Below are 267,177 nucleotides of genomic sequence, written 5' to 3'. Positions count from 1 at the left end.
AATGGGAGAGGCTGACCTGGGTAAGAAATATATATCATACGGATCTCAACAGCAATATTTAAAAAACCTGAAGCATATTAGAAAGTCTGGGGAAAAATACAGTCCATTTTCAAACTGGTAGTTATATTCCATAAAGTCTGGAAACACTGAATTAGTGAATACTGAATCACTGTTGTTTGGAGAAATACATTCTTGTATATATATCTCTCACATAGATCATAATCTTAAATACTAAAAGCAAATCATCCTCATAGAAAGCCATGAGGTTCAGAGGTGTTAACTGACTTGCCTGAGGCACTCCCTTGACAGGTACCAGAGTTGAGATTCAAACCCTGTCCAGGTGATCGCAGAACCAGAGCTTCTTTCGCTACACCACACTGCCCCCTACTGGCTCCATCCTCTGGTCTTCTTTGCAGGAGAGCTGAAATAGAAGGCAAAGAGTGACTTGCCTAAACTGGAAACCAGTGCAGACCCAGTGAGCGCTGTGTCATGCCCACAAGTATTGATTTTGGAGTCCCAAATAAATTTTAGAGAGTAGGTGCATTTGCAAATTTGGAATCCACTAATAATGAACATCGGGCTTCCCTGGTGGCTCAGACGGTAAAGCGTCTGTCTGCAATGCTGGAGACCGGGGTTCAACCCCTGGGTCTGGAAGATCCCCTGGAGAAGGAAATGGCAACCCACTCCAGTATTCTTGCCTGGAAAATCCCATGGACAGAGGAGCCTGGTAGGCTACAGTCCATGGGGTCTCAAAGAGTCGGACACAACTGAGCAACTTGTGAATTGTGTGAATAATGAACATCAATTGTAAATAACCATATTACAGGCAATTGTGTTTGGACATAATTAATTGACTTTTTCTTCCTCATTTTTCTATTTTTCTAATATCCTTATAATGTGTATGTATAAATTTTGTAAGGAAAAAAATGTAAAAAAGACAAACTAAACAGTTTCCCCACGGCATTTGTCTATAGCCCTATTTCTTCCCAAAGTGTGGCTTTGACATAGTTACATCAGAATCACTTTAACTGGTGGCTGAAAAAGTTTAATCCTGTCCCATCCCTTCCGAAACTACTAACCTAGAATCTCAAATGAACCCCAGAAAATCTGCATTTGGCAAATTCCCGCAGATGATTCTTATGCATGCTAGTGTGAAAAACATTTGCTATTGCAGTCTCTAAAGAGTGAGGATGAAAAAATGGTATTTCAGGTAAAGTGACTGAAAGAATTTACCTGTCACAAACCTTTGCTAAAAGAACTACTTAAGGATATACTTTGCTTAAAGAAAAGAAAAGAATTAAAACTAAAAGGAAGGATCAGGATGCAAGAAGTAATGGTGAGCAAAATGGTAAACATATGGTAAACCTGAACAATTACTTACAGCAAACAAAAAAGAAAACTATTGAAAGGAGAGGAAAATGAAAATGAGGCGAAATTAAATTAAAAGGCAAATGTAACAAGGAAAAGAGATGGTATAAATGGTGCTAAAGCATGCTGAAATCTTTGTAGACTTTGGAAGAAGAAAGACACTGTCACACCTTTTTTTTGGAGGCACATGAACATGACCTAAGGATAATAAAAAAATAAAAACATAAAATATAATTTTGAAGTTAGTAGGGAAAAAGAAATTTTAAAACTATGATAATCAAATAAAGAGAAAAAGAAGAAACAAAGAAGCAAAAGGAGGAAGAAAGAGTGTTTCAAAAGAATGTGTGGGCAATGGAGTAGATGTGGAGAAGAGGCTCCACCATCAGATACATTTGAGTTTACTCTACTTACATGCTAATAACTTAGCCTGTTATTATAGCTTCCTGGATGTTGGCGGGAGACACAAGGTTGTTGGATAAGACACAAAGGGCTGTTACTCACAGCCTGGTTAATAGCGGAAGCATTAATCAGCATATTTGTGTCAGTCCCTGTTTCCCAAGTCCCATTGCAGTGATGCACAGAGTTCAGAGGGATGCTTGCACATGTAGTGGGTTGTGTTACAGGAGAGAAACACTGAATCCACTGATGATGAACATCAACTGTAAATAGTATTATAAGCAACTGTATCTGGTTTTATAGCAAACCGTAAGAAAGTCTGTTCTTTGTCCCAGAGGAAAACATTGCCTCATCGCCACAGGTTATAGATAGCCCTGAGAAATGGTCCTGGTAAAGATCAGCTAGGACTTTGCATGCTTGGCACAGGCTGTTAGACATGTAAGACCATGAGAACCTCAGTGGAAGCATAAGAGTAGAAAAGAAGTTGTTTGTTGTTGTTCAGTCACTTGGTCATCTCCGATTCTTTGCGACCCCATGGACTGCAGCATGCCAGGCTTCCCTGACCTTCACAAAGTAATTTAAAACTCCAGTGCGAAGGGACTTGTGTGGTTACTTGGGCTGCTATAGTAAAATACCATATACTAGGTGGCTAAAACAACAAACATTTATTTCTCACAGTCCTGGAAGCTGGGATGTCCAAGATCAAGGTGTCAGCCAGGTTTTTATAGCATCTTAATAAAGAACAATGAACAGAGGAGCCTGGTGGGTCACAGTTCATGGGGTCTCAAAGAATCAGACACGACTGAGCGACTGAGCACAATAAAGAATATTAAGCTTTCCCAGCACCACTTGTTAAAGAGATTGTCTTTTTTCCATTGTATATCCTTGCCTCCTTTGTCAAAGATAAGGTGTCCATAGGTTCGTGGATTTATCTCTGGGCTTTCTATTCTGTTCCACTGATCTATATTTCTGTCTTTGTGCCAGTACCATACTGTCTTGATGACTGTGGCTTTGTAGTAGAGTCTGAAGTCAGGCAGGTTGATTCCTCCAGTTCCATTCTTCTTTCTCAAGATTACTTTGGCTATTCGAGGTTTTTTGTATTTCCATACAAATTGTGTGTAAAAGAATGAAACTAGAACACTTCCTAACACCATACACAAAAATAAACTCAAAATGGATTAAAGATCTAAATGTAAGACCAGAAACTATAAAACTCCTAGAGGAGAACATAGGCAAAACACTCTCCGACATAAATCTCAGCAGGGTCCTCTATGACCCACCTCCCAGAATATTGGAAATAAAAGCAAAAATAAACAAATGGGACCTAATGAAAATTAAAAGCTTTTGCACAACAAAGGAAACTATAAGTAAGGTGAAACGACAACCCTCAGATTGGGAGAAAATAATAGCAAATGAGGAAACAGACAAAGGATTAATCTCAAAAATATACAAGCAACTCCTGAAGCTCAATTCCAGAAAAATAAACGACCCAATCAAAAAATGGGCCAAAGAACTAAACAGACATTTCTCCAAAGAAGACATACAGATGGCTAACAAACACATGAAAAGATGCTCAACATCACTCATTATCAGAGAAATGCAAATCAAAACCACAATGAGGTACCATTACACGCCAGTCAGGATGGCTGCTATCCAAAAGTCTACAAGCAATAAATGCTGGAGAGGGTGTGGAGAAAAGGGAACCCTCTTACACTGTTGGTGGGAATGCAAACTAGTACAGCCACTATGGAGAACAGTGTGGAGATTTCTTAAAAAACTGGAAATAGAACTGCCATATGACCCAGCAATACCACTTCTGGGCATACACACTGAGGAATCCAGATCTGAAAGAGACACGTGCACCCCAATGTTCATCGCAGCACTGTTTATAATAGCCAGGACATGGAAGCAACCTAGATGCCCATCAGCAGATGAATGGATAAGGAAGCTGTGGTACATATACACCATGGAATATTACTCAGCCGTTAAAAAGAATTCATTTGAATCAGTTCTAACGAGATGGATGAAACTGGAGCCCATTATACAGAGTGAAGTAAGCCAGAAAGATAAAGAACATTACAGTATACTGACACATATATATGGAATTTAGATAGATGGTAGCGATAACCCTATATGCAAAACAGAAAAAGAGACACAGAAGTACAGAACAGACTCTTGAACTCTGGGGGAGAACGTGAGGGTGGGATGTTTTGAAAGAACAGCATGTATATTATCTATGGTGAAACAGACCACCAGCCCAGGTGGGATGCATGAGTCAAGTGCTCGGGCCTGGTGCACTGGGAGCATCCTGAGGAGTCGGGTGGAGAGGGAGGTGGGAGGGGGGATCGGGATGGGGAATACGTGTAACTCTATGGCTGATTCATGTCAATGTATGACAAAACCCACTGAAATGTTGTGAAGTGATTGGCCTCCAACTAATAAAATAATATTAAAAAAAAAAAGAATATTAAGCTTGTAGAGTAATGACAAAACAAAGGAAAATCACCTTGAGCTTCTAGGGGATGGCAAATTATGGAAAGATAAATATATAAAGGAAACTAACCAACCTAGATAGAGTATTAAAAAGCAGAGACGTTACTTTGCTGACAAAGGTCTGTCTAATCAAAACTATGGTTTTTCCAGTAGTTGTGTATGGATGTGAGAGTTGAACCATAAAGAAGGCTGAGCACCAAAGAATTAATGCTTTTGAGCTGTGATGTTGGAGAAGACTCTTGAGAGTCCCCTGGACTGCAAGGAGATCCAACCTGTCCATCCTAAAGGAAATCAGTCCTGAATATTCATTGGAAGGACTGATGCTAAAGCTGAAGCTCTAATACTCTGGCCACCTGTTGCAAAAAGCCAGCTCACTGGAAAAGACCCTGATACTGGGAAAGATTGAAGGCAGGAATAGAAGGGGACGACAGAAGATGAGATGGTTGGATGGCATCACCGACTCGATGGACAAGAGTTTGAGTAAGCCCTGAGCGATAGTGAAGGACAGGGAAGCCTGGCATGCTGCAGTCCATGGGGTCACAAAGAATTGGACAAGACTGAGCAACTGAACAACAACAAAAATGGACAAGTGCTGTTTTTAGCAAAGTTTGTTATGTAGTATTTTCTGGCGCCATCTCTGGGCTGATAAGAGTCTAGTGTTGTCTCTACACAGAAGTACAGAACAGACTTTTGAACTCTGGGGGAGAACGTGAGGGTGGGATGTTTTGAAAGAACAGCATGTATACTATCTATGGTGAAACGGACCACCAGCCCAGGTGGGATGCATGAATCAGGTGCTCTTGCCTGGTGCACTGGGAGGACCCTGAGGAGTCGGGTGGGGAGGGAGGTGGGAGGGGGGATCGGGATGGGGAATACGTGTAACTATATGGCTGATTCATGTCAATGTATGACAAAACCCACTGAAATGTTGTAAAGTGATTGGCCTCCAACTAATAAAATAATATTAAAAAAATAAATAAATAAATAAATAAATAAATAGGAAAAAAAAAATAAAAAGAGTCTAGTGTTGTCTCTAATGATTGAGAGCCTATCTGCCCTTTCTGGTAGAGAGGGGAAGACAGGAAGATTTTCTTGTGTCTGATTGTGGTTCATTTTTTATATCTTTAGTTATAGAAAATCTTTTCTGGTAGGTTATGGCCTTTTCCACTGATGGTTGTTCTGAAAATAGTTGCAATTTTGGTGTACTCTGCTCTCTTATCTCTAAGTGCAGACCTTTCATTGGGTTGGTGAAAAAGTTTGTTCGGGTTTCCCCATAAGATGGTACAGAAAACCCAGAATGAATTTTTTGGTCAGCTCAATAAAATAGACTTAGTCTGTTTATATCCCATGCCAACATTTCCTTTTTGAGGAGAGATACCTCTAAGAGTTCTTTGTGAATGAAGAAAATTAGCCCTTTGTTACATGTGCTGTAAATATTTTCCTGAATTGTTCCTCCCCCTTTTTTACTGAGTTATAGTTGATATACAATATTATATAAGTTGCAGATGTACAACATAGTGATTCACAATTTCTTTTTTTTGCTGTGCCTTGCAGCCTATGGAACTTCCCCAACTAGGGATCGAACCAGCAACGGAAGCACAGAGTCTTCACCATTGGACCATCAGGGAAGTCCCAGTGATCCACAGTTTTTAAAGGTTATATTTCATTATGAAATATTGGTTGTATTCCCTGTGTTTTGCCATATGTCCTTGTGAAGGTGAAAAGTGGAAATGAAAGTCACTCAGTAATGTCCGACTCTTTGCAATCCTGTGGACTATACAGTTCATTGAATTCTACAAGCCAGAATACTGGAGTGGGTGGCTGTTCCCTTCGCCAGGTTGATCTCCCCACCCCAGGGATCGAACCCAGGTCTACCGGACTGCAGGCAGACTTTTTTTTTTTTTTTACCAGCTGAGCTATCAGGGAAGCCCATGTGTCCTTGTAGCTTATTTATTTTATACATAGTAGCTTGTACCTCTTAATCCCCAACCTCTATCTTGTCCCTCCACTCTTCCCTCTCCCCACTGAGTTGCCCTTTGTTGAATTGTTTGGGGCCTTGGAGAGATGTTTAATTTCTTCTTCTTCTTTTTTTTAAAAAATGTAGCCAAATGTGCCATTAGATATTCGGTAGGTACTTATTCCTGGAGCAGCAAGAGGAAGTAGTAGCCACAGTATTCACTTCCTTGAGTGACAGAATAGGAGCCAGGAGGGGAAACCTTATGGTTTGTGATGTCGGAGTTGGAGAAAGATAAGCAAAAGGGAAGCAAGTTAGGAAACTCTTAGGATAATCATGTGGTTGGGAGCACGAGGGAAATATGGAAAGAGCTCTGGATTAGCCTTTGTGTGTTTAAATCCCAGGATAATATTTACAGAACGACTTTAAGAGTAATGAGCATTCCTGTACCTTAATTTCTTCATGTAGAAATCATTAATATTTTATCTGAGGCTTAAATGAGATGCAATACTGGAATAGTGCTTGGCAGAGAGTGAGTGCTTCCTGAAAGAGAAATAAAGAGAACTTGGGTTAGATTTCAGGTGGACTGGAAAAGAATAGACATGGAGAGACTTGTGGATTGTAGGTGAGTGAGTTCAAGAGGAATGAATGATTAACTCTCTTTCTGTGATTAAAATCATCACCATATTATGAAAACAGCAATCAAATGCTGTGGCTTGCAGGTTCAACATAGAGACGCTAGAACCAGACAGCTTGTTCTAGGTCTAGCCTGTTACTGGTTTCATGACATTGGGTAAATCACTTAATGTTTCTCTCTCTGGTTTCTTCAACTAAAGATGTGGAATAATCATTATCCCTGTCTTATAGATGAAGAAATGAAAAGTGAGCTAAAATATATAAAGTACCTAGAAAGCCACCTGACACAGAGTATGTACCCTAAACCGTTATTATATGACTACTAATCATTTGTACATTTTTGCATCATGCATTTTTACTATTACCTCATTTGAGATTTCTGAGATACTTGTTCTTTTCAATTTATACCCACCTATTGCCAAGATACTGTTCCTGATCTCACCAGGTCCTAAATTTGGGGACTGACTTAAGCCTACTTTTCTCTGCTCTGGATCTTTCATATGCTCTGCTAAGCTAATCATATTCTATGTTATTAATAGATATTGATAATTTCATGTTATCCCTCTCAGATGACATTTGCATTTTAACAAGAATTTTCAAGGCCTTGACTCAAAGGAGTGAGTAATGTGGTTATTTTAGGGATCCTGGCAGAGAGAACCAGTCCTTGGGTTGGGAGAGATTTCCTAAACTCTAAATTTAAATCAAGCCAGCAGCTGCCTACTCTTCTCACTCAGAATATGGTGTGGGGTTGCACTGGTGACCAGGGAGTGATTTAAATCAATTAATCAATATTTTCATCACTAGTTATATGCAAGAGCTGTATTAGATAATATAGGGAAGAATATAAAAATGAATAACCCTTGTTTCAAGGAATCTATTATCTAATTGAAGAGCTCAAGATGAGGAAAAATAAAAAATATAGTTATTCTCATTGCCAAGGTCAGAACAGACCTGAGAATCTTGCCTTCCATGCATGCATGCTAAGTTGCTTCATGTCTGACTCTGTGTGACCCTATGGACTGTAGCTCACCAGGCTCCTCTGTCCATGGGATTCTCCAGGCATGAATACTGGTGCATATGCTGATGTGAGGTCTTGAGGGCCGGGTGAAACCAGGAAGATGATTACCTAGAAGCTACTCATAAGATCGTTTTACTGCAGGGCCATAGTGACAGCAACTGCTTAGAAATGGATCTGGCTCTGCAGTCAGAACCACTCAAGGGGCAGATACTGCACTGAGTTATGCAGTGGATAAGAGTCTGGATGAAGCCTTATTAGAGAGGAAGAGCCTGGAACAGGATGGGAGTGCAGGGCAAGTGAAGGTGGAGGATCCATGTGACTTAGTAGGGACCTCTAATTCTGGCAAGACTTTTGAGGTAAGGATGGCATCTTAAAGGAACAAAACTGGGATGAACAAATAATATCTCTTTTCTCATTTGTGGAGCTTCCCTGATAGCTCAGTTGGTAAAGAATCCACCTGCAATGTAGGAGACCCCAGTTCGATTCCTGGGTCAGGAAGATCCCTGGAGAAGGGATAGGCTACCCACTCCAGTGTACTTGGGCTTCCCTTGTGGCTCAGCTGGTAAAGAATCCACCTGCAATGTGGGAGACCTGGGTTTGATCACTGGGTTGGGAGGATCCCCTGGAGAAGGGAAAGGTTACCCACTCCAGTATGTGGCCTGGAGAATTCCATGACTGGATAGTCCATGGGGTCACAAAGAGTCGGACAGGACTGAGTGACTTTCACTTTCACTTCTCGTTTGTAAAATAAGGAAGGTTGAAACACATGACTACTAAGAAATTGCCCAGCTCTAGAAGTTTATAAGTCAAGCATTCTAGAACCAGACAAAAAGCTATCATAGGTAGTATTCAAATCAGCTATATAGACTGATGTTTCCAAATCATAGCCCATCAGAGTTCTTTTATTCATTTGCTGTGAAATCTTTTAATTTTCTTACACTATCACTCGAATGTGTTGAGGAAAGGTAGATTCCTAGTTCTCCAAAATAGAAGTGATCTTCTTTTCAGAAGAAAAATAAACTTAATCCAGTTCAGTAATTTAAACCTAAAGTTAAGCATATTGAGTCAAAATGATAGTGTCCCTTCTCCATTTTTTCCATTGAGCATCAGATCAGCTTTGATAATAGCATTTTTTAAATTATCCTTCTCTGTTTTTAATATATTAACAGTTCATTACTTGTTTATTGTATAATTCTTCAAAAAGGCCTCCCAAAAAGTATTGCTGAAAGGAAAAACAAAAAGTATTACAAAATAATCTATGAATATGAAAAAAAAAAAAACACACAATTTAGCTAATCTTATTGGTCTTTGGTCTTTCTCCTTCCTTCTTGTTTCACTCCAAGATGGTGTCTTGGTGTATTTGCTCACGTGATCTTCTGGTATTGAGAGGAGGATGTCCTTGTGCTCATACACCATGTCCTCTGGCTCCTTAGTGCTATCAGTTCTCCACCTGATTAGTGCCAGACCTGAATGCACTCCACGGTGAAGCCACTGCCTAGAGTAATTTGTGCTCTGGCCTCTCTAGTTTGATCAGGGCCAGTGTTTTCTCTGGTTGACAGGATCTATGGAGACCCCTTAAAGTCTGGTTTAGACTCCCATTTGGCCCTGGCCCACAACACTCTTCCCTCTCGTTACACATTCAACTTCTACCTGACTTGTACTTTTTCTTTCAAACCCCCTTGCTAGTTTTCAATGATAAATGAATCCCATCTATCTCACATCTCCCAAACCATGCTCACCACCTGATTTACTTTCAGGAGTTCGTGTCTCTGGTGGGTGCTGGGGCAACTGGAAAGGTGATTGCATTCCAGATGTTCAACAGGAAGCAGAACGAAAGTCTTCTGCCCATGGAGGTCCCCAGCTTATGTGAGTGTTTCTATGTCTCCCTTAGTTTCTTCACTCATTCAATTAATGTACATTGAGAACAAGATAAGGTCCCTATTCTCTGGCCTTTATAGAGTAATGGGGGCTGGGGAGTACCTGTGATAAAGATCTCAGCAAATAAGTAAATAAATGCAACTTTTAAAAGTGCTATGAAAGAAACCGGATTTGTGTTCCAAATAATAAGTGAGAGTTACTAAAAAACCAATTTTAGAAGTAGTTTGGTGAAGATTTCTCTGATAAGAGAATCTGTTAAGGAGGAGAGGCAGCCAACCATGTGAAGATGGGAAGAGTAATGCAGGGTGAAGAACAGCAAATGCAAAGGGCCTACAGCATAAAGAGCCTCCAGATGGTTTGGGAAGTGATCTGCAGATGTAAGATTCTCCTTACATGCTTATAGGAAAGTGACATGATTTTTGAGGTATGATCAAAACTAGAAACTAGAAAATTGCTGAGTTTTAAACAAGGCCCAGGCTAGAGTAAGGCAAGTGAGGCAGTCACCTCAGGTACAAAATTCAAGGATACACCAAAAAAACTGAAGTTTGGAAGAAATGATCTTTATGAGTGCATTACTAGTTTTGACTTGATTTGGTAGTGGAGTTCTATCGTTATACACATATTCATTCACTTAAGAAACATTTATTAACATATGAAAAATTACCACTAGCTTTTCCCTTTGTTAGATTTTTTTCTTGTGTCATCTTGATTATTCTCAAATTCTTTTTCCATTGAAAATTAAGAATGAGTGAAGGTTGAGCTTCCCACGCGATGCGGTGGTAAAGAATCTGCCAATGCAAGAATTGCAATTTTGATCCCTGGGTTGGGAGGATCCCCTGGAGCAGGAAATGGCAACCCAGTCCAGTATTCTTGCTGGAAAATTCCATGGGCAGTGGCTCCATGGTGTCACTAAGCATCAGATATGGCTAAGTGGGCAGCCATAAAAAATGTTTGAGCAGTGTCAAGATAGCCCCCAAATCAATGTTTGAATTATTTTAGAAAGGCTTTATGGTAATCTAGGACAGAAAGATGGCATCAAGATTTAAGCTGCTATTTGATTCACTTGCCACTTCAACGAAGAATGAACAGGGCTGTGGCAATAGAACTGAGACGTGGAAAAGGGGCTCCAACCCTATTCTGTGATGAAGCTAGAAATGTAAATAAAGCTGAAAACTGTTGTGCAGGAGTTCTGAGATTTAGGGGCTCATAAGACAAGCTCTGGGGGTAGCCACAATTGAGGGGAACTGGAGGCAGCTAGGACAGCCGTGTTTGAAGCAAGAGTCATGACTTCTGTAATCTCACATCCTCTGGGTAGCAGCTGGAAGCTTTACTAGACTGGGGCCCCTGAGAATATTAAGGTTAGAACCAGACAGTATCACCCACTTAGTTATTCTCCATCAAAGCCATCTGACCTACCACCTTCCCTTGCTCTGTCTTCATGTGTGTGTGCACGTGCTAGTCGCTCAGTTGTGTTCAGCTCTGTAGCTTGCCAGGTCCTCTGTCCATGGAATTCTCCAGGCAAGAATACTGGGGAGCCATTCCCTTCTCCAGGGGGTCTTCCCCACCCAGGGATCCTGGGTCTTTCACATTGTGGGAAGATTCTTTACTCTCTGACCAACCAGGGAAGCCCCTGTCATCATGCCTTTGCTCAATTGTATTTAGAAAGCCAAATTATTGTAATTAGGCTAGCTGCAGAAAGGGTGGGGTAGATCTCCTGGTATATTTTTTTCTACTTTTCTTTCTTTTTAGTCCACCTTCCATTTTTGTCTTATCATACAAACTATACACCTTCACATGAGCACACAGATCACACACATTGTGAGTCCCAGGCCATCTGAAAACTCAAGTGGACATAACTTCAGAGCATACCCAACTCTCAGCACTGGTCTTCTCGGGTAGGAGGATAATATTTCCCTGCTGTTAATTTCTAAACTGAAAAAAAAGGAACCACGTTTGCTTTGAGTTCAGAGTCCTTTCCACTGGCTTTACGGGTGAAGACACTTGATCAGGTAGCATCCAGTGTACCTGATACACTGTGTACATGGGTACATATCCCATGTACGGTAGAGAGGAAAGAGATGACTGAGGGCTGCCACAAAGAGAGAACTAGGACTGGATCAGGTTTGGGACCATGTGCTGGTATATTCTTTACCAACCTCACCACTAAAAGTCAGTGTGCTGCTAGCTCCTCATTTTCTGGATTGCTGAACTATCCCCTTTGGACAATCAGAAATCCCGAGGTGTTCCCATAGACAAAGGCTTTGGATATCGGTTGGTCATATTAAAGACACATTACTCCCTTGATCTTCCGTGTCCATATTATAACTATAATTAGCTCAGAAGGCCAGGAACTTTGCTGTTTTTCCCCTAAAACACAGCTGCAGTTGCTGTACCCTTGATTCTGAATGTTGTGCTGGGACTGAGGCCACGTGTCCCTGTATCTGTAATTTTTTTCTCAAAGAGCTGAGTGATTGCCTTGAACAGCTGTGGGTATTTGTGTTTTATTTTTATAAGCCCTAAGCAACTGAGTGAAAAGCAAAGCCAATTATGTCATTGAGTCTTTTAATATGTATGAACAGAATAGCAGAAAACTGAGTTAGCCATGGCAAATCCAAGGTTTACATAGAAGAAGCGGCACTGAATTTTACTGGGAAATCAGTGAACAAAGAGGCAAAATGTTTGCTTTTGGGGGGAAAGACTATTTTTATTTTGTTTATGTTCGTTTAGATAAACTATCTTTACACAAAGTCTCTTTAAATCCTACAAACACTGAATTCATCAATACAAGACGGTAGAGGAAGCGTGGTTGGAGGACACGCAAAATCTAAGTCCAGCAAAGAGAATTAGCTTTCTAGAGGCAGTAACCCCTACAGACTTATTTGTTCTTGGGGATGTTTAAAATAATGTTCCCTTTTTAAAAAATTTTTATGGAGTTTAAATGTTACAGACAGGTTCAGTATCCCCTCTGAAAACCTACTTGTAGCATAATCGGAGTAAGTCAAGAATTTGGAGAGCTGGAGCCTGATTCTGACATTCATTTCAGATGCCAGTGGGTCTTTGATCACTGACTATTATTGCAGAATCTTCAGGTCAGTGTTTAAGGCAGAACGCAGTTTAACCTAGTATTGTGTGCATCTTGTTTGGAATTACAGGTCAGATCTTCAATGGCTACATTTTTAGTGACGACAATGGTGGTGAGTGGTGATGTTTTGGGAAGTTAAATACGTGGACCTTTCAATCTCCATATGAAAATTTGTAGAAGCATTCTACCTAAAAAATTATCACAAAATTTGAGACATTTTGATCTCTTTTTCTCATTATTTCCTTATTTTAAGGTGAATGCAGTTTATCTCAGTTGTATTTTTTCTTCTTTATTATGAAAATGCTACTTAATTATTGCTTTTTAAAATGATAGAAAATACAGGAAAACTAGAGATAAGAAAATTTCTATTCCAAAAGGCAATGTTTTAAGTATCTTAGTCTTGGCCCAGATTTGTGTGTGTGTGTGTGTGTGTGTGTGTTTGAAATCACTTAGTTGTATCTGACTCTTTGCAACCCCATGAACTGCAGCCCACCAGGCTCCTGTGTCCATGGGATTTTCCAAGCAAGAATACTGGAATGGGTTGCCATTTCCTTCTCCAGGGGAACTTCCTGACCCAGGGATTGAACTGGGTCTCCCACATTGCAGGCAGATTCTTTACCATCTGAGCCACTGTGTGTGTTTGTGTTTTCATAATTGAGTCTGTATTGTATGTACACTTTTGAATTCTTTAAAATGTTAAACATCATCAGCCTTCTCCAATGTTATTAGAAATTCTATAAGCAATTTTGCCACTTCTTTTACTTCTCCTTCCCTACCTTTCCATTCACTTTCTTTTCATTTAAAAATTCATTTATCTATTTATTCTGGCAGCCCTGGGTCTTCATTGCTGTGGGTGGCTTTCTCTAGTTGCTGCTAGGACAAGTGGGGGCTACTCTGTAGTTGTGGTGCAGAGGTTCTCATTGCAGTGGCTTCTCTTGTGGCAGAGCACAGGCTCTAGGCGTGTGGACTTCAGTAGCTGCAGCACACAGGCCCTATAGCACAGACTCAGTAATCATGGCGTGTGGGGTGGGTTGCCCCATAGCATGTGGGATCTGCCCAGACCAGGGATCTCCTATGTCCTGTATGTTGGTAGGTGAATGCTTCTCCACTGTACCACCAGGGAAATCCCCATTCTCTTTCTTAAATGGTATTTATTTTCTTACTATTTCTGTCTTTCTTCCTTTTTGCATCATCAAAATGTCATTAAGAAAATGTTTGCTTTTGGACAGGACAGATTAGGAACTGAATTTTCCTTGGAGCCTATGAGGAGGTGGCAGGGTGAGCCCAGTGGGGCCACAGCCATTGGGACTCATGGGGAAAAGTAGCAAAGAGACAACTGCACGGAAATAGAGCTCTAAAGGTCTGAAGAGCATCGCCTCTGAGTTTTCACCTGAGTACTGAACAGCATCTTAGTGTCAGGAAATTATGACGTTTGGGGAAAGAACTGCATAAAAGGACTAGAAGGAAAAATCACTGGGATTCACATAGGGCTTAGAAGAGCCTGTCATCCCACTAGCCAGGGTGGATAGACGGCATGAGTTATGGATGTCAGAGTGGTATACCAGAAGGATAAGGCTGTGCGTCAGTGGGACAAAATTGTCCTTAGATTAAAAGCTGTTCTGGTCGCACATAAAAAAGTATAAAAGCAAGCCTCAAAAAACTTGAAATCTTTCTAAGGATCTTTACTCCAAGAAAAAAGCTCAAGAATATTTGTATAAATATGAAAAAATAAAACCCAGTACCCAACAGGTAAAATTAGCAGTGTTTGATATCCTATAAAAAGTTAGCAGGTATACAAAGAAGTAGGAAAATATGAACCATAATGGAAAAAAATTGGTCAATAGAAATAGACTCTGAAATAACATAGGTTATAGAATTAGTAGAGAAGGACATCAAAACTGGATATTGTAATTATATTTTATATATTTGAGACAGTAGGTTAAAGTATGAATAGTTAAGGAGAGTCATGAAAAGATTTTAAAAACTCAAACAAACTTCTCAAGATTAAAAATGTATTTGGAAGTGACTTCCCCAGTGGTCCAGAGGTTAAGACTCCATGCTTCCAATGCAGGGGTATGGGTTGTATCTGTAGTCAGGGAACTAAGATCCCATGTGCTGCAGGGTGCAACTCCCACAAAAAAAATCTGAAATAAAAATTGCATTGGATGGAATTTACAGCGTATTGGTCACTGCAGAAAGGAAGATTAGTAAATTTTAAAGCATAACAATAAAACCATAAAAAATGAAAAGAGAAAAAGAAAAAAGACTGAAAAAAGTGAACTCAGCTTCAGTGAACTTGGGAAAAGTTCAAACAACTTAATACACATATAAGTGGAGATCCTAAAGGAGGTAAGTGAAGATAGAAAAAGATGCAAATAAATAGTGGGTAAAAGTTTTTAAATTTGATAAAAACTCTAAATCCACATCCCAGAAGCTCAATGAACTCCAAGTATAATGTTTTCCTTCAGTTCAGTTCAGTCGCTCAGTCAAGTCCGACTCTTTGCAACCCCGTGGACTGCAGCACGCCAGGCTTCCCTGTCCATCACCAACTCCCAGAGTTTACTCAAACTCATATCCATTTAGTTGGTGATGCCATCCAACCATTTCGTCCTCTGTTGTACCTTCTCCTCTGCTTTCAATCTTTCCCAGCATTAGGGTCTTTTCCAATGAGTCAGTTCTTATCACGTGGGCAAAGTATTGGAGTTTCAGTTTCAGCATCAATCCTTCCAAAGAATATTCAGGACTGATTTCCTTTAGGATGGACAAGTTGGATCTCCTTCTTGTCCAAGGGACTCTCAAGAGTCTTCTTCAACACCACATTTCAAAAGCATCAATTCTTCAGCACTCAGTTTTCTTTATAGTCCAACTCTCACAGTGATAGAAAAATCTTAAAAGTAGGCAGAGAAAAAATTCGTATGTAAAGGAGAAGAAAGATAAGGGTAACCACAGACTTCTCACTGGAAACAATGCAATTAAAAGAGACAGTTAAATGGAGGAATATACTGTGTTCATGAATTAAAATAGTAGATATTATTAAGATGCCAATTCTCCCTAAACTACAATCCAGTATGAATCTCAACAGTTTTTTTTTTTTTTTGATTGCAAAAGACAGTCTGATTTTCCAGTTTATATGGAAATTCAAAGGGCTTGGAATAACCAAAAACTTTGAAAAAGAAAAAGAAAGTTGGGGGCTTTAATGCTTGATTTCAAAACTTATAAAGATACTATAATCAAGGCAGTGTGGCATCAGCATAACATTGGAAAATGGTGAAAAACTATAAATAAAACTGCTTCTATAAGAGTCTTGTGTACCAGGTAGAGATCATGAAAACTTGGTACTGTTCAAGACCAAGAAGAGCTGTTTTGGCAATACAAGCTCATAGTCAGGTGACTGACTTGCTGTGGTCCCAACTGCAGAAACACAAAGCAATAGTATTTAACACAGCATGATACTGGCATAAAAATAGACACATGGAACCATAGAACAGAACAGAGAGCTCAGAAAAAAAAAAACCCCACACATTTACCATCAACTAATATTTGACAAAAGAGCCAAGAAAATTCAAAGGGGAAAGGATACTCTATTTCAATAAAGTGTTGGGAAAAAACTAGAAATTCACAAGCAAAAGAACGAAATTTGATTTCTGTCTTATACCACTCACAAAATCATAAAATTTAACTTGAAAGGGGTTAAACACTTAAATGTAAGGCATGAAAAACTCCTGGGAGAAAATATAGGGTAAAGGCTTCTTGACACTGTCTTGATAACAACTTTTTGGATATGATACTAAAAACAAAACCAAAAATAAACAAGTGGGTCTATATCAAAGTAAAAAACTTCTGCACAGCAAGTGTCAACAAAATGAAAAGGTTACATACAAGATGGGATAAAGTGTTTGCAAATCATATATCTGATAAAGTGTTCATATCCAAAATATGTAAGAAACTCATATAACTCAATAGGAAAAAAATCAAATAGTTTGATTTAAAAATGGATAGACATTTCCCCAAAGATACACAAAAGAGGTTCATGAAAAGATACTCAACATCACTAATCATCAGGGAAATGTAAATCAATACCACAATCAAATATCACCTCATACCTGATAGTATAGCTATTACCCAAAAACAAGAGATAACAAGTATTGATGAGGTTTTAGGGAAATTAGAACTCTTATACATTGTTGGAAGGAAAGTAAATTAACACAGTATGGAGTTTCCTGAAATTTAAAATTAAAATCACCATATGAACTAACAATCTCCCTTCTGGGTATAGATCTGAAGGAAATGAAATCAGTATCTTGAAGAGATACCTGCACCCCCCATGTTCACTGCAACATTATTCACAATTGCTAAGACATAGAAACAGCCTAAGTATTCATCTACATATGAATGGATAAAGAAAATCTGGAATACATACACACAATAGAATATGATTTAGTTATAAAAAAGGAAATCCTGCCATTCACAACAATATGGATGGAACTTGAGGACATTATGCTAAGTGCAACGAGTCAGAGAAAGATAAATATTGTATGATCTCACATGTGGAATCTAAAAACGTCAAACTCACAGAAGCAGAGTAATATGATAGTAGTTGCCAAGGGCTAGGAAGTAGAGGAAATGGAAATAATTGGTCAAAGGATAAAAACGTCTTATATAATTGAGATGTATCAATTATATCTCAGTAAAGTTGGGTAAATAAATAAACACAAAGGCTAGAGAAAATCCTTTGAATAGAAAGCTAATTACTAAATGTGGGAGAATTGATGATATTAGAAAATCTCCATTTGGCAAAAATCAGAGTAATAATTAATACTAATGGGCGTCAAAATTAGTGAGTGAAAGTGAGGTAAAGAATCAGATTTTATACAGTTATCTCTCTAGGAAATATTTATTGATGACAAAAGGGGAAAAACACAGCTTTACTCTCTTAAGGATCTGGCAAATACTGTCTTAACCATGTGAAGTTAACACCTCAAGTAGTAGGGTTTTTGTAGAGATGAGATGGACCACCTACCCACAGTTGGTTCAGATGTCAAGACTGGTGATCACACACACACCCACACCCCAAGAGGACAGAAAGAGGTTTATCACTCACATTTTGAGACTTTTTGAAAAGAGTAACAAGCATGTCTGAAAATGGCTTGAGAGAAGAAGAAATGTGACTGGTTTTGGCTTTGATTGGGTTAACGGGTGGGGCTACAGATGTGGCTTCCCAGGCATGGGCCAGGGCTTATATATTTGGAACTTATCTGCTTGAAAGAAGGGAGCATCTGTGCCTTCTTACCAGCTTGCCCAGATGTGGGGCAGCAGAAGGGAGAGGAACAAGACTTGAAAGTCATCAGCTTGTTTTCAAAAATAAGTTGTCCAAAGTCTACTTTACTGCACGTGAATGCCTCATTTTAGCATTTCAAACATCTTTGTTAACATGTAGACAAAATGTTATCTTGTTTTAATTTTTATTTCTTTGATCTCTTTAGAGGGTGAAGTATTTGCAAATTTTGTTTCTCATTAGTATTTCCTCTTTTGGAAATAACATCTATATCTTTTTTTGATCGAGGTTTTAATCTTTCTCCCAGAGTTTTATATTAGTGCTTTATCACAGTCATTGCAGTCTTGCCCCAATTTGTGGTTCGCCTTTTAACTTTGGCTATCTTACTCTTTAAGAGAATGAACTTTTTTCTTTTTGAAATGAGAAAATATGCTGCTGCAGCAAGAAAAGTTGCCAAATTCAAGGCTAGCTCTATATCTGGAAGGAGTTCCTAAGACAGAGGAGGAAGGAAATACTGCAAGCTTTGGCTAAGGGACTCTGTGTTTTGTGCTCTTGAGTTATACGGGAGTGAGGAAGGTAGGTGGCGCTAGTGGTAAAGGCTCCACTAGCCAGTGCAGGAGACATAAGAGATGCGGGTTCAATCCCTGGGTAGGAAAGATCCCCTGGAGAAGGGCATGACAACCCACTCCAGTATTCTTGCCTGGAGAATCTCATGGAAAGAGGAGTCTGGTGGGCTATGGTCCATGGGATTGAAAAGAGTTGGACACAACTGAAGTGACTTAGCATGCTTGCAATATGGATCAAACTCAACAAGTTTTGTTTTGTTCTTTTTTATAAAAGATTTTACTTTATTTATTTTGGGCTGTGCTGGGTCTTTGCTGTTATGCACTGGCTTTTTCTATGCAGTGAGTGGGGGCTGTTCTTTGCTGCAATTCAAGGGCTTCTCATTGCAGTGGCTTCTCTTGTCACAGAGCATGGACTCTTGAGTGTGGGGTCAGTAACTGCGGTATTTGGGATTAGTTGCTCCATGGCATGTGGGATCTTTCTGGACCAGGATTGAACCAGTGTCCCCTGCATTGGCAGATGGATTCCTAACCAACAGGCCACCAGGGAAGCTCTTATTTTGGTCTTAATCATAGGTCTAGATGACTTGTTTTGAGAACTACTTTAGAGTAAATTACACATACACACACGTTATTTTTCTCCTCTGTCATAGAATATTTGGAAAATCTGGTATTAAGTTAATTGTATCACAGCCCTAAAAATTAAAAAAAAAATGGCTCAAAAAATGATTTCACATAAATAGTGCCATGTGGGTTGACAAAAAGAAACAGAAAAGAATAAGCAGATTGTACAATCTATTACTGAGAAAAATTCTGGGCTAACCCCAGTCATAAATACTATAATAGTTAATGTTTCAGGATAAGAACTCATCACAAAATAATGTTATTTCAGCAAACACTTATAAAAAAACACATCAAAAGAAGATAAATGGATTGCACACAGAGCTGAGAAGTTCAGAATAGCTAGAAAAGACGCAGCCTACCCATCCAGGTGAGCAGAAGTTTTCAGCCACTTTGTTGTCGAGCCGCTCAGTTGTGTCCATCTCTTTGCACCCCCATGGACTGCAGCACGCCAGGCTTCCCTGTCATTCACTATCTCCCCGAGCTTGCTCAAACTTATGTCCATTGAGTCGGTGAGGCTAACCATCCATCTCGTCCTCTGTCGTCTCCTTTTCCTCCTGCCTTCGATCTTTCCCAGCATCAGGGTCTTTTCCAGTGAGTCAGCTCTTCGTATCACGTGGCCAAAGTATTGGAGCTTCAGCTTCAGCATCAGTCCTGATGAGTATTCAGGGTTGATTTCCTTTAGGACTGACTGATTTGATTTCCTTGCAGTCCAAGGGAGTCTCAAGAGTCTTCTCCAACACCATAGTTCAAAAGCACCAAATCTTCGGTGCTCACTTTTCTAGTCTGACTCACATCCATACACGACTCCTGGAAAAACCATAGCTTTGACTAGATGGACCTTTGTTGGCAAAGTAATGTCTCTGCTTTTTAATAAGCTGTCTAGATTTGTCATAACTTTTCTTCTAAGGAGCAAGCGTCTTCTAATTTCACGGCTGCAGTCACCGTCCACAGTGATTTTGGAGCCCAAGAAAATGTCTGTCACTGTTTCCATTGTTTACCCCTCTATTTGCCATGAAGTGATGGGACCCGCCACTTGGGGGAGCTCAAATCTCACGTCCCTCAGTTACTACTCCACCTGCAAAGAGGTTGCCAGCAGACACTTCATTGATTGGTCAATCCAAGAACACAGGTAGAGCATTGTGCCAGGGCCTGGAAATTTCTCTATGCTGAAAGGAAGGGTAAACACAGTTCCTTTTGAGATTCTCATATTGCAGGGTTTTCTTTGATTGAGTTTTTAGGAAAACAGGCTTCCTGTAGAGCTGGGATGCTTAAAGAGAGCTCTTCCTAGACAGAGGTGCTCTACTGTCCCCTGGGTGGTCTTGGGGGACAATGAATGACTTTCGGTACTAAGAAAACTTTTCTTTCTCTCCTTGATTTAATTGAAATTTCACTGGAGTTGTCTTTTCTTTCCATCAGAGCCAAACAATGAGGATGACTGCAGGCCAGGTAACCTCTCTGGATAATGGAACAGAACTGGTCATAGTGCACTAAGAATTAGTTTCAAGGGCAAAGGAGGGCTCAGCTCACAGAAGAAAGAGCTCTGTAGAGAATTTTTGACTGGTGGTGTTCGCATTTGTGGACAGGAGAGTGCATGCATGATCCAGGGATTTTATTTCCCTTTAATCTCCTTTTTCTCAATATGGGCTAAGATAAAGTCTAATAATGGCATAGATATTAGATCACTAGACGTGTCTGATAAGCCAGCACAATGAAATTCATCACTAAACAGATAAAGAGTCCTTTTGCCTCCTTTTTTGTTACCTCTCTCTTTCCCTTCATTCATTCCTTCAAGCTAGAAAACACATGGGAAAAAACTTCCTCTCTCCCTCCCCACCTTTTTTCTCTCTCTTCCGTCCTTTTTTCCTTCCTTCTCTTTGTTCACTCATTCATCTTTTCCTTTTTGATGTGGTTCCATCTAAGATGTATCAGTAATTCTTTTCCTATTTGGAATTGACTTTGAATAATATAAGTGATTCCTGAATACACTCTCAGAAACCTACAGTTAAAGCTGCTGTGAGGTCCTCTTGGAGCACTATCTTATTGCCCCCAATGTGTATCCCAAGCATCATTATTAAAGGAGGCCATGTATGGATGTGAGAGTTGGACTGTGAAGAAAGCTGAGCACTGAAGAATTAATGCTTTTGAACTGTGGTGTTGGAGAAGACTCTTGAGAGTCCCTTGGACTGCAAGGAGATCCAACCAGTCCATCCTAAAGGAGATCAGTCCTGAGTTTTCATTGGAAGGACTGATGCTGAAGCTGAAACTCCAGTACTTTGGCCACCTCATGCGATGAGTTGACTTGTTGGAAAAGACCCTGATGCTGGGAGGGATTGGGGGCAGGAGGAGAAGGGGATGACAGAGGGTGAGATGGCTGGATGGCATCACCGACTCGATGGGCATGAGTTTGAGTAAACTCCGGGAGTTGGTGATGGACAGGGAGGCCTGACTTGCTGCGATTCATGGGGTCACAAAGAGTCGGACATGACTGAGCGACTGAACTGAACTGAACTGATAGCCAGATTATCTTGGCTTAAGTTATACTCTACCAATTAACTGGCTGTGCGACTTTAGGCAAGTTACTTAACCCGTCTGTGCCTAAGTTTCCTTATCTGGAGAATGGAAATGCTGCTAATACCTACCTTATAGGGTGATTTTAAGGATAAAATGCAAAAATTTATGTAAAATACTTGAACACTATATCATATTTAATAAGCTCTTTAAAATGTTGGATGTTACCCTGCTTCCCATTTGTGATATATTCCTTTCCTTTGTTCCTGGAGGTTATTACTATTATGAGTTTTTATTGTTTTAATATCATGTGTGTGTGTGTGTTTTGACAAATGGTGACCTATTAGTCCACCGGGCTCCTCTGTCCATGGAATTTTCCAGGCAAGAATACTGGAGAGGTTTGCCATTTCCTACTCCAGGGGATTTTCCCGACCCAGGGACTGAACTGATGGAGGCGAATTCTTCACCACTGTGCCACCTGGGAGCCCCCAACATATTACACATATTATTCTGTAGTTTGCCTTTTTAAATGAACATTTATGCTTTATGATTTATTCATGCTGATGCAAATTAGTTTAGTGTACTCCTTTTAACTGCTGTATAATACTGTGAATCTAACTTGTTAAACTGGAATCAAGATTGCTGGGAGGAAAAAAAAAGATTGCTGGGAGAAGTATCAATAACCTCAGATATGCAGATGACACCACCCTTATGGCAGAAAGTGAAGAAGAACTAAACAGCCTCTTGATGAAAGTGAAAGAGGAAAGTGAAAAAGTTGGCTTAAAACTCAACATTCAGAAAACTAAGATCATGGCATCCAGTCCCATCACTTCATGCCAAATAGATGGGGAAACAGTGGAAACAGTGAGAAACTTTAATTTTGGGGGCTCCAGAATCACTGCAGATGGTTACTGAAATTAAAAGACGCTTGCTCCTTGGAAGGAAAGTTATGACCAACATAGACAGCATATTAAAAAACAGAGACATTACTTTACCAACAAAGGTCTGTCTAGTCAAAGCTAGGGTTTTTCCAGTGGTCATGTATGGATGTGAGAGTTGGACCATAAAGAAAGCTGAGCGCTGAAGAATTGATGCTTTTGAACTGTGGTGTTGGAGAAGACTCTTGAGAGTCCCTTGGACTGCAAGGAGATCCAACCAGTTCATCCTAAAGGAGATCAGTCTTGAGTGTTCATTGGAAGGACTGATGTTGAAGCTGAAATTCCAATACTTTGGCCACCTCATGAGAAGAGTTGACTCACTGGAAAAGACCCTGATGCTGGGAGGGATTGGGGGCAGGAGGAGAAGGGGACGACAGAGGATGAGATGGCTGGATGGCATCACTGACTCGATGGACATGAGTTTGAGTAAACTCCGGGAGCTGGTGATGGATAGGGAGGCCTGGTGTGCTGCGATTCATGGGGTTGCAAAGAGTTGGACACGACTGAGCGACTGAACTGAACTAAACTGAACTTGTTTAGCTATTTTCTATTTGATAGATAATTAAAATGTTACTAATTTCTTCTATCATAAATAGTGCTGCATGGAACCCTCATATAAGTTTCTGGGCCACATTATGATAGAAATCTATGTGTAGAACTTATGAGTTGTAGCAAAAGTACAAACTGGTTAAACCAATTTGTATCCCCACTGCGAATATCTGAAAGTACTCATTCCCCTAAACCTTGCAAAAGTTCAAGAGGAAAATCAACCATTTTTGGCAATCTAATGGATAGGAAGTTTGCCATTATTCTTTTAACTTGTATTTCTATGGTTACTAGTGAGATTGAGCATCTTTTCATATGTTTAATGGCCATTTGTATTTTTTTGTGAATCATCTGCTCATAGCCTCTGTTTGCATTTCTATTATATCATTAATCTTTTTCTTATTACTCTGTAAGATAATCTTTAAAAGATGATAAATACTGTCTCCTAATCAGGTTTGCTTATCTTTTAGCTTTGTTCTTGAGGTCTTTGATCATACATGCCTAAATTTATTATACTTAACTGAACACTTATTCTTGTAAATACCATTTTCAGCCTTTTAGTCTATAGAAGGAAATTGAAGTTCCATAAGAAAAAACAAATTGTGTAGAAAGAACACATAGAGTGAGAAAGGGAGAAAGGTAAGAATCAAAGCTTGCTCTAAAGAGCACCTTCATGTACAAGTGGCAAGTCTGGAACATGGACAAGAATAGATCTAGCTTTAAAAATATATTTTGTCTTGCAATTCAATGGAGAGAGAACATAAAGAAAATGACATCAATCAGACAAACAGTGTAACCCTATATGTTATAAAGGAGGAATGAGAACAACTTAGGAAAGGGTGCAAGTTTGGGGGGAAAGCCCCTAAATTTGACTCTAACTGAAAGAGAGAGGGATTCTCTAGGGGGAAATGGAAGTGGAATACAAGAATAAGGAATTAGGTTGTGCTACTACAGGAATGGAGAAGGCAATGGCGCCCACTCCAGGACTCTTGCCTGGAAGATCCCATGGACGGAGGAGCCTGGTAGGCTGCAGTCCATGGGTCTCGAAGAGTCGGACACGACTGAGCGACTTCACTTTCACTTTTCACTTTCATGCACTGGAGAAGAAAATGGCCACCCACTCCAGTGTTCTTGCCTGGAGAATCCCACGGATGGCAGAGCCTGGTGGGCTGCCGTCTATGGGGTCGCACAGAGTCAGACACGACTGAAGCGACTTAGCAGCAGCAGCAGCAGCTACTACAGAAAAAGAGGTAGAGAAAGCAGTGTTCTTCTTGACCTGAAAGAAAGCTAGGAAATGCATGGGATAAGACCTATTGCTCTTTCCTGCACCACTAACGGCTTGAGAAATGTTACCAGTGGTAACTTCAGCTCAGAAATACACTGATGGAAGGATTCTCCAGCTGGTACAAATGTGGTGGCAGAAGGAAACGCTAACCTAGGAAGTAGGATTGTTAGGACTAAAAAAGATTTTAGACTCCAAAGTCTAAAACAGTAGCATCTTCAGCATAGATGACATCATAGGACTGGAAACAAACAATCACATGACATCTGGTGGGAGAAAGAGAAACAGACATGAGCCAGAAATTGGAGGTATGGGGAAATACACCGGGCAATGGGAGATGCCTTTTGTAAATGAGTGAGAACTGTTATAAGAGAGAACATGTGCTCTTTGATGGGGTTCAAACTCAGTTCAACATTTGGACAGTAGGTGTAAGGCAATAAATATGAAAGCAACTTAAGAAATTTTCAATATGCAGAATGAACACCAATGAGAAGAGAATCCTAGAAAGCCCTGGAGACTGGTGGGCCCTCAGTGAAAATTTCTGAGTCATGCAATTAAAAGGACAGTTTACAGGGGTGATGGATTCTTTAATAAAATTTGGGCTGGGAAGACCCAGAGGAATCGGGTGGAGAGGGAGGTGGGATGGGGGACCAGGATGGGGAATTCGTGTAACTCTATGGCTGATTCATATCAATGTATGACAAAACCCACTGAAAAATAAAAAATTAAAAAAAAAAATAAATAAAAATAAAAATAAAATTTGGAATTTAGTATCATAATTAATCTCTTGATTGCATTTCTTCTGGGTGTAAGGTCATGGGGTTGAGGGAATGGACTCGGGAAAATTGCATGGATTGTCCTGGCAATGCTTTTTTACTCTTCTATTCCTTTTTGGAATGTATCTATGTTAGTCTTACAATAAATATGCATTTGAGCATTTTTCATTCCTCAGCTGACACGCTTGTTCCCTTTGGTTAGGTTATCTTTGTGTCTTTGGAAACAAGGCCATCCTTAAGGACACTGTGATGCTCTTCAACTTCTGACTCCTGACCAACAGATTTATCTATAGTCACACCTTACTTCCGTTTCTTTCCAGACCTCTCCGTCAAGTGGTACTGTGAGCATATCCTTAAACATTTCCTCTCTGCTCCAAACCTAAAAGGCCTAGCAATGAGGAACAAAAACCCAAACAATAACTCAACATTTTCATGTGCCAGAAATGGAAACACTCGGCAGTAAGCCGGGACTGCATCATAGGCCTGCTGGGCTCTAGGTTCAGAAATAGACAGTTAGGAGAGTGACTTCTGCAGCAGAAAGAAAACCAAAGTGCCTGACATGCGGTGGGGCACAAGGGCCAGCATCCCCATGTAAAGGCCAAGGCCAGGTGGGCCCACCCTGACCATGAAAGGAGGTGGAAACAGCTCTGATCACTGCTTGAAGCTGTGGCTTTGTAAAACTGAGACCCTGCAGGGGGGGGCAGGAGGAAGTAGAGCAAGCCCAGCATCAGGACTTGTTTGGCTCTGTAGCTAGATCTAAAATAGCCCCATCACTCTGCACTTGGAACTGTCCTTCAGTCTAAGACCTGGTTCTGGACTTGAGTGGTGGGTCTCCCTGGGGGCTGAGTGAAGGCAACCACATAGTTTATACAGAGAGGTATTGTCACAGAGAGAGAAAATAAGATAATGTAAAACAGCAATAAACCTGTTCCATCTAAGATTAGCCTACCAACCCATAATACAAATTCAGCATTATGCAAACTACCACTAAAAAAGAGAGCAAAACAGTCAGATGGTTCACTCCTAGTGAAATGCAAAATAATAGAAACATATTGAATGATTAAAAGAAATAGGTTTCTGATTGTCAAAAAAAAAAAAAAAAGAATAAGAAGTTATAGGACTTCCCTGGTGGCACAACGGATAGGAATCCACCTGCCAATGCAGAGGCCACAGGTTTGATTCCTGGTCCAGGAAGATTCCACATGTGATGGAGCAACTAAGCCTGTGTTCCACGACCACTGAGCCCGAGCTCAAGGGCCCATGAGCCACTGCTCCTGAGCCTGAGTGCTACAGTTACTGACACCCTAACCTAGAGTCTGTGCTCTGCAACAAGAGGAGCCCCCCAAATGAGAAGCCTGCACAGCTCAACAAAGAGTGGACCTCGCTCGCTGCAACTACAGGAAGCTCGTGCAAAGCAATGATGATCCAGCACAGCCAAAAATAAATAAAATTAAAATATGTGTAAATATGTATGTAAAAAGAAATCACAAAATAGGAATAGGCAGATCTGAGTAAAGAACCAATAGGTCACAAATAAAAAACAATTAGGAATTGTGAGAATGAAAATACAGTTAAATAAAAAAGTTAATAGGGTAAACACTATACTAGACACTGTAAAAGAATATTTTCATTAACTGGAATTAAATAATCTTACAAATATTACATTTCCCCTCTTCTTCTGATGGCCTTGTATGTGAATGCTCTTTAGAGCAATCTTTGATTGTCACTTTTCTCCCTTTTTCACGCTACGTGTTCTTCCTACACAACTTGTTTTCTCCTGTGGCTTTAGTTTCCTCCTATAGCCTAAAGGCCTGAAAATGTAGTCCAAAGAACAATTGTGCAATTATGTGTAATTATGCAAACATGGTTGATGATACATGAACCACTGTAGCTTTTATTATTGGATAGTTTGCTAGAATAGTAAAGCTATTCTTCAGCCAATGTAAAATATTGGCTGAAAATATTGCCACAGATCAGCTTCCAAAATTTCTCCTAACTTTTCTGCAACAGGCACTATGATGAATAAGCTGCAGAGGTTCCAACTATTCGTGTGACATGTAAGTTATAGAACTATTCTGACAGCTCACATTCTCTTTACCACTGTATTCCTTTCATAAAATTGCTTTTGAATTTAAAAACTGCTTGGAAGGCTCTCTCTCTAACTGACGGGAAGGTCTTAATATGCATCTACTTGAATGAATAGTTGGTGCTAGTGGCAAAGAGCCGCCAGCCAGTGCAGAAGATGTAAGAGATGTGGGTTTAATCCCTGGGTTGGGAAGATCCCCTGGAGGAGGGCATGTCAACCCACTCCAGTATTCTTGCCTGGATAATCCCACGGACAGAGGAGCCTGGTAGGCTACAGTCCATGGAGTCGCAAAGAGTCAGACACAACTGAAGCGACTTAGTAGGCATACACAGGACTTCTAGACTGTGACCAGCAGTCTGATGACTAGGATGAGGAAGGTGTGGGAGACGCTTCTGGTTGCTTCCCAGTCTTTCTACTCCCTTCTTTGCTAACAGAGTCCCAGTTTTATTCAGTGTGGTAATGGGTTCAGTCTTAAGAAGGAAGAATTCCCAAGTAAAACCCACGGTCCAAGAAGCCAATTGTGACAATCCTGCTTTGTTCTTTGTTCTTTCTGCCAGCCTCCCTCGTCCTTCCTCGGCAGTGACCTTATGACTCAGTTCTATTAAGTGGGATGTGAAAGGAAGACTGCTAAGTAGAGGAGCCATGTGGTTGGTGCTGCTCCTTCCTCTTTCCTCCTGCCTTGAAACTGATGCTTAAAAACTGTGACAGCTATCTTGGGAATGAGGGACAGACCAAGAGAATCGTAGAAATACCAGCCCTGGCCCATTGAGCTGGGTGAAGGCCAGCAGTAGCCTGCCATTGGACATTTTGTCACATAAGAAAAACTAGTTTTATCAATGTGGTTTAAGCCATATGCAGTTCTAACTGATATAGTGTGGGAATAAAGCAGTTAGCTCTTTCAATCTACATTTTGAAAGACTAAAGTGATTAGATCAGTTCTAGGCTAAAGTAAAAGAAATGCATGTTAACTGATCTGTATTAGATAAAAACTTAGGCTTAAAGAAAAGAGAATAGAAAATATTTCCCTCACAACTCTTGTTAGAGTTTTTCAATGAATGTGGTGATGGACTTAAATATTTGCGCTCCTATGGTATCTCAACTAAGTGAGTTTTTTTTTAAACTATTCTTACCACTATATTTACAGAAATTGGAGTAGCATATAAAGATTAGAGAACTGAATATGGACTGAGGGTGAATGTGTTGGGCTCTTTCTAGCAGCTTATTACTGTCATCTATTGCCTTCTTACTATTCTTATTTTGAAATAATATTGTTTATAGAAACGTGGTAAGAATAGTGCAAAGAACTCCCATATACCCTTTACCCAGTTTCACTAATTGTTAACATTTTCCCACATTCCCTTTATCAGCCTCTCTATTTTTATTTATTTTTGGATGCAAATGTATTTTATTATATTTTTTCATGGAAAGGCATTTTATTTTAAATATAGCAATGTGTACATGTCAGTCCCAAACTCCCAGTCTATCCCTACCCATTTATCCTCCCCCCACCCCCGTATCCTTATATTTGTTTTCAAAGTCTGTGAGCAATCTCTCTGTTTAGAAAAGTAGATATAGAAGTAAATATTTTTTTCTGAACTATTTGAGAATAAACTGTAGACCAGATGTTCCTTTACCCTTAAACTGTTCAGTGTATATTTCTAAAGAAGACAGAAATTCTCTTACATAACCATAGTACAATTATCAAAATCAAGAAATAACATTAATGGAATATTGTTTAATTATAATATAGGCCTTATTCTAATTTTGGCAATTATTCCAATAAAGTGATAGATAAATCTGTCTTTGGGTTCAGGATAAATTCAGGGTTGCATATTGTTTTTAGTTGTCATGAACCTGTTAACTTTATAATTAAAAACATGCATGTGTCTATTTTCCTAGATGACTGTATATAACAATCAAAATACAAAATGCTGTATTTACTCACTGTCTGTCGAGCTCATTATGTTGGTGGGTATAGATGAAGATGATTTGTAAGTGTAAGGCTATTGTCTTTATTTTTTTTTTTTTTTTGTCTATTGCCTTTAATTAAGTTTTAAATTTGCACTGAAGTTTTAAACATATGTAAAGAGTCAAATAATTCTAAAAGTTTTCTTACAAGAAAAAAAATAACAGCCTCTGTCTTGACTTTTTTATCTTTTCCATTTCTCCTTTCTCAGAAGCAAATATGTTAAACAATCTTAGCTGATTCTTTTTATATTTACTTTCATTACCTAAATAACATGCTTATATTACTATATATTTTTATGAGAGCTTAGACAAAATCTATTGATTTCCTGCTGTGGCAAATGAGAACATACCCTTCCCATACATCTGACCTAATTTAGTCATATCATAATTTTGGTTAGATTAATATTTGGAGTTAATGCTTTTATTGCTATAAAATGCTACTGATAATTGATATTCTAGGACAACTTTTCTTTTTCTGCCCAAATTTGCTTTCCTTGGACTTAATAATTGTCTTTTTATATTTATTTGCTTATTTTCTATGTATAACATATAGCACTAACTCAAGACCACATTCCTCTAGTTGTCTGTCTCTTTTTATTATATTCAGCTGTATTATGTCTTTTATCAATTGATCTTCTTGACAAGATGTCTCCCAGAGCCCTCTGACCTTCTTCCATCTGAACCAGTTGCTCCTCTCTGTCTAAGGACCATTGTCATCAAGCATCTCTCTTTATTGTCATTCTGAGGATTCTCATACCCTTTCTCTTTTGTTACATCTCCCATTTCCTATATTCTGTGTCTTATGTATTTATTTATTTTTGGCTGTGCTGGGTCTTTCTTTACACGTGGGCTTTTCTCCAGTTGCAGTGCGCAGGCTTCTGTGGTGGCCCCTCTCACAGAAGCACAGGCTCCAGGGCATGCAGACCACAGTGGTTGCAGACCTCAGTAGACGTGGATCTCAGTAGTTGTGATTCGTGGGCTCAGTAGGCACAGTTCCCAGGCTCTAGAGCACAGGCTTGATAGTTATGGCATGTGGGCCTAGCTGCTTCGTGGCACGTGGGATCCCCCCAGACCAGGCATCAAGCCTGTGTCTCCCACATTGGCAGGCAGATTCTTTACCACTGAGCTACCAGGGAAGCCCTATTCCATGTCTTCCTGTTTCTTTTTTCTCTGTTTCCTGGCACAGTTAGTTTTTGGGAGTTTTGACAGTTCTAATGTGTAAGTTAAATCATATCTTTGTCATTTTCACTGCTGGGTCTAGATTCTGCTTTTCTTATAATTTTCAAAGACTCAAAATGCAACACCTGTGACAACACAGATGAACCTGAAGGGCTTATTTTAATGAAATAAGCCAGTCACAACAGGCCAAATACCCTGTGATTCCACCTATATAAGTATCTAGAGTAGTCAAATTCACTGATATTTTACAGACGGTAAAATGGTGGTTAACTGGTTAGTGCACCTGCCGCAGTCACCAGGTTTGGACCTTGCGGGTGGGCCGATGCAACCCCCCGCCCAGGCCGTGCCAGAGAGCTCAGAGAAGCCAGGATGGCAGAGTAGAAGGACGTGTGCTCACCTCCCCCTGCGAGTACACCCAAATCACAACTAGCTGTTGAACACCCATTGACAGGAGGATGTTGGAACCCACCAAAAAAAGTACCCCGTGTCCAAAGACAAAGGAGAAACCACAGTGAGACTGTAGGAGGGGCATAATCATGATAAAATAAAATCCCATACCCACCAAGTAGGTGACCCGCAAACTGGAGAACAAAAATACCAAAGAAGTTCTCGCACTGCTGCAAAAGTTCTAGGCCCCACATTAGACTTCCCAACCTGGGGATCCAGCAAAGGGACTGGGAATCTCCAGGGAATCTGGCTTTGAAGGTCAATGAGATTTGATTACAGAACTTCCACAGGACTGGGGGAAGCAGAGACTTTTGAAAGGCACAAACAAAACCTTGTGTGCACCAGGACCCAGGGGAAAGGAGCAGTGACTCCACAGGAAACGGAGCCAGACCTTCCTGTGAGTGTTTGAAGTTCTCCTGCAGAGGCCTGGATCGGCAGTGGCCTGCTGTGGGCACAAGGACACTAGCAGCAGTAGTCCTGGGAGGTGCATGTTGGCATAAGTCCTTTCGGGGGTCACCAGTAGCCCTTCTATGGAGCCTAGAGACTCCAGGACTGGGTCACTTCAGGCCAAACAGCTAACAGAGAGGGAGCACAGCCCCACTGACCAGCAGACAATTGGATTAAAGATTAGCTGAGCATGGCCCTGCCCACTGAGCAAGACCCAGTTGATCCCATGGCCAGACCTGCCCGTCAGGAAGCTTGCACAAACCTCTTATCCTTATCCATCATAGGGCGGATGCAAGAACTGTAAGAAGAAGCAAAAACTATAATCCCTTAGCCTCTAGAAGAAAAATCACAATCACAGAAAGCTAACCAAAATGATCACATGGGTCACAGCCTTGTGTAACTCAATGAAGCTCTGAGCCATGCCATGCAGAGCCACCCAAGATGGTTGGGTCATGGTGGAGAGGTGGAATAAGACATGGTCCACTGGAGAAGGGAATGCAAACCCTTCAATGGCCAATACACTTCAGTATTCTTGCCTTGAGAACTCCACGAACAGTAGGAAAAGGGGAGAGTGAGGAATGGTGTATTATTGCTTAATAAGTATAGAGTTTCGGTCTCATGAGAAGAAAAGATCTGTGAATTGATGGCAGTGCCCACAGCACAACGTTGTGAATGTTTTCAATGCCACTGATATGTATGTACTTAAAAACAGTTACGGTGGAGCAAGATGAGGGAACAGGGAGGCTTCTGTCATTTTCTGTCCCATGGAAACACTGATTCCACAACAATACATGGACCAGTTTTCCCTTTTTTCCTCAAGAAATCAGTTGAGATGATTCTATCACTAAAGAGAGCAAATCAAGCCACCCTGAAGCTGGTAGGAGAATTTGAGGCTCCATTTTGCCATAATCCTTCCCTTTGGTACAGTGCCACATGATGGGAAACTTCCAGCTCCCTGGATAAGGGAAGAAAAGGTTAGACTGTGTGTCCAACATTCTGACTTCTCTGTAGGCATAGACCACATACTGGATTCTTCCTTGCCTGAATGTGAGCGCTGACAGGTAAACACCCTGCCTTGGGAGCTTTTAAAAGCAAAGGCAGTTCTTTGGATTAACACGCAAGGACTCACCATAGCCTTTCCTCTGGCTCAGTACTGAGTTAGAGAATGAAAAAAATCCCAAATCCCAGCTTCTCTCTGGGGAGGGAAAGCGTTGGGCCACATGTCCAAAATCCCAACGTTTTTGTAGTGCTGTCTGAGAGACTGATATCTGTCTCACCTGTTTCAGAGCACTGGATGGGATTGGCATATTCTAGACTTCTGAAGGCCATTGAGAATAAAGTCAAAGGCTTGGATTAGTACACAATCACCCATTCAGTTCAGTCAGTTCAGTCGCTCAGTCGTGTCCGACTCTTTGTGACCCCATGAATTGCAGCACACCAGGCCTCCCTGTCCATCACAAACTCCAGCTCCTCAAAGCAGAGTGAGCAGAAGAAAAGTCCCAAGTACCAGGTCCTAGCTAGGCAGGGAAAGGATTAACAGAATGGTGACATCAAGCATTAATCTACTGACAAATACTTTTTGTCTGGAAGTGATGTTCATTTTTTCTGCCTGCATCCCATTGGCCAGAACTCAATCATATGGCTTCTCACAACTGCAGGGGAGGCTGAGAAATGTAGTTTTACTTTGTTCCCAGAAAAGAGAGAGATTAGATTGCCATGGGCTAGGTGATGAGCAGCTAGGACCCTCTGTGACTGTGTCCATCTTTCCTTATATTTTACTCCATAGGCCTGTGATATTTATTTATCTGTATGTTCTTTTTTTTAATCTTAATATTAGAGGCATGTTCATTGACAGATGAATGGATAAAGAAGACGTGGTATATATAGAATGGAGTGTTACTCAGCCATAACAAAGAACAAATTTGAGTCAGTAGTAATGAGGTAGATGAATCTAGAACCTGTTATACAGAATGAAGTAAGTCAGAAAGAGAAAAACAAGTATTATATATTAACACACATATATGGAATCTAGAATAGTACCGATGAACCTATTTGAAAGGAAGGAATGGAGATACAGATATAGAGAAAGGACTTGTGGACTCAGTGTGGGAAGGAGAGGAAAAGACAAATTGAGAAAGTAGCATTAACATATATACACTATCATGTGTAAAACAGATAGCTGGTGAGTGGTTGGTATATAACACAGGGAGCCCAGCCTGACGCTCTGTGATGATCTAGAGGAATGGGATGGGGGGAAGGAAGGAGGCTAAAAAGGGAGAGGATATATATATATATATATATATATGTATATATATATATACATACACATATATATATACACATACATACGTACACATATATATATACATACATATACATACACACACACACACACACACATATATATATATTTAATTATGGCTGATTCCTGCTGTTGTATGGCAGAATCCAACACAACATTATAAAGCACTTATCCTCTAATTAAAAAATAAATTTAAAAAGTTTTAGAAACATGTGCGTAGAGGGAGTGGAGAGAAATATTTGGATGGGTTTCAAAGGATCTTCTACTATACCAATGAACATTTGTGTTTATGGTAGAGTGACCAGGGTTATGGCCTAAGGGTGGGATAAGGAGAAGGAGGCTTCTTGCTGAATAGTTTCTCTGATGCACTAAATGATTCATTGGGGGAAAAAGTCTTAATTTAAAACTGATAATTCTTTGCCAGCTAAAATGCTGCTATATATAGTAATTCCTTTAATTCCCAGCACATTAAAATCTAAAGTGATTGGCAGATTCTTCAGTTGGTAGTCTGAAGAACAGAAAAAAAATAAACAAATTTCACTGTTTGAATAATTTTGCATCTTTTATAGGTCCTTGGGGTCCTTTCTGTTTTCTAAATAGCCAGAGTCCTTGGAAACACAGAACTGCTCATTTTCTAGCCCACTAGAGGTAATGCCAGCCAGTAGTTTGATAATTGGACTTCCTGAGGATCACACTGTCAGATTTATGAAGCGCAAGGAAGGAATTTCAGTAACGGGGCAAAATTCACTTCCAAGAAGGGGAAATGTCAGCCATGTTGCTAGCTCATGTCATATAGATCAATAGAAAGACAGTCTCCTTGACCATGTGTGGAATGTTGTGTCGTTTTTTGACTAACTCTCCACATATGCCATTAATGTAAATGAATCTTGGTAAAACATATTGAAGGTGAATAAGACAATAAGGAGACATCATATTTTTTTTTATTGCCTTTATGTTAAACAGTATCTTGTTTTTAGAAATGCTTTAAATTTGAAAAATGACTTAGCTGAAGTTTTTTGGGATGGAGAGGGTACAGAAAATGTCAAAGTTTAACTGCTGCCCTCAAGTCTACCAGTGACTGCAGACTAGATTATGAAGATGGAGTTGAATGGGGTCTTTTTCAGGCTTACAATGAGTCTGTTTTAGTCTCACTGATGTTTTTGCCAAAGATTTTTTTCCTTGCGTGCTAATGAGATCCTCCTCTAACTTAGCCTTACTTAATCTTCTAATTTGAAAACTCAAGTATCTCCTAATGGTTGCACTTAGAATGAAAAAATAAGGGACTTTATTGTTATCAACATAAAACTCATGCTTACTACTGACTAACTAGTTTGGGGGAAAGTTACTTAAATTCTCTGGAAATAATCTCTTTAGTTGCAATGATCAATGCTGCAATTTCTGAGTTGAGCTGAATCTTCAGAGTTGCGAGGGAATGTGGTGGTTATATTTTTCAGAGGGCCCAATTAATAGCTCCCTAGTTCTCTAACCAAAGTCTATGCAAGTCGAAAGAAGACTAGAGGCCAAAACCTTATTCTGTTCTGATGGAGGACTTCTGTCCTCTCTGGGTAGCTCAGTCCCAGTAGGAGAAAGGAAAGCTGATCTGTGATGTCCAGTTTATTCACCTCAAATTTACTCATCAGACAAATCACGTCCATATTCCCAAGGTGGAGCCAGGAAAGTGACAGAGAGAAGCCAGGAGCAGAATGCAGTAGACTTCCACTCCCTTGGAAAGAAACATCAGGAATGGAATTACTTCCCGCTAATAACATTATGTACATGTTAGTCATGTATGGAGGTGAGAGTTGGACCGTAAGAAAGGCTGAGGGCCAAAGAATTGATGCTTTCAAACTGTGGTGCTGGAGAAGACTCTTGACAGTCCCTTGGACAGCAAGGAGATCAAATCAGTCAATCCTAAAGGAAATCAACACTGAATATTCATTGGTAAGACTGATGCTGAAGCTGAATACTTTGGGCACCTGATGCGAAGAGCCGACTCATCGGAAAAGACCCTGATGATGAGAAAGACTGAGGGCAGGAGGAGAAGTGGCTGACAGAGGATGAAATGGTTGGATAGCATCACTGACTTAATGGACATGAATTTGAGCAAATTCAGGGAGACAGTGAAGGACAGGGAAGCCCCGTGTGCTGCAGTCCCTGGGGTCGCAAAGAGTCAGACTCGACTTAGTGACTGATCGGCAACAATAACAACAACATGTTAGAGCAGGAGATATAAAGTAGGAGGTTTATATGGCAACCAGGGGTCAGATCATGAAGGCTCTTGAAATAAAAGGCAATAGAGAGTCACTGTAGGTACTTCAGAAAAAGCAAGATGAAGACAATTTAAAGAAAAGCGCAACTCAACAAAAAATTAAAGAGAAAAAGATAGTTTGGAGAACAAAGAGGGACTGGATGGGTTAGAAAAGGAAAGAGGTAATAAAAGCTTAGGCATTTTGTTTTTGGAAGACATATTTCAAGAACAAAAAGCAAGTACAGGAATAGGATTGTCCTGTGCTGATCCAGAGAACAGAATTGTATAACGTGGAAGCTACACTAATATTGAAAGCTTTGGTTCAGACTAGGGAAGCATTCAGGATTAGAGGAGCTGAATTGTTTATTGTACCATCAGTCTGATTTTTCACAGAGAAAAAGTCACCACTGTGAGTCAGGTCTGGTTCACGTCCAGGTTTTCTTCAACCTCAGGCAATATTTTGAAACATTTGAATAAAATGGCTAATATTTAATAATTTTAAAAATCACCAAAAACCTGGGTTTCCAGTTCTTAAAAATTGAAAGGTCTAGCAACATTAAACCTACTCACAATGACTGGACTGAGCTATGGAAGGACTGCCCCATGTAGACAAGACATGCATTTTCTTGTTTACCACCATCCCCACCATTCCTTATTGTATGGTAAATGCTTTTTTCATTACCTGCTGGTACCTATACAGGCATTTGACTTTTCAGCCCTTGTTGTGCAGGGAATCTCTACACTGAGGGAGGATGGATTCAATAACTCTTGACTCATGGCTTCTCTGATTCCAAGGTCTTTGGCCATTTTTATCTAAATTTATCTCATTTTAAGTAAGATCAGCTTCCTTCTGTGACTTGCTATTTTTATTATCATTTTTTCATTTCATTACTTCATTTTATTGTTCTGTAATATTTCCTTTTCTTTTGGAACAACTATGTGAGGTTTTCACCTGGTATTACGCATAGAAATGCTGGTGCCAAGCAAAGAGGAACGTGACCAGATTTGCTAGAGGTACTATTTCTCCCTCTCACTGCATCATCAGTGAAGATGGGGGCTCTTCGGGACACTTGCTGTAGATATGTTGTCACAGCTTGTACTCTCAAGTCCCTGCTTAACAAGGTTTCAGAAACTCTGGGCTTCCTAGATGGCTCAAGTGATAAAGAATCCACCTGCCAATGTAAGAGACGCAGGTTCGATCCCTGGGTCAGGAAGATCTCCTGGAGGAGGAATTGGCAACCCACTCCATTCTTGCCTGGGAACTCCCATGGATAGAGGAGCCTGGTAGGCTATAGTCCATGGGGTTACAAAGAGCTGGACAGGACTTAGCAACTGAACACACACCCACACAGAGCACCCTGCATGGTTCCTTGCTAGCCTACTGGACTGCTTGCATGCGTGCTAAGTCGCTTCAGTCATGTCCAACTCTTTGTGCCCTTGTGGACTGTAGCCCTCCAGGCTCCTCTGTCTTTGGTATTCTCCAGGCAAGAATACTGGAGTGGGTTGCATACCCTCCTCCAGGGAATCTTCCTGACCCAAGGATCGAACCTGCATTTCTCCTGTCTCCTGCATTGGCAGGCAAGTTCTTTACCACTGGTGCTGCCTGTGAAGCCCTTGGACTGTTTAGCATGGCTTAATTTCTGAGAAGTGATTCTAAAGCCATGTCAAAGTGGTTACATACTCCGTAGTCCGCACAAGGAAACCTGATCCACAAGGAAGTAGATAAGTCAGAAATGATTCTAGAGAAGCTAGGAAGAGACTCAAAGGGCGTCAGGGGACAGAAACAGTAGGAGGCCAGGTGGCCAAGGGGGATATCAGTAGGGCAGGGGAGGGACTGTCAGAGGTGGGAGGAAGCAAAGCATCTGCATTACAGAGTGGGTGCAGGAGAAACTTTGTCAAGTAGGGATTCTGATTACTATCGTCACCTTTATGTGTATTTTGGTACTGGACTGCAGGTGGGTTCCTTTTCTGTTTACCTCACCTTGTTGACTGATCATGACTTGTATCTTATTTCTTCATAGTTATTAACAGAGAGCCAATAAACTGATGAACACTTGATATTATGATAAAGGGAAAGGAACTCTCAGATATAAGGAAGATGTATATTGATAAAACCACTATAATATATTAAATATATGCAGCACTGAACCTCAGAGGGTGGTTTTTCACTCACAAATGTTGCCCCATGTCTGGGAGCTGTTCCAGAAAATGAAAGAGAACATGTATCCTGGATATCAGCAACTACAGCCAGGATCTACCCCAAGGCTCATGCTACAGTAAAGCCTCATTTTCTTCCATGACATAAATATCAAATACCAGAGATGTATGTCAGATCTGTCCCTTACCTCTAATAATTTTTATCAATCATAAACATTTAACTAAGTGTAAATTCCCAAATATGATAATTGATGAGTTTACAGTATGTCAGAGTTTATCTAGTGATTCCATGTCTACCCCTTTTAAAATTCTTCGTAAGACTGTACTGAGACATGCCTTTCAATCGTGAATTGTATGCTCCCACCACTGCACTGCACTGCCTTTCTGCTGCTCTTACCAGTTCCTGGTTTTTGCCAAAATGCATTATTTATCGGCCCTTCAACATAGCAAATCACCGCAAAATAGATTGTGTACTCCCCAAAGAATGTGATAATTGAGGGTTGCCTTCTTCACTTAAAACATGCAATCATATTAAATAAAATCAAAACAAACTACCAGCATTTCCTCTTTAAAATCTGTTAACAGTAAGTCCAATAAATTGGAAAGGAATGTTTATACATGTTGATTACACAAAGACTCAAATACAGCATAGTTTATATAAAGTCTGGCAAATTTCTAACTCTATCACAAATACCATCCATCTAAAGTGCATATGCTGGTTAAAATAGCCATCAATTAAATGTGCAAGACAGACCTATGTGTTTTAATGTAACAGAGTACAAAAATATTCAGTGATAGAGTTTTAGGTTCTACATTGCAACTAACCTTTTGAAAACCAATACTCATGTAGTTTAAGTTTAGTAGCAAAGACAAAAATCCATAATTATCTAAAATGGTTATGAAAGTACTCATATGCACTCATTGTGTGAGGCTGAATTTTTTCATATCCTGAAGCGCATGCTGGAAACAAGATTCCCGGGAGAAGTATCAATAACTTCAGATATGCAGATGACACCACCCTTCTGGCAGAAAGCGAAGAAGAACTAAAGAGCCTCTTGATGAAAGTGAAAGAGGAAAGTGAAAAAGTTGGCTTAAAACTCGGCATTCAGAAAACTAAGATCATGGCATCCAGTCCCATCACTTCATGCCAAATAGATGGGGAAACAGTGGAAACAGTGAGAGACTTTAATTTTGGGGGCTCCAGAATCACTGCAGATGGTGACTGAAATTAAAAGACGTTTGCTCCTTGGAAGAAAAGTTATGACCAATGTAGACAGCATATTAAAAAACAGAGACATTGCTTTGCCAACAAAGGTCCGTCTAGTCAAAGCTAGGGTTTTTCCAGTGGTCATGTATGGATGTGAGAGTTGGACCATAAAGAAAACTGAGCGCTGAAGAATTGATGCTTTTGAACTGTGGTGTTGGAGAAGACTCTTAAGAGTCCCTTGAACTTCAGGAGATCCAACCAGTCCATCCTAAAGGAGATCAGTCTTGAGTGTTCATTGGAAGGACTGATGTTGAAGCTGAAATTCCAATACTTTGGCCACCTGATATGAAGAACTGACTCATTTGAAAAGACCCTGATGCTGGGAAAGATCAGAGAAGGAGAAGGGGATGACCGAGGATGAGGTGGTTGGATGGCATCACCAACTTGTGAGTTTGAGTTAGCTCTGGGAGTTGGTGATGGACAGGGAAGACTGGCATGCTGCAGTCCATGGGGTCACAAAGAGTCGGACATGACTGAGCGACTGAACTGAACTGAACCATTTAATAATAGCAAATTAAATGCAGAAACAGATATGAAAATTCAAAGATCTTCTCAAGAGACAGACAAGAAGGCGTCCCTGCTGGCTCAGTGGTAAAGAATCCTCCTGCCAATTCAGATGACACAGGTTGGATCCCTGGTCTGGGAAGATCCCACATGCTGTGGAGCATCTAAGCCCATGTGCCACAACTACTGAGCCTGTGCTTTGGAGCCTGGGAGCCACAACTGCTGAAGCCTGTATGGCCTAGAACTTGTGCTCTGCAGCAAGAGAAGCCACCGTAATGAGAAACCTGTACACTGCAACGAAGGGTAGGTCCCACTCTCCGCAACTAGAGAAAAACCCATGCAGCAGTGAAGACCCAGCACAGTCAAAAGTATACAAATAAATAAAATTTTAAAAAAGCAATTACCAGAGAACAATTTTTTTTAAAAAAGGAGACAGACAGGAATGCAACTTGCAAAAATGTAAATATAATGATTAATTTTATTAATTTATTATTATTATTAACTTAATTAATTAATATTATTCTAAAAAAGTTTTTTTAAGACTTAAAGAATTAGCCACCAGTTAAACATTTATTTAGCAATTATTTTCCTTTGTCATTTTAGACTTAGGAGAACTTCTGTGGTATTACTTTTATGATCATCCTTTGTCAAAAGTTGGGCGAAAGGCAGCTGGTTTTCTCATCTATTGTGGGTTTGGGTCTCTGGCTAAGCAGACATGAAGATGGAGTTTGGCATACAGGATGTTTTTTGTGGAAGGGCACTGGGATCAATGCCCCGTGGAAGAGTGGGTGAGGAGGGAAGCAAAGGGAGAAGGCGAGGTGACCTAAGAGCTGCGTTGGCACACCCCACCGAGGGTTCTGGAGTGCAGATGGCTCATCGGAGCTTTACTGCATGCGGGTATATTATGGCTGTCAGATAAAATATACAGGACACATAGTCAGATTTGAATTTCAGATGCAAATTCAAGTGGGACTTGCTTCTACTAAAAAATGATTCATTATTTATCTGAAATTCAGATTTAAATGGCTGTCTTGTATTTTCATCTGCTACAGCTGGCAATGCAAGCAAAAATGGACAGGGCTTTTATATCCTGCTAGTTATTGTTATTGTGGATCATCCAGGGGATGGTGTGACCCTGAGTACCCTTGGGAATGGCATTACTCTCTGCCACTCAAGGAATCCCTAAGAGAACTGACATCTGAGGGCTTTCTGCTGACAAGTCCTTTTTCAAGTGGCATCTGGGCAGCCCAGCTCTGTGTCAACTGCACTACAGGCAGACCTTGGAGATACTGTGGTTTGGTTCCAGATCACTGCAATAAGCAAACTTACAGTAAAGCAAGTCACTTGAAGTTTTTTATTTCCCAGTGCAGGTAGAAGTTATGTTTCCACTATACTGTAAGTTTATTACATGTTCAATAGCATTATGTCTAAAAAACTGCACATACTTTCATTGAAAGTACTTTACTGTTAAAAGATGCTAGTCATCATCTGAGCCTACAGTGACTCAAAAATTTTTCTGATGGAGGATCTTGCCTCAATGTTGAAGGTTGCTGAATAATCAGGGCAGTGGTTGCTGAAAGTTGGGGTGCTTGTGACAATTTCTTAAAATAAGACAGTAATAAAGTTTGCCACATTGATGAATTCTTCTTTTCATGAGCAGTTTCACTGTAACATGCAGTGATGTTTAATGGCATTTTATCCACAGAAGAAATTCTTTCAGAATTGGAATCTGTCCTCTCAAACCCTGCCACTTCTTTATCAACTAAGTTTGTGTAATATTCTAAGTCTTTTTTGTCATTTCAGTAGCCTCATCAAGAGTAGATTCCACTTTCTTTGCTCATCCATAAGGAACATCTCTTCATCCATTAAATTTTTATCATGAGATTGAAGCAACTCTGTCACAGCTTTAGGCTCCACTTCTAATTCTAGTTCTCTTGCTATTGGCACCACATCTGCAGTTACTTCCTTTGTTGAAGTCTTGAATCTTCCTTGATGTTTGTAGTCTTGAGTCATCCGTGATGGTTATAGTCCACTTCTTCCAAATTCCTGTTAATGTTGATATTTTGACCTCTTCCCAGGAATCACCAATATTCTTTTTTTTTGTTTTTTTGAAGGAAATATCCTTTATCTTTTTATTTCTAATTATAACATTCTCATTTTGACATAATTTACACCTTTTTCACCCAATTAAGATGATGCAAACAAAATTTTTCCAAATGTGAAGACTTTCTCTACCATTTATGACATATGACATGACTGTAACTCTTTAAAAGTTCCTTAAAAGAAAGTTGAAATTTTAATTTTCACTGTGCATCTGTCTGATCAAAAAGTAAAGGACGTCACTACCACATGAATTAACACAAATAATGGAATAAAATACAAAAGTGGTGTCTATATAATCAGCAAATTATCTGATAAGACATTTTAACTACTTCACATTTCTACTTAGCACAAGTGAGAATAAACTGGTTCCAAGGTACTACAAGGTTTGGCATTTTTACTCTTAAGCTTTAAATCATTGAGTAGTATTACTCTACTCAAGTCATCTTTGAGAAAATGGCAGTGTTCATAAGTACAAAAAATATTATATCCAGTAGATGGTATTCTACATAGTCAAGATAACAAGAAAATTCTTTTTAAAATTAGATTTTTAAAAATTCAGAATATCTGGTAATTACCAGTATCTCAAAAGTTAAAATGAGAAAAATACAGAAAATAGAGAGGTACTCAATGAATGATATTATTTTGCTTTGAGGAAACCAGAAATGATTCTATCCCAAGAAATAAGTAATAATGATAAGAGATGTAGTTAATACACTATATATCTTTTAAGCCAAAGCATGCTTTTCTGCTCAGAACAACTCTGATTTTTACATTCTTAATCTCCTTTGTCCAAAACAGGACCCCATTTTAAGCCATTATTTGAATAGAGTTCATAATCTAAAGTCACTTTTCTTCACAGGATGTTTTCATTTGGATATTCATTCACAAGGGGCAAAAAGACAAATGAAAGTTATAAGAATTTGTAGCATAATAAATGCTGGTTTACAGTCACTGTCAACAGACTTCTATACTGAAGCCAAAAAGTTGCTACAGTACAGGTAAGAACTGACATGATTCTTCCATAGACTCAGACTTCGTTTGGTAATACTGTCATAAGACCCGAAAAGAAACCTTAATGGGTCCTTTCAAAGATGCATAACTTTCCAAACAATTTTCCTTTGGATGCACAGCCTGTTCATCCCTTCAATCTTTTTTCAGTCGTTTAGCTTTTGCAATATTTTCTTGATGTTTTTGTTTCTTCTTTTGCTCCTTTTCTCCGGCCTCAATCATCTCGGCCAATTTCCAAGACATCACAGCTCTTGATAGAAACAATGTAGTCAGAGCCAAAGTAACTGTTGTAAGGAAGCCATATGGGTCCTTTGCAGCCCATTCCACATCATACTCAGCCCAAGCCTTTAAATCAAACATCTTCCTGGAGGCCTCACGCTTGAGTAGTAATCTGTAATTTTGTCCTGGGATTATCAGCCAGTCACAATTTCAGATGACCTTTGGTTGGCTGTCTTCTTCTTTAACTTCTGAGAGAAGACTTAAATTCTATATACTCCTGTACAACCTCACACTTTAAGAAATAAATATTATTCTTCTTTTGTAAAGGATCCACCAGGCTTTATCTTCGGACCAGACCCACATGGCGCCTGAAGTTGATGGCACCTCACAGCCACACACACTTTCCCTTCCTTCTGTTTTCCCCTCGCTCACCCTTCCTCACCCAGCCCAGTGGCCCTCGTCTGGGACCATGCTTTTCCGATCCTCTGCCTCGGTGAGCATGGGCCCAGAGGGGCTTGAACAGCCGGTGGTCCCCGGGAATCAGGGGTCGTCCCTGCCACACCCTGGGCCGCAGGCGCCTTGGTCACCTCCACTGAGCACTAGGGCAAAACCGCAGCAGTGACCGCCACCCGCCTCCCCTACATCTTGCCGGGGATGGTGGGTTGGGACCCCCACTCCTGGCTCCCACATATATTCTTAATACCACCTAGTATGGTGAATCTTTTACAGAGGTTTTAAATTGACTTTGCCCAAATCCATCAGATGAATCATTGTCTCTAGCAGCTATAGCCTTATGAAACAGACAGCTTATATAATAAGTCTCAAAAGTCTAAATTACTCCTTGATCCATGAGCTGCAGAATGGATGCTGTGTGGTTAGGTATAAAAACAACGTTAATCTGCAGCATTGTACATTTCCATCAGAGCTCTTGGGTGAGCAGGTGCATTGTCAATGAGCAGTAATATTTTGAAAGGAATCCTGTTCCTGAGCAATGGGTTTCAACAGTGGACCTGAAATATTCAGTAAGCCATGTTGTAAACAGATGTGCTCTCATCCAAGTTTTGTTCTTCTACTTAAAGAACACAGGCAGAGTAGATTTAGCATAATTCTTAAAGGCCCTGTAATTTACATAATAGTAAAAGAGCATTGACTTCAATAAAAATTACCAGCTGCATCAGCTCCAAAAAATGGAGCCAGACTGTTTTTTGAAGCCAGACATTGACTTCTCCTCTCTAGCTATGAAAATCCTAGACGGCATATTATTCCAATATAAAGTTGTTTCATCTACATTGAAAATCTGCTGTTTAGTGTAGCCACCTTCATTAATTATCTTAGATCTTCTGGATAACTTGCTGCGGCTTCTATATCAGCATTTGGTGCTATACTTTACATATTCTATTCTGAAAATGGCTTCTTCCCTCAAACCTCATGAACCAACCTCTGCTTGCTTCAGACTCTTCTGCAGCTTTCTAATCTTTCTCAGCTCTCATAGAATTAGAGAGAGTTAGGGCCTTGCTCTGGATTAGGCTTTGGCTTAAAGAAATGTTGTGGCTGGTTTGATCCTCTATCCAGACAACTCAAACTTTCTCTGTATTAGCAATAAAGCAGATATGCTTCCTTATCATTCATGAATTCATTGGAGTAGCATATCAGTTCTTTCAAGAACTTTTCCTTTGCATTCACAACTTGACTGATTCTTTGGCACAAAAAGCCTAACTCTTGGCTTACTTGCTCTCAACATATCTTCCTTGTTAAGCTTAATCATTTCTAGCTTTTGATTTAAAGTGAAAGATAGCAACTCTTCTTTTCACTACAACAAGTGCTCAGTGAGCCATTGGAGGATTACTAATTGGCCTAATTTCAATATTGTTGTGTCTCAGGGGCCCCAGGAGAGTGAGAGAGACAGGGGAATGGTCAGTTGGTGGAGAAGTCAGAATACATAGCATTTATTGACTAAGTTTGTTTTCATTTATGGCCATGTTTGTGGTGCTCCCAAACAATTATGATAATAACATAAAAAATCACCGATCACAGATTACCATAACAAATATAATAATAATACAAAATTTGAAATATTGTGAAAATGACCAAAATGTGACAGAGAGAGAGGAAGTGAGCAAATGCTATTGGAAAAATGGCACTGATAGACTTGTTTGACTCAGGGTTACCACGAACTTTCAACCTGTAAAAAAATGCAACATGTGTGAGGTACAGTAAGCCAAGTGCAATAAAACATGGTATGCCTGTGTCTTGTTGCTATTGCTGTTGTTTTTAATGTTTGCTATATTAATTGTTTGATTAACATTAGTACAGCTCAACATTCAGAAAACTAAGATCATGTCATCCGATCCCATCACTTCATGCCAAATAGATGGGGAAACAGTGGCTGACTTTATTTTTTTGGACTCCAAAATCACTGCAAATGGTGGCTGCAGCCATGAAATTAAAAGACGCTTACTCCTTGGAAGGAAAGTTATGACCTACCTAGATAGCATATTAAAAAGCAGAGACATTACTTTGCCAACAAAGGTCCATCTAGTCAAAGCTATGGTTTTTCCAGTGGTCATGTATGGATGTGAGAGTTGGACTATAAAGAAAGCTGAGCACCGAAGTATTGATGCTTTTGAACTGTGGTATTGGAGACTCTTGAGAGTCCCTTGGACTGCAAGGAGATCCAACCAGTCCATCCTAAGGGAGATCAGTCCTGGGTGTTCATTGGGAAGACTGATGTTGAAGCTGAAACTCCAATACTTTGGCCACCTGATGCTAAGAGCTGACTCATTTGAAAAGACCCTAATGCTGGGAAAGATTAAGAGCAGGAGGAGAAGGGAACGACAGAGGATGAGATTGGTTGGATGGCATCACCAACTCAATGGACATGAGTTTGGCTGGACTCTGGGAGTTGGTGATAAACAGGGAGGCCTGGCGTGCTGTGGTCCATGGGGTCACAAAGAGTCAGACACGACTGAGCGACTGAACTGAACAGCAATTAAAGTGAATATTATTCTTTTTCAAAACCAGCCTCTGCAATATTGAAATACTGAATACATTAAAAAAAATAGGTAAGAATAGCCATGATTCCTCTCCTTGTTCTCTCTGTTTATAGCAAGAGCTAAGGGGAACATACATCTGAGTTTTTTCAAGACATCCCAGTTTATGCCAGTTCTCCTCTTGGTTTAAATATTAATAACACTACTTTCATTCTCAAAAGTTTCTTGATTTGGAAAACAAATTTTCTATTCTTCTTAGTCAGGATCCTCTTAGTGCTTCTCATTGTGGATGGGCACCATTTCTGACTTTTCAGAATGTGAAACAAAGCTGCTAATCCATATATCTCCAGAGAGGGATCTATTTTCTTTTCTTAGGTCTGATTTGAGAAAAGTCCATAAAAGGCAAGGATGTCCCCTCTCACCTCTCCTTTTCTACACAGTGGAAATTCTTGCTAGTGCAATATGACTATTTTCCAAGAATAGACAAATACACACACATACGTATATATGTGATATATACACATATACACACTGATACACACACGTATATGTGATATATGTTATATCAATCTATCTGTCACATCTTCAGTCCATGGGGTCACAAAGAATCAGACAGGACTGAGCGACTGAACAACAACAAAATCTCATCTTCTTTATTAAGTGTTGATGGACACTTGGGTTACTTTTATTGTAAACAGTGCTGCTATGTACATTGAGGTACATGGATCTTTTCAAATTACTGTTTTCATTTTCTTCAGATATTCATCAAAGTGTGAAATTGCTGGATCATATAGTATTTCTATTTTCAGTTTTTTGAGGAACCTCCAGACCATTTTCTATAATGGCTGCACCAATTCATATCCCCTCACCAACAATGTACAAATGTTCCCTTTTCTCACATCCTCGCTAACATTTGTTACTTGGAGATTTTTGATGATGGCCATTCTGACAAGTGTGAGGAGATAGCTCATTGTGATTTTGATTTGCATTCCTCTAATAATCAGCAATGTTGAGCACCTTTTCATGCGCCTGTTAACCATCTGAATGTCTTCTTTGGAAAAATGCCTAATCAGGTTTTCTGCCCATTTTTTAATCAGGTTGTTTGATTTTTTTTATATTGAGCTGTATGAGATTATGTATTTGTGGGAGTAGAGGGCATAGGGGAAATTGCTTTACCTTAATCTCAGTTTTGCTGTGAAGCTTCAGTTCAGTTCAGTTCAGTCACTTAGTCGTGTCCAACTCTTTGTGACCCCATGGACCACAGCATGTCAGGCCTCCCTGTCCATCACCAACTCCCGGAGTTTACTCAAACTCATGTCCATCAAGTCGGTGATGCCATCCAACCATCTCATCCTCTGTCGTCCCCTTCTCCTCCTGCCCTCAATCTTTCCCAGCATCAGGGTTTTTTCAAATGAGTCAGCTCTTCTCATCAGGTGACCAAAGTATTGGAGTTTCAGCTTCAGCATCAGTCCTTCCAATGAACACCCAGGACTGATCTCCTTTAGGATGGACTGGTTGGATCTCCTTGTAGTCCAAGGGACTCTCAAGAATCTTCTCTAACACCACAGTTCAAAAGCATCAATTCTTTGGCGCTCAGCTTTCTTTATAGTCCAACACTCGCACATCTATACATGACCACTGGAAAAACCATAGCCTTGACTAGATGAACCTTTGTTGGCAAAGTAATGTCTCTGCTTTTTAATATGCTAAGTTGGCCATAACTTTCCTTCCAAGGAGTAAGCGTTTTTTAATTTCATGGCTGCAGCCACCATCTGCAGTGATTTTGGAGCCCCCCAAAATAAAGTCAGCCACTGTTTCCACTGTTTCCCCATCTATTTGGCATGAAGTGATGGGACCGGATGCCATGATCTTAGTTTTCTGAATATTGAACTTTAAGCCAACTTTTCACTTGCCTCTTTCACTTTCATCAAGAGGCTCTTTAGTTTTTCTTCACTGTTTGCCATAAAGGTGGTGTCATCTGCATATATGAGGTTATTGATATTTCTCCCAGCAATCTTGATTCCAGCTTGTGCTTCATCCAGCCCAGCGTTTCCCATGATGTACTCTGCATATAAGTTAAATAAGCAGGGTGACAATATACAGCCTTGATGTACTCCTTTCCCGATTTGGAACCAATGTGTTTTGTTGTTCCATGTCCAGTTTTAGCTGCTGCTTCCTGACCTGCATACAGATTTCTAAAGTGGCAGGTCAGGTGGTCTGCTATTTCCGTCTCTTGAAGAATTTTCCACCGTTTGTTGTGATCCACACAGTCAAAGGCTTTGGCGTAGTCAATAAAGCAGAAATAGATGTTTTTCTGGAATTCTCTTGTTTTTTTTGATGATCTAGCAGATGTTGGCAATTTGATCTCTGGTTCCTCTGCCTTTTCTACAACCAACTTGAACATCTGGAAGTTCACAGTTCACGTATTGCTGAAGCCTGGCTTGGAGAATTTTGAGCATTACTTTACTAGCGTGTGAGATGAGTGCAATTGTGTGGTAGTTTGAACATTCTTTGGCATTGCCTTTCTTAGGGATTGGAATGAAAACTGACCTTTTCCAGTCCTGTAGCCACTGCTGAGTTTTCCAAATTTGCTGGCACATTTAGTGCAGCACTTTCACAGCATTATGTTTTGGGATTTGAAATAGCTCAGCTGGAATTCCATCACTTCCACTAGCTTTGTTCATAGTGATGCTTTCTAAGGCCCACTTGACTTCACATTCCAAGATGTCTGGCTCTAGGTGAATGATCATACCATCGTGATTATCTGGGTCGTGAAGATCTTTTATGTACAGTTCTTCTGTGTATTCTTGCCACCTCTTCTTAATATCTTTTGCTTCTGTTAGATCTACACCATTTTTGTCCTTTACTGAGTCCATCTTCGCATGAAGTGTTCCCTTGGTATCTCTAATTTTCTTGAAGAGATCTCTAGTCTTTCCCATTCTGTTATTTTCCTCTATTTCTTTGTACTGATCACTGAGGAAGGCCTTCTTTTCTCTCCTTGCTATTCTTTGGAACTCTGCATTCAAATGGGTATATCTTTTCTTTTCTGCCTTGCTTTTTGCTTCTCTTCTTTTCACAGCTATTTGTAAGGCCTCCTCAGACAGTCATTTTGCTTTTTTGCATTTCTTTTTCTTGGGGATGGTCTTGATCCCCATCTTCTATACAATGTCACAAACTTCCATCCATAGTTCATCAGGCACTCTGTTTATCAGATCTAGTCCCTTAAATCTATTTCTCACTTCCACTGTATAATCATAAGGGATTTGATTTAGGTCATACCTGAATGATCTAGTGATTTTCCCCATTTTCTTCAATTTAACTCTGAATTTGGCAATACAGAGTTCATGATCTGAGCCACAGTCAGCTCCCGGTCTTGTTTTTGCTGACTGTATAGAGCTTCTCCATCTTTGGCTGCAAAGAATATAATCAATCTGATTTCAGTGTTGACCATCTGGTGATGTCCACATGTAGAGTCTTCTCTTGTGTTGTTGGAAGAGGGTGTTTGCTATGACCAGTGTGCTCTCTTGTCAAAATTCTATGAGCCTTTGCCTTGCTTCATTTCCCTGTTACTCCAGGTGTTTCTTGACTTCCTACTTTTGAATTCCAGTCCCCTGTAATGAAAAGGACATGTTTTTTGGGTGTTAGTTCTACAGGGTCCTGTAGGTCTTCATAGAACCATTCAACTTCAGCTTCTTCAGCATTAGTAGTCAGGGCATAGACTTGGACTGCTGTGATATTGAATGGTTTGCCTTGGAAACGAACAGAGATCATTCTGCTGTTTTTGAGATTGCATCCAAGTACTGGATTTTGGACTCTTCTGTTGACTGTGATGGCTACTCCATTTCTTCTAGGGGATTCCTGCCCACATTAGTAGATATAATGGTCATCTGAGTTAAGTTCACCCATCCAGTCCATCTTAGTTCACTGATTCCTAGAATGTTGAAGTTCAGTCTTGCCACCTCCTATTTGACCACTTCCAATTTGCCTTGATTCATGGACCTAACATTCCAGGTTCCTATGCAATATTGCTCTTTACAGCATTGGACCTTGCTTCTACCACCAGTCACATCCACAGCTGGGTGTCGTTTTTGCTTTGGCTCCGTCTTTTCATTCCCTCTGGAGTTATTTCTCCACTGATCTCCAGTAGCATATTGGACACCTATCCACCTGGGGAGTTCATCTTTCAGTGTCCTACCTTTTTGCATTTTTATACTGCTCATGGGGTTCTCAAGGCAAGAATACTGAAGTGGTTTGCCATTCCCTTCTCCAGTGGACCACATTTTGTCAGAACTCTCCACCATGACCCGTCCGCCTTGGGTGACCCTACTCGGCATGACTTAGTTTCACGGAGTTAGACAAGGCTGTGGTCCATGTGATTAGATTGGCTAGTTTTCTGTGATTGTGGTTTCCCTCTGGCTGCCCTCTGATGCCCTCTCTCAGCGCCAACCGTCTTAGTGGGGTTTCTCTTACCTTGAACGTGGGGTATCTCTTCACGGCTGTTCCAGCAAAGCGCAGCCGCTGCTCCTGACCGTGGACGTAGGGTAGCTCCTATCGGCAGCTCGCTGCTCCAGTGCCGCTCGCTGCTCCAGTTGTGAATCTTAAACTGCTTTAAAAAATAGTCATTATTTTTAAAAATCTCAGGTAAAAACTTGATTGGCCACAGTGAGCTGGGGGAGCAAGACCATGAAATATAGACATAATCATGGAAACCTACTTCTCAGGATGCTTTCAGCAGTGGGGATTTCCCAAGAGGGGTCCATGTGTGGGACTACTTGTCTGCTCAAAATTTCTCTCTCAAGTTTCAGATGCCTTGCCTTCATTAAAATATTTTAGGATTTGGATGGTTATGTTCACTTTATCTACACTGTTCATGCTTTTAAATTCTTTGAAAATATTCCTTCTCATTCTTTATCTTGCCAGATGATGTGGTTCTTATCCTCACAGGTTGTTCTCATCTGAGAGCAGCTTGGTCTTTTAAAATGCTCTTTCCTGAATCATGCACAATTGCTTTATAGAACTTGTGCATCACAGTTTGGTGTAATTTTGATCATATTTTCTATTTGATAATCAATATTGCTTTGTTGGCATTTTAAAATAAAGTTGTTTTATTCAAGGGAGAGTCAGCTCCACAGTCTAACTCCCATGTTGGTGTGCAGGAGTGTGTGTGTGTGTGTGTTATTGCCAGCTGTGATGTGGATAATACTCTATGTGTGCTGTGATATTTGAAGGTGGGATGTATAGCTATGTAGATATATAAATAGTTTAGATTACTTTTTCCTAAACTTACTTGTTGATAATGAAATTCTTGGTTTTTTTGGCCAGGTCACACAACCTCAAAAATTTTTGTTTATAGTTTATCTCAGTTCAGCCAAACATTTTATTACATGGAAAAACTTCATGTTTTTTACAAGAGCATCTTCAGCATGGAATCTATTCCTCAGATAATTTACCAAAATAGCAAGCAAAAAAATCTTAGAATTGGATTCAGGAGAAGCCTAGAGTTTTATCATTTCCTTTTAGAGAAGTGATTGTCTCTATCACTCGTTTTCTATCTCTAAGCTATGTCTATGTCTGTGACATGAATAGTCTAATTCCATGACAGTCTTACAGGAATAATATAGCTATTTTAGCTTTAACTCATGTGCCAGAATATAGTAAGTGACAAATGTTGCACCAGAGCATGCTATATGAGCTAAGGAGCTATTAGCTATTCCCTTTGCCTCAGAATAACAAAAGAATAAAAATATTTAATAACTGCTGATCAGAGTTTAAGCTTTCTTTGTTACATCATTGGAAATCTGAAGGTGTTAATGTGTTGGCAAAAGCTAATATTATTTGATAGGAGTAGGTTAATAAATGTTGCTAATTATAATTAAACTAACTTGAATGGGTAGCTATGTTGGTTAATTTGAAATTTAGAAAAAATTAAATTCTCTAGTGAGGATCTTGGCCCTCTCTTGTGGAATGGTATTTTAATTAGGAAACTCAATATCTGGACATAGCTAAGTTTTGTTTTGGAATTATACAAATAATTATACAGAATGGCTGTAAAGATTCAAAAAATCTCTACTGTGAAGCAAGTAACACAATTCAGAAAAATTCTGTGTGTGGATCAATATGTTTATGGTTTTAAACAGGCAAAAACAAAAATAAAAATTCTATTTGTAGTCAAGTCCCATGATTTCAGAGGGCTATAAGTCCTTTGAAAAGACTGTTTCAGGTGTTTGTTTTGAGGCTGTGGCCAAATAAATTATACAGCATTGGTGTTTTTCAGCTCCAGTTTCAAACAAAATTAATTTCTGATTAAATGTGAAATGGATAGAAGATTGAATTTTAGTTATTTTTTGGTGAATCTGATTATTAGACTTGATAAATTGACAATATTTATGACTCATCATGATGTGGTTGAGAGTTTATTCTTTGGAGTCAGGCAAACACACTTCCTGATCCAGCCCTACTTCTTAGTAGTCATATGACCTTGGATAAATTATTTGGCTTCTCCCAAGCCCCAGTTCTCTAATCAGTCAAAATGGAAGTAAGAACAGTAGTTCTTCATAGAATTGCATGAAGACTTAACGAGACCATCCAGTTACAGTGCTTAACACAGTATCTAGCACATCTTAGGTGCTGCATAAAAATTTCTCTTCTTCCTTTTTCTCTTTGTTATTATTGTTAATATTTTATTTTGGAGGCTTACCAGGTGGCTCAGTGGTAAAGAGTCCACCTGCAATGCAGGAGACGCCAGAGGAGTGGGTTCAATCCCTGGGTCAGGAAGATTCCCCAGAGGAGAAAGTGACAGCCCACTCCAGTATTCTTGCCTGGAGAGTCCCATGAGCAAGGAACCTGGTGGGCTACATTCCACAGGGTCACAAAGAGTTGGATACAACTGAGCATGCACGCACTATTTTATTTTTATTGTTATTATTTGTGTTCTTCTTTGGTTTCTCACCAAATTTGGTACTACCTAAACCATGGTTTAAGAAGTTACAGTTGTTGAATTCTTAAAATATAATGAGGGTATTACAAGAAACTCATTGGATGAGAAAACTGTCCCTTGGAAATATTTGAGACACAAAAGACAAGAGAAATAGGAGAAAGATAGGTATTGTATTTTGTTGGGTTACCTCCAAAGATGTGTGGGCCCTTGCCCCATAGTCCCCCCCCCCTCCCCCCCCCATATTGAGCTGCCTCCATGCTGCTATACGAGACTGTATTGTGCTTCCATGCAGTTGAACTGGGCTTAGTGGAACTGATGCTGTTGGGCCCAGACCTCATAGCTCTATCTCTCTTTATCTTTATGCAACAATGCCGAGTGGAAGACCAAAAATGAATTACATTGCAGACTGACCAAGACTTTTGCAAGTCAATTTTTTAAAAGCAAAATATTGGAAACTGTAAGCAAAGTGAAAAGACAACCTTCAGAATGGGAGAAAATAATAGCAAATGAAGCAATGGACAAAGAATTAATCTCAAATATACACAAACAACTCCTGCAGCTCAATTCCAGAAAAATAAAAGACCCAATCAAAAAGTGGGCCAAAGAACTAAACAGACATTTCTCCAAAGAAGACATACAGATGGCTAACAAACACATGAAAAGATGATCAACATCACTCATTATCAGAGAAATGCAAATCAAAACCACACTGAGGTACCGTTACATGCCAGTCAGAATGGCTGCTATCCAAAAGTCTACAAGCAATAAATGCTGGAGAGGGTGTAGAGAAAAGGGAACCCTCTTACACTGTTGGTGGGAATGCAAACTAGTACAGCCACTATGGAGAACAGTGTGGAGATTCCTTAAGAAACTGGAAATAGAACTGCCACACGACCCAGCAATTCCACTGCTGGGCATACACACCGAGGAAACCAGATCTGAAAGAGACACGTGCACCCCAATGTTCATCGCAGCACTGTTTATAATAGCCAGGACATGGAAGCAACCTAGATGCCCATCAGCAGACGAATGGATAAGGAAGCTGTGGTACATATACACCATGGAATATTACTCAGCCGTTAAAAAGAATTCATTTGAATCAGTTCTGATGAGGTGGATGAAACTGGAGCCTATTATACAGAGTGAAGTAAGCCAAAAAGAAAAACACCAATACAGTATACTAACGCATATATATGGAATTTAGAAAGATGGTAATGATAACCCTATATGTGAGACAGCAAAAGAGATAACAGATGTATTGAACAGTCTTTTGGACTCTGTGGGAGAGGGCGAGGGTGGGATGACATGGGAGAATGGCATTGAAACGTGAATTATCATATGTGAAATGAATCACCAGTCCAAGTTTGATGCATGATACAGAATGCTTGAGGCTGGCGCACTGGGATGACCCAGAGGGATGGGATGGGGAGGGGGGTGGGTGGGAGGTTCAAGATGGGGAACACATGTACACCCATGGTGGATTCAAGTCAATGTATGGCAAAACCAATACAATGTTGTAAAGTAAAATAAATAAATTAATTAATTAAAAAAATAAAAGCAAACTATTTACAAAGTACAATGGAATGTACTGGAAAGTCTGGAAAGAGGAACTCTGAATCCAGCCCCAATTCTGCCACAGAAAGCCTGGAAAGAGGAACTCTGAATCCAGCCCCAATTCTGCCACAGATTGGTGTGACCTTGGGTAACAAGCTTAAACTCTGGGCCTTTGTTTCCACAATATTGGGTTTGAAATCCTAGATGTCTTCAAAGATAACTTTCGGCTCATGTGCTTTCTAATTCTGTATTTTCCTAAATCCTGCAGCAATTGTACTAAGTTAATTTTTTAAACTTTCCTTGTTCAGGGTAAACTTGTTATGAAAGCAGAAATAGGGGAGATGACCTTGGGAACAGTGCAGGACTTGAATTCAGGGTTCCAATTCAAGTTCTGGTGTGTTAATCTTGTTCTGATGTGTGATCTTGGGAAATCCCTCTTCTTAGTATATCTTAACTCTGCTTCACATTCAATTAAACTGGGAGAAATTTTAAAACACTGATGTTAGACTCCATTCATGAAGGTTCTAAATACTCAGCCATCAACAGCTTGTTAAAGCTTTCCAGGTGACTAGAACGGAAAGGCAGGATTGATGATCACTGCAAAAACCAGGGGTCCTTAATGTCCTTGCATCCAAGATGGAGCCCCTAAAAAGAATAGTAATTACTGTCCTCTCTGTGACAGAATTGAAGATCAAATAAAATAATAAAATAGATAAAAGCACTTTAAGGCTTCCCAGGTTGCACAGTGATAAAGAATTCGCCTTCTAATACAGGAGATGCAACACGGGTTTGATTGCTGGGTCAGGAAGATCCCCTGGAGAAGGAAATGGCAACCCACTCCAGTATTGTTGCTTGGGAAATCCCATGGGGCAGAGGAGCCCGGCAGGCTTGGGGTTGAAAAAGAGTCGGACCCTACTGACCACGAGTGTGCACCGTGCAAAAGCACTGTGTGATGTGTAAATGCTCAGTAAGTCTTAAAGCAAATGCTATTAAAGAGCTTAAGTATTATTATGTAAATGGAGGGATTAGCTTTATTACATTAATTCTTTTGGTGGGATTCTACCCTTTCAGTTACAGTCTCTAAAGGTATTGATAGTTGAGGACCTCCTTCCCCAATCAGGACGTGGCAATTTACTAACTGCAGAAACTCGAAGAGTTGCTCCGTGACCCAGAGAGAGTTTAATAGTGACGTGTTGCCTCGGTGATTATTATCAATAAACAGAATTCTTCCAAGTTTTGCACAGCATAGATTATCACCACAAATCATCACGACACGCTTGTTTATCCCTTTGTACTAAGGCTTGTAAGTGCAGCAAACTGGGATAAACTAGTCAAATGTTTGTGCAGTGGGGAGAGAAGTCAGCTGTTTTAAAGCTGTATCTTATTCTGTCAGGAATTCATACTTAACCTTCATGTAGTATAAATAATATCCTTTAAGAACTAACTTTTATGTGTCCCCCGTGGTTATCTTTATTCAGATGTATTCACGCTTGGACACTTGGATACATTTTTGCCTGTTCAACTTATTCCATTAGAAATATGACTGTGTCCATTGCAGTTTTGGTAATAAATACTTTTGCTTTTCCCGGTAGGGTTAGAGTAAGTCACACCTTGACTTCTGAAATTGGCCCGCTGTAGTCTGTCCTTCAGAATGAACACGTGTATTTAATACAGACTTGCAGACTTATTTTCCATGAATTTGCAGGCTGCCTGTGAAGCTGTGTCCTTGCTGTCTTGCAGCTACTCTTCAGGGTTGACTTTGAGGAACACATACTCAGGGCACCTATGGTGACAGCCTCCAGGAAGGGCTGTCCCTGCGTGCGTTAGTCCATCCTCTAACGTGTCACGACTGGAGCCTTCGTTCAGCATCTCTCTGCTCACCAGAAAATACATCTTGGCAAAACAAAACAAAGTCTGGGATGTTTTCTGTGTCTGTATTTTTTTGGCAAATGATTTCTGACATTTCCCTCTGTTTTCTAAGTCTGGGAATGATCTCAAAATGTAGGAATGCTTCTTTCTTTAGGAATCCCTTCAACTGTTGAATGTCTATTAAAAATTAAGCAATTACATGCTGATTAAACAAATCTTAAAGTTCAATGAACAGCTAGTTCTTTTGGACTTAGAGATATATATACTGTTGTACATGTTTTCTGCTCACAGGCATTAATATGCAGTTGATGAAAAAATTTAACCTGACGTCATATATATATATGTAGTTAAAAATGGTAGGTTGACAAAGTAGAGCCTGCAGGCTGCGTATTTTTACATTTTTAAAGGATTATTAAAAATACCAAGAATATGCATCAGAAACCATATGGCACACAGGGCCTAAAATATTTACTATATGAATCTCTAGAGAAAGTGCTCGCTGACCCCAGAACCATGTGGAAAGTACCAATAAAGAGCTCACCCATCTTTGGCTTTTACCAAGAAGTACATTGTCTTGTTTTGAGAGGCTGGAGCTGGGGGACTGAACTAAGAACATGCAGCTTCTGACCTGCTGAAAGGTGAAGGGGTACAAGCCACTTACAGGGGCAGGCAGGTTTCTCTCTTGGTTATCTGAGCTCCCACTTTGGGAAAGTGTAATCAATTAACTCATTTGGATTGAAGGCACAGTTTCAATAAACCCACACAAAGGAAGCAGAGAGACAAGATTTACTACTTACAGATCCCAGGAGCTGGGGGAGTGGTGGAAGTAATGAGCTGGGGAAAGGACAGTCGTCTGTCCCAGGTCACCAATGAGCAGGAGATAGAGAGTGTGGCAAGCATCGATCCCTTATAAGGTGGTTGGGGCAGAGGTCACTGACCTTTTACTGGCTTAACCCTAGGTGGTTACTTGAAGGGGTACAGCGGAAAAAGCAAATGCGAGCTTAAGGTGGGAATCTGAAGGTCGGAGCTTAAGGTGGGAATCTGAAGGTCGAGTCCTCATCTAAATGTTCAGACTCTGGCGTGAACAGGGTTTTCATACTGTCAAACGCCTAGGCAGCAAGTCAGAAAAACAAAAAGTTGTTTTTCTCATCACACTTCTCCCCTTGGAAGCATTAATTCTCACTTGTAAAATCAGTCTTCACAGCCAGTCTAAAAAGAGAACCAGAAACCTCCTGTAGCAGACGCTGTAACAGAATTCTCGGCTCTTCAGCCAGAGCTGCTGCCCTTTGGCCCTCGTTTGCTCCTTTGCTCTCCCTCCCCCAGACCGCTCCTCAACATCATCACCAGCCACCAATTTGCCACCTGCTCTCTTTGACCTTGGCTTCTTGGTCAAATACTTTTTCCATTCTAATTGTTCTTGTGAATCTGCTTTCCTACATTGTCCTACTTTTTCACCTGCTTTCATCTTCCAAGGCCCCTCTTCTGTGATTTTTTTTTTTTTCCTGCCTTCTCCACCAGAATCTCAGCCCTGTGGAGACAGATGCCTTCCAGATCGAATATTTCTACCCTTTTACTTGCTCCTGGGCAGGCCCAGTTTTCTTGCTGGTTTCAAGGCAGGTCTGGTTCTGGCCCCTGCTGCAGACGATAGCAGAGAGGACTTTGGGCATCTTCCCTCACCAGCCTAGCTGCACCACTTTTGGGGAGCAGCATGGCTATCTTTCGTGGACACTGCTTGCACACACCTTTCATCCTGTTCTTTTAGTATCCATATTGCTTGCTGTAATTTTCTTCCGGTGGACCTTCTGGCTGCTTGCCTTCCCCTATAACTGCAGCAGTTTTCCCCATCTACCAAACTGACCAGGCCACTCCAGTGGCGCCTGCTGCTCTTGGGGTCCAGCACACACGTCTAACCAGAGCTATTGCATGCTCAGTTGGTAAGTCATGTCTGACTCTGTGACCCGTGGACTGTAGCCTGCCAGGCTCCTCTGTCCATGGGATTTTCCAGGCAAGAATACTGGAGTGGCTTGCTGTTTGCTTCTCTAGGGGATTGTTCCAACTCAGAGATGCAACCTGCATCCTGCGTCTCCTGCGTCTCCTGCATTGGCAGGTGGATTCTTTTTCACGGTCCCTCCTGGGAGCTATTACAGCGCTCAGATTTCTGGAACAGTTCTCTCTTCATTTCAGTTCAGCTTGCTGAATCCCTCCCTCCTACCTGTGAGAGCCTCCTCTACCCAATACGCATTTATCAAGTGTCGACCCTATGCTGGGTGCTATCTAGGCTCCGCAGATCAGGGATGACTGAGAGGCAGCCTAGGTCTCAGTGTTTTTTGACAGAGGAAAGATGATATGCACAGACATGAATATAGAGCAAAGCAGTAGGTGGTGATGAACACAATTACTAAATATTATGAGACCAGAGGAGACTGTTTAGAACTAAACTCTCTAATGATAAAACTGCGAAACTACCTAGTGGGGATATTACTAAATGAAACAAATTAACCACTTAAAGAATCTGTTTTTAACCTTTCCTTAAATACATAGTTTAAAGGTCAAACTCCTGGGACATTTTTTTCTGAGTAACTTATTCCTTCTCTGACTCAGTTTCATTTACTGATACGTTATCTTGCTTCCAGTAGAGTCTATAAACATTAAAGTTCTGTAAATAAATGCAGTTTTTGGATTATAGTGCAAAAGACATCTTTTTTTCCCCCCAAACACTCCTGCTTCTTACTAGAAATGGAATTCAGTCCTTTTTCCATTTCTCAAGTCTGTGGGATGGTGTCTGCTGACAGGTGGGTGTGCAGTTGATCCAGGGTGATTCATGGCTTTGTTTATTGGAAGAGGCTTTGAGAGGTTGCAAGAGATATCTTTTAAAGAACTTTGCATCTGGGCATCCATTGTCTTCATTTCCTTTTTTCTTTTCATTCCTTGTCTACCTCCTTTGGCCCAAACCCTTTTCCAAGGATTATATTGATATATCAAATATAAATTGGGAAAACCTGGCCAGGACCTGCTTGCCTTGAGGGAGATACCCCCAAGAACACTGGGCTGCAAGTAGGAACTGTGGGACCGTGACTGTGTTTTCATCAGCTGCCCCATGTGACTCCTGCTATGGGTACGACCCGCTGGTCTGGTCATTCATGACATATTTTCTGAGAGCCTTTTCTGTGCCACAAACATCATGCTAGGTTCTAGGGACACAAATTGAGTCAAAAGAAAAACTGTTGCTGCCCACATTTGGGGGAGGTAGCGTCAATTACAAGTTCACATTAATAGATGTGTGATAACAAATTATATCCTACCTCTGATACAGAGAGGAAGAGCTAATATTAGTGTTTAATTCTCTAACAGTTCTGAGATTTCTGGTCTCTGAGGGTGTGTCTCATCTCTCTCTCTCTCCCCCTCTTCCCTCTCTTTTAAGTGAAGGTGGAGAAGACAGCCAGCAACAGAGTCCTGTCATCCCAATGGTGCAATATATCCTCATATTTTCTTTTATTATTATTATTTTAATTGGAGTATAATAGCTTTGCTGTGTTGGTTTAGTTTCTGTTGTAGACATGAATCAGCTATATGTACACTTAAATCCCTTCCCCCTCGAGCCTCCCACTGCCCCCCTGTCCCACCCCTCCAGGTCAGCACAGAGTACTGAGTGGAACTTCCGGTGCTATACACTGGCGTCTAACTAGCTATCTATTTTACACATCATTTTTTTTTAAAAATTGTGGAATTCTTGATCCCCCAAAGTAGATGTTATGATCTCCATTTAAAATACACATAACGGAGAAAAACACTATTGCTATTACTCAGACTGTCATCGGGAGGGGGAATAAATGAGTGCTTGTATTATGGGGGCCGAAATCTGCCACAGGCCCTAGCCGCAAACCATCGGATTTAGTGACTGCTAATCCATTCAATTCAGGCATTTATTTTTTCCTCTGTATTTTTTACATCGGTGAGAGAGAAATCTCTTTTTCTCCACAGAAGTCATTTCAGATCTCAAAATCTGAAATGCGTCCTCTCCGATGCATGCCCACCCACAGGGTTGACAAATGCTAGATTTCCCAAGATAGCTGCCACACGCTCGGTTTCTAATCTCCGTATTCATTCCCCGCCAGAATTTCTAAATCCTTCCCCAGTACGTCCAGCCATCCTTTCTGAACTTCTGAGCTCCATCTGCTTTCCACAAAGCCCCTGGGCACTAGTCGGGCGACAGAGGCCAGGGCGGAGGGCCCGGGTGAGGCATCCCTGCACCCGAGGTCAGACTCTTCAAGGCCTCTGGGCGCTCTCGGGCCAGCCAGCCCGCCACGCGCCAGCGTGCGTCCCAGTCTTCGTTCCCCGGCGCTGCCGGCGAGCTGAATGAGGAGCAGCGCTATTTTTACCTTCCCGGCTGCAATCCTTTATATATATTTGCAGAAAGGAAATAAATAAAAGATTGAGAAGGAAAGGCTTGGCTTAAGTTTTAGACTAGAAGGAAGGGGTTGGACTAGGAGCGGGTATGTGAGGTCTGGGGCGGTGGAAAAGGCTGGTCGATTTCTCTGGGTGGGGGGTTCCTCCACATCCTTTTGCCCTGGAAATCCCCACTCTTTTTTTCCTCCCTGTGGCTAATCCCTGACTGCCAGCGTCCTCTCTCCCCCGCCCCCACCTCTGGAGGTGCCACCATCACCTCTGATGCTGCATCACTCTGCTGCCTTTTTTCTCCCCTTTTTCTCCCAAAATAAAGCATGCGCAGTGCGTCCCGTGCCAGGGAGCAGCATCAGCACCAGCACCAGCATCAGCACCGGGCCGCGGGGCCGCGCCCGGGCGCGCTCTCGAGGGCGGGGCGCACGCCCGCGCCACTCGCGTCCGCGCGCAGCCTCAGCATCCTCAGCCCCCGCAGTCGCTGGAGCTGCCGCGCCCGCCGCAGGGAGGGCGGAGCATCTGGGGAGGCTCCAAGTTGGCGGAGCGACTGGGAACCCCCGGACTCTTCAGCGGCCGCCCGGGGAGGGGCTGAGAGGCGAGCGAGGGAGGGGGCGCCGCCCAGCCCCTAGCCTCGACCCCCTGTCCGCCGCCGCACCATGCGCGACGAGCCGGCGTGACCGGCTCCGCCCGCAGCCTCCCCTGCAGCCTAGACCCGCGCTCTCGCTGGCCACACCAAGCGGCGCCCGGGAGCTATGAGCCATGAAGCCACCCGGCAACAGCTCCCGGCGGCCGCCCCTGGCGGGCTGCAGCCTTGCCCGAGCCTCCGGCGGCCCCCGCGGCGGCTCCGCCACCCTGGCGCCCATCCGCGCCCTGGCCCGCGCGCCTCCCTGCCGCCTGCTCCTCGTCCTTCTCCTGCTGCCTCCACTCGCCGCCTCGTCCCGGCCCCGCGCCTGGGGGGCTGCTGCACCCAGCGGTGGGTATGGCCCCGGTGCCCTTTGCATTGCCTTGCCCAGGGGGCCCTGCAGAAGAAAGAGAAGGGCGCGCGGGACCCTGCCCCCCCGGACACGTCCAGGGCTCGGCCTTTCCAAGCCTGTCCACCCCTCATTCCCAAACCCGCGTTCACTCCAGTTCACTTTTTGAAGTCCATTTCTGTTGCAGTCACTAAATTACTGCCGGAAGATATTTAGTGGATGCGGGGTCCCTATTGATTTCTGTTCAACTTGGGGAGACGGGTGTACGGGAGATGCAGCGAGGAAGCAAGTTTTTTTCTCGGGTGGTGGAGCCTGAACGCGAATGCGGGAGGATGTGATGAGAACAGTGCTAATGTATCTTCTTAGATTGCCTAGTGGGTTTATTCACCGCTGTTGGAATTATAGGTGGGGGAGGGAAATCTCGGGGCTCTAAACCTTTGGCTTGTGATTTCTCAAAATACTTGTTATTATCATGAACAATTAAGGTAATGTTCAATACATTGATGACGGAAAATCAGTGAGAGCAGAAACCTGGCCATAGCAGGAAAATAAATTGGAAAGCTGCCAGCCTCTGCATCCCTCTGTGGCAAAGGATTTTTGCTCATCTCAAAGTTAAAAGAAAAAGGAATTATCCATTTTGCTTAATGAATCAATTAACATTCAGTGTTCATGAATTCAACACTCAAGTTATCTTAGGAGTGTTCTTAGCTCTCAGGTGGGATACTGCTAGTCGGAGTCCCATTTAGCTTCTGCAGAAGCCGAAGGGGTGGAGATGAGGGTCAAGAACCACTGAGCTTGTTTGTTTAATGACCCTACCTTCAAGTCCATTCTCCCCCACCCCCATATTTAGAAGTATAGATTTAAGACTATAAACAGTACATTGTTGGATATGCCTTATTGGCTGTTGCCCTATCCAGGCCATTTCGTTGTTGCAATAACTTGCTTTCCTGTGTCTCTACTCGTTACACCCTTTTAAGTAGAAAACTTTGTTTTTGCAATTAATGGAAAAAAATGCATTTTAGTACTTATGTATTGATAGGGTACTTGTGTGTTTGTGTATGTTTGTGTCCCCCGCCACCCCAACCCCAGCTCAGTATTGGAGTGAAACTGCAGGAAAAAAATTGGGAGTCCTGGCAGATGAAAACAACACATTGCAACAGAATAGCAGTTCCAGCAATGCAATGCAGAAAGAAATCACCCTGCCTTCAAGACTCGTATATTACATCAACCAAGACTCGGAGAGCCCTTACCACGTTCTTGACACAAAGGCAAGACACCAGCAGAAACATAACAAGGTAGGCAGGGGCTGGGTGTGCAAGTGTGGCTGCTGTGAAGAGTTGTCCTTTGATTTGATTTTCTGCCAGAATCTGATTTTACAAATTTTATTGCAGCATTTCATTAGGAAACCAATTAATATTATGATAGGGGAGAAACTGAAGGGAATTCACCTGGAATCTACTGGGATAGGGTTGCTGTTTCTCTCTCCTTTCTGACTCTAAACTGGAATTGGAATTTTCTAAAGGCCTTATAAGTTTAACAGCTGAAATGTGGTCCATTTTTCTTGTAGGTGCATTGAACACTGAACAGTAGTTAAACCAATATGTTGGTAGTCCTGACTTTTATCTGTGAGGCTTTATGTAAGGGTGCAGTATTCTACCTCCCATGATGAAAACTGCTTTCAGCCTGCACCCAGAAAATTGCTATAAGAAGCTGTTGGGCCATAGATTCCGCATCTACACTTTCACTTAGAAATTGAGTCATTAAGTTTAAACAACCTCTTTCTTTAGTTAGTCAATACTTTTTTTTTTTTTTTGGTTATACTTTCAGTAGGTCAATAATATGACATATTGAAGGATTATGGTGAATATAAACAAACAATTTATATAACTCAGAGACCAGTTCTTTCAAGACTTTATCTGTCTTGTTCATTGTGAGCAGTTGCTTTACTTTGGTTCAGAAAGTGTCACTGATATTTTTAAAAAAGGATTCAGTGGAAAATGAAGGTGCATAACATCCAAAGAGTGTAAGAGATCCTTTTTTTTCCTGCTTACTAGTCATTATTTGAGTTAATAATATTTTGGACCCCAAGCAGATTTCCATAATGGATTATCAGTGCCTTTTTCTTTATTAGCAGCAGAAAACAGAGTTTCTGTGTTAAATATTTTACTTTGGACTTGTCAGGGAGGAAGAAAACGTTTTTCTAGCTTTGTAGGTTCTTCTAGCTGGTCCAAATAGTAAATTGACATGAGTTAGATTGACAAGAGAAAGTGAAATTTACTTTCATATGTATACATGTGAGGGCCCGAGGCCCCTGCATACCTGAGAGGGTCAGAGATGGAAAGATAAAATGAGGCATATATACCATCTTAAGCTAAGGAATGGCATAGGGCCCTGGGGCTTCCAGGGACAGGAGGGTCATTCATAAGATGATAAAAAGAGTGGATGGTTGGTAATTAGTTTGCTGGCCATATAGATGGGGCCACTTAGCTAAAATTTATCTCTGGTAATAAATCTTTTCTGGGAAAAATCCTCAATTTAAATTCTTCTGAGTCATTAAGGGAGTTGCAGTGGTTTCTTTTGAACTTTCAGGGTCTTGACTGCACCTTTAGCTCAAAATAATCCTGATGCAAAAGTGACACATTTTGTGGGAAGTGGTTCTGAACGCCTACAGATTATACCTGTTCAGTTGAGAACAGTCATTTTCTAAACATGTGGAACTTAAGGAAAGTAGATGGTTTGCATCATTACTTCCCTTAGTTTTCTAAAATATAGGTAACAGTATTTATTCCCATTTTCCAAACGGGGAGTTAGACATTTAAGGCTATCAGATGACTTTCCATGAATGTAAAACCACTGATATAAAATTCAAGGGGCCTGAATATTTAATATTTACAGGTCAGGTTTCTGAGAAAATGCTTCCTTCATATAAGATGTTATTGGAGAAGTTAACTTTGCTTCATGGTGTTGTGAAGTGACTGCTCCCCACCTTAGCTGAGTTGCAGGGGTCTCTATACTCACAGCCCTTTTCCCAGCTGCTTGTATGTAACTTGATGGGTTCACTCCTGGATCTTCTCTACCCATTTGTCTTGTTGGTAGGAGGAGTGGGTGAGTCTTCAAGGAAGAAAAAGTTCCTCTTGATAAAGACACTGAGGCCAATTTTATGGTTTTTCTACTAATTAGTAAGATCTTCTATGGTTCAGTGACAAGTTCTCAAACTCACCAGTGCCTTTAGCATAGGGTGCTGGAGGAAGAAAAAAATAATGGCCTGAAAGTCTATTTTAAAGACGTTCTCTTGAGTTTAGACTAAGGAAACTTTAGGGGAACTTTTTTTTTTTTCTTTTTTTAACAGCTCAGGTACTGTTGTTGGCTATGACTGACTCCTGTCTTCTAGCCTAATGTTATGTGATTGCTTTGTTTGGTGGGACTTGGTTTAACTACAGTATATCAGAAGTTTTATGTTAATGAGGTTGTTAAAACTTTACCCACCATCATATAGAGGAATGGATTTCCCAGATGGCGCTAGTGGTAAAGAACCCACCTGCCAATGCAGGAGACGAAGAGATGCAAGTTCGATCCCTGGATCGGGAAGATCTGGAGGAGGGCATGGCAACCTGCTTCAGTATTCTTGCTTGAAATCCCATGGACAGAGGAACCTAGCAGGGTACGTAGGGTCCACAGGGTCACAAAGAGTCAGACCTGACTGAAGCAACTTAGCAAGCATGCACTTGTGCACACATGTGGAGGACTAGATTTCTCACTGTGGAGCACATACTTGCTTTTGGAAGGATGTTGCCTCTCTATTTCCACCACCCTTAGTGGTTGAGTTTCTTCTATCTTCAAAGCAAATGTTTATGGAAAAATTACATTTGAAAGCATTTTTCTCCTTATTAGTTTGACTCAACAAGTATTTGTTGCGCTGTTCTCATGTGCAAAGTGGTATGCTGAAGATTCAGAGATAAGAGATAAGGAGAACAAGGATGAACAAGACATGGTCTGTCTTCCAGGAGATGCAGAAATGAGATCAGCGAGATTCCGTAAAGTGTTCCCGAACAGGTGTAAGCAGTGTTCTTCCTGTGTGGTGGTTTCGCTGAAATTTCCCTTTGTGTCTTGTGATTTCCCCTGTGCTTCTGTTTTGAAGCTTCTCTTGAACTCGTTGACAAACAGTGTTCCATATAGTTTCTGCTAGATCTTTTGCTGACTTACCTAATCATAGTGATGGGAGATGCATGTCAATTCAGCAGCTTTCCAAATGCTTCAGTAAGAGAAAAAGTATACAGTTTCCTTATTTTTGCTTTTATAAAAGAATTTTTGACTTTAATATCTGTGTATTTTGCACCTTTTTTTCTCCCCTGATTTCATTGCACTCAAGCACATTTTAATGAATGCCTTAGAAATGCTGAATCACTGTGCCATTCTCCTGGGTCCCTAGATTGGGGGATGGAGCTGGAGAGGGAGATTTCCAGATATAGATTGTAAGGCAGAGCTCCGTATTTACTTCCTAAATATTCAGAGTTGACCAGGCACTACTACTTTACAGTTGTGAAAGTTAAAATGTTTGTTAACTCTTTCAAAATCAGTAAGTTTAAAAGCAGACTGTGCAAAGCACCACTGTTAACACTAGTGTTTTTGAAAAGCGTAAAGTTTTCTCTCTCAATGATTGTTTAGGAATCTTTCTATCTCTAGATAGGGCTTTGCATAACTTACTGTTCAAACTGTGACATTTTTTGAGAGTGAAAATAGGTGCACCTAATAATTATGCCAGGATAATTGGCATAAACCTAGATGGTTCAGGGCGGACTGGAAACTTGGTTACCTCAGACCTAAATAGTAATATTCCTTGATTTTTGGAACTTACCCAAATTCAGGTGTTTTTAGAGACAGCATTATTTTCTGATGATTTACTGTAATTTTTTTCTTACTAACTGAGTGTGTTAGTCACTCAGTCGTGTCCGGCTCTTTGCGACCCCATGGACTGTAGCCTGCCAGGCTTCTCTGTCCATGGAATTCTCCAGGCAAGAATACTGGAGTGGATTGCAACTAACTAGGAAGTTGGTTTACCACCATGTGGAAGTAATAGGGTCTGAATTGGAAACATAGTTTTGCTGTCTTATCAAGACTTTTCTTTACTTGTAGAGACTTTTATAAGCATAAATGGAATTTTATGATTACTAAACACAAGCATTTTATCAACCATTCATTCAGTTTATTGATGAAATTAACATTTGAAAAGGAAAAGAATCCATTTAGATAAATAAATAAATTAATTAATTAATAGATAATCCTATGAGATCTGTTTCTGAGAAAGTTAATGAACCTGTGGAGGAAGAAAAATGCTTTTTCTTCTAGTTTTCAAGATTCTTGGCTGAGACACACCCTGTAATTAAAGACAGGTTAACAGGAGAAAAATAGAAGTTTAACACCATAACACTATAATATCAATAGTTAATAGTTGTGTTTACTAATGTGTATGTCTTCTGTGTGCATGGGAGAGACCGAAGAAAACTGAGTAACTTGAAATGGCCCAGCCACCAGCTTAAATAACTGTCCTGCTAAAGACCAGCTACTGGGGACTGGGGAGCCACTGATGGGAGGCTGTCAGGAAAAGCACCGTAAATGAGGGTAAGATTGTATGCAGATTTAAATCATTGCCTTTTACACTGATTAAGTGTTTCTGTTGGCTTTGAGCATCCTCCTCTTTCTGGTATGGACAGGGAAACACCTTATAAATAGAGATTTCTTATACATGTAAATGTCTCTTACAAAAGAGTAACTTCTGTTTGGTTTACAGAGCTTCTCCTGTGTCTGCTGTTTCTTAAAAATAACCAGCCTAAAATAATGTTTATGCCAAAGAGGCATATTTTGGGAGAGTATATTCTTCTCCCCTTCAAATCTTTTCCTAAAACTTGCCTTTAGTCAAAATGACTTGCCTTGAATCCTACCTTTTTAGGATTCTTTTCTCTTACAGTTGGGAAGGGATGGAACAGGCAGCTTATGAACAGCACAGGGTCTGGGGGAAGATGAAAGTCATCTCCTTGGCTGAGTTTTTTGTTACCCTCCCTGCTGTGTTGAAAGGGTTAGTTGCTCAGCCATGTCTGACTCCTTGCAACTGTGTGGACTGTAGCCCACTGGGCTCCTCTGTCCTTGGGATTCTCCAGGCAAAAATATTGGAATGGGATACCATGGTCTTCTCCAGGGGAATCTTCCTAACCCAGGGATCGAACCTGAGTCTCCCACACTGCAGGCAAATTCTTTACTGTCTGAGCCACCAAGTCAGGAATATCCTCTGGAGGAGGGCATGACACCCCACCCCAGTATTCTTGCCTGGAGAATCCCATGGGCAGAGGAGCCTGGTGGGCTACAGTCCATAGGGTCGCAAAGAGTCAGACACAACTAAAGTGAATTAGCTCGCACACATGCAATGACCCTCATTACTGTGTTGAGGGGTTGGAGCTGGTGTATTGAATTAAGGACATACAGATTACGACCTGTTCAATGAGGGGGCTCAAGCCACCCACACGGGTTGGCTAGTAACTCCCTCAGCATCCAAGCTCCCACTTTGGGGAAGTGTAATCAATTAAGTCATTTGGATTGAAAGCACAGTTTCAGTACATCCGTGCAAAGGAAGTAGAATCACAAGATTATTACTTAGAGATCCCAGAAAGGGTTGTGGGGCAATGAATGAGAAGGAGGTGGGGAAGGAGAGTCCATTGTCCCAGGTCACCAGTAAACAAAAGATAGAGAGGGTAGCAAGCACCTATCACTTATAAGGTGGTTGAGTCAGAGGTCACTAACTTTTCCCAGGTTTACCTGTAAGTGATTATTATTATTATTATTTTAATATTTTTTTGTGTGGCTGCACCAATTCTTAGCTGAAGCATGCAGGATCTAGTTCCCTGGCCTGGAATTGAACTCAGGCCCCCTGTGCTTTGAAAGTGCTGAGTCTTAGTCACTAAGTGATTATTTTGAAGGAATCTGTGGAAAGCAAAGAGGGACTTTTGGTGGGAATCCCGAAGTTAAATTTTTATCTAAATGTCCAGACTCTGGGTGTGAGCAGGATTTTCATTCTGTAAAATGCCCCATCAATAACTAAGAAAAGCAAAAGTTGTTTTTTCGTCACACCTATCCCCACCACCCCAGGGTGACTAGAAAGGTTTAAGTGGATTTAGATCTCCATGGTTATTGGAGAGATCTGCCTACTGTGCTTCAGGACAAGGCTGGTTCCACATTTCCTGACCACCCAGAAGCCAGCTGCTCCACCACTCTGGGTGTGGGACAGCAGAAAGAAATACAGTGTCCTCAGAACTGATAGTGTGACCACTACTAGGTTATTTGGTAAAACAGACTTTGGTATTGGCCTCAGTGGCCTTCCCACATTTTCTATGACTACCAAATTGTAATACATAGAATTCAGGCCTGTAATGGTTTTCCTTATAATGCCTGGCATATAATAGGCTGTCAGTAAATATCTGTTGAATGAATTGATGGTTGAACACTCCTGTGTTAGAAAGAGTGCAGTGCTTTCTGTGAAATTTCATGTTATAGTTAAATTGACATTCAAAAGAGCCTGAAGTTACTGTTAAGTATTTTTGGCACTGTGACAGAGCAGCCAGAGACAGAATTTTGGTCTCAAGTTATTCAGTTCAGTTCAGTTCAGTTGCTCTGTCATGTCTGACTCCTCGCGACCCCATGAATTGCAGCACGACAGGCCTCCCTGTCCATCACCAACTCCCGGAGTTTACTCAAACACATACCCATCGAGTTGGTGATGCCATCCAGCCATTTCATCCTCTGTCATCCCCTTCTCCTCCTGCCCCCAATCCCTCCCAGCATCAGGGTCTTTTCCAACGAGTCAACTCTTCGCATGAGGTGGCCAAAGTATTGGAGTTTCAGCTTCAGCATCAGTCCTTCCAATGAACACCCAAGACTGATCTGCTTCAGGATGGACTGGTTGGATCTCCTTGCAATCCAAGGGACTCTCAAGAGTCTTCTCCAACACCACAGTTCAAAAGCATCAATTCTTTGGCGCTCAGCTTTCTTCACTGTCCAACTCTCTCAAGTTATTAGCACTGTGTAAATTGCGCTTACATTACCTAAAATTGTGAGAATATTTGTATTAACAATTCTTAGATTATTCCTCTCCCTGTCACTCACCGTTAATGTGGATAATCGCGAGCTGACTGCGTGGGAGATTTTGTCATTGCAACTGGTTAATTCTCAGTGGTGGAATCCAAGGTGTCCACTCATATAGTTTCCAGTCAATCAGATTTACATCTGTGAGGTGTTCAGTTCCATTTGGTTAATGCTTGTTTTGAATGAGACCCTGTGCTAGCCTCTGGGAAAAGTGAGGAAGAGAACTGCTGAGTCCCTCCCTCTGCTCTGACCTGCTGGACATCAGAAACACGGCAGCTGGTGGTGTGCGTGTGGTTCCTGCCGGAGTATTGCTAATTGTAGGAAGAAAGGGCTGCAGGGACTCAGGAAAGTCGGAGAAAACCTCAGACAGGAAGAAATGATGGAGCTGGCCCTAAAGACCAACTAGGAGACACGTTCTTGGGAGATGGAGAGAGGGTAGAGGTGGAGAGGGGCCCACAGTCAGCAGCTTTGACCTTGGGGAGGCAGTGAGGTGAGTGTGAGAAGGGGAAATCCAATTGTGGGAAATTTAAAAGAAACAGGTGTTATTATTACATTCATGTTGTTGTTTAGTTGCTAAGGTGTGTCCAATTTTTGGTGCAACCCCATGGACTGCAGCCCTTCAGGCTTCTCTGTCCATGGGATTTCCCAGACAAGAATACTGAGTAGGTTGCCATTTCCTTCCCCAGGGGATCTTCCCAACCCAGGGATCAAACTCGTGTCTCCTGCATTGGCAGGCGGATTCTTTACTGATGAACCACAAGGGAAGCCCATTACATTCATAGTCAACTTAAAAAACGCTCACTTAATTCCTCCAGAAACCCAGTAATGTACATGTTTATAGATGCAGCAGTTGAGAATTATTATTAGTGTTTTTAGAAAGGACAAACAGCTAGTACATGGCTGACAGAGTCAGGATTTGAACCCAGGTCTTACCCTTTGCAGAGGCTAGGCTGGGGAAAGACTTGGTTGTGTTGGGCATGGCAGGTGGCCAGGGGGACAGGCTCTGAAGACTGTGAAGAGATCAAGGATTTTGATCTATTTTGTGTCAAATGGTTTAGTCCTGACAAGTCCAGAGGTGAGCCTGTGACTGGTTGAACATTGATTGAAGGCCAGTTCTGGGCTCCTTAGGGAACTTGCCTTCCAATGGGGGGATACAGACTATAAACACAATAGCAACAATAGCACAGAGATTTCAGGTATTGACAAGTGCTTGAAGAAGATAAAATGGCACATGTGGTAGAGAATCATGGGTGGGATGGTTGCTCTTGGAGAATTGGAAGATTGGGCCTATGGTCTTGGGTGGGAGTAACCTACTTACTGTGACTTCTCTTTAGATGGGATGGATGAGTGCTGTTTCAGTGCCCCCACCCCATCCTTGCTGCCAAATACCTACCTGTCCTGTTACTTGCCGGGCCCCTGTAGGAGTTTGAGTTTGGACCCTAGTCTTTGATTCTTCTCTCCCACAAAGTTTGAACCATTTTTGACCATTTCACCCTGATTTGATCTGATGGCCACCGTGTTTTCCATGGTAGGACTTCCCAGGTGGCACTAATGGTAAAGAACCCACCTCCCAATGTAGGGGATGCAGGAGATGCAGGTTTGATCCATGGATTGGGAAGATCCCTTAGAGGAAGGCATAGTAACCCCCTCCAGTATTCTTGCCTGAAGAATCCCATGGAGAGAGGAGTCTGTGGGCTGTGGTCCTTAGGGCTGCAAAGAGTTGGACACGACTGAAGTGACTCAGCACATGTGCTTTCCACGGTAGGTCATGGTCTTCAAAGTCTTGCTTCATCCTGTGTCCCTACATTATATTTTCCACTCTTTCTGTTCCTGGGTTGGCGCCTTCCTGATAGCTCTGTAACTACTGTGTCATGCTGTCTTCGCTTACTCTCAGGTTTTGTTAACAGATTATAGGCCACTGTTCTCTCTTTTGTTGTTGTTAGTGTTCAGTCTCTCAGTAATGCCCGACTCTTTGCCACCCCATGGAATGCAGAATGCCAGGCTTCCCTGTCCTTCACCATTTCCCGGAGCTTGCTCAAACCCATGTCCATTGAGTCAGTGATGCCATCCAACCACCTCATCCTCTGTCATCCCCTTCTCCTCCTGCCTTCTGTTTTCCCCAGCATCAGGGTCTTTTCCAATGAGTCAGTTCTTCGCATCAACTGGCCAAAGTACTGGAGCTTCATCTTCAGCCTCAGTCCTTTCAATGAATTTTCAGAGTTGATTTCCTTTAGGATTGACTAGTGTGATCTCCTTGCATTCCAAGGGACTCTCAAGAGTCTTCTCCAACAACACAGTTCAAAAGTATAAATTCTTTGATGCTCAACCTTCTTTATGGTCCAACTCACATCCATACATGACTACTGGAAAAACCATAGATTTGATTAGACAGATCTTTGTCAGCCAAGTAACTGTCCTCTCCAAAGCCAATCATAAAATAACAAGGAGCGTTTATTTGCTCATTGGCTTTGCCCAGGGCTGGTGGCATCACCCAGGCTGAGGGTAAAGTCACACACGACCAGAGCTGCCCTGACTGCCTTGTTCCTGCTTCTCAGCGGTACCACTGTTTTCTCAGCTGCCTGAGAGTGAACCTTGGGAGTCGTCGTTGACTCTTTCCTCTCCTTCATCTTCTTTCTATAAGTAGTCACATATTAAGTCTTGACATTTCTCCCCAAATCCATCCTTGCCTCCTCTTCTGTATTGTGTTCTTGTCATCGCCTCTTGTCTCTCTTTTTCTCTCTCTGTCAATCCATCAGCCCCACTGCTGACAGATTAATCTTCCTGGAACACTTAGTGCATCACATGACTGCTTTTATCCACATGCAGCAAGCATGATTTCAGCTGATGAATTTTTCTTGTGGAATGAAGAAGAGAAAGTGAAGTGCTCTGGAAGAGAGCCGTCGCCCCTGCACCGCCCTTCTGAATCCTCCACATTTGCTGGTCTTTTCTCCTTTCAGCATTTCTCCAGACCTCTTTTAACCCAAAAGTCAGTTCATGGCAGGAGTTAATTTTGTCCAGATGATTCCATTCATATCCATCCAAACCCTGGGTCTAGTTATGGAAAACCCTTGTGTGTGTGTATGTGTGTATGTGTTGCTCAGTTGTGTCCAACTCTTTGCCACCCCATGGACTATAGCCCACCAGGCTCCCCTGTCCATGGAGTTCTTCAGGCACAAATACGGGAGTAGGTAGTGATTCCCTTTTTCAGGGGATCTTCCCGACCCAGGGATCGAACCCAGGTCTTATGGGTTGCAGACAGATTCTTTACAGTCTGAGCCAGAGAAGTCCCAAGGGGGCTAGTTATGAAAAACCCTTGTGATCAGTGGCAATAACTCAAACTGTCAGCAATGTGTTCTTGACTTTTGTTTCAGGTTCAGATACCTAAATTTGCAGGTTAAATTCCTGCTTCAGAAGGTTCTTCCTCTCTATCTTTAAGATCTGAATAATTAATCGCTTCTAGAGAATATGTTTTCAGAATGAAAATATTTTATTCCTTTCAAAAATGTACATAATCATAAGGCTTTATTCAAAGTATTCGGTTCATAAATGACGTGGGTATCTGTAGCTTTCTGGAAACCTCATTCATTCACAATACACAGAGCCTCTTAATTTTGCAATTTTACAAAGGAGTTTTTGTGTTTAGAATTTATATAAATTCAGAACAATTTAAATCAAATCCAGTGCTAGGAATTCTAAGGGTGGATTCAGTTATCATATTTTAGTTAGAATAATGAGAAGTTAAAAACAATTACATTCATTCACAGCAAATCAAGATACAGTTTTTGTGTCTCAAGAGGAAATGAGACGTGTGTCCTCCATCATTGGTTACAAAGTACGGACAGAGCCAGACTGGGAATTATGTTTCAGATAAGGTTTTGTAATACAGGTGTCTTCTCTGGCTCAAGAGTAGACAGAAGTTACTTTCCTCATCTGGAACATTGCAAATTAATGAATTCAAAATCTATGTTCAAATCTATTGTGGTAAATATTTGTCAATGAGAACTACCTCAGTGCTAAATGTTCTCAAAGCTTTCTATTTGGACATAGAATGGATAGAAATTCAAGTATCTCTTCTCCTGATAGACATGAATTACAGAGAGTGAAGTTAAACAAACCAATGGACAGAGAAATATAAGTGGAACCCCATAGCCAGTGACCGTATTGCCTTTTAGCTTTGATCTGTTATTATATATCTGGGGACATTCATCTCTTTTTTATTTGCATGGCAGTGTCCACATGAGGGAGTCATTCTGGCATGTTTTAAACCCTCTGTGGATAGGAAGAACAAGATAATCACACACTTCTAGATCATCTCCTTCTGCCCTCAGTGGGGCTAAAGATTAAGTGTATGAGTCAAGTCTAAGCATAACTAAAGACATATACAAAACAGTCCAGAGCCATGAAGACATTGATTTTTGAGCATCTGCTTGAACTACAGTATCTGTTCCAGTGCTGCTGCTGCTGCTTTTTCTTTTTAACTGTGGATCTTCAGGAATTTGCTCTATCAAGTTGTAGTCTGGATCACTTAGCTGGGCGCTTTGTATTGTCATTTGACTGTTAACAGGCCTGCTAATACCATAATACTATAATATCGATAGTTAGTAGTTGTGTTGCAGATGGGCTCCATTAATAATATAAATCAGGCAACATTTAGATCATTCTTCCCACCTGCATGTGCCTCCTTGCTCTTTTCCATCATTAAATCAACCTGCACTCATTCTGCAGTACACTGGTACTAACACATATAATACTTACTTTGCAGTGAGCCTGAACAGTTTTACTGAGGCATTTTCTTATCTATAATCTCACATGATCCTCAGAGCATTAATACAAGTTTTCTTTTTTTTTTTTTTTAACTGAATGATTATTATTTCTGTGCTCTAGATGAGAAAACTGAATCCAAAGGGGGCCAGATCAGTTACTCTAGGTATTGAATTATTGGCATGGCCAGAATGATCAGAACCTTGGTCTGTAGACTTTTAGGCCCTCGTTCTCTTGTCTTAGCACATCTGGAGTTTGGTTTTGACTAGGGAAGTTTACAACATTTTTGACACCTTTCATCTCAATAATAAGGGCCTAAGAATCCACCTGCAATGCAGGAGATCTGGGTTTGATCCCTGGGTTGGGCAGATCCCCTGGAGGAGGGCATGGCAGCCCACTCCAGTATTCTTGCCTGGAGAATCCCACGGACAAAGCAGCCTGGCAGCTACAGTCCATGGCGTGGCAGAGTGGGACACGACTGAGCGACCAAGCCCAGCATAGCACGTGAACTAATCACACACCAAGGGTTCACAGCCACGAACACCGCCCCTGGTCTTCCTCTGCAACCAGTTGGTTTTCTTGACATTTTTTTTTCCCCTAAATGAACTCCAGATAAATAATCTTGTTGCCATTTTAATAGTATTTTTGTTTATCTGCTTACCTTTGCTTATTGATCTTCCTTAATTTCTTTATTCCTCTATCAGATTCTCCTTCTGCCTTCTTTACTGAACAAGGGAGTTCTTGTTGGGTGTTTTCAAATCACGTGTTGGACATTTGACTGTTCTGTGAGAGCCTTTTATTTTTTAATATTTTAAAATATTTTTAATATAGTAGTGTGCATGCAGTCTGAAGAAACACATCTCCATAAAGAGCTGAATTTACTAAGAACTGGTTAATTTGCCTTCTTTTCCCCATTAATACCCAATTTAAAAGTTTTGCCAGCATGTGATAACTAGTGTTTCCACATAGACATGATATTTCAGTCCTAAGCTGGGAAACTGGCATTTTAATGATTCAGTGTAGGCATTTATTTTTGGGATAAATATGATTCACACTAGGCTGTTAAGGGTGTCAGATATTATTTGACTTATCTTAAACTCCTTTCCCACATAGCAGGGGAAGAATGGTTGGGGAGTCAGGGGTCAGAGGGTCTCTCAGATCTGCTAATACCAGCTATTTAGACTTGGGCAAGTTACTTAGCCTTTCTAAGCTCTAGATTTTTTTTTTCTTGGTCAATAACATGGACTTAATAATAGTACCCACCCCAGAGGCTATGCTTGATCAAAATGATATCAACCCACGTAAAGTGGTTGCACAGTGCCAGGCATGTAGGAAGTACTCAGTAAATGTTATCTGTTAATTACTGACTAGGGAATCCAAGCTGTGCTCTTTTATGGACAAACAGTTGTTTTATTAGAAAAGAAGGTGGGCTTAGAAGTCATTGTGAGGACATTTGTGGGAAGGGTGATTCTCTTGAGTCTTCCTGGTTTTATGGTTGCTGGTGAGCTCGACTGATCCACCTCAGATGAGACTGGAATATTTATGCCAGAATAAATACTCACGGGGGGCTTCCCAGGCAGTGCAGTTGGTAAGGAATCCACCTGCCAATGCAGGAAACATAGGAGACTCGGGTTTGACCCCTGGGTTGGGAAGACCCCCTGGAGAAGGAAATGTAACCCACTTCCTGTATTCTTGCCAGAGGAATCCCATGGACAGAGGAGCCTGGTGGGCTGCAGTCCATGGGGTCACAAAGAGCTGGGCACGACTGAGCATGCATGTGCTATCACCAAGTACTCAAGGATGTGACGATGCCCTGGAGCTTGCTGCCCTCTAAACTGCAGTGTGTCTACAGGGTGTTTGTAGGCTGGCAGATAGAAGAGCTTGCCCTGAACCTTTGCAGTGATTAGCACATTCCAAGGCAGGCTTGGAATCAAGCATTTTGACACAGTTTTTAAGGTGAACTGTTTTCTGTGTCTAATTCTATGTCTATGTGTGCATGCTCAGTTGCTCAGTCATGTCTGACTCTTTGCGATCCCATGGACTGTAGCCCGCCAGGCTCTTCTATCTGTGGGATTTCCCAGGCAATAATACTGGAGTGGGTTGCCATTTCCTTCTCCAGGGATCTTCCAGACTCAGGGATGGAATCTGCTCATTCTGTGTCTCCTGCCTTGGCAGGTGGATTCTTTACCACTGAGCCACCTGGAATCCCTAATTATTTGTCTATATATCTGTGTATGGCTCAGTGGGTAAATGACCTGCCTGCCAATGCAAGAGACACAGGAGGTGCAGGTTCGATCCCTGAGTCAGGAAGATCCCACAGATGAGGAAATGGCAACTTGCTCCAGTATTCTTGTCTGAAAAATCGCATGGACAGTGGAGCCTGGCAGGCTATAGTCCAAAGGGTTGCAAAGAGTTGGACATGACTAAGCAACTAAACACAAAAACATCTATGTAATTGCCAAAGTTACAGATATGGTGTGGCACCAAACACTATATATAACACACATTCGTGTGATAATTTCCCTAGAACTGTCCCTACTGGACATTCACCCTTCTCTTATCTCCCAAATTCCCCAAACAAAACAAAACCCAAGAAATATTTTCATCTGCCATTGATAGTTTTATGGCTTTGGAAAGGAATGTCAACAGTCATAAAATCATAGCAGATGGAATAGTATGTAGTCCTCATAGCCAGAAACATTTAGCAGGGTAAAAATATTAGAAATACACTTCTGTTTTTGTTTGGACCCCATGATATTATTGAACATGTTATGACCACGAAGTGAAATTTTGGGCTTTGCTTTTTAACTGCCTTAACCAAGTGGAGTTCATACACTGACTCCCCTTCTCTTATAAATCACAGCTAAAAATAGTGAACTCTTGTTGATTGCTATGGTCAGCCCTATACAATGTAATGGACTTTCATCTCTGTAGAATGTTCAGACCATAGTTAGAGGCATTTATCACTGCTGGGCAGCATAAAAGCAATTACTCGCTCCCTTCAGAACCAGTGGGGCATTGGGATGATACTGTCTTGTTATTTTTGGCTTTGCAGTGGTGCATAAAACATTTTTTTTTGGAAATGGTTAACTATTATTGCTTCGTTTCTAATAAAATATGTCTGTACTTTTCTTTTTATTCTTTTATTTGGGACATTAATCCTTTTAAGATCTGCTGATGTACTTTAGGATTATTACCCAGATAGTATGTTTATAAACTATCCTGTCTGCTTATCAGATCTTATGTTATTTTTCCATTTTAGTTTTCTGGAACTCCTGGCTTTCCCCGACGTGTTTTTACACCCTAATGTGTTAAACATTTAGGAACTTCTTTGGTTTATTTGTGTCATGCACTTGTTTGTTGTGTAACATTTAAGAATTTTAGTTATTTCACAAACAGCATCATCTTCCTTGATAACCAGACTACATTTCCAGCTATTTATCTCATATCTCCACTTGGAGATCTAAACGATGACTTAAACTTAACATGTTCAAAGAAGAACTTAGCTTCTAATATCTCCTACCCCATTCTGCCCCTTCCACGTTCTTCTCATTTGAGTTAGTGGAAAATCATCCTTCCACTAAGCCCTAGAGCCGTTACCCTTCTCTTAAACGTAACTTCAAGCCATCAGATCTTGTTGGTTCTCTTGTCAGGGCTATTTAGAATCTGACCATTTCTCACTGGCTCCGCTGATGCCAACCTGGTCTAATCTACCATTACCTTGTATTATTCCTTCCTGCCTCTTAATCCCTACTTTGGTCCAGTTACTGTCAGTCTGGATCCAGTCTGTGTTATACATTTCAGGCAAAGTGATTCTTTTAAATACTAATTGGGATCATGTCAGTCTTCAGCTCAGTAATCTGCAAGGGCTTCCCATCTGGCTCAGAGTGACTTTTTATCTCTCTCAATCATAAAGTAGTCACTGCTAGTAGGAAGTTCTGTATATGTTTTATATACACAGCTTCAGTTCAGTCGCTCAGCTGTGTCTGCCTCTTTGCGACCCCATGGACTTCAGCACGCCAGGCTTCCCTGTCCATCACCAACTCCCGGAGCTTGCTCAAACTCATGTCCATTGAGTCGGTGATGCCATCCAACCATCTCATCCTCTGTCATCCCCTTCTCCTCCCGCCTTCAATCTTTCCCAGCATCAGGGTCCTTTCCAATGAGTCAGTTCTTCAGGTCAGGTGGCCAAAGTATTGGAGCTTCAGCATCAGTCCTTCCAGTGAATACTCAGGACTGACTTCCTTTAGGATTGACTGGTTTGATCTCCTTGTAGTCCAAGGGACTCTCAAGAGTCTTCTCTAACACCACAGTTCTACAGCATCAATTCTTTGGCACTCAGCCTTCTTTGTGGTCCAACTCTGATATCCATACTTGACTCCTAGAAAAACCATAGCTTTGATTAGACAGACCTTTGTCGGTAAAGTAATGTCCCTGCTTTTTAATATGCTGTCTAGGTTGTCATAGCTTTTCTTCCAAGGAGCAAGCGTCTTTTAATTTCATGGCTGTAGTCACTGTCTGCATTTTGGAGCCCAAGAAAATAAAGTCTGTCACTGTTTCCATTTTTTTCCCCATCTATTTGCCATGAAGTGATGGGACCAGATGCCATGATCTTCATATCATATCTTGAATGTTGAGTTTCAAGCCAGCTTTTTCACTCTCCTCTTTCACCTTCATCAAGAGGCTCTTTAGTTCCTCTTCGCTTTCTGCCCTAAAGGTGGTGTCATCTGCTTATCTGAGGTTATTGATATTTCTCCTGGCAAGCTTGATTCCGCTTGTGCTTCATCCAGTTCGGCATTTCGCATGATGTACTCTGCATTTAAGTTAAATAAGCAGTGACAATATACAGCCTTGATGTACTCCTTTCCCAGTTTGGAACATGGCTTAGGAAGATTGCTAAGATGTAAGCATCATGTTCACTCATGGTTTACAAATATTATAATAAGTGGATTAACCTACTTTGTCCCATTCACATTTTAATTAAAAATTTTTGATTTTTTCTGTTTTCAAGTCATAGATCAAGGAATTAAAATGGAGCCTTTTTTGTTATAACAATAAAAGCAAGAATAATGCAGAAATATATTTATTGACCTTGTGACAAGTTCAAGATTACCTTGTACTGTTTAAAAATGCTTTTGATGTGTCAGTGGTATAATATATAATTATACTATAGTATACTATACTATAATTATATTACTATATGTATATATAGTAATATGTATATGTATATAGTAATATAATTATAATAGAGTATAATTCACAAGATTATACTATATTATTTACTGCAAAAAGATAGATGATGCTTCTGAGATCAGCAAACAGTGGGCTGAATGAGAGAAGGGTTATTGCTGTAATAATGAGTGTCACAGTTTTTATTTCCATGAAGAGCAGTGCTTTCTTTAGTAGTTGGGGAGATTGCTTGAGGCCAAAGAAGAGGAGCTTCATTGTGAGGTCAGGAGTCTTCAAAGAATTTTTGGAAGGGGACTCTTAATATCAGAGCTGAAGGAAATGGATTGTACTGTAACCATTGTACTTCCCAAAGAGTGGATGGTGGGTATCAGCTGAAGCTCTTGAGAAGAAAATTGCTCAAAAGAAGTATTTGGAGATGTTTTGCTGGAAACCGAGATTTGCTAATTGCTAGATGAATAAAACAAATGGAGAGTAATGTTTAAGAGAAAGAAAAAGGAGTACTGTTTTTGCAAGTTAAACTTCTTTATAGTTGCAAAATAGATATAAACTTTACCATTTTAATCATTTAAGTGTACATTCTGTGGTATTACGAGGGAAATGGCAACCCAATCCCGTATTCTTGCCTAGAACATCTCATGGACAGAGGAGCCTGGCGGGCCACAGTCCATGGGACCTCAAAGAGTCGGACATGGCTGAGTGACTGAGCACACGAGTTTTATTGTGCAGTTATCAGTGTCATCCATCTCCATGATGTTCTTCGTCTGCTCCAACTGAAACTCTATAAATATTTATTCCCTGTTCCTCCCTTTCCCTGGCCTCTGGCCACTGGAATCTTACTTTTTATCTCTGTGAATCTGTCTTAGATACCTAATATGACTAGAATCATAAAGTATTTGTCTTTTTTGTGACTGACTTATATCACTTAGCGTAATGTCTTCAGGGTTCATCCCTATTGTAGTGTGTATTGGAATTTCTGTTCTCTTTAAGGATAATTAATATTCCACTGTAGACCCAGGTTTGATCCCTGGGTTGGGAAGATCCCCTGAAGTAGAGAATGGCTACTGGAGAATACTCCAGTATTCTTGTCTGGAGAATCCCATGGATGTAGGAGCCTGGTGGGCTATGGTCCATGGGGTTGCAAAGAGTTGGACACAACTGAGTGACTAACACTTTCACTTTTTTCATACACACACACACACACACACACACACACACACACACACACACAGAGACACCCCACATTTTGTTTATTCATTAATTTGCTGAAAGATACTTGGACTGTTCTACCTTTGGCTAATGTGAATAATGCTGCTGTGAACATGGATATAGAAATATCTGAGTCTCTGTGTTCAGTTCTTTTGGGTATATACCCAGAAGTGGAATTTCTAGGTCATATGATAGTTCTATTTTTAATTTTTTGAGGAATTACTATAACATTTTCCAAAGCAGCTTCATTATTTACATGCCTACCAGCAACTCACAAGTATTCCAGTTTCTTCACATCCACATCAAAACTTGTTTTCTATTGTTGTTGTTATTGTTGTTTTAATAACAGCCATCCTAATTTGTGTGAAGTAGAATCTTATTATGGTTTTGATTTACATTTTTCTGATGGTTAGTAATGTTGAACACCTTTTCGTTTGCTTATTGACCATTTGTATGTTTTTCTTGGTGATATGACTCTTCATTCCTCTGCCTATTTTAAAATTGAGTTGTTTGTTTTCTAGTTGAGTTGTAAGAGTTCTTTACATATTCTGGGTATCAATTGCTACCAGACATATTTTTCTCTTAGTTTATGAGCTGATTTTTTTACTCTTAAAATTTAGTTCTTAATTTTAATGAAGTTTAACTTTTCTATTTTTCCTCTTGTTGCCTGTGCTTTTTGGTTTCATAGCCAAGAAACCACTGCAAAACTCAGTGTCATTAAGCTTTACCCCTATATTTCTTCTAAGAGTTTTATGGCTTATGGGTAAGCATTCAATTCATTTTAAAATAATTTTTGTATATGGTGTAAGTTAAGGATCCAGTTTCAGTGTTTTGCATGTAGTTATTAAGTTTTTTTGTTTTTCCTCACTGTTTATTGAAAAGATTGTCTTTTCCCTATTGAATGGCCTTGGCACTCTCATTGAAAGTCATTTGACAAGAATTTATCTCTGGGCTCTTTAGTCCATTGGTCTATGTGTCTATCTTTCTATCAGTATCATATTGCTTTGATTACTGTTGTTGTTATTCAGTTGCTAAGTTGTATCCAACTCTTTGCGACCCCATGAATTGCAGCATGCCAGGCTTCCTTTCACTATCTAAGGAACTAGGAGACTTTCAGCTTTGTTCTTTTTCAAGACTGCTTTGACTGTTCAGGGTCCCTTGAGATTCCATATGAATTTTAGGATAGATTTTTTAATTTGTGCAAAAAATATGATTGGAATTTTAATAAGGATTGCACTGAATCTGTAAATTGCTTTGGGTAGTATTGATATCTCAACAGTATTATGTTTTCCAATCCATGAATATGAGATGTCTTTCTATTTATTTCTGTTTTGTTTAGTTTCTTTTTTATCAGTGTTTTAGTGTTCAGAGTCCAAGTCTTTCACCTGCTTAGTTAAGTTTATTCCTAAGTACTTATTCTTTTTGATACTATTGTAAATAGAGTTCACTTAGTTTCCTTTTAAGATTTTTCATTGTTAATGTATAAAAATGAAACTAAGTTTTGTGTGTTGATTTTTGTATTCTTTAACTTTGCTGAATTCATTAATTAGTTCTAATAGGGCTTTTTCCTTCTTTATTATTTTTTAATTTATTTATTTTTATTGGAGGCTAATTTCTTTACAATATTGTGGTGGTTTTTGCCATACATTGACATGAATCAGCCATAGGTGTACATGTATCCTCTATCCTGACCCTCCCTCCCACCTCCCTCCCCATCCCATCCCTCTGGGTCATCCCAGTTCACTGGCTCTGAATGCCCTGTTTCATGCATCGAACTTGGATTGGTCATCTATTTCACATACGGCAATATACATGTTTCAATGAGATTCTCTCACATCATCCCACCCTCACCTTCTCCCACAGAGTCCAAAAGTCTGTTCTGTATATCTGTGTCTCTTCTGCTGTCTCACATATAGGGTTGTTGTTACTATCTCTTTCTAAATTCCATATATATGCGTTAATATACAGTATTGGTGTTTTTCTTTCTGACTTACTTCACTCTGTATAATAGGCTCCAGTTTCATCCACCTCATTAGAACTGACTCAAATGTGTTCTTTTTTATAGCAGAGTTATATTCCATTGTGTATATGTACCACAACTTTCTTATCCATTTGTCTGCCGATGGACATCTTGGTTGCTTCCATGTCCTGGCTATTATAAACAGTGCTGCAATGAACATTGGGGTACACGTGTCTCTTTCAGATCTGGTTTCCTTGGTGTGTATCCCTGGCGGTGGGATTGCTGGGTCATATGGCAGTTCTATTTCCAGTTTTTTAAGGAATCTCCACACTGTTCTCCATAGTGGTTGTGCTAGTCTGCATTCCTACCAACAGTGTAAGAGGGTTCTCTTTTCTCTACACCCTTTCCAGCATTTACTCTTTGTAGACTTTTTGATGGCAGCCATTCTGACTGGTGTGAGATGGTACCCCACTGTGGTTTTGATTTGTATTTCTCTGATAATGAGTGATGTTGATCATCTTTTCATGTGTTTGTTAGCCTTCTGTCTGTCTTCTTTGGAGACATGACTGAGTGACTGAACTGAACTGATGATTTGCAAACAGAGATAATTTTATATCTTTTCCCCTTAATTTTCATGCCTTTCCCCTTAGGCAAAGAAATCTGTTTCTTTTTCTTGTCCAAGTGTTCTGGCTAGGAATTCCAGTACTATGTTGAATAGAAGTGGCAAAAAGTGGCATGTTTTTCTTATTCCTGATCTTAGAGAAAAACTTCCATAAAGTATGATGTTAGCTGTGGATTTTTCTTAGGTAGCCTTTATTATGTTGAGATAGTCTCTTTCTAATACATGTTTTGTCTTCTAGGTTTCTTTAAAAGGGATACCACAATATGTATGAGTAGAATAATGAATTGGTTGCATATCAGGTGGGCAGTTTTGGACAGTTCACTTACCTCTCTAGATTTAACTTTCTTCATTTCAAAAATAAGGAGATTGGGTTAGACGAGGAATCTCAAACTCTTGTGTGCACTGGAATTTTCTGGGGTAAGTTGTTGAAAACATTTTGAGTTAGTACTTCTGTATGGAGTCCAGTGGTTTGCATTTTTATATCTCAGGCTATTTTGATGTGGGTGTGTTTGTTCTCTGCAGTCCTTTATCAATTCTAAAATTCTGTGAAATGTTCTTCATTGAGAGGTGACTGGGTATTCCTAAGAGGTAATGAAATACCGAGATTGGTGGTTGAGTTAGGGATTGTTCATTATTTCAAACAAGGTCTGTGTTTATGGAGTAGTTGCTTCCTGAGTTTCTGGCATGTTGGAAAAAGACACGGCATTATTAATCGTGGAGTCATTGTTTGAAAGTGTGAGACTAGCTGGCTCCAGAAGTAATTGGCAATTCAGGAAGGAAGAACTTTTGGAAAATGGAGGCAAAAGAAGGCCTAAGGAACAATTTTCTACAAAGAGACTGCTAGTGAGGTCACAGCGCCCTTTGATTTATCAGCAAGAAGTCCTTGGTGGGACGTTTCTAGTAGGGAAATTCCAAAGAGCCGTGCTGGGAATCAGAGGAAAAAAATATTGCAATAGGTGAAAAACTGATGACCCATTTACATATATAAACATGCACACCCTCACGGGCAAAATTTGTGTAAATATTTGTGCAAAGTTAGTAACTGCTCTCCTGTATTTATTTATTTAGTCTAAGAATTCGGAGTTCATTAAAAAAAATGAAATGAAAAGTCTGTCTCCCATAATTCCCCATGGGCTGTTAAATTTTTATTTTTAGTTCTCTTAATGTTAAATAATTTATCTCTGCACTATTTTTAGACCCATCAAAAGACATTATCTTTTGTCTGCCTGTTATGAAATGTGAAGACTCTATCACACTGTGTTGTGCTCCTTCCTTTCTTCCCTCTACTTCTTGATTTTTATTTCTTACATTTCAAATTTTCTGGTAGCATTAGCAGGAATGTACAGTTAAAACAAACTTGGAGAGGGAGGGCATAGGTTTAGAATTATGTGGTAAGTTGCTGTCTTCTGCCTCTGGGGAGAACCACGAAGGTCAGCTCAACTACATGTACCTTCCTTTGATGAGCTGCTAACAGCTGCTGCTCAGCATACAAGGCTTTGGAAGGTTGATGGTAAGGGATGGAGAGAAATGTTGTGGAGGAAAAAAGATGCATTTTTTCTTCTCCATTATTTTCTAAAGGTGAGAAGGGACCAGAAGATAAAATGCTGATTAGAATTTTGTTCTGGTTATAATGGCTAACCACTGATGGGTTTTAAACAAGGAAATAACACTATCTGACTTATATTTTAAGAAGATCCTTCTGGCAATTTGTAGATGGGCTGTAGAAGGATAAGAGTTGCAGGAAGCGGATCAGTTAGGAGATGCTCACAGTTGTCCAGGGCAGAGTCTGTGTGGCCCTGCACAAAGATGGTAGCAGAGGAATTCAAAGAAAGTAGTTCAAAGAAGGCAGAGAGCTGAAGAATTGTTGCTTCTGAACTGTGGTGCTGGAGAAGAGTCTTGAGGGTCCCTTGGAAAGCAAGGAGATCAAACCAGTAAATCTTAAAGGAAATCAACCCTGAATACTCTTTGGAAGGACTGATGCTGAAGCTGAAGCTCTAATACTTTGGCTACCTGATGGAACAGCTGACTCACTGAAAATGACCCTGATGCTGGGAGAGATCGAAGACAGAAGGAGAAGAGTGTGACAGAGGATGAAATGGTTGGATGGCATCACTGATTCAATGGACACAAACTTGGGCAAACTTGGGGAGATGGTGAGGGACAGAGAAGCCTGGCGTGCTGCAGTCCGTGGCGTTGTGAAGAGGTTGCCAAGGTTGCCAAGATCCCCGGCTTAGCGACTGAACAACAACAAAAGCTGATTTGAGATATATTTAGTGGTGGAGCCTCCAGACTGTTGATGATGTAGGGATGGGTGAGCTAGAAAAGTCTTGATAGAATGATAACCTTCCAAAGATGTCCACATCCTAATCCCCAGAAACTGAGTATGTTACCATACGTGGTGGTAAACGGTGGATCTGGTCACTAAATTCTAACATGTGGAGAGGGTTTCCCATAGCAGCAAGCAATTCTCAGGACCCAGCAATGTATCTGATACTGCAATTCATTTCTGACATTATTTACCTGGAGATAGGTAAGTAAAATCACCCTCATTTCAGATGCCAGTTGCAAGCACTGTACTTCTGACCAACTGACTGCAAATAAGAGGCGCCTGTGACCTCCTTGGGTTTGATTAATTTGCTTAGAGCAGCTCAGAGCTCAGAGAAACATTTTGCTTACTAGATCATTGGTTTATTATAAAAGGAGATAACTCAGGAACAGCCAGGTGGAAGAGATGCAGAAGGCAAGGTAGGAGGAAAGGGTGCGGAGCCTCCATGCTCTCTCCGAGCCGCCACTCTCTCCGAATCTCCATGTGTTCACCAAACCGGAAGTTCTCTGAATCTCCTTTTTTTGTTGTTTTTAAGAATACTTCATTGCATAGGAATGATTGATGAAATCATTGGCCATTGAATCTCCAGTTTCTCTCCCTTTCCCAGAGGTCAGAGGGTGGAACTGAAAGTTCCAATTCTCTATTCAGGATCCGTTCCCCTGGCAACCAGCCCCCATTCTTAGATGCTTTCCAAAAGTCATCTCAATAGCAAAAACTTAGTTGTGGTGAAAAAGGGCTTGTTATGAATAACAGGACACCTTTTGGCTCTGAAATACTTTCAAAAACTAATGACAGAGACCAACTGGTATGACAAAATATGCTCCTATTGCTCTCATTGCCCAGGAAATTCCCAGGGTTTGGGGAGCTGTGAACCAGGAACCATGGATGAAAAAATATATATAAATTTTTGGTCATGTGACCAAATTCATATATTTCCTATAAATCACAATATTGCACATGGCAAATAGACCTTGTAGATGTGATCAAGTTAAAGATGGGGAGTTTATCCTTGAATATTTTAGTGGGCAGTGTCGTCACAGGTCCTTATCATCACAGAAAGAGAGGTTGGAGAGATAAGAGGAAGGATTATTACAGAGCTGGCTGCCTGACGTGCACAGAAGCTAGTGCTATGGCTCTGGCTTTGGAGGAAACAAAGAACTTTATTTTGAGGTCAACAGGCAAGGGGACAGGAGACAGGACACAAATCTGTATCTCCCATCCAGGGTTCAGGACAAAATTTAAGGGCAAACTTGGCAGAAGCTGATTGCCTGGTCTCAAAACAGTCTCTCTGGAAGCAAGGTTTCCTTGTTGAAGAACTTCTCCCTTCAAAAAGGGCTCTCGTGGCAGCATTTCTGTCTGTAAAATAACTCCAGGTTTGAATAATCAGCCACTTGCTTCAAGAAAGCAAATCTAGTTTAAGCTTGTCAGTGCTGTTTCGATTCCCCCTTTTCCTTTATACATTCCTCAGTCTTGAGGGAAATCATGTGCCGACTGCTCTAGCTGCTTCCTGCTGATTAGGGGCGTGGATTTTTATGAGAAGAATGAAATTATTTTGTACTTAATTGTAAATATTCTTGAGTCCCACCTTGAACTCTTACATCTTGGGCAATTATCATGCTAGTGGGGAGATCTTTTTAAGTATACAAGGCAGGCAGTATGTACAAAATTTTATAAGACCCATGAAGGTGTCTACAAATATCAGAAAATGTCTGTGATTTCCCATGGCTTTTGACATGGCAGTAAAATCAGTTTGCCAGTCATTGCCTGGTTCTGTCCCTTGGTTTTGCACCCCTTTTATTATTGGGGGTGGCTTGGAGTTTGGATTGTTTCTGACCAGGTCAGGCAATTTCATGTTACCTTTTGGTTGGTCCTGTGTGTTTGTGAACTAGCAGTAAATTGTAGCCACTGATTGGGTAAGTCACTCCATAATGGGTTCCTCGATGTAGATAAGTATTAACTCTTTTCGTTAACTGCTCAGGCATAAGCTCTAGTCCTTGTTTGTTATAAATCCAGTCTTCTTTGGTTGTTTGGTACTGATCATCTAAGTCTTAAGGTTCATCATGAAATCTCCCTTCATCTGCTTTCTCTAGATCCATATCTGAATACTGAAACTCAAAGAGGGATAGGTCCACTCTTGGGATGAGTGCTAAGGCCTTAGGATCTGGTTTTTTGGTTCCGGCTTCCTGTTTTGTGACCTGATCAGGCAAATTATTTCCGTTAGCTGTATAACATCAGTCTTTTGGTGGCCCTGGGCAATACAATATGATTACTCCTAACATCATTATAATAGAGTCTAGTAAGGCCAATATCTCCTCCACATGTTTTTTTTTTTTCTTCCAGATTTTAGTAGATTCGCCCTCTGTATGGCACCATGTGTGTGCACAGTAGAGAAGGCATACTTAGAATCAGTGTAAGTGGTTATCTTTTATTTAGCTCTAAGGTACAGGGTTCTCTTAAAGGGTTCTCTTAAAGGCTCTGCCTCTTGGGCAGACATTCCTGGAAGGAGGGCTTCCTCTTCTAAGACTTCGACTTCCTGATGACTTACTGCTGCTTGTTCAGCCTTTCAGAGTCCCCAGTCCATGAAGTTGCTCCTGTGTGTAAATATTTCTGTATCTGGTCGATCAGGCAGGTTGGGTCTGCTAGAATAAAGTTCTTTAAGATTTGTATACAGTCCACAAGCCAAGGTAGCTTCTAGAAGCCAGAAAGGTAAGGAAACAGATTTTCTTCCAGAGCTTCCAGGAGGAACTGCCCTACTGACACCTTAACTTTAAGCTCTAGACTTTGATTTTGGACTTCGGACCTCCAGGAGTGTTAAGGTAATTATTTGTGTTGTCTTCAGTCACAAAATTGGGCTTCCCAGGTGACTCATTAGTAAAGAATCCACCTGCCAATACAAGAGATGTGGGTTTGATCCCTGTGTCACGAAGATCTTCTGGAGAAGGAAATGGCAACCCACTCCAGTATTCTTGCCTGGGAAATCCCATGGACAGTGGGCTACAGTCCATGGGGTCACAAAAGAGTCAGACATGACTTAGCGACTAAACAACAAGTCACAAAATTATGGATATTTGTTATAGCAGTAATAGAAATGGGGTCAAGGATGACTGTCAGGCTTTTTCCTGGGGAATAGGTTGATAGTTTTGGATATTTGATGTGTGCTCAGTAGTGTCTGACTCTTTGCAACCCCATGGACTACATCTGCCAGGCTTCTCATTTTGTGGATTTTCTAGGTAAGAATGCTGGAGTGGGTTGCCATTTCCTTCTCCAGAGGATCTTCCCAATCCAGGAATTGAACCCACGTCTCTTACATCTCTTGGGTTGGCAGGCAGGTTCTTTAACACTAGCAACACCTATGGGAATAGGCTACTATTTCTCACTATAAGAAAGCCTGGGGAGGAAAGAAGGCTAAGAGGAAATGGAACCAGCCCTCTTCAGGCGGACAGTTGGTCATCATTCGAATTTGTTGATGGGTGAGTTGGCCTTGGTCTCAAGGGCAGCCCAGGGTGCGGTGGAAATGTGGAAGCTACCAGCATATAAATGGTATTTTGAAACCTGAGGTTTTACACCCCTGGAGAAAGCATATTACATTAATCATGGAAAGACAGCTCAGTAACTTCCAAACAGAGGCCCCATACAGACTTATTCCCCTTCATTTCTTGCTGTTTAAATTACAGTTGTTTTCTTTTGAGTCACCAAATGACATTTCAAAAGATAATAATAAGCTGCCACTTTGGAAGAAAAAAAAAACCCACATTAAGCATCCTTTTAAAAGATCACATTTCTGGACTGTATAGATAGTTGCAGTATTTCTTTCTTCATTGCTTTGAAGAATACATGTGAGCTCACTTAACAGATTTAGACCTAAAGTTTAATTTGGGGGGATTTTTATGGGTATAAGGTTTTAAGAATTTGTTTCTTACCAGGTGGATAACCTTTACTTTTGAAAGAACCAAACCCCCCTTTTCTGTTGGTATCAGTTGCTTCCTGCTGTTTTGTTCCAAGGGTTTCAGTTGAAAATGAGCTTTGAAATTATAGTTAAATTTTGTGTAAAGTCAGCCCATGTAGAGGAATCTATATAAACTCACATTTCTCCTGAACACATAGATCAGGGGTTCTCAACCAGGGACAGTTTTGTATTCCCTGAGGGACATTTAACAATGTCTGGAGATATTTTTGGATGTCCTTATGGGGATGGGATGTTACTGGCATCTCCTGGGTAGAGGCCAAGGAGGCTGCCAAACATACCACAATGCACAGGCTAGCCCCTCCCCCCACTTTACATCAAAGATGTATGTAGCCTAAGATGTCAGTAGTGCTAAGGTTGGCAGACACTGTAATAGAACTTGTCCACCTACAGGTTAAGAAAATGGGAATTATTATCTTTCTGTCCCTTTGAAACTGAAAGTCACTCAGTCGTGTCCGACTCTTTGTGACCCCGTGGACTGTACAGTCCATAGAATTCTCCAGGCCAGTTGGGTAGCCTTTCCCTTGCTCCAGAGGATCTTTGCAACCCAAGGATTGACCCCAGGTCTCCTGCCTTGCAGGCAGATTCTTTACCAGCTGAGCCACAAGGGAAGCCCAAGAATATTGGAGTGGATAGCCTATTCCTTCTCTAGTGGATCTTCCCGACCCAGGAATCGAACTGGGACCTCCTGCAGGCAGATTCTTTACCAGCTGAGCTATGAGGGAAGCCCTCTGTCCCTTTACATATATGCTGTTCCTCCAGAAATCTGATTGCTCACTGAACTGGGAGACTTAGTTTTGCTGCCCAGGTGCAAGTACTTCAACATTCTTGCAGATTCTTTAAGTGCTATTTTGTGAGAAACTGGCTAATTTCGTGTTAACTGGTTTGGAAGGCAAAGAAGAGTTTGAAATAAATTTAAATGACTTCTTTGGGGGCTAAAACGAAAGTGCTAAATGTATTATAGTCCTGTTTTGGGGAAAATTTCATATTCTATAAGCAGTTTTTGTTTTGGACTGTTTATCAGGTAGCACTAACATTGTGCCCTTGCTAGTCATGACTAATGAAATACTGCCCCGATACAGTTATTTGCTTATTTCAGGTAAAAAAAAAAAATCACTTAAAGTAGCTATAACTGAAATAAAATAAAATTGTAAAAATTTCTTTGCTTCTTATTTGGCGTTATTGAAATAGAATAAGCATTTTGATTTCAAAATGTATTAATATATTGAAGAAAAGCCTCCTTCCTATCATTTGCTAATTTAAGTAGCAGTCAGGAACAGATGTGGGAATAAAGATATTTGTACAATGATCTCAAGTCTTTTCACTCCTAGATGCAATATGAACTTTAATTAAAATTGCTTAGAGACTTTCAGAAACCCACATTATTTAGTAAGGTGTGGGATATACCTTAATTTCTTGCAATTTAAGATTAAGCCCCTATGGTGCAGCCACTGTGGAGAACAGTATGAAGGTTCCTTGAGAAACTAAAAATAGTTACCATATGATCCTGCTGTTCCATTCTGGGCATATATCCTGAGAAAATTATAATTCAAAAAGATACATGCATCCCAAATGGGCTGTAAAGCACGAGGAGCTCCATGCTCTGTGATAATCTAGGGGGGTGGGATGGAGGGGTCTGGGAGGGAGGCTCAAGAGGGAGGGATTTGAATGTATTTAGCTGATTCACTTCATTGTACAGCAGAGATTAATACAACATTGTAAAGCAGTTTTACTCCAATTTAAAAAAATAGAAAAAAAAGATCCATGTAGTCCAATAAGTTCCATAGCAGCGCTGTTTACAATAGCCAGGACATGGAAGCAACCTAAGTGTTCATTGACGGATCAATGGATAAAGGAGATGTGGGATATATACACAGTGGAATATTAACTATAAAAAAGAATGAAATAATGCCATTTGCAGCAACATGGATGGACCTCGAGATTATCATATTAAGTGAAGTAAGTCAGATGGAGAAAGAAAAATACCATATGATATCACGTATATGCAGAATCTAAAAAAATGATATAAATGAACTTATTTACAAAACAGGAATAGACTCACAGACATAGAAAATGAATTTATGGTTACCAGAGGGTATGGTGTGGGGGTGGGGAGGGAGAGATAGATTAGGAGTTTGGGATTAACATATACACACTACTGTGTATCCCTGGAGAAAGGAAAGGCTACCCACTCCAGTATTCTGGCCTAGAGAATCCCATGGATGGTATATCCCATGGGGTTGCAGAGAGTCGGACACGACTAAGCAGCTTTTACTTTCACTACTGTGTATAAAATAGATAAACGACAAGGACCTACTGTGTAGCAGAAGGTACTATATTCAGTGTCTTGTAATACCTATAATGGAAAATAATCTGAAAACGGATACATATACGTACAGACCTGAATCACTTTGCTACACACCAGAAGTTAACACAGCGTTGTATATTAACTATACTGTGATTTTAAAAAGTGGCTAAAAAATTAAAGTGAAAAAGAGAAATATTTAGAGGTTGTGCCTTTTAATTCTGCAGGGACATAACAAATTGAAAAAATGGACTAAAAGTTTCTTGTTAATAAAGAGAAGAAAAGTCAAGTAAAAAAAATGATTAGGCCCCTAAGATTGTAGATACAGTCAGTAGATTAAAATCACAAGGTATATACCTTAAAAAATTCCTAAAATGAGATATATGACAGTGTATTTCTAAAAGCAGTGACCAGTTTGAAATATTAATGTATGACAAAACCCACTGAAATGTTGTGAAGTAATTAGCCTCCAACTAATAAAATAAAATTAAAAAAAAAAAGTAATTAAGATAGGACCACTTTTAGAATATGGAGGTGGGCTTTGGAAAATCAGAGATAAACATTGTATTGTTTCTTTGGAATACTTAATACAGATACATTAATACTTTCAACTCATTTGGTTTGTTAAAAAAACTAATGTACTCATTTGCTAATCATTCTTTTGTAATTTTAACACACACACACACATATATATTTACACAAGACATATGAAAATGATGCTCTTGGACTTAAATTCTTTTGGGGGAATTTGTAGTGCATTATATACCACTTGAATTCCAAAGTGGTACCGTTGTAACAGAAAATGTTATTGTAAAACCCAGTGAGTGAGTTGCTTTGTACTGACTTCTGTAGTCCCCTTCTCCCCGTCCCCTTCTCCCCAGTTATCTTAGCTTTCTCACTTAAGCCCAAATTATTTTAGACAGTAAGTTATCTGCTGAATGGTACTCTCCTCATTACTTCTTATACTGAAATATTTTTGTATCCCCAACATTCATTCATTCATATGCTCAATTGTTCGTTTGATCATCACTCAGTAAATGTTAATGAAAAGAAATATCTATATGCTTATATCTAACTGCTGACTCCACATCTCTGCTTAGATATATAATGTGCATATCAAACTTAATAGATTCTAAATAGATATTCTGAATTCTCATTACCACTTTTCTTTCTGCAGCATTCCCCGTTTCAAAACATTGCTCACTCCTTCTGGTTATCTAGGCCAAAATTTCTTGGTCCTCTTATTTCATTTATAATCCATATCTGATCTGTGAGTAACTCTTATTGACTCTGCTTTCACTGGCTACCCAGAATCTGACCACTTCTCATCAACTCCACTGTTACTACCCATGTTAAACCCATCATCAACTCCTGCCTGGATTATTGCAACAGCCTCTTAACTGGACTTTCTGCTCTCTCCCCTGGCCCCTCACCTTTAGTCTTTTGTCAATGCAACAGCCTTAGTGAATTTTGAAAAATGGAAGGCAGGTCATGTGACTCTTCAGCTCAAAATCCTCAGTGATTTCCTGTTTCATTAAGCGTAAAAGGCAGAGGACTCACAAGATCCTATATAGCTGAACTTCTCTAACTTCAGTTGCTTCTTTAACTTCAATGCTTACAGCACCCTGCTTGATCCAAACTGGCCTTATTGCAGTTCTTTAATATACCCACTATGTTCCTGCCTCAGAACTTTTGCAACCACTGTTTTCTCTGCCTGGAATTCTTTCCACAAATATCCTTGTGGTTTGTTCCTTCACCTACCACTCTTTGCTCAAATGGCAACTTTTCAAAGAGTTCTCTCTGTCCACTTTATTTAATACTGTCACTTCTTCATACTGTACACTCCCTTTGCCTCTTTTTTTATTCCTTTTACCTATAGCATTTATCACCATCCAATGTGTTTTACATTTATTTGTTGATTCAATTTCTCCCCATTGCCCCTCAACACATTCTAAAATACAAACTCAAGGAAACCGGAGCTCCAGGTTGAAACTTGGTAGATACAATAATTATTTGTTGAATGGTTAAATGATTTCATGTGTGATGTAGAAGCCAAGGAGGTCACATATAATCTGAGGAAATAGATGTGTTCCAAAGTACTATTTTTATTTTTGTATGTCTTCAAGGTTCCATGTAATTATAGGTTCTCATTTGGAAATAAAAATGAGCTTTAATGAACCTAAAACATTCTGGAGACATAGGGAGAGCTATCATTTGCTTTCTGAAATAATCAGAATATTCTACATAGCAGTCAGTATTCTAAATGCTAGTTTTAAAAATTGTGTGACTACAGGCTGTGTGGTTGGCATTTTGGAGAATTCTATTGAAGTTGACTATTAGAGAAGATGAGGTCACATCAATATTAGCTTTTCTACATCTCACTTTGAGTAAGGTATGTATAGTACCCATGTTACTTGTTTTGAGTAATATTATGATACACGACAGTTGTGAGCCTCTGTCTCGGAATACAATTCAATAGCGTGACTTTTGAAGCCTAATGGCATCTATTTGTGAAATGGGAAAATCCATTTTTGGTTTGGCCCCCAGTTTGTAAGTTACTCTTTTCAGGCCAAAGGGCAGAATGCAGCCCTTCCACGGTCATAACTAAGATCAGAAGAAAGGACAGAGCCAGACACAACTGAGAACTGGAAAACACAGAACTCTTTCTAATCCATAAATGTAGACAGAGCTGGGTCCTGTCTACCCAGGACCTGTCTACTCTACAAGACAGAGCTGAGTTGTAACATACAATTTGTGGCACACATCTTCCAGAGGGTAGTTAAGGGAAGCAGAGACGTCTTAGGAAGACTGTTGTCAAATAGCTATGTATGTACCATGAACTCATAAGCGTTGAAACATTTCTTCAAGCCTGAAACATTTCTTCAAGTAGAAATAACAGAGCTGACCTAGAGATTCCAATACGAATCAGTTCTGGGCAAGAATAGTGTTAGGCCCACCAATGAAGACCAATGGAGTCAAGGTAACTCAAGAGAAATCTGGCCTGGACAGGTCTGCTTAGCCTCTCTAGATTATGCATTTTCAGTAGTTTTTAAATGAAGGAGACATGGACATTAATATTTGAATTTGCTCTGTATAATTTATGGTTTGTTGTATATTATAATGCTTCGGTGAGCAGTGTAATTACTGTCTCATTTTGTATTTCAGACTCATTCATTCTTAATTAATCCTTATGTAGTCATCTTAAAGATCCAAGTGAAAGAACCTTCTTTTGCTCTAGATAGATATTTGAGTTGACTTGAGTCCCCTGGACTTCATAGGCAGCATTCCAAGGACCAGAGTGGGAAGCCCAGGAAAGTAGGGCTTGTCATGGAGAGCTGCCTCTCAAAGTGTTTTGTTTTTTTTTTTCTTTTAGGAAAGTATTAATGTTAAATAAGCAGATTAAAAAAAAAAAAAACCCTGTCATGTATATAAGTCAAAGACATTAAACATGGAGCTTGGTGTTTGTTTCTTCTTTGTTTTCCAAACCTTATATCCTATTTCTATTCTTTTATTTAAATTATTTAGTGGGTGTTCAGTAATTCTTGCTAGAAAGACAGAATTTGTTCTTGTTTTATCATGAAAGTGTCAGCAGCGAGAGAAGCACTCCTTGGAGATGCATAGTTTGGTGATGTAGAAATTGACGAGGAAAAAGAATGAGGTGAATCACACCTCAGCTACTAGATTAATGCGTCGAATTAAATGTTACCATTCAGGAAGGCAGCAGAAAGAAACTGCTTCCGTGGTAACTGTTGTCAGAGTTGTATTTTCACTCATCTTTCAGAAAATATGTGAAAGCTAAGTAATATAGCTGTAATGATACTTGTAATGATTTACTCATTTTCAAATGTCAAGAGCTCTAAGGCTTATGATTTCATCTCTCTCTTGAATTGGCATTGTCGATTTAATATCTGCCAACATTAATCACCTAAGGTAAATGTATAGAAGACAGTTCATATAAATGTCCATAGATGATTTGTCTGTGAAAGTGTATTGTTAACAAAGTTCTTTTGGGTTGCTAAATGATCACTAAGGAAAATCTTAATGTGACCATTAGTGCTTAAAAGACCCCCTTGAACCCTCTAATAATATTAGAGGTAGCTTCTCTTCTTTGGCTGATCATGAGGAATTTTGCAAATACATTTTTAGTAGAGATAACTCATGATTTATTCACTGAAATATCTGATGGATTATCCATGCCTATTTTCTCTCTTCTCCAGTGTCTATCTTTTGTCTGAATCCTATTTTGAGAGCACCTCAAACTGAGCGGTAGGTAAAAAAAGGGAGAAAGCTGAAACTGGATTCTTTTTAAAACTGGTTTATTTAGAAGAGTGCTCTTATAAAAGATTTGGTCAGAAATTAGAATTCAACCTGCTGTCCTTTTTTTCTGTTTTATCAGATTGGATAATTGGATGTTGGCTAGATTTCTTTCAGAACAGACGTTCTATCTTCCTTGGCGAGGCTGGCACAGAGAACAAGGTCAAATGGAGTCCTGCTTCTTTCACAGGGAGAGCCTGATCTGCTATGACCTGTGCAAAGTCTGTGCTTTGTGGTGGTTTGGTATTGTTTTGTAATATCCGTCCAGGCTAGGATTTCTCCTTCCTAGTTTAAGGGTGAAAGATAGATTAATTAACGAAACATCTTAGTATTTGTTGGACTTGTATGTGTTCACCTGACTTACTGATCTCATGTATTCCTTGTTTTGTAATAAATTACCATGTTTTAATTCTCACAATTAAACTCTACAATCCAAACTGTATTTTAACCCTCCAGAATGGAAGGCTTCCTGTCTTTTACCTTAAAAGCATGTTTCTTAAGTCTCTATTTGTTAGGAAACACTTAGAAACACTTTGAAAATTTATCCTATTGAATCAGTCCTAGAACTATCTGAATTCTATCTTTAAATACTGAGAAAGATCTCCCCAACAAGCTTTTCTTAGTTCTCTCTAGACCTCAACATTCTCATTCCTCGTATTTAAGTGCACTTGCTATGTATACTGTATACTTGTTCATACTAAATTGAGTAATCAATCATGGTTACATCATCTGTGGTGTCTTTATAAATAATATTACTATTATCATTTAACTAAAGTATTATATTTCTTTTTGGCTTCTCATTTCATTTCCCTAACCAGACTATGAATTTTTTGATATAAATACTCATTCTCCTATACTTTTGGGCTTCCTTGGTGGCTCTGACAGTAAAGAATCTGCCTGTAATTTGGGAGACCTGGGTTTGATCCCTGGGTCGGGAAGATCCCCTGGAGAAAGGAATGGCTACCCACTCCAGTGTTTTGGCCTGGAGAATTCCATGGACTGTGTAAATACTCATTCTCCTATACTTTTACATCTGCCACGGTACTTCATACAAGGTAGAGGTTCAGTGCAAGTTTGTTAATGGGTTAACCAATAATCCTGTGAAATGGAACATGCTAGAAGGAAATGTGATATTCTTTCCCACAAGCTACCTATTTAAATGAATCTTGGGAAGAACATTGAACAAATTACCTTAATTTGCAAAATTGCCTTCATGTAACATTTGCAGCTGTTCCACTTCTCAGGGAAATGATTCATATTATTTTAAAGACACGACAACTTGAACAAGGTCAAAACATAATACCTGATGGTAATTAGCAATACAGATATAAAATTTGCAAATTTCACAGAGTCTAAGTGCACATTGGATTTTCTAGGAGGTGGCCAGCTATAATGGGAGGGAGCTTTTAAGATGGAGCTGACTGATAACCTTTCTAAAACAGTCATATAGTTTTCTTTTTCTGTTTTTCTTTCTCCTTTTACTTTACCCCTCTCCTTTCTAAATTATTGAGCTCTTTCTTTGTGGCCAGCCTTTTCTAGGAACTTTCTGTTACATTACCATATAATTTAATCATTGCATACATCCTGTTGGTAAGCTATTATTGTTTATATTTTAATGACCAGGAAACATTGAGGTTTGGAGGCTTAAGGACTTCTGGCATGAACTTGGCACTTTTCCTCACTGAACCTGATCTTTCTTTCTTTGATGTGCAACCTTGGACAAAAAATATCATTTGATTCCTTTGCGCTTTTTAAAAATGTCTTTCTTCTAGAAGAGGCTAATAAAAAAGTCTGCCTTACTAGCTTCATATTATTCTAGATAACTGAGATAATTAAAACATGAGAAATATTGGGCATTTTTGTTTTTATTATATATGAGTCTTGACTGCATTGGTGATCACCAGTGAGTAAACTTAGAATAAGGGATTAGAACAGGATTGTAATTTATAATGATCTGTTGATGTTTTCTTTTGCACTTTATATTTTTTTTATGTTTCGTTTTTTTTCTTTTGCACTTTAGAACTCCTAAAACATGTTCCCATATTTGAGTTTTTGCATTATACAGAAAAAAATCCACAAGATGGACTTTTATGTTTCTTTAGCTGTGGGATAAACCCAGATTAGTCAGGTACCCAAAAGCCTGAATGAGCTAAAAGAAAAGTAATATATTTTCTTGTTTATTTATGATTATAAATCTTTGCTACACAGCCTTATTCAGTAGAATATTAGATTGGTTCAGTTCTCAAGTTGTGATTTTGTACAGCTTATGAGGAAATCTCTTGATAGTGACATTGCTTAACATTTTCTTTTACATTTTGGTTTTTTAAAAAACTTTTTAAAGAAATTTTATATTGGAATATAGCTGATTTACAGTGTTGTGTTAGCTTCAGGTATACAGTGAAGTGATTCAGTTATACATATACATATATCTATTCTTAAGAAAGTGATGTCTTTCCCTCAGACTGCTTTCAATTTAAACTTGACAATTTGTTTCTTATTGCAATTTAATTATTTGGGTCACCGGATTCTATGTCTCCTGTTTTTCTGTGAAGAGAAAAACATATTGTGCAACCAAGATTGATGCAAGGCTCCCTAGTGAAGCATCTTTCTTCAGCAGCAACTCTGGTTCTCTTCCTTCTTAGCTGGAGTATTTCCAAGGTTGTTGTTTCTGAAATATCATAAAATGTCCTGGACCTCAAAAGAAGGTAGTCTTTGAAATTCTGTGAACTCTTCCCACTGTGAAGAAAAAAGGGTGGACTCTTGAAGGCGCTTTTGAAAAAAATCATTGAGAGTAGGGAAAGAATCCATGAGCAAGAAGATAGAGGGAGGAAAAACAATTTCCGAAAAAGTTACGGTTTATGCACCTGTGCATACAAAGATACATACACCGTCTATGTTTGGTATTTTAATGAACACAGAATAAGAAATATTATCATAGCAATGAAGGAAGTAATAAAATTTTACCTACAGTCTCATGTGTGTGTGCTAAGTCATTTCAGTCGTGACCAACTCTGCGACCCCATGGGCTGCAGCATGCGAGGCTCCTCTGTCCATGGGATTCTCCAGGCAAGAATGCTGGAGTGGGTTGCCATGTCCTCCTCCAGGCGATCTTCCCGACCCAGGGAGTGAGCATGCTTCCCTTATGTCTCCTGCATTGGCAGGCAGGTTGTTTATCTCTAGTGCCACCTGGGCAGCCCACCTACAGTGTCTTTTCTGCTGGAAGGGGTAATGGAAAGCCTGAGACAGCTGAACGGTTGATTACTAATGAGATCGTGTCTAATGAGGCAGTTTTATTAATCTTTCTTCGAACTCTAATTTTAGCAGTTTTCTTTCTCAAGCACCTTCTTTCCTAGAGTCACAGCTCTCCTCTTCAGGAAGCAGAGCTGAAATCATCTCAGTGGTGTCTGCTCAGGCTTGCTTGATACCTTGCAGGTCTTTTGCTCCCTATTTGTAAAGCTTTTTCTTGTCTTATTGCTCTGCCACTCTGGATGTGTTTCCTTCATTACTTAAATGAGCATCTCCTTAAATAAACTGAATATATCTTAAGCGCAGGGAAACTTCTAAATTTTCCTCTGTTACCTTAACCATGTCTCTTATAGAGCATAGTAAAGTAAAATACATGCTCAGTGAATGTTGTCATTGATAGCACAGATACCGCAATTCAAGTTGCTCACTTTTCTGCTGAAATACGGAATTCAGTCTTGTAATGTTTTCTGAATTTGAGAAAGTGTAAACTGCGTGTTTCCCCTATTCTGTTTCAGTTATGCACACACTCTGTAGAATTCACAAGCCCTTGTAAGTAGTACAGAATACTAATTGAATACTTGTTATGTGTGAAGCATTTTTTCTTGAAAATATCTGTATCCTGGAAATACTTGCTTTTCATTTCTATAAGTAGAAATCTTTTTCCATTGTTTTCATGTCCATATTAAAGTTAACTATTCTGGAATGTAACTCCCAAGAAAACCACTGTGTCTCTTCAGCTTATATAGTGTACCTTACCTAAAGCTGAATATTTATGATTGCTTAGTAGCATAACACTGGTGGATAAGATGCAACGCCAGCCTTAGCTGAGGAATCTAATGGCCTTGTAAGTTATTTAATATGATATTAAATTGGCTCAAAAGTTCGTTTGGATTTTTCTAGAAGATGTTACAGACGGACCTGAAGAAACTTTTTGGCCAACCCAATATTATTAGGTGCCATCTACTAAAAGGAAAAAATCACAGGAAAACAACAGCACATTGTTAAGATGTGTAAATTGTTCTTCAGTGAAGGAGGTTTGTGTATATAATTGAGTTTAGTTGTTTTTGTTTACTGGGCTCCTGTAATTTCCCTGTGCCAGATTCTGAGTCAAAAGAAAAATACCGAAGTGCTTAGGCAACAGCTGCACTCAGTCCTTCAGGGTGGTAATTCTGAGCCCAGGGTTGTGCTTATTCTTGTCGTGAAATGAAGCTCTTTGACTCTAAAACCCTGCGTTCTTCCACAGAGCTATTATAGTGACGGGCTTGTAAAAATAAGTGTTAATCTTTGAATCTGTCTAGCAGATATCCTGATGGAGAAAATAACCCATTATGACCTGATGGGTGGTTCAGGCACCTTCTCTGAAGATTTCTGTGGTTCTGTGTTATTGAACGTGTTTCTCAGCCTCGCTCTGCAGGTCCTCCTTTGAGCAATGCTCTTTGAGGCAGTCTTCGTATTTTCAGCGGGTTTCAGTGGTGCTGGTCAGTTAACTTGGAAATATTTAATAAGCTATAACCAATATGGCCACGTATTGTAAAAATTTTCTACCTGTCCTGGCCATTCTTCTAATTTTTTTTTAATCTTTTGAAAGAATGGGGTTACTATGAGATAAAAATAAATAGTATCCACAAATGTAATTTATAAAACAATAATGACTCATTTTACCTGATTTGAAAACATATTTGAAATTGACTGTTATCAAAACTGTATATATATATACATGGTATTTTGTTGAAGAAAAAATGATCAATTGATGTGGAATAGCATAGAGACTCCAAAAGTTAAAGCCCATTTTATTCATATCTAGGACAGAGCAGAAATAACAGAATGATAGGGAAAAGTAGCATTTGTCAGGTATTTATTTTGGTCTAGAGAAGAATCTGTTCTCTGTGTACAAAGGCAGAATGTATAGCAAAGGAAAGAGAATATGAGAAAAATAACATACACCACTGTATTGAAATTACTTCAAGTGGCTACAGATATTTTAGATGAATATACTAATTCCATTTGCTACCTATGCAACGAAGATGAATGTTTAAGGAAATCATAAGTCATTTTATAGGAAAATTTGCCCCCTCTCAGCATTAAAGTGAATTTAGATGTTAAAACAGTCTTCCTGATAAAGGTAACAAAATAAAGTTTTTTTTTTCCTGTGGAGAAACAGAAATGTTTTTGATGTCGTGGTACTAATTGTTTCATTTGTTGTGAAGAGGAGTCTGTCAATGTGTTTGAATCCTAGAGTTGGTATTGATGATGATGATGGCATATGCCAGACACTCTGCTGAGTAAGTGTGGGGACATTTAAAGGAAAGCTCTCTGTCCGGGCCACGTGTACACATGTATATGTGAGCAGACGTGTCACTGAGCACGTCACTCAAAGCTCCACAGCCCACCTTTTCAGATTCATTGTTTGGCGTTTCCCCCAAAAGCCGTTTTCTTATAGGCCATTTCATTAAAAAATTTTTTAAAGTTTGTTTTCCACGTTAATTTTTTACTCTATTTTTATAATTGTTTTCACCCCAGGCCCTGAATATCTTTTCTTCTCCAGGCAGGTGGATTCTTTTTATCTTTTTTATCTATAGCATTTAATTTTATTTTGATTGTTGTTCAGTTGCTCTGTTGTGTTCTGGCTCTTTGCGACGCCATGGACTGCAGCCGTCCGGCTTCCCTGCCCTTCACTATTTCCTGGAGCTTGCTCAGACTCATGTCCGTTGAGTCAATGATGCCGTTCAACCATCTTTGTCCTCTGTCACCCCCTACTCCTCCTGCCTTCAATCTTTCCCAGCATCAGGGTCTCTTCCAATGAATTGGCTGCTCACATTGAATGTATGCAAATATAGGACTTTTAAAAACTTTTTATTTCGTATTGATTAACAAACAATGTGATAGTTTGAGGTGAACAGCTAAGGGACACAGCCTTTCATATAAATGTATCCATTCTCCCCCAAACTCCCCTCCCACCCAGGCTGCCATATAACCCTGGGCAGAGTTCCATGTGCTGTATACAGTAGGTCCTCGGGCAGGTGGATTCTTACTCACTTTTAAAAACCTTGTTCAAACTGCACCTTGTCCCTGAAGCCTTGGTCCTTGAGCCTGGGCTGTGTCCCAGCCATTTTTCTACATAGGGTGGGACTCAACACCTGTGTGTATAAGGACTGAATAAAATAAAGGAAAATCCCTATATTAATATTATTTGCCAGGTTTTTCATTAAATTCTGTTAAACTGAAACTTGCCACATTGACTCAGTATAAACTTACTTAACAATGATCAAATTGTCTGACTCTCAGTAATTTCTTTAAAATGGAGTAAGCAGTTACAGAGGAGCCTAGAGGGCTACAGTCCATGGGGCCGCAAAGAGTTGGACACAACTCAGGGACTAACGCACACGCATTCACACGAGCAGTTCTTACCCGGCTACGTTATTTTGCAACAGAGTTTTCTTGGGGTTTGTACTTGTCTCAGTGCTTATTTGCTATAAAATGAGTCTTTTGCTGGGTCACTGGCAGGTTCTGTAGATTAGTTACAGACATACACAGCTTTATCTAAGTTTGAATTATAAACACTTTTCCTTGGAATACTCATTTGGAAGTTTTGCACCGTTTGTTTCGATGTCATGATTTATGTGTAGTTTTTTCTTCAGTACTAAAAAAGTTGTTTATTTTCGGTCGTGCTGGTCTTGCTGCTAGCAGGCTTTCTCTAGCTGTGATGAGCTGAGGCTACTCTTCCCTGTTGTCCACAGGCTTCTTACTGCGGTGGTTTCTCTTGTTGTGGAGCCCAGGCTCCAGAGTGTGTGGGCTTCAGTGGTTGTGGGGCGTAGGCTTAAGTGCTCTGCTGCATGTGGAATCTCCTCGGACCAGGGATTGAACTCATGTCCCCTGCGTGGGCAGGCAGATTCTTACCCTCTGTACCACCAGGGAAGTCCCTATGTGTAGTTTTTGTTTTATGTATAGCTATTCTCTTTTTACCACAGTATGTTCTTGTTTATAAAGATGCTCAAACAAGTACATTTAGCAGCTCTTTTAAGCCAGAGTGCCTTTAATGAACTCTTCTCTACTATTTAATATTCTTAAGAGAAAGTATGCCTAAGGGACGTGTCTTATTCCCAGGAACAAAAGCTGTTTTCTTAAGCTTTTGGGACCCAGAGATGAAAAATTTTCCCTTATACAAATTATTCATCAAGTAAAAATATTCATGCAGAAATTAGTGCTTCAAGACACAAAATGAATTTAGATGAAAGACTTTGTGATAGTTATATTAGGTGAATAGCAGTTTTGCTGCAGATGACAGAGACCACACTTCACAAGGCAGAAGTTTCTCAAGGAGTTGTCTGAGTATAGGAAGCTCAAATCAAGGATAATGACCCTGTTCTACATGGTTGTGTGGGGTATGACATGATATCCCATGGTATTAAGGATTGAGGCACCTTCTCATTCTTCTGTATTGAAAATTTAATATGTTAATTTCCTCTTAATTTTATTTGCTGATTATTGAGTGACTATCAGATCAGCAGTTATGCTTGACAAGAAGTTGAAGTCATGGTTTACTTATAGTATTTTATGGATTTGGCATGTTGAAATAGCCCTGATTATAAATATTTGGTTAATTAGTTGAAAGTTCATATATTTTGGGGAAGAATGGTTAATATACAGATGTTTGCAAGACCCCTGTGATATCAGCTGTGAAGCAAACCCTCCATAATGGAAAGTGATCATCCATCACTGTGGAGGGAGGGCACAGTGCTTCTGAAGCCTCAAGTTCATTCCCAGCAGGTGTGTGTGAAGAAGGCTTCCTGGAAAGTAATGTCATTGGTCTGCCCTTGAAGGAAGAGTAGGATTTTGATAATGGGAAGTGGAAGAGGAAGGCAAGAGGAACAAGCAGTGGCATTGAGGAGAGTGGGAGTGAAAAGTGTCTGGTTGCTATGCATGTAACACTTCATAGAGGACACCCACTGTGCCTTCAGAATCAAGTCTGGAGGAAGGATGTTTGTGAGCAAGGCGGGTGGGGGGGGTGGGTTATGTTACATTTATCTTTGTTCTTTTTTTCCTGACAGGGTGACAAAGGAGAGTTTTTTCTTAGATAATACTTTAACAAAACTTCATTGATTTGTTGATTTATATTATTCAAGATGCTTCTGTGAGCTATTCTAATCTTTAGGACCATAACCCACCGGGCTTCTCTGTCCATGGGATTCTCCAGGCAAGAATACTGGAGTGGGTTGCCATGCCCTTCTCCAGGGGATCTTCCCCATCCAGAACTTGAACCCGAATCTGTTATGTTTCCTGCATTGGCAGGTGGGTTCTTTACCACTAGCACCAGCTGGGAAGCCCCTTTAATACCTAGAATGTATGACTCATGTTGAGATGAGATTATCTTTACATTTTGGGTTAAATCACAATGAGGACAGTATTTGTAAATGTGTGACTTCAAAAGGGGACAGAAACTCTCAGTATCCACAGAGGGCCTGGTCTGATGTGCTTTCTGAAATTGAAAGGTTTTTTTTTTTTTTTTTACTGGGACATTCTGCTGATAATTCATTTAGAGAAAGTTCCAATTCCTGATGAAGAGCAGAACGCTGACATGAGTTTTCATTTAGGTGTGCAGAAAGAATTGGTTAGCTTTGTGCACAAAATAGGCTGAAATCAAGCTTTAATTAGTCAGACTTTTGCATAATTCATCACAGTCACTTTGAAAGTTCAGTTGAATCTGCTCTTAATTTTTATCAAGATGGATTCTTTTTTTAAAGGACTTTTATTAGTTTCTTGCCGAACAGATATTTAGGCCTTCCAAGTAAAACCATGACGATACACCTGTTCTGTTTTTAAAGAAATGAATTATTTTATAGGGATCCATAAAAAAATGAATCAGTCCATAGAATGTTCTTCTTATTGAATATCATTCTTGATATCAATATAATCAGCTTTAAAGATATGAAAGTAAACTAAGGTTCTTTCTGTCTTTTTGAATCCATAGGCTGTCCATCTGGCCCAGGCAAGCTTCCAGATTGAAGCGTTTGGCTCCAAATTCATTCTTGACCTCACATTGAACAAGTAAGTATTTAGTTATGATCTTGTCAAGAAATAATTGTGATAAAACTCTACTTCCTGATAATAGTTTTGTCAAAATAATATCTGTTGTTGAAGCAACTGATATTTTTTAGCTAACTATATGTCGTATAGAACCTAAAGAAAAATATAAAGCCTGAAGTTAATTCTTTTCTTTTGCTGAAAGAAGAGACATTTAATGTATTAAAAATCTCAAATGGAGTACTTAAATGTGATTTTAAATGGGATAAATATTTGAAGTGATGCTAGCTAATTAAGTGCTAACTACAATCTCTACTATATATATATAGCAAGCATAATAAGTTACTGACTCAAGTATAATTGGACTTCAGTCTAGAAATTCCACTTTACCTTTCAATATGCAGTTCACATGACTTTTGCTTGAAGAGTAAAGAAAATGACGACTTGCAAAACCTATTTTGAGAATGTTCTTTGCTTCCTAATTTGCTCTAATACACTTTCTTAGCAATTTTGATCCTGATGAAGATTTACCTGATTTTCCTCTGAGCACGTGTTTATGTTGATATTTAAATGCTATTTCTCAAGTTGGAACCAGTTGCCCAGATGTCTTTGTTCAAAGCATGAGCAAGAGCTGTTGCCTTAAGCAGGACTCTTTAGTCTCTAATTGAGCCAGCAGCGAATATTTCTTTGGTGAAGGAGCATTCCTGCATGGTTTTCTGTAGTTTGAGAAGCTCCAGTCAATATCTTAAACTCTCATCAGTATGTTGACTAAGACTGCATTTTTGCCAGAAAGATACCACGTAATGCTATTAGACACTGCAATGTAGGTGACCACAGTTCAATATCTGAGAAATTGCAAAAGACTCTAAAGAACAACTATTAAATTTCTTGTGTGCCAAATTCTGAGAGCTCTGCAGAAAAAAAAAAATGCGGAGTCAGCTTGGGTACTCCTTACTCAAGTGTAATTGCAGCTTTAAGTCAGGATGAATCAGCAGAACTCAGAATTTCCTGTGTTATAGATATTGCAAGTTTTCTTCTCTGAGTCTGCTGAGTATTAGTTGAGTTCCTTTTCACCATGCTGGGTCAGCACTGTGCCTGCCTGAGAGATTTGTCTTGCCAATACTTAGACTGTGTTGAGTAATAAGATATAGCTAATTTTAGTTTGTTTAGATCTTCTGTTCCTTTAACTCTTACTGCAATGGATGCTGTCATATCAGACTGTACCTTGGTGATAGCAACCAACATTGCTCTGTGATTAAAACATCCTGGCCATAGCACAGCATCCCAGATGACTGAGAAAGGATCATATGGGGATATCCAGGGTACTTAGAGGTCTGTCAGTCAGTCAGTTTAGTCAGTTCAGTCACTCAGTCGTGTCTGACTCTTTGTGACCTCATGAATCACAGCACGCCAGGCCTCCCTGTCCATTGCAAACTCCAGGAGTTTGCTCAAACTCATGCCCATCGAGTCGGTGATGCCATCCAATCATCTCATCCTTTGTTGTCCCCTTCTCCTCCTGCCCCCAATCCCTGCCAGCATCAAGGTCTTTTCCAAAGAGTCAGCTCTTCACATGAGGTGCCAAAGTATTGGAGTTTCAGCTTCAGCATCAGTCCTTCCAATGAACACCCAGGGCTGATCTCCTTTAGGATGGATAGAGGTCTGTAGACACATCCAAAAATTATTTACCACTAATATTTAACATGCAGAGGAAACAAGTTGAGCACCTACTGTGAGCAGCCCTTGCCTTAAGGAGCTTATTACTTGGGAGAAACCAGTAGATAAATATATAATTTTGCTGGAGTGTGAAATTCATTGTGCTGGTGATAAACATGGAATGCTGTGGAGGCACTGAAGAGCTGAATGAGTGTGGGAAGGCATCTTAGGAAGGATGATGCTTGAACTAAATCTTGGAAGGCAAGTGCTAGTGAGGAAGAGAAGTGTTAGGCATGGATTGGAGAGAGAGAAAATGGAGAACTGTATTCCAGGCAGAGCAGAGAGTGTATGCTGTGGAGACAGGGCCATGCGGCAGTGTAGCAAGTTAAATTTTGTTGAATTTCTTGGTAAATTACAAGATGGATGCAGAGGGAGATAAGTCAGGAGAGGTAGATCCAGGGACAGCTCAGCTCATGGAAGATCTTGTATGTCATGCTTAAGTGCTTGGCTATTATAGCCTAGACTGTGAAAAATGAAGTAAGGGGAATAAACACAAGTTCTATTCTCAAGAAGTGCTAAAAGCCATGGAGAGGGAATGCTTTTAAGAAATCTTCGATGGATAAAAATCATTAGGATAGTTTTGATGTCGGTGACAAGGCAGAAAAAAGACTTAAAGTTATTGGGTACCTTGATTGCATAACTGGGTAGAAGATGGTATCAAGTTGAAATGGGCACAAGGAACAAATAGGTTAAATGGTAAAGAGAAAAGAATGTGAAATCAGGGTAGACATCATTGATTTGAGGGCTCTGGGACATTTCTACGTGGTAGGTGGATAGAGCAGTCTGAAGTACAGGGAAGAGATGGGGCCTGGATGCTTAGCTTCCTAAGCTTTAGTTTCCTTTTTAAGCTATGTGTTGCTATAAGGACTAACTGAGATAATGTGTGGTACTTATACATGTCTGCTAATTGGAAAGACATGCTTAATGCTGTGGAATGAATTCCCCCTAAAATTTCTATGTTGAAACCTTCACCTGAAACATGACTGTATTTAGAGACAGAGCCTCTAAGGAGGTAATTAAGATTGAATGAGGTCATATGGTGGAGACTTGATCTAATAAGATTAGTGTTATTATGAGATAGACACCAGAGAGCTTGCTGTCTCTCTCTCTCTACCATGTGAGGACACAGCAAGAAGGCAGTCGTCTGTAAGCCAAGAAGGGAGCCCTCACCAGGAATAGAATCAGCCAGAATGTTGTTCTTGGAAAGTCTCCAGAAGTGTGAGAAATAGGTCTCTAGTTGTTTAAAGCACCCACTTTATGGTATCTTATAATGGCACCTGAGTTGATTAGCACATTCAATATATGTTTGTATTATGCTTAATTATTATTGCCACAGCCAGGCAGTTATGGGGCTGGATGTTGGGGAATTTAGGATTGAAAAAGAATCAGTGACCTAATGGAACTCATGATCTAATAAGAAAAGCACAGTAAGTCTTTGCTTTGTTTTCTGTCAGTACTTTTTTTTTTTCTCATTTTTGTACATGAGGGTAGTATACTCTGTGATCTTTACTTTGCTGAAACTTAGACTGAAGGAAAACTTGAGGACAATTTGACAGGCCAGGGTTGATATGCATTCAAGGTAATGAGCACTGAGAATTCAGACAACATACTTTTTTAAAGTTAAAAACCTATTTGCAATACATTTGGTCCTTCTCCAGCTGCTTACCCGAAATCCATTAAAGAGCATGACAAGACTTGTAAGTGATTGACTGGATATTTAACTTTCCATTTGATTGTGTCTGATGTGGCTGCTGAAGCCTTCAGCATGCTCTCCTGTTTATTGTAAAGTGAAATCCATGCAGTCCTTCTGGCCTTTGCCTGGCACAGAGAGGGAAGAAATCTCAGGATGCCTCAGGTGCAGTAAGACAGCAGTTTGTTCCTGAGAGAACACTATCCAATGAGAGAATAAGGGAGTCTTACAAGCCTCTGCTGTACATTTGTCTTGAACAATCAGGAAAGCTCCAGCTGGGTGAAATCTATGTGCGACATCAATATTAGATGGTTGTAGCTTAAAACTGAGGAGTAGACCTAAAGCAGCTTGGAGAGTAAGGGCTTTGCTTCATGGCAACTAAGTGAACTGACAAAAGCAACTCTGATTTTGAATGAGGGGTGGAATACTAAAAGCTGTATCATTATTGTCAAGCAGGTACCAAGCTAAACAATCATGCATGTGTAGTTATCAGCTATCTGTGGTTTGCTTTCCACACTGCACTGTGAGCAGAGTTCTGTCGTGAATGATCACTCTAGGGGAAGTGCAGGGGAAGGGTGTGGATGAACAACTTGTGCGGTCTTTGGTCTCTTTTTTAAAATTATTGAATTTATTTTAATTGAAGGCTAATTAGTTTACAGTATTGTAGTGATTTTTGCCATATATTGACACGAATCAGCCATAGGTGTACATGTGTTCACCATCCTGAACCCCCCTCCCGCCTCCCTCCCCAGCCCATCCCTCTGGGTCATCCCAGTGCACCAGCCCTGAGCACCCTGTCTCAGGCATCGAACCTGGCCTGGCGATCTGTTTCACATATGATAATATACATGTTTCAATGCTGTTCTCTCAAATCATCCCACCCTCGCCATCTCCCACAGAGTCCAAAAGACTGTTCTTTACATCTCTGTCTTTTTTGCTGCCTCACATATAGGGTCATCATTACCATCTTTCTAAATTCCATTTATTTGCGTTAATATGCTGTATTGGTGATTTTCTTTCTGACTTACTTCACTCTGTATAATAGGCTCCAGTTTCATCCACCTCATTAGAACTGATTCAAATGCATTCTTTTTAGTGGGTGAGTAATATTCCATTATGTATATGTACCACAGCTTTCTTATCCATTCGTCTGCCGATGGACATCTAGGTTGCTTCCATGTCCTGGCTATTGTAAACAGTGCAGCAGTAAACATTGGGGTACACATGTCTCTTTCAATTCTGGTTTCCTTGGTGTGTTTGCCCAGCAGTGGGATTGCTGGGTTGTGTGGCAGTTCTATTTCCAGTTTTTTAAGGAATCTCCATGCTGTTCTCCGTAGTGGCTGTACTAGTTTGCATTCCCACCAACAGTGTGAGAGGGTTCCGTTTTCTCTGCACCCTCTCCAGCATTTATTGTCTGTAGGTTTTTTGATAGCAGCCATTCTGACTGGCGTGAGATGGTACCTCATTGTAGTTTTTATTTGCATTTCTCTGATAATGAGTGATGTTGAGCATCTTTTCATGTGTTTGTTAGCCTTCTGTATGGAGGACACCCTTCTTTATTGCTTCATCTCCCTGGGAGGATAATGGCTTTGTTCTGATGTGGGGGGATTCAGGGGTATTTGACTTAAGATGAATATCTAGAAAATGCTGATTTAAAGAAATGCATCCACACAGTGGTTTGCTTATGAAAAGTAGTTCATGCAGTGGTTTTAAAAGAAGAGGGGCTTCCTTGGTGGCTCAGAGGTGAATAAAATGCCTGTCAGTGCAAGAGACACAATTTTGATTCCTGGTTCAGAAAGATCCGACATGCTGCAGAGCAGCTAAGCCTGTGCACCACAGCTATTGAGCCTGCGCTCTAGAGCCCAGGAAGTGTGACTGCTGAGCCCGTATGCCACAACGACTGGAGCCTGTGCACCCTTGAGGCTGTCCTGTGCAACAAGAGAAGCCACTGCAACGAGAAGCTGGAACACCTCGAGCAGAGAGTTGCCGCCTCCTGCTCGACGCAGCTAGAGAAAAGCCTGTGCAGCAGTGAAGACCCAGCACAGCAAAAATAGATTAATACATAAATAATTGAAAAAAAAAATGAGCAAACAAAATCACAAAAAATAATATAAAAAGAAAGAAAGAAGGAAACAGCTACATTGATGTAGTTTCAGCTAGATTAAATAAAAATCCTGGCTTTCATGCTGATTAATATGATTAATTTATTCTTTGTTCAGCCAGCACACGTTTATTGAGCATCTAGTTTGCATTAAGATACTGTGCTGAGCAACCCAGGGGTTTCAGGACTGTGTAAAAGAATTCCTCCTCTCTAAGAGCCCACAAAAGAGAATAAAATATATATAAATTGTATTAAATATGATAGGGAGTGACTTGGGAGGCCTTGGTGCTGGAAGGTTTTATGGGGAAGATGAGATTTAATATTTGTCTTAAAGGATGCCGTCTTGGGTTTGGTTCCCCTGGTAGCAGATCCTGAGGCAGGATTTCCAGAAAATGCCTTCAGGGAGTTAAGGAGTGAGATGTGGACGGGGTGGGAGCTTTAAAAGAGAGATTTCGGGAGAGGGGATTGGGATGGGGAACACATGTAAATCCATGGCTGATTCATATCAGTGTATGGCAAAAACCACTACAATATTGTAAAGTAATTAGCCTCCAACTAATAAAAATAAATGAAAAAAGAAATAAAAGAGAGATTCCCCATGTGCCCAACTGGGGCTCATTCCCACTGAGGAAATCCTGGGAGTCCTTGGGTTCATTCTCTAGAACATGCCAGAATATTATCCAACTGAGGATGGATAAAACTGGAGTTTTGTCCACTGACTGCAGTCTGTTGTTGATTAAGGGCTGTTTCTGGGAGTGGTACCTCTTCAGCTTGTTGCTCTTGCCTCCTGTGAGGTAGAAAAAAGCCAAGAGTGTTAGGTATTTCTCGTCACCTGCCTTCAGCGTGTCGAGGTGCCTGCTGAAGGCATGTGGGCACGGCATGTCAGGGTCTGCTACAGAAAGATGTGGGAGGGAGAAAGGTACATTCCACGTGGGAAAGTGGCAGAGCAAAGGATGGGGAGCAGGAAAGCATCGAACCCCTGGTGCGAGTGAAAACCAGTGAGCCCCTTCTCTTGAAGAAGCTTGAACCACCCATCAGTGGATGGAAGGCAAGCTGCCCATCCCGAGTCACTGGATTCGGAGGGGGAATTTCAGTCGTGTTCTCTTGAGTGTTTTTTTAGCTCTTCACGTTTGGAGATTTGAACTCAAAATTGGGTTTATAAGACGCAACATGTGGAGGAGAATAGGGCTCCTGCCCTATTTTCCTTTTGTGCATGAATCAGAGAAAGAGTTCAGAACTGTGGCTGCAGAAGACTGAGGCAAATTTGCCTTCACTGCAGCCCAGGGCAGGCCATCCTGACTTCCATCCAGGCTTTCATGTTGGCTTCTGAGTTGGTTTGACTCTTCTTTTTTTTAATAACAGAAAAATAAAAATTAAAAAAATGATTTGTTTTTAGTTGAAGAATAATTACCTTACAGTGTTGTATTGATTTCTGCCAAACATCAACATATAACAGAAAAAAAATTTTATTTAGGAAAGAAATCTAAGAAGAATATTACCTCGAAGTGCAAGATAGTAAGATTATATACTGTAAATAACCAAATTTTCCACACACAGATTCTCTCTCTCTCCATATGTATGTATGTATGTATGTATGTGGGTGTGCTCAGTTGGGTCCAACTCTTTGCAACCCCGTGGACTGTAGCCTGCCATGCTCCTCTGTCCATGGAATTTTCCAGGCAAGAATACTGCAGTGGGTTGCCATTTCCTTCTCCAGGAGATTTTCCCAACCCAGTAGGCTTGACTCTTGACCTAGGTTAGCTGGTCATGTAGCTCAGTGCTAACCCCTGCCCCAACCCTCTTCTCTCCTGCTCTCCGCCCTTTAGTCTCACTGCTGGAATTCCTCGCACACATCTGGGCAAGGGAAGGCCCTGGTTTTTCGGAATTCAGGCCTTTGGTCTCAGACTTGTGCTGAGGCTGCCAACTGAGGCATGTTTTCTGGGTTTGCGTCCAAAAGAGCTAGAAATGATGAGTAACTTGGCTCTCCATCTCAGGGTTCTGTTTCTTTCAGATGCTGCTAACTCTTAGGCTCAATGCTGCATTTCCTAGTTTCCAGAGTCTGTAGAAGGAAGGCTTTCAGCTGCAGTCGTACTAGTAATAGGACCTCTGCTAAGCCCTTTACCCATTTTATCCAATTTAAATCCTGTGTGATCATTTCCAGCCTGAGACCTCTTGACATTCGGTTATGTGCTGGCGTTCAGGCTGTACTGTCTGTCTGGAGTCTTCTTCTGTTGCTGCTTTGATCACTGGAGTCTCAGCTTACAAGGGAGCTGGGCATAATTCTAGTGATTGCTCATCTCTTCACATTAAGTGAGACAAAGCAATTTAGCTATTTTAGTCAATTATTTCAGTTTATTTATTTGTTTAAAATTTTTGCCTGCACAAGGGTCTTCATTGCTTTGCGTAGGCTTTCTCTAGTTGCTGTGAGCGAGGGCTACACTTGGTTGTGGTGCCTGAGCTTCTATTGTGGTGGCTTCTCTTGTTGCGGTGCATGGGCTCTCCGGTGCACGCGCTTAGCTGCTCCGTGGCATATGAAATATTCCCACACCAGGGATCGAACCTATGTCCCCTGCATTGGCAGGCAGGGAAGTCCTATTTTTAATGATGTAAAGAAAATACAGGAGACCAGGGTTTGATCCCTGAGTCTGGAAGATCCTTTGGAGAAGGGAATGTCAATCCACTCCAGTAATCTCACCTGGAGAACTCCATGGCCAGAGAAGCCTGGCAGGCTATAGTCCTTGGGGTTGAAAAGAATCGGACCTGACTAAGCAACTAACACACAAAGAAAATGCAGAAGAAGGCCCAGTGAGGTGGATGAAACTGGAGCCTATTATACAGAGTGAAATAAGTCAGAAGGAAAAACACCAATTCAGTATATTATCGCATATATATGGAATTTAGAAAGATGGTAATGATGACCCTATATGTGAGACAGCAAAAGAGACACAGATATAAAGAACAGACTTTTGGACTCTGTGGGAGAAGGCAAGGGTGGGATGATTTGAAAGAATAGCACTGAAACATGTGCTATTACCAGGTGTGAAACAGATCACCAGTCCAAGTTCAATGCATGAAACAGGGCACTCAAGCTGGTGCACTGGGATGACCCTGAGGGATGGGATGGGAAGGGGAGAGGGGGGTTCAGGATGGGGGACACATGTATACCCATGGCTGATTCATGTCAATGTATGGCAAAACCCACTATAATATTGTAAATGAATGAGCCTGCAATTAAAATAAATTAATTAATTAAAAAAATAAAATTATCCTTTAAAAAAATTTTATTAGTGACATTGGTTTGTAACATTATACAAGTTGCACAGTGTACCACATTAGATTTCTACTCATGTATACACTATAGCCAGCTCACCACCCAAAACTTAGTTGCCACTGGTCACAGTGCAGTTAATCCCCTTTATCCTTTTCATGCTTCACTCTGTTCCTGCTCCTTCCCCTCTGTTAGCCCCACTCTGTTCTTTGTATCTACTTCTTCATTTTTGTTTGGTTTGCTTTATTTATTTAGTTTGTCTCAAATATTCTACATGTGAATGAAATCATATGGTATTTGTCTTTCCCCGTCTGACATTTCACTTATCACAATACCTTCAAAGTCCATCTGTCTTGTCATAAATGGCAAGATTTCATCTTTCTCATGACTGAGTAGTATTTCATTGTGAGTATGTATACACCACATGTTTTGTATCCATTCATCTGTTGAAGGGCACTTAGGTTGTCTCCATATCTTGGCTATTGTACATAATGTTGTCATGAATGTATGGATGTGTATATTTTTTTGCATGACTGCTTTTGTATTCTTTTGATAAAAACCCAGAAGTAGAATAGCTGGAGCATATGGTAGTTCTGTTCTTAACTTTTTGAGGAATATCCATAGTATTTTCCACCTGTTCACATTCCCACCAACAGTGTGTGAGGGTTTCTTTTTTCCTATATCCTTGCCAGCACTTGTTATTTCTTGCCTTTTTCATAATAATCATTCTCATAGGCATGAGGTGATAGCTCATTGTGTTTGCTTTGATTGCATTGATTTGCGTTACACAGTGATAGTGAACAACTTTTCCTGTGCTTATTAGCCATCTGTATGTCTTCTTTGGAAAAATGTTTCCTTTGCTTATATTTTTATTGGGTTATTAGTTTTTTCACTGTTGAATTTTATGAGTTGATTGTATATTTTGGATACTAATCTCTTATTGAGTGTATGATTTGCAGATATCTTCTCTTGTACAATAGGCTGTTTTTTCATTTTGTTAATAGTTTCTTATATTGTGCAGAAACTTTCTAGTCTGTTGTAGTCCCATTTATTTATTTTTACTTTTGCTTCCTTTGTCTGAGGAGATACATTCAGAAAGATAATATGAAGACAGATGTCAAAGAGTGTACTGCCTGTATTTTCTTTTAAAAAAATTTTTTTATTGGCATATAGTTGATTTACAATATGGGGTTAGTTTCTGCTGCACAACAATGAATCAGTTATATGTATACGTGTATTCACTCTTTTTTATATTCTGTTCTCTTTTAAGTCTCTATTTCATTTTTTCCCCACTCCAATCTATTTTATTTCCTTCCTCCTGTTGACTTTGGACTTCATTTGTTCTTCTTTTTCTGGTTCTTTTACATGTGGGGTTAGGTTGCTTGTTTGAGACTTTTCTTGTTCCTGGAGGAAGTCCTGTATTGCTATAAACTTCCCTCTGAGTGAAAGTAATCCAGTTTGTTAAGCAGACCAGGTCATCTATCATGGGCTGCATTTTGTCCTCCAGAATTTATATGTTGAAGTCCCAACTAGCCAGTAACTCAGAATATAGCTCTATTTGGATATAAGGACTTCAAGGAGGTAATTAAATAATGAAGTCTTTACTGTAGGCCCTAATCCAACAAAACTGGTGTCCTTTAAGGGATTCCCAGGTGGTGCAGTGGTGAAGAGTCCATCTGCCAATGCAGGAGACACAGGAGATGCGGGTTTGGTTCGGAAAGATCACCTGGAGTAGGAAATGGCAACTGACTCCCAATATTCTTGCCTGGGAAATCCCAAAGACAGAGGAGCCTGGCAAGCTACAGTCCATGGGGTCGAAGAGAGTCAGACAAGATTGAGTGTGCACACACACACGGTGTCCTTTAAGAAGAGGACATTTGGAGGCAGACACATGAGAAATACCGTGTACCGTGTGAAGACCTCATGATAAGGAGGCCATCTGCAAGTTGGGGAGAGAGGCCTCCAAGTGAAACCAGTGCTCCCCATAACTTGCTCTTAGACTTCTATCCTACAGAACTATGAGGAAATAAATTTCTGTTGTTTAAACCTCTGGTCTGTTGTACTTTGTTATGGCAGCTCTAGCAAAGGAATACACCGTTGCAATCCATTTATTGCTTATTTATTGCAATGAGACAGTCAGCATTAAACTGCTGCTTGTTAATGGGTGAGTCTGCCCCTGGTAGCTAATTCTGCTACTATAAATTTTAAGTGTTGTTCTGAGAGATTATGGCCTCTTTTGCATTTATGTACTTCAAAATAAAGAGTAGCATTATTTATGCAGTTTTGAAAAAGTTTCTGCCATAATAAGGAATCTTAAGAAGCAAAGAAAGAAAAAAAAAAAGAATCAAAGATCCCCAAAGTTGCTGTATTGATTGCCACTGTGCCATGTTCAATATAATGTAGATAAATATTGCTTTCTATTTGTCCTAGAGGCCCAGAAGTGTTCTAAGATTTCCAGTGCTGGCAGGATTGAGTTGCTAGGGGATTTTTCTCCTTAAGTCATCCTTTCCTGTATATTTTTAAACATTTTGTTTAAATGTATGGTACAAGGTAGTTCCTTTTGCCTTACTTTCACTGATCAGGTCTCCCTCAGGCATTTCTGTTTGAATAATGAAGCCTGTAATGGATACTTTGGATAATATCATTATCATTTGCTTTTGATGATGCATCTTTAAGCTGCTAGATTAGATCCAGGAACTCTTGAAAAAAATTTAAGATAAATGTTAGTAGGTTCTAGTTCTATTTTTTAGGATATGTGTTAATATTTGACCTCCTCTCAGAATGCTTTGACAGTGACTTCAACAATTAAACATAATAGCAGAAGCATTAAAAATAAAATCACTATTGAACCATTGGTGTTTATTTTTATTTTTTATTTATTTATGGTTCTGCTGGGTCTTCTTTGCTGTGTGAGGGTTTTCTCTGGTTGTGGTGAGGGGGGCTACTCTTCACTGCGGTGCACAGGCTTCTTTCTCACTGCAGTGGCTTTCTCTTGTTGCGGAGCATGGGCTCTAGAGCACGTGGACTTCAGTAGTTGCAGCCCTTGGGCTCTAGAGCACAGGCTCAGCAGTCGTTTTGCACAGGTTCATTTGCCCCAAGGCATATGGAATCTTCTGGGGCCAGGGAATCCAACCCATGTCTCCTGCATTGGCAGGTGGATTCTTCATCACTGAACCACCAGGGAAGTCCGAACCATTGGTATTTATGTACTAATTCTTGATGTAGGTGGAAGAGGTCTAATGTAACTCTTGAGTGGTGAAGGACTGTGGATGTTTGACCTCTACTTTCAGTAAGAGACTTCATTTATTCCATCCCCTTCTTATCTGTTGACCATAATTTTTATGGGTGAAGGAGACCCAGGGAAATTAAACACAAGACTGAAGAACTCAGAAGGGCTATAGGAGCTAGATGTAGATTCTCTAAGTTCCAAGAAATGTAAAGATGTGGAAGTGAAGGAAAGCGAAGTTGTTCAGTAGTGTCTAACTCTCTATGATCCTATGGACCATATAGTCCATGGAATTCTCCAGGTAAGAATACTGGAGTGGGTTGCCGTTTCCTTCTTCAGGGATTGCCCAGAAATGAGGAATTGCAGTGATAGTCTCTCACACAAAAAAGAAAAAAAAAAGGCATTTGAGAATTTCTAGCATTATCAAGTGATCTAATTACCAATGGGATCACATAGCACTGTTTTTTAATGCAGGATACAAATACCATGTATTGAATTAAGAGACTATTTCTTGACTGGTGGATTAAAGGAGACACTTTGAAGGTGTCCACCCCAATGCAGAATGTGGGCAAATGAAACGAACTTGGTTCATTCTTCAAACTACTTCTTGGTCTTTATGGTTACTGGGGGGAATGATGGGCCAGAGATAAATTGGGAGTTTGGAATTGACATGTACACTCTGCTGTATTTAAACAGATAACCAGCAAGGACCTACTGTATAGCACAGGGAAATCTGCTCAATATTCTGTAATAACTTAAATGGAGAAAGAACTCAAGACAGATTAATGATTAATGAAGAATTACAAAAGTTAATTTTGACAAAAAATTGAAAAGCACAGAGGATTAGTGATATAAGGCATCTAAGATAAGTTAATTGCATTAGTTACTGACTGTAGATCTTACTTTTCTTACAGTTAAGTGAGGAATGCCAGGTGCTAAGGTATATAATTTCCATTATCTGATAAAGGAAGCTTATCTGTCTAGAGATATAAATGTTTTCCTATCAGGGAGAAATTTATCCCTTGGGTGCTGATGTTGCCAGACGTTCGGTAGCATAATGGTTAATGTCTGTAACCGTGATTTTGTGAATGACCAGAAATGTTATTTAAATGGACTTCTCATATTGACCCTCTGTGGTAGCCAAGTGCATAACGTACTTTCTAACCTCAGTGGATTGATGAATAGATTCCTATTGATTGAACCCTTTTAAGAACCATCTCAAGCACTTTTTTTTCCAGAAATGTTTACTGAGTACTTGGTAAGTGCCAGACGATGAGGAAGCTGCCAGAGAGAAGCTCTGCCCTCATGAAGCTTACAGGATAATGGAGGAGAAAGACAGTTAGACCACATCTAAATTATAGTCTGAGAAGTGCCATGGTGGAGTAAATTGAGGGTGCTTTTATCCCCTGGACGAGAGGGATTGAATAGGAAACTAAATGTTTACGGAGCTAAATGTCTACATTCAGATCTAAAGTGTAAGAGTTGTCCAGCCAAAGGTTTGAGCGTCAGAGACTGTGAGGGTCTGAAAGGTAGGTAGGTGAGAGAGATGAGGCTTGTAAGTGAATGCAGGCTTGGAGCACTTAATAAAACCACACAACAAGGTAGAAAAAAAAAATAGAAACTTTGTCATGGCAGAGCAGTCTATTTGGGGCAACTTTTAAATACACATCTGAAAGTACCACTTGCTATCTTTTACATAAATTTCTTTAAGCAATAGGATTTTTTTTCTCCTAGAAGAGCTGTGGGCAGGAAGGTTAATAATGAATTCTCTGTTCTTCTTACCACCTGACTTAAATTGCTTTTTGCTCTGAGTAAACAGCAACTGCTGTTTCAGTACATCTCAGCGGAATTTTATCCCAACAGAAATGGTCCCTATTCCTCCCCATGTAACCTCCGTAGATGGAATGATGGACAAGGGAAGCATGGCTGACCTGCTGACAGGTTAGATTTCTGACAGTCTGCTTCTGATTCAATGGATATTCTGTGTATGCTTCTCACAATTAACAGAATATTATTTCATGGACTCTATCCTGGCCATTTATTTTATGCTGTGTTCTGACTTTTAATTTTTTAAATAGCCTTTTTTTCCTGCTCTCACACAGTAAGTGACAGAACTGGCAGAATTCAGGATCACCCCCTGTCAAAGCCTTTGAGAGCAGTGACGTTTTTCAGTAATAATCCCCTTGAAGTTATGTTTCAAAAGCTCAACAAAACCTTAGTTATAAATAGAGATATAAATTTTATACTACTTGCCTTTTACATTTTGCTTTACTTTCACTACTCCTATTTTTTTCAGAAAATCTAGTCCCAAACAATAATGTATTAACTTTCCTCTAAATACTATAAAGTGAGGGTTTGATCAGGGAAGAGAGCTTCTTAGGATTCTTGGTCGTTATCTGCTGCCAGTAAGAATTATGTTATTTTCCAGAACCAATTTTTTGATGATTCATAGACTAGAATCATCGTGTAAGATCATTTCCCCTATTTTCTTAAAATTAATTATAATATTAGAATCTCCAATATTAGAACCTAAACCATGGTTTATTTTGATTTGTTTATAAACATGTCCTCTTTAAATGATCAGTTCTAACTCAACTCCCATAATGATAACTGTGTGCTTTATGGCATTTTGATTGTGTTTAAAGACAAAATCTACTTATACTTTTTTCATGTGATCATTTCTGCAAGAAGTTTCAAGTCAATTCAATTAAAATAATTTTAAAATGAAAAAAGACCTATCTGTCTCTCTTTCAGGAATATTTTTCAAACAAGAGGCTGAAAACCTCGAATACACTGTAGAATGAACGTTTCATTTCTTCCTCCTTTACTTTTTACCAAAACGACGTCATGTGTGTAGTAAATCAGACTAAACTATTTGACAATAAGGATCTTACAGCATTAGGACAAAACTATGTTTCTTATAAACTATTTCTCAGAGACTTAATTGTGTCTGAGGCTCTTCCTCACTGCTGTTAGCATTCATTCATTAAGTGCTGACTGACCTGGTACTTGACCCTAAAGAGATCTTTTGGTCTGTGAAGCTATTCAGACAATGGAAAAGGGTTTCTTTATGTGACTTCTGGCACTTGCCCCATCCTCCCTCCCTCCATCCCTCTGCACTGTCTTAGGTTAAGGGAAAACAACCAAGAATAAGATGCAGTCTCTTTGTGAAGTCTACAGTTTAGGGCAGGATCAGGGAAAGCTACATAGAGGAGAGGATGGTTGAGCTGAATTTTGAAGGATGAGTAATTCAAAGATGAGTGGTTTAAGACTTTTGCATGGGCTGGGCGGGCAGTAACTCCTTTGGACCCCCATTTAATATTTCTTTATTTACTTTGGGCTGTGCTGGATCTTTGTTGCCGTGCGGGTTTTTCTCTAGTTGCGGAGAACAGGGGCTGCTCTCTAGTTGCGGTGCATGGGCGTCTCACGGCGATGGCCTCTCTTGTGGAGCACGGGCTCAAGGGTGCGTGGGCTTCAGTAGTTATGGTTCCTGGGCTCCTGAGCACAGGCTCGATAGCCATGGCTCATGAGCTTAGTTGCTCCACAGCATGTGGGATCTTCCTGGACCAGGGATTGAACCCGTGTCTCCTGCATGGGCAGGCGAAATCTTTACCACTGAGCCCCCAGGGAAGCCCTGGGCACTCATTTATTTTTGCGGGTGAGTCAGTGTTTGGTGTGGAATGTTCATTGGACATATACAAGTGGTGAGTGTTGATATAGGGCAGTTATTTTGCGTTCCTTCCTCACCCCCACCAGTATCTTTACCTCATACAGTTTTAATATCAGGAGTAGTTTTATGGGCTGTAAAAATGAAGTACTATTATTTTGCTGAGGTTAAAAATGCATCTGTGTCCTTTTCTTTTGGGGAGGTCTAGTTAACTATGTTCCTATGAAATTATTAATGTACTCGTGATGGGATGCAGACATTCAGTGACAGCACTGCTTTCAGAAGTAAATAATATATCTACCTTTTCATCCAGCTTTGAATACCTGGGTTCTTTGTGTGCTTTTGATTTCGTGAACTGGAAAAAAATGAGAAACTGCAAGACACTATTAATTATTCTTTTTCAAAAGAGCAGTTTGAGGCAAGGTTTCCAGGTCTGAGGATTAAAGGCAACATACTGTTCCTACCGCCTGCATCATCAGCAAGACGCCCTTACTGCCTGCTCCTTGTTTTGGCTGTATATCTCTCCTTAAGATGTGCACTTTTTTTTTTTTTTTTTAAGATGGAAGCACTTTTTATAATTCAGATATGGCATGATTTATTTGAAAAATTTTTTTTTCTGTTTTATAGGCAGGATATTTTTCTTTCCTCCTGCAAGGCCAAGTTGATAAGGCTCGCTTATCATCTGCTTGTATTGATCAGATACTAATGTCCACATAGGGTATTTCATAGCATCATCCCCATTGTCCTATAGTAAAACTACATAAAAGGCAACAGAAAACCAATAATTTTGGCTCTTTGAAGGCCACTTCCTGGCAAGTAATAGTTAAATTACAGGGCCGTCAAAGTACAAGGTCTGCAGATCCCTAGGAGTTACTCAGCCTAGATGCCTCTCTCCTTCTTTTGTGCAAAATCCAGAGGGTCAGCCCCTCTCTGCCTTGCTGTTGGCAAAGGTATGTCCAAGAATGTGAGTATGTGTGTTTCTGAACTAGATGTACTTAGGTCTGCTGTCGTCTTCCTTAACTTGGAAGAGAAGTTGGTGGTTAGCTGGGGGATACTTTCTTGACACTACTGTTCCCTTTGTCATCTTCCTCTTCTGATTTAGGGCTTTGAATGTAGCCCCATATTTATTTCGATAATTTTTAAAATAGAAGATATTTTCTTGATAGTTAAAGAAAGCATGGTCCAAATTATCTTTTGAGAGTTGGACTTAATCACATTATTTCCTACTCTGGTGTTTTTAAGAGTTGAAAGTCAACATATGAATGTCTTTAAAAAATTTTTTTTTAAAAGCTGTATGACTCTGTTTTTTTTTTTTTTTTTTATCTTTGACTGCACTACATGGCATGTGGGATCTTAGTTTCTTGACCAGGGACCAAACCTGCATCCCCTGCATTGGAAGCATGAAGTTGAAACCATTGGACCATCAAGGAAGTCCCTATAGAAATGTCCTTTATAAAAGTCTTGTTTCTTGTGTTAAAGGAGGCTAAGAGATGAGTTTACTTCCTCTTTTGACTTGGCTAAAGTATATGATTTTTGAATCTCCACTTTGAAATTGAAGGGATTTACAAAGACTGCTGAATTAATTAAAAGGGTTTTCACAATGAGTGTTCATGCTAAGTAGTATCTGACTCTGTGCGACCTTATGGACTGTAGCCCACCAGGCTCCTCTGTCCATGGGATTCTCCAGGCAAGAACACTGGAGTGGGTTGCCATGTCCTCCTCCAGGGGATCTTCCCGACCCGTGAGTCGAACCTGGGTCTCTTACCTCTCCTCCATTGGTGGGTGGGTTCTTTCTGGTGCCACCTGTCAAACCATCACATTCTATACTTTAAATAACTTACACTTTTGTCAGTTATGAAAAGTGTAATTGTGATCCCTGAATGAAAGCTCTTGCAGGTATATTTGTGTATTTGGCTCCTGTTTCTAAGAATAACTTACAGCTTCTTTTATGAGCTTCCTTTGAATCAGGAGAGATTGAGGTTAGACAGGAAAGCCTGGCGTGCTGCAATACATGGGGTCTCAAAGAGTCGGACGTAACTGAGCAACTGAACTGAATTGAACTGAAATTCTTAAAAGTCAAGCAGTCCAGCTCCCAAACTGATGATCGAATCCTTTCTTATCCCCTTGAGTAGTGGGGTGTATTCTAGAACATCTCCAGGCCTCAGGTAGCTGATTCTTAGACTGTGTTAATTTATCAAGTCCTTTTAAAATATCTTTCTGAAATTTTTTAACTCCCAGTCTCAGACTTTATACTTGTTTGTGGAGACTAAATATTAGCCTACTTCACTCAGTTATCAGCACTTTCTAGAAATTAGTTCCTGAGGCTGTCGTCCCCCACCAAATAGCCAACATTCTGTTCATAAAGTGTTCACTGGATTATAAAATAAGAATGCAGATCATTTTCCAAAAAGAAAAGATTGGAAAGTTATAAAAAGAATTTTTCTAATACTTGAAAAGTGCTATTTTTTTAAGCATGTAAGAAGTTATTTATAATTTCTTCCTGCCAGTGTTCAGTACTATTAAATAGCAGGAGCTTTTTGCTGTCTAAAAAATGGTATTTTGAAGTCTTTAAGAACTTTTTTCAAGGCGAAAGCAATTCAGGTTGAATTCTGCCAGAGTTTTTTTAATTTCAGTATGTTTTACAGATGAGCTGGACTTAATACAGTCTATTAAGGAAACAGTTAATAACCATCTATCCATTAATTGATATACAACCCAATATATTAAATATAATTTAATTTTTAAAAAAATTTAAAAAATTTTTTTATTATTATTTTTTTATAATTTAGTTTTGTTTCTAAAACTGCATTGAAATATGATAAACATTCTGGTTAGAACTGAAATGCAGTGGCCTAAATATGCTTTTAGTGTCCCCTTTGGAGAAAATTTTAGTCTATTTCAAAATCAAATTTGATGTCCAAATTTAATCTGTATCTGATCTGACTGTACTGGGAAGGATAGTATGAAAAATATACTAACTTCCTTTGCCTTATTTTGGAGAGTGAGGGTCGTGCATAGAAAAATAATCTAAAAGCTATCTGTGTGAAATACCATACTTTAAATTTATTACTATATTTATTCTTCTTAATCATTCAAATCTGATTGAAATTTCTCTTTTTATACACACATAGCAGGAACTTGAATATAAGGGTGTACCTTTAAATTGGCTAGGTGTTTGGCCATCTTCTTTTTTCAAAACAGATCACTTTCTGAAGAGTTTCTGTTAAAAGATTTCATAAATTACTGTAGTTATTTTTTCCCGTGTTATCTGTGAACCGGCAAAAGTGTTTGCTCTGGGTAAAGGGATTTAAATGTTTGTTTTTTTAAAGCATTTTTTTTCAATAGCATGTATTTAATTGAATCTTTACCACATAAAACAAATGTAAGGGGTAAAAATCAATATTTTCAATTGACTCTGCAGAATAGTAGAAAAGAAGTCAAACACCTATCAATAGCATTTTTTGGTAATTATGACTGATATCTTGTTAATTTCCACATGAACTGCAGGCACAGAGGGTTACTATGACACAAACACCAGGCCATTAATTATCTTCCTCATTCGGGTATTAGATATACATATGACAATGACGTAATACACTGTATCACTGCTCTGGGCAAAGCCTCAGCATTGTTTGATGCTTTCATTCTTGTCTATCTCCAGCCCCCTTCTTGTTCTCCCACCCCTGTCCAAACGAGGCAACCATTTTAAGGTGTCTTACATGATCTTTTATCTGTATGTGTTCTTACTAATATGTGTATTTTAGTTTTGTAGGCGTGTGATTTTATTTCATATAAATGGTGTTGTGCTACTCAGCTCACATAAAGGTTTATGTCTGTGACTGTGAACGTCTAGTCCATTATACCTAACTGTTGGAAAGTACCCTATGGAGTATGTTCAGTACTCTTCTGCTCTCCCAGGGCAGAAATCTAGATTCACTTCAACTGTCTACAACCACAAGCCATGTTGTAATGGACCTGTGTAAGAATTTCTCTGGTGCACGTTCCCTGGGGCAGGATGCTGAATCAGGCATTGTAGACAGGCTTATTCATAATCTGATGAAGTACTGTAAAGTTACCCTGCAGAAAGGTTACACTATTCTATTCTTGAGCAAGACCTGATGCTCAATAGAGTGTCCAAATTCCATTCATTTGTGGGATGGATCAAGTGATCTTTTTCCTCCAGGCATATTTCTTTTCTATATGTTGGGAAGCTAATTGCTTATTTTTATTGGTTAATGATTTCAAAAGTGTCAGATTAAACCTTATGAGGTGAAGCAGCATCTCCTTCAGTAAAATTAGTTCCATTGGGATCACATGAATTTGGTCAGGTCATTGTGATCCTTTGGGAAATGGACTTTTACACTTCCGATGCGAAGTGTTGTCTGATGTTTGTCATGGTGTTAATTTGAAAAGCTACAGTAATGAAAAAGGAGAAGCATGTTCACTTTGTAGATTTGGATTTGTATTTACTTAAAGTCATGTGTCATACTTAAATTCATATGCCAAGAGAATACCAGTACCTGCAGCATAAGAAGAAAAGTTTATGTGTATGACTTCTTACAGTAGATGAGATAAAAAGACACCAGTCTGAAAGTTGGATGAGAAAAGATAAGAGGTGAGAAAAGGAAGAGGAACAAAGGAATACGTGGTCTGTTAGCACCTAGAACCTTGCCTGGCATGTGGTAGAGCAGCAATTGATATTTGTGTGATGAGTGAATTTGTAGTGTGGCATGGTGGGAAGTATGCTTTAGATTTATAGCTAAGTTTTTTTTCAAGTGATTTTTACTTATTTTATTATCAGCTGCACTTGGTCTTTGTTGCTGCATATGGGCTTTCTCCAGTTGCAGAGAGTGGGGCTGCACTTTAGTTGCGATGTTGTCATCTCACTGCAGTGGCTTTTCTTGTGGAGCACGGGCTTTTGGGCATGTGGGCTTCAGTAGTAGCTGCACGTGGGGTCAATAGTTTCAGTTTGTGGTCTTCATTGCCCTGCGGCATGTGAGATCTTCTTGGACCAGGGCTTGAACCTGTGTCCCCCACATTGGCTGGTGGATTCTTATCCATTGTTACCACCACGGAAGTCCCTGGCTAAATGTTTTGATCTGCATACTGATTCTGCAACTTGGGGAACTCATGTAACTGTTCCAAGCCTCAGTTTATTAAACTGTGAACTGAAATTGAAGAGAGGACTCACCAAGTTGCTGTCTGTGAAAGAGACCAGTGTATTTAGTAGACACGTAACAAGTGTTCAGTTCGTTGAGTAAAGTACACTTTCTATTTCCTGACCATTAGCAGTCTTTTGCAAATATTTTGTCACAAGTTGATTCAACAATACGTGAACCATGAACTTCCAGATGTTCAAGCTGGTTTTAGAAAAGGCAGAGGAACCAGAGATCAAATTGCCAACATCCGCTGGATCATCGAAAAAGCAAGAGAGTTCCAGAAAAACATCTATTTCTGCTTTATCAACTATGCCAAGAAACCTTTGACTGTGTGGATCACAACAAACTGTGGAAAATTCTGAAAGAGATGGGAATACCAGACCACCTGACCTGCCTCCTGAGAAATCTGTATGCAGGTCAGGACGTAGCAGTTAGAACTGGACATGGAACAACATGTCCAACAACATGGTTCCAAATAGGAAAAGGAGTACGTCAAGGCTGTATATTGTCACCCTGCTTATTTAACTTACATGCAGAGTACATCATGAGAAACGCTGGGCTGGAGGAAGCACAAGCTGGAATTAAGATTGCTGGGAGAAATATCAATAACCTCAGATATGCAGATGACACCACCCTTATGGCAGAAAGTGAAGAAGAACTAAAGAGCCTCTTGATGAAAGTGAAAGAGGAGAGTGAAGAAGTTGGCTTAAAGCTCAACATTCAGAAAACTAAGGTCATGCTATCCGGTCCCATCACTTCATGGCAAATAGATGGGGAAACAGTGGAAACAGTGGCTGACTTTATTTTTTTGGGCTCCAAAATCACTGCAGATGGCGATTGGAGTCATGAAATTAAAAGATGCTTGCTTATGACTAACCTAGATAGCACATTAAAAAGCAGAGACATTACTTTGCCAGCAAAGGTCTGTCTAGTCAAGGCTGTGGTATTTCCAGTGGTCATGTATGGATGTGAGAGTTGGATGGTGAAGAAAGCTGAGCGCCAAAAAGTTGATGCTTTTGAACTGTGGTGTTAGAGAAGACTCTTGAGCATCCCTTGGACTGCAAGGAGATCCAGTCAGTTCATCCTAAAGGAGATTAGTCCTGGGTGTTCATTGGAAGGACTGATGCTGAAGCTGAAACTCCAATATTTTGGCCACCTCATGCGAAGAGCTGACTCATTTGAGAAGACCCTGATGCTGGGAAAGATCGAAGGCGGGAGGAGAAGGGGACAACAGAGGATGAGATGGTTGGATGGCATCACTGACTCAATGGACATGAGTTTGGGTAAACTCTGGAAGTTGGTGATGGACCGGGAGGCTTGGCATGCTGCAGTCCATGGGGCTGCACAGAGTCAGACACGACTGAGTGACTGAACTGAACTGAACTGAACTGAAGTTGACTTTGGTCTTGGCCCTTCTGATGGCTGGTGTGAGGGTTTCTGAACAGTCCCTTATTTTCTACTTTGCTATTCATGGAAGCACTTGATTGAAAGCTATAGTAAGGTTCTATTTAAAAACCACTCAAAGTGATTACCACTTCACTTACACAATTGTGTATACTGAAACTGTGTAAATTTTTTAAAATTATTTTTTATTGAAGGATAAGTGCTTTACAGAAGTTTGCTGTTTTCTGTCAAACCTCAACCTGAATCATCATGTATGTAGGTATACATACATCCCCTCCCCTTTGACCCTCCCCCCCATCTCGCTCCCCATCCCACCCCTCTAGGTTGATACAGAGCCCCTGTTTGAGTTTCCTGAGACACAGCAAATTCCCGTTGGTTATCTATTTCACATATGGTCATGTGAGTTTCCATGTTACTCCATACATCTCACCCTCTCCTCCCCTCTCTCCATGTCCATAGGTCTGTTCTCTATGTCTGTTTCTCCATTGCTGCCCCGCAAATAAATTCTTCAGTACCATTTTTCTAGATTCTGTATATATGCATTAGAATATGGTATTTATTTTTCTCTTTCTGACTCACTTCACTGTGTATAATAGGTTCTAGGTTCATCCACCTCATTGGAACTGACTCAAATGCATTTCTTTTTATGGCTGAGTAATATTCCATTGTGTATATATACCACAGCTTCTTTATCTATTCATCTGTCAGTGGACATTTAGGTTGCTTCCATGTTCTAGCTGTTTAAATGGTGCTGCAATGAACAGTGAGATACATGTCTCTCTTTCAATTTTGGTTTCCTCAGGGTATATGTCTAGGAGTGGGATTGCTGGGTCATATGGTAGTTTTATTCCTAGTTTTTTTTAAGGAATCTCCATTCCGTCTTGCGTAGTAGCTGTATCAATTTACGTTCCCATCAATGGTGCGAGGCTGTTCCCTTTTCTCCACACCCTCCCCAGCATTTATTGCTTGTAGACTTTTTGATGAGGGCCATTCTGACTGGTGTGAGGTGATATCTTTTCCTCATCACCTAAAACCCATCAAGGACTGTTTTTAAAGTTCTTAAATTGTGAAGCTTCATTTACACAAGATTGCTAGGAAGTGGGTTGTTCTACATGAAGTGGGTTTTCCAGATAACTAAAGTTTGTTCCTTGACATGCTAAGCTTTAAAACTGAGTTATTTTTGACAGAATTGTTCTAAAAGGGGGAAAATATCTTTCTGTTTCTTTGACAGAATATATTTTAGATGTAATTTAACTTTTCAAAAATGTGAAAGGTTATTGTTTTGCTTGCCTGACCAGCAATATAATAGCAATATAATAGGTATTCCATCTGATTTCTTGCTGCAGGCTGTACCTTTTGCTCTCCGTTAACCTGTCATTTTAGCCTAGGTCTTACTAATTTTTTTTTTTTTGAAATGTTACAGCCAGAATAAGAAATTACCAAAATTATTAGCATTTTATGTAAGAGTTGGTAACCTTGAATAAAGACTTGAGGTCTCCTCTAGCCAAGTGTAAGAGATATCCTGCCTTTAAAATAGTGATTTCAGGGACTCAGTAAGTCTTTTTGCTTTGTATCCTGCATGCTGGTCACATTCCAGGTGGTTAAAAGTATCATGCATCTGAGGAAAATAAGGGGTATTATTTTACTTTATAACAAAATAACTGTAGAAACGTAGCTATCAATTTGATACATAGTTTGTAATTTATAGAGTCACAGAGTTTTCACCAACTTTCACCATTTACAGATGAGGACCCTGAACTTCAAAAACAGACTCTTTTGCCCAAGGTGACCCTGGGGTGTGTTGAATCCCAGGACCCAGGCTCTTGTCATTCTCTTTTTCCAGTATGGAGGGCATTGCCTTAGGGCTCTTATCTATACAACTATGGATTATACACATGATATTATTCAACTGTACATTCTGTATCCAGATACTTCAAATTATTTAATAGTAAAGAGAAAGTAGAAAAGATAAAATAGTAAAGATGGAGAAGAAAGAATGAATGTATGAGAAATTTGGTGAGGATTCTGCGGTTGATAAGGTAGGCTTTTGAGGTATTAAATACCAGACTTCATTCCCAGAGTTTTCTCTCTTGACTTTGATAGAGCCAGGTGGTTTGCAGAGCAAAGAAGGGACTACCACACCTTTGAATGATTGAATTTGCAAGTGGGTATATATGTGCAAGGGTTTCCCTGGTGGCTCTGTGGTAGAGAATTTGTCTGTTTATACAGGAGACGCAGGTTTGATACCTGGGTCAGGAAGATTCCCTGGAGTAGGAAATGGCAACGGACTCCAGTATTCTTGCCTGGAAAATCCCAGGGACAGAGGAGCCTGGCAGGCTACAGTCCATGGAGTCTCAAAAGAGTCAGACACAACTCAGCTACTAAACAACAGCAGCAGTATATTTGCAAACTAAGGCTTTTGACAACAATGGTTTAGATCTGATTTTCTCCAGAATTATCTGCCAAGGGATAAAAATTTTAACCCAGGCAGACAAAGTTAGCAGGACTTGGAATTCAGGTAAAACTGAATATAATAAATTCCTTATTGATCACCTCCAGGGTGTGCTGCAGTTCAGAGGACTTGTATGTGAAATGACACATTTAATCTTCACCATAACCCAAGTGAAAGGTATATTATTACCTCCCCCCCTTTACAGATGGTGAGACAGGCCCAGAGAGGTTAGGTGTTGCACTTTTTTTTTTAAGTTGATTAAAATATAGTTGATTTATTGATACAATGTTGTGTATGACTTCTTTATATATACATATATTCTTTTTCATATTCTCTTCTATTATCGTTTATCACAGGATATTGGATATAATTCCCTGTGCTGTACAGTAGGACGTTGTTGTTTATATACATACTTTATATATATATGGTTTGCTTCTGCTAATTCCAAACTCCCATTTCTTGCCTCCCCTTCCCCTCTTGGCAACCACAAGCTGTTCTCTATATCTGAGTCTGTTTCTGTTTCATAGATCTGTTCATTCGTATCCTGTTTTAGATAGGTGTTGCGTGCGTGTTAGTCCACACATTTAGTGATAGCCCTGGGATTTAATCCCCGTTTTAGCTCTAGAGCTCCCTTTCCCCTCTAAAAAGGTAACCCCATCTAGTTGTAAGGAAATCTAGATTTTCACCCAGCTTTTTCCTTTCCTTAAGAGGGAGTTTGGGTATCTTCTGGGGCAACTCCGATTTGCATTGAATGCTGGGAAGGTCTGGCCTCAATTTAGTTGTGTGTTGTTTTATAAAATGGACCTTCACATTAAGAAGGGTTCAACTTAAATTTTACTCTTCTCTTACAAGAGAGCATAATTTCTTTCCCCTAAGTTGACCTCTGACATTCAGAGGGGTCACCAGCTTTTTATTTTTGTGTTTGTTTGGTTTTTGTTTAATTTTTATTTTTTGAAATTTGTTTATTTTTAATCAAAGGATAATTGGTTTACAATGTTGTCTTGCTTTCTGCCACACATCAACATGGATCAGCCATATATACATCTCCGCCCTCTTGCACCTCTCTCCCATCTCCCACCCCTCCCACCCCTCTAGGTTGTCACAGAGAGATGGTTTGAGTTTCCTGAGATATACAGCAGATTTCCACTGGCTATTTTACCATGGTAGTGTGCCTGTTTCCATGCTACTTTCTCCATTTGTCCTGCTCTCTCCCTCCATCCATAAGTCTGTTCTCTCTGACTGTGTCTCCATCGCTGCCTTGCAAATAGGTCCATCAGTACCATCTTTCTTGATTACATATATGTGTGTTAATGTATAATAATTGTTCTTCTCTTTCTGACTTACTTCACTCTGTATAATAGGCTCTAGGTTCACCTGCCTCAATAGCACTGACTCAAATGTGTTCCTTTTTATGGCTAATATTCCATTTTATATATGTACTACAACTTATTTTTTATATTTATATTTATTTTTTAATTGAAGAATAATTGCTTTACAGAATTTTGTTGGTTTCTGCCAAACATCAACGTGGATCAACCATAATAGGTACCAAAACTTGTTTATCCATTCATCTGTCAATGGACATCTAGGTTGCTTCCATGTCCTAGCTATTGTAAAAAGTGCTGCAGTGAACATTGGAATACATATATCTTATTCAGTTACGGTTTTCTCAGGGCATATGGCCAGTAGTGGGATTGTTGGGTCGTGTGGTGGTTTTATTCCTAGTTTTTTAAGGAATCTCCATACCGTCTTCCATAGTGGTTGTATCAATGAACATTCCCACCAACAGTGCAAGAAGGTTCTCTTATGTCCATATCCTCTCCAGCACTTATTGTTTGCAGATTTTTTGATGATGACCATTCTGACTAGTGTCAGGTGATAATCTTATTGTAGTTTTGATTTGCATTTCTCTAATAATGAGTAATGTTGAGTGTCTTTTCATGTGTTTATTAGCCATCTGTATATCTTCTTTGGAGAAATGTCTGTTTAAGTCTTTTGCCCACTTTCTGATTGGGTTGTTTATTTTTCTGGTATTGAGATGCATGAGCTGCTTGTACATTTTAGAAATTAATCCCTTGTCAGTTTTTTCATTTCCTATTATTTTCTCCCATTCTAAGGGTTGTCTTTTCTCTTTGTTAACAGTTTCCTTTGCCGTGCAAAAAACTTTTAAGTTTAATTAGGTCCCACTTGTTTATTGTTTTTATTTCCATTACTCTAGGAGGTGGGTCATAGAAGATCTTGCTGTGATTAATGTCATAGAGTGTTCTCCCTATGTTTTCCTCTGAGTTTTATGGTTTCTGGCCTTACATTTAGGCCTTTAATCCATTTTGACTTTATCTTTGTATGTGGTGTTAGGAAGTTTTCTAATTTCATTCTTTAACACATAGCTGTCCAGTTTTCCCAGCACCACTTGTTGAAGAGAGTGTCTTTGCCCTGTTGCATATTCTTGCCTCTTTTGTCAAAGATAAGTTGCCCACAGGTGGCCTGGGTTTATCTCTGGGCTTTCTATCTTGTTCCATTGTCACCAGGTTTTTTTTTGTTTTTTTTTTTCCTTACCAAGACTCTAGACAAGTCACGCATTATTTTTCACCTCTACAGTCTCTGCAGACAAAAGGCAGTCTTTAGCTAATGGTGATTCTTTGTTACACTTGGGTAAGTCTTGCAGAGGAAAGGGCTTGTGGGAAGAGATTTGTTACCCTATTGTGAGCCTAGGGCAGGCAGACTGGTGGGAGGCAGTGAAGAGGGAGAGGGGGACGGGGGGATGCAAACAATAGTAACTTCAGCTGAAAAGTGAAATGTGATGGTTTTAAATTAAGCCCCTGTTTCCAAGGTTCACCAGGAAGTTGGTGTTTTTGCCAGGCAGAAGAGAACCTCAGTTAGGACTCTCTCCTGGGCTCCTCCACCTACTCACTATACAAGCTGTAGTACAGTTTAATACTCCTGGGTTTCCACTTTCCAGCCTTTGCCCTTTCAAACTTTTCTTCAGTTACAGCTTGAACCTGTATTTGCAGTTCCAGGTAAACAGGCTACCTGCATTTGAATTTTGCCTTCTTACTGTTGAGATCCAATCTTTTTATTTTTATAGATGTCTGCTGCTGAAAGGATAAAAGCTTCCTGTGTTTTATCATCAACTGGAAAAAAATTTTTTTATCTTCCCTATTACTAACAAAGCAACTAATTGTTTTTAACAGATATATAGTTATGTCCCTTGCATGCATGCTTGCTAAGTGGCTTCAGTCATGTCCAACTCTTTGTGATCCTATGGACTGTAGCCTGCCAGACTCCTCTGTCCATGGGGCTCTCCGGGCAAGAATACTGGAGTGGGCATTCCCTTCTCCAAATTATGTCCCTTATTTGTATGTCCCTTAGTTGTACTCACTCTGTATTCGTTGCCTTTCTATAAGGTTGGTTAATACTAACCAAACTCATTTGGTCAGGACGTTTTTTTCCCCACAAATATAATAAAATAGGGGGAATTGTCTGGAAGCATTTAACAAAAGGCTTCCTGTGTGCTGTTTTGGATCTGTCAGGGACCCTCTGGCCCTTATTGATTTCTGAATATTCAGGAATTGAGAGGCACGCCTGAGGAATCCAGGCATTTCTCATTACGGTGATAAATACCCTTTTCCTTTTTATGAGCCATATGGTAAAAGATGATTGTTTGCAACTCTCTCTTTGATAGGGATCGTCTTATGTTTTGTAAGTCTGGAATTTTAATCTTTGTCTTTGCTGAGAATACCCACCTTGTAAGACAGTATATATGCCCACGCCATGTTGATTAAAACACCTTTGCTGTATCAGAGCTTGGGTCCCCATGTCTTTCTTTCTTTCCATTCCTTCTCTCTTTCTCTCTCTATTTCTGGCTAATTCCTTGGAGCGCGGAGGCCCGCTGAACTCACTTTCTTGCCCGGGCTTCTAAGACCCTCTGGAGAAGGCGCACTGTGCCTTCACCCACTTGAGAGGGCGCCCGGTGCCTACGTGCTGCAGCGCGCGCCCTAAGGACAGGGCTCTACTGTCTTTCCATGTAAACCAGGGGATATCAGCCTCTTTCTCTCTCTTACTCTCCGGACCACCAGGTTCCGGTCCATTAGAGGACCAACAAGTGGCACCAGAGTGAAGGAAGCCAGAGAGATAAAGAACATTACAGCATACTAATGCATATATATGGAATTTAGAAAGATGGTAACGATAACCCTATATGCAAAACAGAAAAAGAGACACAGAAGTACAGAACAGACTTTTGGACTCTGTGGGAGAAGGTGAGGGTGGGATGTTTCACAGACTTTTGGACTCTGTGGGAGAAGGTGAGGGTGGGATGTTTTGAGAGAACAACATTGAAACATGTATATTATGAAGGGTGAAACAGATCACCAGCCCAGGTTGGATGCATGAGACAAGTGCTCGGGGCTGGTGCACTGGGAAGACCCAGAGGGATGGGATGGGGAGGGAGGTGGAAGGGGGGATCGGGATGGGGACACATGTAAATCCATGACTGATTCATGTCAATGTATGGCAAAAACCACAACAATATTGTAAAGTAATTAGCCTCCAACTAATAAAAATAAATGGAAGAAAAAAGAAAAAAAATAAAAGGAATGAGAAAAAGTTTGTTTTCTAGTCAACTATACTGTATTTTGACATGAGACGGTAGATGTTTGTCAAAATTACTGATCGTCTAAATCCGAAAGTATAAATGAAAGAGGGTAGGATGGCTGTAAAAAAATGTAAGAAGGTGTTAGGGGATCTGAATAACATCGTGAGGTTATATATTAGCTTGCAATAGAGGAGATTAGCCTCTATTTAAGGATTTCCTACAGGGCTTTTTTTTTTTTTTTAACAAGAAGAAAGTGTATTTAAAGTTTTGACAGTTGACAAAGTCATGGCATTCTGGATGACAATTTGCAGTTGATGCTTGCCTGATAGGATTTACTGTATAAAGTTTTCCCAAGGGCTTCACTGGAAAATGCACTTTTCTTAATATTGTGTCTGCATACTTGATGCTATGTATTTTCATGTCATAGTCTTATGCCACTGTTTGGTCTTACTGATTGAAAAAAAATACAAACTGCTTTTATGTTCATAGGTGTCTTTAAACTTTGCAAGAGTACCGATTTTTCCTGGTAGACTTTGTCCCTATAAAGTGTTTATTTTTATAAGCTGGAAACAGATTAGGATTATAGATCTGCAGATCATGGTGTGGCCTGCTTGGACTTCCTTCATTGCTAGATCTCTTTTCCAATGGTCAGGGTATGGAGGGAATGGGGAAGAAGACGTAAAATGATAGCATTTTTCTTTTAAATCACCTTTGTTGTTCATTTGCTAAATCATGTCCAACTCTTTGCGATCCCATAGACTGCAGCACACCAGTGTCCTTCACTGTCTCCCAGAGTTTGCTCAAATTCTTGTCCATTGAGTTGGTGATGCCATCCAACCATCTCGCCCTCTTGTCGTCCCCTTCTCCTCCACTCAGTCTTTCCCAGCAACAGGGTCTTCTAATGAATCGGCTCTTTGAATCAAGTGGCCAAAGTATTGGAGCTTCAGCATCAGCTGAATAAATATTCCAGTAAACATACAGGGTTGATTTCCTTTAGGATTGACTGGTTTGATCTCCTTGCAATCCAGGGCACTGTCAAGAGTCCTCTTGAGCACCACAGTTCAAAAGCATCAATTCTTCAGTGCTCAATTTTCCTTATGGTCCAACTCTCATATCAGTATATGAATACAGGAAAAACCGTAGCTTTGACTATACAGACCTTTCTGCTTTTTAAATATGCTTTCTAGGTTTGTCATAGCTTTCCTTCCAGGGAGCAAGCGTCTTTTACTTTTGGAGCCCAAGAAAATAAAATCTGACACTGATTCCACTTTTTCTCCTTCAATTTGCCACAAAGTGATGGGACTGGATGCCATGATCTTAGTTTTTTGTATGTTGAGTTTCAAGCCAATTTTTTCAGTCTCCTCTTTTACCTTCATCAGGAGGTTCTTTAGTTCCTCTTCATTTCTGCCATTAGAGTGGTGTTATCTGCATATGTGAGGTTGTTGGTATTTCTCCTGGCAGTCTTGATTCCAGCTTGTGATTCATGCAGCCCGACATTTTTCTTGATGTACTGGGCATATAAGTTAAATAAGCAAGGTGACAATATATAGCCTTGTCATACTCCTTTCCTTATTTGGAACCAAGTCAGTTGTTCCATGTAAGGTTTTAACTGTTGCTTCTTGATCTGCTTACAGGTTTCTCAGAAGACTGGTAAGGTGATCTGGTACTCTCATCTCTTTAAGAATTTTCCGCAGATTATTGTGATCCACACAATACAAGACTTCAGTGTAGTCAGTGAAATAGAAGTAAATGTTCTTCTGAAAGTCCCTTGCTTTCTCCATGATTCAATGAATACTGGCAATTTGATCTCTGGTTCCTCTGCCTCTTTGAAATACAGCTTATACATCTGGTAGTTCTTGGTTCATGCACTGCTGAAGCCTAGCCTGAAGGATTTTGAGTATAACCTTGCTAATCTATGAAATGAACATAATTGTATGGTTGTTGGAACACTCTTTGGCATTGCCCTTCTTTGGGATAGGAATGAAAACTGACCTTTTCTAGTCTTGTGGCCACTGCTGAGTTTTCCAAATTTGCTGACATACTGAGTGCAGCACTTTAAAAGTGTCATCATTTAGGATTTTAAATAGCTCAGCTGGAGTTCCATCACCTCCACTAGCTTTGTTCGTAGTAATGCTTCCTAAGGCCCACTTGACTTCAGACTCCAGGGTATCTAGCTCTAGGTGAGTAACCTTATAAGAAGCAGCTAATGGTGAATGTTTTAATTAGTTTCCGTTTCATTGTCAGAAATCTTTGTACTTTTGAGACATAGAAGTTATTGTTTTATTCACTAAGTTGTGTTCAACTCTTTTGCAACTCCATGGACAAAGGACCCCATGGACTGTAGCCTGCCAGGCTCCTTTGTTGATGGGATTTCCCAGGCAAGAATACTGGAGTGGGTTGCCATTTCCTTCTCCAGGGGATCTTCCCAACCCAGGATCAAACCCCCATCTTCTGCATCAGCAGGCAGGTTCTTTACCACTGAGCCACCAGGGAAGCCGGAGACATAGAAGTTGTTGTTCAGTTGCTCAGTTGTGTCTGACTCTTTGCAACCCCATGGACTGCAGCACACTAGGCTTCCCTGTCCTTCACCATCTCCTCGGGTTTGCTGAAGTTCATGTCCTTTGAGTCGGTGATGCCATCCAACCGTCTCACCCTCTGTCATCGTTTTCTCCTCCTGCCTTCAGTCTTTCCCACCATCAGGGTCTTCGAATCAGATGGCCAAAATGTTGGAGTTTCAGCTTCAGCATCAATCCTTCTGATGAATACATAGATGACTATCTGTTAAATCAAAAGCAATTTTCTGATGGAAATATTTTATTATTTTCATAAAATGATATGTCTCTTTATAAAATTTAAAGTCAGTACAAAATAAATGCAGAGGAAAAGTTAAAAATTACCATTCAGAAATAACCATTATTATTATTTGTATAGATTTTTAGTGAACTCTATGCATACAGATAGGTGTGGTAGATAATTTTCAAAAGTAGGGTTATTTTATAGTAATATTGTAAATATAAATGATTACATTTAATGAAATGCAAATTTAATGAATATTACATTTAACAAAAGGAAAGAAAACAAGGAGAAAGGATGGGGGCAAGGGATAGGGAGTTTGGGATGGACATGTTCCCACTGCTATATTTAAAATAGACCACCAGCAGGGAGCTACTGTGTAGTATGTGGAAGCCTGCTCACTGTTATGTGACAGTCTGGGTGTGGGGGGAGTTTGGGGGAGAATTGATACATGTATATGTATGACTGAGTCCCTTCACTATTCACCTGAAACTGTCACAACATGTTTGTTAATTGACTATACCCCAATAAAAAACATAAAAGCTCTTCATATTAAGAGGTGTTACTTTAAAAAAATTCTACTAATGTGAAGAACAGTGTTCTGAGTCATGAGAAAAAAACTTGTTTCAACTAGATTGTATATTTGAATGAAGTTAAAATTAACACACACTTTTTCTGTTGTTAGTTATAATACTCTTTATATGTTGTCAAGGTTTATCATGTTTGCATTTTGATCAGTAACCATAGTTTTCATAGTAAGTATTTGTTCTTGAAGGATTCGGCATCCACCATGTGTCCTTTACGATGGTTTCTCCGTTCTTCCTAGATAGTTGTAATTTTGCTTGACTTGAATTAGTTGAACTTCCCCAGAATTAATATCACTCTTTAGTGTCAATGGTGTTTTATAAAATTTTCCAGGAATGTGACTTGGCTCTTTGAGCTGCAAATTCAAGTCTTTTTTTGATTTTAGGAAGCTTGTGTTCTATTTTTGCCTTTTTTTTCTTTCATGTGTTTTATTCTTTTCTTTGGAAATATCAACAATGTACATATGTTATCTTCTGCATCTGTTATTGCTGTATAATTTTATCATTGATTCTTGAATGTGTTTTCATTGTTTTTTCTTTTTCTTTTTTGTTTCCAACTTGATTTGCATCCTTGTAATATTTATTTTCTATTTAGTCCTTTTCTCCTGATCCTTGCCAGCTTCTTTTTCATTGATTCTATTCTTTTGTCCAGTTCTTTTTTTGAAAAAAGAGGTCATTTCTGTAACTTCTTTGAGGTCATAGAGAGGTATTTGCTTTAGTAATTCCAGTCTCCTTGTGATGTATATTCTTCATCTCCCCTGGCTTTAGTACTTCTCTCTTTTCTTCCTCAGTACTTCTGACCAAATTCTTTGCTCTTTTTAGTTATGATGACTGCCTGCATGGGGCTAGCTGTTTGCTGAGCATGGTGTGGAGAGGAGGGACAGTGGTAACAGGAAGGGAGGAATAGCCCCGAGGGCCCCCCAGCGTGGGGTTTGTTGCCTTGATCACTCTTCAGCAGTCTCTTACCCTCCTTCAGAGAGTCACACCTCTCACCAGGGCCGTGAAAGAGTCAGGGGAACTCACTGCACAGCCTCCTTGAAGCTCTGTGTTGTGAGCAGGTGTTTGCACTTTTACCCTCCTCCCTCCATCTCCTTCACTTCACCTCTGAAAAGTGCTCTGACCGGTTCAAGTTCTGGGGAGAAGTATGTTGGCTCAGATTTCCAAGTATTCAGCTTCATAGTTTTTAGTAGCCTTGAAATTAGAACCATTTCTCCTTGAGGGAAACGTAGTAAACTTTTGCTCCTCTATGGTTTATTCTTCTGTTATGATCTATGTGGAGTTTATAATCTGTGTAAGAAACATGGAAAAAATCAATGATAGTCTAAGACAGAACGTGAACATTTTCAGTCTTTGGGGGAATTCTGACTATCATGTATTTCTTTTAGGTGTTTACAGTGGCAGAGTAGCCTTGAATTTGTAGAACAGATGACTTGGTAACAAGTCTGTTATTAACTGGAAAGTTTCACTGAGTTATCTAACACTGGATGGAGGTGACTGGGACATGGGGTATTTAGATCATTGTTTCTGTGACACCTGTGGTAAAATTTAGGCAACTTTAGAAAATGATGCAGTGCCTCGAATCCAGATAAAAGAGCTCAGTTCAGTTCAGTTTCTCAGTTGTGTCCGACTCTTTGTGACTCCATGGACTGCAGCATACCAGGCCTCCCTGTCAATCACCAACTCCTGGAGCTTACTCAAACTCATGTCCATTGAGTCGGTGATGCCATCCAACCATCTCATCCTCTGTCATCCCCTTCTCCTGCTTTCAGTCTTTCCCAGCATCAGGGTCTTTTCCAATTGGTCAGTTCTTTGCATCATGTGGCCAAAGTATTGGAGTTTCAGCTTCAACATCAGTCCTTCCAATGAATATTCAGGGCTGGTTTCCTTTAGGATTGGCTGGTTGGATCTCTTTGCAGTCCAAGGGACTCTCAAGAGTCTTCTCCAACACCACAGTTCAAAAGCATCAGTTCTTCAACATTCAGCTTTCTTTATAGTCCAACTCTCACATCCATACATGACTACTGGAAAAACCATAGCTTTGACTAGATGAACCTTTGTTGGCAAAGTAACGTCTCTGCTTTTTAATATGCTGTAGAGAGCTAACATCCATATGCTTGTTATCTGAGCTTATGGGATAAAAATGAGTATTATCTTTCATTTTTAATACATGCTGCTTAATATCCTCTTAAGGGATAAGCAAGCTAAAATTCTTTTCTAGTTAAGAATTCTGGGAATGATTGTGCTTGAGACACAGAAAAAGGAAAAAAGTCTCATTTTGATATTGCTTCACTCATGCTTTCTGATATTGAGTTGCAGTTTATTATGGGTATGTAAAGTCATCTCAAAAATATTCTCTGGTTTTAGATATTCTTAGGCATCCAAAAAGGCTAGGTGCCATTACATGGCTCTATGATTTAAAACATTGTGTATAAAAATAGAGATACTTTTTGACCCTCGGAGCATGCATGTGAATACAACCCTAGAATAACCTTTTTCAGAATTGTTGGATGTTCTAAATATCCAATACATTGTCTTTGATGAAAAAGAGGAACTCTGGAGAAGACTTTGTCTTGTTGAGCATAAAATGTGGCTTGTATTGGGTCACGTGAGTATGCCTTTGTACAGCTGTGACATGGGTCTTGCTTGTTCTTGGACCCATTGTTGGTTTTATCATCTGTGAATTCCACCTTGCTATGAACAGACTAGTCTCTTAAATGATAGGAGGATGAGGGAGCAAGAAAGAGAAGATACTTTTTGACATTATGAATCCATAAATCGATTATAAATGGTTACTAAAACAACTGAGATTCATCTTTTCCAGCCATGACAGTCTTGATGAGTGAAAATGAGGAATTTTTTTTAAGACGTTAAATTTAAGTATTTCAGTGATGGGTATGGGATGGGATCTTTTGCCATTTTATTTGGGAAGCAATCATTTGCCATGGCAGTGCTCTCTGGGAGCTTTACTTAACTTTGTACCACACACATTCTTCACTTTTTGAATGTGATTCCACAGAAAATCGGTGCATAGAAGGGTTTCATTTGCCTCACGCCTTAAACTTCTGTTCTGTTAGCTCTCTAGTCTGAGAGTTAAGTATTTTGATAATAAAGTCATCTGCAGTTCAGATTCTGTCTGGTCTATTACATTTTATTACATTTTTGAACTTTTCTATCCTTTGATATCCAGCAAGAACTTCTTTTCCCTAAGTTTTATTCTTTTAATAGAAATGGACTCTTCCATGAACACTGGTGTCTAAAAGTGGCCTAATAAGCCTGCTATTTTTAGAGAAGGAGAAAGTTGCCTTTTGTTCTCTCTCTGCTTTTCACCTCCCACATGTTCTTTAAAGTTTTTTCCCCTCTGGTCTTAGTAGTGATGGCTTTCTAATTCCAGATGCCTTTTCCTTGGTCCATTTTTGGCTCACTTTGTCTCATGCTCAGATTTTTCAATGTCAAAATTGAACTGGGCTCATCTGTTTCTGTTACTTACAGATATTTTGGATACCTTTTTCTTTAATTTGCTAAAATGATAAAATATATACACAGAGAAGTAGAAATATATTTTTGCAATTTAAAGAAGAATGCTAAGATGGCTGTTCATATAATACCCACCCTTTGGGTTGAAATAGAATATGGCTTCTATGAAATATATTTATGAAATAGGTGAAATAGAGGGGCTTTCCTAGTGACTTGGTTGTAAAGAATCCGCCTGCCAGTGCAGAAGACACGGGTTTGATCTCTGTGTTGGAAAGATCCCCTGGAGAAGGAAATGGCAACTCACTCCAGTATCCTTGCCTGGCAAATTGCATGGACAGAGGAGCCTTGTGGGCTGTAGTCCGTGGGGTCGCAAAAGAGTTGGGACTCAACTGAGTGACTAAACAGCAACAATATCTCAGAAGCTCTGTGTCCCTCCACCAAAGTATTTCCTCCTTCCCATCCCCCACCCAGGTAACTGCTCATCCTAAAGCTTGTGTAGGAGATTTGGATTTTTAAACACAGACAGAAAGCAAGATAGTCATAATATTAATTAATAATCACAGTAGAATTTTCAGAAGCAAATAAAATGTGGGTGCGTGTTTATTCTCTGCATTCTGTAAGGGAAAAATTAGTTAAGGATTTTAAGGAGAATTAACCCTCTTGGAAGGATTCACCCATTCATGGTGTCTTACTAAAATTAGAGTTAACAGGTTCAAACATACGTCATGAAAATATTCAGTGGACTGCTATGCAGCATACCCTTGTCCGATGTCATAGAGACGAATTAGAACTTTCCTATCTTCATCTATCATTTGAGAGCACACAACTTCTCTTTATCTTGTTGACTCTCGGTGCTCGAGATCCTTGCCACATTTCCATGTCTTACTGCTTGTCGTGGATAACCCATTAAGAAATTACACACACACACACACACACACACACACACACATGCACACACAGTCCTGTCACTACCTGCCTAGAGGTAGTTGTTGGAATAGTCAAGAGCACTGCTCTTAGAATAATTTCACAATCACATTTGCTCTCATCCTTCATTTTTCTCTCAGCCTTGTAGTTCCACTCTTCATGGGCTGACTGCCTGGGATTGGCTTTTGACTTCATGGATACTTATAAGAGAGATGAAAAGTAGCTGAGTCTTACTTTTTCTGTTGCTTTTGCCATGGACTGTCTCTGGCCCCACCTTGCCCACCTGGGGGTGCTGAGCTCTGCTTATAGGACGCTGGAGTTCTGTAGATTCCTCAAGCTAAAGTGTGATGTACCATCTTGTCTTGTCTTTTGTCTCTTCGGGCTTCCTGCTTGTGGACTCATCAGCCACAGGACTTTATTAGGTGTTTCCTCTGTGTAGATGACAATACGAAGAGCTGTGGATACAACATGGTACCTGCCAATTCTATGGAATAGTAGTTTGGAGAATCTCATTTGCTTCTGTGTTATTTATATGCTGGTGTGATCTCTAGACTCTTATATGCATTTCAACTCCTGAATATTCTCTGAGCTTGGAGTTTTAACTCTACTGGACCGTTAGTTTCTGGGTTTTTCTCTGAATGTAGTCCACTACATTTTCTATCATTGTAGTGAATTACCTGTCTTGGTATGGCTTTCTTTAGGATTGACTGGTTTGATCTCCTTGCTGTCCAAGGGACTCTCAAGATGAGATGCTTGGATGACATCACCGATTCAGTGGACATAACTTGGGCAAACTCTGGGACATAGTGGGGCAGAGGGAGACCTAGTGTGCTGCAGTCCATGAAGTCTCAAAGTGTCTGACATGATTCAGCAACTGAACAACAACAAGACTTTCTTTGATGTCAGTCAGTTCACTTAGGATCTTTATTCTTCCCCATCATCTCCAACACTAAGTACTCATGATCCTGGAATTGGCTATTGATACTTAGTAAATTTGCCACTATGGATCACATTGTTAATTGTTAGAATTTCCTTCAGTGTTCTAAAAATGTCTGTTTTTAGGATTAAACTAAAAATAGTTTCTCTGAAAGAACCTAAATAGAATAGTGTCTCCTTTTTTTCTGTGTCAGTCTCTCTGGGATTTGGCTGCTTCTAGAATCTTATAAAGATTTCACTTTCCTCCAAACATTGAGAGGCACTTTAATTGCGAATGTGGGTAATAATGTCTACTTGGACTTAAAATTTTAAGACAATTTAATGAAAGTTGCCTGGCTTGAGAAAAAACCCATTTATAGCAATGTCTTAAAACTCTGATTTATAGGTTTATTATTTTGCTTTTTTCTACTACCACTGATTTTGTTTTATTACTGGCACTTTATATTTCTTAAAATTGATGGAAAGTGTCTGATTATATAATATTTAAAATGAATTTTAAGACACATATTCAGAGAAGTGCAAATAGCTAATGATCTGAGTAGCTTTTGGAAGATATAAATTCAGGTATTATGCAGTATGTCTGGATGTTATAATAAGACTGAAATAGATGAAATTACTCAACTATAATCACTGTTTTATACATGTCTTTCAAAATGACATCAGATGTCAACAGATTTGTTTATCATAGGCTACTTATGCAAACAAATTCTTATTTTTTTCCTGTTATCTTTGGTTCTTAGTATCTTTAGGATAAAGAATGATGGTTGACTTAAGTTTTTTACCTGTTTTTAGTTGTAATCAAGTAACAGGTTTATAATTGTGTTGTCTGGTTTTCAGCATACCCCTTAAATGTGCGCATGTGAATGTGCTGTCAGTTGTGGCCAACTCTTTGTACCTCATCAGGTTCCTCTGTCTATGGAATTTTCCAGATAAGAATACTGGAATGCATTGCCATTTTCTACTCTAGGGGATTTTCCCATCCTAGGGATTGAACACTCATCTTCTGTGTCTCCTGCATTGGCAGGTGTATTCTTTACCACTGAGTCACCTAGGAAGCCCGATACCCCTTGAATAGATTGGTGTTAATACACTGTAGTGTTGGCAGATCTTAATCATCAGCTCATAGCTGAATTTCTATGTAAAATTTTTTTGTTCTTTATTAATCTAATCTGTAGAAAGAGTTTATCACTTTCTTTCTTGGAAACTGAGGTGTTCTTTTTTGGTGGAGGTACATAGAAATATGTAGAATTAGATAAAAATGATCAAGCAGCTCTTTGTAGTATATATGGAACATGAATGGAACTGTTCTTCTGGCACCATTCTGGAAAAGTTGGCCTGAAGTCATTCCAGTATATAGAAAGTTGATTGCTTGACAAAGCAGGTACCAAATAGATGTGATACTGTGTTAACAATGTCAAGACCCAGCTTAGCACAGCTGTGCTTTTAGGGTAGGAGATGATGGCAGTCATGCAGTCACTGTTTTGGACGTTGAAGTTTTTTTAGAGGTCCTGTAATCCAACATTTTTGGTTTTTGTAAGGGAGAAAACTTGTTCCACAATGTAAGGGACTTCTCCCAAGACCCAGAGACAGTAAGAGTCAGGTTAGGAGTTGGATCTCCTGATTCTTATTCACCTGTTTGTGCATTAGATCAAAGAACAGATGGCTCCTGGGTGCCTGTATAGTTTGAGTATTCATCGTTGACTAAGGGTTTAACAGTGAGCAGAGTGAAAAAAAGTCCAGTTGGCACTCGAATGAACTACAGTGAATCAGAAAGTCTGCAGTAGTTGGAAGAAATCCCCTTTCCAATGAAGTTACCCAGTAATGGTAGTTTTACCAATAAATCCTATCACTTTTAGAGGTCTGTTGTCATTATTTTGAAATGGTACATAATTTGGAAGAATGAAAAAATCTCTTTGGTTAGAGAAACTAGGAAATCATGTTTTTTTTAAACAATCAAAAACCCAGTGAATAATTTCTTAATGCCATGAAATGTGCTTAGAACATTGAAGATGATTTTTCCAAGTGGTAATTTATTTATTTATTGGCACTTTTAAAAAAACTGGGGTATAACTGCTTTACCATCTTGTGTTAGATTCTGCTGCACAACAAAGTTAATCAGCTATATGTATACATACATCTCCTCCTTGAGCCTCATTCCCCCCCACATTCCCCCCCTCTAAGGTATCACAGGGTTCTGAGTTGAGCTCATTATGTTATATAGCAGTTTCCCACTAGCTGTCTGTTTCACGCATAGTAGTGTGTATTTGGGGCTTCCCTGGTAGCTCAGCTGGTAAAGAATCTTCCTGCAATGCAAGAGATCCCGGTTCGATTCCTGGGTTGGGAAGATCCCCTGGAGAAGGGATAGGCTACCCTCTCCAGTATTCTTGGGCTTCCCTTGTGGCTCAGATGGTAAAGAATTGGTCTGCAATGGGGGATACCTGTGTTCAGTCCCGGGGTTGGGGAGATTCCCTGGAGGAGGGCATGGCAACCCACTCCAGTATTCTTCTTGCCTGAAGAACCCCCATGGACAGAGGAGCCTGGCAGGCTACAGTCCATGGGATCGCAGAGTTGGACATGACTGAGCGACTAAGACAGCCTAGCACAGTGTATATATGTCAGTGCTATTCTCCTAGTTGGTTCCACCTACTTCTCCCCACCCCCTAAGTGGTAATTTAAAAAATGGGTGCCACTTTGTATGAGAGTAATTTTGTAGTTTCTTGAAGAAACCACGAAAAAGTTCTCCTTTTCCTTCCCCCTCCTCTTCCACCTCTTCTTCTTGCTGTGTGGTATTCTTGTCTTCTGTACTGGTTTGATATTAACGTGGAACAGATTGCTACATTCTGACAATTTGATGAACATATCTAATACTTTGGAAGGACCATGGTTATCATCTCTAAAGGGTCCCGTGTTCTATGTATGAAGGATCTCAAGATTGCATAGAATGTTGTTTTCTGATCAGTAAGAGAAATCTAGGGTGACAACATCAAATGTTTCTTCTTTATAGGGCCTTGCAGGCCTTGGTTCTCAGGTTAGCCAGCAGATACCATGCATGCTCAGACTGTAGCTCCAGAGAAGTAAAGGGTTAGGCTCCCCCTTGGTAGGGTAAGAAGAGAGGAAGAGAGCGCACAAAGGACAATTGTGATTGTTCTACAGAGATTTTACTTAAAACAGCATAAAATTGCATTTTATGCTAAACTTTGCACAACAAATTTTAGGACAGATATCTGTAATTCACAGTAAAAACATTTGAAGAAATTCTGCTATTTACAGCAACATGGGCTTCCCTGGTAGCTCAGCTGGTAAAGAATCCACTGCAATGCAGGAGACCCCTGGGTGGGGAAGATCCCCTGGAGAAGGGATGGGCTTCCCACTGCAGTACTCTTGGGCTTCGCTGGTGGCTCAGACAGTGAAGAGTCTGCCTGCAATTCAGGAGACCTGCACTCGATCCTGGGTTTGGAAAATCCCCTGGAGGAGGGCATGGCAACCCACTCCAGTATTCTTGCCTGGAGAATCCCCATGGATAGAGGAGCCTGGTGGGCTACAGTCCATGGGGTCGAAAAAAGTTGGACATGACTGAAGTGACTAAGCACAGCACAGCAATGTGGATGGACTTGGAGGGCTTTATGTTAATGAAGTCAGACAGAGAAAGACAAACACCACACGGTATCGCTTTTATGTGGAATCTAAACAAACTAGTTAATATAAGAAAAAAGCAGAATCAGATACAGAGAACAAACTAGTGGGTACTGGTTGGGAGGGGAGGATGGTCAACATAGTGAGTGGGGGGTACAAACTATTAGGCGTAGGCTCAAGGTAGGCTCAAGGATGTATGGTACAACACAGGAGAATATAGCCAATATTCTGTGATAACTCTAATGGAAAATAACCTTTAAAAACTGTATAAAAATAAAAAACTGCATTAATACACATAAAGAGGATATGGAAAATTTAAGTAAAAATGAATTAATCTTTAAAATTTGGTAATGATTTCCTTATCTAACTTCATTTGCTTTCTTTTTTTCCTTTTTCTTCTCATCCAGTCTTCAGCCATTAATTGAATGATTGAGAGAAAGTTAAAGCTACAGGTTTTCATATGTGGAAAGGCCTTTTCTTAATGTCTTTGTTGATCTCATGCCGTTCTCTCCTGCTGCTCACATTAATTACTTTGCAGATGGCTCTAATTGACCCAGTAAAAGAAGCTGATCTGTGTTCAGTCCTTCCCAGGCTTTAGAGACTGCAGCTTCTGAAGACACAGAATGCAGTACTCACGCTCAGCTCTTCCTAGTCTGAGTACTCGGTCCTAGAGTCCCCTTTCCTTAGGAGGGTCAAACTTCTCTGCTTAAACCTGCGTCGTGTCTGGTCCCGATCCTGCCTTTTAAACACCATCACCCCATGCCTGATGCCCTAGCCACTGGACTTCTAGCCACTCCCAGAATATCCTCTCTGGCTGCACACTTTGATCCGTGTCTATGTTACCTGCTCTTTCCTGCCTGTTTCCCTGTCTGTATTTTGTCCTGAATCTACCCTGCCCTGTTTTCTTTTCTTTTTTCAGATTTGTTTATTTTTGGCTGCCCTGGGTCTTCGTTGCTGCACGTGCGTGTTCTGCAGTTACGGCTAACTGTCTCTCATTGTGGTGGCGTCTCTTGTTGCAGAGCATGGTCTCTAGGTGTGTGGGCTTAATTGCTCCCCGGGAAGCCTGGACCAGGGGTTGAACCTGTGTCCCCTGCATTTGCAGGCAGATTCTTAACCACTAGACCACCAGGGAAGCCTTGGCCCTGTTTTCTCATTGAAGAGCTCCCAATCGTCTTGAAAGTGAAAGTCACTCAGTCACATCCAACTCTGCAACCCCATGGACTAAACAGTCCATAAAATTCTCCAGGCCAGAGAACTGGCGTGGGTAGCTTTTCTCTTCTCCAGGGGATCTTCCCAACCCAGGGATCGAATCCAGGTCTCCCACATTGCAGGCGGATTCTCTATCAGCTGAGCCACAAGGGAAGCCCACCCAATCATCTTAGTTGAGATTAATTTGCCCTTTTGGGGCATCTTGATGGTTTACTGTTTATGATATTAGGGTATATGCTGTCCAGTCTTATTTCAGCTGTGAGATTACGGTCACCTTGAGGGTGGGGATTGCATTTTGTTTCTTTTCCTGTCCTCACCCCAGCCTCCTTGTGTTCAGGCATTGTTGATCGCACCAAGTTGAGGGGACAGAAGTAGCCAGACCTAGCCGCTGCCCCCAGTGTGGCTGGTGGTGGTTGTCATCGCCTGTAACTCTTTTCTTTACCTGTGCTTGAAATTGATCACTTATTAATTAGTTAATTAATTAATCCTCTTCCTGAAGAGCTGTGTTTCCCTTCCTTTAAGAAAATATAACTTGTGGTTTCTCAAAGAAAATGTATATTCATTGTAAAACTTTAGGAATTGTGGGTAAGGAAAGAAAATAAAAACCTTTGAAAATTCTACAGGAAGGAAGCCTACAATTATATTTGTGTATCTTTGCAGATTTTTTTCTGTATGTGAATATACACACACAGACATCCTTTTAAAAAGTTACTGAACATAATATCATAGTGTTTTCTCATTAGCCTTTTTTGATGTGGTATGGTGAGCCTCTTTCCCATGTTTTCAAGCATCTGTAAATACATATTTTTTAAAATTTAGTTTTTATTAAAAAATTTATTTTCAAAAAAACAAATTTTTTTTTCTTATTTTTGGCTTCTCTGGGTCTTCATTGTGGCACGCAGCCTTTTCCTAGTTTTAGCCACACTCGGGGCTTCTCTGGTTGTGGAGCACAGGCTCTAGGGCACGTGGGCTTAGTTGCCCTGCCATATGTGGGGTCTTAGTTCCCTGACCAAGGAATTGAACCTGAGTCCCCTGCATTGGAAGGCAGGTTCTTAACCACTGTATCACCAGCAAAGACCCCTGTAGAAACACATTTAAACCTATTTGCATTTACGTCATCTGCAGAGAAGAGCTCCATGTGTATCTGTGTGCTTGGTTTTGTCTAGTAATTTCCTCAGGAAACCTTTATAAGTAGCACTTAAAAGATTATAAAAACTTACGGATTTGAGGTGAAAGTGCTTTCAGGACTTTTAACGGCTGTGGATGGGTCACCCCCTGTGTGCTCACTTGTGTCCAATGCTTTGTGGCCCCGTGGACTGCAGCCCGCCGGGCTTCTCTGTTCATGGGATCTTCCAGGCAAGAAGACTGGAGTGGGCTGCTGTTTCCTTCTCCAGAGGATCTTCTGACCCAGGGATCGAACCCATGTCTCCTACATTTGCAGGAGAGTCACCTGGCAAGTTCAAGTTGCCCCCTAGCAAAGCATATGAATTCATGTTCCCAACAGTACTCAAGTGCCAATTTTGCTCCAAATCTACCTCCTATTGCTCATTTTTTATTTTCTAAACTGATGGGAGAAAATGGTCTCTTACAGCTCTTTTGATTTGCAGGTGTTTTATTACTAATGCAATGGTATTAGTAATGGTAGATTTGTATGTAATTCATCATGGTAGATTTGTATGTAATTCATCACCATTAGCATTTGCTTTCTTTTTTCTGTGGATTGCATTTTGTACATAATATTTTGTGTATCATCTGCCCATGTCATTTGCCTTCTTTTTGTTGGGTTGTTTTTGTTTTGGCTTCTTAAAAAATAGCAACTCTTTGTTTTTCATATACTTATTTTTTCTCAGTTTGCCTTGACATTGTTTATGATATTTTAAAATTTAACTTGTGGAAATTAAAAAAAATGTATAGTCTTATCTGTTATTAAAGTTACTTCTGAGTTTAAGATCATGCACAAAGTGATCTCTTCTTCCTAGCATTCGGTTAGGTATTTTATAGTAAATTGATTTTAAAACATACATACCTTTAATGTATATATTATTATTTGGTGTAAGATCTACTATAGGGATCTAATTTTCCCAAAAATTTAGTCAGTTGTTCCAAACCTATTTATTCTTTATTGATTTTCTCCTTTACCAATTTAAAATGTCATTATTTTCATGTTTTACATCTTTTATATGATGTACTTTTATACTTTCTGTTTGTCCTTTGGAGTGTCCACCTAATAAGGCCAGTGATCTGTATTTCATTTACTGTTGTAGTAATATAAGGTCCTATTGTTATCCCTCTTTTGAAAACAAATGGGTTGTCATAAACATTTATTCTTTAAAATAAACTTTAAAATAATTTTGTCAAGTTAAACAAACTTTCTGAGATTTTGCTTGGAATTACATTAAAGGTATAGAGTACATGTTCATCTATACATGTGTGTGTAAATATTCACATCCATAATACATATATAACATTTGTTGTCACTGTTTTCTGTTGTTAGTAGAAACTTTTCCCCTGGATTATTTCTAGGTTATTTTTGGTTGTGCACGTAGAATTGTATTTTGTTTTTGCATGTATATCTTATAACTAGCTCTCTTATGTAGCTCTTACTATTTGTGGTAGTTTTTCCATTCATTTCCTTTTTATCTTTTTGACTATTTCATGCATACCTGGGAAGAATGGACATTGTATGAACAAATGGAAAGTTTATCCCTATAAACTGAAAAATAAAAGAAGTAGGGAGATCTTGTCCTGGGAGATGACAAAAACTGGAGTTAGAAGGTAGTTTTTTCTTCTAGACAAAGTTCCAAGAAGGCAAGACTGATAATGGATCTATGTCTATTTCTGTAAAGTTTCACTGCACGTGAAGCCTGGTTTGATAGTTTTATAAAGAAATATTGGGCAGGTCAGAAAAGAACCTGAATTAGCAATATTCAGCAAACTATAATATTCATTATCAATTTTGAAAAGGGTACACCAAAGCATTTCAGTTATGTATAACTGTGTTCAAAAGATGTGCTATCTTTATTTGGATTCAGTTTTCCTTATGTTTAAAATTGTTCTTGTTTCATGACATATTGGGGTAAAACCACTTGTGTGAAAGTAACTGCAGTTCTGTCATAGAGGAATCTCAGAATTACTGATATACTTACAGAGATAGTGGCAGCCACACTAAGAATGTGTTAACTCTCTCAAATGATGTGGCTTAAAATTTAGGGAGGAGAAATTAAGCATCTTTCATTCTTATATGTGGTCTTCCCTTGTGGCTCAGCTGGTAAAGAATCTGCCTGCAATGTGGGAGACCTGGGTTCGATCCCTGGGTTGGAGAGATCCCGTGGAGAAGGGAACAGCTACGCACTCCAGTATTTTGGCCTGGAGAATTCCATGGATTATATAGTCCTTGGGGTCTCAACGAGTCAGACATGACTGAGCGACTTTCACTTTCATTCTTGGGTAATTAAAAATGTCTCTATTGATTGATGCTACCTCCTCTGAGAACTCAATTGAAGGATAATTGCTTTACAATATTATGTTGATTTCTGCCATATATCAACATGAATCAGCCATATATATATGTGTGTCCCCTCTATTTGAACCTCCCTACTCATCTCCCACCCTATCCCACTCCTCCAGGTTGTAAGAGCACCGGTTTGGGCTCCTTGAATCATATAGTAAATTCCCACTGGTTATCTATTTTACATATGTTAGTGTTTGCATTTCCATGCTCCTCTCTCCATTTGTCCAGCCCTCTGCCTCCCTCACTGTTTACACAAGTCTCTTCTGTCTGCGTCTCCATTGCTGCCCCGCATACAGGTTCATCAGTACTGTCTTTCTAGATTCCATACATATGCTTTAGTATGTGATATTTGTTTTTCTCTTTCTGACTTACTTCACTCTGTGTAATAGGCTTAGGTTCATCCACCTCATTAGAACTGACTCAAAGGCATTCCTTTTTATGGCTCCTCAGAGGAGAACTCTTAATTGACTCCTTTTATCAGCTGATCAGGCCAGCTTGCATGGGGGTTCTCAGCTTTTACATCACCTCAGGTTTATCCCTTACTTCTCTGCTAACTCCTCTTCTCTCTACTGCCTTATCTATTAACTTAAAAGTTTTTAACTTTCCTACTCTTATTGTGTTGACCAAAAAGTTAGTTACAGAAAAACTCAAATGAACTTTTTGGACAACCTAGTATTTTATATGATGTTCTTAACTGTATTATGGTGCACCGGCCATCGCTTATGAATGCCTATACATTAAGTACTGAAGCCTCTCCTGCGGTTCAGGAACTCATTGAATTCCTGTGGTGAGCCTCAGAGAAGCTCACATCTCTATGACTTGCTTGTACTAGGAGTGGTCTCCGCCTCCTGCTCCAATCCTATGAAATATGCCCACATTCTTCAGCCCTGGCCTTAGCATGCCATCACTGTTTGACTTAACACCAAGCCTCAATTCAACCTGTAATTACCTTCACCCACTTAACATATTATTTCTATACTCTTAAATCAAAACTTCTCCATGTCTACAATCTTTGAATACAGTTTTAAAATTCTCACTGTATTGTTTACACTCAAAGGAGTATATAGTTTCTAGCTGAAATAACTTTTGGTATTAAAAATTATTTCAGTTGGGTTGAGTCTAACTTTTTCTTAAAACTTGAGGAAAGTGGTGGTTGAAGAATCTTCTTACCTTTTAACTTTGTTGTTTTTAAAATGGAAAGCACCATGAGAATAATAGTAAATTTACAAGCTTCCACTTGTATGAATGTACTAAGTTTAAAGTCTGTATCTCTCCTCATTACAACTTAGAGTAATGATTTAATGAATTAAAAGCTAGGTGTATAAAAGGAAAAAAGTGACACTTCAGATGGAAAGAGGGAGCAGGCATGGTGCTTCATTGTGCAATACTGTTCTCCTTGATGCCCCATGAAGTTTAGACTCTCCATACTGCTCAGCATTTATTGTTATCAAATAAATGAATGTGCTATCGACCTGGGTCCTTGGACTTTTTCATCAGTAGAAATTGATAAAAGGGCAGATGAGAATTCCAGGCAAGGCTTTATTGAAACTTGTGCTGTAGCATGAGAGAGCGAAAACAAGTAACAGGTACTCCTGCTTGCTCTCCAAGGAGGGCAGGCTGATTCCTCAAATAGGGTGAGGGGAGGGTGCACCAGTGAGTGGGTGGGGCTGGAGGGGTAGCTTCGGAGGTCTGCCCACCCCCTTACTGATGCTGCATGAAGGGATCACGTGCAGTACCTTGCTTTTGCTCCCGGCACCTCCATAATGGTAGTTGGTTTGTGGCCTTTTTGTATGTTATTGCTCATAATTGCTCCCACTGCAGCAGGCATGTAGTTATTTTTCATCTCTTATGATTTCTTGTGTTTTGTTGTCCAGGTGCAAATTGCAAGCACCCTGGAAAAGGGTCCCAGGTTCCAGCCTACTTCAAGTGTGAGACCTGGTGGGGTGAAGGGCAGAGCTCCAGGGTGAATCTGTTAGGAGCCATGTAGGATGCTCAGGGATCCTAATACTGAGGAGTTAAACGTTGTCAAACAGAAGATAATCAGATGAGTGAATTTCCATTATGAAAATGAGCATCAGTGACTCTCCTTTCTTTTTTAGACATAATCTTTCACTGTTTATACAAATATTGACCTCTGTTCCAGTCCCAGTTTGAAAACATATGGAAGTAATTTACATATTTTACCACTGAGAATGGGATTAGGGTATTAGTGATGCTGTTTCTTTAAGAGCAAAGACATTGAGTGGCAAGGAGCATGGCTGGTCAGGACCTGACCAGTTCAGTGTATTGCAGTGAATGTAGATTCACAACTTTCTGGTGTCTGCATCTCAAACTGCTCATTCCCCTCTCATGTACTTCCTGACGTCAAGCGCTGAGAGAGAGAGATCCTAAGTCTGTCCAAAAAAGTGACCATGTAAAAAACCCAGAAGCAGCTGGAGAAGGAGACATATTCATAGTCTACTTGCTTAGTAACATCTCAGCTTTGGAGTATTTTTCACCTCATAGATAGCCTCACCTTCTCTGTAGAACTTAATGTGTGTACCTTAAATTTGACCCTTAGGTAGAGTAACTGTATGTCCCCATTTTTCGAGGACAGTCCTTCCTGGTTTATGTCTGTTGTCCTGGAATAATTATTAATATGCCTCTTTCTGTATCCTGATTTGGATGATAAATCATATGGCCAGCCAGTGCTTCAGCCTTGGTGCTTGCTACTGTTCTTCTAGACTTTTCCCCTAGCTCTTCTGGTGAAGGAATGCCTTATTGGCCTCAGCTCCCTCCAAAAGAGATTGTTCTCAATTTTCTAATCAGAGGTGTAGACTGAGGGTTCATTTCATTAATTGCAGTGAATGCAGATTTCAGAACTGGAAGAGACTTTAGAGACTGGTAGTTTGACTACTTTTTAAAGGAAGTAAATGATCTTTAACTGATGTAGAACAAACGGCTTTCTTGTGGCCCGATGTTTGTCTTTCCTAGTAGTCTTCCTTAGAGCACAAGGGTCTTATTCTCTACATCATCTCTTTCTAAACAAATTAGTTTGCTTGATGAACCCACTCATAGCCTATCATGACCAGGATTGTCCAAAAGAAAGCATATAGTTCTTTCTTTAAAGTAAGGGATTCAACTTATTTTCCAAAGAAGTCATTCACTCTTCTTCATTAATGACTTTTCCAGGCTCTAGGGATTCTTAGTAAGTAACTTTTCCAGTTACTCAGATCCTTCCTTGGCTTTTCCATAATGAACCTCCATGGAGGAATGTAAGATATAAACTTTTGGAGTTTTGACCACCTGACTGTTCATATATCTTCTTTCATTAGACACACCATCTCAAACTCAAGGATGCCAACAAATATTTATATAGGCAAAACTTCTCTTTGTATGAATTTTCAATGTCTAGATCTTTTTTTTTTCAATGTCTAGATCTTAATAGCAGTTCTCTTTGTATATTTGTTAATGATTCTGAAATTCTTTCAACATAAATTTCTAGAACTTTTTCTTGTGACACATGCTGGAATTAGGATCATTTTGAGCATGTTTCAATAATAAAGATGAAATCTGAGAATTAACAGTGTAATATTTTGTCTTTTACCCACAGTGTGGTCTAATGCAAATTGAGTGACTTTCCTAAGAAGCTCATCTCCAAATCAAATGTAGGAACCTAGACTGCATCCACCTTGTAGCTATGCCATCTGGGACATATGACTTCCAGGATTCCAGGGAAGAGAGAGCTCTGATAGTCGTGCCTGGATTTTAATGTTCAAACTGGAAGAGTGGACATCACTTCCACCCATATCTCTTGAGCCTAAATTCAATCTCTTAATCCCATCGTAAATGCTGGGAAAGCTATGAAGTGTAGTCTTACCATGCCAGGAAGAGAAAGACAAAATGCGATTGGGTGGATACTCCACATTATTTCTGCCACAGTCTCCTCCTTCACTGCTATGACTCTTGGTTCATCGCCATGTTTAAATAGCCTTGCCATTCTCTTGCTCTTGGAGTTCAGTGTCTTCAAGGTGCTTACATTTGTTCTTCATATGTTGAATAAAATCATACTGTCTGACTTTGGAGTTCAGGTTCTCTTCACTACCTTTGTGCAGATTTACCATGAAGGTGCTGAATGAGAGGATTCCATAACAATATCAAAAGAGAATTTCCTTATTCCAGTTCTCCCACTCTCTTCCTTCTTGCTTTGAACTTCCATCCTACATTTATCTCTTAACTTCCAAAGGCCGCCTCTCTTTCACCAGATAACCTGCATGAGAAGCACTATAGTAGCTGGGGTGTATAGCTTTTCTGTAACTTAAATGCCTAGAAAAAAGATGTTTATTTCAGAATTTAAAATGTTCAGAAATTCCTTTTCATCAGTTCCCTCACATTATTAGATAACTCAGAACCAAACGCCCAGTTGGCTGATCATCAAAGTAAAATGACAGTTTATACTTGGAACCATAATTGCTAAGTAGATCAGTATTAGCCTGTTAGAACATTCTGTTCCCGACAGGAAATTCTGCTAGGGAAACTGCAGAGGGGAGAGGTGGAGGAAAGGCCTTGGAGAGCATCTGCAGGCAGAGATTGCCAGACAGCTTATCTTCAGGCGTACAGAGAGACAGATGACCTGCTCTTTCTTTGCAGGGTGTGACTGGAGACAGGCTGCCACACCCCGAGCTGTTCAGTTCTGTTCCTCCAGTGTTACTTGCCCCTCACTGAAAAGTCTTGTTTCGAAATTACATTAAGACGTTTATAATGAGATTACATTTCAGTTGGCATTAATTCACCTTCAGGAAGATTACAAATGCCCTTTTAGGATGAGACGGTGAATCTCATACATTTGTGCTGATTTGCTTAGTTTCGGTTTCGGAAAGTGGCATCCTTTATCCCACCTTCCCAGCACACGGTGTGGGCCTGGCGTGGAGTGGATGTTCGTAGATGTTCGCTCACTCAGCAAATATTGGTTAGGCACCTGCTGTGTGTCAGGCATCATGCCGCGTGCTGGGGTCCCTGTGATAAGTGAGAGAAACAGTTTTAAGGCAGGGATGGCTTTGGTCAGACAGGAGGGAAGGATGGTGCAAGTGAGGCTGTGGTGCTATTTATAGGAGGCGGGAGAGAGGAGCGCCTCTGTCACAGGGAGCATATGGTCTTATGTCTGTCTCTATCTGTCATAGGCTCCTAGAAAAGTGGCTATTTCTCTTCTTTAAGATTCTCACATGTGGGAGATAGTAGAAATAGGTATGTCCGTGATGGGCAAAAGACCTTGAAAAGAGAGAAATACAATAAAGTGACCTTTATCATATTTGATGGTTAGTGGTTAGAATGTTATTATCTGCTTTTGTAATTAAAGCAAAAGTAGGGGGTCTAAAATAGCCTTGTTTTCAACTGTTAGACGTGCTCCAGGGATGGCATGGTTGAGAATTTTGAAAATAATGAATTACCTGTAGAGCGAGGTAATTAAAATGCAGTTAGTGCAGCCTCTCTGCCTCTCGGTGTTGTGGAAATATTCCTGAGAGATATGTTGTCATGAACAACCCTGCTTATGCACATTAACTGCTGACTTCATTAACTAGAACTGAAAGAAGTTTCTGCACCCTGCCAGGTTCTCCCAAGTACGGAGAGCTGAGAACTGCCATTGAAGAAAGTGAAAGTAAAAGTCGATCAGTCGTGTCCGACTCTGCGACCTAATTCTCCAGGCCAGGATACTGGAGTGGGTAGCCTTTCTTCCCAATCCAGGGATTGGACCCAGGTTTCCCACACTGCAGGTGGATTTGCACCAGCTGAGCCACAAGGGAAGCTCAAGAATACTGGAGTGGGTAGCCTATCCTTTCTCCAGTGGATCTTCCTGACCCAGGAATCGAACAGGGGTCTCCTGCATTGCAGGCGGATTCTTTACCAGCTGAACCACGAGGGAAGCCCCCGTCATTACGTCTGCTATTACTGAGATTTTGAGAAGGGAATGAGTAGATGGTATTGTAAGTTAAGTTAGTTTCAAATGTAGAATTTTCAATAGACACACATTTGATTAGTAATTTCAATAGAAAAACCTGTCCAAGATACAAGCATCTACCTTATTTCTGTGTTGTAAAGGTTATCATTCAGCTCACACCAGAAACCAGGCTGGACCAGATGCTCATGTAACTCCCAGTTACTCTGTTGATTGGCTCCAAGCCTCCTCCAGACCCTCCACACTGGATCATAGTAGAACCACATCAGGTGCAGCTCTCAAAATGATGCAAAATCCTTGAGTCCTCCCGTCCTTTTGTTAAAGAAGAAGTGTCAAGATTTTCCCAACAAGAAAACCTATTGGTAGGCAGAGTTAGGGAAGACAGACAGGACTAAGTGAGTTCTCCCTTGATAGTCCTTAGAACAGTGGCTGGGATGTAGTGAGTACTCAGTCAATGTGAATGATCTCTTGCTACCATTATTTCTAGTGGTACAGCTGGAACAGGAACCCAGATGCCCTAGCAGTTCTGTGCTCGTTTGGAGGCACATATTTTGTGTTTCCTACCTTGTATAAAGGGAAATGTGTTGGAGGAAGCTGAGTTAAAAATAGTGACAGCTGCAGTGCCCGTTACTGGGCACGTACTCAGCTCTGAGTTCTCATATGGGTGGTTTCGTTTAATACTGTTAGTGTCTATGCGATTCACACTTTTGTCTTCATGTGACTCATGTAAAGGCTGAGCTGGGAACCTTGCCCATGGTCACACTACTAATAAGGACCTGGGCTAGGTTTTAAACCTCACTCTGACTTCAAAATCTATGTTCTTAACTATTATTTTATTCCAGGAGTTAGCAAACAGTGGACCTCAGGCCATATCTGGCATTTCTGCTTTTGTAATCCTCGAGTGAAGAATGTTTATTAAATTTCCAAATTGTTGCAAAAAATTAAAGAAAAAAAATATTTCCTGATGAGTGAAAATTGTGTGAAATTCAGATTTCAGTGTCCATAAATGAGGTGCTATTGGAACACAACTGTACAGCCTGTAGCGACTTAGGTGATAAAACAGCAGAGTTGAATAGTGGTTATACAGATCCTGTGACTTGAAAAGCCTAAAATATTTTCTATCTGGTCTTTTCTCTGTGCTCTTCCTCAATGATTGTTTTGAGTTTCCAATTAGTTAGAGTGTAATTGTGAATTTTTATAGCACTTATCTTCTCCTGTTACCTGCCTCTTTGTTCCATATTAACATATCAATCAAATGATGCATGTGTGTATAAAAAGAATTCATCTTTGAGTTATCTGTATTTTACCCTTTTTAACAGGTAGAGGAGTGATTTGTTGCTGGGTAACATTTGGCACTGTTGATGACATCTGTTCTGCCCTTACTGTGGACAGGAGCGCTTTGTGGTTACATGGCTCTCACATCCGTTTATTGAGCTGGTTATTTTTAAAATCTCCAAGTGTCTTAGATGTGGAAATCACTGTATTTTCTTTCCTTTGTAGTGGTTTGCTGTCTTCTGATTATGTGGAGATTCACTATGAAAATGGGAAACCACAGTACTCTAAGGTATGGTCAGCAGCATATGGACATCCTATAATATAAATATTCTTGTTCATAGAACGCTGTTCATTGCACACTGCATTGTTTTGCTGTCTGTCTCACTAAAATTCTGTGGCCTCTTATAAAAGCTATTATTTTTAAATTTAATACACATTTAGGAGAAATTTATTAAAATTTACAAATGTTTGAGATAACATTAAATGCCCCAGTCAATAAAGAAATGTTCATTTTTTTGGTTATACACACGATCTTATGTAAGATATCAAGACTTCTCCAGTTCCATGGCAGCCCCAGGCTCATGGTCAGAGAAACTGAATGATCAGACTGGAGGGGCTGTTAGAGGGACTGTTTAGTCCAAGGGACTTTGGTGCCCAAGGACAGAGGACAGATGGGGAAAGGAAGATGTAGGGAACCTTCTCCCTCTCAATCTTCACAATAGCTCTGTGACATGGATATTATTATTCCCATTGTGCAAAGAAAGACATGCAGGCAGAAAGAGGACAAATAAACCTTCTCATGGCCACCAAGCATTGTCATATCAATGCAATTGGGTGCTTGATTTCCTTCATTGGAGATTAACTGTTCTTTTCATAGAGAATCAATAAGGAAAACTGGGTTTAGATTAAACAAGAGAGAGAGGTTACTTGTATGTAAGGAACACAGTTGATCTCCCCCAGTCAGGGTGAAAATTCCTGGAATGGCTGCATCCAGAGATTATGAGTTGTAGGAAGGTTACGGGGCACCTCTGAGCATGAGGTGTGTCCGTGGATGCCTCAGGCATGGGCTGCAAACAGAGAAACAAAACAAAGTGGGGAAACATAGCTGGATTTGTTTCTTGATTGCTAATGAGCACTGGCACAAAAGTGTGGGCTTGCTGGGTTGTGCAGTGTGGGCAACTGGGCTGGTGCATCTCATATCCTCCACAGATATTTCTAGGTGGCCTGAACAAACTACTGCCCAAGGGTCATGGCATTTCTTAGGATTTATAATCGCCCATCTAACAGTGGGCACATTTGTAATTTGACGTATGTTCCAAACCTTTGAATTTTATGCCCCAGATTAAGAACTTCCATGTATTACCCTTACTAGTCTGTCACTTCTCGCCTTAGGCCGAATCTTGGAGTGTTGTCAAATCTCCCTAAAAGTTAGTGTTGTGGAAAGTGAACAGAAATGCTAAATCAAGCTCGGGAACAGTGCTGCCTGGCATTTGTACAAACCAAAGCTTCTGTCAGCTGTGCCAGTGCTGTGAGCACTGCAGATGCTGAATCATGAGTCTGGAGAAGAGAAGATTGCAAGAGACCTTTACAGACTCAGCAAATGAGCCACCTTTGCAGGCCTCTGTAACCTGATCCAAACTTCTCACTAAGAAAGTTTTTTTTTTTTTTTTTTTTAAAGGAAATGGAGTAGCTAATTGGCTTCCAGAGGTCATTTGAGGTCCCAAATGGAGGTCCTATCATGGATTAGACATGTCAAATCTTGTATCAATTGTAACTGAAATTTAAAACAGAGTATTTTAGTGCTGACAAAAGAAGTATTCATTGCAGTTTCATGTTCATTTCTTTTTTCTTATTTATGACCCATTTTCTCCAAACAGCTTGTATACCCAAACTACTGCTTCATATCTAATGAATAAGTGGTAACAGTCTGTTTTTTATTTGTATGTATCTATATATATACGGGCTCTCAGGTGGCACTAGAGGTAAAGAACCCACCTGCCAATGCCAGGAGACATAAGAGATGAGGGTTTGATCCCTGGGTCAGGAAGATCCCCTGGAGAAGGGCACAGCAACCCACTCCAGTATCTTTCCCTGGAGAATCCCGTGGACAGAGGAGCCTGGTGGGCTGCAGTCCATGGGGTTGCAAAGAGTCGGACACGACTGAAGTGACTTAGCTCACACCTATGCCTCTCACACTCCCAAACCCAAGTTGATATGGTATACACTATCCTGTGGGAGAAATTTTTAAAAAAATATATACATATTTTATCTCATTAATCAATTAAAGCAAATATTTAATGAAATATTTCAGATTAGAACATTTTAAACAAGCATGGCAATGTTCTGTGCCAATTTGTACATGCTTTGAATTAATCTAAATTACATAATGATAAAAGATAAACCATTTAAGCATAAATGGATGAATGAAATAAATGTATATTTCACAAAAGAAAAATACAAATGGCTGGTAAGTTTTTTATAAGCAAATGCAAGTTAAAATGAGAATACAAATGGCATCTTTTAAAATGTTAAATTATCAAATTTCTTAAGAAAATCATAATATTCAATAATAGTCACAATAATATTGGTGGGAGTATAAATTTGAGGAACATGTCTGGAAACAACTTGATTACAGTTATCAGGAATCTGAAAAAAAAGTTCAAATCATACAACTGGATCTTGAGAACTTGTTTAGAGGTTCTCGTAAGGGAATACAACTATTTATATATCCGTGATGGAGGAATGGTTGTTCTTTCAACTTCCAGGAAAATGACATTAGTATTGATGAAGGAATAAAGAAATACCCAGCTCCTCAGACCAGCAGAATACTGGAAATAACTTAGGCGATGAAAGTATATTTACTTGCAAAGTTTTGGTAATTTACAGTAGAACAGAGAAAATAAAATTTTTTTTAGCCTAACAATATTATAAATATTTTAACATGCATTAAAATTTCTGCTAAACTTTTGTTTTTAAAAGGTGTATAATATTGTATTCAATTCATTTGTTATAGCTTGTTTAATCACACAATGATAAACATTTAAAATTGCTTCTAATATTTCACTGTACAAACAACTTTAAGTGCTGGTTCTTAGTCACTTAGTTGTGTCTGACTCTTTGTGACCCCATGTGACCCCATGGAGCCTGCCAGCTCCACTGTCCATGGGGGTTCTCCAGGCGAGAAAACTGGAGCGGCTTGCCATAACTTTAAGTAAAACCTTTCTAAATATATTTTGTGTACTTCTTTAGTAATTGCTTAAGGATTACTTTCAAGAATGGAATTTTCTGGGTTAAAGAGTTGGTACATTTTTAAGGCTTTTGCCACATATTCACAGTTTTTCTTTCTAAAATTTTGTATAAATTCATACTCCTACTATCGTTGCATATCTATTTTTAAAAGTGTGTCTTTAAAGTTCACATTGTGTTCCATGTTAAGAAAATCTTCATACCGAATACCAGAATAGAAAATTAGTATGTAAGAATGGCAAGTTAAATAAGCCTGTTTTTACACCTTGCAACCTTTCTTCCAAATATCTCAAATTATTTAGACAAAAGTACACACGTTCATGCATATACACACACAATTATTCATATGACTAGGGAGGGACAGAATCACTAATAGCTTACTTGACTTTAAAGTGAAATATAAATGTGGACATTTAAAATATTCTGGGAATTAGTTTCAAACAAAATGATGAGTCACACTTCAGAGCTACTACATGTCTGCTGCTGCTGCTGCTAAGTCGCTTCAGTCGCGTCCGACTCTGTGCGGCCCCGTAGATGGCAGCCCACCAGGCTCCACCGTCCCTGGGATTCTCCAGGCAAGAACACTGGAGTGGGTTGCCATTTCCTTCTCCAATGCATGAAAGTGAAAAATGAAAGTGAAGGCAGTCAGTCGGGTCTGACTCTTCGAGACCCATGGACTGCAGCCTACCAGGCTCCTCCGTCCATGGGATTTTCCAGGCAAGAGTACTGGAGTGGGGTGCCATTGCCTTCTCCGATACTACATGTCTAGATGGTCCCATTTCATGACTACCAAGCTCCCACCTAGTTCCCACTTTTAACTAAGAAGAGGTTAATGTCTTATGCTTTTATTTTTGTTGAATTAAAGTGATTTAAAGGGTCTTCTTTCCTTGTGAAGTGAATATAGGAACTGAGAGGTCAACAAATTAAGTGGGCAGGATAGAATAGGTGCCAGGTATTAGTAAATGCATATGAAAGAACTTTGCTTTGGCATCAACAGTTCCTAGCATGATGCTTTGCACACAATATACAACAAAACAACATTGTTGATTTGTTGGTCAACTTTATTGATGAACCTATTAACATAAGTTATTTTTTAGTGTATCAGTTCTAAAGGAGTTAGTCATCAATATAATGGTATAATAATTCATTTCCAATTTAGTATATTTCTATTAAATCCCTTTTAAGTGAACCATTCACTTTAAATGCTTGCTAATACTTTGGTTTCTCTTATTATTAAAAGAACTACCAGCAGTGTAAGACTGAATGGATAGATAACAGTGGTTCTGTTCCCACCTCTGTTGTTACTCTTCATTTTTATTGGGTGGGGATAGTGTCCTTTCCTAATGGTATTTTCTTACCCTGGCTTCTTCCTATTTCTTTGCTCACTCTTGCCCAGGGAAGAAAGAATGCTTTAACTGATGGGAAGGAACTGAGCATGTCTACATAGTCACTTCCTCTTTTTTGAGGGGTGAGATTCACCTCCCTACAGGAAGAACACATTTTCTCTACTTTCCCATATTCTAAGTTGTTCAGTGGCAGCCTCTTTATTTTTGGCCACCCCACTTGGCATACGGAATCTTAGTTCCCTGATCAGGGATAGAACTTGTGCCCCCTGCAGCGGAAGTGCGGAATCCTAACCACTGGACTTCCAGGGAAGTCCCACAGTTCTATTTTAATATATTAAAACTCACTGAATCACAAAAGAGTGTCTCAAAAAAAAAATCTCTCAGGTAATGGGGGTTTATTTACCCACTCTTTCAACAAACATGAATCCTTTAGTCCTTTAAGATTGGCTTCTTCATGAGCCTAACTGACAAGACCATTTTTATTCATTCATTAAACAGCTGTTGATTTCAGTCACTCTGATCTCATCATTGTTCTAGAAGCTGGATATGCAACGGTGAACCTAGCAGATAAAAATCCTCCCTTTGTAGGTTCTATATTCTGTTCTCATCTTGGTTCTTTTCTTTGTCATTTTAATCACATTGCCCTCCTAGAATTTTTTTTGTGTGTGTGCGCTTTCCTTATCAACTCATCACCGTGGTCAAGCTCAAACTCACTTCTTCCATGAATGCTTCTTGGCAGAGAGTATTGTCAGAGGCAATGGGCTTCTGTGGGCAAGGCTCTTGGCTGGGAGGTTAAAAAAAACACTCCCCAGGAAATCAAGAGAGCATCCCACACTGACTCCCTACAAAGTTATTTTAAATCTGAATAGTATAACTTGTGTGGACTATTAAAAATGGATATAGCACTAAAATTTATGTAGTACAGCTATATATATAAACATATAAATTAGAACATGTGAATGTTTTGATACCTGGACATTTTTTCCCCTTGAGTTTAGCAAAAAAAAACTGAACTGGTGTTGGGTTCTCAAGTTGTCCAATTCTCTGAAATATTTTTTTGTATCCTTATTTTGCATTATTCAAATTCGGGTATATGCATCCCATTTTAAGTCCCTTTGATAATGCAATAATGTCCATTTATTAGATTCTCCATTTTTGTTGAATATTAGTACCTGACAGTTTTTAATCTGAAAATGCTGGTGCCCATGGAGACACATATAGACTTGTGTCCTGCATTGAATGAGGCCTTTTTGATTCTCCTGCCTGCCGTTTGCCTAGTTACAGGTCTGTGACCCCCCTCATAGGTGGTGATCTCAAAGTCTCTGACCAGCGCTCTTGAACTGTCTGAGGCCTTCCTGATTGCAGAAAGAAACACTAGTGCCTGCAGATGTGGGATTCAGTTTAGCTTTGCTGTCTGCGGCAGAGCCTTTTAGCACTTGTGACTCTCTCCCTATTTGTACACAGAGGTGGCAGTTACTGTTAGGCAGTGAGGGTTTCAGATGGCTAGTACCTTGGATGGAGGCACCCCGGGAACTGACTATCCAGTGTCTTCGTTAACAACGCTCTCCCCTGGAAGAGGCCCCTCTGACCTGACCTGCTCCTGTCATCCTGATACCCAAGAGAGAATACTTCTCAGCAGGGATTTATTTAATATGAAATACCCGAAGATCTTACTTTGTGATGACATTAACAAAATGCTACGTAATCTGGAAAGTTCCCAAATAGTATTTTTCTGGTAATGCTTTCTCAAAAACTTGGTGTAAATTAAGCAATAAGGAAGTCAGAAAGCCTTCTAATACTACTAGTATTAACACTAAATTAGGACTTGCCAAATTGCGTGTTGTGTTTAATATAACTACACAAGTTAGATATTAAAGCTTTCTTATGATGATAAACATCAGGGATTAGATGTTACTGCATGTCTCAAAGTCCAGGAAGTATGGTGATCCACATCCACATATACCGTGAACTGAACAGTTCCCTTCAGATGATATTCTGCCGTAATTAAAACAGGTATCAATGACCTTTAGGCTGAAAGAGCATCAGCTTCCAGTTTTCAGTGCAAGCGAATGAAACTGAAGTGTAAGAAAAGACTTGAAAATATTTTCTGGGAAAAAAGATTATTTGCAGGAAAATATAAAAAATAGAGCTTTTCTTAGAAAGGTCAAGTAAATATGACAGTATTTGCTGTGCACTTCTAACAGTCACTTGATTCAAGAGCGCTTTTTGGTGTGACACAGAGTGCTCTGTAACTGGTCCAATGGAATTTACAGTTTCCTGTGGTTGTTTTTAGAATCATGGGAAGAGTCTGATATTTAATTACAGGGTATTAATATGGACTCTCAAATTACTGAAATGTGTGGTAACTATTTGCCCCAACAAGTTTGAGTTGAATATGCAAATAGAATTTGACATAGTATCTAGACGCTAATATTTGTGCATGGGAGTAGAGTTTTGAGAAGCAAAAGCAACACTTTACAAAATAGTAACAAGATTGTAATACCAATTTTAGAAACCAACATTGAAACTTTATATTATAGTTACTAAAAGGAAACAAGCTAAGTTGATTGGGGAGTAGTCATTTGATAATTGGGTGCCCCCTTTTATGCACTTAAATATCATCTGAGGCTATTGTAATACAGCTTAATAAGCAGTGATTAAGATGACTGTAAATCATCAATAAAAAGTCAAAGTCAGTGTTCTATTTAAGAAATTTGGGATTAACATATCCCCACTGTATATATAAAATAATCGACAAGGACTTGCTGTATAGCATGGGACCTCTACTCAATATGTGTGTGTGTCAGTCACCTAGTCATGTCTGACTCTTTGTGATCCCGTGGACTGCAGCCCACCAGGCTCCTCTGTCCATGGGATTTCCCAGGCAAGAATACTGGAGTGGGTAGCCATTCCTTTCTCCAGGGGATCTTCCCAACCCAGGGATTGAACCCAGGTCTCTTGAATTGCAGGAAGATTTTTTTATCATTTGAGCCACCAGGGAAATTACATTTCAATATTAAATAAAAAAAAAAATAGGAAACTTCTGGTTAGACAGTGTGGATTCCGTGCTTGTATTTATCTCTAGTTCCTTATAGTGACACACTCAGGTAACAGCTAAGGAATTTTAAAAAGGGTAGAAACCCACAGGGATTAAGAGAGGAGAAGACAGCTGATAAGAGGTGTCCATAAGATGGTAGGAGCTAGAAAGCAGATGGATTAAGAGTAATCGTCCTAGGCTTGAGTTTTTCTTGCTCTGCTAAGTTCCATGGACAAAGCCAAGCAGAACCTAGCCAATTTGTGTTTCCTCACCCATAAAGTCCAAGGAATTGAAAGTACCAGGAAACAGAAAGATTGGTTGAAAGTCTACCTGGAGAAGGTACTAAATCCCTGATCTACTCCCTACCCTGGAGAGCCATTCCTCTGCTTCAGTAGACGAGCTCAATTTGTAGAGAAAAATGGAAAGGAAGGGGCTTATCAGAGAAACAGTAGAAGTTTCCCAGAACTGAAGTGCATGCATTTTCTTTTTTTACTATTTTAATATATATATTATTATTACCTGCACTGATACATGCTCAGATATGTTTCATGTGGAGTTGTAGTGTTTTTTTTTAAACAATTATTTTGTATTGGAGTATTGTTGATTAACAATGTTGTGTTAGTTTCAGGATGTGCAGCAAAGTGATTCAGTTATACATATACAGATATTCATTGTTTTCAGATTCTTTTTCCCATATAGGTTATTACAGAATATTGGGGAGAATGCATTTTCTTGATTCAAAAGTGCCCAGCACAATCAATAAGCAAAGTCTCCCCCTGAGGTACATCATGAGATTTTGTGAAAATGGGTATGAATAGAATTTCCTGCAATCTTCTTGAAAAGGGAAACATAGATTGTATGGACAATGTTTAACATTAGAATAATTTCCAATTCTCAGCATTAGAAGATTTAAGAGTGCACAGTGCCCTTGAAATACTGGGAGAAAGTAATTACCAATCTAGAATTCTCTACCCATCCACATGATCTAGTGTGACGATAGAAATGGGGTTTTCAACTTTCAAATTTATCTTTCATAAATACCTTTTCAACAACTACCAGAGGATGTGCACCTCCAGGAAAGGGGGTCATGAATGCAGAAGATCTAGGATCTAGGATTCAGTACAGAAAGAGGACAGAGGAGTTCCCAGAATGATGCTATAGACCAGTCCTGGGATGCAACCATGCATCAGACCTAGCATGAGGGTGAAACAAGCAGGGTGTATCCAGAAACAAAATGGATTTGATAACTTACCTGCTATAATTGATCATAGGAGAAGAGTTGTAGATAATATTTTATATAATAGGGTCTGTACACATGCTGAATACATGGAAAAGCAAAAAAGAAAGAAAAGTTCTCAAAAAACTTTAAAATAGAGCATGAAAGACAATGTCATCAGAGTGGCACAGCTGTGAACAGTATTTGTGTAGTCATAATACAAACACTGTTATGACCAACCTAGATAGCAGAGACATTAAAAAGCAGAGACATTGCTTTGCCAACAAAGGTCCGTCTGGTCAAGGCTATGGTTTCTCCAGTGGTCATGTATGGATGTGAGAGTTGGACTGTGAAGAAAGCTGAGCGCCGAAAAATTGATGCTTTTGAACTATGGTGTTGAAGACTCTTGAGAGTCCCTTGGACTACAGGGAGATCCAACCAGTCCATCCTAAAGGAGATCAGTCCTGGGTGTTCATTGGAAGGACCGATGCTGAAGCTGAAACTCCAGTACTTTGGCCACCTCATGCGATGAGTTGACTCATTGGAAAAGACCCTGATGCTGGGAGGGATTGGGGGCAGGAGGAGAAGGGGCTGACAGAGGATGAGATGGCTGGATGGCATCACCGACTCGATGGGCATGAGTTTGAGTAAGCTCCGGGAGTTGGTGATGGACAGGGAGGCCTGGCGTGCTGCGATTTATGGGGTCGCAAAGAGTCAGACACGACTGAGTGACTGAACTGAACAGAACTGAATACAAACACTAAATATAATTTAACCAAAAACTTCTAATGTGTGTTAGACTGTATTGTGGGCAAGAAGAGTTTTCGAGATTCTATATTAGGAAGGTAATTTCTAAAGTGAAATAAATTAGGATATAACAGTATAAATATTCCATTCAGAAATACATAGGTAAACAGCAGAGGAAACAGCCGAAAGTGTTAAAAATAGTTGCTATGGAGGTGGTGAGAGAAAGTGCTTTGCTGTGTGTGTGTGTTTTTAAATAGGTCTTGCAGTTACTATTTGCCTTTGAAAAGTAATTTCATACATTATTTCTAAAAAAATTTATCAACTGATTTTCAAAGGTCGGAAAGCAAATCACCAAGTCTTATGTTGTTTTCCATAAAAAATGATGATAAACACCGCCTTTGGGGGAATCACCTCAGTTATGTAGAAGATTTTATTCCCTAACAATATCTGCTAAGTGTCTACTCCCTCACATGCTTAGGAAAGGTATAAAAGTTGTTCCAGCTGCATTAATGTCTTATTCCTGTTAAAGCCTTTTCTTCATTAGCTCGTATATGCACCTGCTTCTTATAGAAAAGTTGAAAACTTGAGATTTCATAACAGCCTTGAGGCGTTTCTAGGATCATCCCTGCCTTTCTTTTGGCTTTACAGATGCATCCCAAAGAGAAAGAATCATGCTGGAGGCAGCATAATTTAACAATAAAATCTTCTTCTGTTTTACAGGGTGGAGAGCACTGTTACTACCATGGAAACATCAGAGGTGTCAAGGACTCAAGGGTGGCTCTGTCAACCTGCAATGGCCTTCAGTATGTGGGATCTCATGGCGAGGATCACCTTGCTTTCATCCGTTTCTTTCACCCTTTCCATCTTGTCTTTCATAGATATTTATTTTAGTGACTCTTCTGTACCAGTCCTGGGACAGAGACTGGATGTGGTGAACAAGGAGGGCTTAGCCTCTGCTCTCTTAACACTTAAGAGTTCGCAGGTGATTTAGAGATTAAATAAATGATCATACAGATTGTTATTTGATTGCCATTTTGGTGGGCACTGTGAAGGAGAAGGACGGACTTTGGGGGTGGCTGAACCTAGCCCAGAAAGGTTTCCCAGAGGTATCTTCTAGAAGAACTGTCAGTCAGTTTAACCTAAGGATAAGGTGAAGGTGGCCAGGCAAGGGTGGTTTGAAAGAAGAGGAGCCCATGTTTCAGTTTTCAGGCAGCCTCTTAAAAAACATTTGTAGGTGCCTTTTAGACTCAAACACAGTAGCGCTTCATGGAAAAATCTGTTATGGCCATGTGAGGAAAAGGATCTTGAAAATCTTACTTACACACTTTACAAAAAATCCTGTGTCTCTCAAAATTAAATGTGGCTCCCAACACAGAGTCTTAGTAGAAATTCACAATTTGTAAGCATGAAGATAATTGTTTGCCTCTTCAGAATCAAATGTTTTAAATTGTTCTTATACACAAAGAACCTGCTTTCTTACAGATGATACTGGTTTTGTGAATCAAATTTGTACTAGTTGTACATGGCTCGGTAATAACTCGAGATATTAGAACAGCATCAATAGTCCTATCCCAATTTGACCTTCTTATCTGTTCATTTAATTCCAAAAATTCACCATACCAGGTATAATGTGTATACTTCTCTTGCACACGTTTTGCACTTTCTGTAACCTATACGTTGTCTAGTGCAGTGCTAGGACCACAGGGTGATTCCATGCAGATATGTGAATTTGATTTGAGGCAGAATAAAGGTATTTATTCAGGTGCACTCATTTTTAAAGACAGTGCGTTTGCTATATGTGCTAACTCTCTTACTGTGGTTCCTTGTGTTGTAGTGGTATGTTTGAAGATCATACCTTTGTGTATATGATAGAACCACTGGACGTGGTTCACAATGAGGTGAGTGTGACTGTGATATCACTTTCTTTATGGGGCTTTATTTTTCCAGCATTTTTGTTTTGAGCAATCAAGAGATGATCATGTAGATTTCAAAATGCATTTATCTAGAGCACTTTATTTCACATTTAGGCTGGTACCATGAGTTTTGAAGCTTAGGTTGTATGTCGGAGGTGGCATGTCAATAAGGGATGGTAAGAAGCCTCAAACATTTTGTGAAGCTAAGATCAGTTCTTCCCAGTCAGAAGAGAAAAAAGATAAGATGCTTTATTTTATACTGACCAATTTGTTTTCCTTTAAGCAAGCTTTTATTCTCATGGTCTTTAGGTAGTTGTATGACTGTAAGCAAGTATATACATAACTTTTATGAGTCTAAGAATCTTCAGTGGGGAGATTTGTGGGTTCAACTATGATTACATTAAACAGTATTTATTTTTCTTTTGAGATAGGGAAGAAAATAATGTTTAGAGTCATGCGTAGGCCAGCAACCTAGATAAGAAATCATGAAGGCATTATGTTAAGTGAGTTAAGTCAGCCAGAACAAGGCAAACATTATATGATCTCACTTGTATGTGGAATCTAAATAACTGAATTTACATGAACACAACAGATTTGTGGTTACCAGAGACTGGTGGGGGAAATGAGTGAAGGTGGTCAGAAGAACACACTTCCAACTATAAGTTAAGCAAGTTCTAGGGATGCAGTATACAGCATGTGATTGTCATTAACAATATAGTATTATAAATTTCAAAGCTGCTGAGAATAGATTTTAAAAGTTCTCAACATGAAGAAAAAATGCATAACTAAGTGAAGTGATGGATAATAACTACACTTATTGTGGTGTTCATAATATAATATATACATCTATCAAATCATTATGTTGTATACTTTAAACTTTTCCAGTGCTATATGTCAATGATATCTCAATGAAACTGGAAAAAAGAAGTCATGTGCTCTGATCATGTTGCTAACTAATAGAATGCAACTAAATTTAAAATTTGATATATTTATGTATTCCTGTTTCCCTGGTGGCTCAGACGGTAAAGAAATTTGCCTGCAATGCAGGAGGCCTGGATTCAATCCTTGGGTTGGGAAAATCCCGTGGGAGGGCATGGCAACCCATTCCAACATTCTCGTGTGGAGAATGCCCACAGACAGAGGAGCCTGGCGGGCTACAGTCCATGGGATCGCAGAGTCCTACACGACTGAGCGACTAAGCACACATATATTCATCAATATTGTAATAAGGGCTTTCTACATGCTGGATATTATTTTAGGTGCTGGGGATAAAATGGTGAACAGAATAGACATAGAACCCGAGCCTAATAGAGCGTGTAGTCTTCAGGGGCAGAGACAGGAATAAATAGGTGAATAAGTAATTTCATATGGTATGTTAGATAGTGCATACTAAGGAGAGAAAAATGAAGCTGGGTAGGTGGTGCATGCGAAGTCATTTCAGTCATGTCAGACTCTTTGGAACCCTAGAGACTGTAGCCTGCCAGACTCCACTGGCAGTGGATTCTTGCCATGGGATTCTCCAGGCAAGAATACTGGAGTGGGTTGCCATATCCTCCTCCAGGGGATCTTTCCAACCCAGGGATCGAAACTGTATCCCTTACATCTCCTACATTGGCAGGCAGATTCTTTACCACTAGTGCCACTTGGAAGGGTGGGGAGGAGAGTTAAAACTTAAATTAACTGTCCAGGGCAGGGCACAATGAGGTGGTGAGTTTGGGATGAAGACCTTCAGGAAATTAGGGGACTGGATGTGTATTGCAGGAGAAGAACAAGTGCAAAGGCCCTGAGGTAGGAGCATTCTCAGTGTGTTTTAGGAACTGCAAGAGTTCTGCTGGCTTGGAGAGGAACAGACAGTAGGGGGTGAAGGTGCTGAGGGGTATCAGTTGGGAAGCCGTAACAGTGAAAAGTACTGCTGATGGGAAAATAGCAGTTTGAAAGTGATAGCGTCAGGATATTGCAATCATTGATGGGGAGCAGAAAAAGTGTTTTTTTAATCTTTAGAGATTTAAAATGTAGATAAGATAAATTTAGAGACAGGAAATAGTCATTCAGGCTATTGATAATAATAGTTGAACAGACAAATATTTATTTTCTTTGTATGGCAACCTGTATATGAATATGGGGTAATTTCAAATTTGAGGCAGGAAAGTCTTTAAGTTTTAACTGGTTTATGTTTGAGTAAAGCAGTATTATTTTTAACTGATAATTTAAGAATTATCAGTTAATGAAGATCACCCCACCTAGATAGATAAAGACATTTTGATGAAGTAAAATATTCTTCCCTTACTCTACTTGTAGGTAGATGAACTATGTACAGCACAATTATTTGACTCATAGAGTAAAAGATTGACTTTGATTTCTGGCATTGATTAAAGGATCCTGTGACCCTAAAATAAAACAAAAACAAAGCCAAAGAGCAAAACACCCCCCGCCCCAAATAACAACTCTCTAAGCCTTGAGTTTTTAAATAGGTAAAATGAAATAATTTTTCATTGCATCCCTCATAGGGCAATTTTACACATTTGATGAATTAGTAAATATACACGACTATGTCTATTAAACTGTTGAAGAGACTTATAAGGTGTTATTATCATAATGTTTAAAGCATTGGTTTTGCCTTGTTAAACCCATAATCCTATTCTTCAGGAGCTGATTGTTATACACTTAATGCCTTTTCTCTTTTGCCTTCCTTTTTACTACCTGCCTATCATTCATGCAACGATTTATCCTCATCTTCACCATGGAAGAGGGATGGGAACAATGCTTGAAACTTTAGTTGGTTTTTAAAATTATGTTGCTAGTTGTGGGTTTCATCACTCCACGTATCTTTTCAGTTGATACCAGAATTAAGAGTCTATGGTACTTGAATTTAGATTTTTGATATTTAATTTACTGTTAATTTTAGTATTCTTTATAAGTCCAGTAATATGGAGGCAGTATTTCTTGTGAGAACTCATGTTATTTCTCAAATAATAAATGAATGGCAAAACTTTTAGTTATTATAAGTCTTTTATGTAATTTAATAAGAGCACTTTTTAAAATAAGTTTTTTTTTCTGATTATAAAACATTGTGGGGAATTTGGAAAAGCACAATAAGCAAATATTTAATTGAACAGTATTTATCCATTATCCCATCCCCTAGAGATAACTTCTCTTTACCTTTCAGTGCACATTCTTCCAGTTTTTCAGCGATACGTTCCCATATTTTAAAAAATAAATGGACCATTATTTTGTAATATAATTTAGACTCATTAATGTATCCTCTGAACCTCAATATTTTTGTTTGTTAAGTGGCAATAAAATATGCACCATATGGAGTGCTTGTGAGCATTAAATTGGTAAATTGGTAGCACATCCTATGCACTCAGTAATGGAAGCTTATAGTGATGGAAATAAGACTTTAATAAAAGTGTAATATCTTGGGCAAAGGATATGGATATTTTCAAGATTTTTGATAGACTTATTAAATTTCTGTCTGACCTGTGCTACCAGCAGTGTGTAAGAGTGATTTTTGCCTTGCAACTGTAATTGACTATGGTTGTAAAAATTTTTAAACCTTTGCCAACCTGATGGCAAAAGTTGGCATATCTTTTTACTTGCATTTTGAAGAAGTGTTAAAGTGTTCGTCTTTCATTGTGCAGTCATTGCCCATTTGTGTTTCTTTCTTGTGAATTTCTTATGCATGGGTTTGAAGAAAGTTAAGGTTTAAGAGTAATAATGCAACTATGCTTTTTATCTAAACTGGGGCAATTGGATGATGCTCTATTTTATTTGAAGTTCAACTTTTAGCAAGATATATGCTTTTCATTTTTGGTAACTAAACCATCAGCATATAAATGTTCGCGTTGTAAGGAGGATATTAGAGAAAGTGCTCACACTCTTCCATACAGATGTAATCATATCTTGCTTTTTAATTGACTAATTGTTTTTGTTTCAGAAAAGCACAGGTCGACCACATATAATCCAGAAAATCTTGGCAGGACAATATTCTAAGCAAATGAAGAATCTCAGTAAGTTTTTGTGAAAGTAGCCATTCTGTTTTATGTACTAGAAGCTTTGACTTGGAGCTTGGTAGACATGCAGGCTCGTTGGAAAGTGGAATTGGTTTGAAATTTGGAGTGAGCGGTGTTGGTAGGCAGTTCACATGGCTTTCATGTGATGAAGCATGAAGAGTCGTTTCCAGTGGAAAGACTGAAATATGAAACTCAGATGTAAAGCTGTGTTAGAAACTGTAAAGTGTGGCCATATCTAACAGAGTTATTTACAGGGAGGTTCATCCTTAGATTTTCGTGGAAGTTTGCTGCTCTTTGACCAGCTGGTACTATCTCTCTTATGGTCTGGTTCTGAGGCATCTTAAGCATGCTGATTTGGCAAAAGCCGCTTTTGGATTATTGGGGTATGCAATGTTATTTCTGTGTATCAGTACCAAAAGTTTTTAGTAATTTATGCAAAAGGTTATGCCATGCATTCTTTTTAATTCTAAAATAAATTAAGGGGACTTCCCTGGTAGTCCTGTGGCTAAGACTCCACAATCCCAGTGCAGGGGACCTGGGTTTGATCCCTGTTCAAGGAACTAGATCCCACATGCCACAATGAAGACTGAAGATTTGGTGCAGCCAAATAAATAAATAATAAAAACCCTCTAAAAAAAGGAAAGCATTTAAAAAATAAAGTGAATTAAGCATAGTAGAATTCTAAATTTTCAGATATCTAGGGTCAGGTGGTTGTGGATCAAATATGCATATTCCCAGGAGTTGTGAACAGCTCATTATGTTTTTCATGAGATTTGGAAAAAAATAATGCTTTTGGATTACATTTGTGACCATGAAAATGTGAACTATTTAATAATTGGCGTGCTTTTTCACCTTAGTTTATTTTTATTTTGAGAAGACAAATGCTATCAATGCTGCTATTCCCTCACGTAATATTTTTAAAACATTCTCCCATTGAAATGCAGTCAAACATACATTTTGGTCTTCTTTCCTTTTGCACAGGTATGGAAAGCAGTGACCAGTGGCCCTTTCTATCTGAATTACAGTGGTTCAAAAGGAGACGGAAGAGAGCAGTGAATGTGAGTGTGACACTGAGTTACTAAATACGAATCCTGTAATTATATAATCGACAACTTTCATAGACCTCCTATGTATTGATAAATGTATAGGGGCTTTGGAATTGAAATTATGTTCCTAGTCTATTTCATAATAGGTTAGAAAGCTGTAATGATGGGGACTGTTTAGTAATTACATGGTGAATGCTATGTAACCAAAAATTAATTCCACAGCATATGGATTACATGGTAATTTACTCGATAAGTTAATGAGTAATTACACTGAAAATTGCACTTTTAATTTTTTTGACTGTGTCGCACAGTTTGTGGGATTTTAGTTTTCTGATCAGGGATTGAACCCATGCCCCGGCAACAGAAATGTGGAGTCCTAACCATTGGACTGCCAGGGAATTCCCCAAAATTGCACATTTAAGATAATGTTTTGCTAAATGTAATTTTTATGGCAAACTAGACCACCAGCCATTGAAAACCTAGTGATAGGTCAGATCATCCTCTCTTTTATGAGCTTGTCTTTGTATTGTGGTGATTATGGATACAATTTTTTTTTAAACTTAGAGATCTGTTTTTGTTTACTCTTGAAATTGCAGTTGGTAATAATAAATTTTAGATAGACTGTTGATGTTTGTCTACAGTCCAGTCTTATCAAGTATAAACTGATCAATGACCATGTGCTGTTCTAACTATGAAAAACAAATGATAGTCCAAATGACAGCTAAAATACTTAGCCCTTGCTCTTTAAAGGATTATCTAGTAATCAAACTTTAGAATATGATAATTGTCAACATTTGTTCCTTTGAGAACTTGTGTGGTTAGCAATTAGTACAGTATTATGAGAATTTCATTCCCCTGAATTCACGTTTCTATGTGACTACATTGGTATCTATTCCAGATGTACTATGCTATTATTGAGATTTATTTATTTTAACATATTAATAATTATACATTTTTCTCTAGAATATTTTTACATATTAAAAATTGTATGAAAACCACATGAGCTGCTCTCTGTCTGTATGAGTACCTAATGATAATTAAATATAGTTCTTTCCTAAACAGTTGTACATTTGTTGTTGTTTAGTTGCTCAGTTGTGTCCCAACTCTTTGCAACCCCATGGACTATAGCCCAACAGGCTCCTCTATCCATGCTGGTCTTCAGGCAGAAATATTGGAGTGGGTGTCCAGTTCCTCTTCCAGGGGATCTTCCTCACCCAGGGATCAAACCCATGTCTTCTGCAAGTCTCCTGCATTGCAGGCAGATATTTTATCACTAATCCACTGAGGAAGCCCGATTGTATGTTATGTCTTTTTTGTTCAGTTGCTAAGTCGTGTCTGACTCTTTGTGACCCTACGGACTATATGGGTTCTTCAAGCAAGAATACTAGAGTGGGTTGCCATTTCCTTCTCCAAAGGATCTTTCTGGACCAGGGATCAAACCCATGTCTCCTACATTGGCAGGCAGATTCTTTACCACTGAGCCACCAGGGAAGCCCAATTGTATGTTTACCCACACTTCATAGTCACTTTTTCCTTCCATTTCCCTGACCAGGTTTCTTTGAGGGTGTTCATAAAGTGAGCAGCAAAGAGTTCTTCTGAAATTCTAAGTCAGTCTTGCATTTAACAGCCAGCATTAGAGATATTTTCTTTAACCACCATTCTAATCACATATTTTTATTTTCTACAGCCATCCCGTGGTGTGTTTGAAGAAATGAAATATTTGGAACTAATGATTGTTAATGATCACAAAACGGTAAGAATACAGAATCAATGGGTTTTAGACTGGACAGTTTACTTAAGAAACAACAATAATCTTCTGTTAACGTCTGTCAAAGTAAAATACTTAAAATACATGTGAAGAATATTTACTATCCTCCATTGGCCCTTCTTGAGGATAAAGTAGGAATATTCTTAACTGTACTCTGCTGAACCACTTTCCTTATAAAATATCTTGGCTGAAGCCCAGAGCCTCCTGAAGGGTCTTGGTCAGTAGGCTGTTTGCTAGTACAGTTGAATCCACAGATACAGATGGCCGACTGAATCTACTGTAATGTACTGAACAATTTTATATAAAGTCCTTGAGCATCAGGATTTTGACATTTTTGCTGCTGCTGCTGCTGCTGCTAAGTCGATTCAGTCGTGTCTGACTCTGTGCGACTCCATAGACGGCAGCCGGCATCTTTAGGGGCTCCTAGAACCAACCATCCTTGGATACTGCAGTACGACTTTATACCTAATACTTGTGGTATGCTGGTAAATGCTTAACACTTGGTTCTCTGAAAAAAAAAAAAAACTTTGATTTAAAATGTTTGCTGACACTATTAGATATATATAAAATAGGTTAACTAATAAGGTTCTATTGTATAGCACAGGGAACTCTACTCAATACTCTATAAAAGTAAATATATGTGTATGTATAACTGATTCACTTTGGTGTACACCTGAAACTAATGCAACATTGTAAATCAACTATACTCCAATAAAAAATGTTAAAAAAATGTTTGCTGATATCCATGGTGTAAATACTCTTCCATGGCTGATTTCAAGCTACCAAAGTGATGTCATTAAATGAGGACCTGGGAAAGATGTATTCAGTTAGCTCATGTGAACTGGTGGGAGCTGGCTCCAGTACCCTACTGCCCCCCTTTTCAAACAGTTTAGGGCACTTGTAATTTTTGATGTAATTACATAATTCAGTTTTTTAAGCTGTATAAACTAAGACAAAGAATAATTTGCTTTATAAAAGCTAAGTTACATTTTTGGAGAGACTTTATAAAGATGGGACTGTTAAGACACACCTACAAGTCAGGTATAGGGAAAAACTTGTAAAAAATTGCAGCAAAAATTCAGATTGTTTGGAAATATCTTTTAAGTCCTTGTTTTTCTTTAAGGAAATCAAAATTAGGTTAGTAAACCTATTAGGTTAGATTTTATATAATGTATATACCTATTGCTGTTGTGTCTGACTCTTTTCGACCCCATGGACTGCAGCAACTCCAGGCTTCCCTGTCCATCACCAACTCCTGGAGCTTGCTCAAACTTATGTCCATTGAGTTGGTGATGCCATTCAACCAGCTCATACTCTGTCATCCCCTTCTCCTCCTGCCTTCAATCTTTCCCAGCATCAGGGTCTTTTCTAATGAGTCAGGTCTTCGTATCAGGTGGCCAAAGTATTGGAGCTTCAGCTTCAGCATCAGTCCTTCCAATGAATATTCAGGATTGATTTCCTTTAGGATTTGACTGTTTTGATCTCCTTGCTGTCCAAGGGACTATTATGTGAAATTCTAACCAGCAGAAAAGCCCTTAAAACTAGATGTTTTTAAAAATGTTGATTTAATTTATATTTAAACCTTTTTTGGGTCTCTGCTTTAACTGATGTTTTCCATTAATTACCAAGTACTGGCTCAATTATGTTGACTATGAAGTTATTCAGTAGCATCCCTCTTAGTAAGATATGCAGACTTATGTTTTGAACCAGTAGCTTTTAAGTACATTGATTGAATGTTAGTAGGAAGCAGAATTGTGTACAATTTAGGACAGATCTTGTGTGATAGAAAGGAAAACCGAATGTGTAGATAGCCGTTTTAGATAACAAAGGCTAAAATATGACTTTCTGAAGGACATTAATTTCCTTGAAATGCCAAGATAATTTTTTATCTGAATTATTTTTGTTGATTGGAACTTTGAGATTATTTCCATCTACTTCTCAATCTTTAGGCATATTGTAAAATTATTTTAGAAGCCTAAACTTTTCCCAACATCCAGTGTACAATATTTTTACAGTAGTGAAAATAATAATTAAGATATATACATTACCTTTAAATTCACAAAGAGCATTCACATATAGCTGGTAATTGATAGACAAATTCTCCAACCCATGACTTGCAATTCCAATCTCTTGTTCCATGACTCTGTTAGGAAGATTCATGAAGCCATCAATCAAAGAGCAGATTTCAGAAACTGTACAAATAGGAAGCATGATTAATTTAGAGAGTTATATATTTTGAATTTATTTTTATATATTTTAAAATGGGAAGCCTTTAAATAATCTTGTCTTTGTTTATGAATAATAAAATAGTGCTCACCTTTAAAATATTGTTTTGTAGATAGAATATTTCTAATATTATTTATATTCTGTGATAAAGTTACCTTATTTAGGCTACCAGTCTTTTAATGGTAAGTCTTAGTAATTTGTTTTATTGTTATCACTAAAGTGAGAATTAGGCATGAGTACATCTGTGTTTGAAACCAGAAAAAAAACTATAATTCACTCTGATAAGTTTGGAGGGAATACATGTTATGAAATGAAAGAAAAAAGAAAGCCTTTATTATTGGATGGTAATAAGGCCTAAAGTAGAAATAAATTACTTGAGAAGATGTCTACTGTTTTTTTAAATTGAAGTATAGTTGATTTACAGTGTTTCAGGTGTATGGCAAAATGATTCCGTTACGCAGATTCTTTTCCATTACGTGTTGTCACAAGATATTAAATACAGTTCCTTATGCTATGCAGTGTGCTTCCTAGGTGGCCCAGTGGTAAAGAATCTGCCTGCCCACCAGGAGATGTCTGACAAGCAGGAGATGCGGGTTTCGTCCCTGGGTCAGGAAAATCCTCTGAAGAAGGAAATGTCAACCCATTCCAGTATTTGTGCCTGGGAAACCCCATGGACAGAGGAACCTGGCAGGCTACAGTCCATGGAGTTGCAAAGAGTTGGACATGACTGAGCAACCTACCAGCAGCAGTAGTGCTATATAGTTGGTTCTTGTTAGATTTCTGCTAGTTAAATAAATGCTGCTTCGGTGCAAAGAACTAGATAGATTCCTTTTCTTAGACCAAACTGGATTCTAGCTCATAATAGTCCCAGATAACTGGGTCATTTTATAAGAATTTTTTTTCTTTTGAGAGTTGTTGTTGTTTAGTCGCTAAGTTGTGTCCAACTCTTTGCAACCTCATGGATTGCAGCACCCTTGCCTTCCGTGTCCTTCACTATCTCCCAGAGTTTGCTTAAACTCATGTGCTTTGAGTTGGTGATGCCATCCAGCCATCTCATCTTCTGTTACCCCTTTCTTCTCGTGCACTCAATCTTTTCCAGCATCAGGTCTTTTCCAATGAGTCTGCTTTCTATATCAGGAGGCCAAAGTATTGGCACTTCAGCTTCAGCATCAATCCTTCCAGTGAATATTCAGGGTTGATTTCCTTTAGGATTGAGTGGTTTGATCTTCTTGCCATCCAAGGGACTGTCAAAAGTCTTCCCCAGCACCACAATTTGAAAGCTTCAGTGCTCAGCCTTCTTTATGGTCCAACTCTCACATCCACACATGACTACTGGAAAAACCCTGATAGCTCAGTTGATGAAGAATTCGCCTGCAGTGCAGGAAACCCCAGTTCTATTCCTGGGTTGGGAAGATCTGCTGGAGAAGGGATAGGCTATCCATTCTAGTATTATCGGGCTTCGCTTGTGGCTCAGCTGGTAAAGAATCCGCCTGCAATGTGAGAGACCAGGGTTCGATCCCTGGGTTGGAAAGATCCCCTGGAGAAGGGAAAGGCTGCCTGCTGCAGTATTCTGGCCTGGAGAATTCTATGAACTGTATATGGGGTTGCAAAGAGTTGGACATGACTGAGCAACTTTCACTTTCACTTTGACTATACAGACCCTTGTCAGCAAAGTGATGTCTCAGCTTTTTAATATGCTGTCTAGGTTTGTCATAGCTTTTCTTCCAAGGAGCAAGCTACTTTTAATTTGATGGCTGCACATTAAAAAGAATTCATTTGAATCAGTTCTAATGAGATGGATGAAACTGGAGCCCATTATACAGAGTGAAGTAAGCCAGAAAGATAAACACCAATACAGTATACTAATGCATATATATGGAATTTAAAAAGATGGTAACGATAACCCTATATGCAAAACAGAAAAAGAGACACAGATGTACAGAACAGACTTTTGAACTCTGTGGGAGAAGGTGAGGGTGGGATGTTCTGAGAGAATAGCGTTGAAACAAGCATACTATCTAGGGTGAGACAGATCACCAGCCCAGGTTGGATGCATGAGACAAATGCTCAGGACTGATGCACTGGGAAGACCTAGAGGGATGGGATGGGGAAGGAGGTGTAAGGGGGATTGGGAGGGGGAACACATGTAAATCCATGGCTGATTCATGTCAATGTATGGCAAAAACCACTACAATATTGTAAAGTAATTAGCCTCCAACTAATAAAAATAAATAAAAAAATAAAGTAAAAAAAGAAAATAAACACATTAAAAAATGTTCAAATAAATATTTCATGGCTGCAGTCATCATCTGTAGTGATTTTGGAGCCCAAGAAAATAAAATCTATCACTATTTCCACTTTTCCCCCATCTGTTTGCCATGAAGTGATGGGACTGGATGCCATGAGCTTAATTATTTGAATGTTGAGTTTTAAGCCAGCTTTTTTCACTCTCCTCTTTTACCTTCATCAAGGGGCTCTTTTGTTCTTCACTTTCTGCTGTTAAGGTGGTATCATCTGCATATCTGAGGTTGTTGATATTTCTCCAGGCAATCTTGATTCCAGCTTGTGATTCATCCAGCCCAGAGTTTCTCATGATGTACTCTACATATAAGTTAAATAAGCAGGGTGACAATATACACCCTTGATGTACTCCTTTCCCAGTTTTGAACCAGTCTGTTGTTCATGTCTGATTCTAACTGTTGCTTCATGACCTGTGTATAGGTTTCACAGGAGACAGGTAAGGTGGCCTGGTATTCCCATCTCTTTAAGAATTTTCCAGTTTGTTATGATCCACCCAGAAATTCATGAAATGAGAGTTGAAAAAAGTTATTTTTTAAAGATGTGCTTTATATGAGATGAAGATAGTTTTTGAATTTGAATACTTAATAAGGGATAAATCAGAATATGGATCAGGTACTTAAATTTGAGTGTCAAAGTAAAACTAAACTAGAATAATTGGCATTTATTTAAAAAAATGATTTTGGCTGCACTACACAACAGGTGGGGACCTCCCTGACCAGAGACTGAACCTGTACACCCTGCAGTAGAAGCATGGAGTCTTAAGCACTAGACTGCCAGGAAAGCCTGACATCTATTTTTTAATACCTGGATGTTTGCTATTGGGTTTTAGAATGTCTTCTCTCTGAGAGTGCTCATCTTATAATCTTTGTGCTACATGAGGCCACACATTTATTTTCATAACTGTAACCCTCAGGTTGAAAATCAAGCTCTAATTTTAATTTTTTTTCAAAAAGCAAATATTTTTAAAATAATTTTTATTGGAATATAGATGACTTACAACATTGTGTTAGTTTCAGGTGTACCACAGAGTGAATCAGTTATTCCTATACATATAAGATATCTGCTCATTTTTAGATTCTTTTCCTATACAGACCATTATAGAGTCTTGAGTAGAGTTCCTTGTGCTGTATTGTAGGTCTTTATCAGTTATCTGTTTTACACATAGCAGTGTGAATATGTCAATCCCAATCTTCCAGTTTATCCCTACCCACCTTTCCTTCCTGGTAACCATAAGTTTGGGGCTTCCCTGGTTGCTCAATTGGTAAAGAATCTGCCTGCAATTCGGGAGACCCAGGTTCAATCCCTGGGTCGGGAAGAACTCCTAGGGAGGGGAATGTTACCCACTCCAGTATTCTTGCCTGAGAAACCCCAGCGACAGAGGAGCCTGGAGGGCTATAGTCCATGGGGTCACAAAGAATTGTACACGACTGAGTGACTAACACTAAATAACCATAAGCTTGTTTTCTACATATTTAACTCTGTCTGTTTTGTAAATAGGTTCATTTGTACCTTTTTTAAAAAGATTCTACTTTTAAAATTTTAAAGATTAAAGAATCTTTTCTTAAAGATTTATGAGTGGTATTATATGATGTTTGTCTATCTCTGACTTCACTCAGTAAGATGTTCTCTAGGGCCATCCATGTTGCTGCAAATAGCATTATTTCATTCAAAAATCAAATATCTTAAGAATTGTGCTTGTTCAGAAAGGAGAAGCAGATTTGACACTTTAAATGTAAATTATTCTCAGCAATCGGAAAATGTGAAAATAAATTAGTTCATAAATGGAGATTGCATATTTTTCTTTGTGTGTATAATTAATTCTCATTCATGCAGGAAATAGAAACATTTTGCCTACATTTACTTTCAAGCATACCTCTTTAATTCAGAGTAACCTAATATTGCCTTCCTGAAAAAATGCAGATAACTTACTTGGAACAAGCATCATATATTATCAGTAGCTTTCAATTAGAAAAAAATCTCTCAATTTTGTGTAAACCATTTTAGCAGCAGGCTGGCAGAGTCTAATTTGTGAGCCAATTATAGCCTTGATAGGGGTCTGCAAACATTTCTTCGAGCTGCTTAAGCTAAATATTAATATAAATATGAAACACTTTTTTCTATTAGAAAACTAATTGAAATATTTTAAAGTGCATGAAAAACAAATGTTTTTCTACATTGTTACTATATCTTTATGTATAAGTCAATAGGTGAAAATATGTAATGATAACTCATATATTTCAATTTAAACCTCATGTGGTTTTCCTTATTTAAAAGCCACTTATATTTTATAGGGCTTCCCAGGCGAAACTAGTGGTAAAGAACCCACCTGCCAGTGCAGGAGACATAGAGATGTGGGTTCTATCTCTGGGTCAGGAAGATCCCCAGGAGGAGGGCACGGCAACCCACTTCAGTATTTTCTTATTTTTTTTTTTTTTTGGCCACAGGGTGTGGCATGTGGGAGCTTGATTCCCCACCCAGGGATCAAACTTGTGCCCCCTGTAGTGAAAGCCAGGAATCTTAACCACTGTACTTCCCACTGGAGTGGGAAGTCCCCCACTCCAGCATTCTTGGCTGGAGAAAACCGCAGACTACAGGCCATGCGATTGCCAAGAGTCGGATACAACTGAAGTGACTTAGCATGCACGCACATATTTTATAGGTACCCCAACAAATTATGATTTCTCATCAATGATCATGATTTATTAGGCATGCACATAAACTATTTTATATTACTTGTTATCCAGTTTATCTCTTACGTCAACCCAGAGTAAGCATTGAATTCCAGCTGTTTGATCTTGAATAATTATTTATCCTCTCTGAGCCTCACTTTCCACATTTATAAATGGGGATGATAAAACTTACCACACTGAGGATGGCCAATATTTGTTGTAGGAGAAACCCTAATCATAGATCCTAATAAATCCTAGGTACCCAATTATACGGAATTTCAAGTGAATAAACCTAGTGGTTACTCTTTTTCCTTGTCATACTTGTCTTCTCAGCAGCATTGGACACAGTTGTTTATTCTTTCCTATTTGAAATATTGTCTTCATTTTTCTGCTTCTATGACACAATAGCTGTCTTACATCATTGGCCGTTTCTTCTTAGTCTTTTATGTTTGGCCTTTAGAATTTTAAGAATGCCTCATAGCTTGGTTTGGGCTCTCTTTTCTTTCTATAACTTTCCCTCAAGCGACCACTTCCAGTTCTAAGTTTTTAAATTATATCGTGACTTAAATTCATCACTCTCAACTTTATACTCTAACCTGCTGAGTTCCATAGTTCTGTTAATATATCTGACTGCCTACTTCAATATTGGGTAGACATCTCACATTATAAATCAGAACTCTTGGTTCCTTAGTCCTAAGCTGCTTTATCCCTAGTCTTTCTCATCATTTTAAATGGCACTCCCCCGCCTCCACCCCAGCTATTCTAGTTCAAAACCTCAGAGTCATCTTTTACTCTCTTTCCTTATCTTCCATATCCTACATGGGTGTCCTGTCTTCATTATTTTTTAACCTGGACTATTACAATATTTTCCCAACAGATGTCTCTTCTTCCATTCTTGACTCTCTAATTCAATCCCCTCACAGCAAGCAGAGTAATCTTTCTAAAAAGAAAGAGGTGGAAGTTACAAATATGAAATAAAAAACATCACATTCTGATAGACTTTTGAAGTTCTCATTTTTTAACTTGCATGTCATACTTTCCATGTTCATTATACTATAAAAGGACATATCCCCAAAGGACAAATTAATGTTCAGAAGCAAAACAAATTCATTTGGATATGTACCACCACTGCCCTAGAATAAGATGTCAACTAATATTTTCCCTTTCTTTTTGTCACAAGTACTTCTTAATGTCAGGACTTTTTTAAAGTGTGCATTTCAGTGGCATTTAGTTGTGCATCCATTACCTCTATCCAGTTTCCAAATATTTCATCACCCCCAAGAGACTTAATGTTGAGACTTTTGCTTTTACTTTTAAAGATATTTTTGAAATTTTTCAGCTTGTGTAATTGGCTAGGCAACTTAAAATGCTGAGCTCTTTACAGCAACTTCTTTGTGCTAAGTTTAAACACACCTGTTAAAATATCTCACTGTATCCTCACATGGTGGAAGGGACTAGGGATCTCTTTAGAGACTTTTTTTTATAAGGCACTAATCCCATTCATGAAGATCCCATCCTCATAACTTAAGTACTGGTCAAAGGTCCCACCTAAATACCAACATTTTGGAGTTTGAAATTTTAGCATAAATTTGTGCAGCACACAAATATTCACACCATAGCAAATATTATAAATATAAATAGCCATAAATTAATGATGCTCCTAATAACACAATACTAATTTATTGCACATTCATCATGGGTTGTCAGTATGCTTGGTATTATAAAAATTTTATATCAGATAGATCAACATTAAGACATACTCTTCATTTTAAAAACATAGTAACAGGGTTAAAGAGAATGAAATAAAGGGATTCTGACAAACTTATAGTGTAAAAATGGACCAAAGAGAAAAAAAGAATATTATGAAAACTGCAGTTTTTAATAATTATAATTGAAGTCAAATTTTAAAGATATGGTGCATACCTTATTTGGTAGTTTTGAAGATGTTTTTCTTTTTCCTCAACAGAGGCCATGATCTGCTTGTGGTAAACTTTACTTTTCAAATGTCCTCTCAAAGCCATGTTAAGCTAAGTACTCCTTACTAAAACTGTAGCCCTTCAGATGTTATGTAATTATTCTATTAATTTACTTAATTTTCTTAACTGGTCATAAATAACAGTAAACAACCATACTGTTGGCACATTTCATTTGTACTTTCTGTCTCTTCTTTGACTTCTGAGCTGTCAAAAGCAAAAGGCTTCGTTTGGAGGAGGTATTCTTCTGAAAGGATATATTAAAATGTATGTTTTATTATGCAAGGTATACATTTTGCAGTCCATAGTGTGAACTGAATCTAAAGTGTTGCCTAAGAAATCTTCTTGATCTTTGTATGAGATTGAATTCAAATGAGAAGGGTGTCCTGTAGGGATTAAATTTCTTGGTCTACACTCTTTATAAACTGGTAAAGTCAAGTAACAGATTTAAAAAGGATTGCATTTGTTAGACATTGAGAGTGGTTAACAGCTTACTGCTCAAGTGTGAAGTTTCTCACACAGAATCACTTGGCCCTCCCCATTACCCAGAACATCATGGGTATTTTTAAAAATTAATTAACTAGTTAATTAATTTTTAAAGTTGGAGGATAACTGCTTTACAATGTTGTGTTGGTTTCATCATGGGTATTTTAGACAGTTATACTTTTCCTGCTTAACGGAGAAATAAAATAAGAACAGTGGTATGTCCAAATCCAGCACAAAATGAAGTCAGTATTTTTAATTCCCGTTTCTACTCTTGCTGTCAGATTCCTGTTTTTATGGAATTTTGAAAATTTATCATTAAATTATGGTTTGACAGTGACTGGTCTTTGTCTCCCTTCCCCCCCGTCCCCCCTCCTCCCGACCCCAGTATAAGAAGTGTCGTTCTTCTCTTGCACATGCGAACAACTTTGCAAAGTCTGTGGTCAACCTTGTGGATTCTGTAAGTATCCTGGTTTTCTTGAACCTGTTTTTCCAAGATGGAATGGTTTATATCTCCATTATTTACTTGTTGCTTTAGTTGTTTCTGGGACAAAATTAAAAACACTATCCTTAAGCTCATCTGGCTAAGAAATTATAGACTGGTTTGAATCACAAAGAGCAGTGTCATCAGAGTTTCAGGGGATTGTTGAGTTATTCTTGGGATCCCAAAGTTGCACTGATGTTCCTTCTGGGTGATATCTAGATATTATTTTCACCAGAGTCTATGGAGGACAAAACGTAGAGAAAATTAGCTACAGAACAAGTGTAAATTAAACTTGGCAAGTGAGGCTTTGTTAATAATAATCAGCTGAGCTTATCATCTTAAATATATGGCAGAAAAACTAGTAGATTGATGTGGATTATGTTTGGTGAATATAGGCAGTACAAAATTTTTTTTAAAAGAACCCAAATTTATTTTCTTAGTGTTCCTATGAGACTGCTTCAGACTGTATTTTTAGATGACAAAGTTAAGTGCAGTTCCCAAATAGAGATAATTTAAAAGTAAAATATATATCTTCTTAAAAAAGGCTTCTAATCCCTAAATTGTTCGTATTTTTTCCTCTTCTCATTCTGATAGGAAATCCATAAGTGTGAATATGATTCATTGTGTTCCAATAAATAATTCAATTTGAATAGTTATAAATAAACAGCACAATATTTTGTGTATTCTAATGTAAAGTTCTGTTTTGCAAGCTAAATATATATATATTTATCTGATATTTATTGTATATTCCCTCTTAACTGGGAAAAACATTATAATTTGCTTAATATCTAAATGATACTATTTTTTCCCAAAGAACCGTGTTCTTTTTTGCCTTAAATTTAAACAGTTCAAAAGCCTTTAATCATCTAAACACTCATGTAATACCTAGTAGGCACAGGTGGGCTTTCCTGGTGGCCCAGCAGTAAAGAATCCACCTGCAGTGCCGAGGCTGCAGGAGACCCAGGTTCAATCTCCGGGTCGGGAAGATCCCCTTAGAAGGAAATAGCAACCCACTCTGGTATTCTTTTCTGGAGACTCCCATGGACAGAGAAGCCTGGTGGGCTACAGTCCATAGGGTTGCAAAGAGTTGGACACAGCTGAAGCAACTTGGCACGGGAACGGTGGAACAGAATAATATGGGGAGAGGGTAAGAGAATGTCATGTAGAGTTAAGATTGAAATTCTGAAAGCCAGTTATCACCGGGTTTATTAATTTCCTTTAATTTTGGCCCTTGTCAGTCTTCTCAGAGGATAAGTATAAGTGGATGTGAAAAAGAGAATATTAAACCTCACTTTTCCCATGCCCCAGCTATTTACTTGGTGGAATCTTCATGTTTTGTCATTTCACCATGGCTGAATAGAATCACATCTTGCAATGTGTCATTTTTATTTTGAGTTGTCATACAAGGTTCTGAGGTTGACCAACTATTTTTTCAAAGACATGACATTTAACTTACTTCTTGTTGTAAAATCATTATAGCATCAGGTTAATTTAGGCATGATGGTGTTTCTTCAGTGTGTTCTAAAGTCATCCATTATTTTCTTAATTAGCTTGAAAACAGGACAAAACATTTATCGAAATTGCTTACATGAGTGAATTCTTTAGCTATTGGGCCAAAAGGAGAGAAAGAGCAGAAAGTTATAATTTAAATATTGTGAGTGATGTCACTCTGTAGTGAGAGGGACATGGGTAATATAAGTCTGCTCTTCCCTCTTTTTGGCCTCAAATTTGTTTCTCTCCCAGTGTTATTTTGCTTTTCATATAACAAGGATTCCAAGGACAAGCCAATGCTTGTGTTAATGCTTGTCCAAGGATTTAGTGATCTGTTCCAATCCTGCAGGAATAACTGATCATATCACACGTACTCAGAGCGAGTATATCAGACTCCAACCTGTTATTCCCTGAGGTTTGGAAGAGTGATTTTGCTGAACCCTGATTTGAATTTATGGCCATACTTTAGGTCTGTGATGCCCTAGAGAGATGCTGGCTACTAAAAGTGCTGATTGGGGATTGAAGTAACTCTATACGAGAGGCTGAACTTTGTGACTGTTCTTTCTTTCTTTTTTTTTTTTTTGCTCTTGAAAAAGAGAAAGGAAAAGAAGATTCTCTCTGATGAGCCAGTTCTGACCTCATGTTCTCCTCTCACCTCCCCTCCTGTCCTTCCGCTGACTCTGAATCACTGATTGTGCATGTTTGACCCAGTGTTTCCTCCTGCACCTGTCCTGTTGTCTACCCTCAGATTTACAAGGAGCAGCTTAATACCAGGGTTGTCCTGGTGGCGGTGGAGACCTGGACCGAGAGGGATCACATTGACATCACCACCAACCTCGTGCAGATGCTCCACGAGTTCTCCAAATACCGGCAGCGTATCAGGCAGCGTGCTGATGCTGTGCATCTCATCTCGTATGTATTCCCAGCCCTTGGCTTGATGTTGCTCTCTATCCCTTTATTGTATCAGTTAGGTTATGTATGGTAAATCCATCCTGAACAAGATTGAGGTTGATTCCTCTGTTACATAAGAAGCACAGAAGTAGGCTGCCCGGTGTTGAAACAGTGGTTCCACAGTCATGAGATCTACTTTCAGAGCATTTCCCTCCCTTCAGACCTTCCATCCTCAAGGTCAGCTCATGACTCAGAACAGCTGCTGACACTCCAACCTTCATCACAGGCAATAGGAATGCCAGGCAGGGACAAGTGTGAAAGGACCCTCCCTCCAGCTAACCCGTCTTAGTAGATTTCCTGAAAACGTGCATGTATCAATTTCATCAACAAATCATTTACTAGATCTTTATCACAGTGGCCACAATGAGCTGTAAGAGGGTCTAGGATAGATAGTCTTTTGAAATGAACTACTGAGTAAAATTGATGTTCCATCACTAAAGAAAGGGGATACCTTGTTTACTTCTGATGAGTTGCTCACTTCCCCACTGGTAGTTAAGCTGTTTTCGGACAGTCCTCTAAGGTTCTGTCCTGGGATCAAACCAACCGAAGTCCTTCTTCCTTCTTTATTCTCTCCTGTTACTCTTTGCTGTTCTCTCAGTGTTTAACCAGCAATTTACAATTGTCAATATTTTGTATAACTACTAGATGGTCTCTACTAAAAAAAATCAAGGACTGTGGTCTCTATCTTTGTGCCCTCAATGTCTGTGCCAGTGTGTGGTGCTTAGTGAGGTGCTCAATTGATTTTGCCTCAACTGAGATTACTTAACATAACATTAAAGGTATTTATGGTAACATACATTTAGAGGTATTTAAAATGTAGTTTTTGGCTTCCTGAAGGAAGGTTGGTTTGGGGTATTCGGTGTAGGAGAATAGATGTGTTCAAATTTACTGTTAATGGAATAAAGTTGGAATTAAAGGAATCAATTGGAATATGAATGGAATAAAATTGAAATATAATGGTCACTACATTGGTTTCCTAATAGCACTTATTTTTCCTAAGGCGTGTGACATTCCACTATAAGAGAAGCAGCCTGAGTTACTTTGGAGGTGTCTGTTCTCACACAAGGGGAGTTGGTGTGAATGAGGTAAATGTTATCAATTTTCCTAAAGTAGATCTTTATCTGTGCATCTGATTTCTTTCTTCCCTATGGCCTAGTTTACATCCCTTCTCAGACCTATTTAAAATGATAATGACATTGAGAATATAGTGTAAGTGGTTTGTATTAGTAAATAGAACCCAAAGTGATCTTTAGTGTTAGAAAAGAGCTTTTGTTTCATATCATAATGATAGTCTTTCATATTTGTCAGGCAGATGCAAACTGAAGATTGGCCCAGAAATTTCTTGGCCTCTGTAGATAAGTTTTTATAATCTTGTTAATCCTTCTGTTATGACTTTTTAAAGAATTATCTGCTCTTCTGCCCATGTTAGGTTTAACACACCCTCCAAGTAGAACCAACTAAATCTAAACCTTGGTCAGTTCCTGAATATATAATGGTACTAGATTATCCCAGTAGCCATCATTCAGTGGAGACTTCTCTTGACAGATTTGTAGTAAGTTGAATTTATTCTCGGTTTGGTATGAGGTGAAATGGGGCACAGCCTTTTATGATTTTGTGTTTCCATGTGAAAACATCAAGTTCTGAGAGATGCCACATAGTGAGAGAGGCTTTCTGCTTCTTGGGCCCAGTTGCAAGGAAGAAGTGATAAGGAGCATATGCCGTGTTTTGATGCTGTGAGGCTCTACTTAGGGGACTGAGAAGATATGTGGTAATGATTAAGAAATAATAACTAGCTTTGTGCCCTCTCTCAAATGTTTCCCACACACTTTCAACTCTGAAAAACAGTATGGTCTTCCAATGGCAGTGGCACAAGTATTATCGCAGAGCCTGGCTCAAAACCTTGGAATCCAATGGGAACCTTCTAGCAGAAAGCCAAGTATGTACATTGACCTTCTTACTTTCATGTGCCATTCTGTCTGTATAATGCATGTCCGGTCAAAAAAGAAATATTTTTCATTCCTAAGTCATAATAGCTTAACTGTGGTATATCTCCTTTCCCTAAACAAATGATAGAAATGAGCAATTTAAGATAACTCTTAATCTGTGTGGGTTGGAGAAATGTCCCTTTCAACGTCTGTAAAATCATCCTTTCTCAGGGCGTGATCAGCTCTTTCTCACACTGCAGAATGTTGGAGTGCGTAGAGGTGAATACTCAGCCTGTAGGTTCTAATCAGTTGAATACAGACACAAGATGTCAGTGGAGCTCCATCACAAGCTCAGTTGGATCAGAAAAAAAGATCTGGAATTAAAAGGAGCTTAAACCCTAATGCAATTTACCAACATAGTACCATCATTAACATTAGAGAAGCTTCCTGTGTAGGCATCCCATCCTGGGGGCAGGTGATAGAGTATAATACTCCTCCACTGAGCTAGCAGGGCCTCGATGGAGTAGAAACAGCCACAGATCCCATCCTGTAGGAAAACACAGCCAGTGACTACTGGACATCACTTTCCTCATTAATCAGAGGAGAGGCAGATGGAAAGACAAGTCTGAGATTCTAGAGGTGCAGTGTTAAAGGCCCACAGTGATTTGACAGGGCGGGGGGCGCTTGAACATTTTAAATTTCTTTTAAAATCAGTATAAAATCCAACTTGGATTATATTCCTCTTTATAGCAATACAATAGTAAAATATAGTTTCTATTAATAATACACTTTTGTGGCAGAAGGCCAAAGTGCCTAGGAAGCACACGATATCATCCTGCGGAAAAAAAAGACTGAGGTATTCACTCCAACTAATCTCTTACCTGGGAATTAAGTGGAGATCTACTCTCCTCTGTGAAAATATCAGATGCTAGGAATAAAGGTGTCCTTCTCCACCCACCTCCCCAGAGAAGAAAAGGATAAATATCTACCTTAACATTATCCTATGCTTTATACCTTTTTGACTACTATCAAATAATTGTCATTAATGGATAGTGTTATGGAAACTTGAACTAAAATCTATATCCAGGATGTCTTGATTTCCTTTAAGGGCCTATTAGGTCATCACTTTATGGGTACATTAAGTTTGGTGGCATTTAGCAAAGTTTCATCTGTTAATTTCTTGCTCAGAGAGTTTGCTTTCCCAGAGTACGTATTAAAGGAGGTGATTCAGGTTTCACTGGCTGGCATCAATGCCGGAAAATCAGAAGGAGTAGGACCTTGTTATAATCTTGTTTGAAAAACTTGGAACCAAGAAGAGGCCAGTGCTGGGGGCAGCTAAGAGATCTTACTGAGTCATATGATGGAGAAGGGTGAGCAATAGGGTTCATTACTAATACCAGGCATAGTTCCTTCCTTTCTAGAATTCTTTATTCCTTTGTGAATTGTTTGTTCAGATAAATTAGTTCTGAATTTTGAATTTTTAAAAATCCATTAGGAAGTCTTTAAAGATATCTTTGTCTATTGTAGAAAAGAGAATAGAAAAAAAAAATGAATGAAAAGGCTAGCCTATCACAATATCCATATGTCCATCTGTGGTATCTGTGTTAAGCTTATGATTGTTATTTAATTTAGATGACTTTACATTTCTATTTTAGATTGCTCTCTTTTCCTGTATGTTTTAGCTTAGTGTTCTTCAAGCCTATGGCTGATGCTTGCTTTGAGTATAGCAGATTGAATTCTCTTCTCTAACGTCCAGTGTGCTCTGTTAACAGGACTTCAGTGAGGACTCATTGAATTGTGCAGTAGAGTTTTGCAGTTCCCAGAGAACACATAGGCTACCATCTCATGTGAGCCCCAGTACCATTCTGGGAGATGGGCACAGAAATACCTTCCCATTTTAGAGGTGGAAACCCTGAGACCCAAGAAATGCTAAGTCACTTGCCTGTGAAACTCTCATCAGATAGCACTTGGACTAAAACACTAGTTTGTAAAGCCTACCTTGGACCACAGTACTTTCCATTAAACATTAAACTAGAAACTGAATTGAATTCTCTTGAGTTACAAAAATGAAGAGAGGCACAATTTTATTTCTTGCAGCTGTTGTCTTAGGAGGCAAGCTATACTTGTTGGAAAGGAAAAAGAAATATTAATTTAAATAAAATAGGTTTTGCTGTTGATAATTTTCCTAGATTAAAGAAGTAGCAATGAATATTTAAGGAGTTAAAGAATGACTAGCTCTCCACCCCCAGCAGCCCCTTAGCAATCCTGCAGGCAAATCAGCTGGGCAAGATAGCATCTGAAGAAAGATCAGGAGGAGTCAGGCAGTCTGCACACAATGGAAAACGATGCAGAATCCAACCTCTTGCCCTCTTGACTCACTGAAATTTCTTCTCCCTTTTCCCATAAAAAACTGTCATGGCCAAGCAGAATCTTCAGAGTTGGTTTGAGACATGAGTCTGCCTTCTCCCCAAGTTTCTGGCTTCCTGATTAAAGCAACCTTTCCTTTCCAACCAAAAAAAAAAAAAAAATAGGTTTTGTTTGGTGAGACATTATGTTCTGTACCCACTTGACATGGAATTGGTAATAAGGAATTATTTTAAGAGCTGCAATGCAAATTAAAGATGTGACTTTTGTTGTTTCCCTTTTCTTCCATTGCTTTGTATTGTTTCACTGGACTAGAATGTGACTGCACAGAATCCTGGGGTGGCTGCATCATGGAAGAAACAGGGTAAATTTTCATTGTACCTGCATGTGATGTATAACTTTCTGAAATTGGTATCTATTATCAGCTATAGTCTCTCAGGTACTGGTCTGTTAAGCTAAGCCTTAAAATAAATTCAATAATTCATTATCTGATATTTTAAAAAATGAAATAGCAGGTTCACTTTGTACTTTGAGCTTTTTATTTAAAGTTGGTAATAAAAGTAAAATAAAGTAACTGCTTCTACTTCTATTAACCATTAAAAGAAGCACATGATTAAGTGCTTCTAAGTTTAGTGGTTGCATTAATTTTTTAGTACACTTAGGATAAAAGCTGGTTGTCAGTGAAAACCCATTTAGGCAACAATTTATATTTTAAGGAACTCATAAGTAGACATGTTTACTGTAATAAAATTGTACTGTATTCCTTATATAATCAATAAGACTTAAAAAATATTGAGACAGATTTATCATGACTAAATTAGGTAGTCTTCTGATAGGCATTTGAACATTTCCTCACCTAACTCCTCTTTGGAAACTAGAGCTGTTCTCTCAGGGTTGCTAGTACGTCTGTGAACCAAAGCCTAGAAACATAATCTTTCCCAGGGACCCCTGCCCCATCGCAGCCACTGCCCCAAGGCCTCCTAAGCTAGAGCCCCCTCCCAATAAATAGAAGTTCCTCACTCGCATCTCTCCCACTTCCTGTGCCCATGCCAGACATCTTCAGCACATCACCGTTTCTGGTCCTGCCCCCTCCCTGACCTACTTTTACAGAGTCCCTTCCTTATTTCCCCACCAGGAGTCCAGCTTGGGAACACGAGGCATGTGAGCATGAAGGCTTGAGGAGAGACTCAGCCATTATGCCTGCTACTTTAGAGCACGTGTTTCTAGAAATTAGTTCAAACTTGACTGTTAATTTTGATGCTTCCCTTTCTATTTTACCATAGTTTTGCAACATTATTGCTTAGTCAGGCTGTTTTGAGGTAACACCATTCATAATATTGGTTCTATCAAGAGAGGTCTTCTGAACTTCCAGTTTCTAAATGAATTTTTAGACTGACTCTCCATAGGATATAATAAAACTATTTAAACTTAATATGTATATTCTGATGGGCTTCCCACGTGGCTCAGTGGTAAAGAATCCATCTTCAAGCAGGAGACATGGGTTCGATCCCTGGGTCAGGAAGATCTCCTGGAGAAGGAAATGGCAATCCATTCCAGTATTCTTGCCTGGGAAATCCCATGGACAGAGGAACCTGGCAGGCTATAGTACGTGGGGTTGCAAAGAGTCGGACACACTAGCAACTACTCACCACGGCCGCAACATGTACTGACATAGTGATAGAAATTTGGTTAATTAACTCACAAAGAAGTTATTATATTATATTCCTTTGGTTTTAATATTATATTCTTGCAAAATCATGGATTTTACCAAGTAGTATTTGAAGTTGAGAATAAGGAGCTATTACCTAATTCTAATTCAGAAGGAGCTCACCCTAATTCTGGTTTGATTGTGTATATATGCATATAAAAACATCCATAGTCTAACACATCTCTTTAGGGTTTCCTTGTTTACCTCAGTTCTGTTGCTAAAGCCTACAATGTAATATCTTTAATCAATTGACTCTCACAATTCCCTCCTCCAAAGTAAAATCTCACAGGTTCCTAAGCTCCTTTTATTTAATTCAGAGGCAAAAAAAAAAAAAAAAGAAAGAAAGAAATAGTGCTTATCTTTACTATGTGCATGCTAAGTTGCTTCAGTTGTGTCCGACTCTCTGTGACCCCATGGACTATAGCCTGCCAGGCTACTCTGTCCATGTGATTCTCCAGGCTAGAATACTGGAGTGGGTTGCCATGCCCTCCTCCAGAGGATCTTCCTTATCTGGGGATCGAAAGCACGTCTCTTACATCTCCTGCATTGGAAGGTGGGTTCTTTACCACTAGCACCACCAGGGAAGCCCTATCTTTACTGAGAGCAAATAAAAGTGACCACATTTCTACAGCCTAGGTGAAGTTTCGGGATAAACTTTTCAAAAACTCGATCACGTCTGAGTACAAAAGGGCTTGACTACTAAGGAGGTTGTAACCTAGCCTCCCAAATCTGTGACTTCCTTTGGATTTCTATTTTTACAGACTCTGGCACACATGCTTATTTGACAGTTTGAACACAAGTGCCTTGTCGAAATTTGTGTAGAATCACGTGAATCCCTGGCGGCTTCCCTGGTGGCTCAGACGGTAAAGCGTCTGCCTGCAATGTGGGAGACCCGGGTTCAATTCCTGGGTCAGGAAGATCCCCTGGAGAAGGAAACAGCAACCCACTCCAGTATTCTTGCCTGGAAAATCCTATGGATGGAGGAGCCTGGCAGGCTACATACAGTCCATGGGGTCGCAAAGAGTAGGACACAACTGAGCTACTTCACGTGAATCCAGAGTGATCATTTTGTTCTAATTCAAGGGTTTTAATTTTCTTCTTTGATGACTGTTTTGGGTAAATTATTTATATAATTGATTCTTTATTTCCTCAGGGTATCTCATTCCAGAAAGTTCTCAAAGTGCAGTGTTTTGGAGTATAGAGACTTTTTACTGAGAGGGGGTGGAGCCTGTCTTTTCAACAGGCCAACAAAGGTTAGTAATTTAGAAAGTCTGCTTATTTCTCCTTTTTTTTTTTTTTTAACAGTGGAAATATGCCAAATGTCAGATACTTGTTTTGGAAAGCAGTTTTCTTTTCAATCAGATTAATGTTTAGTTATAAAAGGCTTTGTCATGTTGAAGAGTGAGTCTTGATTCAATGAATGACAAGACCACAGCTTCACTGTTTCAAAACTCTGGTGTTCCAAGCTGGTTGTCCCTGCTGTCAGTCCTCCCTCCAAAAAACAGGCAGACAGTCCTTCCATTAAAATATCTTGAAGTGCTCACGTTAGGGTCTTTATCCTGCTGCCAAGAGACAGTGAGTTAGACTAAGATATATTACTTTAGTAATTTAGTAAGATATATCACTTTAGTAATTACCATTACTCTGACAAAAATTCTGTTTCCGCTTGACATTTTCTGTAGGGGTATAAATAATTTCTTGGCTTTTCTTTCTTTCTTTTTTTTGGGGGGGGAGGAGAGGAATGGTCCATTCTCCCAGATAGAAAGCATTGCTAATATCAACTAGCCAAAAAAAATGACCCAAAGTATTTATGGATCTTATGCATACATACATACATATTTGTATGTATGTATTTCTTTACTTGAGAAGGTCCATTTGTCAATGGCATTTCATTACTATTCATGTAGCAATCTCTTATCCACAATTCCTTCATTCAAAAGCTCTGAAAATTTGGAAATGTTTTTTATGAATTTGCAGGAAACATAGTGGACAGTAAAACTTGCCCTGAACTGAAAAGCTTTATTTAACTCTCATAGTGTAAATATTCATAAATCTTACTGCAGAAATGTTAATGTGTTCAATTCTAGGCTGTATACCAGGCCTTTCAGGGTTCTTTTACAGAACATAGTAAATGCATCATACTTTTCTAAAATCCAACGATGCCAGAATTCTTAAGCTCCTGGGATTTTAGATCTGAGACTGTAGACCTATAGCAGAATCATTCCAAATGAAGTTGCTTAAAGGCAGAAAGACAGGACTGGTGCAAATTAGCAGATGGCATAGACATTCTAACATTGCACATTTCATATTTCCTTTTAAGACACTACATCATAAGTCAAATACAGTCCATTGCTCTGCAAAATACTTAATGCTCTGCAAATTGAGAGAGCAGAGAAATCATGTTAGCTTAAAAAAAAAAACAGTGACTGATGTGGATAACTGACAGAATAATTTATTCCCATCCTCATAATTAAGTGATACTGCCAAGTTAAGGCTGATACTCTGATGCCTGACATCTGTATAAAATCTCAGCAAGGCTGCAGAAAAAGAAACAGGAATTTTAAAGTGGCCTTGCATCATTAAACTCAGTCGCCTGCCTTTCATGGCATTGATCTCAATGCAACAGAAATTTGAAAGCTTCAGAGTGTTTAAAACGGGTGCAGTGAGTAATAATGAATTAATGTGAGCTGCTGGCATTTCTGAATTGCAAAGTACGTGGCTAATTTTACCTGCCGTACAGCTCACCAGCTAATTATAAGCATCACGCCTGAGGAAACAACACTGAGTTGTTTGGAAATACTAAGAGCTCTAGTGTGTATATAAGGATCCATCATTAGCTTTCTGAGATTGCCTGAGAGTAGAAAGGAAATTATTCCAATAACGTGGAAACTAAATAAAAAAGTACCTATATGTCTTCAATTTTAGCAGTTAGTGAATGTGGAATTCTGTCTTTTTAAATGACATATTGGAATAATTTTTTAAAAGCCCCTGTGGATTACCGTGGGATGGTTTATATGCATGTGTGAAAGAACGGACTTTTTTCCAAGTGTTATAGTCAGTGGATGTATATATATATATATATGCATGAGGATCCCCTGGAGAAGGAAATGGCAACCCACTCCAATATTCTTGCCTGGAGAATTCCATGGACAAGGAGCCTAGTGGGCTATAGTCCACGGGGTCACAAAGAGTTGGACATGACTGAGCGACTAACCCACATGAAAGAACTGACTTTTTCCCCAAGTGTTACAGTCAATGGGTATATATATATATGCATGTTTTGTGCGTTATTTTCACATTATCTACGGACATCGTTTCTGTTCTCTGGGAACCTTCTCAGCTGTCATGTCTGCCATCTGATTTATAACAGTGACCTGTCTCCGGATGGAAGAAGAGTCCTAAGAATGAAATCTAGCAGTGGTTTACGTGGGAGGCCTGATACAAAGAGCTAACATGTTCCAGTCTGCCTTTCTCTTTTCTCCTCTCTGCTGATCAGAATGTCACAGAAATGAGGACTGTTGATTTTAGTCGTTGGATTTCCCCATGGGGAAGCCCCACCCAAGTATCCTGGAAACCTTGCTTGCTTCTTATAGCAGCGTTCCTCCTGGAAGCAGAAGGAAGATCAGGTCTCCCTTGGGTGGACTCAGGGGGAGGTAGTCCTCCTTGGGTGTGTGCTGCCCTCTCTCAGATACATGGCTCTGAACATTTGGATTGGAATTCCCTGTTCCAGTCTTCGCCTGAGTGTAGTGGACAAACACAGAAAAATCTTGCCCCTGGTAATGGGAAATGGAAATGTTTCTCATAAATAATCAGCTGCCTCAACAACTGATCTGTAATATAGTTTATTTGGCAGTCAAGTTCATAGTATTAGGAGGGTGGATTATTCTAGAAATTTGACACTTCCATCACTCCAGGAATGATTGAGAAATGTCTATAATCTGTGTCTATAATGTCTGAGAAACATCTATAATATGCCTACAAGTTTGCCTAATATGGTTCAGATGGTGACAATGATGGGCATGGATTTCCAGCAACACTTTTCCCTAAGTTTATTTGAGTTTACTTGATGGCATATATCACCTTTAGCTGTGACTGAAGCATTTTTATCTTTCTGACAGTTTTTATATCTTCTCAGCTGTCTGGATATAAGTCAGCAAATTAGGTACCTGTGAGTCTTATTAGAGATGCATTTTAACTCCATTAGCAAAAATGAAAAGTGATCTATTCATCTTGACAGCTTATTTCTATAAAAAGTAACTCTAATGGTAGAGGTCGTCTCTGGAACCCTCCACCAGAGAATCCTCCAAGAGATATTACCTCCATTTAAAATATGTTTTTTAGAAGTGTTATTAATAAATGAACAGTGTTTCCCACACAGATGTATTTGTAAGATGCCATAACAATAGGTCATAGAGGAATATCTATGATTATAGGGTATGTATGTAGCCTAATTGGAAAATTGATTTTCTGTGATAAATTGAAATGTTTTCCCTTTATCTTTCTAACCTCTTTCAGCTATTTGAACCCACAGAATGTGGAAATGGATACGTAGAAGCTGGGGAGGAGTGTGATTGTGGTATCCATGTGGTAAGTATAAGAAATCTTTTCTACTTTCAGCACGTCTTCTACCCAGAGCAAACAGTAATAGCATTAGTGAGAAGTCTACCTCATCATTCACTGTGGCCTCACTGCCTTTATTTCTGAACTCTCTCATCAATGCTTAATCCTAGCTCAGATATGTGAGAATTAATCATGTCCTTATGGCTCTGTCTGAAGAAACCTAATACATTCTTCTAATCAAACTCATCTCTCTTAAAAATTCATAGCCCATATTCCTCTCAGACAAGTTGTACCAAGTCATAAAAATTCTTTCTGTGTTGTGTAATATTTTTGTTTTTGTAAAGCTAGATTGAGTATTAAAATTACAATAGGGCTAACCGAGGGTAGGACGCCTGCTAAAATATAAGCTTACTCTTTGGTAGAGAAGTCCTTTCTTAGAAGATCATACTTTGCTGAGAAGTATAGCAGGAAGGAATCTACCACTAAAATGATTAATTCTTTCCTAAAATATTTGCTTACCATTATATATAGCTCCTCATGTGAATAATGCATGTCACGTGTGGAGAGAATGCAGAATGACCAGCGGGTGGGTTTCCTCACTTACTCACATGAAGTGTCTTCTCTAGGAATGCTATGGACTGTGCTGTAAGAAGTGCTCTCTCTCCAACGGGGCTCACTGCAGCGATGGGCCTTGCTGCAATAACACCTCGTGTCTTGTGAGTTCTCTGGCAGTTTCGTCTCTCTTATCGATGACATATTAGCCAAATATCGCAATGTGTGCCTTGAGTATCTGTACAGCTTGTCACACTTTTGTTGATGGACACTGTGTATTAGCCCAGCAATTTTACTGAATCAATAAATCTACCCAAATTCTGTGAGTTACTACAATTACCTTTATTATAATTCACTACCAACAAACCCTTGGACAGCAAGGAGATCAAACTAGTCAATCTTGAGGGAAGTCAGCCCTCAATACTCATTGAAAGGACTAATGCTGAAGTTGAAACTCCAGGATTTTGGTCATCTGATGCGAACAGCTGACTCATTGGAAATGTCCCCGATGCTGGGAAAGATTGAAGGCAGAAGGAGAAGAGGGTGTCAGAGGATGAGATGGCTGGATGGCATCACTGATGCAATGGACATGAGGCTTGGGCAAACTCCGGGAGATGGTGAGGGACAGAGAGGCCTGGTGTGCTGCAGTCCATGGGGTGGCAAAGAGTTGGACATGACTGGGTGACTGAACAACAACCAATAATCCTATTCTCCAGTACCTCCTTAAGAAAGTATACCTGTAATCCTTCCAAAATAAACATTGGCAATTGCCCTACTAACATGGGTGAAAACCAAATTAAATGCTTGAATAGAAGAGGGACAGTTTCTGTGGTGTTTTTTGTAACATGTCTCACTTACAAACTTTTTTCTTGAAAACCCATCCTAATTTATGTTAGAGCCTGAGCATAAAACTTAGTCCTTATATTTTCACATTTGATTTTTAAATCCCTTAGAAAGGCAAATGAGCCAGATAAGGAAGTAATATATGTATGTAAGTTTATATGTGTATATGCACACCTTTTGTTTGTGTGGAAATATTACTTCTATCTTTGGAAAACTGTGGTTTATTTTTAAAAAGTCATTTTAAAAATCTTTCTTTTTCTCATTCTATAAAATTGTTAATAGTTTTAAAAACCAGAAAATAATATGGTTTAACTTTATTCAATACCAAAGGAGTATTAGGCTTATGGTGCTCTAGAAGATTCCAGCTTAGATTTTCTTGCCTTATGTCCCCAAGCAGATTATAAATTGCTTGAAAATGATGAACTCTTTCCTTCATCTTGTACCAACCCTTCTCCTAGACAAACAAAATGCCTTGTATTCAGCAGTCATTCACCGGCATCACTGAAGGGAATTCGTATGAATTAATTGAAATCTGATTGTATATATTTAGCTAAAGCAAGACTAATATCCAAGCTAATAGATAAATTAGTGCAGATTGAGTGTGTATATCAGCCTTCAGAGAGGTCCTAAATGTTTATCTTTATATTTTACTGTTTAGTTCTTTTGTCTTAAGACACACATAATTGCCATCACAGTGTTTTCCAAACATAATACTCTGAGATAGCAGATTTTGAAATCTGAATATTTAATGCCTTGGTTAATGATTCACATTGACTACAAAGAGTGATTTTGGGGCATTATCTCTATTCTGAAACTACCTTGATGATTCATAAAAAGAGTTTGGCAGTGGTAATGAAAGGATGTTATGATTTCTGGTGAATACACGAATACTAACTCTGAAATATTAATACTGGTTCCTAATATTGAGTTTTGGTTTGCAGTTTCAGCCACGAGGGTATGAATGTCGGGATGCTGTGAATGGGTGTGATATTACCGAATATTGTACTGGAGACTCTGGCCAGGTATGGCAAACTGAATTTTAGGTAATCTTATTTTCAAACACATATCATAATGCTTTCAATTTGAATTACATGTGTGAATATGATTTGATTCTTTTGGGGTTTTTGGTTTTGTTTTGTTCTGTTTTCTAGTATTTTCTAGCTCCCACTGTGCTTTTATTTTAGGAATATTTATTGGGCCTAAAAATCTGTTTTCTTCCAAATTTCCCGTTTATAATTTCCTTTATTATTGCTTATATCCAATTAATTGGTATAGTTGTATGTATCAGCAGTGTTCTGGTCCCCACATCTAAAACAGTAGCCTCACACTGACAAAGCACTAATGGTACTATTTTCAAGCAATTTTAAGCCACAGAACCCCTTCTTTTAACAAAATTTTGGACAGAAGTTCAGTGTAGAAATCTGAAAGTGTATCACTGCTGTAGTTGAAGTGGGATTGGGGGGGCAGAAGTTCTGTCTGTCGCTATCTCTCTCCATTTATGTATGAAGCACTGGCTTCATGGCCCACACACTTGGCATGATCTTCTTCATGTTAAAATTATTGCATTATCATTAAGATTGCCTTTCGGCATTCTTTCTTTACTTTCTAGGTTTTTAAACATTTACATCGTGTTGTTTTAAGTCTTTGTCACTCAAATGAATATCTATGGGGCCCCTGCTGTGTTTCAAGCACTGCTTTGAATGCCAGGCTATGGGAGGAATCCAAATAGGCAACTCCTTGCTCTTCCCAGGCTTGCATTCTGCTGGGTTAGAAATGCTAATATATTCATGAAACCCAGTGAGTACAGAAGCCTGGCTTCTTCAAGAGATGGAATGGAAGCAGGAATAGCTGGGAAATAGTGGAAATGATTCAGGGAAGAAGTCAGGAGTCAGGAATAGGGGCTTGGTAAGAATTTTTTACTTCATCCTACCTTCAATTTTATTCTGACATTACTTCAACAGCGGTTTCCAATGCTATGATACAGTTTTTATAAATATCCCCTTTACAGTTGCATGAAAGTCAGCCATGTGAATTTACCAGTCACTTCTACATCTAGTGGTGAATATTTAGATTGTTGGCAGCATTTCATTATTATCATTAATATGGCTATAAATTTCTTTGCATTAAAAAATTTTTTTTCTGACCCGGCCACATGGCATATGGACTCTTAGTTCCCTGACCAGGGATCAAACCTGATCCCTTCCCTGCATTGGAAGGGCAGAGTCTTAACCACTGGACCACCAGGGAAGTCCCTCTATGCATTTTTTTTCATTTATTTTTATTAGTTGGAGCTAATTACTTTACAATATTGTAGTGGTTTTTGCCATACATTGACATGAATCAGCCATGGATTTACATGTCTTCCCCATCCCGATCCCCCCTCCCACCTCCCTCCCCATCCCCATCCCTCTGGGTCTTCCCAATGCACCAGCCCCGAGCACTTGTCTCATGCATCCAACCTGGGCTGGTGATCTGTTTCACCCTTGATAATATACATGTTTCAATGCTATTCTCTCAGATCATCCCACCCTCGCCTTCTCCCATAGAGTCCAAAAGTCTGTTCTATACATCTGTGTCTCTTTTTCTGTCCTGCATACAGGGTTATTGTTACCATCTTTTTAAATACCATATATATGCATTAGTATACTGTATTGGTGTTTATCTTTCTGGCTTACTTCACTCTGTATAGTGGGCTCCAGTTTCATCCATCTCATTAGAACTGATTCAAATGTATTCTTTTTAATGACTGAGTAATATTCTATTGTGTATATATACCATAGCTTTCTTATCCATTCATCTGCTGATGGGCATCTAGGTTGCTTGCACGTCCTGGCTATTATAAACAGTGCTGCGATGAACATTGGGGTACATGGGTCCTCTATGCATTTTAAAGAGTGTTTCTTATTTGGAGTTAGCAACTTAGGGTGTTTCTCAAGAGCAGAATTACCTATTGCCGGGTATTGTGATTTACATGGGATTCCTGATAGAGTATGACTGGAAACTAAAATATCATTTTTGTTATTGCAAAAAGCCAAGTTGAAAGTCCTAACTCAGTGTGTGGGCTAAATGGGCCTCTTTACAGATCCCAGATTTAGGCTGTAATAACAGATTGTTGACATAACTGGGCCTGGAGTGACCTCTCCTTGCAAAGGTGGCCCTTGTATGCCGTGGAGGAGCAGTAGAGAGAGGATGAATTATGTGAGTAGGCAGGAGAAGATGGCAGAACTGAGCCGGAATGCTGAGTTATTCTGAAGTTTATCCATCAACCAGTCAGTTGCTCTACCTGCCTGGAGAAGTGAGCACAGGGGCAGAGAGTAACTGGAGTTACACGGAGTTCTTCTCCCTGGAAGGAAACATGAGGAGAGGAAAGCAAAATTTCCTAATTAATCTTTTTGAAAAGTTTTGATAATACCATCTGAGGCTTGATTCAAATGGATATAGTACAAAGGTTATGGTACAGCGAACTGTATGGCTATCCATTTGTGATTTTTATGTATATCTGTCCTTACATATAAATAGATAAATTGATTTCTTTACAGTTTTTAAATAATATAGTGGCAGTATGTAAGAACTGTGGATTCTGTGATTTATGACAAGTATATTGACATTTCTGATACACTATTTCATGGAGTTATATTTTTAGTTTTGTAGAATGAGACCCATTGTATATGGTTTTGGTTTTGTGTATTCAATTCTTTTAAAAGTATCTGTTCAGTTCAGCACTCAGTCATGTCTGACTCTTTGTGACCCCACGGACTGCAGCACGCCAGGTCTCCCTGTCCATCACCAACTCCTTAAGTTTACTCAAACTCATGTCCATTGAGTCGGTGATGCCATCCAACCGTCTCATCCTCTGTCGTCTCCTTCTCTTCCCACCTTCAATCTTTCCCAGCATCAGGGTCTTTCCAAATGAGTCAGTTCTTTGCATCAGGTGGCCAAATATAAAAATATAGTTTTTCCATTTCAACCTTTAACTCCTGAATTGTCATAGGCCTTACTGGAAATAAAGTTTTTATAATAAGGGTTCTAGTTCAATCTAATATTTTATTGATTAAATTTTTAAAATATTCTTTTAATTTCATGTCCCAAGGTAAAAATTGTACTGTTAAATTCTCAGTTCCTTTAGTAACAATTCCCTTCTATGACCAGAAGGAACCTAAACTAGATAAGTGGAAGAGAGGGAGTTAAACACCACGACACCCTCGCCCCCAACACACAGTAATTCTTCTGTTTTGAAAGAAGCTTTGAATTTAATTGATACTAATAATTAAAATGGGATGTCTCAGAATCTCTGCATCTCTGAAAATCAGTACTTTTGGTGACATTATGTATTTATTGCTTTTATTTCACAGTATATTTCTGCTTATTTTTTTTTTTTTTAATTTTTTACTTTTCAGTGGGTTTTGTCATACATTGATATGAATCAGCCATAGAGTTACACGTATTCCCCATCCCGGTCCCTATATTAGCATTTACTGATGCTTCTGAGCTGCTTTTTAAATGCACAATTTCAAAGAGAATAAATGAGATGTGGAACTGAGAGACATTCTGAGCAAACAATCTGGATGATCTAATAAAGATATTTTTGAAAGACATGTGAAATATGTTTTGTTAAACACTATGAAATATGTCATCAAAATGGGAGTATAACACAATTTAAAATAAGCACATTTAAAGGCTGTTGCACTGTGGAAGCCAGCCTCAGTTGGACCTTACTATACAGTGTAAAAATGGCATTTATTTGTCAGTATTATTTTTTATATATTTTTATTTTTGGCTGTGTCTCTAGTTGAGGCACGCAGGCGTAGTTGTCCTGTGGCATGTGGGATCTTAGTTCCAAGACCAGGGATTGAACCCATGTCCCCTGCACTGGAAGTCAGATTCTTAACCACTGAACCAACCAGGGAAGTCCCTCAAATGACATTTAGAGACCGAATCCAGAGCTCTGCTCACAAGCAGAATAAAGTACACAGATTTATGGTTCTTCTATTTTAAATGTCTGCAGAGAACAATAGACATTTCATAATTTCCTTTGTTAAACATTTCAGTGTTAAAAAACTGGCTTTTGTTAGCCTAAACTGAAAATAGATTAGAAATCTTCTCCCATGTAGTTATGATATTTTATAATGAGAGCTTTTTAAATTTTATCAAATCCTACTAGTTTTCTCCTATTGAAACATCACAAAAGTCAAATATGACAAGTTAAGTTTAGACCCTGATGTGTGTATTCAGCGAACAACATTTCTTTTGCATTTTGGTTCAGTGTGGTTGCATTCATCTTGGAGTAAGTGAATAATTACTGTTAGTTGATTAATAAGATAATGATGGTGTTTTGAGTGGATTTGGATGAATGAAAGAGACCATAGGGAATCTCTCTTTTTGTGCAGTTGGTCCAGTAAGCCAAGTTCTCATGCTGATAATTACATCTTTTGAATAGTTACCATCAGGTTGAATGAAAACTGGTATGAAAATTGGTTGTTCATAGAAAGCTGTAGAACCAAAGCCTTTAATCTCAATGTATTTCTTGGTAAGTTACTGCTTCTTAGCAATTCTAAATTAGTTCTATTATCTTTCTGTTGTGACCTTGATAAACAGCTTGATACTGCAGAATCAAATAACTTAATTGTATCTGTGCGGGTCATTTGTTTATTTTCTCAGTCAGTCACTAGTCATTGAGTACCTTCTCAATAATAATTGAGCCCAGCTTTGTTCTAGGTGCCAGGGAGGGAAAAGGATGGAAAATCCCTGCCTGCATGGAGCTTGCATTAGGATGGGAGCAGTAGACCAACTGCATTAGGAGGGGGGCAGTAAACAAAGCCTTTAACTGTGTGAATCACAACAAACTGTGGAAAATTCTTGAAGAGATGAGAATACCAGACCACCTGCCCTGCCTCTTGAGAAACCTGTATGCAAGTCAGGAAACAACATGGAACAACAGACTGGTTCCAAATCGGGAAAGGAGTACATCAAGGCTGTATATTGTCACCCTGCTTATTTAACTTGTATGCAGAGTACATCATGCGGAATGCTAGGCTAGATGAAGCACAAGCTGGAATCAAGTTTGTCGTAAGACACACATTAACACTGTGGCTGATTTGTGTCAATGTATGGCAAAGTATTGTAAAGTATTTAGCTGTATTGTAAAGTATTGTATTTACACTGTAAAGTAATTAGCCTCCAATTAAAATTAATTAATTTTAAAAAAAGATTGCTGAGAGAAATATCAATAACCTCAGATACGCAGATACCACCCTTATGGCATAAAGTGAAGAAGAACTAAAGAGCCTCTTGATAAAAGTGAAAGAGGAGAGTGAAAAAGTTGGCTTAAACCTCAACATTCAGAAAACTAAGATCACGGCACCTGGTCCCATCACTTCATGGCAAATAGATAGGGAAACAATGGAAACAGAGATAGACTTTATTTTCTTGGGCTCCAAAATGACTGCAAATGGTGACTGCAGCCATGAAATTAAAAGATGCTTGCTCCTTGGAAGAAAAGTTATGACCAACCTAGATAGTGTATTAAAAAGCAGAGACATTACTTTACCAACCAACTTCCATCTAGTCAAAGCTATGGTTTTTCCGGTAGTCATGTATGGATGTGAGATTTGAACTATAAAGAAAGCTGAGTGCCAAAGAATTGATGCTTTTGAACTGTGGTGTTGGAGAAGACTCTTGAGAGTCTCTTGGACTTCAGGGAGATCAAACCAGTCCATCCTAAAGGAAATCAGTCCTGAATATTCCTTGGAAGGACTGATACTGAAGTTGAAACTCCAATAATTTGGCTACCTGATACAAAAAAACTGACTCATTGGAAAAGACCCTGTTGCTGGGAAAGATTGAAGGCAGGAGGAGAGGGGGATGACAGAGGATGAAATAGTTGGATGGCGTCACCGACTCGTTGGGCGTGAGTTTGAGCAAGCTCCAGGAGTTGGTGATGGACAGGGAAGCCTGCCTGGTGTGCTGCGGGTCACCGGGTCGTGAAGAGTTGGATACAGCTGAGCAACTGAACTGACTGAGTAGACAAACAGATACATGAAAGTTTGGTGATAAGTAAAACAGCGAATGGGGAACAGAGGGTGCTCACATGGGGGAGGAGGTTACGGTGTTGGAGGACATGGTTAAAGAAGGCTTCTCTGAGATGCTGATGTTCAGGCGAAGTGCTAAAAAAATTGAGAGAACAAGCTGGGCAGAAATCTGCGGGAAAGCTTGGAGGAAGAGCAAGAACAAAGACCATGGGTTGACAGCATGGTTGGTACATTCACGTGAGGTCAGGTATGGATGAGGGCAGGGTCAGTATATGAGCAGATCATGAATTTGGAAGACCGGTGAGCAGAAGCAGAAGCCATTAGCAGAAGAGCAACATGATGTGGTTTAGGTTTTTAAAGGGACACTCCGGTAACTCTGTCACCTATAACGAGATTAGAGGGGATGAAGGGGAATCAGTTGGAGGTGCATCATCAGGTGAGAGATAGTGTTGGGTTTGACCAGCTGTTAGCGGTGGAGATTGAGGAAAGTGGTCAGATTGTAGTTATATTTGAAGGTATTGCTACCGGGTATTGTCGATGCACTAGAAAGAGAGTGTGAGTAAGAGAGGCACACAGGATGACTCCCTGGTTCGGAGCCTGGGCAGCTGGGAGAGTGGGACTGTCATTTACTGAGAAGGTGAGAATCAAGGGAGGACCTCACAGGGTATTCCTCTGTTTCTTATTCACTTACAGCACCTGTGTCTTTTCTCCCCCCTTTTAATATTTGTTTTGAATGCTGTAGTAGAGCCTTTGACTTGAACTTTTTTTTTTAGCTCTTAAATGTGATAAATAAGATGAAGAGAGAGTAAAAATGTGAATTGTCCAGGATAATGTTAGGGAAAATTGAAATGTACTTAAAAAAAAAAAAAAACAATTTGATAAATAGACCTGGAAAAAGAAAGAACTATCACATCACAGTTGTTTCAATAACAAGTCTATAGTTTGAGAGGTCAGAAACGTAATGGAGATACAGCACTTTTATTGAAGGACTGGGTATTTCTTCTTTTTCAGTAATGTGGCATGGAGGTGAGTGTCATGGGTGTCACATGCAGATCTGACATTTTCACAGAATTGAACAAGGCCTTATAAATTAGTTCCTGAACGTTACTGCTGATGACTGAATGAAGTCTTGTAAATTAGTTCCTGAACATATCTACTCCTGTAGATTTGTTCCCTTCATTGACCATTTTAATCCCTTCTACTTTGAACTTTGTAGGCAAGTGAACATAAGTTATTCTGGTGCATCTCATGGAAAACATAAGAAGCAGCCACTGCTTTGATTGATTGATTCATTTTTACCAATGACTGGAGAATAAATTTGGATTAGCTATTTAAGGAGTTACTCATGTTTTCCTAATTATAAGTTGTATTTTTTTACATTTATTTCAAACTTTACTGATGTGATCTGTAGCACACAATTTACAAATAGTATTAAAATCATCCTTAAATTTTTTTGCATTTTAATGTATTGTGCAAATAAGCTGAAAGTTCTTCACATATTGAAAGTTAACTAAAAATATATTTTTCAGTGCCCACCAAATCTTCATAAGCAAGATGGATATGCTTGCAATCAAAATCAGGTATGCTGGGCCATAGGTTTTAACTGGGATTTTATGAAATGCTCAGGTTTCAGGTTTTTTTTTTTTTTTTGGATGAATGTAATTTTGATAGCAAATTGCAGCTCAAACAACAGGAAATTATTGCGTTGGTCTTCTAATTCAGAGTTGTTTCACATCATATAAAATACTAAGTATATTTATCTCTGGGTGCAAACTGTCCAGATTGAGAGTGTGGGAAAAAAAAATAATGGCTGAAGAATTAGAGATCTAATTTATGGAGCTGTAACTATCTTTAATCATTTCAGCCTAATATGGAAAAATATGGTAATATGTTGTAATGTTTTTTTTTCTTTTCATGAAGCTATGTTATGACCTAACCTTTCACATACAAAAAAACCTAAAAATCATTTTGGTGTCACTCGAAGAAATGTACCCATTTTTGTTTTCCATAAAGTTTAAAATTTTAGATTAGTTGGACTTGAAGAGCTGTACAGTGAGGTCTGTTCTGTGTTTTAGATTTTAACTTTCATTCTTTTGTGTCTCTTAAGATGTTTGTGAGTTTTATTTTCATTGTAGGGTACCCCCAACACCCACCTTTGTCTAAAACAATGATAAGGAGACCTTGCAGTGAGAATCTGGGGGGAAATGGGACCAGCTCCTTGTACCTTACAACATGCATTCTGTCCTCAGGGCCGCTGCTACAACGGGGAGTGCAAGACTCGGGACAACCAGTGTCAGTACATCTGGGGAACAAGTAGGTCATCCTTCCTGCTTGGTGGTCACTATCAGGTTTCTCTTAATATTCTTTGCTGCCAGTCTTGCTGAAAGAGAGATACAGCTTAGGAGTGATTAAAAAAAAAAAAACAAAACTAGAAAAGGCTGAAGAGAATGGTGAATCATAGTCACAAAGCCACAGCAAACAACTGCTGACGTTGAAGACTTGTCATCAGAACTGAACACCACTATTCGGTGATTGTGTCTGTGACAGAATGGATGTCACACCCACTCAGATTGGGTTGAGTGCAGTGGTCATGCTCATTATGAATCCACTTGGGTAATTTTCTTTATACTTTGGATTTAACATTCACCCCTTCAGGTTAGCTTTCCATTCTTTTATCCTAGGAAAATACCAGACTCTTTTTTAAAATTCCGTAATTGACTATCTGAGTTCAAAGTGAAACACAAGTACTTCCTTCTATACAGACAGAGATTTGGGTACATGGTCATTTTCTTAGTATGTTCCCTACATGTCAGTACACATATTCTCTTCCTGACATTTTTATTGTCTTGCCAGTGAATTTCAGTTAATGAGGGCCAGACTGGAAGAGAGAGAAGTGGTTGTGTCTTGCTGGCAAAGACTGGGTCACCTACCAGGAAAAGAAGTCACCCAAAGGGGACTAGGACTCATGCACAAGTGCTTTTAGTATTTGGTAAATATCATTTAACTGAAAGATTTAGTTTCAGTGATTCAGTTTTGACACGGAAAGATAATAGAGGCATATTTGTCTTTCAAAAAAGTTGAAATATCAAAATCCATGTGGCCAACAAAATTTCAGTGAGATCGGATTTTATAATGCTTCCTGATATTAATAGAAAGCAGGGTTAGGAATGTTTATTAGTTTTTTTGGTGTCACTTCACTAATTCCTGCTGATGATTAATCCTACCTCCCATCCTCAAACCCACCAACAGGAACTGGGAATAAATTTGTCTCGCAAGTTAAAAAGAATGGTGTGTTTGATCTGTCCTGCCTTAGTTTGAAAGAACCATGGGTGAAATTTTCAGGAATTTTTAGAAGCTGACTGGCATCACATTCTTAGTTTAGAATTAACCATGTATTACACTGTGGAAATTTACACTATGGGAATGAGCAAGTGCTACAAATTAGGAATTTCTTCCTTTTTTCTGGAGCAACGGTTATTAAAATTTACTGGAACAGAGCTGGTTATGGATAATAAAAAGAACTAAAAGTAATTCTCTTTTCTTGTTCATCTCCAAAAGAGGCTTCAGGGTCTGACAAATTCTGTTATGAAAAGCTGAATACAGAAGGCACGGAGAAGGGTAACTGTGGAAAGGATGGAGACCGATGGATCCAGTGCAGCAAACAGTGAGTGGTCACCTCTGGAGCATCATGGGTGGACTTGGAAGCCCTGGTCCAAATGTGAAATGAGCACAAAATAAATGTCACTGATTTTTTAATAAATTGACTACTTAAAATTTTAAAGTATGAATTTAAAAGATCATATATCTACAAGCAAATGACTATGAACTAAATTGTTTCTGTGGTACAGACACACCATTTCTGTAAAATTCAGGCAAGTTCTCACATGCTGTATTTTACTTGAAGCTTGTTTGGAAGAGATATTTTGCTAAGGTATTTTAAATTAATAGTGGATTTTAATTTTCTACTTTTGCTTTCAAAAAGCCTACGAATATACTAGTATAAGGAATTCTGTAAGCAAAAGATGTAGATTGTCTATGTTTTGGGGGCCATTTAAAATGAAATAACATACATTTGATTATTTCTCAAATGTAACATGATTTGATTTGATTAAATATCTAATATCTGTATTAAAGTTATATTTTCCCTTCTAAAAAGTATCTGAAAGTGACAGTCAGTCAGTCATGGCCCACTCTTTGTGACCCGATGGACTATACAGTCCATGAAATTCTCCAGGCCAGAATACTGGAGTCGGTAGCCTTTCCCTTCTCCAGGGGATCTTCCCAACTCAGGAATCAAACCAGGGTCTCCTGCATTGCAGACAGATTCTTTACCAACTAACTGAACTATGAGGGAAGCCAAAAAAGTATCTAGTCAGTGCCTATTGAGGATTCTTTACTCAGGAAATGAGATGCCTTCAGAGCACATTGGTAATATTTTCCCTTGATTTGTTGAAGAAAGTTAAAATTGCAATTTAATGGTTTTTTAAGGTTAACTCAATGACTTGGATCTCTGGGATCATGTGATAGACCAAAGATCCTCCATTCTCTTTCCATAACAATGGGGATTTTTCTCCCATTGTGAAGCAGAGCGAGGATTTAAGAGAAGTTTTATTTATCTAATTAATAGTCTCTAATGTACTTTTTAAAACTTGGCAGTTGTTTGTAACCTTTGATGGTGGATAAGGCCTTAGGAAGCAAAAAGTCTTTGACTTCTTTAAAATTAAACCAAAATAACAGAACAGAACTTCCCATCTGATGTCTCGTGAGTGAGTTACAGAAGTTTTGAGATGTTCAGTCTTTGAAGTTCCAGGGAGGAAGTGGAGTCTACACTAGTCAGAACCTATGGGGCTGAATCCCTCTGACTTCATTCATTAAGTCAATGTCACAGACAAACCTGATCATTTCTCTGTGCCTCTGTGACTTCAGAAAGTTGGGAGGCATTGCTTTAGATCATTGTAGAAGACAGCTTTCTAATATTTGGCAATAGAATATCCAGCCACCAGTGAGATAAGGAAAATAAATGTATTTTTTTACTTTAAAAAATTGAGAAATATAGAAACAGAAAAGTGATTAATATACAAATATACATTTTGCCAAATAAATGCAAAGTGAACTTTCATGTAACCCCTCTATGAATCAAGAAATAGTGCATTCCAGGATTTATTCTTCACCCTCCCAGTCCCTGTCTCTCTCCTGAAGGTACTGTTGTCCTCAATTTTATGGCAGTTGCTTTCTTATTTTTCTTTAGAGATATACTGCTCAAGTTTTCAGCCCTAATCAGTTTACTTTGCCTAAAATTTTGGTAGCTTTATATAAAAGGAATCATGTTTCATGTATTATTTTGTATTTTGCTTCTTTTTTTTTTTTTTTTTTTGTATTTTGCTTCTTAAGTTCATTATTTTGAGAGTTTTCCATGGTGTGTGTAGCTGTAGATTCGTATTTATTATTCTTTTATTTCATTTTCATTCATATTTATAGGTATATACCTTCTCCATTTTGTGTTGACAGACATTTAGATTGTTTCCATGTTTTGGCTATTAGGAATCATGCTACTGTGAACATTCTGGTACATGTAGCTTAGTTCTCATTTATACATATTTTTCTAAGGCCATTCCTGGAAGAAAAATTGCTAAGTCATAGGGGATGTATATTCTCAGTGTCACTAGATGGTATGACACTATTTTCTAAAATGGTTGTGCTAGTAAATGCTACCATTGATAATTTGTATAAGAGAATTTTGTTGCACTGTACTGTGTTCTCACCAACACTTGGTGTCATCAGACATTCTACTTTTATGTATTCTGCTGGATGTGAATTGCTTTATTATTGTGGCTTTAATTTGCATTTATGAATGGAATAGTACATTTTCATGCATTTACTGGACATGGATTGTATGTGTGTGATATGCCACTTCAATTGTTTGCACATTTTTTAGAGTTCATTGTTTATTTAACAAATACACTGGAGATCGGTGTCCTCATGGTGAGTGAGTCATTTAACAATGTCACCAAGGACCCAGATGATTTCTGCCTCTCTTCTCTGTAATACTTTAGCTTGTTCACTTTACATTTTTACATGTGAATTTACGATTGCAAGGTGAATGCCAAAGTTCTGCATTCAAAAGCAGGAAACAGGGGTAGCAACCAAAGACCTTCTCCATGTCAGGCTCTAAAAGCCTGTCCAGAGCATAAAATTCTCCCCAGCAGCTCCGTATCTGGCTTTTCTTCACATCTCAACATTCCAGGGGCCACTCTTAGCTCTAGGAGGATGGGAAGGAGGCATGGCTTAGTGGGTGTAGAGAATGGGGCTGCCATGATAGGTTCTGACACGTCATGAGCTGTCTCAGAGCTGATTACTTTGCTACTTCGCACAAGCTTTGATCCTTTTAGGAAGGAGGGGGCGGTTTTCACCAACCAACAGTATCTAAAGAAATGTTTTCGTTTAGAAGGAAAGGGAATATTTCCCATTTTTAAATATTTGTGGACCAAATAATTTTGATTTTTTCAGTTTGATTCCTCCTGTCTTGTTCTTTTTTGTTTAATATGTTCAGTGATGTGTTCTGTGGATTTTTACTCTGCACCAACCTTACTCGAGCACCACGTATTGGTCAACTTCAGGGTGAGATCATCCCAACTTCCTTCTACCACCAAGGCCGGGTGATTGACTGCAGGTAACATAGTAAATGTTGGCAAGCCTAAAGAATCATGAGAATTACAAATTTAGAAAGAAATCAAGGGAAATATTTATATTTTTCATGAGAGAAATAACAACTTAGATTTTATCATCACTTTGTGTATTGAAAGGCATTTAAAAAACAAAGTTATATATCAATTTGCACATTGTATTTGCTTAAAGATTATGCCAGTATTAGTAGGGAGACATTCTTTGTAATTATAATTTTAAAAGTAGAATTTTATGATATTCATTTTGAATATGATAAAGTTTTGAGCATTGAAATATGTCACTGTTTGAACATTATATGTTTTATTTTTTGTGACAAAAAAAGAATTTAAGCTATACTCTATGTGCTTGGTTTAGGAGGTTAATTGAAACCTAATCACATATACAAAGTATAGTGACGTGAAAGTTAAAGTTGCTCACTCGTGTCCACCTCTTTGGGGTCGCACCAGGCGCCTCTGTCTATGGAATTCTCCAGGCAAGAATAGTAGAGTGGGTAGCAATTCCCTTCTCCAGGGGATATTCCCAACTGAGGGATCAAACCCAGGTCTCTCACATTGCATGTGGATTCTTTACCATCTGAGCTACCAGAAAAGCCCATAGAAAGTATATACTAAAATATTTATAGCTCTGGTCAGTCATTTTATATCCAATTATCTGTGAGTACAAGGCACAGAGATACAAGACTTATTTTTTTTTTTTAACACTGGGAGTCATATTATATTTTAAATCATATCGTTCCCATTAAAGGAGTTGTAATTCTAAGATGCTATGCTCTCATTCAAATGATAACTTCCATTGCCTAAAACACTTTTGGGATTCCCCCTACAGAATTGCCCTCAGTATATGTAATGTTTATCTTTAGTATCTCCCAAATGGCAAAACTTCATCTTACATAGGTGAATGTAAGATTTAGAATCATTCCTAAATAATTTTGAACAAAATTTGGTAAATCAACTGGATAGCCACATTGGATATTGCTATCTTGGTCAAATGGTTGCTGATTTCCTGTCTTTTAAATGGCTCTAAAGATGATTTGAACAGGGTCTTAGACAAGAAGATCCTTCCTGGATAAATTTGTAGTATTCAAATCTAGTGACTTTGATGCACAGAAGCTTCCTTTGAGTGTGTAAGTTTTCACACATCTTTAGATGCAACAACCTTGTTAAATTATATTGTTATAGTCTAAACTAGTATATTAAACATGTTTTTAAATTTTAAAATATTTTAATATTTCAAGAATATTCAGCAAGGTATCTAGTTAGTAATTATAACATTGATTATTAGTCAAATTCCAGTTGTCCTTAGCTTTGAGAATTTAGAAGTATATATCAATAGAGAAGAATTGGCTTGTTTTTTTTCAATCATGAATAATCCAGCCCTCTGAAGTAATAATTTTCAAGATGTTTTCAGTTGCTTTCTATGCCCAACACCTGCCTTTTTGTATCAGAATGTCTTGGAGTGCTAATGATAGGATTGCTTCTGTTGTTCTTATGCACACCTCTCCTTTAGTCTTAACGTTGGTCTTGCAAACAAGGAAGGTTTAGAACACGCTTTGTGCAAATGACATATTTTTGTTCTGATGAAGTGCAGAGCAATAATGCTACTGAAAGGCAGTTTCTTTTATCATGCTCTTTTACTAAGGGGAGGTGGAGAAAGGGTGAAATGAAAAGTAGAGAAATGCTAGGAGAAATCTGTGTCTACTGACAGCCTCTTCAATTTCCTGAATAGCAAACCTCATTCATGTTGGTGGTATATTTCCAAGTGTGGTGCTAATGACTGTATGACTATCTTTTTCTTTTTAGTGGTGCTCATGTGGTTTTAGATGATGATACAGATGTGGGCTATGTCGAAGATGGAACACCATGTGGCCCATCTATGATGTGTTTAGATCGGAAGTGTCTACAGATTCAGGCCCTAAATATGAGCAGCTGCCCCCTCGATTCCAAGGGTAAAGTGTGTTCAGGCCATGGGGTAAGTAGGCATCAGTGTCCAGCTCAAATCTTCCTTGTCTGACATCCTCCAAGTTCACAGTGGTTGAACTTCTAGTCCAGCCATTCTCCTTCTGTGACTCTAGGCACTGACTATGATTATTTCCTTATACCCTTATCTTCTAAGAATAATACCTAAATGTGTTGATATGGTTTTAGTTTTGTTGTTTTTTTTTTTATCACTTTGCATATTTGTGTATTTTTATTCTCCACAGTCTCTTGGAATCCAAGGAATTAGAAGAAAAATGATGTGATTCCTAAAGAAACTATAGACCCTATGTGACTGGTTTGCACCATTCATAATAATTTATACTTTTCAGTAATTCCCTTTCAGCTCCTCAGCTACTCAGCGTGCATACTGGGTATCTGTGTGTTGAAGATCACACTAGACTAGAGGTTGGATCACTGCTGTAATTCACATGTTTAAAGTTGGGCAGTTATGCTTGGACCATTGCCGGCAAAAGAGGAGATGTGCTCTCTTCACACACCTGCATGTATCTTTAATTCTGTGCACAAAGTGTTGGGGCAGGTACTTCCTGGCAAACCTAGGTTTATTACCTAAAAACACATTTTAGTGATTACTTAAATTGAATTTAGTAAAAGAAAGATAGTTCAAAATTTATATAGAATTCAAAAATGGTAAAAGACATGAAGAAACTCAGAGTGATCATATCAAAGGGAGATGCTGCAGCAAAGGTAAAAACAATCCCAAATATAGATAGCTAAATGAGAGATATGTCACACAGCAAGGTAGAAAGGCATAAGGAGGTCATGCCCAGTGAGGTAGACTCATGAACAGGCAGTAGAGACTAATGATCAAGAGCGTGGATTTTGTGGCTAGAAAGGATCCCGAGTTTGAATCCTGACTCTGCTTCTCTTTATCCAAGTTACTTTGGGCAAGTCACTCAGGCTCTCTCAATCATCAGGGTGCTAGTGATTAAATGAGATGTTATGCACAAAGCACTGAGTATAAGTACCCAGCACATAATCAATGTAGTAAATATTCAATAATTGCTATAGTAAATTAAAAGCTTCCCTGGTGGCTCAGTGGTAAAGAATCCACCTGCCAATGCAGGAGACGCAGGTTTGATCCCTGGGCCAGGAAGATCTCCTGGAGAAGGAACAGGCAACCCACTCCAGTATCCCTGCCTGGGAAATCTGATCCCTGCCTGGTGGGCTACAGTCCATGGGGTTGCGGAAGAGTTGGATACGACTTAGCTACTAAAAACAACAACAAAAGTAAAAGCATTGGGCAGACTACTCAGCTACTCAGTTATTGCTCTGAAAGCATTAAATATAAAACTTAATGCATAAAAAGGTCCATCAATCTCCATTACCCCCCACTTCTTCATCTTGTTGACAAAAAGGTTAAATTCAGTGTGTTAATTATCATCATCACATTATATCATTTCAGATTAAAAAGCTGCTTATACCCATAAGCTTAAATTCAATTTTATCATCTCTAAACAATCTATCTCTGAATGTATTTCACAGTCAGATGAGGATTTAAACTACTCTGTCTCCAGTTTGTGGATGGTTGTTTATTTCATCTAAATTACAGGTCCATTCCAGGGGCAGAGGGGGCAGAGATCACTCTAGGAGGGTCATCAGCCAGGCTGACTGAGGACTGACACTACAGGCAGACAGGGAGGGTGGTGGTGGCGGGGAGCTTGTGTGGCTGGGAGGATGCCCCCGAATGACTTCTGTGTTGGGCACGATGAGGTAATGCGGTGCGTTGGTGATTTACGTCTCCTGGTATTTCACCTCTGGCAATGCCTTTTAAATCCAACATGTATTAATTTCTTGAATTAAGCATATTGTTTCTAAGGTATTTTTCTAGAAGCAACTACTTCTGAAAAAGCTACATTGTCAGACGTGAGTACTTAAACAATATCAACACCAATAATTAACATTTAATTTGAAAATTTCTTCCTTTTAGTCTTTGATTTTTCTAAGATTAACTGAAAAAATATCACCCAAGTATTGGATCTCTACACTGTCTAGTATTCAGAACCAGGGGAGGGGCTTCGCTGATGGATCAGTGGTAAAGAATCTTCCTGGTCTGGGAAGATCCCACATCCACAGGACAGCGAAGCCCTTGAGCCACAGCTATTGAGCCTGTGCTCTAGAGCCTCCAACCTGCAACCCCTGAGCCCACGTGCTGCAAGTGCTGAAGCCCACGTGCCATAGAGCTCATGCTCTGTGACAAGGGAAGACTCTGCAGTGAGAAGCCTGTGCAGTGCAACTCGAGAGTAGGTCCCGCTCACGGCAATTAGAGAAAAAGCCTGTGCAGCAGCGAAGACCCAGCACAACCAAAAATAAAAAAACAAAAACAAACAAACAAAAAACAAAACCAGGGGAGACTTAAAAATTTCAAATGGTTTTAAAGCTTCCACCCTGTCCCATGTGTCATTTACTGCCATTATTCTACCAAGTACGGTGAAAATGCCCCATCTCTGTTCTTTGTTCTTCACAGGTGTGTAGTAATGAAGCCACCTGCATCTGTGATTTCACCTGGGCAGGGACAGACTGCAGTATCCGGGATCCAGTTAGGAATCTGCACCCCCCCAAAGACGAAGGACCCAAGGGTTTGTGTGATTTCAGTTTCAATTCCTTGCGTACTGAATTCATTAGTATTCTTCCAGTGGTGCCAATATAGCAAGTTCATAGGTTTTTCTGGAGACACATAAGAATATCTCTTTTTGTCATTAAAATGTCTGATTCATGTTCCCGCAGAATTAAGGGTTCTTGGATATGACATTGAAAAAAATGCTTAAGTTACCCCTTAGTCTAGAACTGGAATTAGGAAGAGGTAAATATACCAATTTCCTTTCTTTCCTTTAAACCTCATTCTTCCATAATCACAAATGTTAATCATTTTATAGTTGGTTGAAGCTAAATCAGTTTTTTAAATAGATGAACTCTTTTCCACTGACATGAGACTCTGGTCATTCCTCAATACTTGAGTCCTTCCAGAGGGAAGTTGTAGCCTCCTATGTTCTGTTTAAGCACACTTTTGATTAGGAAGAAACTGGAATTCTTCACAGAACTTTAACACTGCAAAGAAAACTTGAAAGATTTGGACCTTTGTTTTAATCAACATTAAAAGGAGGAAAAATGAGAATTTTGGAATTGGAAGGAGACTCAGTGGCTATCTAGAACCACCCTCATTTTGCAGATGGGAACTCTCAGTCCCTGAGGTCAAGTGACATCCTATGGTTACTCAGGTAACCAGAGGCAGGGCTGGGACCAGGATCTCAGGTAACCTGAGATCACAAATGCCCGATCTCAGGCCTTTTGCTACTGTGTTATAATGTAGCCTATGTCATCTAAATGTGATAGTCACTTTCTCCTTATTCTCCCCATTCCCAACTCCTTTTATGATTTTCAAAGAGCTGGTAAAGTCATCAGTTACAGTTGACTTACTATAATATTGTACCTGAGAAACCAAAAAATCATTGGAACGGATATTGTACACCAGTGGGCATTGTATTCTACATCAGGTTCTTCCTTCTCATGGTACTGCTAACAGTATTTCATAAATAACTATCATGCTTTTTTCCTGCAGGTAGGAAAAATACATTTAGAAATAGTGTCCTTTTGATCTGCTTAGTTTTGGATGAAAGCGCCTTTAAAATCAAGCTTCAGTATTGTCCATACGGGAAGCTATGATTTCGAAAGTATATAAAGTTCCATAGTCTTCAATTCCTGAAGAGATTCAGGCTGATTTGCATGCATGTGTAATGTTCAGTAGGAGTGGGTGTTAAAACACTTCATGCATTTGCTTATTATGCCACGATGTTAACATTCTATAAGAATCACAAGCACACCCTCACAATCTATTTCTGTTCTCCTTCTAGTTATAAAAAGGAACCATTATAAAAAGGAACCAATTCCACTTTTACATTTAGTCTTTTGTTGCTTTAAAATTAGTATGAAAAATTCTCGGATCCACCTTCAGAACTTCGATTTAGAGACTATTTAGTCTCTGACAAGGAGAGATTCATTCTTTCCAAATTTTCTCTCCATGTCTGTGATTCTCTTAACGATCTAAATGCTGTTTTCTCAAGTGATGGGTAAGTGTGTCTGAACAGACGAGCATAGCTGAAGTGGCTTAGGCTTTGTTCTTTTTCATAAGGAATTTTTAATCCGTTCTCCCTCTTCTCCATTCCTTCACTCACCCATGCCTAAAAACTTATTTGGAGGCATAGAGTGAACAAATACATTCTAGAGAAGAGAAGACCCCTCTCTGCCTTTTGTTCTGTTTCTCTTTTTTCCCATTTAATGTGGTGCTGGTCTTCGTTATCTTTTAAAGATAACCTTTTTGATCATTCAAGTAATACATGTTTATTGTAGAAAATTTTGAAAATACAGAAAAGATTAAAAAGGAGGTAAAAATCACTCTTAATCCAGTAACTCTGAGGTAGTCAATATTAGCATTCTGGTATATTTCTTTCCTGTTGCATATTTTCTTTTTTACCTAATTCTAAATGAAGACAGTGGAATCATTTGAATAAACCTACCCATGGGTTCTAAAATTGTTAAAATCTTCATGAATCTTTAATAATCTTGATTCATTTGAGAAAAGGTTTTAATTGATATAAGTAAAGAGCAGTTACTATCGTAAATTACCAGATTTCCAGAAAAAGTCAAGCAGTTTTAGAACACCTAATAATGACTCTATCTGTACTGGCCATTTATGTCTTTTCAGCCTCTACAGAAAATTCCATTAATATACTAGGAAAATGGAAAACAACTGAAATGAAGATTTAAACACTTTACTGTAGATTTTACAGTTTTAATTTTGATATTCTGATTAAAGAAGATGGTAAGAGAGAAACTAGGTACTTTACTTCTCTTTTTTTAATCCAGATAGCAAATATTTATTGATTCTATGCTATTTTAGAGTCAGCACGTCTTTGCACATGATAGGCACTCTATGAATGCCATATCCCTTCTATTTGGGAATATGTAAAAGAAGTGAAATGGTGCATGTTAACACTGATTTTCAGTTTATCAGAATACATTTGTTGTATGCCTTGCTGAAGAGTAACAGGTAACATACTCAATCAAGGTACTGAAACAATCAGTACTTCCCTGACTGTAGGTTCAACACCTGTGTGAGGTGCCAAGGTTTTTCTCTATAACTTCGTGTTCTACATTTTCTCATGACTGGATTGGTTTGGTTGATACTTGACTTACTGAGCACAATCTTTGGACCCTCCCTAAATACTTGCCATAAATAATGAGCAACATCTACAATGACCTAACTTGTCATATTTGTAGATAAGGGCTTTTCAGTAGAGATACGGTGAGTGGGTACTAAAAAATACTTATTTTATTTAATTTCAATGTACTTCCTTGTTAAGAAAAAAATTTAAGAAGTAGAATGAAAATATTTCTTTTTCAGTCATGAGATTTTCTCATAAAAGATGAATTGTACCCAAGTACATCTCTTTGGATCAAGATTAAATTAGTAAAAAGTAAAGGTGAATTCTGTGACTCTTTGATTTGAGGAAGTGAGAAATGAACCAGTGTGTTTGGGGGTATTTCTTTCATTTTAACTACAAGTTACTAAAAGAATAAAAATTCAACCTCATCTGGGTAGGAATGAATAACACACAGGAAAGTAGTCACTCTGCACTGGCTGAAGTTGTCCATTGTTGACCCAACTGTTTAAAGCATGGAAGATAATTTGCTCCAGCTCTTAAATTAAAATTATTAAAAGACAAGAAATAGGCTCTTAAAGCAAAAAATCATGTGAGCGGGATTTTTTAAAAAAGATTTTTCTATTACATATTATGTGACTCACGTTTTCTACACTGTTGTTCATTTTACCTACAAAGGTAAAGAGGGGCTTCTGTCCCTCTTCTCCCAACCTGTTTCCACTGAACTCCCTGCAAGAAATTATTTTGGCTTGTTCTATGAGGGAAGAATATGTTTGAATTCTGTTTAAAAGACCTGGAATTTCCACCTGTTATAGGGAGAGCCATGTCAGGGACTGGTCATTTTTGTGTTGTGTAGGCATCTTTGCACAGTGCTGTCAGACACGACTGAGCGACTTCACTTTATTATAGGATACAATGAAACTTTCTGCATTGGATGGTTTTAACACCTTGTAGGAGGGAAAAGAAGAAACTGGAACATATCAAATATTTTCCCTGATATATATAAAGTCAAAGAATGGTCCTGGGAAGCTTTGGTCAGGTGCTGTCATCATGACAATAGTAATCAGATCAGAGATAGAAGGGCCCTAGGGGCAATTCGGTTCAGACCCACTCTTCTAAAAATGAGAAAACTAGCTTAATTAATAAGGTTAACAGCTACTTAGGTGTAGAGCCAAGAATAAAACCTGCATCACCAAAAAAAAAAAAAAATAAAAAAAAATAAAACCTGCATCACCTGATCTTCAGCCCAATGTGTTTTTTTCTGTTATTGCACACAGCCTGAGTTAAAACTGGGTGTTAAGTTATTCTAGTTTTTATAACCTACTAAGTAGAAAGGGTTAAAAAATAAGTAATGATTAAGCTTATTAACTGATACATAACTTGTCAAAAAAGTATTACATTGCTAGCATTTAGTATTTTGAAAACAGTTATTTCTAAGTCTACGTTGAAGAGTATTATTTAGTGTTTACCTTTGCACGTTGTTTTTGATGACTTTCTTTGTGAGTGCAGAAATCCTTGATTTTGTAATTCAGATGATTAGGTATGAGAAGTTATGATTGTCATATATAATTATGCTCTATATAATTATGTACCATCTCAGTATTTTTCTCATTACCAATGGCCTCATCAATAAGGATTTACTAAGTTTAAAATTATTTTGATAATTCTGAGTTTACTTTGAGTTCAGAAAAACTGCATGATATTTTCATTGAGAGCATAAACAAATACTATTCTTATAAAAAATAATTTGTTTTCTTATCCATTCAGATATTTACCCCAATGTGTCCAAAAAATGACTCAATTTTTAAAAATTTTATGTAGAAGAGTAAGCAGATCTGGTTGAACATCTAAATACTGAATTGTAGAGCTTGATAAAATATCTATCATAATATTATACTCTAAAGTATAAAGAATGTATTTAGTATTTCTAATCTTAAATTTTAACAAAATAATAAATCTCTGCAGAAAGAACTCTGGTCCATAGAGTACAAATGATGTCTTTGATGCCTCCGGCCTTCAAAGTATTTAAGGATGCAAGATTGTAGCCCCTTTTGGTTCACTGGAGTCATATAGATGAAATATTGCAGCCTTTTGTTTCAGAAAGTCTCTAAAAGTAAGAAAAGAAAAAATAAACCACTCAGTTTCAAAAACACAGTTTCAAAGTGTCTGAAGCATGACTTGTCTGTGAAAGAATTCTACATATAAAATAGAAATTCCTGAGAAAAGGAGAAAATTCTTAGTTCTTATCGATATTACACACTTCTCAAAAATTCTACACTTTACGGGTACACCCGTGACTGATGCATGTCAATGTATGACAAAACCCACCACAATATTGTAATTAGTCTCCAATTAAATAAATTAATTTAAAAAATTCAACCTTTTAGCACATATGATTGCTAGGACCAAGATTAAAAATAATAATTAACCAAAAAATAACAGAAATAAGAAAACAAAAGTGAAAACATACTGCTAAGTAATAAACAATTTCCATAAACAAGTTAAATGAAAAGTAAGTACGGTGAAGAGTTGGAGAGCAAAATTAAGTTCCTAATACGATAGTGTTGTTAGCTAGAATCTGCAAGCCTTCTAGGTTTGGTAGGATGAAAAGAAAAATAAGGTGTATCACCAGCATGGTTCCTGGAACAACAACAACAAAACCTTTTAGTAGATACTGAATGAATGAATGAGTGAATGAACAAACAAATACAGTTACCTAATAAATAAATTAGTAGGGAAGTAAAACTAGATTATAGGTCTCCGAAGGTCCGAGGAAATTTTTTTCAATGAGAAGATAAATTCTTTTTAGCTGGGAAGAGCAGCTGAGACCTTAGTTTTTAAATATCCCCTGTACACATCCATCCACCTGTGAGCCACTCAGTAAATTCGTGTCCGTTTGAAAACAGGTTTTGTTGCTACCTACTGGAAGAGATAAGCCTGTTAAGTGTCATGATAAAGAATCAAATGAATTTTGCATATGTTTTCAGTTAAAAAGTAGTGGGAGGGCAGGAGAGCAAAGAGGGGAAAGGATATTTTTGAAAAAGCTGTTTTTCCACTTACTTTTATCTTGTTTTGGTGTTGCGTACTCATCAGTTAAGAATTGGAGATAATTGCTCTTGCCCAGGGGAGATTACAGATTATATCTGTTTATCTTGAATACAAATTTGAAGTGTCTGTAGACACTTCTGGTTGTTTCTAACACCTGCGTGATCAATTGCCTAATTCTCTGGATTCTGTGGTGAGAAATTCCATCCAGAGCAAATACAAAAAGCCTTTTAAAATAGATGTTGTTATTTATCACTCACATAGTTATTATAAAAATAACAAATATTCATTCAGCATTATGTTTTAAAAGGATTCTTTACCATCTGAAAGGGATATGTTAGTTTCTTATAATTTAGCACATACAGCTTTTATAAACTATTAAAGAGCTAATTGGACTCTCATATATTTTGGGTCTGAGGGACAATGCCCAACAAAAAGTATATGTATAATATGATGTGTCCTAGTTAATTTAGTATTCTGAAAGCAATGATTTTCTATGGCCTCAAAAGAAAAAAAATGAGGCAGTCTATCTGGAATACATTTCCTCTCAGTATTTACCTCCACAATTTGGAAATCTGAGCTTTTATTTAGGTTATATTGAATTATAATGGATTGTCATATTTGAAACACATTGCTCAGTTCTCAGCTATGTCCGATTCTTTGCAACTCTTTGAACTGTAGCCCACCAGGCTACTCTGTCCGTGGGATTTTTCAGGTGAGAATGCTGGATTGGGTTGTCATTTTCTCCTCCAGGGGATCTTTCAGACCCAAAGATCAAACCCGAGTCTCCCGAGTCTCCTGCGTTGCCGGCTGAGTCTTTACCACCGAGCCGTGGGCAACCCTTGAAGACCGTTACCATCACCTTATATGTTGGTCTTCTTTTCTTCCCCTCAATGCTCTCCACAGGCTTTGTCTGTTTTTTGTTGTGTCCCCTATTGTTTTTTGTTATTTGAGGAATAACTCAGGTTGTATTTAGTTAATGATAAAGCTAGACTATCTGACTCATACTATTTACTCTGTGATAAAATGGAGTAATTATACAATTGCTCATCAGGTTTACACATTCAAAGTCCTCTCTCTTCTTTGGGAGAATATTTAGCTAAAAAGGTCAACAAACCCAGTATTAAGCCTTAAAAAATTGTGATTTTGAATCATGGGTCTTTGTGTGTTTCCTTGTGTCTCAGAGCACACAATTTATGTGAATACAGCCTTGTGGAAACTGATTTTTTAATCTTCATTGTTAAAGTGAAGGGAACCAGTACTTTTGGTTCATATAGAAATGTGAGTTAAAGTGCATTTCTGTCCAGAGGTTTGCATGCATAGTCACAGACACAGACTCACAGACACACTCAACCCTAAATAACCTGCCTTCCGCCAACACTAAATTTCATCTTGCCCAATCAGGGAGCACTAGGGACCTGTGCTCATTCCAGGCCCATTTTGCAATATTCAAAATCTGTTCACAGAAGCTTTGATGTGTGGGGATGGAGTGTCTCCACTGAATCAAACACTGCTGGGTCGTCTGAAACAATTACTACAGCATCATTGAGACCCTAACTTTCTCTCAGGGGATAGTTTATGCACTGGAGACTATAAAAAAAAACAAAGTGTTTCAGTACTATGTATGTCCCAAACACTGCAGGTTATTTGAAATACACTTCTCCAGATAAAATAATTTTCTGGCTGAAAATACAGTTCATTTTAAAGATAACTCTATTTTAAATTTGTAAGTATGTTCATAAAATTTGAATGATAAGTTCTCAGTTTTAAAAAAGATATAGCTTCTTAGGCATATTTTGCAGTTTGCGAAGTTTATAAAAAGTGTATTAATGGTTTACTGCTTTTATAATGAACACACAGATTTGCTGCTATGCAATTAAAATTATACTTTAATTTTATCTCACTCTATATGTAGGACCTATAACTCAAATTGGATTATTTATTATACATGTTTAAAGTATAAGAGACTATGTTTTAAGTAGGGTTTTTTGGAATTTGAAGGTACATTCAGAATTATTCTCAAATATTTGCAATGTGTATGTAGATCTTAATTTCAGATCTTTAGGCAAAGATCTCAATATTTGACGTTCAAAGCATTTCCTGAACAGATTATGTTGTGTGTTAGTGTTATCAGTATGTAATTAATTTCCTTTGTTAAAAACTCTCCGTTTTCCCTCCACACAGTGAGCATGGCCACGAGCAGGCTAATAGGCGCCGTGGCTGGCACCATTCTGGCCCTGGGGGTGATTTTTGGAGGCACAGGGTGGGGAATAGAGTAAGCATCTTTCTGAGTTTCGGCGTGCTTCTGTCTGACCCCCGGTGTGGGAGCCGGTCCTTGGCCCCTCACTCCCCCATGTGCTGTCTCGTTGCCGTGTACCTCTTGTGGTGTGATTTGAATGTCTTTGTGTCCTCTGGTTTCCTTGTGCAGTGGAAAACCTTCTCCTGTCTGGAACAATGTGGGGCATAAAATAATATTGGGGTGTTGATGGTGTCTTCACAATTAAGGCAGTGGTCCCAAAGCTGCCATTGCCTCTCCATTTATAAACGTAATTTTAAGATACAAATCTTTTTTTGACAAACCGTTAACATGAATGCTTTTCTATGAGGGTTTTGTTAGGATTCTTATAACAAATTTAATCTTCACAGTCAAATGGTCTAACTGCTAAGTCACGTTCAACTCTTGTTATTCCATGGACTGTAACCCACCAGGCTCCTCTGTTCGTGGAATTTCCTAAGCAAGACTACTGGGTTGTCATTTCCTTCTCCATCACTAGTCAAATAGATCCACATATACAGCTAGAAATTATCAACAGTTGTAGCTCCTTTTAAAGAAAATCCAAATGTAGCCACTAACATTTGCTCTGTTTATTTAGAGTGATATAGGAGGCTTCAGCTTAATTTTTTTTTTAAAGAAGCTATTTAGTTTACCAGTTTTTTTTAGAAAAGACATTTATGATACTGTCTTTATTTTCTTCTTATAGAATAATTAAGCATTCAAATCCAAAGTTTACATAAATATTTGGAAACAAAGAGCATCAAAATAAAGAAGATATTTAGTGCAAATCTACAAAACCTTAGGTGAACAGTTGCAAATAATCTGGTGCGTTTGTCTTAAAGAATAACTGGTGCATAAGTAAATCTACTGTGTACCACTTGCCCTATAGAGAAATACAGCTCTCCTTGGTGTTTTATTTACGTTGCTTTGTACTTGATCCACATCCTCACAATGGCTATCAGTTCTCCATGGGGTATTATTGGTATTATTGCTCTTATGGGATTGCTAATCTGTAGGCCAAAAGATTATCCTGATATTTTTTCCCCCTAATTACAGAGAGAGCATATACAAATAATAGAAATACTCCTGTCTTTTCTACTGAGTGTAGTGGTGATAACTTTTCCCAGTGGCTGGGGAACGAATTCTTAGTATTTTAAGAAATCATAGATAGCCTCTATTCAACAACCTCCCCAAACCCTGGGCATGTTGCTAACATCACTCATGTTTCTCCTTAGTCGCATTAGTGGCCACACATAGTACAGTATGGGCCTGGGAGACCTAGACCCCGAATTAGCATTAACAGAGGGGACAAGTTCAGAGGTCACACTTTCCACTATAGATCTACTAAACTTTCTCTCTCCTGCATCAAAGGGCTTTGTCTGGACTGGGATCTTATAATTCACATCCCATCTCTATGGACTGTGAGGCTAATTAACCCCAGGAAGCTAGAAATACTGGAAAAGATATTTTATTTCTCACTTGTTATAAAATAAATATTTTATTTCTCCTTACTTACTTATATATGACAGAGCTAAAATATTTAGAGAAAGCAAGAACTTTGTCCTGTAAAATTTCACTATAGGTGTGTTAATTGGATTATACACAGAAGCAACAATTCTTTTCCGAGAGAAATTCTTTATATATGTTTATGTGAAATTCTTCCTTGAGAAAAGGTAGTTTTCAAAAATGTCATCCAAGTTGCCTTTTTTATGTTATTTATTGGCCATAACTGCAATGTACTAATGAAATGGATGCGTTTTAACAAATTCCCCTTGGAGTCTTAGAGCTGGGCAAAACTGAAGGCAGTTGTGAAGCGTAGTCTTTTTTACCAGCCTTTGTTTTCTCTACTCTTCCACTGTTGTAAGTTTGTGGCTATTTCTGCGTGTGACAGGTAAGTTCACATAAGTACTACTATATTTAAACTAGGTAACCAATAGGACCTACTGTATAGCACAGAGAACTCTGCTCAATATTCTGTAGCAACCTAAATGGGAAAAGATTTTGGAAAAAAAAATGGATACATGTAAACATATAATTGAATCACCTTGCTGTATACCGGAAACTGACACAACAATGTTAATCAACTGTATTAAAAAAAAGACAGAAAAAGAAATGTGGGAAGGAAATTCAGCGAAGTGGGATAATGTTTAGCAATCTTTGTGTAAAGATAGTAAGTTGTTTTGACTTTGCAGGGTGTCTGTTATAGCCTTCCTTGTGTTCTACCTCTGCTGGCTCTGCCTGAAATCAGCCGTAAATAGTATTTAAACCAGTGATCGTGGCCATGTTCCTATAAAATTTCTTTGCCAGAAAATTCATCAGGGACAAATTTGGCCTGTGGGCTGTAGTTGGCTGACCCTCAATGTGTAGCATAAGCTTGAGAGTCAGACAAATCTGTGTTCAGATTTTGCCTCTGTCGCTTATTAATGTCTAGAAGCCTCTGTTTCTTCATCTATTAAAGAGGGATAGAAATAGTTCCTATCTCATAGGGGTTTTATGAGAATCAAATGAAATACTAATATTTGTCAAGCACTTAGAACTGCACTTGGTAAATAGTAAGTGCTCAATATACAGTAGGTAATCTGTTTTTCTTGCTCTTGCAATTATTTATTATTGTCAGTGGGGCTCTACAGGTGCTAGAACCTCAGTGGTTCATCTTAAGAGCATGTCCTTGTCCAGGAGCCTGTGAAGACCATGTCCCCAACACTCCCATTGCCCTGTACTCTATCCCACTCATGCCCACAGCACTGGAAGATCTTAGTAAAAAAGATATAATGCACACAGTTTTAGTGCAGTGGCATCCATTTACATACAGAGCTGAGGACACTAATGTGAGCAGAAAATAGAATTTTTTACACAAAAATGAATGTATGCACAAATTCAGGATTTTAGGAGAACTATCAAAATTGGTTTCATGACTTCTGGAACAGAGATAAATAGGACTGGAATTAGTTTGCTATTAGGAGCACTGTACCTGCATATTAGCCCCCGGAGGATGTGATACTTAGAATAATTCATGTACTGAAGTTAATGTTGCTTATATTTAAAAATAGTGTGCCAAGGTGTTTTCCATGTGAATGGAGAGGATTTACTATATGTTTCAACTGTTACTAAGACAATTGACAAAAAAATTCCACTTTGCACTTTCATTCTTGCTGTCTTTACTTCTCACTTCTTTTTTTTTCTCAAATGTCTCCAAGCCTCAAATTTCTCTTAGTAATACCTGGAAATTTGAAGATCGAGTCAGTTGAACTTAAGGAATCTTTATCCTATTTCTCCAAAATTACTCAAATAAATTTTATGCTTCCTTTGTATTTTGTCCTTGGAATTCCATGTTGCTGTGTAAACACTATATGGGTCTCTGCAATGAAGAAGTATCTGAGCACTCCCCAGTTAGATCTTTGTTGATACCTTCCTTCTTCCTTCTGAATTTTAACTATCTTCAATGAGGGATAAAAAATTTAGCATTTAGACAACTTTATCTGCTGCTTGCAAGAGCACTTTAGTGGAATATTTTTCGTTCTTTTCATGCCTTCGTTTGCCAGCCAGAGAGTACAAATTCTAATGCTGTCACGGTTATTCGTTCTTTTACTTTTTCGCTTCCTGATCCTGGGGTAGGGGAGGAGAGAAAAGATGGGCGATGGCAGCAAGTGGGCATCTGTAACTGTCTTCAGATTCTGCAGAAGGTGAATGGAATGGAACTTATTCTGTCAGTGGTGCAGAAACTTTAGATTCATAGGCAGACGAATCTAAGCAATAGCTGTCTATAAACAAAGGCGATGTAAGTGTTTAGTGATCCTTTTCAGAGGGGATTTGCTGCCTGTAACTGCTTATCTGCCTGTCCTTGGTGGTGATGAAAGCGGTCAGCTCATATGACTTTCTTCCCATGATCCTTTGCCACAGGTCCTAGCGCCACCAATCTCATAATAGGCTCCATCGCTGGTGCCATCCTGGTAGCAGCTATTGTCCTGGGGGGCACGGGATGGGGATTTAAGTAAGCAATGCCGCATGTCTTCTTCTCAGTGGCTCTGGCACTTCTCTATTCTGCTTACATAACCAGGTTTTGAGTTCCTGCTACCAGATTTTGAGTTTTAACAGTATGACTACTAAAAATAGATATTTGTGTCCAGAAATGGGTCAGAAAAGAAGAAACATGGAACCTCAAATATCATCTTCAGCCAGATGGGAAAACAACAAAATGTAGAAAACACTTCCATGTAGTACTTAAAGGAGAAGTTCTTTGATAGAAGTAGTTTTAGGAGCAAGCATCCTGAGAAACATTTATTTATATGCAGATAATCCAGGAAACTGTTGTTGGATATAAGTGCATCTCCTCATGCAAGTTCTTTGTATCTGTTTAAAACTGGTTTATATGCCATTGACATTTTGAAATTTTCACAACCTTATTTTTCGCATGTATAGCTTTGTGATTTGAAAAGCTTTATTGTTTTATAAAAACATTGAAAAACAGTTTCATTAATTCCCTAACCTACTAAATCGGTGTCTCATTGAAATTTGAAGTCTGTGGCTTTGTGTCACTTAATATTTTTTAATGAACTGTTAATATTGACATGACTGGTAGACTAGGTGTGTTTTCATATGACCTTTCAGTTTGGATTGTACCTTGATCACTGAAGTAACTTTGTTTAAATAGACACACCAGATAGTCACAAACAAACCTTGATTGTGGTCCAAATTTTTGAACCTATTTGATCCAGTTTGGTGTTTCCATACCTTGAATTCATTGGGTAATTGCTTCCTATATCTTTTTGTGCTGTGATGACTTGTTTATTGTGATTTGTAGATAAGACTTAATACTCCCTGTGCCAAATACTCCCTGTGATAAATTCAGTTTCAGTTAGATCTAGGGAAACAAATTTAAGTGGGAAATAATATTACCCAAATTCAAAACCCACTTTGCCTCCATCTGGTTACTTAATAGAGGAAGTTTTTGACCTGAATTATCTGAATAATTACCTCAATTATGAACTTTTTTATATTTTATATTTGGAATTCTCAATTCAATATATTTAAACCAGGTAAAATGTTATTATTAGAAATTGATTATGAAAGAAAAACAAGCCAAAAGGTAACAAATTAAACATTTTCTGCTAATTTTGTTATTATATTAAGATTCAATGAATAAGCCTACAAATTTTTGAGTGGCTTCAGCTTGGAAGGGTGTTATCAGATGGTACCTCTTTTCTTCAGAGATATTTATAAATTTGAACCTGTTTAGTGAAACAGTAATTTTGACATCACTGTGCTTTCAAAGACACACAAACACATTTAACTTTCTCATCATGATATTAAGATTTTGCCCAGTTAATGAGTCACTTACGTGGTACCTAACAACAAAAAAATATGTGTTTCTTTGGGCTGAAATAATTCTACCAAAAACTTTTCTTAGTGTCTTATTACTGTAAAAAAAGTTATTATACATTTCAGTAGTTCCATGATCTGTTACTCTAGAATTCTCCTTTGAACTTTTTCATAAGTATGCCTCAAGGAAAATCAACTTGGCTCATGCCAGGCTTATGCCTCCTTGGAGTTAGGAGACTTCAGTTTCAAAGGCCTGGAAAAAAGTTCGCTGGGCATCTTAGCCATCCAGCCGCATGCAGTGACAAATGTACCACTTCAGCATTTGGAGATGAGAGCACTGTTCTGTAGCAGGACCTCAAAACAGTGGCCTGGCCTAGCTCACAGCTTGAATTGCATGTTTCTTTGGGGAAAAGCAAAAAAGCATTTATCACTGTGTATATAAGTAGTTTAGGCCTGTACAGCGTATTTATATCTGTGAAAGATATCTAGTTATCAGAACAGAAAATAAAGGGGAAGAGATGAACATTTAGTGAGGTGAGAAATAACCTTTGGGGGGATGCTATCATGCAGATATGTGTGGCTGGGTTCTGTCAACACCCCTTTCCTTCCCTATGACCCTTACAGAAAAACATTGTAGAAGGCGCACAGTAGTATAAAGTAAATATTTGTCTGTCCTGGAACAAAGGAAAAAATGAAGACAAAATTCTTCAACATGTCATTTTAGCAGTTTAAATTTGTAGAAGGTACTGCTGTTTGTGCTATTTATTGCTCCATGGGAATCTTTAATTTAGATTTTTAGATGTTCGATCTTTAGATTTTAATAGTAGCTATGTGGTTTGTATGGAGCTTTAAATAACTACTTCAACCTTGCAATAAAAGCCTTTGGATGCTGAATGATGAAGCTTCAATGTTCCCACCCTTCACACAGTTTTGGAGATGATTAGTCTAGAGATGATTTGGAAGTATAATTATTTGCTGTTTGAATTGAAACTTTGAAGTCATTCAGTTCAATGTAGACACAAAAGAGGTTTCTCTGGAATCAAAAGTTGAAAATAGTTTGTAAAAAGAATTGCTCTAAGTATCTTTCTTGAAAAGCCTTCCTGAAACTGGGTTTTTATTACTGGATGAGAAATTAGCAAGATAGCCTAAAGAATCTGAAGGTACATATACTTTTAGATTAAAGGAAAATATAGTAACTGCTCAGGGGAAGTATTGCTTTTTCCTAATGTTGAATTTCTTTAGGTGTAACGTGCTAAATAATGTAGCTGTGGAAGAAGTTTCATACCCAACACAACCTGTTCAAGTATGAATGAGAGATACAGCTGTGCTGTGACTCCTAACACTGCCGTTGTGGTTCTTTTTTTTAACCACATTTACCCTTAAATGGCTGGTTAAAGCATAAGCATATCTGAGTGTACATGCATGTGTGAATGTGTGCAAATTTGTGTGTGTAAAATGATATGAAGCTTTATCAAGATCTGTGGTCGAAACAATAGTATGAATTTAGATTACTTCTTTTTAGCAGAATAGTAGAGTCAGAAAACTGGTTAATGCAAGCAAGACTTCCCTGAGCAAGATGGTGAAACTCTTAAAAGGAAAAAAATGTTTTATTGGGTAGTTTATCTTTTAAAAATATTCTGATCTATTGGGTCATGTGGTAGGCATACCTAAGTAGTTTCAGCTAGTTCTGTATTCCAGAAGTGTGAAGATACTAAGGTATAGTTTAGTCTATGGATTCTCAGTCTTTAAGGTGTTAGGATTTTTCTCTAAGAAATCTTGTGAAAACTGAACATAGGCCTTTGTCATGCCAGTTTGGTCAACTTGCTCCCATATCTGCATTTATTTGCTCTCACCCTCTGCTCTTATAAAGCTATGAACTGTGGTGCAGAAGTTTGGAAACGTGGTTGCCAAGGGGGCTTATGGCTATCATTCAGCGTTGAATAATAATGTTGCTCCACTGGGTCATTAGAGCTGTTGCCTTTCCTGGACATTGAAAAAAATCGAGACTGAAGTATCATTTTATTAGCATCTTTCTCTAAAGCTCAGGATGAGTGACAAGTGTTTAAAAAGATAATTTCATCTCTTCATCTAACAATGAACAGAATTGCTGTTATTAACTTGGATGCAGCTTTTTATTTGAATTCTCTAAATCTGAAGACAGGAGTTTTGATGTAAGCAATATGGTCATCTATATGCACATAAAGTATATCCACACCATAGGTGATGGTGGTAGAAAAGAGATTCTAGGTGATGATAGGAAAAGAACTTGAAGGTTAATAGTGCCATAGTTTGCTGACAGTTCATATCACAAGATTTGAGGACAAATGTTGAGTTCTTTCAGCCGTGTTTTAATTGCAGGCTATGGAAGACCATTGCCATGTCCCATTATTCCACCACCTGCTCTCTCCATGGGATTCAGCAGCAGGAGTGGCCATGTTGGCCTGGCAGAGCTACCCCTGGCAGACATTAAAAGTGCTAATTTAATAAGTCTGTGTAATTAAATACGTGGTTTCCTGTCTATGAGAAGTCAGATTCAGCCCCTACTGAAACTGACTGAGATGCTAGGAGCTTGTTTGGCTTGCGTTCCTTGTCATTGGAGGTGCTAAAGAAAAACTGTTTAGGTACTTGCAATAAATGAAATTGAAAGGGTCATATCTGGACTATCACAAGAAAAGTTAACTGAATTGTTTGAATGGCATACTGAATGAAATTTGAAATGAACCTAATATTGCTAATTACATTTTCTCAAAAAATCAAATGTCTTTTTTCTACTTTTGTTTTTTGTGGAGTTTAGAAATGAAATCAGTTTTAGCTAGTCATTCTATGAGGAGGATAACCAGATTGCTCCTTATCTAGATTGCATGACCATATCCCAGTGCAAAATAAGGGACCTGGTTTCCCCAGTATCCCTCTGACACTTGGGTTAGGCACTTTCTTACTCAAACCTAGAAGGTGGTGGTGGTGCCAGGTGAGCCAGAAAGACCCAGTTCACCTCCCTGACTCAATCACCTGGGGAAGTGAACTCAGTCTAAGGTGACCAAGGAGGCAGAGTTGGGCAAAGGGTTCTTGGTGGGTGAGTGATGACTCGTCATAGAAAAAGATCTTAGTGGTGGATAAACATACGCTTAAAAGACTTTACAATTCCCAGAACATTATTGTTACCTGAAGAGCCTTTTAAAAATCTTTTATAGATGCATATATAGTATAATATATAGTAGACAAAAGTATAGGTTTTTCAGAAGTAGTAAAAATGGAGGAAAACTGAGTCAATGCAGGGTTTATGGATTGCACTGATATTCTATAATGATTCAGAAATACCTTGCAGGTTATGATGAAAAAGTGAGCGGCCTTCAGAATCCAGTGAACAAAGGATTTCAGAGGAAATACTTGTGGAAGGAAAGCAGCAAGCATCTATGCATGAGAGATGTGCTTTCACATTAAAATAGAACAAAATAACTTGATAGGCATTTCTCAACATATAGTAGCCAGGAGTGGTTTGACAGTTGACCCTTAAGGAGCCTTGACAGTCAGCCAGCTGCAGGAATGGCCCTCACTGTCCTCATCACAGGGCTCCACCTTCTCTCTGCTGGGACATCAGTGGTGGAAGCATGGTCCTGGAACACCCCGTTAGGATTTAGAGTCCATTTTCCCATAGACAGGAGGGTGGGTTGGCCTTCTGATCTGCCCTGGGAGACCAGTCACACTTTTTAATAAAAAATGCAATCTAAGTTCAAAACTGACAACTTATGGACACCAGAGGTTTCCTATATGTCAGACTGAAATGGAATTTCATATCTCCAAATGAACCAGGGAATTCACTGGCAGTCCAGTGGTTACGACTCAGGGCTTTCACTCCTGAGGACCCAGGTTTGATCCCTATTTGGGAAACTCTGATCCTGCAAGCTGTGAGGCTTGGCCAAAAAAAAAAAAAAAAAAGAACCAGATTGTTATTACGACCTTAAACGTGGCTATTTATCTGACATTCTCTGAATTTGAATAAAGGGATTTAGATAAGGGCAATCGAGTCATTTTGGGCTTCCCTTGTGGCTCAGCTGGTACAGAATCTGCCTGCAATATGGGACACCTGGGTTTGATCCCTGAGTTGGGAAGATCCCCTGGAGAAGGGAAAGGCTACCCACTCCATCCAGTATTCTGGCCTAGAGAATTCCATGAACTGTATAGTCCATGGGGTCGCAAAGAGTCAGACATGATTGAGCGACTTTCACTTTCACTTTCAACATAGTCATTTACATGTGTAGCATGAGCCCACTTGATTTTTCCTCCACACCCAGTTTTAATTGAGAAGACAAAAGTTTAATGGTTCTCTTGCATTCTGGCAATACATGTCTAAATAGGTTGGGGCTCCTAGTCGGTGGCTCAGACAGTAAAGTGTCCGCCTGCAATGCGGGAGACCCAGGTTCAATCCCTGGGTTGGGAAGATCCCCTGGAGAAGGAAATGGCAATCTACTCCAGTATTCTTGCCTGGAAAATCCCATGGATGGAGAAGCCTGGTGGGCTACAATCCATGTGGTCGCAGAGTCAGACACGACTGAGCGACTTCACTTTCACTTTCCTAGTCCTTCAAGGTCATTCCACAAGGTCAAACAGTTGCTGTTTTTCCCTCACCTGACTCAACAGGAAGTGTGTTTCCTAATACATCTACCCTCAAGGGCAGTGAACATGGCAGAGACACAGGCCCTGTGCTCTGAAGGAAACTGACTTAGTAACAGATACATCATGGGAGACTTCCTGATTGTTCTCACCTTTCTTTCCTGGGCAGCATCAGCAATGATTGCTTTTAAGGATACTGACCCAAAAGAGGGTTGAGAGGGAGGAAGGGGAATGGTGAAAAGAAAAAAGTAGCAGTGCTACAAATAGTGTTAATACTATGTGTTAGCCAGTGATCCACATGCTTAAGCCATTAATGAAGATGCCATAATGAAAACTTTGAAAAAGAAAAAGGGAGATTTTCTTTAAAGAGTTTTATATTTGCTATTGAAAAAAAGAAGCATCAAAGCAGTCATCTTGGAGGAAAAAACTTTGCAGGATGTCTTTCTACATATTTTGAGCTTTGGTATTGTTTTTATTTTGAATTACCTGTGGGGACGAGGAATAAACTGCAATCCTTTTGGTACTTAGGGCTGTAAGGGTATCAGCTGGCCCTGAGTGAACGGGCAGGGAGGGGGATGAGGGGTCTCCAGTTTTGCATGACGCCATGGTGGCAGCTGCGTTGCACCCGCCCAGTGTGCAGACTGAATGCATGAACCCCTGCTTGATGCCCCACATGAAGCCAGACCATGGGGAGGTTGCAACCAACTTTTGTTGTTGCCTTGTGATGTCTTGCTGGTTCACTTCTTTTCTCTTTTTAAACATAAGAACCTCTTTTTAGGAGACTGGACACTGTGAACGAGGCATTTTAACTTGCTTATTTCAACTAAGCTAAGCTGCTCCATTTGCTTAACTAACATGAGCCTGTGTCCATTCTCCTTGGAGTGTACCATCTTACTGTGCACTCTAGTTTTCTACTTTCTAGGTAAGAAAAATGCTTGTTCCAAAGTGAGGTAAGAGCTCACACCCCAAGGCAGCAAGATAACTGAGTGGAGCAAAGTTTTTTTATTTTGTTTTTGTTTTTGTCACTTTGGCAAAAGCCAGTCCACAGATACAGAACTCTTAAGTTCCCAAAGGAAGCAGTTATAAGACTTTCAAAATTATTTCTTAGTTTTTCTAATAGCCCCCTAAGTGGAAGAGCCTCCTGGATTAATTTATACCTAGTTAAAGTTAGCTATGTCATTTCCTTCTGAAATCTGCTTCCCTGATATCTCAGTTGGTAAAGAATCCACCTGTGATGCAGGAGACCCTGGTTGGATTCCTGGGTCGGGAAGATCCGCTGGAGAAGGGGTAGGCTACCCACTGCAGTATTCTTGGGCTTCCCTGGTGGCTCAGCTGGTAAACAATCTGCCTGCAATGCGGGAGAACTGGGTGTGATCCCTGGGTTGGGAAGATCCCCTGGAGAAGGGAACAGCTACCCACTCCAGTATTCTGGCCTGGAGAATTTTACAGACTGTATAGTCCACGGGGTCGCATAGAGTGGGACACAACTGAGCAACTTTCACACTTCCTTCTGAAGTAGACAAAGGGCTTTCTGAGGCTTTCTGTGGTTTACAGTGAACAGCTGGAAGCTTCTTTCAGCCTTCACAAATGGATATACGCTGGCAGGGAGGTGGTAACAACATCCAGAAGTGTGAGCTGTTCTGTGTTTCAAGTTATTTTGGACAGTCTGCCTCGGGGTGAGTTGATTACTTTGCTCTGGAACTAGCGTTGCTGTCATTATCATTACCCTTCTCTCATCATGATCTGATTAATATTGTGGATTTTTCCCCTTCTGCTTGCATCTTCTTTTGACGCACTCTGGAAGAAATGTCAAGAAGAGGAGGTTTGATCCTACTCAGCAAGGCCCCATTTGAATCAGCGGCCCTGGATGAACAACATCTTGCATTGTGGGATTCTGGGTATGACATACTTGCAGCATCGTTGCCAGAACTATTAAGTCTGTGAACAAAAACCTTGGGTGGTAATGACTAGAGAACTAACGTTGGGGTCACAGGGATGGGGTCAAAGAAAACCGTCCTTTTTGGAAATAATTTCAAAGAACCCCTCCCACCACCTATCAATAAAAGGGAGCAAAAGACAATATTGTACAAAGAACTATTTCAGAATCTTTTTTTTCTAATGAAAGGAAGAAGGAACAACAACAAAAATTAAGTGCAATAAAAGAATCATTAAAAAATAGCAAATGATCTTTTTCTTTCCTCAGCCTGCTACCACTTAATATCTTCTAAATGATTTAGCATGATTTTTTTTTTTTTTTTTCTTTTCTTACCAATGACACACTCCAGCGGCATGAAGATCTAATTTTCGAAAGGGTAAAATCTGCATGGCCTATATACAACAAACAGCTAGCAAGCCAATCCACAGCAAAACCTGCAACTGATTTCCTAAGATGAAAGTGGCAGATGAACCCACGGAAGCTGCCTGCCCCCCACCCCCTGCTCCCTAGTCTTGACCAGGCCATGAGGAACTCCACACACCCCTGCTCTTGTTGATTCACTTCCTGTTGTCTTTTCTCCTGGACCTCGCATCCTTTGGAAATGGAATCTGGAATTCGAACAATGATGCTATTGTATAGTTCTTTTATAAATGTAAATATGGAAATAGATTTTGACACATCGTTTTCACTTGTCTGTATTGAAATATTTCTCTTGTAAAGGTTGTCTGTAAATTTGAGTTTATTTGTTCTCCATCATTTTTATTCTTTTTCTCTATTTCTCTTGTCTCTGTCCTCTCTTGTAACATGTTGTACAATGATTCTTGAGTTTGCTTAAAAAAAAAAAAAATATGGCCACAGATTCAAGGAGTTTGGGCACAAAACAGGTGCAGTTAAAAAAAAAATGAAATGATTGAATGAGATGAAATGCTTGAAACCAAAAATAAACAAAGGGTGGGGGACACAAAGAACAAAATAACCCATAGGAAAAGCATAAAAATTATGTAAATGCAAATATATGTACTCACAAGTCTCTAAATTTTTTTGATGTCATTATAAACATCTGTATATAATGTAAGAAAGTAGACACCCTCTCAAATTAATCACAAAAGTGCCAAGCTCATGATGTTAGTTTTTGATTTTGACAGTTTTCTTTCCCTGTCTTTAATGTGAAAGGAGGATAAACTTAAAGCCTTAAATTAAAAAATAATTTTTAAATGTTGAAAGCTTGGGGAAAAAGTTAAACTTTTCATTTTATTCCATATCTATCATTGTCAGTATTTTATTCATGCCTTCAACTTCCTGCCTCAAAATACATATGGTGGATCCCCACTGTAAAGCTAGCAATGAGGACAGAAACAACATTTACCTTTTTCTGAGCACTGTTAAGATAGGCTTTAATTCTGTGTGTTGTGTTTTCAACCAACCTTGTCTGGCTCTCAGTGTATGACTGATCTGTGGAATGTTGTGATGGATTACAATGGGATTCTACTATATACAAATTCACATCGTTCTTTTCCCTCCAGGCAGATTTGCAGATGTAATCTGGGTTCCCAAGCCCCTCTGAATTTAATTCACTGTCACTGATTTTTTTTCTTCCATTGATGGTCAAGATAGCTTTCGTTCAAGTATTGAGTATCTATGGTAATAAAGAAATTTAGTTCCAGCTTTTTTTTTTAATATAAAAGCTTGTACATGATCCCTTTAGTAAGCATCTAGTGATGTTTTGCTGTTTTACTGAGGGCCCCTAAAGAGCCCACACTTCTGTAATTGTCCCATTCACTTCTTCCTGACAACTAAATTAGTTGCTCAAGTGAGCTTTGAGTTCTTTTTCAGCAAGATTCGCGACACTAGTCTCACCACTTTTGCCTGGACTTTGCAAAGGATTTTTTCCTTAAAATGTGCTGCTTTAAACAGTGGGGTTTTCCCGGAGTTATCCTTTGCTTTGGAAGTGTTGCAGTCGTAGAGCAGAAACCTTAATTTCTAAATGCTACAATAGACCATAATCTAACATCTTAATCCTGTTATTGCTTTCTGAGTCCTAGGTGCTACACAGGTATGTCGTCTTTCTCTAGCACTAGCTGTATGCTTATGTTGTAATAACAGGGTTACTGACAAGCTTTATCAGCCTTACCCTTGGTGTCATAAGACATGAGTGGTATCCCTCTACCAAGCAGCCCTGGCTCTTAGAGGGAGCCTGGAAGAAACTCAGATTACTCGGGATCTCTTCCTGTCTCTCCGTTGTTTGTGCCTCTCTGTTGTCGAGTCCTGTTCACCAGTGGATACTTAGCTGCTGCTGAGTCCACCACACACATTTCACTGATGTTCCAGAGGTACCATGATTGACCTAATAGATAAAAAACCATGGTACTACGAACAAGTTTAAACCTGTTGTTAACTTTTGAGCATTTCACAAACAACATTGTAAATGTGCGATGTTATGTTTTAAATCAGACCACAGTGGTCCCCAAATATTATGTACATATGCCAACTGTCAGTGTAACTTTTTATTACACTGGCAATTTCATAGGTAATGAAACCTATGCTCCAATGTTAAATTATTTGTGTGTATATGTAAAATACACGAGCTTTAAGCTATCTGTGTATGACTATGAAAGATAATGCAACCATACCAGTTGTGAACAGTGGATTATAGTTATGTTTGGTGGTATTAGTTTATGTAATTTCAAGATCTGTTGTATTTTCTCTTGCACATGCCATTCATTTGCTGATTCTTGTGGTGTGACTATGCCAGTTTATTCATTTGAGCTCAAAGCACAAGCATCTCACCGTTTAATGTTACCCAACAAGAGTTAGTGTAAAGTGATGACAAGTTACCATTTCACCCGTTAACTTTTGCTTCATCAATTGGTGACACCTGGATGAGGAGATGCGCGCTGACTTCATTGCTCACCCTGAGATACTGCATGAACCCATCGAATTAGAGCTACTCCTATTAGATAAACAGGCAGTACACATAGGTGCATGTTCTAAAACATGAGTCACATAGAGCTGTGGAGTTTTGCCAAGTGGTACGTGTGTGACTTTAGCTTCTGTTTTTCTTTCTTTTTCTTTACTATGCAAAGATGGGAAATGCACAAACTTCTCAAAGACTAGTGTCTGAAGAACTTTCCAAACAGTACTTGAATCCTTTCTTTAAAGTCATCCCACCATACTTTATAGCCATTGTTGCTTCCACTGTTAATTTTCATTTTTAAATGGTTTCCAGTTCTTTAAGTGCACAGCCTGAAGTTTTGCTGGAAGCTAATAAATTCATTCGTATCTTGGTTGTCTGTAGATGGATATTCAGTAGTCATTGTATGCATCTTCACTCAAATGTATATTAAAACTTTTGTTAACATTGAATGTTGTAGTTTTATACTTTGATCATTTTTCTTGAACCCTTTTTCTGTGCTGTCTTGTGTTGTTGATTCAGTGGCTGTGCACCAGATATCTTTTAGCGCTGGTCTCTCAATCAAAAGCTCACTGAAAATTTAATCGGTCAATGGAGCAAAATAAATTCCTGATTGATGGTAAATATATTGCTGATTAGGATTCAGTTTCAGTGGATTTATTGGAAATGCCTTGCTTTTTATAAGTCGGGGGGAAAAACACGGTAGGGTCATGCCATTACTATATTTCTTTCTTTGGTGTCTCTCGTCTGAGTTTAAATAGGGGATGACTATCCATAACATCAGCACTTCTGACCCTGGTACCATTAGAATCAAACTAAAAAGAAAATAGGAGTGTTTGGTTGTCTACATTGTAATACCAAAAACATTCAAAGGAAGGTATTTCCTCACACCTTACAGAGGATTGTTCATCAAATAATCATCTTTTTTATGAATGTCTCTCAATGTCTCCTCTCTCGTACCACTGCCCTGCTTTGGTTTGGCATCAGCAGCTGCGTGTATCTCACATAAAGGTACTGCAGTAGCACAGAGAACCTAATCTGACTACGTCATTCATCTGATAGAGTTTGTAGCAGTTCTGCATTTACTATGGGATAAAGCCCAAACCTAACAATGTGACTTAAAGTGCTAGCTGCCTTTCATGACCTCACCCTCATTTATTTTTCTAGTCTTCATCAATTCTTATCCTCCCATAATCACCCTGCTTAGAGTTCCCCTCAAGAGCCTTATCTGCCCAAGTCTGAAGAGTCTGATGTAAATTTTATGTCTGATCACCATAGTTCATTTGTTTTGATGTCATTGTGTATGATAAAAGAAATATGGAACACTTAAAGTAACATGAAGATTATACTTTGAATAAAGAACATTAGAGTATAATTTATCAGTATATTTGACTTTAAAGGAATTATCTGATTTTTATGTTTTTCTTTCTCATTCCATTTTTGAGGTTGACACCGAATTGAATTCTCTCATGCTCCCTTGGTAACTGACAGTGAAAGGTGACCCAGAAACTTTCTAGAAAATAGAACAGCCGGCCTAGAGTTAAAGCTTTGATATAAATAATTAGGTGGATAATCCATATACTCACAATGGAATTCCTAAGTAACCTTTCAAATTTAATGTAGGCCCCCTTTAGGTTAATTACAAAAGTTAGGGATTTCTACTCATTAGTTTATTCATTTGACAAGTGTTTATTAAGCTTCTGTGCCAGGAACTCGACCTGGGACTTGAAGGAATAGAATAAAATTCTAGGCCCTGAGGTGCTCACACTTTAGCATGGGAAGACAAGGTGTCTAAAACAAAACAAACAAAAAACAAAAAAACAAAAACAAACAAACAAAAAACCCCTCTGAGCCCGAGGTGGTAAGTTAACTAAATCATGTAGGAAGTGAACATAAGAGGACTGGTGTCGGGAGAGGGATGCAGGAGGGCTTGCTGAAAATGAGTGTTGACCTGTCTTGAAAGATGTCAAGTTCACTGGTCTAATAAACTGGGAAACACTCAAGACTTAGGAAGTAGTAGGCTTCAAGACCCAAGAAGAGGAGCCCAGACACTCTGGGTAAGGAGTGCTGTGTCTCTTTGCTTCCATCTGGCCTATGTTTCCTAACGTTCTGCTAGCCTGCCATCCTCCTCTCCCACTCCGCCACCTCCTTACTTCTTTCCTTCCTACCTTTCCCAAACTTGATCTATAAAAATTCTGCAGTACTGTGCCAGGTCCCAAGGACACTATGACTCTGAGCTCTCAATCTTCTAGCAAGACACAACATTTAAATTCAATGTGATAAGTGCCCTGACAGACTTAAGAAATTTGGTGCCTCAGGAGAGAGGAGGGAGACTATCTCTGCCTTTGAGTTCAAAGAGGTAAGAGGAAGTGGCACTTGAGCAGAGAGGCTGTGCCAATGGACCTAAAGCCGTGATCAGGTGTTGTCACGTTTAACCAGGGCTTGCTTTTGTTGATGGAAAGAAGTCTGTCTACAAATGCCTTGGGAGTAGAATAGTCTGTAATATTCAGACTTAGTTTTCTGCTCCAGATATCTGGATTTCTTTTGCCAGAGTGATGATGATGATTATTATAAAGTTCTCAATCAAAACCTAATATTTTTAGATATTTTTCCACCAATGAGCTTATCATAGATCAGTCTTCAGTGTTTGGGGCTGTCAGTAATGACGATGAGGGCTTCTTGATCTGAGCTGTAAACCCTATTTTCTTAGTGTAAAAGTCCCCAGCTAACCTCAGTCTGGAGTGAGGGGATGGATAAGAACCATAAATGCTTTTAAAGCATTATTTAGTAAGTCTTTCAATTCATGAGGGATCAAAATCATCTTCCAAGTGTAACTTCACTTCCAGTCTACCAAAGTTAATATTTATCTCTTTTTTTTTACGCCTTAGAAGGTTATCCTTCCTCAGTCTTTTCAAAAACCTATTAGCTTCTCTGGCTCCTTGACTAGAACAAGTTACTGGTCACATAATTTGGTTTCTGGTGAGAAAGGAAACACATGATCTCTCATCACCTGAAAACAGTTGTCCTGCTGGGATCTTCCGAGGTCCCCTTTGCCAGTCCATTATCTGAGGACACACCCTTGTCCTGGTGTGGCTGAAAGGCTGCACTTGTGACCCTACAGTGTTCACCCAAGAGAACATTTATCTGACTGTGATGATCACTGAAAGCCAGATTGACCCAGGACATTGAATGGTCCCTCAAAAACAAGGTGAAACAGAAAAATCTTCACCCTGAATGATCAGGAAGGTATCAAGAGTTCTTCAGATCTATTTGGAGCTTTAAATAGCTTCCAGCCTCAGGAGGTAAATGAGAGGACAGCAGAGCTCCCTGCTTCTTCAGACCCAGGTCTCAGACTGAAAGAAGGAAGATGGTAACTTGTAAATGACATCAGGGTGGCCTCTGCCCTGCAGCAAGAGATAGCACCGCTGAGCCAGGGTCAATCCCATAGAGATAGTGAATGGACGGTACACAGTACATTTAAACTGCTTTTCCTATCAATACATAGGTGAAACGGTATGAAGCAAGGGTGCCCATTATCCACATGAACAGAACAGCAGTCTAGGAGATGAAAGAGCCAAGGAGACCGAGCTGAGCTGGAGAGCACACACCCGGTCTCTGTTCCGCTCCAGCCAGTGGTCACCACGTGGAAAACTGGACCGCTCACTGCTTCGCGTGCATGCTAAGTCCCTTCACTTGTGTCCAGCTCTTTGCGGCCCTATGGACTGTAGCCCGCCAGGCTCCTCTGTCCATGGGATTCTCCAGGCAAGAATACTGGAGTAGGTTGCCATGCCCTCCTCCAGGGAATCTTCCCGACCCAGGGATCAAACCCACATCTCTTATGTCTCCTGCGTTGGCAGGAAGGTTCTTTACCGCTAGCACCACCTTCATTGCCTCTCCCACTCATTTTTCTAGAGAAGCCATCAGTCCAGATTCATATATAGAATTACCTTAAAAAAAAAAATCATGCAGCAATTCATACTTTAAAAAGACCATGTGGGTAAAGACAGTGCAGACAGAAACTGTCTTTGCACAGAATTGAGCCTATGGCCACTTGCATGTAAGTTCTACATAAAATAATGAGATGTTTTCACATGCAACCCCTGCAATCTTCTCGATCGTTTCAGCGAGTGTGCAGACACGACCTTGACCTCAGTCAGGGTTACACGTGGCCGTGTGAAGAGTCATGCCAGCATTTTCATGAGCTGCCACTTAGGTGTCAACCTACTGCTGTTTCTTGGGGACATGAAAGCCACCGGGGATCAAAGGAAGCCTGTCTGAAGCTACTTCCTTTTGGTGGTGCATTGAGTGCTAAGCTTATTCAGATGTGCTCATTTGTGGGAGATGGACTGGTCTAGTGTTGACAAATAGACATTATCTCAATGCTTACTATAGCAGCGTAGTGGCTGCCTGGCTCTGCCATATCTACCATTGGTTTGAGAGAGAGCTGAGGTTGATTATGCATGTCTGCTACGTGGCAACAGGAACTACAGGACTAGGTCCAACCAAATCTTAAGGACAGTATTTCTTTCAGTCTGACTCTCAAGGCCAGTTAGATACAGGGATGAGTCAGCCAATGTGGCAAGTCCAAAGGTCCTTGTATAACTTTTTGGATCCAAGGAAATAAAGGATTCTTGAGCAAAGAAATTCAGAAACTGAAAAATCCATCAGGAAAGAGTGATGAAAAATCTACGTGTTTATTGCATAAAATGGGGAAAACAAAAAAAATTCAAGAAAATTAAAATCACTGTAGTCTAGTCACTGGCATATACACTCCATTAATACTTTGGTAATTTCTTGAACCCTTATTTTGTTTTTTCCTGTCAGCACAGAATCAGGTCACAAAGGTAGGCAGCCGGTGGGTCTCTCTGGGGATCTGTGGTTCTATGTCCCTGCTCATTTGTGTGTGTGTGTATGTATGTGTGTGTATGTAAGTGTGTGTGGATGCATGTGTATGTATGTGTGTATGTGTGCATGCCCTACTGGCTCCAGAAAAGGATGGGATAGTTGAATCATTAGAGAAAAGGTATGCTTTCTAGCCTCTCAGCCGTGGCTCAGACTGTTTCCTTCACTGGGAAGACTTCACCTTCCTCCCACAGCTCTAGTCACATTCCTCTGCATCACTTGGGGATGCACAGGAATTCAAAATGACCTCCTTCGCAAAGTTTTTCCCGATTCTTCCGCAGATTTCTAGATCATACAGAGTGTGAGAGCTCCACTTAGTGATGGGGTGAGAATGAACCCCCAGATCTTTCAGGCTCCAGAGCCCATGTTCCAACTACATCACTGTATTGCCCCTCTTGAATTTCCATTTTACAGTTGAAAACCTCGAAGTTGAAAAATGTTAACACCTTCATTGTGATCATCATTCTAGTAAGTGGTAGGACCAGTGTCAGGACACAGATGGCCCAATTCCTAATCCTTGTCTGAATCCAAGACCACGTGTAATGCACACATACAATGAACATGAGGTGTAATCAGAAAATCTTTGGAGAGAATCACTTTCTGCCTATGTTTGTGGGCTGATTCTGCTCGAAGCTACTATAGAAACCACTGCCACTAGGAGGTACTGGGAGTGTCCCCAGTTAGAGAATTTGTGATGATGTCACTGCCTAAATGTACATTCTGTCCATTGGTTAGAACTAGACAGGATGGGGCTTCTCAGGCGACACTAGAGGTAAAGAATGTACCTGCCAGTGCAGGAGATGCCAGAGATGCAGGTTTGATCCCTGGGTCAGGAAGATCCTTTGGAGGAGGGCAAGGCAACCCACTCCAGGATTCTTGCCTGGAAAATCCCCTTAGACAGAGGAGCCTGGCAGGCTACAGTCCATGGGGTCGCAGAGTCAGATGTGACTTAGCATACCCACAGTGAGAGAGGACAGCAAGACCAAAGGAAAAGGTTGAAAATGTATTCCTACAAAATTTATTCCACCTAAGAGGGAATGTGTTAATCAGCTTATGAATCTGCAGGATGTTAAGTGAGAGAAGAAAGGGGGGTTTTCTGTTAACCTCTGTTGAGTGAAAATTTTCCGTTACAAAACTGATCAGTGAAAATTGAAAGGAATGCCCCTTTTAATCCCATATTTTAAAAAACTTCATTGAGTCAACAAATAATAACAAGCATCTACCAAATGAAAGATCTTTGCTGGATACAGCAGGTCAGAAGCTGTGATGGTCAGATGCTGCTCTGCATTCATGCATGCTAAGTCACTCATTTGCGTCTGACTCTTTGTGATGCTTTGGACTATAACCTGCCAGGCTCCTCTGTCCATGGAATTCTGCAGGCAAGAATACTGGAATAGGTTGCTGTTCCCTCTTCCAGGGGATCTTCTCAACCCAGTGACCAAACCCACATTTCTCACATCTCCTGCACTGGTAGGTGATTTCTTTACCACTAGCACCACCTGGGAAGCCCAGTACTGCCTTACAGGATGTTAGCACAGGATCTGAGAATACGGGAAGAATGACCAATTACTTTTTCTTTTTTAATCGAACTATAGTTGATTTATAATGTTTCAGCTATATAGCAAAGTGATTCAATTATACATACATATACATCTATATTCTTTTTTCAGACTCTTTTCCATTATAGGTTATTGAAGATATTGGGTATAGTTCCCTTGTGCTATACAGTTGATCCTGTCAGTCAGTTCAGTCACTTGGTCGTGTCCAACTCTTTGCGACCCCATGAACCGCAGCACGCCAGGCCTCCCTGTCCATCACCAGTTGCCAGAGTCTACCCAAACCCATGTCCATCCTCTGTTCTCCCCTTCTCCTCCTGCCCTAAATCTTTCCCAGCATCAGGGTCTTTTCAAATGAGTTAGCTATTTGCATCAGGTGGCCAAAGTATTGGAGTTTCAGCTTCAGCATCAGTCCTTCCAATGAATACTCACGACTGATTTCCTTTAGGATGGACTGGTTGGATCTTCTTGCAGTCCAAGGGACTCTCAGAAGTCTTCTCCAACACCACAGTTCAAAAGCATCAGTTCTTTAGCACTCAGCTTTATTTATAGTCCAATTCTCACATCCATACATGACCACTGGAAAAACCATAGCCTTGACTAGACGGACTTTTGTTGACAAATTCTCTGCTTTTTAATATGCTATCTAGGTTGGTCATAACTTTCCTTCCAAGGAGTAAGTGTCTTTTAATTTCATGGGTGCAATCACCATCTGCAGTGATTTTGGAACCCCCCAAAATAAAGTCAGCAACTGTTTCCACTGTTTCCCCATCTATTTCCCATGAGGTGATGGGACCAGATGCCATGATCTTAGTTTTCTGAATGTTGAGCTTTAAGCCAACTTTTTCTTTCTCCTCTTTCATTTTCATCAAGAGGCTCTTAAGCTCTTCTTCACTTTCTGCCGTAAAGGTAGTGTCATCTGCATATCTGAGACTATTGATATATCTCCCGGCAATCTTGATTCCAGCTTGTGCTTCCTCCAGCCCAGCGTTTCTCATGATGTACCCTGCATACAAGTTAAATAAGCAGGGTGACAATATACAGCCTTGACGTACTCCTTTTCCTATTTGGAACCAGTCTGTTGTTCTATGTCCAGTTCTAACTGTTGCTTCCTGACCTGCATACAGGTTTCTCAAGAGGCAGATCAGGTGGTCTGGTATTCCCATCTCCTTCAGCATTTTCCACAGTTTGTTGTGATCCACACAGTCAAAGGCTTTGGCATAGTCAATAAAACAGAAATAGATGTTTTTCTGAAACTCTCTTGCTTTTTCAGTGATCCAGCAGATGTTGGCAATTTGGTCTCTGGTTCCTCTGCTTTTTCTAAACCCAGCTTGAACACCAGCAGCCCGTACCTAAGCACTATCTCCTCGAAGATCTTTTTAGCAACCACCATTGCTGTCTCTCCCTTAGGGGGAAGGCTTCCACCACCCTGAGAAGGTATCTACCAGAACCAACAGATCCTGGTCTTACCTCAGTGCTTTCATTTATCTACTGAGTGTCTTCTTCAGAAATCTATCTCCCAGTGTTGCCCTGGCTCTTCCCCTTGGTCCCTCGTTCCCGTGTGCTGCTTTTTCCCTATCCTCATCAGCTGGCACGCTTTGCAAGCCTGGATTATCTCTCGTCCAGTTGTATTTTCCTCAAACACTGATCAACACGCAGATTCAGTCCATATTTGCTTTCTTTTATCTACTGAGTGTCTTCTTCAGAGACTCTGGCATAGCCTGAAGTAGACCTTCACAGAATCATAGATAGTGCAGTCAGAGTGCCGATCATGATGATGCGGGCAAAGAGTCCCTTCCATACATCTCTAAATCCAAGTCTCTTGAGGACCTGAGAGGCACTGCTACCCTTCTCTTTATGCAACACAGACACCACGGAATCAGCAACAGTACGTTGTGGTATCTGTCTCATCCAAAGAGGAGCAACCCCCTTGTAGAACGTCTTTAAGCCTTCTTCCTTATACATTTTGGGAGCTGCATCCCTCAGAGTGTTAGCATAACCTGGTTGGGTTTGAATTCGAACCTTAGCAGCTTCCATAGGAGCCAGAGCAATGTCAGCAAAGAATTCAGCACTGGCAGAGGCAGCCAAATACAGTGATGTGCGCCACAGATAGGCCGTCTCATCTCCAAGCATGTACTTCATAAAAGCCAAACTTGCAGAGCCCCTGCAGGGAGTAGCCAATGAGGGTCGGGGCCCATCCTTTGGCCAAACCACGGAAATCATTCTCTTTGACTGTAACTGAAAATCCATTAAGAATGCCCTTTTACTTCTGTGGGTCCACCTGCATATGGCATTTCACTAAATCCAGAGGAACAACAGCAGTGTGTGTCAGGCCACAACTTAAGACCCCACCAAAGCCACACAGTGCATAAAACTTCACGGAGCCATATTCACAACTGGACTCTTCTACCGCGGCGGCTCCCGCTTTCCTTTGCCCATCTTTTACATAGCTGCTCCCATCGGTGAACCATACTAGCTCACTGTTGTCTAGGGGTACATCAGTTAAGTCTTTTTGTGCCTCCAGGGCCTCAGCCAGTATCTCGCTGCAATCATGGAGCTACAAACAGCTGGAATGGCTTATTTGGGTTAGGCAGGGTAAGGGCTGGGGCTTTTAGTAGGGCCCGTCTGAGTGTCTGGAAAGCCTGTTTCATTGACTCAGTCCAAGTCCAGTTTGGGGTCTCTTTACTTCCCTCATACAAGGGCCGGGCCTTCTCAGCAAACCCCATGATCCATAGTCTGCAATATCCAACAGTCCCCAGAAACTCTCTCACCTGGCGGGGGGTCTTGGGCCTTCATGGCAAAGGGTTAGCCACCTTTGCCCCTGCCTGATCTTATACCCCAAACAGGTGACCTCTTGCCAGGCTATTAATTGTGTAGCAGAAGGACCTCTGGGTGGCAAGTTCAATATTCGTAGAGGTCCTCACTCAGAGCCTCTTGAACCTCTGTGGGATTACCAGTTGGCCTTCCCCCTCGGTCCACTCAAAGGCAAATATCTCCTGGCTCTGGGCCCCCAGGGGTAGGCTGAAAAAGGCATCTTTCAAGTCCAACACAGTGTACCCAGTGTACTCAGGCAGTAAACTGCTCAGGAGGGTATACAGGTTAGGAACAGTGGGGTGTATATCACTCACCCGTTTGTTGACTTCTCGAATCTGTCCCCCCTGACTTCTTCACCGGCAGTAAGTGTGTGTTCCAAGGGGATTGGCACCGCTTGAGAATTCTGGCATCCATGAGACATTGAATGTGGGGAGTGATCCCCCACTGAGCTTCCTGGCTCATGGGATACTATCTCACCCTCACAAGAGTTGCCTAGGCCTTTAGCTCGATGATGACCGGATGTCTGTTTGGCCAGTCCCATCCCTGCCGTTTCAGCCCAGGCCAACAGATATTTATTCATCTCTTAAGGCTAGGGATAAGACATGTATCGGCTGTCCAAGTTCATCCATGACTGTCATTCTCCCAGCTCTGTAAAACCCAATGGCCTCTCCTTTCGTCCACAGAATCTTAGCATAATCAGTACTGCTATGACACAGGAATGGGATCTCATTTCTCTCCATTTCCTGCTTTAACCACTCTCTCCCCAAGAGTTCTCACCTGCTTAAGCCCCGCTCTAGAAGAGACAGATGTTTTCACAATATCATCAATAGCCCACCACTGATCAGCAAGGTAAATTGCCACAGCTGTGAGTGAGTCCTCAAGTGCAAAAAGAGCAAGAACTTTCTGGGTCTGATCTCCACCATAGAGAGGTACAAAGCCTACATTTGACAGGCTAATAGGAAAACATTCCAGATTTTCAGGGTCCCCACACCTCAGGTCTAACATGTTTTCCAGTTCCTCATGACTGCAATTATCCAACATATCCACAGGGAATGCCATCGGCCACAACAAGTCTCTTCCAAGTAGAGGGGCTGGGCATTCTGGTATCACCAAAAACGAATGGGACACCTGGTGGGTCCCCAGATCTACTTTTCGTTACCCAGGACTTGGGAATGGGTGCCGAGTCTTGACTCCCCTAGTCACTGTCTTCCCCCGCATATAGAACTCGAGTTCCAGGGGAGATTCTCTCTCTCTGGGTTGTACCTCTCCTCAGGTCCCTCTTAGGGCACTCGTTTTTCCAGTGCCCCTGTTCTCTGCAGTAGGCGCACTGATCTTTCATTAGGGCCTGCCTTTTTGGTTTCTGTTTTTCTCCCCGTCCAGGGGTCTCGAGGTTCCCTCAATTCTGTTCTGGCTTTTATCCCCGCAAAAAGAATCTGGGCTAGCTCCCTCTGGTTCTTCCGGTTTTCCCTCGTTCTATATTCTCTATCTTTCTTCCTGATCTTCTCAGCTAATTCCCTTTCCTCCCGTTGAATTCATTCTTCCCTTTCTTCTGGGGTCTCCCTATTATTAAATACCTTTTCAGCTGCTTTCAATAAATCCTGTATCGTCTGTTCTCCCAATCTCTCTGTCTTTTGTAGTTTCCTCCTAATATCTGGGGCTGCCTGATTCACAAACGCTAACAGAACTGCAGTGCTGACTCCTCAGCCTGGGGGTCCATAGGTGTATATTGTCTGAAAGCTTCCATCAGCCTCTCTAGGAAGGCTGCCGGGCTCTCAGTGGGCTACCTTTGCCAAATTTGTCGGCTTTCTTGCTGCGGCCCGCAGGCCAGCCATCAGAGTCTGGGGGTACACTCAGAGACGCTCCCTACCTTCCGCTCGCTCAAAATCCCAGTTAGGCTGCAACAGAGGAAACCCCTCGTCCACGAGATAAGGCTGGGCGGTTGGCCTCCCATCGGCCCCTGAGACCCGTTTCCATGCTTCTGCCAGAATTCGCTCCTGCAACAGCTGCTGACAATCATAGTGAAAGGAGAGTTTCACCTGGTTGGGCTCTAGTTACTGAGGCTCACTTATTATAGGGCCTTCAGAGTCCGCCAGAGTGTAGCCCTGGCCGGGACTCATCAATTGCCCCCACAACCATTCGCCTGTTCACTGAAACTCCTGAAAAGAGTAGGAACAAGACCAGAGACAATGCCGGCACACACACAGACACGGACAAACACGGAGAGCCGAAGACAACCACACGGACAAACGGCCGATAACACAGCGCTGGGTTTTCGGGCCCCCTGATCAGACTCGGGATCAGGAGAGGAACTCTCCTTCCCACAGAGCCGGCTGCCTTCCAGCGCGCTCTCTGGCCTCGGCCTTACGCCGGCTGAAGAAAGCTTTCTCCTGTGCCAGATACCTTCCTGCTTCACAGCAGGGCCCCGGAATTACTCTGGACTTCCTACACCAGATACCTTCCTGCTTTACAGCAGGGCCCCGGATTTACTCTGGACTTCCTGTCCTGCCTGAGACAATGCCGGCACACACACAAACACGGAGAGCCAAACACAAACACACGGACAGCTGACAACACAGCACTGGGTTTTCGTGCCCCCTGAGTTTTCCTGAGCACTGGTGCTATTATCTATCCTTCCCCTCTGTCCTGGAAGTGTTCTCTTCCCCTGGTTAAGGGATCCCGGACGAGCCCCCAAATGTTATGCCCGATGTCTGAATCCCCGAGCGGGAAGAGAGAAGGCTTCCAAGACAATGCAACTCGCAGGAAGGGAAGTTTATTACTGACGCGAGCCAGGACTCTCTGCCACAACCAACGCAGTGGTGTGGGTCAGAGAGCCCCGAGTCAAAGCTGTTACGCAAATTTATAGGGTGAGAAGTGGATTGGTTACACGTTTGCAAAGCAATTTCATTGGTCAATACTTTCGCACGCGTGGGACTTTCCTGGGGGTTTCCGCCCCGTTCCTAATTTCCTAACTGGCAAACACCGGTCAGTGTTAAGTGAAAGCTAATTGGTCCTAACTGGCAAACAGTGGTCATTGTTAAGCGAAAGCTACCTAATAATCTTACCAAGTAGGAAGGCCTACTCCTAATCTAAGCTGCGTTACTTCTGCTCGCCTCACAACTTTACTAGTGTGAGAGATGAGTACAATTGTGTGGTAGTTTGAGTATTTTTTGGCATTGCCTTTCTTTGGGATTGGAATGAGAATGGACCTTTTCCAGTCCTGTGTCCACTGTTGAGCTTTCCAAATTTGCTGGTATATTGAGTGCAGCACTTCACAGCATCATCTTTTAGGATTTGAAATAGCTCAACTGGAATTCCATCACCTCTACTAGCTTTGTTCATAGTGATGCTTCCTAAGGCCCACTTGACTTCACACTCCAGGATGTCTGGCTCTAGATGAGTGTGAGTGATCACACCGTTGATCCTGTAGCTTACCTATTTTATATATAGTAGTGCATATATGTTAATCCCAAACTCCTAACTCATCCTTTCCCACTTTTTCCCTTTGGTAACTATTAAGTTTGTTTTCTATATCTATGAATCAATTTCAGTTTTGTAAATAAATTCATTTGCACCATTTTTTAAAAAAAAATTCCTCATAGAAGTGATATTATATATTTTTATTGGTCTTACTTCACTTAGTGTGATAATCTCTGGGTCTGTCAATGTTACTACAGATGGTATTATTTCAAGAATGACTATCTATGATAAAAAGGTCATGCTAGATAAACTACCATGGAAGATCACAGAGGAAAATACTACTTCTTCTTTTGGGGTGTAGGAAGATCAACAAGTTTCTCCAGATAAGGAAACATTTAAACTGGTATCTGAACAATTGGTGAACTATGGCCAGGGGAGTCTAGCAGGCTACAGTCCATAAGTTGCACACAGTTGGACATGACTGAAGCGACTTAGCATGCACCAGGTACATGGAAATGGGGAGAAAACTATTGCAACTGGAACTAGGTAGATGAACAAGTTCAACTGAAATAATGAAGACCAAAAGACCAGTAGTTAAAAAAAGACAGAAGCTTTTCCCTCTTGCAGGAGCCACCCAGAGCTAATAGGTGGCTCCACACACCCTCCATCTTCTCGCTGTGAAATCCTTAATACATAGCTTCTGTCTCATGAAACAAATTTTCTGCTTCAGCCCCCATCAGCCTGTCTAGCTTCCAGGAAGCAAGAGGAAAGGAGGAGACTTGGAGGGCCTATCAGTTCTTCTGATATGAATCTAACAGTGACATGTATCAAATTTTATCAGAGGCATTGGTTGGGACTGTGTCGTGTCTAGTGGCAAAGGAGACTAGAAATTTAACAGGAATGGGGCATATTATTACTAAAGAAAAAGTTTAGAAATGGGCACAAATGATAGCTCTCAGTCTGCCACTGAGTTTATAGCAAAGTGCCTCTGGTAGGGTGTGTGATGTACCCCTTGGACCTACTTTGAGAAATAAAGGGATTATGTAAAGTAGGAGTCCCCAACCTCTGGGATCTAATGCATGATGATCTGAGATTGAACTGATGTAATAATAATGATAGAAATACAGTGCACAATAAATGTGTGCTTGAATCATCCAAAATCCATCCCCACTCCCAAGGTCATGGAAAAACTGTCTGCCACAAAAGCAGTCCCTGGTGCCAAAATGGTTGTGAACTACTGATAAAGGGTTTATTCCTCTATGTGCTGGGAGGGCTGCCAGAAGATGGACAGCAGCTGTTGGCCCTTTTGGAGGCTCCCCCTTATGAAGAAAATTGCCCTGCTAGAAAAGGCTGTATCCAAAGATGGAGCAGTGCAGGGTTCTCGAGGTCCACCCTCCTCAACCCAGTTCAGGATTCAGATGGGCTCCAAGAGCGCCTCCTTTTCAGGGGCCTGCATGAAAGCTCATCTTCCTCTGCCCAATCCAATTTCCATCACTCCTCTGCCACAGCTACAGAAAAGCACTCCCTAATAAAATTCTGCTCTAATCTCTGCCTTGGAGTCCACTGCCCAGGGAGCCCCATCTGGGACAGTCATCAAGAGACTGATTTTATTAGAGCATAAAGTATATAAAGGGCTTCCCTAGTGGTTAAGCGGTAAAGAATCTGCCTGCAATGCAGGACATGCTGGTTCGACCCCTGGACTGGGAAGAACCCTGGAGGAGGGCATGGCAGTCCACTCCAGTATTCTTTCCTGGAGAATCCATGCACAGAGGAGCCTTGTGGGCTACAGCCCATGGTGTCGCAGAGTATGACATGATGGAAGCGACTGAGCAGACACGCACGCAGAGTGTGAAAGTGGAAAGGAGGAAGCGAGGAATGACCTGCAACTCTGGGTAAAGTTGGAGAGATCTTGAACTGTCCTGCGTGGACTTGGCCGTGGCAAGCAGGCCCCTGAGTCTTGGAAGAGTGGAAACTGTCTGGCAACAGTATATAAGATGGACTGTGAATAAGAGAGGCAGGAAGTGGATAAGCCAGATGGGATACCAGAACCCCACCACAGATCCAGAGTGATAAAGAACTGAAGCAGGGTTTCTGCAATGCAGAAAGGAGTGGGATAGATCACATGGGTAGAATCAACAGAATTGGGCAGCTGATTGTGAGAAGTACGAGGAGAGGAGTTTGACACCTGATGACTGGAAGGATGGGGATAATCTGGGAAAGATACTGATCGAGGGTGCAAAGATATCTTCCACCTCGGATCTGTTGGATTTGAGAAGTTCGAAGGAAACCCAGGTGAGGATGTCCAGCAAAGATAGTGAAAAGAGGGTACAGGACCCCTTAGAGGGTTTAGGGTGGAAATATTTACCTGAGAACCATCTACAAATATGATTTAAACCATAAAATTGGAGGCAATTTCACAAGGAGCTATCATCAAAAGGGAAAGGAAGAGAGTGTGGGAGGGGAAGGGATGAAGATTGGAAGAAATATGGAATAAATGCAGTAGAAGAAGAAGATTCCTTTCATGAGACTGACACTTAGTGCTCAAAGGTTACTGATAGCAGAACTGAATTCTTGGTCACAAGAATTGAACAAAAAAGGGTGAATCTGATCTTCCTGCTATAGCCATGATTCCAACTGATATGAAATTAACAACTGCTTTCCATAAAGGGCAACAAACAACTCAACTACCCCCAAAACAGTGAGCTTCAGTAGGATATCTGAAAAAATTTTGAGGAAAATTGGGATGTCTACACTTAAATAAACTTCTGATGATATTTCCATGTTGCAAAAAGAATTAATTAATTAATTAAAATTAATTCTTACTTCCATGAATACAACCATAATTATACAAGTTTGGTCCGAAACTGAAATTATAAGCACTTCAGTGTTCCAGAAATAAGAAATCAGGATGTCACTCCTCTCCTCTGTTATTCAGTCACCCAGTCATGTCTGACTGTTTGTGACCCAGTGGGCTGCAGCATGCCAGGCCTCCCTGTCCCTCACCATCTCCCGAAGTTTGCCCAAGTTCATGTCCATTGCATTGGTGATGCCATTCAGCCATCTCATCCTCTGATGCCCTCTTCTCCTTCTGCCCTTCATCTTTCCCAGCATCAGGGGCTTTTCCAATAAGTTGACTATTCTTACCAGATGACCAAAATACTGGAGCTTCAGCTTCAGCATCAGTCCTTCTGAGAATTCAGAGCTGATCTCCCTCAAGATTGACTGGCTTGATCCTCTTGCTGTCCAGGGGACTCTCAGGAGTCTTCTCCAGCACCACAGTTCGAAGGCATCAATTTTTTGGCACTCTGCCTTCTTTACAGTCAGTCCAGCTCTCAAAACCGTACATGACCCCTGGAAGACCACAGATTTGACTATACAGACTTTCACTGAGTTATGTAAGCCCCTTCGCCACGACAAAGCAGTGATCCATGGAGGGGACTCCTCTACTTATTAGGAGCCAAATATTGATTTATCAACAGAGTAGTTTTTTATTAGGGTCAGCGCTGGGTTTCCCTAGTGGCTCAGACTGCAAATAATCTGCCTGCAATGCAGGAGACCCGAGTTTGATCTCTGAGGCGGGAAGATCCACTGGAGGAAGAAATGGCTACCCATTCCAGTATTCTGGCCTGGAGAATCTTCCGGACAGAGGAGCCTGGAGGACTACAGTCCATGGGGTCACAAAGAGTTAGACATGATTGAGTGCTCGTGCATGTGTGTGTGCACGCCCGCCCCCCCCGCGCGCGCACACACACACACACAATTGTTTATTAATAACTTCATGGTAACTCTCCACAGAAAGATATCATTCCTGGGCCACTATGACATAAGTGCAGACAGTTGGCATAAGGTGAAACAAAAGAAAGCTGGTAATTTCTCATGAGTCTCAAAACCACATTTTCAATGTCACACAGAGAGAGATGATGCTTAAGGCTTTTTTTTTTTTTTTTAATTGGGCATTTGGTAGTTTGAGGGACTGAGTTGAACTTAAAAAATAAAAGGAGCCAATCCAAGTAGAAACGCATGGTTACAAGTAGTCAAAATGGCTCTGTACTTCCTCAGAAAGTTGTATAACCTCTACTTTCATGGTGATGTGTTGCTTGGAGCCACATTTCATTACTTATCCTTACAAAGAAATAAATTTTTCTTTATTAAAGTTAAAAAAAAAAAACTCTCAGAAAGCCTTGTGCTCAAATATTTATATGAGACCAAACTCTCAGATGAAAGGAGGGAAATGAAATCATTTCAGTCCATTTTTGCTTTGTTCTTAGGATCTATACCAAGTAGATAGCTGCTCACATAAAATAAAAAGACTCTGGCTTTTTACAGATGAATGAATTACAGATGGATGACCATGGAAGAAATCATCTGACTAGTGAAATCTGAGCAATTTATAGAATTGTTTGCCAGAAGGTAAACAATTTGTATATCCACAGATCACATATCACTGATATTAGCAGACTATTATAAATATTTTGTGACAAAAAATCATCTCTGTTTGGGTAGGTTCCTGCAATAATTTGACAGTTAGCTAAATAGCTTTTCAGTTAGTTTGGTTTAAAAGCTTTATATATATTTACTTTTATTATAGTGAAAGAGAAGTTTAAAATTTGAATTCCTTGAACAGAAGAGTGATTGATATCTAAAACTGAACTTCTTGCACAAAAAGTGAAAGTGAAAGTGTTAGTCACTCAGTTGTGTCCAACTCTTTGTGACCCCCTGGATTGTAGCTCACCAGGCTCCTCAGTCCATGGAATCCTCCAGGCAAGAATACTGGAGTGGGTAGCCATTCCCATCTCTAGGATATCTTACTCACCCAGGGATTAAACCTGGGTCTCCTGCATTGCAGGCAGATTCTGTACCATCTAAGCTACCAGTAACTGACAGCTAAAAATGATATTGACATCTTGCTTTTGAAACAAGAGGGTTGTTTTTCTACCATAAAAAAATGAAACCCTGAAAGCATCTCTGGCAAAACAATACCAACCTCTCATAATACAACTCTTCCTCCTTTCTAGATGTTACAAAGGCCTGAGTATGTGTTAACCTTTCTATTTACTGCGAGAGAGACTATTTTTTATAATGTGTTAAATGTATTGCTTGTTATGGGAATCATTTTTGAGAAAGGGAGAAGCGTGGTTTCAGAAAGCTACTGGGATCCTGGTTCTGAACATCGGATCAACCGTGGTGATTGGTGATTTAGAAGTAAACTGGGTCATATTTGGAAATATGACTTTTCAGAAATGGTGAGAGACAGAGTTTGAGTCTATCAGCAGATGAGCGTAACTTTAACTTTATTGTGTTTACTCTGATTTTCTCCCCTGGTCTAAGGTTTTATGTCTGAAACATTTATACCTGAAGAAGGTAATGAAGAAGTTCAACAGTATTTACAACCAACAGCACACTGGAGTGTGTCCAAAACTGCTGGGCCTTCAATACACTCTTTAATGCAAAAGCTCCATGTGTGTAAATCCATGGCTGATTCATGTCAATGTATGACAAAACCCACTACAATATTGTAAAGTAATTAGCCTCCAACTAATAAAAATAAATGAAAAAAAAATCCATGTGTATGAGTGTTGCTTAAAACTTCTGGTCTTAAAGTGGATGTATGCAGTGGTTGTACAATAGATCTTTTGGACAATTCTCTCACTGATGTCTGCTGCCTAATGAGGAAGACGTATTGAACTGAAAACTCAAGAAATTTGTGGCAAAATCAAATTTCTTTTTCTGCTGGTGTTGACAAGCTATGTTGGGTATCAAGTGAAGATGTCATGTTTGAAAGCAGAGGGGATCAGCTTTCTGATAGCAGTTCTGGAAAAGTCATGAACTTATATATGATAATTTGTAAACTCACTCAGATTTAAACAATGCCTTTGCTGATGTCACTATCTTCTTGCATGATTATTAATTCAAGGCCATGTGTGAATGTATGCCCTAAGAGTGTATTAGGTATGAAACTTCATCTAGATATAGGATCCCAGCATAGGATGGATATACATACATATATATACATATGTTTTCATGTATATATATATATTTATATCAATTTGAATATGTAACATGCTCTTCTAAATCTCTGCTAATAAAATTTTGTACAAATTTAAATTCTCTTAGGCTATTATCTTCAGATATGTCAGCAGCATGGGACCTGTTAAAAGAAATCTATTCTTCTGAAGATTTTTTAAGGAAGAGGTGAGGGGAGGGTTCCAAAGGACCCTGATTGCAAAGTGGCTGAATGGTGAAATGGTGTATGCTTTCCACTTATTTTGGTAGGTTTCAATTGTTTCAGATGTGTGTGCCTAATGACACTTGAGTTTGGTTGATACAAGTCAATTTTATAAGCATAAGGGTCTGCAATTTTGTTCTAATGCGTTCTGGTGCAATCTCAAAGCTTGCATGGATTGAAGATTTTAAAAAGTTAGAGGACTGAAGTCATTTGTGCTTTAAAGCAAATTTTTCCCCTTAAATCTCTATTATAATACATGATTTTATTTCCTTCATTTTACTTATGCTCTTTTAAATTATCTTGTTTATTTGTTTACTTAAATATTGTCAGTCTTTCCCAGTAGAATGTAAGTTCTAAAGAGCAAAGACTGCTTATTTTGTCCATCGATATATATCCCCCATGCCTATAGTAGTAAATGGCATGTTTTGTGTGTGTGTGTGAGTGTATGTAGTATATAGCAAATGAATTGTTCTGGTTTGGGCATGTGTCAGTATATTTCAGTGCTTTGTTCTTTGGCTGTCTTCATCTGCTGTGTTCCTCATTATTTGGGGATTCATCACGGTTTAAAACATACCTTGATAATCTTTCATGTCACCCAGGACAGGACATGCTTTGAAATACCAAGTATTTGGTCATTTCAGTAATCTCCTTTCTGCTCAGGAGGATGCTGCGGATGGACTCTCATGTCTCACTGTCCCCACCTCACTCCAGAGAAGGACCACAAGGATGAGACTGGTGGTCAAAGAGCTCAGTGACTCACGTCACGTCCAGAGGGACTGAGTTCTGGGTAGGGCATGGTCTATTTGTGATTTCACTCCTTGTTTTATCAGCACCAAATGAATAACTAGGTGATCTAATAGGAGACACCCTAAATAACCAAAAACTTATACTATTTTTAGTGAGTGAATTTTGGCATCATTTGTTTTATATGAAAAATGAAGAACATTAGCTTAAGGTATTTTTTTTTTTGCTTGTCTGTTTTGTCATCATTTATTTCTTCTCTGACATATCCCTTTTCTTTTGGTTAATCTGAGTTTCTGAAATACATAATTTTTCTTCTTTTAAAACTTTTTTATTGGAGGATAATTGCTTTCCAATGTTGTGTTGGTTTCTGCCATGCAACAACTTGAATCAGCCCTAAGTATGTCTATGGCCCTTCTTTTTTGAGTCTCCCTCCTACCCCCACAGGCTCCATCCCACCCCTCTAGATCACCACAGAGCACCAAGCTGAGCTTCCTATGGTATACAGAGGCTTCCCACTGGATATCTAGTTTACATATAGTCTCCTATATACATCAGCGCTACTGTCTCAATTTGTCCCACCCTTTCCTATCATTAGTCCATCAGTCTTTCGTATGCAAGTATATATTTATTTTTCACCTACTTCTTTATTTAAAATCCTATAAAACATGTACAAACCTACTACTCAGTGTGATAATAAGGACATTGATGGTAGCTAACATTATCTATGTGAAAATTTTCCTTCTCATCCATTTTTTTGGACTCCTTCCTGATGTAATTATTACTTGACTCTTATAATAATCATTTCATTGCCATTTGAAAACACACATAGTTACATATTTTTACGTCCTCCTAATAAATGTGTTGCTGTGTGTATGCACTTAGTCGTGTCCAACTTTTTGTGACCCCGTGGACTGTAGCCCACCAGGCTCCTCTGTCCATGGAATTTTCCAAGCAAGGATACTGGAGTGGGTTGCCATTACCTCCTCCAGGGGATCTTCCCAACTCAGTGATAGAACCCAAGTCTCTTGCATCTCCTGCATTGGCAGGAGTGTTCTTTACCACTGTGCCACTTAAGAAGCCCAGATGTGTTGTTTTTAGCTATTTCAACTTTACAAAAAGGGCCTGAAATTTTGAATATAATCTTTGGAGACTTATGTTTTTCTTCTCAATAATATTTATAAAAGCATACATGGTGTTCCAACTAGTTATACTCCCTTTTAACTGCTGCAAAATAGTCTATTGGGTGAACATACTACATCTTACTCATTTATTCCCTATTTTTTGGCATTTCAGTTGCTTCTGGGTATTTTCTATATTAGTGTCTCTGTAAACATTCTTACATATATTTTTCACTGTAAAGTACAAGAAGTTCTCTGGTGTTTATATTGAGGGGTATAATTGCTTACTCATTGGATGTATCAATCCTTCACTCTTTTCTACAGTGTACCACTTCTAATTCTTAATTTCAATTATTTGCTAATTCCCTGGATTTCTAGACATTTATTTAATTAATAAATTATTACTGCAAATCATAAGACAATAAATTGCTAAAGCAGAAAAGAATTTTGAGGTTTTCCAATTGGACCCATTTAATTTGTTGAGAACATCAATACACAGGAGAGAGGAAATAAATTACTCAAAGTCCTAGAAACAAGGGGCTTTCAGATCCATCACCAAGCAGTTTAGCAACCATTATTGCATCCTTATCAGCATTTTCTGTATCTCAAATATGCAATGTTTGATGAATAATGTTAAAACTTCTTATTATTTGGTTAAGAATTTAAGACTTAAGAAAATTAAAAAGTAAACAGCAATGAATTTATCTCAATTTAGCATTAAAACCGAATTTATTTAATACAATTTTCCATCAGCTCATATTGCTTGATGGGGTTAACTTTGCTGATTGTTTCCCCCCAAACCATTCCTAGCTCTCTGGAAAAAGCACTTTAATGTCTTATACTGGAGCTGTTTTCCCCAGGCTTTGCTTGTATCTATAAATGACCATGTGACCATGTGTCCATGAATTAAGTTTTATTCCACTGATGAAAGTTATAGAAATGCTTTCATTTTTTGATTAAATTTTTTGATTAAAAATTAACAGATGTGACTGGGTTGAAACAACCCTTCCACCTTCTTTCTGCCTTGAATGTAGATGTGATATGACAACTAACCTATAAGTCCAAGGAAAGTTTAAATGAACCATAGAAATGTGAGTCTGATGTCCTTTAGCCACTGAACTGCCATCAGCAACCACATGTCTCCAGATTTATTAGTAAGAAAAACAAACCCTTTTCCAGTAAGCTACATAGTAAGATTTTCTTTTACTAGTAGTTTAGTGGATTCCTAGTTAATATACCATGTTACAAAAATGATCTCAAACTACATTTAGGATGTTTCTCTTTTTCCAGTGACTGAACATGAAAATCATGTCATTGGATGAGAAAATGCTTTGTTTTTTCCCCTCAGGGAAAATGATATTTACATTTATACTTAGCATCTACTTTTAGATTATAGTCTTTTTATCAAGAACCCCATTTCAGAAGATGTGTCCATAATCACATCAACACAATATTTTCATTCAGCAAAAATATGATTTGAAAAAAAAATTAGGCACTGAATAAAGGGAAAAAAACCCTATATTGACTGATGGACATTTTGATTTCTTTTTCTAGATATGAGAAAGAAATTTTATCAATGCAAAGTTGACTAATGATACTCACTACTCCAGTCTTTGGTTCAAAATGAGACTACTATTCTTATAAATAAATTCAACCAACATTAATTAAGAAGTTATCATATGTGAGTTGGGCTCTAAAGTTAGGAATGGTCAGACTTGATTCCCAGTCTGAAGGAGCTCTCTGCTGGTTAGGTGGGAGGGGGATAATGAGGAGGGACAGATAAGTGTGTATAACAAATAGAATAAGAATCTTCCTGCAATGCAAGAGATCCAGGTTCAATCCCTGGGTCAGGAAGATCCCCTGCAGAAGGGAATGGCTACAAACTCCAGTATTCTTGCCTGGAGAATCCCATGAACAGAGGGACCTGGTGGGCTACCTTCCATGGGGTCTCAAAGAGTTGGACATGACTGAGAGACTAACACATAATGGAAATATGAACATAATTATGTAGAGATTTAGAACAAAATAGAGTTAAATCCCTTAGATGTGCATAAGTCAAAGGAAAGTTTCTTATCCCGGGAGCCCTGCTCATACTGTCAGATGTTTCATGCCTTCAACATATAGGTCTATGTCCTTATTTGTCATTTTATGGATATTTTCTTCTTGGCAGAAGTCCTTAATTGTCAGTAGACCTCTGGCTTTCTGAGCTATGATTCTCTTTGGTCCCCCTGTTGTGCTGAAGTAAAGATTTTATGTTGTTTTTTGACACTCCATCATAACTGAAGTCTTAGGGGAAGAACTTACTATTGCTAAAAGCTTAGACCTTGTTCTTATTGCCTTGGTATGTAAAGCAAATTGAAAATAAGTCACTTGTAGTGTAGTCTCCTTTGGAAATGAGTAGCCCAACAGACAGGACAGTTCTGTAAAGCCAGTACTTACAGTGGCCTTTTTAAAGTACTGGCGTTAATGCAAAGACATAAATTCAACATTTGACAAAGCCTCAAGAATCCATATGGGCCTTGCAACCTACTGGGAAAAAATGGGGGAAAGATGAATGCATTTTGGAAAGTACCCTAGAAAGAAATCACAACTAAACCTGTTATCATAACCAGAGTATTTTCATTTGTATAAGTAGGAAGAAATATGAATGAGCCATTCTTGTATCCCTGAGTAACTTTCCTTTTCTGCACATTTTAGAATCAACGTCCAATATCATCTGACTACTTTACTTCAATTTGACCTTAGAAATTTGATGACACTTTAAAACTGACTCATCCACTTACCCCAGTGGGCATTCCAGGAAATTGTTCTTGTTTATTGCCACCTTCAAATGATGGAAAAGCATAAAAAAGTGAGAGAAAGTAATTATTTTTACTATCTGACCCTAAATGTTAAAGAAACATCCTATTCTTAAAGGCTGGCCCCATCATTTGCAAATTAATGCACTGCTGAAGATGCAAACTATCTATATAACTGCTCTCAAATTTCATTAAAA

General features: G+C 39.4%; 2 protein-coding genes and 1 pseudogene across 6 annotated transcripts; 1 reads left to right on the top strand and 2 right to left on the bottom strand.

The window, feature by feature from the left end:
• Window positions 1-43,188: 43,188 nt before the first annotated feature.
• LOC136163249 (small integral membrane protein 15-like) lies at window positions 43,189-43,413 on the bottom strand. Its single transcript, XM_065927690.1, has one exon. The coding sequence runs from the start codon at window positions 43,411-43,413 to the stop codon at window positions 43,189-43,191; it is 225 nt and encodes a 74-aa protein (XP_065783762.1).
• An 18,284-nt stretch (window positions 43,414-61,697) lies between these two features.
• On the top strand, window positions 61,698-241,342 carry ADAM23 (ADAM metallopeptidase domain 23). 5 transcript variants are annotated; one of them, XM_065927687.1, is made up of 27 exons: window positions 61,698-61,993; window positions 63,081-63,286; window positions 105,984-106,060; window positions 159,807-159,870; window positions 169,894-169,976; window positions 171,008-171,071; window positions 175,024-175,096; window positions 176,081-176,157; window positions 177,833-177,898; window positions 187,954-188,025; window positions 190,289-190,452; window positions 191,492-191,576; window positions 192,337-192,427; window positions 195,096-195,144; window positions 197,642-197,741; window positions 201,004-201,075; window positions 201,675-201,764; window positions 203,385-203,465; window positions 211,001-211,051; window positions 211,721-211,784; window positions 213,030-213,135; window positions 216,022-216,141; window positions 217,955-218,123; window positions 220,617-220,728; window positions 232,529-232,619; window positions 240,363-240,456; window positions 240,844-241,342. In XM_065927687.1, exons 1-26 carry the CDS (start codon window positions 61,780-61,782, stop codon window positions 240,409-240,411), a joined length of 2,490 nt encoding a protein of 829 aa, XP_065783759.1. In that variant the 5' UTR covers window positions 61,698-61,779; the 3' UTR covers window positions 240,412-240,456; window positions 240,844-241,342. The 5 variants fall into 5 exon arrangements, 4 of the variants coding, with proteins under 4 accessions (XP_065783759.1, XP_065783761.1, XP_065783758.1 ...); XR_010662199.1 differs by lacking the exons at window positions 232,529-232,619; window positions 240,844-241,342 and adding an exon at window positions 240,113-240,234 and having other exon boundaries at window positions 240,363-240,441; XM_065927689.1 differs by lacking the exon at window positions 232,529-232,619.
• A 10,223-nt stretch (window positions 241,343-251,565) lies between these two features.
• LOC136164128 (solute carrier family 25 member 3 pseudogene) lies at window positions 251,566-253,218 on the bottom strand (annotated as a pseudogene).
• Window positions 253,219-267,177: the final 13,959 nt, after the last annotated feature.

This window comes from Muntiacus reevesi, chromosome 3 (assembly GCF_963930625.1).
Source record: "Muntiacus reevesi chromosome 3, mMunRee1.1, whole genome shotgun sequence".
NCBI lineage: Eukaryota > Metazoa > Chordata > Mammalia > Artiodactyla > Cervidae > Muntiacus > Muntiacus reevesi.
Note: the sequence above shows the minus strand (reverse complement) of the source record. Positions and strands in the feature narration are given on the sequence as shown.

Coding starts and splice junctions, on each gene's coding strand:
- LOC136163249 (XM_065927690.1), bottom strand. CDS start 43,413: ATGTTTGATTTAAAGGCTTGGGCTGAGTATGATGTGGAATGGGCTGCA.
- ADAM23 (XM_065927687.1), top strand. CDS start 61,780: ATGAAGCCACCCGGCAACAGCTCCCGGCGGCCGCCCCTGGCGGGCTGC. Junction 197,742..201,003: donor TTTTCAACAGGCCAACAAAG/GTTAGTAATTTA, acceptor AACCTCTTTCAG/CTATTTGAACCCACAGAATG. Junction 232,620..240,362: donor GGCACGGGATGGGGATTTAA/GTAAGCAATGCC, acceptor GCACTCTGGAAG/AAATGTCAAGAAGAGGAGGT.